The sequence below is a fragment of the Schistocerca nitens genome, chromosome 4 (assembly GCF_023898315.1).
Source record: "Schistocerca nitens isolate TAMUIC-IGC-003100 chromosome 4, iqSchNite1.1, whole genome shotgun sequence".
In the NCBI taxonomy this organism is placed as follows: domain Eukaryota; kingdom Metazoa; phylum Arthropoda; class Insecta; order Orthoptera; family Acrididae; genus Schistocerca; species Schistocerca nitens.
Window position 1 is genome coordinate 967,478,342 of NC_064617.1, and position 288,358 is coordinate 967,766,699.

Here is a 288,358-nt window from a genome sequence, read left to right on the forward strand (position 1 = left end):
CCGCCGGCCGGTGTGGCCGTGCGTTTCTAGGCGCATCAGTCTGGAACCGCGTGACCGCTACGGTCGCAGGTTCGAATCCTGCCTCGGGCATGGATGTGTGTGATGTCCTTAGGTTAGTTAGGTTTAAGTAGTTCTAAGTTCTAGGGGAGTGATGACCACAGATGTTAAGTCCCATAATGCTCAGAGCCCCACGGTTCCGTTGTTTTCTAGTTCTGCGCAGTCTTAGTAATGATAAAGTGATTTTGCGCGACAGAAAAAGGGTTCATGGATGACTCAAAGGAACAATTATTTTATCGAAATGCGGTACAGAAAAATAACGTACATTATTTTTTGACGCCGTACACGTGACATGTAATGCGTGGAACGCACCGCTTCAGAACAAGTTTTTTGTTTGTGGGCGCAGCGACTTGTGCACCGCGGTTTCCATCTGTTCACAGCTTCTGAATGCTTGCCCCCCAGCGCTTCTTTCTGCCTTTCAAACACGTGATGTCACCCGGGGTGGGGCCTGGTGTATATGGTGTGTGTTCGAGGCATTCAAATTTCGTACCCTATATTGTCGCTACAGTAGAACGGGCAGTATCGATGTAACGTTTCTACTATATTTTGCGTAATAGATTTTTTCCCTAAAGTTATCAAATACAGACCAATAATCTCCGAAAATATAAAGATGGATACCTGACGCCTTCGAATCTCATGCTGTGGCGCAAGCTTCACTGATGATGAGACACTAAGTCTGCTATCGGCGGAAAACCAGAGCAGCAAATTCAAACAAACATCTTATGTTGTAAAAAAAATTATAAACAGCCGACCAGTTGCAATGGATAAAGAAATCTTTACCTAGGTTTCAACGAATTTAAATTTGTCTTCTTCAGAAGGTGGCCTAAGTACAATGAACATCATAGCTTACATTAAAAGGTATGAAACTTAAGAGTAGATTTTAACACATATTAGAGAGCTCCTGTATTACAAAAATATGAGAAGGACGCCTGGTACTTACAATTTTACATTAATATGGACTGATGTATCATCGCCGCTTTTACAAATGTCTGCATAGATCCATTTGTCCAAATTAAAATATAGCCCTAAAAATAGGGTTTGTCATGTAAATATAAATTAGTACATGGATGTTGCAGAGCTCACAACCGACTGAGTGTAATCGGCCAGCGTAGTTACTCTGCGGCCAGGGCAGCTGGCGCTCATGGCGCGAACCATGTGCCGATTGGCGTACGAAAGCAACGTGTAAATTATCAGTATTAATAGCGTCCTTCGATAAAGTAACAATAAAAAGAAGGAAAGCGTTTAACACTCCCGTTATAACAGTATGGGAGCCTTGGCATCATTAATGTAGTTATACATCAAAAAGGCAGGTGGCGCTTACGCCGAGAGTTACGTACAGTGGCATATACAGCCAGAATATAAAAATTACAATATTAGTGAAACACACACACCGTATATATGTCAGAACTTTAAAATTAACAATAATGGCTCTTAAGACAGAATTACGAACCCTGGTCCACAATCCAGTTAATACACATTCTCAGGGAGCCAACGTTTTAGAGCCAGACAAAATCACATAAGGGCCGATGTAGTGGCAGCTATATTTTAATTTGGACAAATGGATCTATGCAGACATTTGTAAAAACGGCGATGATACATCAGTCCATATTAATGTAAAATTGTAAGTACCAGGCGTCCTTCTCATAGTTTTGTAATACAAGAGCTCCCTAATATGTGTTAAAATCTATTCTTGACTTAAGTTTCATACCTTTTAATGTAAGCTATGATGTTCATTGTCCTTAGGCCACCTTCTGAAGAAGACGAATTTTTTATTTGTTGAAACCTAGGTAAAGATTTCTTTATCCATTGCAACTGGTCGGCTGTTTATAATTTTATTACGTGGAACCGTTGCTGTTGTGCAGCTATGTTTAAAATATCTTATGTTGTAATATAAAGTCTTATACTGTAATAAGATTGTAATGTTTACACAAAGAAAATAACTACTAAGTTTCTGTACTATTCTGAACCAAGCAAGGCTCTAAATTATTGTGAGAAAGTAGAGTGAAGGACGACGTATGAGAGCATGCCTGTGTGGGGGAAGTCGAATTATGGTAGAGAGACGAGAACGGGTCCTTTGTCACAGAATGTGCCATATGTGGAAGTCCACTCATCCCTGAGTCTGGGCGGGATACGAGGTGATGGTTGCAGCCAGCAGCGGGTTTCGTCGCGTTGTATAGAAGACAGGCGTGGCCCCTGCTCCACTTGTTGCTACTATCATACGCAACGCATTCCCCGCCGTTTTGGAGAAACCGTCCAGAATTGTGGGTTAATTCAGATCGTAGTTTCTAGCTTGTATGGTTTATATCGGCACTAGTCTCGAAAGTAAAAATGGCTGCCATTCGCTACGCAACATGAAGGAAGGGAGCACCACCATATCGTAAAACGACGACTGTAGCTTCAAAAACTTACTGGAAGGGCATTTTATCAATTGATCTTAAGGCTGTAACGATGGTTCAGAATTTCATTTACATAAGGTACCACGTTTTCTGAGAACAACTCATTCATATTTGAACCTGTGAGTTAATATCTAAGTCATTGTAAATTACTGATTTTGCCCCCATTGTAAACTTTCTCCCGCAAAATTTAGCGGGGAACGATATCAGAAAAGATAGAGAACTTCATGGCACCATCTCGCTAAACTCACTGCTATGAAGACATCGCAAGTAAATGAACTTTTCTAGTAAACAGATCTTTTACCAGCATAATTTTGAAGAATACAGGATGGTCTATTGATCGTGACCGGGCCTAATATCTCACGAAGCAAGCGTCAAACGAAAAAACTACAAAGAACGAAACTTGTCTAGCTTGAAGGGAGAAACCAGATGGCGCTATGGTTGGCCCGCTAGATGGTGCTACCATAAGTCAAAGGGATATCAACTCCGTTTTTTTTTTTAAATAGGAACCCTCACTTTTATTACATATTCGTTTAGTACGTAAAGAAATATGAATGTTTTAGTTGTACCACTTTTCTCGCTTTGTGATAGATGGCGCTGTAATAGTCACAAACTTGTAAGTACGTGGTATAACGTAACATTCCGCCAGTGTGGACGGTATTTGCTTCGTGATACATTTCCCGTGTTAAAATGGACCGTTTAACCTATTGCGGAAAAGATCGATATCGTGTTGATGTATGGCTTATTGTGATCAAAATCCCCAAAGGACGTGTGCTATGTATGCTGCTCGGTATCCTGGACGACATAACATCATTTTGAGACGGAGCGTAAGTTCAGTTTGTGGACCAATTGGTCTTTTTCTCGAAGGAACTAGATTTAGAGAAGTCACGATAACCCTCCCCCCCATGAACCATGGACCTTGCCGTTGGTGGGGAGGCTTGCGTGCCTCAGCGATACAGATAGCCGTACCGTAGGTACAACCACAACGGAGTGGTATCTGTTGAGAGGCCAGACAAACGTGTGGTTCCTGAAGAGGGGCAGCAGCCTTTTCAGTAGTTGCAAGGGCAACAGTCTGGATGATTGACTGATCTGGCCTTGTAACAATAACCAAAACGGCTTTGCTGTGCTGGTACTGCGAACGGCTGAAAGCAAGGGGAAACTACGGCCGTAATTTTTCCCGAGGGCATGCAGCTTTACTGTATGATTAAATGATGATGGCGTCCTCTTGGGTAAAATATTCCGGAGGTAAAATAGTCCCCCATTCGGATCTCCGGGCGGGGACTACTCAAGAGGATGTCGTTATCAGGAGAAAGAAAACTGGCGTTCTACGGATCGGAGCGTGGAATGTCAGGTCCCTTAATCGGGCAGGTAGGTTAGAAAATTTGAAAAGGGAAATGGATAGGTTAAAGTTAGATATAGTGGGAATTAGTGAAGTTCGGTGGCAGGAGGAACAAGACTTCTGGTCAGGTGACTACAGGGTTATAAACACAAAGTCAAATAGGGGTAATGCAGGAGTAGGTTTAATAATGAATAGGAAAATAGGAACGCGGGTAAGCTACTACAAACAGCTTAGTGAACGCATTATTGTGGCCAAGATAGATACGAAGCCCACACCTACTACAGTAGTACAAGTTTATATGCCAACTAGCTCTGCAGATGACGAAGAAATTGAAGAAATGTACGATGAAATAAAAGAAATTATTCAGATAGTGAAGGGAGACGAAAATTTAATAGTCATGGGTGACTGGAATTCGAGTGTAGGAAAAGGGAGAGAAGGAAACGTAGTAGGTGAATATGGATTGGGGCTAAGAAATGAAAGAGGAAGCCGCCTGGTAGAATTTTGCACAGAGCACAACCTAATCATAGCTAACACTTGGTTTAAGAATCATGATAGAAGGTTGTATACATGGAAGAACCCTGGAGATACTAAAAGGTATCAGATAGATTATATAATGGTAAGACAGAGATTTAGGAACCAGGTTTTAAATTGTAAGACATTTCCAGGGGCAGATGTGGACTCTGACCACAATCTATTGGTTATGACCTGTAGATTAAAACTGAAGAAACTGCAAAAAGGTGGGAATTTAAGGAGATGGGACCTGGATAAACTGAAAGAACCAGAGGTTGTACAGAGTTTCAGGGAGAGCATAAGGGAACAATTGACAGGAATGGGGGAAAGAAATACAGTAGAAGAAGAATGGGTAGCTTTGAGGGATGAAGTAGTTAAGGCAGCAGAGGATCAAGTAGGTAAAAAGACGAGGGCTAGTAGAAATCCTTGGGTAACAGAAGAAATATTGAATTTAATTGATGAAAGGAGAAAATATAAAAATGCAGTAAATGAAGCAGGCAAAAAGGAATACAAACGTCTCAAAAATGATATCGACAGGAAGTGCAAAATGGCTAAGCAGGGATGGCTAGAGGACAAATGTAAGGATGTAGAGGCTTATCTCACTAGGGGTAAGATAGATACTGCCTACAGGAAAATTAAAGAGACCTTTGGAGATAAGAGAACCACTTGTATGAACATCAAGAGCTCAGATGGAAACCCAGTTCTAAGCAAAGAAGGGAAAGCAGAAAGGTGGAAGGAGTATATAGAGGGTCTATACAAGGGCGATGTACTTGAGGACAATATTATGGAAATGGAAGAGGATGTAGATGAAGATGAAATGGGAGATACGATACTGCGTGAAGAGTTTGACAGAGCACTGAAAGACCTGAGTCGAAACAAGGCCCCTGGAGTAGACAACATTCCATTGGAACTACTGACGGCCTTGGGAGAGCCAGTCCTGACAAAACTCTACCATCTGGTGAGCAAGATGTATGAAACAGGCGAAATACCCTTAGACTTCAAGAAGAATATAATAATTCCAATCCCAAAGAAAGCAGGTGTTGACAGATGTGAGAATTACCGAACAATCAGTTTAATAAGCCACAGCTGCAAAATACTAACACGAATTCTTTACAGACGAATGGAAAAACTAGTAGAAGCCGACCTCGGGGAAGATCAGTTTGGATTCCGTAGAAATACTGGAACACGTGAGGCAATACTGACCTTACGACTTATCTTAGAAGAAAGATTAAGGAAAGGCAAACCTACGTTTCTAGCATTTGTAGACTTAGAGAAAGCTTTTGACAATGTTGACTGGAATACTCTCTTTCAAATTCTAAAGGTGGCAGGGGTAAAATACAGGGAGCGAAAGGCTATTTACAATTTGTACAGAAACCAGATGGCAGTTATAAGAGTCGAGGGACATGAAAGGGAAGCAGTGGTTGGGAAGGGAGTAAGACAGGGTTGTAGCCTCTCCCCGATGTTATTCAATCTGTATATTGAGCAAGCAGTAAAGGAAACAAAAGAAAAATTCGGAGTAGGTATTAAAATCCATGGAGAAGAAATAAAAACTTTGAGGTTCGCCGATGGCATTGTAATTCTGTCAGAGACAGCAAAGGACTTGGAAGAGCAGTTGGACGGAATGGATGGTGTCTTGAAGGGAGGATATAAGATGAACATCAACAAAAGCAAAACGAGGATAATGGAATGTAGTCGAATTAAGTCGGGTGATGTTGAGGGTATTAGATTAGGAAATGAGACACTTAAAGTAGTAAAGGAGTTTTGCTATTTGGGGAGCAAAATAACTGATGATGGTCGAAGTAGAGAGGATATAAAATGTAGACTGGCAATGGCAAGGAAAGCGTTTCTGAAGAAGAGAAATTTGTTAACATCGAGTATAGATTTAAGTGTCAGGAAGTCTTTTCTGAAAGTATTTGTATGGAGTGTAGCCATGTATGGAAGTGAAACATGGACGATAAATAGTTTGGACAAGAAGAGAATAGAAGCTTTCGAAATGTGGTGCTACAGAAGAATGCTGAAGATTAGATGGGTAGATCACATAACTAATGAGGAGGTACTGAATAGGATTGGGGAGAAGAGGAGTTTGTGGCACAACTTGACCAGAAGAAGGGATCGGTTGGTAGGACATGTTCTGAGGCATCAAGGGATCACCAATTTAGTATTGGAGGGCAGCGTGGAGGGTAAAAATCGTAGGGGGAGACCAAGAGATGCATACACTAAGCAGATTCAGAAGGATGTAGGTTGCAGTAGGTACTGGGAGATGAAGAAGCTCGCACAGGATAGAGTAGCATGGAGAGCTGCATCAAACCAGTCTCAGGACTGAAGACCACAACAACAACAACGATAACCCTACATCTCAATGACTGAACTAGGATTTGAACCGACGGCTAGCTGTGTGCGGTGACCAGCGTGCCAGCTCGCTCGGTCAGGATGTGCAGGCCCAGTTCGCAGCCACAGGAATCTTCCAAAAACAGTGGCACCAAGTTCGGAAGGAAGTGCCTATGCCTGAGTTCTGTAACATAATACGTGAGAGAACAAATTCAATTAACCACTGTCGAACACGCTACGCCACACACTTGTAGACAAGCTACATACAAATTGTGTCCGTAAAGTCAGGAACGTCTGACGCTGATGTCGCCAAGCGGGAAAGTATCTTTATAAGTGGTAGCTCTAATGGAAGTAATTAGCGACGAGAAAATTCCAGTCGCTCGCGTAAGTCATTTGCGGCCACTAATAACTCGCCACTAACGTAATGTTCGCCATAATTTTGTATGAGCTACGGACTCAAGGTACTCAAGGCACCCTCCGCCACACACAGTCAGGTGGCTTGCGGAGTATGGATGTAGATGTAGACATAAAACGATACATTCATCATATGCTTCTCGTTGGACGCCGTTCAACCGACTGAAGAATGCCTTTAACTTCATTCGCATTTTGTTGAGTTCCACGTAGCGATGTACCGGTTCCACGACATTGCTGAAAAAACAAATAATAATAATAATTCTAAGACGCGTATGCTGCTGTTACTTAAATTCCAGTATTTTTTGATACGTAGCAATGGCATTTCAATGACAAAGTTAATGCAGAATTTTATCAGTCGTCACACAAGCTGATGCACTGGTTAACACGTAAGCTTTGATATCCAGTTTGGACGGCCATAATCTTACAACTGTCGGTGACAAACTATTCGAGCGTCGCCCGCAGTACGGTTTCGGATGAAGAGCGCTGCCGAGATACGCGGAGTTGTTAATGATGTGCAGACTGCTTCTTCGTGCGGGCAGCCCCCCATATATTTTTGGAAACCGTGGCATCTGTCCAGGGACCCAAGATCTCGTCTCGCAGGAGACAAGCCAGTGGTGCAAGGAACACTGAGAGAAGCTGTAGAATTCTCTCTGAAGTGCCTTTTCAACAAGGAAATGCTATGTGTGTACAACTGATCTGCTCAACATTGTTATATGGGTCTCAAGTCTGCGCTGGACATCTTTAGTACATGCCTTTGCTTTGAAACGTACTAACCGATGTCGATCAACATACGAATATACCAAAACGCGGACGAGCCGCCCTTTACATTGCAGTCTATACAAGATTTGTGGTCGCGCACGCAATTTTCCTAAGGGCGAACTGTGAAATCAATTTAGTTTTCCAGCACGATTCTCATGCTACTACTGCTGCTGCTGCTGCTGCTGTTATTGGTTTATGTTGTTGTTGTAGTTGTTATGGTCTTTGGTCCCAAGACTAGTCTAATGTGTTAACTCCAAAGTTGTTTGTCCTGCGAATGCTTCTTCACCTAATTACTGCAAATTACATTTATCCCCTCTTTGCAATGAACTGTTCATTGATATCTCAGGATGTCGCTGTCAAGCGATCCTTTATTTAGTCAACCTGTGACAAATTTCTTTCCTCTCCACTTCGATTCAACACTTCTTTATTAGTCATATGATATATTTATCTTTTAAAAATCTGATATGGCACCACATTTGAAGAGCTTGTATTTTCTTCTTGCCTGTGCTACAGAGAAGGCGTCAGGAAAAGGGGGACAAACAGCCCCTTTTTCTCTCTGGAGTCTGAAGTACAGAGTTTTTATTCATTATGCAATTCTCATACCCTTCTACAAGTCAGTGGATAACCAGCTATTTTCTGGGACAGAAGTTTATATGACCCATAAAATTCAGTTCTTGTGGGTGGCATAACACGCCTCGAAACTGTCCAACTCATTTATACACAAAAATGACAATTTTAATCCACCCCAACGGATAAATTTCTTCGGAAGGCAGTCCTGAAAAATACCCTCAGAAAATGGTTACCCTTTTCCATAAACGCTTTTCTTCCTATTGCCAGTCTGCATTTTATGACCTCTTTTCTTCGCTCATCGTCAGTTAATTTTGCTGCGGAAACAGCAAAACTCGTCGACTATTTTTTTTTTCTTACATCTGCTATATTTAGACGTAAAATAGTCCTCAAAGCCCCAGTTAAAATCTCCGGGATGGGACTTCTTAGGAGGCTGTTGTCCTGGGGAAAAACAAACCTGAGGGAGGGAAAATAAAAACTTTGCCGTTTACCGATTATTATATAACCTCAACCAAATAAATGTCGAAATTTTGACATGCCTTTCTGTGCGCTTTTAATTCCCCCTCAGCCTGTATAATTTACCATACTTCCAGTGGGAATTTTACTTTGGCAATTCAGAAACTCTGGTAGTCTTAGGTCCTTAATGCAAGGTATTTCTAAGTTTTTGTAAGACGAAGTTCCTCGCAACCTCATTTTCACAGTTGACAAGGGAACCTCCCCATCGCACCCCCCTCAGATTTAGTTATAAGTTGGCACAGTGGATAGGCCTTGAAAAACTGAACACAGATCAATCGAGAAAACAGGAAGAAGTTTTGTGGAACTATGAAAAAATAAGCAAAATATACAAACTGAGTAGTCCATGCGCAACATAAGCAACATCAAGGAGAAGGTGAGCTGAGGAGCGCCGTGGTCCCGTGGTTAGCGTGAGCAGCTGCGGAACGAGAGGTCCTTGGTTCAAGTTTCCCCTCGAGTGAAAAGTTTACTTTCTTTATTTTTGCAACGTTATTATCTGTCCGTTCGTTCATTGACGTCTCTGTTCACTGTAATAAGTTTAGTGTCTATTTTGCGACCGCACCGCAAAACCGTGCGATTAGTAGAAGAAAGGACGTGCCTCTCCAATGACAACCGAAAACATTTGATCGCAAGGTCATAGGTCAACCGATTCCTCCACAGGAAAACACATATGATATATTCGATACGACACTGGTGACGGCATGTGCGTCACAGGAATATGTTGTCGACCCACCTAACTTGTACACTTGGCGAATGGGTAGAAAGGTTCTTCTACCTTGCCCGATTTAGGTTTTCTTTTGGATGTGATAATCACTCCCAAAAAAAGTGATCGCATCGGACGGACGAAGGGACAGATAATAATTGTCTGAAAATAAAAAATTAAAATTTTCTCTGGAGGGAAGACTTGAACCAAGGACCTCTTGTTCCGCAGCTGCTCACCCTAACCGGGTCCATTGTGTGGTTGGGCGGCCGCTCCTCATCACAGATGTCGGACGTCGTAGGCAGACTGGTAAAACAGTGCAGGCGGCGAGCCATGGCGGAACTAACATCAGACTTTAATGCTGGGCAGAGTACAAGTGCATCTGAACACACAGCGCACTGAATACTCCTAACGGTGTCCATGTTAACACTACGACATCGGCCACTCTGACTGAAATGGACACGTGATAATCGGCACTGAACTTTGGAGCGGTGGCTAACAGTTGCGCGGTCAGACGAATCTCGATAAATTCATCATCACGCCGATCGGAGTGCACGAACCCGTCATCTTCCACGGGAACACTCCTTGATACCTATACTGCGGGACGGAGATAAGCTGGCGGGCGCTCCATTATGATGCTCTGGGGAACATCCACGTGGGCGTCCATGGGTCCGGTGTAGCTCGTCCAAGGCACTGTGAGGGCCAAGGAGTATCTTACACTTGTTGCAGACCACGTAGACTCCTTCGTGAAGATCATGTTTTCCGACGGCTTTCTACACGATAATTCTCCATGTCACAAGGCTAGGAGTGTGATGGAGTGCTTCGAGGAACACGGTGGCGAGGTTTAATTCTTGTGCTTGGAACACGCCCGGAGGTACAAATGGGTGGGGGTACTTTTTTGTTGTCGCTTCTGCTTTTCTTGACCGTGCGCCCTGTCCACACCACGTACCTGATAATCCCGCGGCGGTCGTACTGTTCTGCTCCACACTGCTGCTGGCTTGCCTTAAGTTGTCTATCGAATTATCCAAGCGGGTTTAGGGGAGCCACTCAACGTTAAAACACAACTGTTCGACGACTGGTATGAACAACAATATTCTGAGACGATTAAAGGAAATGGCAGGTTGCACTGTTTACACTCTAATTCAGAAGTGTTATCCCAATTAATGCATGATTAACAGTCCACAATATCATTCGGACGAGCGTACGCAAAACCGACACGACGCGGGTGATTGTTGATGATGCGGAAGCCCTATGATCGCACGTAAGTTCTCACGCTCGTCACGCATACGCAGGTTTATTTTGGTGCCAGTCCTTAACACTAGTAATGATGTAACACTGACTATGGAGTTAATTATTCAGTTCTCAGTTCTCACTTGTACGAGCGTGCGTGTAACCGTCGCGGCGCGGCTGATTGTTGATAAATGCGGAAACGCGATGACCGAACGCACGTCCTCACGCTCGCTACAAGACACTGGCACTTGACTGCATTGTTTCATGGTGACTAATTTCTACTGATTCACATCGGTTCATTCTGGGAGACCGAACACGGCGCGGGTGATTGATACTGTGCGGTACGACACGCAGCGAGAGGATACACAAATACGTTATCGGCAGCACTGCTCATTTTTAAATTACTTCTTCACGCACTTTCCTCCGAATCATTTGCTTATTTTATCACTTTACTGTAATAGAATTTGCAGGAACACCTCTACTCCCATACTAACAAAGCCTCTCACATGCAGAGCTACACAGCACACAACAGTTCCGTGTCCCGCGCTCGACTCGACAGACGCGGCTGCCCGCAAAGATACTCCGCAACTAAGGCAGCGATATGACAATACGCTTACATACTGGCCAAAGACCTTGTAAAAAAATAACTAGACTCACTGATGGCGCTGCAGTCGCGGGATAATTTGAACCTTCGGCTGGACGCCATTATAGTGGTTGTAGTCTGACGTGTTGTGTAGTATTGTCGCTTATGAAGACCCTGATTCAACGTTGTATATTTGTTGGGGCGTACATACAGTATTTGTTACTCGTAATTCTACTGTCTGTACGTTCCAATCAAAAGAAGTACAATGGTGAAGAGTTGTGCAGCGATTAATTTTACAAATACATTCTAGAAAGGAACGAATATTACATTTCACAGATATGTGAATATTTTAAGTTGTTTGTATGTCAGTGCACTTGATTAATAAATGTTTTTGTAACACGGTATTAGCATAACGTCTGTGCATCTATTTGCAGGTTTCCTTTCTCAAAACCACAGCTGTTACAAAAATGGTTACACGCTGTCAGGAGGCAAGATTTCCGACCGACAGAATACCATTTTATATGTTCTGATCATTTTGAAGAAAGTTGGATGATCGGTACTGTTTTCATGGTGTAGATTATGTTGAAACTTGATAATTTGGTCGTGAGTTGCCAAAGCACTATGCCATATATAATGCACTTCTCGTCATAAAATCTAAAGCAAGGTAGAGTCAGAAAATATCTATTAATATAGTGGGCAAATCTTCGAGTATTTTGATGCATTTTGCGTACATCTATCGTAAATGAACTACGAAAAATGCTAGGGGTCCAGTACATAACTTTTAGCTACGGCAGATTCCATGTAGTACGTAAGAAATTCATAAACAGTGACTAGTTGCTGTTTGTTCATAAATTAAAAAGTATATTGTAGTAACGTATTTAAATGAGGCATTATGTTTGTGACCTAACTCAAGGGAAGGCATTTTATAACCAAAAGCGATGTATAAACATTCGAACTCCGCGCGTCAGTTTACCACTCTAATGGCCGCCGCCCAGCTATTCAATTTGTCCGCTCTTCACAGTGGACCACTCGCGCAGTTGTGGGGGCCTGATACTGGCCCTCCATATCGCCAGATCTGAACCCAATCAAACACTTCTCCGATGTGGCTGAACTTGTCTTCAGAGCTCATTGCCCCCCTCCGCGAAATTTACGGGAATTAATTGACTTGTGCTCGCAGGTGTTGTGCCTACTGCGTCCAGTGACCTACCAAGGCCTCACTGTTTCCATGCCGCGGCGCGTCGCCGCTGTTATCCGTGCCATAGGTGGACGTACCGTCATTAAGTAGGTGGCCATTATGTTCTGGTCGATCAGTGTATACGCACAATAAGTAAAATTTTGTTACTTGGTACGCATTCTGGCGTTGCAGTCTTAACAGACAGTAGTGCACAATCACTTTGCGAAAATCTTACGAGGGCTATGAGGAAAGTTTTTAGCAGAATGCGTGAAAAAATTTATTTACAAAAAAACGTTTACAACTTTTCAAAATACTCTCCATTAGCATGTATACATTTTTTCATTCTCTGAAACCACTTAGAAAGGGTATCAGTCCACGCTTCTTTTGGGATGTCACTTACTGCACTCTCGTGCGCTGCAATGGCCTCTTCATCTGATGAAAACCGCTGACCTCGAATTTTTTCCTTAGTCTTTGGGAACAGAAAGGAGTCACAGGGGGCCAGGTGAATAGGGGGGATGGGGTAACACTCGCACTTTTTTCTTCTCCAGAAAGTCCATCGTTCTGGCAGCCCTGTGCGCAGATGCATTGTCGTGATGCAGCAGGAGGTGCCCACTCTTGCTAGGACTTTGGATGCTCTGACTTCCATGTGGCGATGACTTTTGGAAGACAATCGTTCAGGTACCATTCAGGATTGACTGTACGACGTGTGTCCAAGGTCACAGAGATGAGATGCCCGATCTTTGTGAAAAAAGTTGCCACCATCTTTTTTCCAGAGCTCCGACTTAGTCGAACTTTTGTGAGTGGTTCCTGCCCTGGAAAGCACCACACGGAACTCTGTCTCTTCGTTTCAGGGTCATAATGGTAGAACCACATTTCATCACCTGTGACGATATTGTAGGTGTCTTGGGACTTCCCTCCATTGAATTTTTCGAGCATGAAACGACACCAGTCCACTCTCGCCTCCTTTTGGCTTTCTGTCAGGGATGTGGCTCCCAACGGGCACACCTCTTAGTAAGGCCTAAGTGACTATGAACAATGGTCTGTGCTCCTGTTGATCCAATATTTAGGGTCATTTCAATGTCTCACAATGTAAAATGTGGATCTTCTTTGATCATTTTCCTCACAGCATCAATGTTTTCAGGAGTCACAGCTGTTGCTGGCCGACCCGGACGAGGTTCAACTTCAATTGACTGCCGACCCCTCGAAAACTCGCGAAACTGTGGCCCTAGAAGGGGAGGCTTCACCAAAAACACGCAGCAAAGAAGTATGGCATTCTTCGGCACTTGAAGCCTTTTTATAACCGTAAAAAATCATGGCGTAGAAGTCGCGGCGCGACAGCTCCATTCTGCACCGTCTCTAACTCACTGACTCAGCACTGCCTGTGCTTTCTTACCGCGCTGTGGGGGGGGGATCACCGCTAGCAAGAGGTTGCGAGGGCACGTCCTAAGGTCGAAAAACATCGCTCTTTCGAATGAAAACAACCCCATTGTCCTCCGCCTTACGGTTTACGAGCTGCTAAAAACTTTCGGCATAGCCCTCGTATCACAGTGTCGTATTATTTCCAGAACATTTGGGTTAACAGCTAACATCGCTCAACCTGTATAGATTTCTGTTCAAGAGTCAATCGTTTCGACGCCCTGAAGAGGGCGGTCTGACTATGTTTGAAACATCAGGTTTTATTCTGTCACCGGACAGTATAATTAGCGTAAATTCCTGAGGGTCTTATTCGAGTACTCGTTTTTGTACTGCCACGGTCCATCGGACACCCGGTCTCGGTCTCTCTCTCTCTCTCTCTCTCTCTCTGTAGCTGTACTACGCAGAGTAGTTTGAAAACAAAAGGCTGGAGCGGAGTGGCGTCGCGGCGCTCGTTTGGACGATAAGGATCCTGGAAGCGCGGCCAGTCGCCGCGGCGCACAGTGGCTGCGGAACAAAAGCGCCCCGAGAGCTAGTTAACCGCCGCCGAGTGCATCAAAGGCCCGGCCCTCCAGCCGGCTTTGAATTACGAGGCACGCCGCTCGCTACACGCCACTCTCCCGCAGCCGGCGGCCGGCCCACTGTTTTACGTCTGCGTTCGGGTTGCCGCTGCCGCTCCTCGTCGTCACAATTGCCTCCCATGTACTCCTGGAACAAGTGCCCCACCCCGCGGAAAAATGTGTCTCGAGCCGACGTCGAGGTACCGCCGTAGTTGTTCCAGCAGGAAGCTGTCTTGTCTATCCGGGCGTCTTCATCCCTGCATAATTACTGCACGTTACTTCCATTTTTATCTGCTTGCTCCAGCCAAAGAGTTTGCCTCTACAATTCTAACCCTCTACACTCCCTTCTATTCCTTGATGTGTTCTACCAACCGATGCCTTCTTTCAGTCAAGTTGTGCCAAAATTCTTCTCCCCCCACTTCGATTCAGTAGGTCTTCACTAATTACCTCATGAAGCTACCTCATCTTCAACATGTACGAGGGTAATCCCAAAAGTAAGGTCTCCTAATTTATAAAATTATAAACAGCCGACCAGTTGCAATGGATAAAGAAATTCTTTACCTAGGTTTCGACAGATATAAATTTGTCTTCTTCAGAAGGTAGCCTAAGGACAATGAACATCATTGCTTACATTAGAAAAGTATGAAACTTAAGCAAAGAATGAATTTTAACACAAATTAGAGAATTCTTGCATTACAAAAATATGATAACGACGACTGGTACTTACAATTTTACATTAGGCAGGTGGCGCTCGTGCCGAGTAACATGTGCCAATTGGCATACCAAGACAACGTGTAAAATATCAGTATTAATACCTGCCCTGGTTTCAGAGTAACTACGCTCGCCGATTACACTCAGTCGGTTGTGAGCTCTGCAAGATCCGTGAATTATTTTATATTTACGTGACAAACCCGAATTCTAGGGCTATATTTCATTTTTGACAAATGGATCTATGTCGACAATTGTAAAAACGGCGATGGTACATTAGTCCTTACTAATGTAAAATTGTAAGTACCAGTCGTCGTTATCATATTTCTGTAATGCAAGAATTCTCTATTTGTGTTAAAATTCATTCTTTGCTTATAAGTTCCAATCTTTTCTAATGTAAGCTATGATGTTGATTGTCCTTGGCTACCTTCTGAAGAAGACAAATTTATATCTGTCGAAACCTAGGTAAAGAATTTCTTTATCCATTGCAACTGGTCGGCTGTTTATAATTTTATTACGTGGAACCGTTTCTGTTGTGCAGCTATGTTTAAAATATTGAAAAAATATCGAAGTCTCCTAGTTTCTTATAAGTACATATACCTGTTTATTTCTACAATGATTTACATCAGCTTACAGCTTAAACATTTGGCTATTTTTCGACATAATCACCATTTCTGTCGATGCATTTTTGTAGACGCTGTGGCAGTTTTTGTATGCCCATGTCATAGCAGCTCGCCGCTATGCTATTCATAAAGTTATGAACCTCTTCTTTCACCTCGTCGTCGGTGCTGAATCGCTTTCCGGCCAAATGTTCTTTTAACCTAGGGAACAGGTGATAGTCACTGGACGCCAAGTCAAGACTATAGTGTGGGTGAGTGATTGTGTTCCACTGAAACTGTTGCAGGAGAGCAACGGTTTGTGTGGGCGAGCGTTGTCATGGAGAATGTGTACGTCCTTGCTCAAGATTCCTCTTCTCCGGTTTTGAATTGACCGTTTGAGTTTTTTCAGAGTCTCACAGTACCTGTCAGCGTTAATTGCGGTCACAGTGGGCATAAAGTCGACCAACAATACCCCTTTCCGCTTCCAAAAAACGGTTGCCATGACTTTACCCGCAGACTGTTTGTTTGCATTTCCGCGGCTTTGGCGAAGAAGGATGCCGCCACTGGCGTGATTGTTGCCTGGTCTCGGGTGTAAAGTGGTGTGCCCAGGTTTCGTCACCTGTGACATTTGAATCCGGAAAGTTGTCCTGTTCGGCTGCAAGGCGGTGAAGAAATGCGCGGGAAGCATCAACTCGTTGCCGCATGTGGTCCTCAGTCAGCATGCGTGGCACCCATCTTGCGCACACCTTCCGGTAGTTCAACATTTCCGTTAAAATTCTGTGAGCGGTGCTTCGGGAAACCTCAGGAACCAACGTGCAGAGATCATCTAGGGTGATCCGCCAATTTTCACGCATGCTTTGCTCAACCTTCAACACTGTCTCCACAGAAACTGACGGTCTGCTCCTTTGTTCGTCGTGAATTTCCGTCCGACCAAATGCAAACTCTCTACACCACTCACGAACAATTTTTAACATCCATGCACGACTCACCATACACTTCCGTCAACTGGCGATGGATTTCAATCGGCGCAGGGTCCTTTGCGGTAACACCCAACGGGAGGTCCATTCTCAACGGCTGCCAAGCCAAGACACCGCCTCGGCGCATGTTTACACACAGCGTGTGATGCACTCTTCATAACACTGTGACCAACTACCACATACACAGAGCTATGTACTTATAAAAAAAAAAATAGGAGACCTTACTTTTGGAATTACCCTCGTAGCAACACATTTCCGTATACAGATCTGATCTTCAGCATACCTCTGTAGCACCACATTTCAAAGCCTCCTATTCTCTTCTTGTGGAACTTTTAACGGTTCACGTTTCACTTCCTTACAAGACAAACAGCTTCGTAAAAGACGTCCTATCACTTAAATTTGCATGCAAACTAATCTCTCATTTCCAGAAATACTTTTCTTATTACCAACTGCACTTTATATCGTGTCTACTTCGACCATCGTCAGTTATTTTGCTACCCAAAAAACAAAACTCATCTACTACTCTTGCTGTCTCGTTTCATATCCTAACACCATGAGGTATCGCTTGATTTAATTCTACTGCATTCCAGTACCTTTGTTTACTTTTGTTGACAGTCATCTTACAACCGCTTTTCAAGACACTATCCCACTACGTTAACTTCTCTACCATGTCCTTTGTCATGCCTGACAGAATTACAACAACATGGGGGTAATACAGAGTATTTTTTTAAAATTATTTGCCCTTCATTTTACCGTTTCTGTTGCTTACTTCATGATGACTAGTTTCAATCATTATTTGATCGTCTTCGGATCTACGCAATTGCGTGAGGAACCTGTGATGTTAACGCGGAACTACACTTACAATCTCACAAATAAGTTTTCCCTGCTACGCTCCTCTCTTATATTCACGATACTGTTTTTGAACACAAGGATGGAACATAGTAGGGAAATTCCGTGTGTCGCTACTGTCAGGCCGCAAATTGGGGAATGGAGCATGGTCCCGGAGCGTCGGGGAAGGATGGCCCACAAGACAGAAGACGGAGTGGAACTTTTAAAAGAACTAGTAAATGAAATCCAGTTAGCTTTTTTTGTTATCTCTAAGAATACGACGACACTACACACACAACTGTTTATAACGAATGCAGTTCTCTATCGTGGGATGACGTTGAAAAACGCGCGGACAGCACGTCTCCGTGCGCGAATTGCGTCGCGGCACGCCTCAGTCCACTATGAGACAGAGAGACGGCGCGGTAAGGGAGAAGTGCGAGAAATGGAGCGTTTTGCAGCGGTAAGGATAACGACTGTAAGGTACTCTATCTGGTCAGCACAACTGGGGAATGACGTTCGTTAAAGATCGCCAGGGAGGAGTAAAGCCTCCAGTCGGCCTTTGAAAGCTGCCAATGTGGTGTCCACATAGGTGGGGTAGGAGTCAGCGAACGGATAGCACACGGGAAATGGTCGCTCTAGTACGTGTCAGGGAGAACGGACCACTGGAGACGATGAGACAGCTGGGCAACGTAGAACAAATGGGAATAAGGTTGTCTGTAGAATCTTAAAGGAACGTGGGTGGTGCTCCAGTGTTAGGGAAGATGAGGTTGAATTGACTCAGGTCAGCCAAGAAGGCAGCTCACGAACAGGCTAGTGAAGATCCCCAAAGTAGATGGAGCAGCAGAAAGGGGTGAGGGGGTTGTCCAATACGCTGGAGGAAGTCCGCTTTGGTGACACCAAATGACAGAGGGATGTAAGACAGTGCTATGAGAAAAGGTGGAGTGAGGAAGGAAAATGTCTGCAACAGCTTGCTGTCGGGTGTTCAGTGAGATGTCTATGAACGTCACCCCGGGCAAGCAGCATGACTCCCCATGAGATGGGATGCCTTCCTCGGGTGAAGGTCAAAGCGGACCGGAAAGAAATGCTAGAGATGAAAGCAATCACAAGGAAGCAATTTTGTTTCCTGGAGGCAGAAAACAAGTGGACGTTGCGATTCCAAGAGCAGCCGTATTCCTCCCTGTTGATTCTAACGCCGCGAACGCTCCATAGGAGGAGAGTCGTGACGCGGAAAGGGGCGGAGAGGAAATAATGAAGGGTAGTCACCTCAGCGGCTGCCAAGTGACAGCCTTCAAAGACTCATTGATACAGGGTGCAGGGGGTGGATGATCCTGCTCCATGAGATCTACAGAGGGTCGGCATTCTCACTGGTTCGACCAGCAGATTCCAGGGCAGAGAAACGGTTGGCAGTGCCTACTGGCGAAACTGAGGTAGGCCAGGTGAGGGTCTAGTATGGCGACACTATGGAAAAGGATTTCTGAGTCGGCGAAGGAGAAGACAGTTTGTCTTTATTTTCTTTGAGCCTTTGCAGTTGGCAGATTACGATTCAGACATATGTTCACAGCCTGCAGGTTGTGTAGCAGGTGGTCGCCACTGGAGGCGAAAATTTGAGGGCTTGTTGCACACTACATGTAAATGTCGTGTGACTGTTAGCTAGGTGCAAGTCTTTCGATTTGATGCCACTTCGGCGACTTGCGCGTCGATGAGTATGAAATTATGATAAGGACAACACAACACCCAGTCCCTGAGCAGAGAAAATCTCCGACCTAGTCGGGAATCGAAGCCGGGCCTCTTAGGATTGACATTCTGTCGCGCTGACCACTTAACTACCGGGGACGGACTGTTGGACACTGGAGGCAAAGGAGACGGGGATACTACTGTGATAGTGGGTGACTTTCAACCGCGGTGCTGAATTTGAGGTCGCAAGACTACGTGGCCATGTCCTTCATCGAGTGAGGTAAAGCGAGAACAGCGCTTTAAGTGCCAGATGGTAAAACGCAGGGCTTCCGACTAGCCAACATCTTGCGAGTGACACGGTAAGGCACTTTTTCCGTCATCCGGATCTCCTGGACGGTCCATTCATCCATTGTCAGGATGAGGCTGCGTGGTCGCCATTGCAATTGATACAGCAGGAGGAAGGAGGTGGGCAATCGCCCTCTTGAGCATCCCTATCACAAGTAATGCATTTGGCCAGGTTTCAACAGGACATTCAAGTGTGGTTGTGAGGTCGACATTGGCAGCAGCACATGTGGTTCGGTATGTACAGTCGGACCATGATGACCTCACAGCCAGCTTTGATCTTTGATGGAAGCAATACCTATCAAACGTGAGAAAAACGGTGCGTGTAGGCACGAAGGATGCATCAACCTCTTTGATGACCCTATAGATTGCAGTGACGCACTCATCAAGGAGGTAGGTTTGGATTTCTTGCTAGGTCAGACCATCGAGCCACCTAGTGTAAACAACACCACGTGAAGAGTACAGCATTTGACGGGCCTCAAAACGAACAGGATAGCTACAAATAGTTCTGCCTGAGAATCACAATTACTCTCCAAAAGCAAAGTGCCATTATATAAATGAGAGCAGGATTTCACAGGGCTGCCAATTGCATCACCGCCTTCTGAATATGGGCTGCCGTGGCAAAGAAGTGACCTTCAGTAAGCGATACCACAAGGAACAGAGGTACAGCTGGGAGGGCCTTGGAATCTCTAGCCGCATTCCATCTGCGTTTAGTAGACATAGATTGAGTTGCTGATTGGCTCACTGTGAGGAAATTCCCCATGATTGTCAGCGGCATCAATGGCGCACTCCTTCCACCTGGGGGCCGCCTCAGAGGGGGGCTCACCCGCCTTAGGTGGTTTTTTTCACACCTCAGGTCACACCTCCCAAACACCTGACAGGGAACAATTGGCAATTCGGGAAGGTAACAGCTCAGGCAATCACCCCTCCCTAGGCATGGCCTGTACCAGGGGATATGTGCGAACCCTACCTGTCTAGCCGAGGCTGGGAATTACGCGTTAGCCGGTCACCTTCTATGCGTCAGACGCGTGAGCCGGCTTTCAGGAGCGCACAGGGCGGAAGAAGATACGAAGACGAACTACAAGTGGCACAGCGGAGAAAGGATAGGAGAGGGGAAACTTAACAAACACAGAAAGAAAAAAAGAAAGAAAGAAAAAAAAAAACGGGAGGGATTTTTCTGCTGTCAGGTTAACTGAAAATTAAGAACACATTCCCAAAAATATCACAGACATGTTCGCCAAGGGAGGAGAAAGAATTGCAGGAGGATAGGCTTGCAGAATGGAAGGGGAAAGGTGCTGCAAAGAGCTCATAGTTGCCAAGCAAGAACTCACCAAACAGTTCGAAGGAGGGCCGAAGAGGGCCACGATGATGATGATGATGATGATGTAGGAAATATAGCTGAATACTGATGCCGGCATACGTAGACCTACTTGCCTCAAATACTACCTAACTGCTCCCAGAGCCTAACTTTCGCATCCACATGCCCTCAATCCATGAGAAACATTTCGTTGTAACTGGCAAGCTCTACAGTAATGTAAAGAACGCAATATTAAGCTTAAGGTAATAATCGCAATGGACATAAAATGTTTTAGGCCTAATTTTCGGACCACTCATTATTACTTAAAGCAGGCTTCCATTTGCCGGCCTAAATAAAAGTACGCACTGATGTTTGACAAATGTGCCGAAACATGTTCAGGCAGTGAGCAGATTAGTTATTTGCATAACACGTGGACCTAAAATCCTGTAACACGGTAGAATGGTTTCTAATGCGGAATTTCGGCTGTGTAGCTATTTTCATAAGAGTATGGTATATGACACATAAGACACTTACTTGGATTGTAAGGTGTATGCTTCGCCGCCGATGGGCGAGGCATGACAGAATCTCTGACCAGAAAGTAGTTTATTGTTAGTTGTTGCTTGTCGCGAGTCTGCGCGAGTCGACAGTAGAAGTCTGTCTGCAGTAGTAGTCAGTCGGATACAGTGGTAGTCGGTCGGCTTTAGTAGCGAGTGGACAGGAGTAGTCTGCGGGAGTCGGCATGCGTCGGCTGTGTGCTCTGCTCGCGACTCTGGTCAGGACTCTGGAGGATGAGTATTGTTGTAGAAGGTAAAGAAGCAGCCTTGCGCATATTTAATAATGTATGTTAATTGTAATTTAATTTGTTCAAAAAAGTGCCCCAATAATAATTTTTTATAAAGTAACTCTTTTAAAGAAAAGTATTCATTTCAATTTAAAGAATTTTTCCAATGCATTATCATTGCTTCCAAGAATCCAATATATATATATATATATATATATATATATATATATATATATGTGTGTGTGTGTGTGTGTGTCAGCATTGCACGAAGCTGTGTCGAAGAATGTATACATAAGAGCAGATATATAATTGCAGTTTTATTGAGGTAAGAATTTTTGCTTGTTTTATTCAGAATACAAGGCCGAAGGTCAGCGCTGCTGTCCTTATAAAATTTACCAGATATTATTATTTCTGTTAGGAGGTTACATTTCGTTCATGGTTCATTATTTAATTAATATTGTTGTTGGTTTATGTTCAATTTTCATTTAATTAATTTTCTGCGGGGAGGTTACCGGATTCTCGAGTCGTATATCGTTAAAGTGTAGTTGGATGGACACTTAGAATTGTAGGAATGTAGTACCGAAGTATGTACAGGCTCACCCTGCGGCCGCGAGGAATGGTGACCAGCGACTGTAACTTAAATCCCTTACCGGTTAAATACTGGCGACGTAGGTATAGTCTTCAAATTGAACCGCGAACAGGTGAGTTACTATTCTCTCTACCCATCTACACCACAAGGGGCAAGTACACACTGTATCACAAGGTTACACTGAATCTACTAAGCCGCGTCTTTCATACCATTTGGTGAAAGAGAGCAGACACAGCCAGTGTTTCCAGAATGAGATTTTCACTCTGCAGCGGAGTGTGCACTGATATGAAACTTCCTGGCAGATCAAAACTGTGTGTGGACCGAGACTCGAACTCGGGACCTTTGCCTTTCGCGGGCAAGTGCTCTATCAACTGAGCTACCCAAGCACGACTCACGACCGTCCTCACAGCTTTACTTCCGCCAGTACCTCGTCTCCTACCTTCCAAACTTCACAGAAGCTCTTCTGCAAACTTTACAGAACTAGCACTCCTGGAAGAAAGGATACTGCGGAGACATGGCTTAGCCACAGCCTAGGGGATGTTTCCAAAATGGGATTTTCACTCTGCAGTGGAGTGTGCGCTGATATGAAACTTCCTGGCAGATCAAAACTGTTGTGCTCTGCCAGGAAGTTTCACAGTCAGTGTTTCTTTACAATTCGTGCACTGACGTCATGCGAGGTACATATTAAGATTGGCTTCTTTAACACAACAGCATTACAGAAAAAAAAAAAGATGTAGGGATGAATGTCACAAGACAAATTTAAAATAACATTTACGTGTTTATTACATACATAGAAAGCACTGTGGTAGAACAGGCTGTTTGAAGTCCAGTGCACCATATGGTCTCGGTTCTTGTCACCCGAATACTATGCGAGCTTGTAGTAGGGCAGAGGGTGGCACGGGACTTCCAGTTCTGTGATTTGCTTTACAATACAGGAAAATCTCTCGAAAACTGCGGTGGGCATTGGAACTATTTTAAATTTATATCTGGGACAATTTTTCCACTGAATACAGTAAAAAACTAATAACGCGCGCGCGCGATAGAGTGAAGTGTGTGTGTGTGTGTGTGTGTGTGTGTGTGTGTGTGTGTGTGTGTGTGTACTCCCGAGCTGCTGTGCAATCTCAAGGAACCTGACAATCATTCTTATTAACGAAAAAATAAAAACAATACTGATTGATTACACGGACGCATCTGAAGCATTTTCCGGAAGAAAGGCTCATAGGACAAATGGTTATTTGATACTTCAATATATTTGAATAACGACCTGAATATAATATACAAGTATACAAATAAAATACCATTTTTTGTCCTGTGGTCCATACATTATGATGGACAATTTCTTGCCACAGTTCCTAGTTACTAAATGACTTTTTTTTCTCTTCTTCTTCCTGTCCTGCATGGATGTCGATTTTCCAAATAACGTCTGGTTGCTGTTGACTATCTTCATGCTTATTGCGTAACCACAAACTACTTTCATCATTCATGAACTTAAATAAATCCCTGACACCTTTTCTGTTTTTTCTACACTGGATTAAACGCCACTGTCAGTAGTCTCAGGTTTTTCAGTGCCGAAGTGGGACCTTTGTATGTTGGCGAGAGTAGTACTGAACCATCCCGTATTTCAGAGCAACCTACTTTCAAGCGCAAGCAATCGCTGTATTAAACTGAATGAAGTGCTGCAAGGAAACGCTGCCCTGGCCTCTAGCATTGAGATAAAAAAACGAAATGTTGGTGGAATATTCTGTTTAACCCGCTGATTAATTTTAAACAATTTCCCGTAAAAGGGCACACGGAGGTATGGGCCCTTCTTCCAGGAAATGCCTCAACTGTTAACGTCTCAAACCTTTCCGCATGCAACTCTAGAGTCAGTAACTTACTTCGACTGAGTTTTCAGCAGTGCACACTATAACTAGTTACGAAAGTGTTTGAAGCTTCTCAGTCGGAGGAGTAGTAACCGGGTTATGATTTAGTGACAAATACAGCTTGGTATATTATTTCTCGAAATTCAAAACGATGTCTTATGCCCTACAGTCAACAAACGAGAAGCAAATTTCTGGTGTACCTGAACGGCAGTTCTGGCGTTCTTCCTGGAAAGACCACTCTCCCCACGATAAGTGCTGATCGCTGTTCAATTTTCAGACAGAAATTATACCAGTAAATCCCTGATTCTTTAAAGAACCCAACACACACATACAAAAGATAGTCAGACGTCCGATTAGTTTACAAATGAGTAAAAGTTTGAAATTATGCTTTAAATTTGTTGGAAGTTGCAAGAACCCCTCGCTTCTAAACTGATACTGTTATTACTCAGCGTCGAGTACGTAGAGGGTGGTATATGTGACGTACAGTCTAACTGGTCAGCATTTCAACCCGGAATTTGGGAGTGTAAGTCGGACGTTCCTTGATCCGCCTCGGTGGGTCGTGTCGCCGGATTTCCTCCTACCTGTGCGCGGTGCAGGTCTCGTAAATGTCGTCCCGTGCGGATTCTTCATTGGCGCATTGGATCTCTCTGTCGGTGGAAGCTAATTATCTGAAATTGCTGTCGATCAACTTTGGGGTATCTATTTACTCGAAATTAACATTCAGAATGCCGTAATATCACTTTTATTCCCATTAGATCAATAATGAAGCACTCATGTCACAAACTACTCGTAACCGAGAGCATTGCTACCATGGAACAAGACAGGAAGAGCTCTTAACACCGACTGCCGACTTTGGCGCGCAGTCCGCATCTCTTACTAGTTTCGTCACAGTTCGTGGATTTCCGATCAAGTTCGTACTTACTAAGATATGCATTTGTTAATGAACGGGTGTGAATTTTAACGAGGCAAAATTATGATAAATAGTTTTAAACATCCAGAGGCTCCTCCTAGTATTCATGTTGTCAAAAATGACTAATTATTAAACATAAGTAAACGAAATCGGTGTCTTTGGCGCCAAAATGGCGGTACATCCCGTCATGTATATTTCCCAGGCTGACGCTTGTTACTACGGTCCAGCGCCGCGCCCCACCCCACTACGCGCGACATATGGTCGCTTCGTCACCTAGCCAGCCAGCGTGGGAAATGCTCTCCGACTCATGGCCGGCTACGGACTACAGCACTTCCTAACTATCGTGAATACATCAATAAGAGACAATAATTTATTAAAACTGGTAAAAATGTCTTCCTCACGTAAGAGGCACCTTACAAAGTGTTTAAGACCTCTCATTACGAAACACTGGATGAAAGTAATCTGAGTAAATTGCACTCCATTTTACACAACAGCTAGTTTTTCACCAATCTCATTGTTTATATCGTATTTTCTAAACTGTGTGTCGTACAATGGCATAATTTTTTCGGTAGATTCAGTGGCATATGGCGCTACTGTCAGCGAACTGTGTTGCAAATAGAGATAATATTGCAAATGGTTCAAACGGCTCTGAGCACTATGGGACTTAACATCTGAGGTCATCAGTCCCCTAGAACTTAGAACTACTTAAACCTAACTAACCTAAGGACAGCACACACATCCATACCCGAGACAGGACTCGAACCTGCAACCCTAGCAGCCGCGTGGTTCCTGATTGAAGCGCCTAGAACCGCTCGTCCACATCGGCCGGCCGATAGTATTGCCCGGTGAAGTTTTATTGCATTAACAGCGAAAATGTACGCGATAAACTTTTTTCATAATTCTGTGGGAAGTGTCAGCGATAAGAAGTTTCTCAAAGGTTTGAAAGTACGTGCAATCTCTGTTCCAAGTCGCCAACTACTCTCATTTTCAAATATTGGATGACTACGTTAAAGGTAATTTGCGTGCAGTCAGTTATCCTGCCTCAAGACAAACTTTTGTACGACTTACCTTACGGTGTTAAAGTTTTAAGATAATATTACTCTTGTTAATGAGTAGATGAAAGCATTTAAAAATTTTTATTGTTGTCAATTATTATGAGAAATATTAAAATAGAATTTTTGTTTCCCTGCACGGCGACGGATCCCAGATACGTTTTTAATAAGATACGGTCAGATAAGCAGATTTGAATCAGAGCCCACAGTATTAGGCGAGCCGGTGGGATATCCGCTAAGGTGGCGAGTCTTTTTTTGTTTTATTTTTTGTGTGTGAAATCTTATGGGACTTAACTGCCACGGTCATCAGTCCCGAAGCTTACACACTACTTAACCTAAACTATCCTAAGGACAAGCACACACACACACCCATGCCCGAGGGAGGACTCGAATCTCCGTCGGGACCAGCCGCTCGGTCCATAACTGCAGCGCCTAAGACCGCTCGGCTAATCCCGCGCGGCGGTGGCGAGTCTCTAATACACCACCAAATTCAATATATATATATATATATATATATATATATATATATATATATATATATATACAGGGTGTTTCAAAAATGACCGGTATATTTGAAACTGCAATAAAAACTAAACGAGCAGCGATAGAAATACACCGTTTGTTGCAATATGCTTGGGACAACAGTACATTTTCAGGCAGACAAACTTTCGAAATTACGGTAGTTACAATTTTCAACAGATGGCGCTGCGGTCTGGGAAACTCTATAGTACGATATTTTCCACATATCCACCATGCGTAGCAATAATATGGCGTAGTCTCTGAATGAAATTACCCGAAACCTTTGACAACGTGTCTGGCGGAATGGCTTCACATGCAGATGAGATGTACTGCTTCAGCTGTTCAATTGTTTCTGGATTCTGGCGGTACACCTGGTCTTTCAAGTGTCCCCACAGAAAGAAGTCACAGGGGTTCATGTCTGGCGAATAGGGAGGCCAATCCACGCCGCCTCCTGTATGTTTCGGATAGCCCAAAGCAATCACACGATCATCGAAATATTCATACAGGAAATTAAAGACGTCGGCCGTGCGATGTGGCCGGGCACCATCTTGCATAAACCACGAGGTGTTCGCTGTGTCGTCTAAGGCAGTTTGTACCGCCACAAATTCACGAAGAATGTCCAGATAGCGTGATGCAGTAATCGTTTCGGATCTGAAAAATGGGCCAATGATTCCTTTGGAAGATATGGCGGCCCAGACCAGTACTTTTTGAGGATGCAGGGACGATGGGACTGCAACATGGGGCTTTTCGGTTCCCCATATGCACCAGTTCTGTTTATTGACGAAGCCGTCCAGGTAAAAATAAGCTTCGTCAGTAAACCAAATGCTGCCCACATGCATATCGCCGTCATCAATCCTGTGCACTATATCGTTAGCGAATGTCTCTCGTGCAGCAATGGTAGCGGCGCTGAGGGGTTGCCGCGTTTGAATTTTGTATGGATAGAGGTGTAAACTCTGGCGAATGAGACGATACGTGGACGTTGGCGTCATTTGGACCGCAGCTGCAACACGGCGAACGGAAACCCGAGGCCGCTGTTGGATCACCTGCTGCACAAGCTGCGCGTTGCCCTCTGTGGTTGCCGTACGCGGTCGCCCTACCTTTCCAGCACGTTCATCCGTCACGTTCCCAGTCCGTTGAAATTATTCAAACACATCCTTTATTGCATCGCTTTTCGGTCCTTTGGTTACATTAAACCTCCGTTGAAAACTTCGTCTTGTTGCAACAACACTGTGTTCTAGGCGGTGGAATTCCAACACCAGAAAAATCCTCTGTTCTAAGGAATAAACCATGTTGTCCACAGCACACTTGCACGTTGTGAACAGCACACGCTTACAGCAGAAAGACGACGTACAGAATGGCGCACCCACAGACTGCGTTGTCTTCTATATCTTTCACATCACTTGCAGCGCCATCTGTTGTTGAAAATTGTAACTACTGTAATTTCGAAAGTTTGTCCGCCTGAAAATGTACTGTTGTCCCAAGCATATTGGAACAAACGGTGTATTTCTATCGCTGCTCGTTTAGTTTTTATTGCCGTTTCAAATATACCGGTCATTTTTGAAACACCCTATATATATGTGTGGGGGGGAGAGGGAGAGAGAGAGAGAGAGAGAGAGAGAGAGAGAGAGAGAGAGAGCGCGCTTTAATCCCAGCTGACACTGGGAGAAACACACACAGACACACACACACACACACACACACACACACACACACCGATTATAGCGGAGGAAAACAAAAGCCGAGCGTCCAGGTCACGGTCTAATTCTGTGCCCGCGAGCCTACAGAAACGGAACGAGGCATCGCTGGGGAACTCCTCCGCCCTCGACACAATGTAAGGCACCGGCTAACTCGCCTGCCGCCTGCCGCCTCCCTCTCTCCTTCGACGACCGGGGTTTTGGCAACACGGGCTGAAACGGGCAGTCGACCGGGGCCGAATTGATTTACGAGCGGAGCGCAGAGCGCGGCGAATTCCGTCGATTAATCAATTGCCGAGCACCGACAACATGTCAGGATCGACTTCATTATTTATGCGCCGAGCGGACGTGAAGCGGGGCACGCGCCCGCGAGTGGATGCCGGCGGCTTCCGTGGGAACGCGGGCGGCGGCTGTCCGCACGCAGAAACCACGCAAATGCGCGGCCGGACACCGGCCCGGGGCTTCGCGGCGTCCCGCGTGGACGAGGAGCTGGTGACGTCACAGCGTGGAATTTCACGTTCCACTACAATGCGAAGCGCGAAATGATGAACCTGGCACGGCAGATTTTTGCCTCAGGGTGAGGAAAGCGTCCAGTGGGGGATGCGGCATCGGTTTTACGGCACAAGGGGAACTTAGACTTAGGAGACGTCATATCGTACGGACTTTAACTCAGTCTTTTTTTTTTTAATTATTGAATAGGTGCGTGAATGTAAACTATTTCAAAGTATCAGCAGTCGAAAACGAATCGTTTTACGTTCGATTTGTTAAAACAAGGCCGGCCGAAGTGGCCGTGCGGTTAAAGGCGCTGCAGTCTGGAACCGCGAGACCGCTACGTTCGCAGGTTCGAATCCTGCCTCGGGCATGGATGTTTGTGATGTCCTTAGGTTAGTTAGGTTTAACTAGTTCTAAGTTCTAGGGGACTAATGACCTCAGCAGTTGAGTCCCATAGTGCTCAGAGCCATTTGAACCATTTGTTAAAACAAAATATCAGGAAACTACAAGTCGGTAGTTAAAGGCCTCTCGTATTTGATATTCTTAGTGTTATGACTTTGGTATTATGGATGCAAACCATTTCAATGGTACGGAACGATGATATAGCAAAAGCGCGCCCTTTTTGATACAACTTTTAGTTAAATATTAAATATTGAAATTCGTAGGTACAGCCGTTAGAAAGTACATGCCGCATAACTGAAGCGCTCCTGCCACGTCTATGCTTAGTGTAGTTGCTAGCATCGTGAACTATAATGAGAAAAAGAGCAGATTCACCTCCAGCTACTGCTAAAGTATCGTCACCTTTTGTTTTCCAAAACATTCTCGGACTTTCTTATATATTTAACAGAAGTATTATCTGCAAAAGTCTATGCTCCAATTCTCGTTGCTTAGGACAGCGACTGGAATGTTTCCCCAGTTGCCAGAAATCTTATTGTGACAGTCAATCTACGTCAGAAAGTAAAGACTAGTTACACATTGGAAACTTTGTGTAATATATACGAGGTGCGACAATAAAGTAATGAAACTTATTTTCTTCTCAATATTTGGCAACCCTGCTGGCTTGTGTAGGCACAATATTTTTGACCTCGGTCTATAACCTGCTTGTAGTCCAAGCGGCACATCGATGCAATTGCTCAGTCGTGAGTTGTGCTGTAATAAGTTAACACGTGTTTGTGTCTCTCGTCACGGAAATGGAACCGCATAATATTGCGCAACGGTATACCATTTCTTTTTGCGTTAAATTGGGTGAAAACGCGGCGACAACTTACCGTAAGTTTCAGAAGGCTTTTGGAGAGGAGGTTATGTCAACAGCTCAAGTTTTTTATTGGCATAAAATGTTTAGTGAAGGCAGAACTTATGTTGAAGATGAAGACCACAGTGGACGACCATCAACCTCACCCACGGGTGTCAACTTGGCCAGGGTGCCTGAACTCGTACGATCTGATCCAAGATTGTCCGTGAAAATGACTGCAGAAGAAATGAACATCAATCGAGAAACGGTTCGTCTAATAATAACTGAAGATCTTGGTATGAGAAAGATTTGTCCAAAAATGATCCCCAAAAGTCTCACACCATAACAGCGAGAAACACGGGAAAATGTGGCAGCTGAGCAAACGGAAATCAATCGAGAATATTTGAGCCGTTTTATCACTGGTGATTAAAGTTGGTTTTTAAAGTTCGCAATGCTGTTCAAAGAGATCACCCAGACCAAAAAAAGCTCTCATGTCAAAGTCAAAAGTGAAATGCATGCTTGTGTGCTGCTTTGATTCCAAGGGAATTGTTCATAAAGATTGGGTGCCTCCTGGACAAACAACCAATGTTACAACAAAGAAATTTTAGAAATATTTCGTAAAAGAGTTCTTCGTGTCCATGCCAACATTGCTGATAACACAGCTCTACAAAATAAAATTTTTTTTTTCGTTGCCAGGGAAGTTTGAACGAAAATAGGATATTGTTATGATACTCATTCCGAGTATATTTATACTTTTTCCAAATTGGCTCTGGTTTTTGAGATATAGGTTATTTGTGGAAATGAGAGTTTCATGTGGATAATATCGACTGCAGGGTCCATATATTGTGTAATGTATTTGCTACCTGTTTTTTAATTAGTGATATTGTACTATCTTTATTAAACAATTGTGCTCAAGGAGTGCATCTGTGTGGTTGAGGATTACATCATGCAAACATCACACTGTCAGCATGTGTTCAGTCCTGTTGTGCGGTGCGTGTGTTGAAGATATTGAGGGTTGTGCAGATTTGAATTCGGCGGTACTCGACATTCATTTGTTGGCCGAGGTAATCCCCGCAACAGCCGATAGGTAGCGTTCAGTGTAAACAAGAAAAATGGCGATGGTCGAAAGTCACACACATGTGCAGTGCAGCTTCAAGGAGATAGAACCTTTTCATCGTGACGTAGCAAATAAGAGGTGAGTATTCATTTCACACAAAACAATTAATGATGTTTGTTGGATGTGATTGACATGCAAATACAAGAAAGTTCTGCATAATATGTAGTATTTGTGCAATTTTGTTTTAGGAAAACATGAGTTCTTCACGCCGTCTTTGCGTGAACCATCCAGATGAGTTCTGCTACGTTTGTGGTGAATACGTTCTTCAAAAGAACAGGAAGAATATCACTCCTTTTGTGAAGGAAGCGTATCTGGCATATTTCGGAATTAAACTTGGAGATCAAGACAAGGCGTGGGCACCCCATAAAGTTTGTAAATGCTGTGTGGAGTGCTTACGGCAGTGGACAAAACGAAAAAGGAAAAGCTTAAACTTCGGAGTGCCTATGGTATGGCGAGAGCAGAAGAACCATACAGATGATTGCTATTTTTGCATTGTTAATGTGAAAGGTTTTAATAGGTTCAAAAAAACGAAAGTGGGAATATCCCGATTTGGAGTCAGCAAGAAGACCGGTGGTGCACAGCAACGATGTTCCTGTACCAACCTTCACAACATTACCCACGCTAACATCATCAGATGACGATGTGCACGGCGAGGAATGTACAAGTAGTGGTTCGGAATACGAAGGACGTGAGACACAACCCCAGCAGTTCGACCAGAAGGAGCTCAGTGACTTGATACGAGAACTCAATCTTTCAAAGCAAGCATCAGAACTCTTAGCATCCAGGCTTAAGGAAAAGAACTGTCTTCATCCAAGTGTTAAAATAACAGCTTACCGGACGAGAGAAGAAAACCTTCTTCCATACTTCAACCAAGAAGAGGTTATAGTGTATTGCAGCAATATACCTGGACTTTTACTTGAATTGGGGCTGCCGGAATATAGACCAGAGGACTGGCGTCTCTTCATAGACAGTTCCACTAGAAGTTTAAAATGTGTTCTCCTACACAATGGCAATCGTTACGCATCTATTCCAATTGCCCACTCAACAAAACTTTGTGAAGCATATGCTAACATCAAGATGGTTCTGCAGAAAATTCAGTATATGCAGCACCAGTGGTTGATTTGATTTGAAAATGGTGAACTTCTTGCTTGGACAACAAAGTGGATACACAAAGCACCCATGTTTTATCTGCATGTGGGATAGTAGGGCAAAGCACGAACATTGGAAGCAGAAAACATGGCCTCCAAGGGAACATATGGCTGTTGGTGAAGCAAACATCATTAATGAACCTCTGGTTAGTAGGGACAAGATTGTTCTTCCACCATTACATATTAAGTTAGGACTAATGAAGCAATTCACCAAAGCTTTAGACAGAAATGGTAATTGCTTCACATACATCTGCAATACGTTCCCTGGACTCAGTAGTGAAAAACTTAAGGCAGGAATATTTGATGGTCCTCAAATTCGCAGGCTCATCAACGATACCAATTTTACAAGTGTCATGACTGTCACTGAAGCATCGGCCTGGAACAGTTTTGTCGCTGTTGTAAAATGTTTTTTGGGCAATCATAAAGCTCCCAATTACGAGGAACTGGTCAAAAACATGCTCACTAACTTTCAAAACTTAGGAGCTAACATGAGCATAAAATTGCACTTCCTTCACAGCCACTTGGATCGATTTCCTCGTAATCTAGGTGATTTCAGTGAGGAACAAGGAGAGAGGTTCCATCAAGATATGAAGGGAATAGAGGAAAGATATAAAGGAAGATGGGACAGGCATATGATGGCAGATTATTGCTGGAATCTGCAACGTGACTGTTCTGAAGAGACCTATAAAAGGAAAGCGTGCAGGAAGCGGTTCGTCATGGACGGAAAATGATATACTTATAGAGGAACTTTTTCAATTATGTTTTATACGTGGACAAATGCCTATCAGGTTTTCATAGAAGCTATTTATAAAGATTATTTTCTTTTTTCATTGTAGTTTGTAGCGCTCGAGTTCAGTATTAGCAATTTTTTCTAATTTTTTGAATAAATCATGCATTATCTCAAAAACTAGAGCCAAACTGCATAAATGGTTGCTATATTCGTCCTCAGCACCACTAACCCATCCTAAAGCCACTCAAATATCCTTGGCAAGAAAATGAGTGTTGACCAGTGTAATTGGATTCTGCATCACGATAATGCGCCATCCCATACTACTCTGTCAGTACAGCCGTTTTTAATCTCAAAACAAATTTCAGTACTACCACCACAGCCACCTTATTCACCAGATATCGCTCCGTGCGACTTTTTTCTATTTCCAAGAGTCAAAACGGCGGTCAAGGGACACCATTTTCAAACACAAGATGTCCAAACAGCTGTGACGAGGGTCGTGGAGGATATTACAGATGATGAGTTCCAGAAATGTTACCATCAATGGCAGAAGCGCTGGAAAAAGTGTGTGCAATTAGAAGGGAACTACTTTGAAGGAGACAACACTAAACTTGACTAAAACGGTAAGCAACAATTTTTTTTTCACATCAGTCTCATTACTTTATTGTCGCACCTCGTATATATGTATTGATCTCTTTGTTCTCTGAACTGCATCATGTTTGTAAATTGCCAGAAAATATATTTTTCAATGATGTGAGAAACTTCGAAAAAAATCTTCCTCTTCCATCCAAAGAACATTACGAAACGAATCCCCATCTTGAAATCCATGTGATGAAGTACTTTACTTCAGAGTGTTGCTGGTCAGTGCCAACATCGAGATTATTGACATTATGAGTGTGCAAATCGACATCAGACACTATAATTTAACTACATTCATTTTAAAATCGAAAATCAGGCGTAGATTCAGCTGAGTTGACGAATAACTTCTACTGGTATGTATATTAGATTGTTGTAGGTGCCTGATAGAAGAGCAGTACATAATGTACGATTCCAGAACCTTCGCGATTTTCTCCGCTAACAGAGCCACTTCACACGCGTCCATTTTCAAAAGCAAATTCTGTGATTTGCGCACCATGCGCAGCCGATAACTGCGGCCGCACAGCATCGCGATAAGCTGCACGTTCTGTGAAATGTAGCAGGTAGTTTCAGAGTGTGCAGCAAGCCCGGCGGATAACACATCTGGAGTGCTTCGCTAAGTGAGGACCGCTTAACTTCTGACCGCTTCACTTAACTCAATGGCGTTTAAATCACAGCAGCAAGACTCACTGTTTGCTACAGAAGCTGCAGCCAATACAGTGACGGTTATGGAAAGTGTTAACACTCAACACCTTGACCGAACGCTACGACACTGATGCTCTAGTATTTCCATACCTGTGTTCATTAAAATTTCATCCTTATTCGAGCTTATATGCAGTGCACTAAGAATCCATTCGAACAAATCAAGAACTGTGAGACTACACGATGACTTTTGCTCGTGTCTGACGTTACTCAAAATCTTCCGCTGCACATCGCAACACAGTATGCCCACCAAACGTGTACAGTGTGTTAATTGTAAGACGACTGAGTTGTGAGGGGAGTGCGGGGAAAGGAGGAAGCAAGCATTGGCCATTGGCTGGCGAGGGGTGAGGAGCCGTTGGGTTGGGGGGGGGGGGGGAGACAAGGCACGCCTACCAGTTGCAGTGCTGGCACGACAAATTGCGCCTCATGCTTACACGAATGCAGACGAAAGGCTTGGAAGTAAAACTCGCTTTAAATGTTGTTAGTAAACGAAACTGAAATCGTCATGTACATTTATATATATATATATATATATATATATATATATATATATATATATATATATATATATAAACCGTTCATCCGATTGCAATGAAACTTTGGTGAGTTGTTCTCCGAACGCCCGAAAAGAATAATGGACAATGTTTCAACTGTTCGGTCACTGTAGCATGGGTAGCGCAATTGATGAGGTAAACGCTTGTCATTCAGCGGACCCGGGTTCGATTCCCACTGCTCGCAATTTCTTTTTTTTTTAATCATTTTATTTCATTCCCCTTGCCAGGTGATACGCCAGGATGATTCTTGGTAAACTGTTTGAATCTTCCAATGCTACGCATGCTTTGTGCTATGTACGTAGCAGCTCTCACTGAAGATTTGTAAATGGGGTGAAGTAATTTTTTCTGCTTCCTTTCCCTTTCGCAGCATTCCATCACACGCAATATAATTTTGCGAGCATCGCTACGTAATACTGGTTTCCTTCTAACCGTAGGCCCACCGGTAGGGGTTGTTGGTGACTCACGAGATGGGCCAGCAACTGCCTCTTCACTCATTTTGATAATGTTTAGCACAACTGCACAATAAAAACACGCTGAACAGTACAGCGCAAAACAATAACGAAGCAGACGACAATGGCTACCTTGTACAACAGCTACGTAATGTTGGCAGCAGTCAAAACTGCGTGCCTACCGAAGCCTCCCGACGTTTACCGACTTCTGCAGATTCAGGACTAGGGAGAGGTCTGCCATCTAAAAGTTTACACGCTGTACGTGCAGTTTACCCCTTTCGGACTTCGACAAAGGTAGAATTGTGGCTTGAGGAATGCGGGAGCATCACACCGAATGATCGCGCAGATAGTTCGCTTTTAAGACTGCATAACGTCTGGCGACGAGATGGTCTCAGGGCAATAGTTTATCCACAAGGACTACGCCACGACAGGATCGTACTACTGTTCGATTCTCACTAGTGCACGGATGACGTAACTGAAATCCAGTTACAGGTTTCAGGCAGATTACGCACCGTCGGGAACGGATAACTGGAAACTTGGTTGAGATATCGAGTTGCATGCGTCGTGTACCGCTCACGCCGTACCACAAACAATAGAGGCTTGTATGGTGTACAACCAGCGTCAACTGGGACATTTAGTAGCACTCTGTGGTGGTCAGCGACGAGTCCCTATTCTCTCTTTGACGGTCAAATGGACGCCAACGTGTCCGTAGACGACCTTGTGAAAGGTCAAACGAAGCTGCTGTTCTCCAGAAACATACTTGTCCAACTTCTGGACTCATGGTATGGGGATCTTTTGGATACGATAACAGGACTATTTGGTAACTCCTGAAGGGAGGCTGAATGCACGACAGCCCTTTTGCCATCCTCTTCATAAAGAGGGTACCAAATGCTGTACTTCAGGAGGAAAATGCAAGACTGCACACTGCAGTTACCACCAGAAACTCTGAGAAATACGAGGGCAGTTCAATAAGTAATGCAACACATTTTTTTTCTCGGCCAATTTTGGTTGAAAAAACCGGAAATTTCTTGTGGAATATTTTCAAACATTCCCGCTTCGTCTCGTACAGTTTCATTGACTTCCGACAGGTGGCAGCGCTGTACGGAGCTGTTAAAATGGCGTCTGTAACGGATGTGCGTTGCAAACAACGGGCAGTGATCGAGTTTCTTTTGGCGGAAAACCAGGGCATCTCAGATATTCATAGGCGCTTGCAGAATGTCTACGGTGATCTGGCAGTGGACAAAAGCACGGTGAGTCGTTGGGCAAAGCGTGTGTCATCATCGCCGCAAGGTCAAGCAAGACTGTCTGATCTCCCGCGTGCGGGCCGGCCGTGCACAGCTGTGACTCGTGCAATGGCGGAGCGTGCGAACACACTCGTTCGAGATGATCGACGGATCACCATCAAACAACTCAGTGCTCGACATCTCTGTTGGTAGTGCTGTCACAATTGTTCACCAGTTGGGATATTTAAAGGTTTGTTCCCGTTGTCTAACCTAACACCATAAAGAGCAAAGGAGAACCATCTGTGCGGAATTGCTTGCTCGTCATGTGGCTGAGGGTGACAATTTCTTGTCAAAGACTGTTACAGGTGATGAAACATGGGTTCATCACTTCGAACCTGAAACAAAACGGCAATCAATGGAGTGGCGCCACACGCTGAAGGGGTTATTCTGTTCGATGTCCTTCCCCATGGTCAAACGATCAACTCTGAAGTGTATTGTGCTACTCTTCAGAAATTGAAGAAACGACTTCAGCGTGTTCGTAGGCACAAAAATCTGAACGAACTTCTCCTTCTTCATGACAACGCAAGACCTCACACAAGTCTTCGCACCAGAGAGGAGCTCACAAAACTTCAGTGGACTGTTCTTCCTCATGCACCCTACAGCCCCGATCTCGCACCGTCGGATTTCCATATGTTTGGCCCAATGAAGGACGCAATCCGTGGGAGGCACTACGCGGATGATGATGAAGTTATTGATGCAGTACGACGTTGGCTCCGACATCGACCAGTGGAATGGTACCATGCAGGCGTACAGGCCCTCATTTCAAGGTGGCGTAAGGCCATAGCATTGAATGGAGATCACGTTGAAAAATAGTGTTGTGTAGCTAAAAGATTGGGGAACAACCTGGTGTATTTCAATGCTGAATAAAACAACCCCTGTTTCAGAAAAAAAATGTGTTGCATTACTTATTGAACTGCCCTCGTATAGGAATTTTTCACTGGCCAGCCGGAACTCTGATTTGTAACCGACAGAGCACGTCTGAGATGCTTGGAAAGACGTATACTTTCACGCCAGCCTACATCGAGCTATCTTCACGAACCGACACAGGACATATTTCAGGCACTGGAATAAATTCCTCAAGATTACACTGTGGAGGCTATTTGCTTCCACGTCACAACAAATACAAAAGTGTATTGGTGCCTATGAGGGTCGCAGCTCATACTGATGTTAATTACGGATATCACTTCCAAATGGAATGAAAGTTTAATCACTTACTAACTGTTATGTAGTGAACACATGCACGGAGTTAGGTAAATACGGACTGGCGTTTCAAAGTGTCATACTCCATTTCCGTCAGTGTAGCTCAGACGACGTACTACCATAGGCAAAATGTGAGCAAGGGTGGGATGAAGGACACACACTTTAATTTCGTGGGTGGGAGTGACGTGAAGAAAACTAGAAATTTATTTATTAATCATCAAAGAGACTAACGCCACCACTTTATAATGGATAGGTATTAAATAAAAGTGAATATAGTTTGTATGGAATTGTTAGGTGTTTGGCTGTAAGGCGCATAACACACACTTACATGCGAATACTTTCTATTTTCAGATTTTAGTAGTTTCTGACACGGGCCGATAACAAGGGACAAAACATCGTCAAGTCTTGTCACACTGCTACTGGAAACTTTTAGAGTAGTTTTGACATTTCACGACAAGAGCTCTTGGAACGCTTGACATTAGTCAATACCCATTACATGCTGCGCCTTTCTTCAAAATGATTAGTGTGGCAGGAAAGGTTTGCGAACTTTTTTTCCATGTTGTACGGGAGGGGCGGGCGCATACAATACTCTGTCCGCGCTGAGTACGCCCATGGTCAATGCCAATTTAGTGCAGAAAACTTAGTAAAAAATATGTATTTCCAGTTCGTATAGTTATGCATATTTGAAGTCGGCACATAAGGTTCTGATAAAAATGATGTACAGGACGTAAAATTCCGTCTGAGGCCCGCGATCATTTTTATGTTAATAATTGGCAACCAATGCTGTACAACCGCAATAAAGTCATGAGATATTCAATTGACTCTTATTAGAACATGTTACGCGTTTCTGGATTACACCCATCTTCAGACATCACTAACTTCAACTCCTTCCTAACCAACCAGGCGTACAGCCTTGACAACTCAAACAAAGTGTCCAATAACATATGACTATAACTGCGACACAAGCAGTCTTGAAGCAGAGCTTGTGTCGAAGTTATTGTCATATGTTATTGGACGCTTTCTTTGAGTTGTCAAGGCTGTACGCCTGGTTGGTTAGGAAGGAGTTGAAGTTTGTGATGTCTGAAGATGGGTTGTATCCCGAAACGCGTAACATGTTCTAATAAGAGTCAATTGGACATCTCATGACTTTATTGCGATTGTACAGCATTGGTTGCCAATTATTAACATTTCTGATAAAAATCGGCACACCGTTGTTGACACACTTTTTGGCATTTCTATAAGTGAGAGTTAATCTGATACTTAATTACATCAGTGTAATTAGATGCAGCATCCACAAATGTGTCACCGAGCGGCTAGAACTGCCCCACCTGTTTACCCCGTCCTGTGGCAGGTTGCGTATCTAACGGCTTCAAGGGGCAGCAAGAATTTGACTTCCACTCAGTTGCTTCTTCCTCAGCGTTTGTCTCGCGTGCTGGCGGGGTCCGCTGTTTTGGCTCGTTGTCGCCACTTCTTGCGATCTTGTGCCTAAAGGCCTGAGATCTTGAGGTCTTCATGCAGGGTGTCCAGCCATCGCTTCCTTGCTCGTCCTGCTGGGGCCGTTTCCCATTTACATTTAGGCTGAAACTAGTCTTTGCCACTGTTGTCTCGTCTGCTCTAAGGACACGCCCGTACCAATGCAGGCGGCTTCATCTGAAAACGGGACATGAAGTCTCGAAATCTAGCACGGAATAAAGAAGTTATACACGTCCATGACGAACATTTTTAGCCTGATCAATGGTATTAAATTTATCTAACAATCTGTGTTCGTTTTCATTTATCCAAAATATTATTTGGAAGACAAGAAAAAGAAGTTAGTCCACACTTAACAGATAATTCCACTAACGACAATGACAGCTCTCTTCATTCGTGTAAAATGTCTTTGGATCATTTCTGTTCTTTAGTACAGGTGGCCCGAGTATGGTAAAAATGTGATCAAAATCTATTGTCAAAAATATGCACGTCAGCGTAATTTGTTCTAAGCGATGAAGAAGAAAGTACTCGGTGTCGGAACATGTGAGTAAGTGGAGTGAGGCAGCACTTTAGCCTACAGTATATTGTTTACATCAGGTCGACAACTGATGAAGTGAACGCGACAGAACACTAGTCCATGTATATCGCTTCACTTTTGCTGGGTGCCTAGGTGAGTGTTGCAAGATCGGTTTTAAGAGTTTAGCAACACCGCCCCCTCCCCAACCCGGATAATTTTCCGAACACGCTCACATATAGAAGCTGCCTGTTTTGATAAACGAAAATGTATTTCCGGCGATGTACTGTTGCCTATTAGTTCGTATTTTATGTGCAACAGCCTGATAGAAGCCATTCTCTAAGTTCATACATTATGTGAGCACTGACCTCACGTCGGTGACGAACAAGCAGTGTGTTCCGTAGAGTGCGTGAAGGGGGGGAATCTATGTTCCGTGAGTTATGGCTCCAGTCGATTGCATCGTGCGATAACGAAAATAAATCAACGCCAGCTGCTCTGCTCATTTCCGGCTGACGCAAAGAAACGTTTTCCGGATGCACTTTCATGAACACAGTCGAGGGTTCCCGTTCACAGTTTGCCTTCAGCGGTCGATGATGTCGTCCTTTTACGTAAGCTGTGTACCAACAGACACACTGGCAAACATCGAAGTATTTCAAACGCAAGATGAAAATGTTTCCGTCAAGCAATTAGCTTGGCATACAAAATAAATGTAAATTACAGAAAAAATACAACAGCAAAGCGTAAAGCCTTAACAGGATTAAATAAATACTCAGAGGGAGAGGTATTATGAAATACATACCAGGTATAGTTTTTTTGCACGCCCGTACAGAAGTGCTTTTACGTGTTACAGCGCATGAACCATTGGTGTGTCTTGATGCTCAGTAAAACGAAGAAAGATAAGTTAACACCCATCACATCATCTCTCCGAAACGAAGGTTATGCCAGATTTTACAACGGTACTTGTATACGAACTTCCAGGGGTTATAACAGTAAAAGTTCTGCTAATCCCAAGCGGGAAAGAAATTAAGACTGAAAAATTACGGTAATGGTATTTTCTACATACACACATCAAATAAAGTTTTGCATCACCTCTGTTCCGAGAGCTCCGGAACCCGCACAGAAAATGGGAATAGACATCAACAAACATCATTTCCGCCCTTTTTATTGCTCATGAAAACCACACATTGCATGTTGTACCACCATACAGCGAGACCTTCAGACGTGGTGGTCCACACTGCTGTACACACCGATACCTCTAATACCCAGCAGCACGTCCTCTTGAGTTAATGCATGCCTGTATTCGTCGTGGAATACTATCCACAAGTTCATCAAGACATTCTTGGTCTTGATTATCCCATTCCTAAATAAACGGCTTTTCGGCGTAGATCCCTCAAGAGTGGTTGGTGGGTCACGTCGTCCTTAAACAGCCCTTTTCAATCTATCCTAGGCATGTTCGATAGCGTTCATTTCTGGAGTAGATGCTGGCCACTCTAGTCGATCGATGTCGTTATCCTGAAGGAAGTCATTCACAAGACGTGCACAATGGGGACGCGAATTGTCGTCCACGAAGACGAATGCGTCGCCAATATGCGGCCGATATGATTGCAGTATCGGTCGGAGAATGGCATTCTCTTACCGTACAGCCGTTACGGCGCCTTCCATGACCACCAGCGGCGTATGTCGGCCCCCACATAATGCCACCCCTAAAACATCAGGGAACCTCCACATTGCTGCACTTGCTGGGCAGTGTGTAAGGCGTTCAGCATGACCAGGTTGCCTCAAAACACGTCTCCGACGATTCTCTGGTTGAACGAATATGCGACACTCATCGGTGACGAGAACGTGATGCCAATCCTGAGCGGTCCATTCGGCATGTTGTTGGGCCCATCTGCACCGCGCTGCATGGTGGTGTGGTTTCAAAGATGGACCTCGCCACGGACACTGGGCGTGAAGCTGCGCATCAAGCAGCCTATTGTGCACAGTTTGAGTCTTAACACGACGTCATGTGGCTGCACTAAAAGCATTATTCAACACGGTAGTGTTGCTGTTAGGGTTCCTCCGAGCCGTAGTTCTCCGAGCCATCCACTGCAGTAGTAGCCCATGGGTGGTCTGAGAGCCCCGTCATAGACAGTTCCTGTCTCTCTGTATCTCCTCCATGTGCGAACAACATCGCTTTGGTTCACTACGCCTGGAGACTTCCCTTGTTCAGTGCCTTTCCTAGAACAAAGTAACAATGCGGACGCGATCGTACCGCGGTATTGACCGTCTAGGCATGGTTTAACTACATACAACACGAGCCGTATACCTCGTTCCTGGTGGAATGACTGGATCGGCTGTCGGACCCCCTCCGTGTAATAGGCGCTGCTCATGCATGGCTGTTTACATCTTTGGGCGGGTTTCGTGACATCTCTGAACAGTCAAAGGGACTGTGTCTGTGATACAATATCCACAGGCAACGCCTATCTTCAGGAGTTCTGGGAACCGGGGTGATGCAAAACCTTTTTTTGATGTGTGTACATAAGTGATTTGGCGCACAGGGTAAGCAACAACCTGCGACTGTTTACTGTTGATGCTGTGGTGTGGTGTGTGGGAAGATGATGTCGTTGAGTGACAGGAGGAGGATAGAGGATGACTTAGGCAAAATTTCTAGTTGGTGTGATGAATGGCAGCTTGCTCTACACGTAGAAAAATTTAAGTTAATGCAGATGACTAAGAAAAACAAACTCAACGTTCGAATACTGCATTATCTGTGAGGTGCTTGACAAAGTCACATTGATTGAAGTCTGCTACAGCAGTGGTAACGTTGCAAAGCTATGTGAAATGGAACGAAGACGTAAGGATTGTGGAGGTGATGGCAAACTGTCGCCTTCGGATTATTGGGAGAATTTTAGGAAAGTGTGGTTCATCTTTAAAGGAGAGCGCATATAGGACCCGAAATACTGCTCGAGCGTTCGGGATCCGCACCAGGGCGGATAAGACACCGAAGCAGTTCAGAGGCTGGTTGCTACACTACAGGCCATTAACATTGCTACACCAAGAATAAATGCAGATGATAAACGGGTATTCATTCGACAAATATGTTATAGTAGAACTGACATGTGATTACATTTTCACGCAATTTGGGTGCATAGATCCTGAGAAATCAGTACCCACAACAACCACCTCTGGCCGTAATAACGGCTTTGATACGCCTGGGCATTGAGTCAAACAGAGTTTGGATAGCGTGTATAGGTACAGCTGCCCATGCAGCTTCAACACGATACCACAGTTCATCGAGAGTAGTGACTGGCGTATTGTGACGAGCCAGTTGCTCAACCACCATTGACCAGACATTTTCAATTGGTGAGAGATCTGGAGAATGTGCTGGCCAGGGCAGCAGTCGAACATTTTCTGTATCCAGAAAGGCCCGTAGAGGACCTGCAACATGCGGTCGTGCATTATCCTGCTGAAACGTACAGTTTCGCAGGGATCGAATTAGGGGTAGAGCCACGGGTCGTAACACACTGTTCAAGGTGCCGTCAATGCGAACAAGAGGTGACAGAGACGTGTAACCAATGGCACCCCATAAAATCACGCCGAGTGATACGCCAGTATGGCGACGATGAATACACGGTTCCAATGTGCGTTCACCGCGATGTCGCCAAACACGGATGCGACCATCACAATGATGCAAACAGAACCTGGATTCATCTAAAAAATTGACGTTTTGCCATTCGTACACCCAGGTTCGTTGTTGAGTACACTATCGCAGGCGCTCCTCTCTGTGATGCAGCGTCAAGGGTAACCGCAGCCACGGTCTCCGAGCTGATAGTCCGTGCTGCTGCGAACGTTGTCGAACTGTTCGTGCAGATGGTTGTCGTCTTGCAAACATCGCCATCTGTTGACTCATGGATCGAGACGTGGCCGCACGATCCGTTACAGCCATGCGGATAAGATGCCTGTCATCTCGACTGCTACTGATACGAGGCCGCTAGGATCCAGCACGGCGTTCCGTATTACCCCACTGAACCCATCGATTCCACATTCTGCTAACAGTCATTGGATCTCGACCAACGCGAGCAGCAATGTCGCGATACGATAAACCGCAATCGCGATAGGCTACAATCCGACCTTTATCAAAGTCGGAAACGTGATGGTACGAATTTCTCCTCCTTACACGAGGCATCACAACAACGTTTCACCAGGCAACACCGGTCAACTGCTGTTTGTGTATGAGAAATCGGTTGGAAACTTTCCTCATATCAGCACGTTGTAGGTGTCGCCACCGGCGCCAACCTTGTGTGAATGCTCTGAAAAGCTAATCATTTGCATATCACAGCCTCTTTCTTCCTGTCGGTTAAATTTCGCGTCTGTAGCACGTCATCTTCGTGGTGTAGCAATTTTAATGGCCAGTAGTGTAGATTTGTTACCGGCACTTTCGAACAACACGAAAGTACTGCAGAGATGCTTCGGGAACTCAAATGGGAATCACTGGATGAAAAGCGACGTTCTTTCCGACGAGAACTATTGATAAAATTTAAAGAACCGGCATCTGAGGCTGACTGCGGCACGATTCTCCTGCCGCCATCGTACATTTCGCGCAAGGACCACGAAGGTAAGAGACGAGACATTGGGGTTCATACGGAGGCAAAAAGGGAGTCATTTTTTCCCTAGCTCTGTTTGGAAGTGGAACGGGGAAGGAAATGACTAGTATTGGTTCACAGTACCCAGCGCCACGAACCATACGGTGGCTTGTAGAGTACGGATGTAGATGTAGCATGTGAAGAGCTCAGTCCGTTAGAATTTACAAATGATTTGCACTGGCTTCAATATTAACGCCACATTAACGTAGGGCGAATGTCCTGTAAACCAAAGCTGTTGCACACTGCCTGTAACTGAAGGAAGATTAGGGTTTAGTATCCCGTCGACCCCGAGGTATTTCGAAATGGCGCGTGAACACAGGTTAGGGAAGGATCCATTACCGTATGCGTTTTAGTGAGAACTACATCTGGATAGCCGGTCGGAGTTTTGTATCGCAGTCGTCACCAACTAAGAGCCTGCCTTCATTTCATTATCCCAGCCCTGCGTTTTCTAAAAGCTCAGATATTTCATCAGTTGCAAAAATTTGTCGTCGTGGACCCGGAACATCGCCGATAAGGTCATAGTTCACCACTTATACCTTCTCACATTACTACTATAAACGAATTTCGCGAAACATCGCAGAGCACTGTCGTAACTTTTAGTTCCCACAGCAACAGCCTTCGAACGAAAATGGCTGGGTGAGGCACAACAAGTAAGATGCTTTAGCAGTTAAGCGATAAACTTAATCGCTTCGACAAGTAATTCCCCCTTCAAACGCCAGCGACGTTTCCTTCTAAGGGGCAGCAGGCATTACTACGGAGATAAGAAGTCTGTCAAACGCCACCAGCACCAGGCAATCTGAGGCCTCGCTCTTTTTGTGCCTCGACATAACACTTCAGTTCCGGCGACCACCCACGGCGACTCTCTTACGTAATGGCTGAACGAACATTCAAGACTTACACATTTCTGTCCGTCTGCGGTAATCATGATTGCTTGATGCCACATTCACGTCCATCCTTCGAAAGACCCCATACGTTATGTGACAGTGAGTACATACAAGCGTCAACATCCAAAGTTACACGATTCGCTATCAGTCACTGAAATAAATTACAACAATTACAATAAATTACAAAAATGACTTCAAAAAGTAAGTTACATATTATAATGGCAGGCTAAGTAACTTCTATCGACTGCTGCCCTATAGTTCAAAGTGACACACACACACACACACACACACACACACACACACACACACACACACACACACACGACACTATTTTTCAACATAGTCACCAAGTTCAGTACACTTTCTTCCTGTTTTCGTGCTTGCCCTGTGTTCAATTTTTGACAGGCTATCCAATGATCCGATGGGCCATCTTACCACTCAATCTGAGGGGGGCAGGTGGAGGTGGTACGACGGGAAGCTTCCGTTGTAAGGAGAGCCAATGTAACATGAGCCCCACAGTACCTAAGGTAATATAATTACAAGTTCACGAAGTGCATCACCGAATCAGGCCAATCCTTAATGCAAGAGAGTGTTCTGTTTACAAACTAACGAATTTCGTCAACCACCTCCTTAGAGACAATTTGGTGTTTATTAACAACAGCTCAGCAAGTAACAGTGTAGCCCTAATTAATGAAATCAGAGATAAGCCGATCACTGGATTTTCACTACTAAGTCTCCCTGGACATTAAAAACTTGTGAGCTAGCTATGGTTCCTGGTCCGCTAGCTATGGTCCGTTCCTCGTGGTCTCGCGGTGGCGTTCTTCCTTCCCGAGCACGGGATCCCGGGTTCGATTCCCGGCGAAGTCACGAGATTTTTTTTCACCTGCACCGAGATGACCAGGTGTTGTGTCGTCTTCATCACCATTACGGTCGGAGGAAGGCAACGGCAAACCACCTCCGCTAGGACCTTGCATAGTACGGCGGTGCAGGTCTCCCGCAGTGTTCCCCTACGCTCTGTCAAGAAGCATGAGACGACGACGACCACACCGCAACAACAGCAACAACAACAACCACATGAGATGATCGAAATTATTAAAGTAACTTATCCAAGTACATGAAGGTCTCGAGATAGGAAACAATTTAGTTTATAGAACTACTGCTGCTCGAGCTTTTCGCCCACAAAGATCGATTTTTTTTATCAATCTTGAGGAGAATGTTTTAAAATCTGTCTATCCTCTACAAGAAAAAGGCAATGGTAAACGCTATGTCGACAACACGTTGCTTGTGAACGGAACTGATAAAATAGTTGGTAAATTTAATGGGTTCCCAGAGAAAAGTGACTTTAGTATAGAAAGTAATAATTGTATTCAGTTTCCGCACAGTGAGGTAATGAGGTAAATCAAGCTGTATGCCTTCAAGAACTTTACAAAGCCAACAGAAACAGATACAGGTATGATTGTTGGGCCATCTTTCCACCCGCGGATTTATAAAGGAGCGATGTTTAGAAGCTAGGTGAATAGAGCCATTAGTGTACCAAAGTTTGCAGCAGATAGATTAAATGAATTAAACGGCATCAAACAAACTACAATAAACAACGAGTAGGTAAGATGTAGAGATGGTGAATCGTGGTGCCCATAGGGGCACAGAGAAACAAAGGGGCTATAAAGATAGTTACTGTATCGTATTTTGGGAAAATTTTACAGAAATTGGCAAACTTTTTAGCCAATACAATGTCCGGTTAGCAAAAAACGTAATGGCACATAATTTCGGGCATGAAGCTGGGAACCGGGTAAGAATGATAGAACAAATAGGTTTACAAAACACAGTGTGTATCAGTGACACGAAATACGAGGGTTGACTGAAAAGTAATGCCTCCACCTTCGTAACTCTTCAGCAGTTGGCAGCATTGGTATGTGGCAGGTACTGGCTTGTTCCGTAGCCTCTTCTCTACAGCTCCAGTTGGTGGGAAGCCTTAGCATTGAGCGGTTGTGTTGTTTCAGTGAAATGTATGGAACCCTGCGCAGACGGTTGGTCAGTGCCATTTAAGCAACGTGCAGTCATTGAATTCTTTACAGCAGAAGGTCTCACCGCAAAGGAGATTCATCAAAGAATGAAATCACTTCATGGTGATCGTTTCGATGTGAGTACTGTACGTCGTTGGGAGAGTAAGTTTAAAGATGTTGAGGCGGGAACATCTGACCTGCGTGAGAAACGAAGAGTTGGACGTCCTGTGACAGCAACCAACGAGTTTCACAAGCGAAATGTTGACAGACTGATTCAGCACGATCGCCGTATCACGGCTAACAAGGGTCCGAAAGGAAAAGGGAAATGTTTTCCTGAAGCATGACAATGCCAAACCACACACTTCACGTGCCACCACAGCAGAACTTCAGAGACTGAACCTCACTACCGTACGGCATCCTCCATACAGCCCAGATTTAGCACCGTCTGACTTCCATCTGTTCCGATAATGAAAGACGATCTGCAGGGACATCATTACGCTTCTGATGATGACGTTGAGAGAACTGAGAGAATGGTTGCGAAAACAGATGAGTGTCGATTTCTTCCGTGACGGCTTCAGAAAACTTGTTCATCGTTGGCAGAAATGTATCCAATTGGGTGGTGAGTATGTGGAAAAGTGAATATTGGTAATTGAAGATCACATTCTAGTGATTATTTCTGCGTTTGATTATCAAAGTATTCCCATCCAAACCCAATTAACGAAGGTGCAGGCATCACTTTTCTTTCAACCCTCGTACATAGGACAGACGGAGAGAAAATTTTCAGCAAAATGTACAGAGCAGTCAGACGCTTTTAGACTGGGCCACAGTTGTAAACCTGCAGTTGCCGCACATATTAACCCGCTAAATGATACAGAACAGGATTTAGAAGTGATGTACAAAGGGGAGAAAGAAAGGAGATAGATTCGATAACGTACTTAATACTCAACCGGGCAAGAGTAGTAATGCTTTCTTCAACGTTTTTTTGGATATGTTTTAAGGTTAGCGTTAATAGGGTATACGTGAGCAGATTTTCATAGGTAACCATTGGTATGTTTTTCCTTAAGTCCATTGTTACATCTCTGGAATGTTATTGAACGCTAGTGACTCAGTGCAGTCTGCTGCATGTAAACGTATTTACGGTACTGGTTAGTGCAAGGGAAGGCACGGGACTTTATGCTGATGGTGGTGTTACCGCCACAGAAGAGGAACCTTCCGTGAATGGAAGGAAACATGGATAAACGGGACAGACAATCTGGTGTACCCGTTTTTAAAAGTAAGAAGAGGACTCGCTGTCCGAATAACTTTGTTTTTATTTCCTGATTTTGTGTGTTTCGTCACTGTATGTTTATGAAGGGTCAACGTAGACGGCCAGATATTTGGATCTTGACTTACGAAAAGCGTTTCTGAGGATTACATTTCTAGTTTCCTCCATATCCACACTCCAGGGCCTCCAACTTCTTCGCAATACCTAGGTCTTTGTACCGTATAAAACTACGGTACATATATAGTATTTGGCAGATATGAAGTTTCTGTTCGGTGGCCCGCAAAGCAATTTCATCTTTTTCTTTCATTCATGGTTGGATTTTAGGAGTTAATGGGACCAAAATGCGAGGTCATTAGTCCCTTCATCCGATATGCATCGAACCACGACCAGTCCTCAGAGGAAGGCTACAAAACGGAGATCATGGGAAGTCCAGTTGTAAGCAAGATACAACAAGACAAAGTCAAGGAGAAGTAGGAGAGGAATGAGAGGGAGTAAGGTCGGCGAGTCGCTCTCCCCACAATACAGCTGGAGGTACCCGGGGCACGGTATGCGATGGGAGCTTCCTTGGCTATCGATCATCTCGATCTCAGTTTGTGTAACATTTTAGGTCATCTGTTATAATATTTCCCAAGTACTTCAATTTTGAAACCTGCTGTAGTTACTGTCCATTTATCGTGATTTTGGCCTTCTCTGCTTTTCAGCCAGTAAAATAATTTTGCTCTTCTTAATTACATTCGGAATTCTTCACATTTCCTATTTAGGTTTTTTATTTACCATCTGCTTGCGTTCCGCCAAAGCCATCAAAATTCCGGTAAAGCGTATACACTCCATCCTTTTGCCTCCTACACACACTCCTCTCGTTCGATTTTCTCTTTCTATGACCTCTTCTAGGTAGATGTTACACACTGTAGGTGAAACCAGCATCCCTGCCTGACTCCTCTTACTACACTACTGGCCATTAAAATTGCTACACCACGAAGATGACGTGCTACAGACGCGAAATTTAACAGACAGGGAGAAGATGGTGTGATATGCAAATGATTAGCTTTTCAGAGCACTCACACAAGGTTGGCGCCGGTGGCGACACCTACAACGTGCTAACATGAGGAAAGTTTCCAACCGATTTCTCATACACAAACAGCAGTTGATCGGCGTTGCCTGCTGAAACGTTGTTGCGATGCCTCGTGTAAGGAGGAGAAATGCGTACCATCACGTTTCCGACTTTGATAAAGGTCGGATTGTAGCCTATCGCGATTGCGGTTCATCCTAACGCGACACTGCTGCTCGCGTCGGTCGAGATCCAATGACTGTTGGCGGAATATGGAATCGGTGGGTTCAGTAGGGTAATACGGAACGCCGTGCTGGATCCCAACGGCCTCGTATCACTAGCAGTCGAGATGACAGTCATCTTATCCGCACGGCTGTAACGGATCGTGCAGCCACGTCTCGATCCCCGAGTCAACAGATGGGGACGTTTGCGAGACAACAACCATCTGCACGAACAGTTCGACGACGTTTGCAGCAGCATGGACTATCAGCTCTGAGATCATGGCTGGGGTTACCCTTGACGCTGCATCACACACAGCAGCGCCTGCGATGGTGTACTCAACGACCAACCAGAGTGCACGAATGGCAAAACGTCATGTTTTCGGATGAATCCAGGTTCAGTTTACAGCATCATGATGGTCGCATCCGTGTTTGGCGACATCGCGGTGAACGCACATTGGAAGCGTGTATTCGTCATCGCCATACTGGCGTATCACCCGGCGTGATTTTATGGGGTGGCAATGGTTACACGTCTCGGTCACCTCTTGTTCGCATTGACGCCACACTTTGAACTGTGGACGTTAAATTTCAGATGTGTTACGAACCATGGCTGCACCCTTCATTCGATCCCTGCGAAACCGTACATTTCAGCAGGATAATGCACGACCGCATATTGTAGGTGCTGTACGGGCCTATCTGGATACAGAAAATGTTCGACTGCTGCCCTGGCCAGCACATTCTCCAGATCTCTCACCAATTGAAAATGTCTGGTCAATTGTGGTTGAGCAACTGGCTCGTCACAATACGCCAGTCACTACTCTTGATGAACTGTGGTAACTGTGGATCTATGCACCCAAATTGCGTGAAAATGTAATCACATGTCAGTTCTACTATAACATATTTGTCCAATGAATACCCGTTTATCATCTGCATTTCTTCTTGGTGTAGCAATTTTAATGGCCAGTAGTGTATTACGTCCGTTAATTCTCCATCAACTGCCATCTCTGTTTGTTTTTTTGCTTAAGTTATAACTCTTTCACGCTCTTTCTCTCCAGTCCATGCCGCGTTTATTTAGAATAAACGTGAGTGTAACTCAAATTGGCCTGTCTAAATTAATTTAAAAAAGCACAAATCCTCTTTTCCTTTAGTGCATGTCAAATGACTCGTTACTACGACGTACCGTATAGTCAAAACAATTCAGCGCTTTTTCTTGCAGTGACTCGTCCGCTAGTGCGCTCTTGTTATGTACGAAGCAGCCAACCGCCGGTGAATACAATACCGGTAAATGACGAGGAACGCACGCAGCAACGGCGCTTCCAAATGGAGTCCATTAGCTAATGATTCGGCAATTCACGTAGTAATAACTGTAACGCGCGCTAATCGCCGGCGGTACGAGACGAGAGCTTCTCTATTACGGGTGGCTGTTCCCACAAACCAACTGAAACTGTTCGAGATCGGAACGAGAAAGCGGTGCGCATTGGCCCAATTACCCACGTAGTGCAACAGATGGCTTTCCACGATAATTTTATCTCCTGCAAATCGGAGAAATGCGTCCGACTTTCTCGTTGTTTTCAGTCGCCAACACGCACGCCAATATTTTAAATTTATGTTTAAAACACACTAGAAACGCATCCAGAAATAAAACGTTAAAAAAAAAAAAAATTCGGGAAATGTGAGCCACGAACATATTGTGCAATGAGTTACGATAGGAGATCTGGAGAACATCGCACACTTTGAATGTCGAAGAGGAAAGTGTGTTATCGTCTGTTCCTCAGCGGTTCGAATTCACCGTTCCGCTCGGAGGGACTTGCAAATGAGTGTGAAGACAACCTGACCCTTACAAAGTCCTAAAAGTAGAAACTGAGAGGGAGGAAATCTAGTAAGTTAGATTGATGCACTCCAGAGCAAATAAACGTAAAATATTGTCCATAAATATACGGAGAGATCGAGTGCGCTACGAGTGATACGTAACTGGAAACAGTAACGACCATGGGATACCTAGGCGCAAGCGTCCCAGGTGAGCTGAAATGAAATGGTCACATAAATCCATTTGAAGAAAAAGCTCAGACTGAGATCTAGAGAGAGAATCATAGGGAAATTTAAATTCATCCATGAAAGAAATGGCTTGCAAAACACTTGTTCGCCCGGTTCGACTATTGTTCACTCGTCTGGGACCATTAGGAAATAGGATTAACGGAAGTGGGAGAGACGATCGAAGGAAGATCTGCGCGTTTCGTCATGGGTTCGTACAGTTAAGCGCGAAGGTGTTATGAGAGATGCTCAACTGACTCCACTGGCACAGATTTAGTGTTAATATTCCGACAGTGTTTGTTCCACGAAAAGTCTGCCATAGTCTATACGCTTACTCCTACATAGGTCTCGCGATATAATAACGAAGAAATTACCAGAGGAAATAAGATCACTTATGTTGGATTTATCAACAGTGATTCTCCCACACCCAACTCGTGAACGGAACAAGGAAGGGGAAAATGATTTCACGCACTCTAATCTCGATGACCAAGCTACTACTAGCAAAATTGTAGTACCATATTAGTTAGGACACCTACAGGAAAACAGACAAGTGCGGGGAGAACGCGCTCTTAGGGTCCTGTAAAAACTTAATTGTGTATAAGCTGGAAGCTACAAAACAATAGCGACGAACTTCGTGTGTTGTAGAGAGCGTCGTGAGGAACAAATTGAGCATAGGAACGCGTGCCCTGAAACGTACCCAGCGACGCTTAGTTTAAATGGGCGCCGTGCCGCTAGGCCACCCCTTCGGCAGCAAAGTTGACTTTGTACGCTGCTGCACAATACGTGGAACGTTTCACAATGTTGTTTGTTGTTTAGTGATGGTGACTGGTGGCAGTGGAAAAGATACAGCTACCTGCTTCGTAGACAAGCCTTCTCTTGTAAATACGCTGCTCTGTTGCCTCAATGGTTGACAGTTTCGGACACAGGTTTCCATCCCCTCTGAAGCTCCGGTGTTTTTCGGAATACAGAGAAAAATAAATTGTGAATGGAAACCTATGTCTGAAACAGTCATCCACTGAGGCAATGAAGCACCGCATTCATAAGAGACAAGGTCGGCCAATGCATCAGCTAGCTCTGTCTTCTCCACTAGCAATCATGGCAATCGCTGAACAGCAATGAACAGTGCGAGACGTTCCGCCTACGATGCGTCAGCATACGAAATCACCTTTGCTGCTGAAGGGGTGGCCTAATGCTAGCCGCCGGCGCCTATAACTTTGGCGCTCCGTAGCGTCATTGGATGACGTTTCCTATCCTCAATTTGTTCCTCGAGACGCCCTCTACTTCGCCTTCGAAGTGCGTATCGTTTTGTAACTCCCTGTAGATAATAATAATTTCGCATGGCTCGATGGCCTGATGCAAGTATTTCTATTGGACGTTACTTCAGCGACTTGCCTGTCCCTAGCCTAACCTAGCTATCCAATCAGGGAATGGCAACCTACTATTTAATGCGGAATCTAAACCAAGTGTTGTGTCTGGTGACTGCTCACATCGTTGAGAGAGGAAGGTTAAGTTAAAATGAAGACTGAAAAATCCTTGGTCCGCAAGAGATACGATCCCACAACCTCTCTCTCCAGACACGTACTTTACCGCCAGACCAATATGTCCAACATGTCTGTAGATAATTCATCTACAAGCTTTGCTGAATGAGTTTGCGAGTAACAACAGATATGACATACAAGGTGTGTGCGAAAAGTAATGACTGATTTTTTTATCTCCTAAAGTTTTTATTTTTTTGAACAAAAATGTTGTCCACTTCAAAGTAGTTCCCTTCGGTAGCTATACACCGACGGAGTAGTCGTTCCCAGTCTTGGAAGCTGTACTGAAAGGCTTCAACTGACAGGGCCTTTAACATGTCGGTCACATTCTTCTGAATGTCCAACCGAGTCCCAAAATGTCAAGGACTCAGTTTAGGTGAATAGGGGGCCTGTGGAACAACAACAATGCCTTTTGAGGTCAAAAACTCCGTGACGGAACTGCCCGTCTGACATGGGGCGTTGTCATGATGAAGCATCCACTTACCTGCAATGCCCAGTCTCACTCGATTCACCCTTTTCCTGACTCTTTCAATGACATGTTTGTAAAACACTCAATTGACAGTGAGTTCTGTCCAGTTTGCCTCACAAGAGCACGGACATGTTCGACGTTACCGTTGGTTTTTTAAGTTTGTCTGCCTGAGCGAGCGTCATCTTCAACGTGTGATTGGCCTTGCAAAAATGATTTGTGTCTGCGAAAAATTTGTGGTCTTGGTAAGGAATGTTCCCCATTCGCCTGTTTACACTTTTCAAAGCTCACACTAGCCGATTCCCCAAGTTCAACACAAAACTTGACGGCATAAAGTTGCTCTAAATTCCGCTGTTCCATTTTCGTAACACAGCAAAATCAGAGCTTCACAGATGGCGCTCCCAAAAATCATGTGATTGGTGTACGGGGCTGGTAACTCTGACTGAGCATCTGGAAGGGATGAACACACCGGTCTGCACAAATGGAACAACACAGCGTTGCCAGATCGCTCACAGTGTTGCCAGTCTCATTACTTTTGTCACACACCACCTGTATGTCCACAACGTTTGATTTCTTTGGCTTAGAAGCTTAAATTATTTACGTTGCCAGGGGACCGTAGACCTCAGAAACTGACAAATTTGAAATTTGTACCCCTACCAGTTCCTGAAAAATGTATTACCAGTAGGCAGGTACACAGACATACAGATAACAAAGTGACCTAATAAGGGATCCGTTTTTAGCGACTGAGGTGCGGAAACCTAAAAATGGCGCCGTTTCTGCGCATTACGTACTTGTGGGGTGCGCAAAGTTATCCCTCCTTGTACGATGGTCTCGTTGTCGACGAAATCGAAATATTGACGTTTTTACTAAATGCCGAAATGAATGCCGTTCTGTCAACTGTATGACGTGTACCTCTACTGACAGGTGAAGAATTATATTAGCCCATTATAAAAGTGCCCTCATTGCACAGCGGCCGGCCGAAGTGGCCGTACGGTTAAAGGCGCTGCAGTCTGGAACCGCAAGACCGCTACGGTCGCAGGTTCGAATCCTGCCTCGGGCATGGATGTTTGTGATGTCCTTAGGTTAGTTAGGTTTAACTAGTTCTAAGTTCTACGGGACTAATGACCTCAGCAGTTGAGTCCCATAGTGCTCAGAGCCATTTGAACCATTTTTTGCACAGCAAACGGCAATCACAAGTAGAAACAATGAAATTAATAAAATATACGCCTGTATCCTTAATCAATTGCAGACTCCATCTTTCGAGAAAATGCTTTGATGTACTTAGGTTTACCGCGAAATTATCGCCGTACGGCGAGGTATTTAGAATATTAACGAACTTGCTTTTCCCTACGATAATCACATAAAGAATATGACTGTGGCATATGTGCCTTCACACGTTGCTATTGGTGAGTCGATTTTTTTTATACTTTGACCGTTTTTATGATAGACATAACTCTGAGGAACACACGGGTTCTCTTACAGTATAAAAATAAAAATCAATCCAAAAACCGATGTACTAAGTACTAGAATTTGTCTGTTTTTCATTTCTTTTACTGTTAGTACGTAAGGTGGTGTAAGATTTGTAGCAATAAAATGTAATTTTAATAATATTTGATATGCTTATTTTTTAAATCGTTCCATTGCATCTCTCGGTGTCACAAAAATATTGAAGCCACATACTTCCACGAGAACGAAATGGAAAAAAAAAGCCGCAAGATTAAAGAGCAAAAATTCGAACCTGTGCTATTAACCGCTATGCTACCAACTCCCTTGCTGTAATACCATGTGTGCGAACTGACATAGCAGCATCACAACTCATTTTCTCGAAAACCATTGAGTACTGTCACCTCAGACAAAATAAGTGTCCATTTATGTTCGCCCTTCTTTTACCAAGAGAAGATTCGACTGTGTTACAGAATGACCTATTGCGGCTCCTCCTCGTAAGGGACAGTTTCAGAAAACTACTGACGTAACTCCACACCCGCGCAAGGAACATTAAATTCTTGTTTTATTTCCGCAACAGAAACATACCTCGGCCAATCCCTATGGCACCTAAATGGGTCTTGAGAAACTAATGTAGTATCTATATAATCACCAAGTCCTTCATCCCTGAAGGCTACTACGATGTAATCAGGCTAGTCAAAATAAGATTAAACCGCACTGATTCCTTGGAAAGTGACACGTTTCATTTCGTGTGATTTGTGGACTCTTTTATTCTCTCTTTCTGACACTGTATCGTTTCAGAGCTTTTCGATGAAACTGTACGATCCTCATTGGGGATTGCACTATACCGAGACTGTGATCTCGAGTTACAAAACTGTTTAAAACGACTCGACGATATCTTCAATTACACTCATTTGGCGTTAGTTAGCTGTGTAGCGTCGACTTCAAAACGGAAATACTTGCAGAAGTTAAAAATGGTTCAAATGGCTCTGAGCACTTGGGACTTAACATCTGAGGTCATCGGTCCCCTAGAACTTAGAACTACTTAAACCTAACTAATCTAAGGACATCACACACATCCATGCCCGAGGCAGGATTCGAACCTGCGACCGTAGCGGTTGCGCGGTTCCAGACTGTAGCGCCTAGAACCGCTCGGCCACCCCGGCCGGCTGCAGAAGTTATTCCATGTTGATGTAATGAATGAAGTGTCTAGTCTCCGCGCCTATTTATCCTTCCGGTATTACCCTATTTATGTGAACTTCAACTTTTTAGCCAAGCGAAAGCCGATGAACAATTGTCTCAGGAGACAGGTTGTTCACTATAGTTTATTGAATACACCAAAAAAACATATGTTAAATAAATCAGTAGCAATATAGTCTTCCACATTATCTGAAACTGTCACACAACGTTCGAATAGCTTTTCAAATTCACTCCTGTAAACAACACATTTGCGCATTGTCTCCTTGTATGTTATGCTGTGTTAACAGACAGCAAAGCTGTGTAGTTCAGCGTAACGATGAGGTGCGGGTCTTGTGTATTCGGTCACGGACTCTGCAGTAACAACAGGATATTGGCTTTGTTTTACTTTCAATTTTGTCCGCCCCTGGTAGCTGAGTGGGCCGGCATGGTAGCTCAGAGTGTTCGGTCAGAGGATTAGCTGCCCTCTGTAATAAAAAAACCGGAGTTAATCGATCGATGACGAACTTAAATGGGTGTGTCACGTCCGCCCCGAGCAGATGCAACGAACGAAAACGAACAAAATGAGATTTAAAAAAGTGGTCAGCGCGACGGAATGTCATGCCTAACGGCCCGGGTTCGATTCCCGGCTGGGACGGAGATTTTCTCCGCTCAGGGACTGAGTGTTGGGTTGTCCTTATCATCATCATTTTATCCCCATCGACACACAAATCGCCGAAGTGTCGTCAAATCGAAAGATTTGCACCTGGCGGACGGTCTGCCCGACGGGAGGCCCTAGTCACACGACATTTCCACTTTCAATTTTCCTAGAAAGTTCATAAAACGTTTAACTTATTTACTACAATGAAGCGTTTAATTTGTTGTGTGCACTATTTTATATCAATATATTTTAGTTCACTGTCGCTATTATTTTTCAATAACGCTCAATTTTTATTACACCTTCAAAGATTTGCTAAATCTGCAAATAAAAAATTGCAGATAGATACTGGTGGGGATCGCAGCTTTCGCAGTTCTGCCAGAGGCGCTCGATGTCCTCAGTAACGGCTGTCCACCCATGCTCAATGAAATCAACCAAAAAAAAACGTGCTTTTCATTACAGGAAACAATAGCCACCATTTTTCGACTCGAGAAGGAGTTTGCCTGGATGTCTTCAGTTTTGACAACGTAGAATAGTGCCACTGCATTAACATTTTGATTTGCGGTGGTGTAGGATATTCAAGTCTCGTGGGGAAACAAATGGTTCAAATGGCTCTGAGCACTATGGGACTTAACTTCTGACGTCATCAGCCCCCTAGAACTTAGAACTACTTAAACCTAATTAATCTAAGGACATCACACACATCCATGCCCGAGGCAGGATTCGAACCTGCGACCGTAGCGGTCGCGCGCTTCCAGACTGTAGCGCCTAGAACCGCACGGCCACATCGGCCGGCGTGGGGTATGAGCATCTTTGTGAAAGTCGTGCAAACTGTGATGTGTCCAACGATTTCATCAGCCAGAGTGCCAATAGGCGGTTAGATCGCAATTTCTGGTCGGTCTGCACATTTCATCTGGTTGGGCACTGGATCTACCATTCCGCTCTTCATCATGCGCATTTGTGCGGCCACTTTTAATATTTTGACACCATTGTCTAACTTTTCCTTCATTCTATATACCCGCAGAAATTGCCCTAATTTGAGCCCTAGTACATGCAACAACAAGTTTCGAAGCTATTCATGTTTGCTTTCACTCATACTCAAACGACTACGGAATCAAAACTAAGTGGCTTCGTACACAGTCAAAGGAGCAAATGGGCCTACCTTTTTGAAAAGATCTCTTTCAAGTTTAGAGACTATACGGGACTTGAAATGATTGTGGAAGTCGGCTTAAAGGAAGTGCAGAATGGAAAGGAAGTTGTGGAGAGTGGGGAGCTGCTGTTTCATGGGTTGCGAGAATTTACATTGTTTTTAGAGCGCTTGCAGAAATTATGAAGACGGTATGAATTAGTTTGAGGGAGGGGTGAAAGACAGCCTTCTGCCTTCAGGCTCACTTAAACGAGTACTGTTCGCGCAATAGTTTGGCTAGGATTCTTCCTGGTAGATTAAAACTGTGTGCCGGACCGAGACTCGAACTCGGGACCTTTGCCTTTCGCGGGCAAGTGCTCTACCATCAGAGCTACCCCAGCACGACTCACGCCCCGCCCTCACAGCTTTACTTCAGACAGTACCTCGCCTCCTACTTTCCAAACTTCAGAGAAGCTCTCCTGCATTCGTTGACTGAAAATTTGGACAGCTTCACTCCAGACAGTGGTACATGAAAGAAAGGAAACTACGTGGAAGGATGCATATTCAGTCAGGCCAACAGTTATAGGGCAGCAAGAAGTGGGCGAATAATTAAAGTGAAGACAGAGAAATGGAATGAACATACAAAGTAAAACTGATACCAGTAATAATGAGAATGTGGCAAATGGCGCAGGAAATTAAGAAACTGGTCCGATTAAAGATTGACTACATACTTATTTACGTCTCTTGGAGAGAATTTCTCTTACACGATGTGTAAGATAAAGTTTCGTCATAAGTAGCCCAGACCGGAGGAAGGCATGTCATGCGGATTAGAGTGGAAAGGACAGATATAAAATAACAATATCCCAATGAAGTCAAATTCTTAAGATAAGCGGTAAAAATAAGAATGAGAAATGAAAGAGGCTATGGCCCTACATTCACCTGCAGTGGTTTTCATACATTTTCAATAATAATCGTATGGCAGGAATTGCTGTGAGTTCCTCAAGAGGGATGTTCAGAGGATAGATGGAAATCTCTTGTCGGACGCCACTTCGGTACCTTGCGTGTCCCTTGCCTACCCCAGTAATCCAACCAAGGAAGGGGGACCTACAGTTTAACGTGGAATCCGAGCCACCTGTCATTTCTAGTCCTGCCAGGATTCGATCCCGCGACACGACTTCCAAGTACGTGCTTGACCACTAGACCACCAAGCCCGAACAGAGGAAACGACTGAAAAGGTAAGTCAGGATGTCCGGTGCTGATATCAGTACACCTACCCAATACGAGTCCAGTCTCGTAAACACTACTCACCGTGCACCATGAATGCAGTAGGAGAATATATCTGGTTAGTCTTGCGGCATCGACGTTAACAGCTGGGTTACTAACTACTTTTTTTTTAGTGTTGAACTCTGGAATAGGTAATTCAGGATTCTGAAGACAATATGGACAAACAGGAGGAAGTGAGAATGATTAGCGCCTAAAATCCTATCATCACTTCAAAGAATGGGGATATAATTTGGGCGTGTCCTTATCAAAGGAAAAATCCTGACGTTTACCTTATGCTATTTAGAGAAACCACGTAAAAAATAAGTCGAAATTTGCCAAGACAAAGATCTGAGCCGCCGTCCTTCGGAATGAGAATCCAGCGGATGAACGAAAGCAGTTAAGACAGCGATAACACAACTGATAAAAGGCATGAGAAAGTCAGGTTAAAAAATATAAAACAAGGTCGTAATTTTAGTACGTCTAGTTTATCGAGTTAAGTGGTTCAAATGGCTCTGAGCACTATGCGACTTAACTTCTGAGGTCATCAGTCGCCTAGAACTTAGAACTAATTAAACCTAACTAACCTAAGGACATCACACACATCCATGCCCGAGGCAGGATTCGAACCTGCGACCGTAGCGGCCGCTCGGTTCCAGACTGTAGCGCCTAGAACCGCACGGCCACTCCGGCCGGCTTATCGAGTTAAGTCAAAGAGGCGATGAGAGAGCTGTGCTACGATAAAATCGACAATCATGCTCCCTAACACGACGTCTTTCTCCTGGATTGTAGTGAAAGAGAACACAAACTGCGACATATGTAAATGAAACCAAGAGAACAACTATTAGAAGTAGCTGTAATGGGAATAAATACTACTTATACATCAAATACAATGAAAGCGGTGGGATTTGTATTGTATACAGAGCAGAAAGATAATTAACTGGGCGAAACACCAAAGACGGATGGAGCACATGTGCATAAGCGGAAAAATTTCAAACATTGACCTAGAATTGAGAATGAGGTATCACACAAAAAGTGTAACAGAAGGATAACGTAATGCGAATGGGGAGGTGACAGGCGAAATATTAAAATAGTAAATAGAAAATACCAAAATCGAAATCTTCAAAACGGTTACTGAAAGTGTAGTTCTTAAATGGCTACAAGAAAAGGGAAGAAATGACTGAAGCATACAGCAATGATAATTCATAGTTTTGGGGTGTAGCAGGTAGTATACGTATAGTCAGTCACCTTGGCTGACCTGTCTTAGGAGGATAGGGTGACAGTTTGTTTATAGGATCCCCACTTATCTACATGGGCAAGAAGCTAGTTAAAGCAGGCAGTAAGACGGGGCGAAGACATTCGTAGTTGTAGACTGCCTATTGGTGGCTTCTTGCTTCTGCTTCTGAAGTCTCGTGCTGCAGGGCACTAGGGTTTCGCCGGCTTTACGTCGCGTGCAATTTAAGTCGGCCTCGGCAAGGGGGGCAGGCCGTTTGACACCAGTTAACTACAACTGCCGACTGCATTATTTCACCGACACAATTCTCCAAGCACATGCTGAAGTCGCGCAACCGCCAGTGAACATAGTTCTTAGAGCGTGGCTAGCAGAGACAAACTTCAACTTCCGTTCCTGTGTGTTATTACTCGCCTGGTAATTACGGTACACTGCTGTTCTCTTCTTCCAGATTATCTGAGGATGCTGGGCTGAGGCAAGGAAAAGAAAATCCCAGTTTTATTATTTTTTCTGTTTACTTCCTACGAAAAGCCTTTCACACGTAGCCTAACAGTGACTTCTCGCCGGACACTTAACACAGTCATTTGTTTTGTTGCACCATTTATTCCGACCAAATACATTTCATCCCTCCGACTGGGTACTTTTTTAAGCTTGAGAGTATGTACTCCAAAGGTTCGGGATCAAATTTCCCAGAAATTACTGACTTTCCTCCGAGACTTGGCGGAACGTTCACATGATATAACACCGTATTTGCGTAAAACTGCGATAATTCTGTAAGGTGAAGGGCGCTATTTTCGTGATACAGCTGATTTCGTAATATGATTTGTTAACTAACTGCTAGTACACCTGTTGTCGGAGCAATGTGCAATTTCGCCTTTTAGTTTCTTGGGACATCATTGTTGGCAGTACAAGGTATTGTTAACTTAGCTGTACTCAATCAGTCGAAACTCGATAAAGGGAAAAAAAGAGCAAATACTTGTGTTGTTATTCGCCGCAAGATTCAATATTTGTTGCTACGAGTACACTACTGCTGAAAATATGAGATAACCTATCAAGGTAAGAGCAGATACTAGCCTATGTATCTTCTTGGCCAAGAATGTTGCTCAATCGTTATGTATTGCAATTAGTATTGTTATTTACGTGACAAAAGCTACAACTTAAGTTTTGGAAGGAAATCCTTAACTTTTTAGTGTTTTGGCACTATAGCTCGGTTTCTTTGTACTTTATGAGCATAATATATTACGCAAAGTTGATTGCGTATATAGTTAGCTTCACGTTCATGTAAATACTTTTTTGGTTTCGGCATGCATATCACGAAATTGCCTACCGTAAAATACTGTCTTCCTACTTCAGGTCCAAGTATGCCAAAAGAAAAGCGAATTAATATAAGTAGTGAAACTTGTAAGAAATGATAGACTATCAGTTTATGCAGCAAAGATGGGGGTCCCATGCATGTCACTAAATATGCCCTTTTCCGACATACAGTCAAAGTGGAATTAATGAACTGCACAAAGCTAGGGACAACATTTCCTCTGATTCACGCGAGAAATAGGACTTGGATTAACAGTTACCACAGTAAGAAAATTTGCCTATCAGAAGCAATAAATGCTGGTTGAGAGAAATTTCTAAATCCTGATGATGACATTGCTAGTAAATTGTAGTGTGCTAGTTTGAAGAGGAGATACTTCACTCTTAGGATTCCCGAGAATCTTGTTGCCTATTGAGCTTCAGTGGACAATAAGTAGTTTATTGGAGACTTATGCAACGAATCAGGGGAGTTTCTAATGAAACTAAACGTGAAGGACAATCCTGACGCAATCTGGAACTGAGATGAAACCAGTCGAGATATTAGTAAACTTCATGCCTACGAAATGAAGATCTACCATGACCATGAACACAAAACAACCAGGGGAGGAGAATGGATGAGGAAATGACCTAAGGAATGAGGACATAAAAAGCACAAGTGGATGAGATCAACACTCACGACTCATAATGCGGCTTAAAAGAACTGGTCTGAACGTCTATGGTTTGTGAAATAATTAGCGTGTAAGAGAGGGTCCGCAACAAAAGGAGAAGATAGACCTCGTCATGAGGAAACCAAAACGCCGGTGGAGGGGAAAAAATGGAACGACGATGACAAAGTAAGAAGTATGAAGTTGTTCTACCAAGAAATCGGTTAAACTGAAGAAAGATGAGTTAGGTGTGTAACCAATGAATGCTTCTCCACATCACTTCCGTAAGGAACATTACAGAAAAATTTACTGATAGATTAAAACTCTCTATGGGATCGGCACCCTGATTCTTGGTTCCTGAGAGTAGGTAACAGTCTTACCAAGTGAGCTACCGAGGCAGGATTTACATCCCTCCTTCACAGCTTCAGTTCTAAGGAAATAAGGAAAAAACCTTTGGATTTAACGTCCATCGACAAAGAAGTCATTAGAGACGTAAAACCTCGTACTGGGGAAGGAACCATCTCGCCATTTGCATTTATCAACTGAAGAATTTAAGAATATCACGGACAAAATCGGGGTGAACGAAGGGGTTCTGAACCTCCTCCTGCTCCTCCCCCCCCCCCCCCAAATCTGGGTGAACGACTGGGGTGTGGACCCACGCGCCATACGAGTCTGTGCACAACCACCACCTATACCGCCAGGCTTCAATTCAACGATATGCCTACTCCTCCCCCACTTTCCCTAGTTCCGCCATCAGTAGTAGCAGCAGGTAAGTGAGAATGGCTTTCTGAATCGAGATATGACATAAATCTACAATTTCGGTCATTCCATGATGATGGTGCTAGTTAGGTAGTATGGCATGATGTTGATAACGATGGTTTCTTGATCTAACATTCTATATAATTTTAGTAGAAATGCTTAAAAAATGTCCCCTTTACCCAATGAGAGTGCAGAAAATACTTTAACCCTACATAATTACCCATAAAAAATGGATTTCTCGTACGAAGTTTTTCTTTGTCGCAGTCACAGCAAAGATTAATAGTTATTAATCAGAACATTATATTTTTCTATCATGTATCTGATGCACTAAAAACAAGTGTGCAAATAAATCTAAACAAAATTTTTATCAATTTCAGTTAAGGAGCTAGAATCGTTCAAAGTTTAAGGGGAACATTCAAGATGCTGTTCATAATTGGTTGGGTTCAGATGGATCCCTTGGTGACAGAATGTTCATATAAGTGAGGTCCATATTCTTGAATGCACAATTCAATGAGCCTTGTAAACGACATGCAGACGAGATGTGAAGTTGCTGTTGACACGGAACGACCCGATACCTCGGTGCAGAGTGTAAATTTCGTTTCTGGGACACTATCATGCTGACAAAACAACCCAAGATCAATCATGCACAGGAGAGATGAACCGAAAGTTTCTGGAAAACGAGTTTGAGATATCTTCCCTAAATCCTGCCACTAGTATACGAGTTCAAGATAAGCCTTAACGCTTCCTAGACAGTGTGTAAACGACAGGTTTTCGGGGACTCAATTTCTGCAAAGTACGGTGTTGAAGTATTAAAGTACAAGATACAATCCGTCGGCTCTGAACAGTAACGTTATCAAATAGTATAGCGACTATGACGTCATACAATCTGGTATATTTTAATTATACGAGTATTGGGAAACCTGCGAGACTTCGAGAGTTTCGGGCATGAATGTCTTTTTTCTTAACGCGTTTAAAAATTCAAATCTGACTGGAAAACAGTGACTTTCACCGGGGACGAATACATAACCACATAATTCGTATGCATAAAATACGCACCATCACAACCAAACTGAAGCCTTCCAGTCTAAGCTTCACAGATTAATCTGTCACCACGAACTCCATTAAAAAATAAACAAGAAAGAGAGACAGCAGGGTGGCATTTCACACTACAGCACGTATCCCAACACTGTTCTTTGCTAAGCACACATTAAGCATAAACAACCAGCGACCAAAACGTATGACGAACTATACGAAACAGATCCAAGAAAACCAACGCTTAGTGAAAGCTGCGGGTGCATATTTTGTAACATCATCCTTCCTGAACCAGAAATATTTCTAGAGTTTTTAATTTTATGTCTCAAGGAAATTACGAAGTCAACAGTCAAGTACGTCTTACGGGATGACATTAGAATGGGACATCTGTAAGCAGTCAACATGACGGGTAAACATCGACCTTTAAGTGACCGCACGGCATCACATTCAAAGCTAACGAGACAACAAATAAACCAATAGCAAGCCGGTAGAACCGCAAGTGACACAGTAAGGAAACTCTCAAGCTTCGGGTTACTTACAAAATCTATTTATCAATATATTATTCTTACTTTTTTGCCGATATTAATACCTACTCAAGTCACCATTAATTGCTTCACACGAAGAAAGCTTTATATCGACTTTCATAAGTGAGCGAAATTTTTCTAAGTTGTATTAATCTCCAAAGATCGGGACGGCTTTCTTTTGTTCTAGGCACCATACAAACTTCTTTTTCATTTTCAATGTATCAGAATTATTGTTACACAACTTAGCTGATAGTGAAAAGCATTACTGAAGAAAAGTCACACGCATTTAAGGCACTGCATTCTGAATTACAGAAGGATCATTCTAAACACGTACACGGTTTGAACAAAACACGTACTCTAAGGAAAGAAAGTCAGATGGCCATCGTGTGTTAACTGTGTCGTGAATATAATCTAGATGAAAAGACATCTAGAACCATATCATAATGCTCAAGATGTGAGGCTGCAGGCTGTGTTCAGAATGTACCAAAAATCCAGAGCAAAAGCAAGTGGAGAATTTCGCGTTTCTAAATAACGCATCCGTCCTCTTCGGATTTACTAGAGATAGTGAACATTTTGGGCTAAAATAAAGCAAGCGTCTAGTGTTGAAACCTTTACTATAACTACTTAAAGGAGTTTGCAGCCAATCTGATGCAAGGTTTGGACGCACTCCTGATATTATAAACTCAGTTAAAAGAAAAAGAAAGAATTACTACATATGTCTGAGGAGAAAAATTAAAATATAGCTACATACACAATACTACGAGTGCCTATATCTCTTGTCTGGCAATACTAGGTAATTAACAAATACACAATCCATGAAATTCGTAAAAGATGACAGACTACCGGTTCAAATGCGGGCTATTATGGATTAAAAAACTGTTTCCATATAATTATGCTTTCAAATGGGCTAAAAAGGCGACCAGAAACCTGATATGACATATACAATTTCACTTTCGACATCGTGAATTACACGTTTTAACGAAAAATGGAGGAATAGTGATTTCGTGGAAAGCTGACTGTACGCATAGTAGTACAGTTCTTAAGATCAACATATTAGAAGCGGTGCAATGTATCTATCCTACAGTGCTGCTATTTTACGCAAAAAATTCGTTACAGTCACTCGCACGTTTATCTAGAAGCAAATTCTGCATACTAAGATTGTCGATTACCACTAATGTGACTCGCTAGAGCAGTGAAGTAATAATGGTAGAAAAAAAAAAACTAATTCATAAAATGCACACAGAAAATTAGCGTACAACAGTCTTTCAAGATCAACTCATCCAGGATTATCTGCAACGGATCATTACTGATGTTACAGAAAAAGTGACCATTCCAACAATTACAAAATCGATGCCAAAGAGTTGATGCAAGCAATGCAACTTGCAATCCAAACCACGTTTATAAAAACTTCCTTTTGAATACAACGATAAAAATGATAAATTAAAAGTACTCCTTGCACGCTCGCAACGAATCTTTTAAAAGCAACAGTCGCGACCAAAGACTTTACGTACAATGCGGTAACCTCTTACGAGTGTTTCGTTCCCGAAAGCTGTACTTCTATCGAAAAATAATAAATACATCAAAGAGTGGCGATTAGTACATTTACAGATAAAATCCTGATGATAGCTTATAGGTACAAAGAGTTTTAGATGAAAACAGTAACAGCATAGAATAGCACCGCGGTCCTGAGATTACCTACAGAAGGTATCCCTCGGAGAGTTGCACGACCGCTTGCCGGCGTCTACACTGCTTCACGGTAATCCATCACGTGCTGAAAACACTTGTTTTTAAACCCTGCACGTCGAATAATCACTTATTTAGAGCACAAAAGTTAAGCAACGGTGAAACCTCTGCTTTTGTTTCCCGACACTAGCACACCGTTTCACTGGCTCGAGTTTTCACAGCAAGACGCACTGCAGACTGCCCGCGCGAAAGACCTCCACACACAACGCCGCTGCGGCGGCAGCACAGCGACTGAGCCAGCAACAGGTGGCCATCTTGGAACGAAAGAAGTAGTGGGGAAGAAGAGCGCTCTGATTGGCCGAGAGAAACGCCGTTGCCAATCGCTCCCTTCTTGCAGCAGAATACATTTCCACGCGGTTACAGGCCAGCAAGAGGGGCAACGCGTGAACAGAGGGAATCGTTCGGAAGTTTTTCAGCAGATCGCTGCGGAAACAAGCCACCCCTTAAATACTAAAATACACACGGCGTATTTGTTCAGTACTTCTGTGTTACCATTCTAAACAAGCATAATCGAAACTTCTGTTTGCACATTAACGAATAAAATTATGTACTACACTACTGTCAAATTACATTCGTTTAAATTTCATAGCGTTTCTTGTAAAAGTAGGATGTAAATATTTTTTAGTAACTGAACCTGGCACTTTAACAAGACTTTGTATTTAAAAAAAAAAAAATTAACACTGACAGTCGTGACAACTCTGGCTTCTTCATTCTACGGTTGTAAAGTTAAAATTACTGTCTGAATACTGTACTACCTAAAAGAAGCTTTAATATGAACGTTGCCTGTGATAACTATTTTGACACATTTCCGTTTGGAGTTAGTCGGATGTTACCTAATAAAGCTATAAACTACCTTAACCACAAGACAGAAATGAAGGAAAAGTCGCAAAACTAAATATCTTTCCCACTTCACTGATTTTATTAAAAAAAGTTTCCTGCCCAGCGTTTCGGCAGCTCTTTAATACCTTCACATACCCACTTATTGCTTTTTTGAAGGGACATGTTTTCCATTGTTAATGCATTACGCCCCCTTACTCTTCTTTTAAGGAGAGTGTTTCATTGTAATGTGGATTGGATTAAATGAAAAAAGGGAAATGCAATTTGTATCGCTTATCTCGGAGATAGAAAGAGCTGAAAAGTCGAGAGCAGTACTTCATATATAACTCCTTAATGGATCGCTTGTTGTTAAGTTACATCGGACTCAATTCGGGCGAAGCTCATCTTTGGAATGTCATACAAAATGTCTTAATGCACAGTACAGCATCACATAAGTACGCCCTTACCATCATTGTTCATCAGCTGAGCAGTCATGGTGAGGTTCGTAATAAATAATGATTATTGCTTTCAATAATAATGTCACGTAGAAGAAGGTGTAAATAGATGAATGACGAACACTAACTTCACTTAGCGAAAGTTTATTCAGCACTTGCACGTACAAGAGCGCGGAGCGAACTACCTCCGCCCAGAACACATACAGTATATATACAGCTACAGAACATTCCAGTACAACGATTCTTGATATTTGTGGATACTTCTAGAATGTACTCGAACCGAATATAAAAACTGAAATTGTAGTGTCGAGGAGAGTTTCGAACTCTCGACCCTCCATGCAACACTTTAGTATCATAACCACGACAGTGCTGCTCAGCCTCTTTTGCGACAATAATATCGAATGATTCGACGGGCTGGTGCGAGACTTTTAGTTGACCCTGAGCCAACAATACCCGGCTGTTCACAGGCGGTCAGCCGTCCCAGTACGTACAAACCGGGCCCGACATTACTCCTAACTTCGATGACAAGACGAAAACCGGTGTATACAACGTGGCAAAGCTGTTGACACTTTTCCTTCTTTAAAGACGAAATACTTTGTTATTCTACCCAGCGATACTGACTTCTTCGAGGCCTCTATCGAAGAAGTAGGTGAATATGGATTGGGGGGAAGAAATGAAAGAGGAAGCCGCCTTGTAGAATTTTGCACAGAGCATAACTTAATCATAGCTAACACTTGGTTCAAGAATCATAAAAGAAGGTTGTATACCTGGAAGAATCCTGGAGATACTAATAGGTATCAGATAGATTATATAATGGTAAGACAGAGATTTAGGAACCAGGTTTTAAATTGTAAGACATTTCCAGGGGCAGATGTGGATTCTGACCACAATCTATTGGTTATGAACTGCAGATTGAAACTGAAGAAACTGCAAAAAGGTGGGAATTTAAGGAGATGGGACCTGGATAAACTGAAAGAACCAGAGGTTGTACAGAGTTTCAGGGAGAACATAAGGGAACAATTGACAGGAATGGGGGAAAGAAATACAGTAGAAGAAGAATGGGTAGCTCTGAGGGATGAAGTAGTGAAGGCAGCAGAGGATCAAGTAGGTAAAAAGACGAGGGCTAATAGAAATCCTTGGGTAACAGAAGAAATATTGAATTTAATTGATGAAAGGAGAAAATATAAAAATGCAGTAAATGAAGCAGGCAAAAGGGAATACAAACGTCTCAAAAATGAGATCGACAGAAAGTGCAAAATGGCTAAGCAGGGATGGCTAGAGGACAAATGTAAGGATGTAGAGGCTTGTCTCACTAGGGGTAAGATAGATACTGCCTACAGGAAAATTAAAGAGACCTTTGGAGAGAAGAGAACCACTTGTATGAATATCAAGAGCTCAGATGGCAACCCAGTTCTAAGCAAAGAAGGGAAGGCAGAAAGGTGGAAGGAGTATATAGAGGGTTTATACAAGGGCGATGTACTTGAGGACAATATTATGGAAATGGAAGAGGATGTAGATGAAGATGAAATGGGAGATAAGATACTGCGTGAAGAGTTTGACAGAGCACTGAAAGACCTGAGTCGAAACAAGGCCCCGGGAGTAGACAACATTCCATTAGAACTACTGATGGCCTTGGGAGAGCCAGTCATGACAAAACTCTACCATCTGGTGAGCAAGATGTATGAGACAGGCGAAATACCCACAGACTTCAAGAAGAATATAATAATTCCAATACCAAAGAAAGCAGGTGTTGACAGATGTGAAAATTACCGAACTATCAGTTTAATAAGTCACAGCTGCAAAATACTAACGCGAATTCTTTACAGACGAATGGAAAAACTGGTAGAAGTGGACCTCGGGGAAGATCAGTTTGGGTTCCGTAGAAATGTTGGAACACGTGAGGCAATACTAACCTTACGACTTATCTTAGAAGAAAGATTAAGAAAAGGCAAACCTACGTTTCTAGCATTTGTAGACTTAGAGAAAGCTTTTGACAACGTTAACTGGAATACTCTCTTTCAAATTCTGAAGGTGGCAGGGGTAAAATACAGGGAGCGAAAGGCTATTTACAATTTGTACAGAAACCAGATGGCAGTTACAAGAGTCGAGGGGCATGAAAGGGAAGCAGTGGTTGGGAAGGGAGTAAGACAGGGTTGTAGCCTCTCCCCGATGTTATTCAATCTGTATATTGAGCAAGCAGTAAAGGAAACAAAAGAAAAATTCGGAGTAGGTATTAAAATTCATGGTGAAGAAGTAAAAACTTTGAGGTTCGCCGATGACATTGTAATTCTGTCAGAGGCAGCAAAGGACTTGGAAGAGCAGTTGAACGGAATGGACAGTGTCTTGAAAGGAGGATATAAGATGAACATCAACAAAAGCAAAACGAGGATAATGGAATGTAGTCAAATTAAATCGGGTGATGCTGAGGGGATTAGATTAGGAAATGAGACACTTAAAATAGTAAAGGAGTTTTGCTATTTGGGGAGTAAAATAACTGATGATGGTCGAAGTAGAGAGGATATAAAATGTAGACTGGCAATGGCAAGGAAATCGTTTCTGAAGAAGAGAAATTTGTTAACATCGAGTATAGATTTAAGTGTCAGGAAGTCGTTTGTGAAAGTATTTGTATGGAGTGTAGCCATGTATGGAAGTGAAACATGGACGATAACCAGTTTGGACAAGAAGAGAATAGAAGCTTTCGAAATGTGGTGCTACAGAAGAATGCTGAAGATAAGGTGGGTAGATCACGTAACTGATGAGGAGGTATTGAATAGGATTGGGGAGAAGAGAAGTTTGTGGCACAACTTGACTAGAAGAAGGGATCGGTTGGTAGGACATGTTTTGAGGCATCAAGGGATCACAAATTTAGCATTGGAGGGCAGCGTGGAGGGTAAAAATCGTAGAGGGAGACCAAGAGATGGATACACTAAGCAGATTCAGAAAGATTTAGGTTGCAGTAGGTACTGGGAGATGAAGAAGCTTGCACAGGATAGAGTAGCATGGAGAGCTGCATCAAACCAGTCTCAGGACTGAAGACCACAACAACAACAACTATCGAAAATGAGTTTTGATCCTGTAGTGGAAGCAAAAATTTTTTAATATGAAACGAAAGCGATAAACAACAGGATTAATGCACAATGTATTAGAAATAGGAATTATTTACTAAAGTTAAAATTTTCTGGGTTATTAGGCCGCGTCATATTTCTCCTAAAATGATCGACGTTTCGACCCCTCTGCTGGGATCTTCCCCAGGATCTTCCAGTGTTCTAGCACTAGTTGACACCGTAAGATCCTGAGGAAGATCCCAGCAGAGGGGTCGAAACGTCGATCATTTTAGAAGAAATATGACGCGGCCTAATAACCCAGAAGATTTTAGCTTCAGTGACAACGGCCACGGGAGCCTGCAGATTTACATAGGATTTATTTAGTTATTGGTTTATATATTATCACTGTCGTTTCTGAGAGGAACTGAAAATTTGAATGGACACTTTATTATCTACGGCGATTACTTGTCAAATAAGTGGGCAAATGACACAAGTACTGCTGGATACATTTTTACGTTGGGCCTGTGAATCAGCAACCACGCAAAGGCCCAGTTTCAAGTTGATGTCTATACTAGACACGTCTCAATTATTTTAATATTTGGGTTACGTCTAGAATGAAACAGGATCATTTCATACCAAAGTTTCCAACGCTAAAACTCTTCAGTTTATTTGCTAGCACATAAGGTATACCTATCTGAAGAGCAGCCTTCTACGGAAATGAAACAAGGTTGATAAACAGACCATACAAGGAGGGAAATAAGCCTTTGAAATTAAGTGCTCCAGGAAAATGCGGGAGGTAAGATGAGCATATCGGAAAACTAATGAGGAGGTGCTGAATCGAACTGGAGAGAAAATAAAATCGTGGCACATCTCGATTGAGAGAAGGGATCGATTGATAGGCCACATCCTGAGGCGTCAAGGATATAGGCAGTTTGGTAAGGGAGAGGAAAATCGTATAGATAAACAGAGGCAAATGGACATAGCTTCGAGTAATTATGGAGAGATAAATAAGCTTCCACACGATAGATTAGTGTGAAGAAGCTGGGTGAACCAGTCTTCGGAGTTAAGACCTCAACAGCAACAGGAAACCTGTTCATTGTTCTAAGGACGGGGAAACGTAATCTTTCTTTTCTGACATGACCGTTCCTATGAGAACAAGTAAACTTTTCGTCATTTTTTTCTGTTTTCCGTCGTTCCTTAATTACTTCAAAATTCTTGGAGGAGCGTTACGCCTATGCAACTAATTGAAGGCAGTTTGTTTATTGCCATACGCGATTCGCTTCTTTTATTTATGAAGTATCATCAGTGGCCTTAATACATGTTTCTTTTTATACACATAATAAATGTATTACGTGGTAGTTAAAATGATTTGCTATGTTAAATGTTATCATGTTTTTCTCATCTTTTTAAGGTTAGAATCATCTTTTGTAGCACAAAATTCCGTGATGTATAACAAACCGTGATGTTAAACAACGAAAGATAATTCCACATCACGAAATTTGTGCTACGAAAGATGATTCTAACCTAAATAAAAGAGGAAGACATGACAAAATGTAACATACCAACGTATTCTAGCTACCACGTAATACATATATTATATGTATGAAAAGGAACAGGCCACTGATGATGCTTACCAAATAAAAGAAGCGAAACACGAATGGCAATAAACAAACTGCCTTCAATTAATTGCATAGACGGAACATTCCTCCATGTTACGCAAACTTTAACAGCTACAACGATTAATTTTCGGCCGGCCGGTGTGGCCGAGCGGTTCTAGGCGCTTCAGTCTGGAACCGCGCGACCGCTACGGTCGCAGGTTCGAATCCTGCCTCGGGCATGGATGTGTGTGATGTCCTTAGGTTAGTTAGGTTTAAGTAGTTCTAAGTTCTAGGGGACTGATGACCTCAGATGTTAAGTCCCATAGTGCTCAGAGCCATTTGAACCATTTGATTAATTTTCAGATCAGTGGGCAAATGATGGAGAAACCGGATTTACGTTAAATTTGTGGATCAGCAACTATGTATAGACAAAAGTTAGTAGTGTGAAATTTTCGAAAATGGAAGCTGACAGGTGGATATTAATAACAATACCGGCACATTGCTGTAGTAAATAAAGATATTCGTTTTTCGATACGACTTTCCGTACAACAATCACCAACGGTCCTGTCTTCTTGCACAAGCTGTGAGCCACATTACGAATACAAATACAGGTGTTGAGCGAAAACGTGAAGTACTTGCTTGAAAATAAATGCAGATACTGGCAAAGCCTGCGGGTTGCGCTGCTGTAAGAGACAACGAACAGCTGTGCGATGTCCTCAACACGTCGCAAGACTGGGTCGTATTCTGTGTACAGGGTGGCCGTTATTGAACTATATGGAAAAACGTAAATTAGTTACAAACTACGGCGTGCACACACTTTATTCAACGTGAAAACGTCACTACAGATATTTAGATTTAGGTCATGACATGTTCTACACTCCTGGAAATGGAAAAAAGAACACATTGACACCGGTATGTCAGACCCACCATACTTGCTCCGGACACTGCGAGAGGGCTGTACAAGCAATGATCACACGCACGGCACAGCGGACACACCAGGAACCGCGGTGTTGGCCGTCGAATGGCGCTAGCTGCGCAGTATTTGTGCACCGCCGCCGTCAGTGTCAGCCAGTTTGCCGTGGCATACGGAGCTCCATCGCAGTCTTTAACACTGGTAGCATGCCGCGACAGCGTGGACGTGAACCGTTTGTGCAGTTGACGGACTTTGAGCGAGGGCGTATAGTGGGCATGCGGGAGGCCGGGTGGACGTACCGCCGAATTGCTCAACACGTGGGGCGTGAGGTCTCCACAGTACATCGATGTTGTCGCCAGTGGTCGGCGGAAGGTGCACGTGCCCGTAGACCTGGGACCGGACCGCAGCGACGCACGGATGCACGCCAAGACCGTAGGATCCTACGCAGTGCCGTAGGGGACCGCACCGCCACTTCCCAGCAAATTAGGGACACTGTTGCTCCTGGGGTATCGGCGAGGACCATTCGCAAGCGTCTCCATGAAGCTGGGCTACGGTCTCGCACACCATTAGGCCGTCTTCCGCTCGCGCCCCAACATCGTGCAGCCCGCCTCCAGTGGTGTCACGACAGGCGTGAATGGAGGGACGAATGGAGACGTGTCGTCTTCAGCGATGAGAGTCGCTTCTGCCTTGGTGCCAATGATGGTCGTATGCGTGTTTGGCGCCGTGCAGGTGAGCGCCACAATCGGGACTGCATACGACCGAGGCACACAGGGCCAACACCCGGCATCATGGTGTGGGGAGCGATCTCCTACACTGGCCGTACACCACTAGTGATCGTCGAGGGGACACTGAATAGTGCACGGTACATCCAAACCGTCATCGAACCCATCGTTCTACCATTCCTAGACCGGCAAGGGAACTTGCTGTTCCAACAGGACAATGCACGTCCGCATGTATCCCGTGCCACCCAACGTGCTCTAGAAGGTGTAAGTCAACTACCCTGGCCAGCAAGATCTCCGGATCTGTCCCCCATTGAGCATGTTTGGGACTGGATGAAGCGTCGTCTCACGCGGTCTGCACGTCCAGCACGAACGCTGGTCCAACTGAGGCGCCAGGTGGAAATGGCATGGCAAGCCGTTCCACAGGAGTACATCCAGCATCTCTACGATCGTCTCCATGGGAGAATAGCAGCCTGCATTGCTGCGAAAGGTGGATATACACTGTACTAGTGCCGACATTGTGCATGCTCTGTAGCCTGTGTCTATGTGCCTGTGGTTCTGTCAGTGAGATCATGTGATGTATCTGACCCCAGGAATGTGTCCATAAAGTTTCCCCTTCCTGGGACAATGAATTCACGGTGTTCTTATTTCAATTTCCAGGAGTGTATATGCCTGACATCGTTGGCGATGATGTGGTCGCAGACGATTAGCGAAATTCTGCATGGCCCGCTGAAGTGTCGGAACGTCGATGCCGTCGATGACCTCCTGAATGGCTGTTTTCAGCTCGGCAGTGGTTTTGGGGTTATTGCTGTACACCCTGTCTTTAACGTAGCCCCACAAAGAGGAGTCGCATGTGTTCAGATCCGGAAAATATGGCGGCCAATCGAGGCCCATACCAGTGGCCTCTCGGTACCCCAGACCCAGAATGCGGTCCCCAAAGTGCTCCTCCAAGACTTCAAACACTCTCCTGCTTCGATGGGGTCGAGCTCCGTTTTGCGTGAAACACATCTTGTCGAATTCAGGGTCACTTTGGATAATGGGGATGAAATCATCTTTAAAACCTTCAAGAACCGCTCTGTAGTCATCGTGCCATCAAGGAATATCGCACCGTTTATTCCGTGACTGGACATTGCACACCACACAGTCGCCCGTTGAGGGTGAAGAGACTTCTCGATCGCGGATTCTCAGGCCCCCGAATGCGCCAATTTTGCTTATTGACGAAGCCATCTAAATGAAAGTAGGCTTCGTCTCTAAATCAGACCACACTAATTCCCATCATGCCCCGCGGCCAACCGTGCAGTTTGAACGTCCTGACGCAAACTCTTCAGAAGTTATGACGATTTTATTTCATAGAGTTCAATAATTGTCACCCCGTAGTTGTGAGTGCTTTATGTCAGAGCTAAATGAATTCCAAGGCCAGCAAATTGTTGATGCACGTATGGTGGGTGCTTCCGTAACCAAGGGAGCCGAAGGGTTACATATTTCAAGGGAAACCCTGTCACAGATTTTATACCGCATACAGGGAAATGGGAAAAACTTAATCCGGCCAGTCACCAACGCGGACGAAGCTGTGTGTTGAGTTATGGTGAAGGACGGTCGCTGAAGAGCACTGTAACCAGAAATAAGGGGACGGCAGCTGTAAACGTCACTGTAGAACTGAACGTCGCACTCGCAAACCCTGTCAGCACATGAGAGCAATGAGCTTCTAATAACAGTAAATGACTTAATTTTCTATTTTCTGTGTGTATTTAGTATAAATTCTTACATTTCTTGTGTGTTTGTATATCTAGTGGCCACAGTGCCGCGTTAAGTGTAGTTTTTGTTCGTGTCAGCGGTCAGTTTCAGTTGTAGAACTCCTTAGCTACGCAGCACTTCCAGTGTCGTGAGCGGCGCTTTAGAGGACAACGTTTCGTTTGTGAGTTGTAACGAGCTTCTAATAACAAGAAGTGACTTGTTTCTTATTTTCTGTTTGCGTTTTAGAGTGAATTTTTTAATTTCTTGCTCATCCGTGTACACAGTAGCCACAGATCAGCGTATTTATAACTATGTAGTGTATATATCCACCGTCTTTAGTATGGATGGGCGCTATGATTTCTGCATTCAGATGCAGGCTGAGTTAGTGACCCTTTGCTGACAACTCCAGGTGGTGCTGACTTCGGTCACGAAGCTTGAGGCTCGCCAGTGACCATCACGGTGGGGAGGCTGAATGTGGGGATGGAAGGTATGTCCAGCACGACCCTCATGTCCCTCGATTGGCCCACTACTGTGATTGCTTTCTTTATGGCCTGCATTGAGGATGACCCCTCAGCTGTGGTTGAATGGGAGGTTGTTGCAAGGTGTGGTAGGCTGAGAAGGACTTTCCAGGGGGCTGATCAAAGGGCCTCCCCAGTTTGTCAGATGTTTGGTCACTATCTGTGGCTGACAAAGATCCTGAGCCAGATGCAGTCGCTCATCCTGTTCCAGAGGAAGCCTCTCACACCGCAATATATGGGCATTGACAGAGAATGGGATTACTGGTAATTGGGAGCTCCAATGTCAGGTGTGTAATGGGGCTCTTAAGGGATATGGCTGCCAAGAAGGGGAAGAAATCCAGTGTACACTCTAAGTGCATACCGAGAGGAATAATTCCAGGTAAGAACTAGTGCTTACACATGTTATGAGGAGCATAGGATGCAACCAACTGCAGGTGATGGCTCACATTGCTACTAACGATGTGTGTCACTTTGGATGGGAACAAATATTTTCTCTCTGGTTCTGGGCGGCTAACTGAAGTGGTAAACACTGCTAGTCTTGATTGTGAGATGAAGGCAGAACTCACCATCTGTATCGATTGCGGAGCTTTGATACAGAGCCGAGAGGCGGGTATGGATCAGAGACTCAGATGGTTCTGCGACCATATAGATTGTAGATGTCTCAACTTACGCCATAGGGTGACATGGTTTCGGGTTCCGCTTAATAGATCAGAGGTCCACTACACACAGGAGGTGCTACATGGGTACCGTGGGCCATGTGGAATGGACTGGGCAGGTTTCTAGGTAACAGATTATCGGTAAAGTACAGAAAGGGCTTCAGTTGCAAATGGCGTGCGGCGAACACAGGAAAAGGGTAGACACAGCAACATTAATTATTGTATGAGTAGTTAAAAATTGTTGTAGCTGTGTTTGGAAATAACAAGAGCTCCAACCGTTAATAGAAAGCAATGAGGTTCAAGTCTTTATAGGTACCGAAAGCTGGCTGAAGCCGGGAGTAAAGGACAAAGACCCGACGGAGTTCAGAAAGGATAGATTAAATTCAGCCGGTGACGGCCAGTTTGTGCTATTGGAAGAAGTTTATCTTGCTGCGAAAGTGAAGTAGATAGTTCCTGTGAGTTAATCTGGACACATGTTATACTTGACAACCGGAATAAATTAATAATTGATACCTTTTATCGATTCCCCGACTCAGATGTTTCAGTTGACGTAGAGTTTAAAGAAAACTCGAGCATCGTCTCAAATAGGTGTCGCATTCATACAGTTGTATTTGGTGGTGACTTCAATCTACCTTCGATATATTGCAGAAAATACATATTCAAACTCGGTGGCAGCTAAAAAACATCGTCAGATATTGTATTAAATGCTTTCTCCGAAAATTATTTTGACCAATTAGATCAGAAGGCCACTCTAAATGGTTGCGAAAACATACTTGACCTCTTAGCAGCAAACAATCCTGAGCATATAGGGAGCATCAAGACGGATACAGGGATTAGTGACCACAAGGTGGTTGCAGCGAGGCTGACCGACGCAACATCCAAGTCCACAAGAAGTAAATGCAAAATATGTCTATGTAAAAAGCTGATAACAATTCGCTTAACGCTTTGGTAGGAGACAGTTTCTACTGTTTTCCAAATAATTATACAAGAGTAGGCCAAATATGGCTTAAATTTAGGAAAATAATATCTACGTCAATTCAGAGATTTATACCGAATAAATTAATAAGAGATGGCACTGGTCCCCAATGGTACACAAAACAGGTCGGAACATTGTTGCAGAAGCAACGAAAAAAGCATGCCAAATTTAAAAGAACAAAAATCTTCAAGATTGGTGATGTTTTGCAGAAGCTCGAAACTTAGCACAGACTTCAATGCGAGATGCTTTTAAAAGCTTCCGCAACGAAACTCTGTCTCGAAAACTGGCAGAAAATCCAAAGAGAATCTGACCGTATGTAAAGTACAGCAGTGCTAAGACACAATAAATACCTTCACTGCACGATGCCAGTGGTAATATTTCTGATGAAAGCGTCACGAAAGCGGAATTATTAAACTGAGTTTTCCGAAATTCCTTTACCAAAGCAAAAAAATGGTTCAAATGGCTCTGAGCACTATGGGACTTAATATCTGAGGTCATCAGTCCCCTAGAACTTAGAACTACTTAAACCTAACTAACCTAAGGACATTACACACAGCCATGCCCGAGGCAGGATTCGAACCTGCGACCGTAGCAGCAGCATGGTTCCGGAATGAAGCGCCTAGAACCGTTCGGCCACACCGGCCGGCTCATCAAAGCAGACGAAGTAAATATTACAGAGTTTGCATCGAGAACAGCTGCCACAACTTAAAAGTAAATATCTCCAAGTAGCGAAGCATCTTAAATCACTTAATAAAGGCAAGTCTTCCAGTAAAAATATACAAATTACGTTCCCTTCAATGTATGCTAGTACAATAGCCCCAGCCCGCAGCTCGTGGTCGTGCGGTAGCGTTCTCGCTTCCCACGCCCGGGTTCCCGGGTTCGATTCCCGGCGGGGTCAGGGATTTTCTCTGCCTCGTGATGGCTGGGTGTTGTGTGCTGTCCTTAGGTTAGTTAGGTTTCAGTAGTTCTAAGTTCTAGGGGACTGATGACCATAGATGTTAAGTCCCATAGTGCTCAGAGCCATTTGAACCATTTTTGAACAATAGCCCCCATACATAGCAAACATATACCGCCACTCGTACGACGAAAGCTCCGTACCGAACGAAAGCTCCGTACCAAAAGACTGGAAAGTTTCTCAGGTCACACCAATATTCCAGAAAGGAAGTGGAAGTCTGATGAATTATGGACGCTTCTCACTGACGTCGATTTAGAATTATGGAACATATATTCTATTCGAACATTATGAATTATCTCGGAGAAAACCATTTATTGACCAATAGCGAACAGGAAACCAGAAAATATCGTTCTTTAAAACACAGCCGTCCGCTGTGACCGAGCGGTTCTAGACGCTTCAGTCCGGAAATGCGCGACTGCTACGGTCGCAGGTTCGAATCCTGCCTCGAGTATGGATGAGTGTGATGTCCTTAGGTTAGTTAGGCTTAAATAGTTCTAAGTTCTAGGGGACTGACGGCCTCAGATGTTAAGTCCCATAGTGCTCAGAGCCATTTGAACCATTTTTTATAAAACACAACTAGCTCTACATCCGCATGAGGTAGTGAGTGCTATGGACGTGGGATCTTAACTAATACCATATTTCTAGATTTACAGAAGGCTTTTGACACCTACCTCACAACAGACTTCCAACCAAATTGGTTGCCTATTGGATATCGCTTCATTTGTGAGACTAGATTCGTGATTTTCGGTCAGAAAGGTCACAGAACGTTGTAATCGACGGAAGATCAATGAGTCAAACAAAAATGATATCCGGCATTCCCCAAGGAACAGTTATAGGTCCTCTGCTGTTCCTAGTCTATAGAAACGATTTAGAAGGCAATCTGAGCAGCCCTCTCAGATTGCAGCACTGTGAAATTGTTTGAAAATGATGCTGTCATTTACCAATTGCGCAATGGTTTAGACAAAATCTGTATGGTGTGAAAAGTGACAAGTGCCTCTCAGTGAGGAAAAGCGTGAAGTCAATCACATGAGTACGAAAAGAAATCTATTAAATTTCGGTTGCACGATGTCACACAAATTTACAGGCTGTTAATTCGACTAAATACGTATTAATTACCATTACGAAGAATCTAAACTGGAACGATCACACAGGTAATGTTGTGGAAAGGCAAACCGAAGACTACGCTTTACTGATAAACGCTTAGAAGACGCAACAGGTGTACTAAAAAGACTGCCTACACAACGAAACTTCCTGGCAGATTAAAACTGTGTCCCGGACCAAGACTCGAACTCGGGACCTTTACCTTTCGCCGGCAGGTGCTCTACCAACTGAGCTACCCAAGCACGACTCACGCCCCGTCCTCACAGCCTTACTTCTGCCAGTACCTCGTCTCCTACCTTCCAAACCTTACAGAAGCTCTCCTGCGAACCTTGCAGAACTTCCACCCCTGAAAGAAAGGATATTGCGGAGACATGGCTTAGCCACAGCCTTGGGGGTGTTTCCAGAACAAGATTTTCACTCTGCAGCGGAGTGTGCGCTGATATGAAACTTCCTGGCAGATTAAAACTGTGTGGCGGACCGAGACTCGAACTCGGGACCTTTGCACTTCGCGGGCAGGTGTTCTACGAACTGAGCTACCCAAGCACGACTCACGCCCCGTCCTCACGGCTTTACTTCTGCCAGTACCTCGTCTCCTACCTTTCAAACTTTACAGAAGCTCTCCTACGAACCTTGCAGAACTAGCACCCCTGAAAGAAAGGATATTGCGGAGACATGGCTTAGCCACAGCTTTGGGGATGTTTCCAGAATGAGAATTTTCACTCCGTAGCGGAGTGTGGGCTGATATGAAACTTCCTGGCATATTAAAGCTGTGTGCCGCACCGAGACTCGAACTCGGGCCCTTGCCTTTCGCGGGCAAGTGCTCTACCAACTGAACTACCCAAGCACGACTCACACCCCATCCTCACTTCTGTAAAGTTTGCAAGGTAGGAGACGAGGTATTGGCAGAAGTAAAGCTGTGAGGACGGGGCGTGAATCGTGCTTGGGTAGCTCAGTCGGTAGAGCACTTGCCCGCGGAAGGCAAAGGTCCCGAGTTCGAGTCTCGGTCCGGGACACAGTTTTAATCTGCAAGGAAGTTTGATATCAGCGCACACTCCGCTGCACAGTGAAAATCTCATTCTGCCTACACTACGCTTGTTGTTCCTCTTCTGGAGTGTTGGTTGAAATGGCTCTGAGCACTTTGGGCCTTAACTGCTGAGGTCATCAGTCCTCTAGACTAAACTACTTAAACCTAACTAACCTAAGGACATCACACACATCCATGCCCTAGGCAGGATTCGAAGCGTCTAGAACCGCTCGGCCACTCCGGCCGGCTCTTCTGGAGTATTGGCATGCGGCATGTAACCCTTACAGACAACACTGACGGACGACGTGGAAGAAATGCAAGGAAGGGGAGCTCGTTTTGTATTATCATGAAATAGGGGAAAGAATGTCTCGAATATGATACGCCAGTTTGGGTGGCAGTCATCAAAACAATGGGGTTTTCCGTTGCGGAAAGATCTTTTCGCGAAATTTCAATCACCAAGTTCCTGCTCCGAATGCGAAATTATTTTATTGCCTCCCACTTACATAGGGAGAAATGGCCATCGTAGTAAAATAGATCGAAGCTCGCACTAGAAAGTAAGTGTTTACACTGAGGTGACTAATGTCATGGGATACTTTCTAATATCGTGTCGGACATCTTTTTGACCGGCGTAGGGCAGCAACTCAGCAGGACTTGAAAGTTCCGTGTAGAAATATTGAGCCATGCAGCCTGCAGCCTCTGTCGCCGTCCATAACTGAGAAAGTGTTGCCGGTGCAGGATTTTGTGATCTCCCGATTGTGTCCCACAAATGTTCGATGGGATTCATGTCGGGCGATTTGGATGGCCAAATCATTCGCCATAATTGTCCAGAATGTTCTTCAAACCAAACGCGAACAATTGTGGTACCGTGTCATGGCCCATTGTCATCCATAAAAATTCCATTGTTGTTTGCAAATATGAGTCCATGAATGGCTGCAAATGGCCCTCAACTAGCCAAACATAACAATTTCCAGTCAATGATCAGTCCAGTTGGACCAGAGGATCCAGTCTATTTCATGTAAATACAGACAACACCATTATGGAGCCAGCACCGGTTTACAAAATGTCTTGTTGACAACTGGGATCCATGGTTTCGTGAGGTCTGCAGCACACTCGACACTCGGACGCTACCATCGGCTCTTACCAACTGAAATGGGGCCTCATCTGACCAGGCCACGGCTTTCCATTAGTGTAAGGTCCAACTGATGTGCTCACGAGTCCGAGACCCCGACTGTATTTAACGCTTAAATGTCAGAAGTTTCATTGTTGCATGTCTGTTAGTTATTGTTCAGTGCTGTATTGAGTAGAACGTTGTGTCGCACAAATTGCGAATTTCGAGAAGGCAGAGTTAAAGGAGCAACACGGCTGCATTAAATTTTGCGTGAAACTTAAGAAAACCTTCATGGATACACAACAGTAAAGAGTGCTTAAACCTACTCGGTGTTACGAATGGTTCACAGTGTTTAAAACTGGCCGGACGTAAGCTAAAGATGCAGGCTTTCAAATTTGAATGAAATGATGTGGTGGTGGCCCTCAACTACACTCCTGGAAATGGGAAAAATAACACATTGACACCGGTGTGTCAGACCCACCATACTTGCTCCGGACACTGCGAGACGGCTGTACAAGCAATGATCACACGCACGGCACAGCGGACACACCAGGAACCGCGGTGTTGGCCGTCGAATGGCGCTAGCTGCGCAGCATTTGTGCACCGCCGCCGTCGGTGTCAGCCAGTTTGCCGTGGCATACGGAGCTCCATCGCAGTCTTTAACACTGGTAGCATGCCGTGACAGCGTGGACGTGAACCGTATGTGCAGTTGACGGACTTTGAGCGAGGGCGTATAGTGGGCATGCGGGAGGCCGGGTGGACGTACCGCCGAATTGCTCAACACGTGGGGCGTGAGGTCTCCACAGTACATCGATGTTGTCGCCAGTGGTCGGCGGAAGGTGCACGTGCCCGTCGACCTGGGACCGGACCGCAGCGACGCACGGATGCACGCCAAGACCGTAGGATCCTACGCAGTGCCGTAGGGGACCGCACCGCCACTTCCCAGCAAATTAGGGACACTGTTGCTCCTGGGGTATCGGCGAGGACCATTCGCAACCGTCTCCATGAAGCTGGGCTACGGTCCCGCACACCGTTAGGCCGTCTTCCGCCCACGCCCCAACATCGTGCAGCCTGCCTCCAGTGGTGTCGCGACAGGCGTGAATGGAGGGACGAATGGAGACGTGTCGTCTTCAGCGATGAGAGTCGCTTCTGCCTTGGTGCCAATGATGGTCGTATGCGTGTTTGGCGCCGTGCAGGTGAACGCCACAATCAGGACTGCATACGACCGAGGCACACAGGGCCAACACCCGGCATCATGGTGTGGGGAGCGATCTCCTACACTGGCCGTACACCTCTGGTGATCGTCGAGGGGACACTGAATAGTGCACGGTACATCCAAACCGTCATCGAACCCATCGTTCTACCATTCCTAGATCGGCAAGGGAACTTGCTGTTCCAACAGGACAATGCACGTCCGCATGTATCCCGTGCCACCCAACGTGCTCTAGAAGGTGTAAGTCAACTACCCTGGCCAGCAAGATCTCCGGATCTGTCCCCCATCGAGCATGTTTGGGACTGGATGAAGCGTCGTCTCACGCGGTCTGCACGTCCAGCACGAACGCTGGTCCAACTGAGGCGCCAGGTGGAAATGGCATGGCAAGCCGTTCCACAGTACTACATCCAGCATCTCTACGATCGTCTCCATGGGAGAATAGCAGCCTGCATTGCTGCGAAAGGTGGATATACACTGTACTAGTGCCGACATTGTGCATGCTCTGTTGCCTGTGTCTATGTGCCTGTGGTTCTGTCAGTGTGATCATGTGATGTATCTGACCCCAGGAATGTGTCAATAAAGTTTCCCCTTCCTGGGACAATGAATTCACGGTGTTCGTATTTCAGTTTCCAGGAGTGTACGTACCCACAGACTCAGAGATGAAATATTAAAAGTTTTGACTGGTTTCGTTGTCTAGGGGCTGGGATACGTAGTTGCAGCATTGCAAGCCAAATACTGCTGACTCTACAGTATACAATACGAAATACACATGAATCGAATGATCGAAGGTTCCTATCCCTCGGCAATTACAAATTTTGAAATGTCACACAGAATTTTATAAATCGAAGATTTCAATTAAATAAAATCTGCAGGTACAATTTTTAACGACTTTAAACGATGAGTACGATAGCAGAAGTACCTTTAAGAATGCCGTTTATTAATGCAAAACACTTTTTGGTGTCGATGGTCCAGCAATTAAATAAAGTATAAGTTTAATAACAGGGAAACAATAGATTCCTGCTTAACGTAATTTGTCATAAACAACAACATAGCTCGCAAGATATTCACTTCTAAACGCATACTGCCTCTTCATTGCAGAAGCCACGGAAATCTCACAAGTGCACAAGTTGGCACTACGAAATATTTCTCTCCTGCGACCACGCGCAAAACTGATCCACTGATTTTCAAGCTGCCACCCGTTACCTCACAAAGATGACCGTCGTTCTGGATGCCCTTCGACGTCTATTGACGACGCTCATGGCAGCAACGTCAACGAAATGGTGCAAGCCAATTATTAGTTATTCTGTACACTGACCTCCCGAGAAAGTGCTGAAAAATGTAACATTTCAGTTGGATCGTGTCATGAAATCCCGACACAGCATCTTGGAATGCATTGTACTGCCGCGAGATTCATCCCATGGCTCATGAATCAAGACACAAAGTCCTTCGGCTTACAATCCGTGAAGAGCTTTTGCATCGCGCAAATGGGAACGAGATGTTCCCTAAGAGACACATAATGGTGATGAGACCTGGGTCTACATTTGCGAAATTTTTTGAACGGATCTCGTGTAACAGACATTGAACCAGTGTCGTGGGTTGAAACCCAACTCTTCGCTGTGCGTCTACAGGTGATCGACGAAAATGTGTTAACACCGTGACGAATATTACTTCCGTCAATTGGTAGGAACATGTATTGTCAATTTTTTTGGTAGCAATTAGGGCTTTTCATTTTCGAACGGTAGACTGACGGGAGAGATACCAGATATACTGTAATTATAATGTTTGAAACTTACACTAACTTTGTTTATCATACTGTCAGCTTACTATGCTATTGGGGAACACAACATCTAATTACTTCGTATGTATTGTAATTCGTGAAACGAAACCAGATTAACAATGTAAACAAAGTGTTTATTTGGCCTACTAAATTATATATACAAATTTTGTTCACACTAAAAACTAATGCAACTTACTCATGTCTGAAACAGGAAACATGGTAGGAATATTTGGGATAATATAGTATTGGTATAATTAGTAAAAATGTAAACAGGGTTGTTTCCTCGCATCGTTTCACTTATTTTTCCATGAGAACAAAAGATCTGTAAGTGTATTTGTATCTTATTCCACGATTTTCTGTTGTATCCACTGGATGATAAAATCTTTGGTAATTATCAAGAAGATCTGTGACTGGAATTAGCCAATTTACTGAACGCAACAATAAACCGATTGTTAGGAAGAGTACATTGAAGCCCGTGAGTAATCGATTGAAAAGTCAGAAACTAAATGCTACTTTATTTACCATTAGAACAGTATCTGAAATAAGTGACATTTCAACACGAAAAGTAGTCTACTTCGCATATTTTCATACGCTTATTTCATATGGTATTATTTTTTGGGGTAATTCTTCTGATTCAAAAAGGGTATTTTTCGCTCAAAAACGGGCTGTTCGAGCTATATGTGGTGTAAGTTCGAGAACCCCTTGTCGACCCCTATTGAATAGTCTGGGAATTCTGACATTGCCCTCACAGTATATATTTTCTTTAATGTCGTTTGTTGTTAGCAATATTACCTTATTCCCAAGAGTTAGCAGCTTTCACTCAGTTAATACTAGGCAGAAATCAAATCTGCATGTGGAATGCACTTCCTTGACTCTTGTTCAGAAAGGAGTGCACTATTTTGCTGCATCGATTTTCAATAAGCTACCACAAGAACTCAAAAATGTTAGTAGTAGCCCAAACGCTTTTAAGTCTAAACTGGAGAGTTTCCTCATGGCTCACTCCTTCTATTCTGTCGAGGAGCTCCTGGAAGAGCTGAAAAATTAAGCAAATTCCAATGTTACATTGTTGATTTTCTTTATTTAAACTTACGAATTGTCTCCTGAATACGTTTCTTGTATTTCATTTTATGTTTCTACTATCGTGTTATAATTTCATGTATTGACTCGTTCCATGACCATGGAGACTTCTCCTTAATTTGGTCCCACGGAACAATAAATAAATAAATAAATAGTAGTCCAGTGCGATGTTACATCTTGAGCAGCACTGTGTGACTTAATAAATTGTACACCTCAAACATTAGCTGACTTCTCAAGTATTTTGAGAACCAGGGTGTTCTCTGGCCTTTCTTCACTTAAGAAATTTTCAGGCGCAGTCATCTGCAGCGAAGTATTGAAATGCAGATGCTAGCCGAGACTACAGATTGCGCTTACTCAGTGTCCTCAATACATTGCAAGTGTCAATCGTGGTCAGGACAGTATTCTGTAAAGCTGTGAGTGCATTACGTCGGAGTTAAGTGAATTCGAACGTGGACAACTTTTTGGTGCCCATATGGTGGGTACTTCCGTCATCAAAGGAACCTAAATGTTTGGTGTTTCAAGAGAAACCGTATCGAAGACTTATACATGGAAAGTGGAAAAACGTAACTCGCTAAGTCACAGCACGGACAGATATATGTGTTGTGTGATGGTGACATATTGTTAGTGAAGAGGATTGTGATGAAAAATAAGAGGACAGTATCTGCAAATGTCACTGCAGAAGTGAATGTCGCATTCGAGAACGCTGTCAGCACCAAAACAAAACGAAGGGGGCTGCATAACCTGGGAGCTGAAGGACGGGTTGGAATTCCAAAACCACCCATCAGTGGTGCAAATGCCTGTAGCAGGAAGATGTGGTGCAGAAGCTATAAAACTGAAGCGATGACTTAAATTCTTTAGAACAGGCTCCCACTTTCGATTAAGGAAGGACTAGGCCCAAGTTTGCACATAGAATAAATTTTATTATAGTGTAGTTCCTCAGCACATGTTCATCTACATCTACATCTACATCTACATCCATACTCCGCAAGTCACCTGACGGTGTGTGGCGGAGGGTACCCTGAGTACCTCTATCGGTTCTCCCTTCTATTCCAGTCTCGTATCGTTCGTGGAAAGAAGGATTGTCGGTATGCTTCTGTGTGGGCTCTAATCTCTCTGATTTTATCCTCATGGTCTCTTCGCGAGATATACGTAGGAGGGAGCAATATACTGCTTGACTCTTCGGTGAAGGTATGTTCTCGAAACTTTAACAAAAGCCCGTACCGAGCTACTGAGCGTCTCTCCCGCAGAGTCTTCCACTGGAGTTTATCTATCATCTCCGTAACGCTTTCGCGATTACTAAATGATCCTGTAACGAAGCGCGCTGCTCTCCGTTGGATCTTCTCTATCTCTTCTATCAACCCTATATGGTACAGATCCCACACTGCTGAGCAGTATTCAAGCAGTGGGCGAACAAGCGTACTGTAACCTACTTCCTTTGTTTTCGGATTGCATTTCCTTAAGATTCTTCCAATGAATCTCAGTCTGGCATCTGCTTTACCGACGATCAACTTTATATGATCATTCCATTTTAAATCACTCCTAATGCGTACTCCCAGATAATTTATGGAATTAACTGCTTCCAGTTGCTGACCTGCTATTTTGTAGCTAAATAATAAGGGATCTATCTTTCTATGTATTCGCAGCACATTACACTTGTCTACATTCAGATTCAATTGCCATTCCCTGCACCATGCGTCAATTCGCTGCAGATCCTCCTGCATTTCAGTACAATTTTCCATTGTTACAACATCTCGATACACCACAGCATCATCTGCAAAAAGCCTCAGTGAACTTCCGATGTCATCCACAAGGTCATTTATGTATATTGTGAATAGCAACGGTCCTATGACACTACCCTGCGGCACACCTGAAATCACTCTTACTTCGGAAGACTTCTCTCCATTGAGAATGACATGCTGCGTTCTGTTATCTAGGAACTCTTCAATCCAATCACAGAATTGGTCTGATAGTCCATATGCTCTTACTTTGTTCGTTAAACGACTGTGGGGAACTGTATCGAACGCCTTGCGGAAGTCAAGAAACACAGTATCTACCTGCGAACCCGTGTCAATGGCCCTCTGAGTCTCGTGGACGAATAGCGCGAGCTGGGTTTCGCACGACCGTCTTTTTCTAAACCCATGCTGATTCCTACAGAGTAGATTTCATATTCCTTGGTACTCAAAAAAATATACTGTACAATTTACATTCATTACACTCTTTATCCTTTAGCAAACAAATTCTGAAATAAATACGATCACTATCAAATTCTCTTTAAACCATTTCAGTAACACCAAAAATTTAAGCAAAGGCTTTCGAAAAATATTCACCCAATTAATAAACGTTCAACTTTATCTTAGTAAACCTTGAACAAAGCAAAATTTCTGCAAGCTTAATTACCACACATTTAAGCATAAGCTACTCAGACAATTATAAGAGTGCTAAATTACAGGAAGAAAATACAATTTAGAATTTTACAGTCCTGCTCTGGACACATGCCCTTCTTGCTCTCCGAACGGACCCACACGACACGCGTGCTCCTTCGGGCCAAGGTACATAAACACTGAAACCAGAACAAGAAAGCCTTCTAGAACACACAGAAATCTGCTATTAGAAACATTTCTATGCACGGCCTTATATGTTGCAGTCTTTAACATGCAAATAAAACACAATAAAATAGTGGCCATACAATTAAGAAAACAACCCTACAACTTGATTACGAGTAAAAAACCTTAACAATTACACATCTCTCTTTAACTAATGATATACACATACACTACTGATATACACATACGAAAACAAAAATGCCTCTTTCGCAACCAATTAGCATGTCCCGGCTTAGTCGAATATTAATTAACGACAAGTAATGAGCAGCACCAGTATCATAATCTGGATCTGAACTGAGACAATTTTTATACGACGAACGAGCCTGCGCAATTCTTTAATTTTTGCGATAACCACAGTTGTCGTTGGAATGATGCTCACTAGAAAGATTATCGGTAAGACGGAAACTCCAGCAGATGGAAACGGAGCCCCATAACTAAGGGCCGGAGAGCAGATCATCATCCGGTGTTAACACCAAGGCAGTCCAACCGTCACTCGCCTATCTCTGCAGCCGCAGCGCTCGACAGCTGCGCCTCCTGGTCGCTCAGTTCCGTCCCCCCCCCCCCCCCCCCTTCCCACTCCCCCTGCTTGCTACAGACTTGTGCTATATACCCAGCCAGCGCGAGACGAAATCGATACTGGCTAGCTTACATAGTCTTTGAACCAGAGGAGATAGATTCTATTACCTCGATGTGAACACATAAAAAACCTGGACTGTGGAGCAGTGGAAGAATATCACTTGATCGGATGAGTCTTGATTCAAACCGTTCCCAACTTCTGGCCGAGTTTACGTCCCATGAGCGGAACATGGCGGGAGTTCGACGATGATTTGGGCAGGCATGTCTTGGTATTCCATCGGCCGCATTTTTACCAGGCAAGGTCGCATTACTGCCAAGTATTATTCGGCCACATTGATCAGGTTGCGGTGTAACCGCCTTGCTGGGGATAAATGTTGTCTAAAGAAAATAATTCAAAATAAACTCCTTTACTAAATATTGATTTTTGACGGCAGTAGCTGAAATAAATGTTCTTAAATTCGGTTGAGTGTAACTCAGTTTGTTCAAAATAATACACGTTGACCAGAACTTAACCTTCTTTTCGATGCTTCGCTGCAGATGACTGCGGCTGTAAGTTTGTTAAGTGAAGCAAGTCCAGAGAACACCCTGGTTCTCAAAATACGTGAGAAGTCAGCTGATGTTTCAGGTGTACAATTTATTAAGTCACACAGTGCTGCTCAAGATGTAACAACGGGTCGGACTTTCCAATCGATTTCTCGCGGGCTTCATGTACTCTTCCTAACAATCAGTGTAGTGTTGCTTATAGTAAATTGGCTAATTCCAGTCACAGATCTTCTTCATAATTACCAAAGATTTTATCATCCAGTGGATACAACATAAAATCGTGCAATAAGATACAAATACGCTTACAGGTCTTTTGTTCTCGTGGAAATATAAGTGAAACGATACGAATAAACAATCCTGTTCACATTTTTACTAATTACACTGATACTATATCATCCCAATATTCCTACCATGTTTCCTGTTTCAAACATGAGTAAATTACATTAGTTTTTACTGTGAATAGAATTTCTATATATACGAGGGTGAGTCAAATGAAAACATTAAATATTTTTTAAAAATATTATTTATTCTGCAGAAGTGGTACAAAGCTGTATGGCTTTTAAACATAATCTCCCCCACGCTCAATGCAAGTCGTCCAGCACTTACAAAGTGCATAAGTTTCTTTAGAAAAAAATTCTTTTGGTAGACCGCGCAACCACTCATGCACCGCGTGGCGTACCTCTTCATCAGAACAGAACTTCTTTCCTCCCATTGCGCCTTTGAGTGGTCCAAACACATGGAAATCACTTGGGGCATGATCTGGTGAGTACGGTGGAAGAGGAAGACACCCAAAATGCAGGTCTGTGATTGTTGCAACTGTTGTACGGGCAGTGTGGGGCCTTGCATTGTCATGTTGCAAAAGGACACCTGCTGACAGCAATCCACGTCGCTTTGATTTGGTTGCAGGCCGCAGATGATTTTTTAGGAGCTCTGTGTTTGATGCCCTCTAGGCATGTAATGCTCCAAAATGACGTCTTTTTCGTTCCGAAAGAGAGTCAGCATAACCTTCCCTGCTGATGGTTCTGTTCCAAACTTCTTTGGTTTTGCTGATGAGGAATGGCGCCATTCCTTGATCGCTCTCTTCGTTTCCGGTTGGTGGAAGTGAACCCAGGTTTCGTCCCCAGTAACGATTCTTGCAAGGAAGCCATCACATTCTCGTTCAAAGCACCGAAGATGTTCACAAGCATCAACAAGTCGTTGTCTCATTTCAGGAGTCAGCTGCCGTGGCACCCATCTTGCAGACACTTTTTGAAACTGGAGCACATCATGCACAATGTAGTGTGCTGACCCATGACTAATCTGTAAACATGCTGCAGTGTCATTCAGTGTCACTCGGCGGTTTTCTTTCACGATGGGTTAAACTGCTGCAATGTTATGTAGAGTCGCAACTCGTTCTGCCTGACCTGGACGAGGAGCATCTTCCACTGAATTCACACGATTTGCGAACTTCCTACTCCATCCGTAGACTTGCTGCTGTGACAAACACGCATCACCGTACTGAACCCTCATTCGTCGATGAACTTCAATAGGTTTCACACCTTCACTACGCAAAAACCGAATAACAGAGCGCTGTTCTTCCCTGGTGCAAGTCGCAAGTGGGGCGGCGATATTTATACTGATACTGCGACGGTATGTCTGCATCTGCACTATGCTGCCACCTACAGGCCATTCTGCACGCTGTTTGTAGCACGCTTACCAACTTACAGGATAACGGCGCGAAATTTCGATTTGTTATTACAAATTTAAGGTTTTCATTTGACTCAGCCTCGTAATTTACTAGCCCAAATAAACACTTCGTTTACAATGTTAATCTGCTTTCGTTTCACGAATTACAATAAATACGAGGCAATTAGATGTTTTGTTCGCCAACAGCATAGTAAGCTGACAGTATGATAAACAAAGCTGTTGCAGGTTCCAAACATAATTACAGTATATCTGGTATCCCTCCCGTTAGTCTGCCGTTCGGAAACGAAAAGCCCTAATTGTTACTAAACAAATTGACAATACATGTTCCTACCAATTGACGGAAGTAATATTAGTTATACGTTGACATGAAGATGTTGGAAATTACGTTACAGAGCTCAGACGGGGAAATTACTTATATAGATCCTACCTGACAACATAACAGTTAATCATGCAATCCAAATTACCTTCTCATTTGCAAGAAAAATGAGGTGTTACGTTTCTAAGTTCATCCCATGGTATAATGTTTGTGCCGCAATGGCTACGTGGCATATGAAGTCGACAGGATTCCTGTTCACACACCTCGCATCGTCCAGGACTGGTTTTCTGAGCACGAGGATGAATTGTCCAATCTCACGTGGCGACCACACTCACCAGATCTCAATAGCACTTTAAATAGAGATGGGGCCCCTCCACGCCCGCACCAACGTGTTGACCAAAAGTTCTACTGTCACATCCGTCAACATGTTAGTTATCTAATAGGTGGATCACAGGAGCTGGGCTGTGATGTTATCCGTGCGTCTGTGTAAGACTACGCATTAACACGGTCCATCAGGTGATAGATAGTGGACGAAACGCGAATGAGGGTAACAATTTGAAGAGCAGAGGGAAAAAAAGTGCCAAGGCTTGGGCCCTGGGAAAAAACCCTCTGCGACAGTGGGATGGGTAGTAACAGCAGTAGTGGCTTACTAGCTGCGATAGTTCATGCAAGGTTGGGTTTGTTAGTATGGGTATGAAGCATCATTACCGTGGCAAGCGATGGCGATGTATCCCAGTTGCTGCTGCCGCTACGTTCCTGGAACAATCAAGATCGTTATACAGTAGTGGGAGATCGGCCATAGATCATCTCACTGTGTGGGGGATGTGTGGAGCTTGTCTGCATGCAGTGTACGGTACGGCTTCCCTGCGTGGTGCCAGTTATTCGGCAAGTGTGCTCCAGCTGGATGTCCAGTAATGGCGTCTGATTAACAGGGGCTAGCCAGTACCGTTGTGTTTGCGTGTACTTGGCCTTAGATGTTAGGTCCTTACAAGTATGTCTTTTGGTCTTTTATGTTTCCATCTATGGTTGTGGTCGTAGTTCCCCAGATTCAGAATAAACGGGTTCTGCGAATGTCTGGAGTTTCTGTATAGTCTTGTGGTGTGTTTGTGGACTACCTCCGTGAGAGTCTCAAGTCGGTATTCCCGGTGAAGGTCCGCGATGCGTGTGTATCGTGGAGCATTGCTTATGATTTTGAGTACTTTGTTTTGTATGATCTGCAGGCGTGTGGGCGCAGCGTATCCCCAGACTGGAGCTGCGTACGTCATCAGGGGTCGGATAAGTGTCGTGTACATGGACCTCGACACCCTTCTGTTCAGTGTGCTACGCCTGTTGAGCATAGGGTAGAGCTGTTTGAGCCTCGCGCTTGCTCGGTTGGTCGTGTGTTGTATGTAGTCCCCCCAGAGTAATTTCCGGTCCAGCCAGACACCGAGGTATTTGACTTTCTCGCGGAAACGTATTGGGCGTACATGTAAAGTAATTGGTCTGCAGTAGCGGTGTTTGCGCAGTTGCTTCGGTCTTCTAGTGAACAGAACGGCTTCGCACTTATCGACGTTTACTCTAACACGCCATTTCTCTAACCAAGGCTCAGCCACTCTGAGTGCGGTCTGTAAGCGTGACGTAATGTTTGCTGGTTTCCAATCTCGCGCGAGGATGGCTGTGTCATCCGCGTGGATTGCCATCGTTGTGTTGTGTGTGGTTGGGAGATCGTTTATGTAGAGGTTAAACAGTAGGGGCCCTAGGATGCTCCCCTGGGGTACTCCCGCGTGTATACCGTGTCGTGTTCATTGTTTTCCCTGCACGTCAGTGTTGAAACTCCTGTCTGTGAGGTATGAGTGTATGAGACCCACCAGCGCGTCGGGGAACCCCGCGTCCCCGAATTTGCGAATGAGGCCGTTGTGTCATAGACGGTCGAAAGCCTTTTCGATGTCCAGGAACAAAAAAGAGTACTGAACTTTTGCAAACAACGGTGTGTTATCGCTGTCCACTTCCATCGTCGTTACCTGAACTTACCACTGTTGTGAGATTTCCTTGATAACCATACAGGACCTGGATCTATCGATAGCAATACGACTGGAAGGTGTTTTGAAAGCCAACGGGTTTGCTGTACCGTATTAGGCATGGTAACGTGTTGTGTTTTTGCCGTATCCACATTTTTGTCGAACCCGTGTACAGCGGTCCAGCCTTCCCTCTTAAGAGGGTGACTAACATTTTGGCGGGCAGCTTCGCAGCTGTTACGTTCCAACTGGGCGCGACAGGAGCCTTGCAGCTTCCGCCCCTCCACCGCCGCCCCTTGGACGGCAGCCCGGAGCGAGCGGATCGCACCAGCCGAAGCGCCTCCGCCCCCACCGCCCCCGCCGCTCTGCTGTCACTCCGTAGCGCCCGACCTCCGCCGTGTCGCGGAAACGAATGGCTCCGGCGCTATATTTACTCTGACTAGACCACCCGCGTTCGTGGCTGGCCGGCAAGCGGCGCGCTCCCCACTAGACGCGTTGCTGGTCGCGCGTTGCGCCAGGATCTATCCACTCGCACTGTTTCAGACCGTACTGTAAGTAGGCTGTTTAGGTTGTTATGTTGGTAACGCCACGTAAGTGCTCTGTATGAAAATCGCAGACTGCATTGTGTGCAGTCTGTGGCTGCTTGGACTCATTGTTGGAATATTCGCTAGTGTTGGGCTGTTGGACGCGAACAGCGCGTAGCGTTGGGCAGCTGGAGGTGAGCCGCCAGTAGTGGTAGATGCGGGAAGAGTGATGGCAGAGTTTTGAGAAGTTACTATAAGCGGACGATTTGGACGTGTGCCCGTCAGAAAAAGAAAATTTCTAAGACTCGATGTCATGAACTAATATATACACTACTGGACATTAAAATTGCTACACCAAGAAGAAATGCAGATGATAAACGGGTATTCATAGGACAAATATATTATACCAGAACTGACATATGATTACATTTTCACGCAATTTGGGCGCATAGATCCTGAGAAATCAGTACCCAGAACAACCACCTCTGGCCGTAAGAACGGCCTCGATACGCCTGGGTATAGAGTCAAACAGATACCACAATTCATCAAGCGTAGTGACTGGCGTATTGTGACGAGCCAGTTGCTCGGCCACCATTGACCAGACGTTTTAAGTTGGTGAGATATCTGGAGAATGTGCTGGCCAGGGCAGCAGTCGAACGGGTATTCATAGGACAAATATATTATACTAGAACTGACATATGATTACATTTTCACGCAATTTGGGCGCATAGATCCTGAGAAATCAGTACCCAGAACAACCACCTCTGGCCGTAAGAACGGCCTCGATACGCCTGGGTATAGAGTCAAACAGAGCTTGGATGGCGTGTACAGGTACAGCTGCCCATGCAGCTTCAAAACGATACCACAATTCATCAAGCGTAGTGACTGGCGTATTGTGACGAGCCAGTTGCTCGGCCACCATTGACCAGACGTTTTCAGTTGGTGAGATATCTGGAGAATGTGCTGGCCAGGGCAGCAGTCGAACATTTTCTGTATCCAGAAAGGCCCGTACAAGACCTGCAACATGCGGTCGTGCATTATCCCGCTGAAATGTAGGGTTTCGCAGCGATCGAATGAAGGGTAGCGCCACGGGTCGTAACACATCTGAAATGTAACGTCCACCGTTCAAAGTACCGTCAATGCGAACAAGAGGTGACCGAGACGTGTAACCAATGGCACCCCATACCATCACGCCGGGTGATACGCCAGTATGGCGATGACGAATACACGCTTCCAATGTGCGTTCACCGCGATGTCGCCAAACACGGATGCGATCATCATGATGCTGTAAACAGAACCCGGATTTATCCGAAAAAATGACGTTTTGCCATTCGTGCACCCAGGTTCGTCGTTGAGTACACCGTCGCAGGCGCTCCTGTCTGTGATGCAGCGTCAAGGGTAACCGCAGCCACGGTCTCCGAGCTGATAGTCCATACTGCTGCAAACGTCGTCGAACTGTTCGTACAGATGGTTGTCGTCTTGCAAACGTCCCCACCTGTTGACTCAGGGATCGAGACGTGGGTGCACGATCCGTTACAGCCATGCGAATAAGATGCCTTTCATCTCGACTGCTAGTGATACGAGGCCGTTGGGATCCAGCACCGCGTTCCGTTTTACCCTACTGAACCCACCGATTTCATATTGCGCCAACAGTCATTGGATCTCGTACAACGCGAGCAGCAATGTCGCGGTACGATAAACCGCAATCGTGATAGGCTACAATCCGACCTTTATCAAAGTCGGAAACGTGAAGGTACGCATTTCTCCTCCTTACACGAGGCATCACAACAACGTTTCACCAGGCAACATCGGTCAACTGCTGTTTGTGTCTGAGAAATCGGTTGAAACTTTCCTCATGTCAGCACGTTGTAGGTGTCCCCACCGGCGCCAACCTTGTGTGAATGCTCTGAAAAGTTAATCATTTGCATATCACAGCTACTTCTTCCTGTCGGTTAAATTTCGCGTCTGTAGCACGTCATCTTGGTGGTGTAGCAATTTCAATGGCCGGTAGTGTATATATTTTGACTTTTGAACACTATTAAGGTAAATACATTGGTTGTTCTCTATCAAAATCTTACATTAGATAACTATGCCTATCAGCAGTTAGTGCCTTCAGTAGTTAGAATCTTTTATTTAGCTGGCAGCATTGGCGCTCTCTGTATTGCAGTAGTTCGAGTAACGAAGATTTTTGTGAGGAAAGTGATTCATGAAGGGTATAGGTTATTGTTAGTCAGGGCTAGTCTTTTGTAGGGATTATTGAAAGCCAGATTGCGTTGCGCTAAAAATATTGTGTGTCAGTTTAGTGATGATCAGAACAAGTAAAGAGAGAAATGTCTGAGTACGTTCAGTTTTGCTCAGCTGTTTGAAAATCAAATAACGTAAGAGTTTTACCAGCACAGTCGTTCTTTACATTCAAAGCGGAAGTTTCAATTTGTTTTACATTCAAAGGGGAAGTTTCAGTATCATTGCCCTTATCTTCCACATATGCCTACATCCTGAGAATATTTCCACTCTCTGGTACAGTGTGATCCATATAAATCTGATTTTCAAAAGTCATAACATTTGAACCAATAACGGTACACGTTTACAATTTTGGGAGCTGATAATACACAATTTGGAGATTACGTAAATACATACAAAGTCCTTACAGCAAATGTTGGCAGTGCCCCCCACCAGCATCGATGTACTACTATACTCGTTCCACCATATTCCGCGACGTTCTATGAAGTGTATCCTCGACCATGTTGCGAATGTCGTGTGTAATGGCCTCAGGGAGTTCTGCAGCTGCCCGTAGTATATTATTGGGCACTCAGCTTTTTATATTCACCCACAAGAAATAATCCGGATGAGAATGGGGGGAGGTAGGTCAGGTGATCGGGAGGGGGGGGGGCGCCCGAGTTTTTGAGAGTATTAGGTCACCAAAAAAACTGATTACAAGTTGCTCCATCTTGTTGGAAATAAGCATCTGTAAGTTCGACATCATCTAGCTGCTCCACAAATGTGCTAAAGATGTCCTCATCAACTGTAGCGTTACGGTCGTATTGAAGAAAACGGGGCCAACAATTCTGGAAGGTGACACCGCGCACCATTCTCCAACGTTTTCGTCATGCAGTGCTGTTTCGTGGATGATATGGGAAGTATACACCAGCCCAGTATCAGCTGTTTTGTGTGTTAATGCAACATGCCAGATGAAACCATGCCTCATTGAAAGGTGGCTACACTGAGCCACAGCGCCAGAGATCGCTAGAGAGCATTGTTCCGCCGCCTCCACTGGCAGTGATTATTGAGATGTCGTAGTGGGCAGTGCTTGTCCAGGACTCGTAGTAGTCAGTTCGTGTTCAGATGTGCTAGTAGGGAGTGCTTGCTGAGATGTGATACTGAAAAGTTCTTGTTGAGATGTGGTAATAGCGAGTCGGTGTGGAGATATATTGTAATGATTAGAGTGATTTTGGTCAATATATGAAGGTAACGAAACTTGATTTATTTTTCATTATTTCCATGTTTTAAATAATGCGTCATTACAGGTTCAGTCAACAAAGCATCTGGCTTGTGTTCTTGGATTAGAGTGTAATTCTGGTTCTCTTGAGTAATTATGGTATTTTTATTTTCTTTAATTAATTCAGTATAAATGATTCTTGTGTTGTTGAAGAAGAACCGTGCCAGATGCGTACGTTGAGTCATACTTCCACACACAGAACAGTTATACTTGTGCTTTGATTTCGTAGGTTTTATAGTTGCTGGGGACTTAATTAATTAATTGTGTTAATGAAAATTTCCATTTCATTCTTTGTTGTTGTTCTAGCAGTCAGATTGCGTAATAATACTAGTCAGGGCCAACCGTTACGAGACTTCGTAACCGAACAGACAGTTACTGAAACAAAAAAATTAAAATTATTTGCATTCTATTTTAATTAAGCCCCCATGCACGTGGCGACCGCTGCTTCGGATCGTCCCTTGGAATTCTTCTGATTGTAAAAATAGTAGACAGTAGTATTGTTGTAGTAATTTGTAGTTTAGTAATTTTAGTCTATTTTGCATGTGTAGATTTGGTAATTGTCATTCTTCTAATGGTATTTTTTTTTTCTCTGAATTTGATTTGTTGTCTTGTATACGCGTTTGACGATTTAGTGCAATTATTTCAATTGTTCGTTAATCGTGTTTGAGGGAAACATTTCGAGTGAATGGCATTGTTGGAGATAAAGAGTCATTGTGTATAATTTCCGTACAGTGACGAGTTTTGTATGTTTTGTAAATGATTACGCGATCAATGAAAAAGGCGAAAATGATGGATAGTGAGAATGACGAAATTGTTAACATGGCGAACTCGCCAACAGAGGAAAACAGTATGATGGATAATGAAGTGGAAAACAATGTAATAAGTCGGGAAAATAGTCCGGAACCATTTCAAAATTTTTCTCAATCAGAAAATTCACAGAATCCGAGATTAACGACAGAAGATTCTGAAATAGTATCGAACACAGATAGCTTTACAGCCACGACGAAAGAAGTTGGTTTCGCGGGAAATGTTGGGGGCGAAAAGAATTTCGAACCGGCTATTACGGAGCAGTTGATGAGTGCTATATTAAATTTGGGAGCACGAATGGAAACAATTAAAACAGAGATAGGAACTTTAGCAACACGGTTAGACTCACAGGGATCACAAATAGGAATAATTACAACTGGTATGGGAACAATGGAGCAGTTTAGATCTGAATTTAAAACAGAAATAGGAGCAATTAAAACTGAGATGGGAACAATGGAAACACGGTTAGATTCACGAATAGGGACATGTTTCAAAAATATGAAAGATGAATTAAAGAAAGAAATCAGAGAAGAAGTACAACCGATTTTGAATGCTCACAGTAATAGATTAATTGCAGTAGAGATTAGACAAAGGGAACAGGATAGAGAACAGGAGGAAAGAGATCGCGTGATAGTACAAAAATTTTCAGAGTTAAATTTACAACGTGCATGGGGGCTTAATTAAAATAGAATGCAAATAATTTTAATTTTTTTGTTTCAGTAACTGTCTGTTCGGTTACGAAGTCTCGTAACGGTTGGCCCTGACTAGTATTATTACGCAATCTGACTGCTAGAACAACAACAAAGAATGAAATGGAAATTTTCATTAACACAATTAATTAATTAAGTCCCCAGCAACTATAAAACCTACGAAATCAAAGCACAAGTATAACTGTTCTGTGTGTGGAAGTATGACTCAACGTACGCATCTGGCACGGTTCTTCTTCAACAACACAAGAATCATTTATACTGAATTAATTAAAGAAAATAAAAATACCATAATTACTCAAGAGAACCAGAATTACACTCTAATCCAAGAACACAAGCCAGATGCTTTGTTGACTGAACCTGTAATGACGCATTATTTAAAACATGGAAATAATGAAAAATAAATCAAGTTTCGTTACCTTCATATATTGACCAAAATCACTCTAATCATTACAATATATCTCCACACCGACTCGCTATTACCACATCTCAACAAGAACTTTTCAGTATCACATCTCAGCAAGCACTCCCTACTAGCACATCTGAACACGAACTGACTACTACGAGTCCTGGACAAGCACTGCCCACTACGACATCTCAATAATCACTGCCAGTGGAGGCGGCGGAACAATGCTCTCTAGCGATCTCTGGCGCTGTGGCTCAGTGTAGCCACCTTTCATCATATGTAAACCAAGTTACGGGCAGAACGTTGAATAACAAAACCCTAAAACCATCGACACCAACGCATTCTTTCCTCACGATCTGTTTCTTGCAATACTTGCATCATGTGCACTTTATGGTCGCAATGCCGATTTCTTCGCAGCCCTCTGACATGTGCCATAGCTGTGTCGAGCGGTTCTCGGCGCTTCAGTCCGGAACCACGCGGCTGCTACGGTCGCAGGTTCCAATCCTGCCTCGGGCGTGGATGTGTGTGATGTCCTTAGGTTAGTTAGGTTTAACTAGTTCTCAGTCTAAGGGGACTGATGACCTCAGACGTTAAGTCCCATAGTGCTTAGAGCCATTTGAACAATTTGAACATGTGCCATATAAAATGCCTGCCTCCTCGCTCAGTCGATGCAAAGATTTCCTTGGAGAGTTCCCGAAGCGTGTTCGATCATTATCAATAACCTCTGCACTCAGTGGTGGTCTTTGTTTACCATTGTCACTGTTTAGTACACCAGCTGTCTTCAGATTCTTTACATTCGATGAAGTTGTTGCCTTTGTTGGAACATCGTGCACATTCAGTTCTCTCCGGAACGCCTGTGAGCCTGTCTTCCCCCATGTTTTCACAATAAAAACCCGCTTTCGAAGTATGTACTGCTTATTTCTGCCAGCTGAAGACTGCGTACGAATCACTAATGCCCTCGTTATTCTCACGCTGCTTGAACTAACAGACTTCACAAATCACCCGTTAACATTCTACGAATCACAAGCTGAGTCAAATGTTTTAGTAAAATCTTGTGTGTAGTGAAGCTCTGGTGTGTGTAACATCCTTGGGGGGGGGGGGGGGGAGGGGCGAGGCCCCCTCTCTCACCCCTTCGTATATGGTACTACACGAAGCACTGTGAGTGCCAAGACACCTCTAGCTGTCTGACAGGAAGTTATCTGTTTGGACAAGGTCCACTTGGAAGTGCAGTGGCTCAAAGAACCCCATATATTACAAACACTATGTGATCAAAAGTATCCGGACACCCCCCCCCCCCAAAAAACATACATTTTAGGTGTACTGTGCTGCCACCTACTGCCAGCTACTCCATATCAGTGACCTCAGTAGTCATTAGACATTGTGAGACAGCAGAGTGGGGCGTTCCGCGGAATTCACGGATTTCGAACGTGATCAGGTGATTGGATGTCACTTGTTATACATCTGTACGCTAGATTTCCACACTCCTAAACATCCTTAGATCCACTGTTTCCGATGTGATAGTGATGTGGAAACGTGATGAGACACGTACAGCACAAAAGCGTACAGGCTGACCTCGTCTCTTGATTGACAAGAGACCGCCGAAAGGTGAAGAGGGTCGTAATGTGTAATAGGCAGACATCTATCCAGACTATCACACAGGAATTCCAAACTGCATCAGGATCCACTGCAAGTACTAAGACAGTTACACGGGAGATGAGAAAACTTGGATTTCATGGTCGAGCGGCTGCTCATGAGCCACACACCACGCCGGTAAATGCCAAAGGACGCCTCGATTGGTGTAAGGAGGGTAAACATTGCACGATTGAACAGTGGACAACGTTGTGTGGAGTGACGAATCACGGAACACAATGTGGCAATCCGATAGGAAGGTGTGGGTATGGCGAGTGCCCGATGAACGTCATCTGCCATCGTGTGTAGTGCCAACTGTAAAATTCGGAGGCGGTGGTGTTATGCTGTGGTCGTGTTTTTCACGGAGGGGGCTTGCACCCCTTGTTGTTTTGCGCGGCACTATCAGAGCACAGGGCTACACTGATGTTGAAAAAACCTTCTTTCTTCCAGCTGTCGAACATCAATTCGGGGATGGCGATTGCATCTTTCAACACGATCGAGCACCTGTTCATAACGCACGGCCTGTGGCGAAGTGGTTACACGACGATAACATCCCTGTAATGGTCTGGCCTGCACAGAGTCCTGACCTGAATCCTACAGAACGCCTTTGCATAATGCACGGCCTGTGGCGAAGTGGTTACACGACGATAACATCCCTGTAATGGTCTGGCCTGCACAGAGTCCTGACCTGAATCCTACAGAACGCCTTTGCATAATGCACGGCCTGTGGCGAAGTGGTTACACGACGATAACATCCCTGTAATGGTCTGGCCTGCACAGAGTCCTGACCTGAATCCTACAGAACGCCTTTGCATAATGCACGGCCTGTGGCGAAGTGGTTACACGACGATAACATCCCTGTAATGGTCTGGCCTGCACAGAGTCCTGACCTGAATCCTACAGAACGCCTTTGCATAATGCACGGCCTGTGGCGAAGTGGTTACACGACGATAACATCCCTGTAATGGTCTGGCCTGCACAGAGTCCTGACCTGAATCCTACAGAACGCCTTTGCATAATGCACGGCCTGTGGCGAAGTGGTTACACGACGATAACATCCCTGTAATGGTCTGGCCTGCACAGAGTCCTGACCTGAATCCTACAGAACGCCTTTGCATAATGCACGGCCTGTGGCGAAGTGGTTACACGACGATAACATCCCTGTAATGGTCTGGCCTGCACAGAGTCCTGACCTGAATCCTACAGAACGCCTTTGCATAATGCACGGCCTGTGGCGAAGTGGTTACACGACGATAACATCCCTGTAATGGTCTGGCCTGCACAGAGTCCTGACCTGAATCCTACAGAACGCCTTTGCATAATGCACGGCCTGTGGCGAAGTGGTTACACGACGATAACATCCCTGTAATGGTCTGGCCTGCACAGAGTCCTGACCTGAATCCTACAGAACGCCTTTGTGATGTTTTGAAACGCCGACTTGGTGCCAGGCCTCACCGACCGACATCGATGCTCAGTGTAGCACTCCGTGAAGAATGGGCTGCCATTCCCCAAGAAACCTTCCAGAACCTGATTGAACGTATGCCTGCGACAGTGGAAGCTGTCATCAAGGCTAAGGGTGGGCCAACACCATATTTAATTCCAGCATTACCGATGGAGAGCGCCACGAACTTTGCTAGGGAAATCATCACTGCAATAAATTCAAAGAAATTATAGCTCATGCGGAAGTTTACGACAATCATTCTTCCCACGCAGCATTCGCAAATGGTAGAGGAAAGGAGGAAGAGGCTAGTAATATTAGAAGTATACTCCGCCATACACCATAAGGTGGCTTGCTGAGGATAAATGTAACTTTTTTTTATTTTTTAGTGTAGGACGCAAACCGATCGACGTCAGAAGCAGCTAATAGAGATGTAGCTGTAGATGCAAATCCTTTCTTCCGGTGAGAATCTATTCTTTCCAATATCTCTTCATGTTCACTTATTTGATTATTAATATTCTTCTGTAGCATCATATTTCAATTGCTTCTAGCTTCTTCTTTCAAATTGTTGCAACGTCCACGTTTCAATATCATATATTGCCGCAGTTCATAAGCGCATCTTGCTTCTGTCATTTAGTGTATTTTGATGTTTAGTAGGTCGGTATTCTCCACTCTGTCACACTTTGCCAGTTTCGACTTTGCTTTGTTTACACTGAATCCAAGCAACCTAATCCTCCATTCGAAAATTATCTTGCTTTCTGTGCTTTCGGAGAGACGATTAGGGTAGTCTGTGTTTTATAATTGCTGCGTCTGTCTGTTGCCCTTGAATTATTCTGAAAATTTCTTTTGATTCCTCCACTACTTCTTCGACAAACAATTTAAGCAATACTGGCCATTAGCTGCTACTCTGCTTTACATCACCATTATCGTTTGACGGGGTTTCTTCATTTTCTCGACGAGGTTTCTTCATTTTTTTTCACTTTCATAACTGCAGCTCGGTTTTGGAGATTACTTCTTTTCAGGATTTTGAACTTTTCCCCTTCATGTTGTCGGAAGGTTTTCAAGATCAACACATGCAGTGAATATATTCATAGTCTTCCTGCCATTGGTAAGTGCAACGCCCGAAATGCTTTTCCGTTACCTTTACCTTCTATGAAAACTGAACCGATCTTTGTCCAGTGGCTCTTCAAGCTTTTTCTATCTTTCTGTATGTTAAACTAGCTGGGTGGATAATGCGATAGTCCTCACCTTTATGCATTTATACCTTTTCGGTAGTGTGACGATGATACTGTTCTGGAAATTTAGTGAGACGTCTCCGTTTCATAGATTGCGGACGAAAGATCAAAGAATCTAATAATTTACAGTGACAGAGCGCTGTCGAAAGACGACCACATTATTACATAACATATTGCTTCCGCATCAACTTCTTCCTACTATTCCGCCATGCTGCAGTGAAGTTCTCCTCCATATTTCGACTCAGCAAACCCTTCGTTGAAGCCAAAGTCGTGTGGCACAGTTGGCAGGGAGTTCCCGAGGTGTAATTTAAGCCGTCTGATGGGAAAGATTTCCTTTCTTCGCGTGCAATGTGACTATTCTTTCGTGAAGTATGTGAAAATTATATATTACGTTTATTTGTTGCATGAGGATGGCTGTGAGAGAGTTTTGTCTGGGGGGGGGGGGGAGGAGGGGTTGTTGACAACAAGGGAGAGGATGAATCTCGGTGCCTGCGGGTAGCCCATTTCTGGGGAATTACAGCAAGGGGTCCAGTGGATTTAACGGCTCCATCCCACGACCAAAACACCGTGGTCATCATAATCTCATCGTCACCACCTCATTCCCCTTGCTGGTGAAATACTGGCAATTTCCAAAAGCCGCAGAAAACTTAGACCTGAATACATCAATTGAATTCTCAATTGCGAAGAAGGACAACCATCGTCTGTAGAATGGAATGACGACAGTGAAAATTTGTGCCGAACCGGGGCTCGAACCCGGATTTCCCGCTTATCGCCTTACCATTTTTTTTTTGTTCTAGCACTTTCTTCCGCCCCTGGGCAGAAAAGGGAAATTACAAAAAAATCTACTTGCCACCGCCACTTGTGTCCTGACAAAATAAATAAATAAATAAATAAACTGCACCTCTTCACGCGTTGGCGCCTATCTACGCCTATCCAAAAACAACTAACCTCTAACCTATTAGTACAAGGGCGTAGGAAAGGAAGAAAACAGGTGGGGGGGAGGGGGGGGGGGGAAGAACACAGAGAGTAGCGATGAAAATTAAAGTAGTTGTGTACGGGATTTTGTTTTTGTAGTTTATTTTATTTGCATTTTTTGCGTTTTTGTATGTATATTTTTATTTTCTTATATTTATTTATTGATTTTTTAAAAATTAAATTACTTTATGTAACATAATTCCAGGAGTTGGTCGCTACCGCCTTCCATTGGCGGAACATCCAAACGTGTCTTCTCGAAATTTTAATGGAGATTCCCTTTGTAGTGAGTTCAGGACATCATGTCGGCAAAAAAGCATCAGGCTTGGACATTCCAGCTGGAAGGCGGGTCATGAAAGGCGCTCCGTAGAAAACTGGAAAAGAACTGCTTGTATCTGGGGTTGCGAACAAGTACACAGTGTCGATCGTTAAGGTACGTCCAATTACCTAGTTCTAATTTCTCATGGCGGCCAAAAAGGAAGCGGACCGTATGACCGCGTTAGTTTTTGTTGCGGGGTAATGATCACATCCCGGAATAAAAGCGTCAGGAAAGTCATTTGAGCAGGTATCTGTCGGGTAAGGAAGACCAAGATACGCTGCGCGAGTCTCCAGACGTCAGACGACGGACCACACGAGAATCGATGAGCGTCTGTGTCCTCTGTACCACAGTGAACACAGAGGGGTGTGTCAGCGAGGCGGATGCGGTGGAAACGAAACTGGTTGACCTGTTTGCCATTGACGGTGATATACCAGGTGGACTGGACGCTGGTGTCAAGATAACTAGCATGCACCACTTTCCACACACGACGCTGTATGATCTGAGGAAACTTGTGTTCGATGGGGTTGGGGGTTCGACACATTTATAATGTGTCGTGTACAGTCTTTGTCTGGAGTACACATGGAAGGGGTAAGGAGAGCAGGATGTAACTTAATTCAAGAAAGAAGTGCCGAATGTGATAAAAGGCTATGGAATGTCTGATAAAACGACTGGGGCTGGCGCGTATTCATGCAAAAGCATTCCGGTCAGTATCGTCGGGCAGCGATGCCTGACTTTCAGTTGGGAGCCAACAAAAAGTGCCGTAATTCTGTCTGGTGCATGGGATAAGCCCACTCCACCACGCTCCCGTGGGAGGCTAGGGAGGAATACTGAACTTTAAATTACACCCCGGTACAGACAAAGCATCCCATCGCCATCAACATACGACGTGCAATGGTAATCGGGTCCGGGAACACTTGTGGCACGCGGGGGATGTGTGAGGCGTGGTAAACATTCACGTATTGCGCACGCTGTACAATATCGAGGGATCTGAGCCGATGGATCACAAAGCCAGCCCTAATCGTTTGGAGGAGACGTCTACTGTTGGTTGACGCTGAACTACAGAGGTCATTCATAAAATCAGTGCCCAAATAGAGGACGCTGGAGGCCACAGACAAGCGGCAAATCTCTCAGGTAGACCCTCACCAATGAGCAGAACATTCGATTTGGAAATGTTAAGAGAACTGCCTGAAGCTCCCCCATATGTCGCCAACCAAGTCAGAGCCGCGCGATATCACCTTCATTGCGGAGGTAGAGGACTAGATCGTCAGCATAGGCCGTAAAACAGAAGCGGTACCCATGCAATGTGAGGCCCACCAGGCGTTGACGAAGCCCCTGGAGTAGGGGGCTCTAATGCCAAAGCATACAGTATCGTGGAAAGTGGGCAACCCTGTCGGACAGAGCGCTCGATCGCTAGAGGCGCGGCGAGGCGACCATTACGTTCTTGAAGTCACGCCGCTCAAGAGCCGCATTACCACTGCTACTATATGAGCCGGAAAACCATTGTGTTGGAGGACCGATTTCACAAAGGTATGGTCGACACGGTCGAATGCCTGACTGAAGTCAAGTGATGCTAATGCGCCAGGTAAATGTTGCGACCGCGCGAACGCCATTATGTCCGTGTAACGGCAAAGGGCCGTAAGTGATACGCCCGCTAAATCACGCAGGGCTAACAGGTAATTAGGATTGTGGAAAGGGCCAAGGCAGTTGATTGGTTGGATTCATTTCACAATTGTAATTTATTATCATTTAGTCCTCAAATACACTTTTGAAAGAATTAAATCTGCTTCGCGGCTGAAGGCCTCCAAACAGATACTTTAGAATAAGTTCAATTTTCAAAAGAGATGACACACAGTTAAATTTACGAATAAGATAAATCGTACACATATATGAGATCAGCAGACGGAGCGGCTGAAGGCCGCCGGATTAAATCTTCAAAATTCCAAATATACTATGGTGATTATTGAAGGCAGATGCTAAAAGGGCTGATGGCCTGCTAGGTGCACAGAAAGACATAAACAAACGCAGCAAGTTGGCTGATATATGGTATCCCAGCTATCTTGTCCACCCAAAATATCTCTGGAACAATAACAGCTATTGGAAAACGACTTTCACCGGTATCAATGTAGGGCTGGGACCCATGAATGTACATATTTGGAAACATTCTAAAACGAAAGCATATGTGTTTTTTAACACAAACTTATGTTTTTTTAAATGGACCTCCTATATTTTTTCTTCAGCAATCCATAGCATGACAAAGCACATACACAATGTCGTTGATTGCATCGCAATATTCCCATTAGATCCCGAGATATTAAGATGCGAAGTTCACGCTTGAAACACCCGGCATGCGCTGCTAGCGCACGTCCTAAGGCTCAGGCGTGAACCCCATGCTGCCCGTAATCGCGATGTGATTGACATGTGTAATCACACTTCCATATTTACCAAGAGGTCCGAAACGAATAATACGGTCTGCTGCCATCTTGCATTAACGTCCTACATTCCAGCAGGTATTTATCCCATAGGCTATGGGTGGTGCGGTTCTGTAACATATCTGTGTACCGCAACGTTAGTCACAAAGTTACCTTCGCTTATCGTTAATCCGTTACTAAAAGGTAATGCCGTTCAACGTTAAAACTTTACTTTACTGTAGATCTAGAGCAAGTGACAGTTAATCATTCACTCGTAATGGTAAAATTCATGTTGATGGTTTTAGTGAAACGAGCAAGTGGACTAAAAGTTTTACCGTTGTTTCGGACCTCTTGATAAGTATGGAGGTGTGATTACACATATCAATCACATCGCGATTACGGGCAGCATGGGGTTCACGCCTGAGCCTCAGGACGTGCGCTAGCAGCGCATGTCGGGTGTTTCAAGCGTGAACTTCGCGTCTTAATATCTCGGGATGTAATGGGAATATTGCGATGCAATCAACGCCATTGTGTATGTGCTTTGTCATGCTATGGATTTCTGAAGAAAAAGTATAGGAGGTCCATTTAAAAAAAACATAAGTTTGTGTTAAAAAACACATATGCTTTCGTTTTAGAATGTTTCCAAATATATACATTCATGGGCCCCAGCCCTACATTGATACCGGTGAAAGTCGTTTCCCAATAGCTGTTATTGTTCCAGAGATATTTTGGGTGGACAAGGCAGCTGGGACACCCTGGGAAATGGAAAAAAGAACACATTGACACCGGTGTGTCAGACCCAGCATACTTGCTCCGGACACTGCGAGAGGGCTGTACAAGCAATGATCACACGCACGGCACAGCGGACACACCAGGAACCGCGGTGTTGGCCGTCGAATGGCGCTAGCTGTGCAGCATTTGTGCACCGCCGCCGTCAGTGTCAGCCAGTTTGCCGTGGCATACGGAGCTCCATCGCAGTCTTTAACACTGGTAGCATGCCGCGACAGCGTGGACGTGAACCGTATGTGCAGTTGACGGACTTTGAGCGAGGGCGTATAGTGGGCATGCGGGAGGCCGGGTGGACGTGCCGCCGAATTGCTCAACACGTGGGGCGTGAGGTCTCCACAGTACATTGATGTTGTCGCCAGTGGTCGGCGGAAGGTGCACGTGCCCGTCGACCTGGGACCGGACCGCAGCGACGCACGGATGCACGCCAAGACCGTAGGATCCTACGCAGTGCCGTAGGGGACCGCACCGCCACTTCCCAGCAAATTAGGGACACTGTTGCTCCTGGGGTATCGTCGAGGACCATTCACAACCGTCTCCATGAAGCTGGGCTACGGTCCCGCACACCGTTAGGCCGTCTTCCGCTCACGCCCCAACATCGTGCAGCCGGCCTCCAGTGGTGTCGCGACAGGCGTGAATGGAGGGACGAATGGAGACGTGTCGTCGTCAGCGATGAGAGTCGCTTCTGCCTTGGTGCCAATGATGGTCGTATGCGTGTTTGGCGCCGTGCAGGTGAGCGCCACAATCAGGACTGCATACGACCGAGGCACACAGGGCCAACACCCGGCATCATGGTGTGGGGAGCGATCTCCTACACTGGCCGTACACCACTGGTGATCGTCGAGGGGACACTGAATAGTGCACGGTACATCCAAACCGTCATCGAACCCATCGTTCTACCATTCCTAGACCGGCAAGGGAACTTGCTGTTCCAACAGGACAATGCACGTCCGCATGTATCCCGTGCCACCCAACGTGCTCTAGAAGGTGTAAGTCAACTACCCTGGCCAGCAAGATCTCCGGATCTGTCCCCCATTGAGCATGTTTGGGACTGGATGAAGCGTCGTCTCACGCGGTCTGCACGTCCAGCACGAACGCTGGTCCAACTGAGGCGCCAGGTGGAAATGGCATGGCAAGCCGTTCCACAGGACTCCATCCAGCATCTCTACGATCGTCTCCATGGGAGAATAGCAGCCTGCATTGCTGCGAAAGGTGGATATACACTGTACTAGTGCCGACATTGTGCATGCTCTGTTGCCTGTGTCTATGTGCCTGTGGTTCTGTCAGTGTGATCATGTGATGTATCTGACCCCAGGAATGTGTCAATAAAGTTTCCCCTTCCTGGGACAATGAATTCACGGTGTTCTTATTTCAATTTTCAGGATTATATATATATATATATATATATATATATATATATATATATATATATATATATATATATATATATATATATATTGCAACAATTTCCTTTTGCAACACCAACGGCGAAAGGCCCACAATAACTTGTAAAATCTTTCAGAGTAAATTACAATAACCTTTCAAGAGCAGTAGGCAATAATGTTTGGACTTGAAGGAAGCTCTGAGAACATGTTTCCGGAGATGAAGGCCCACATTTAACCTTGCCAATTTAAAAATATAAAATACAGTTAAATTACAACAACCACATGAACACTGTCAAAAGGATAATTAAGAGAACGGCCCTCACGAGTCTCCAGTGGATCGGTCTGCCCTCGTCCACTTAGGCGAGACAGGTGGTCAGTCCAACTACACTTAATTCGTGCGAATGAAACCAAGGGACAGTCACGGACCGGCCGACCAACCGCTTGCTCGCCATGACGCAGTACACGAGAATTCAAGGCACCAAAAAAATTACAAGTATCACTATCCCCAAACAAACGCGTATGTGAACTGAGCTGCCAAAGCTACACACCATGTTGGACAGCGACAACACGTAAGGAAAGGACACTGCCTGAAATTACGTTAGTGGCCAGGGCGGATAGCCGGAACACTAACGGCCACAAGGCAGAAAATGCCGCTGATACACTTGAATTTGGAATACGGTCAACCAATATACTTAATTCTACCACATGGCGGCTAAATTTCAGCAATACAAACACTCGGTGTTGCTCACAGGAAAACCTCCCCAACAGCAAACCACCAAAACGAACCACACAACATAAATGGACGTGGCTTGGGTACTTAAAACACCACTCAACTTAGACGTCCTTGGTCGGTGAGCCCACGAAGCTCGTAGCAATCGGACAGCTCCACACGCGCTCCGACACTGCACAGGGACCGGCAGCGGACCCAGCCGGCTGCGCCACACGGAGATCCTCCCTGGTCCGCACTAGCTGACTGCCTCCTCTCGGAATGTCGACAACGTCTAAAATAGTCGTCAATGGAAGTAACGCTAACTACACGCACAATCTGAGAAACACTTGCACAAAGACCTGAACGATACCCAACAGTAACTAAGCACACACGAAGACAAATCTGGAGTCGATGCACACACACACAGCCGACTCATGAACGATCGGCGATCCAAAACGCGTCGTCCGGTAGGACGACCGACCGACGATCCACCGAGACCGTGGCCCGGCTGAGGTGATGCTTGGCGGCAATGGTCGGGCGAGCCATGTCAACGCAGACCTAACTGCTGCTCCAATCCGACTGCAGTAGTGCTGCATTGCAACTCCCTGACTGGCAGGTCCGGACTGCGCTCCAGACGCATTCCAGCTGACTGGCAACCCGACCTCGCTTACGACCGACAACGATCGGGAAGTAACAGCAGTCGAGCACAGATACCACAGTCTAACATAACAGTCGCGACACTTCGCCTCGATTTTGTTGCCTTCAGCGCCAGCAGCGCTCCAAGCGGCCGGTAGGTTGAACTGTGAGTTCGGCGCGATCGTGAAAGCGAATAGTGATTGTTTATTTTGATTTATACAATGGTTTTTACCATCGGGAGCGTTTGTAGCGCAATAAATTGCAGCAGCAATAGGCAGAAGACACCACAGCCGTCTTTTTTAGGTTTCCAAAGGTTCCTGAGAGGTATATACCATCATGTTACTAAACTGTATCGTCAGGATTCACTTGCAAATGTAGGTGTATAAATGATGAATGTTTCGTTTTAGGAGCAAAAAAAAAAAAAAAAAAAAAAACTTCCATGTGTTTTAAGAATCACCAATTGTGTTTTTTAACTTTCTGGTGACTTTTTTAACTGTCCCCAATGAACGTCTACATATCAGTGTATTTTTACCTCCATTTTCTCCCCTTATATTGTTTTATGTTCCCCTTTTTTACCTCCTTATGTATGTCTTATTTTATTCTTGTTTTAATTGTCCTGTCACTCGGCTGAAGAGCGGCGGGTTGTGCTGCTGACAGCCCTCCCCTGCCCATATGGGGCAGGGGAATGAAATCACAATAAAGAAAAAAAAAAAAAATTTTAGGAGCAAAACAATGGCTAGTTAATAGCAGACGAGAAGACCGTATGAAGAAAGACCCGGTTTACCTGTATAATAATATTAGGTTTTGTTCGCTACATTTCGAAAAAAACCAGTTCATGAACGCAGACAATAACAAACTCGCGTGGAATGCAGTAGCCACACTGTTTGACATTCCAAATAAGCCACCTCAACTGACGATGAAGAGGAAACTGGCACAAAGATTCGACAGTCAATCTAAAGCTGTAAAACAGTCCTATGACACAGAAGCAGCCAGTTCAACTCTCCATGCATTAGTGCCAGATTCGTGAGAATTGTCAACACAGACCTACTTTGACGATGAACTGGGTAGATTAACTGCAGGTGTTCGTGTCTTACAAAAGCGTGTGAAGTGTCAGAATGCGCAGATCGCTAGACTTCGAGCGAAACTATTATGGGACATGGAAAGTGCCTACAGACAGATTGTTTGAAAATTATTCAAATATTTGGTTTTTCGTGAAATGTAATCAGCTCATTATAATGTTTTCAGCATATTTCTCCCACTATTTGTCAGTTGCTTGTCCCACTTAGAATAATATAAAGATGAAGGTCGTACTTGTGGCAACAGGCGACAATGACAAAATGGCTCTGAGCACTATGGGACTCAACTGCTGAGGTCATTAGTCCCCTAGAACTTAGAACTAGTTAAACCTAACTAACCTAAGGACATCACAAACATCCATGCCCGAGGCAGGATTCGAACCTGCGACCGTAGCGGTCTTGCGGTTCCAGACTGCAGCGCCTTTAACCGCACGGCCACTTCGGCCGGCAATGACAAACACAGTAGGACTACAGAACGATAAACGAGCTGTCCATCGCTTTTGCATGTAGAGGTACATGTCTGTGCTTCTTACATGTGAATCTGTGTGTTTATATTCTTTTGATATCAAAATGGTAAGCTGCAGTTCTGTCCAATGTCACAAGTGTTTCTTCACGAATGTATTGTAGCTTGCAACTCTATTCATGGTTTTTGTCCACACTTGCGCTTATTTTACGAGGGCAGTTCAATAAGTAATGCAACACATTTTTTTTCTGAAACAGGGGTTGTTTTATTCAGCATTGAAATACACCAGGTTATTCCCCAATCTTTTAGCTACACAACACTATTTTTCAACGTAACCTCCATTCAATGCTACGGCCTTACGCCACCTTGAAATGAGGGCCTGTGTGCCTGCACGGTACCATTCCACTGGTCGATGTCGGATCCAACGTCGTACTGCATCAATAACTTCTTCATCATCCGCGTAGTGCGTCCCACGGATTGCGTCCTTCATTGGGCCAAACATATGGAAATCCGACGGTGCGAGATCGGGGCTGTAGGGTGCATGAGGAAGAACAGTCCACTGAAGTTTTGTGAGCTCCTCTCGGGTGCGAAGACATGTGTGAGGACTTGCGTTGTCATGAAGAAGGAGAAGTTCGTTCTGATTTTTGTGCCTACGAACACGCTGAAGTCGTTTCTTCAATTTCTGAAGAGTAGCACAATACACTTCAGAGTTGATCGTTTGACCATGGGGAAGGACATCGAACAGAATAACCCATTCAGCGTCCCAGAAGACTGTAACCATGACTTTACTGGCTGAGGGTATGGCTTTAAACTTTTTCTTGGTAGGGGAGTGGGTGTGGCGCCACTCCATTGATTGCCGTTTTGTTTCAGGTTCGAAGTGATGAACCCATGTTTCATCGCCTGTAACAATCTTTGACAAGAAATTGTCACCCTCAGCCACATGACGAGCAAGCAATTCCGCACAGATGGTTATCCTTTGCTCTTTATGGTGTTCGGTTAGACAACGAGGGACCCAGCGGGAACAAACCTTTGAATATCCCAACTGGTGAACAATTGTGACAGCACTACCAACAGAGATGTCAAGTTGAGCACTGAGTTGTTTGATGGTGATCCGTCGATCATCTCGAACGAGTGTGTTCGCACGCTATGCCATTGCAGGAGTCACAGCTGTGCACGGCCGGCCCGCACGCGGGAGATCAGACAGTCTTGCTTGACCTTGCGGCGATGATGACACACGCTTTGCCCAACGACTCACCGTACTTTTGTCCACTGCCAGATCACCGTAGACATTCTGCAAGCGCCTATGAATATCTGAGATGCCCTGGTTTTCCGCCAAAAGAAACTCGATCACTGCCCGTTGTTTGCAACGCACATCCATTACAGACGCCATTTTAACAGCTCCGTACAGCGCTGCCACCTGTCGGAAGTCAATGAAACTATACGAGACGAAGCGGGAATGTTTGAAAATATTCCACAAGAAATTTCCGGTTTTTTCAACCAAAATTGGCCGAGAAAAAAAATGTGTTGCATTACTTATTGAACTGCCCTCGTAGAATCATTTTTAGAAACATATATGTCTTCTGATACTACACAAACTCTTGGAGGCAAGAAACTAACTCGAATAATTCGGAAATTACGTAGGAAATGGATGCAAACAAACATGCTTACGACGCGTCTGACGTTCACCTTACTCGCCGCTTGGAGCGCTAGTGTCGCTCCATCTGTCAAACGGCAACAACTTTTACAGCAGTGAGTGTCGCGACTGTTATGTTAGACTGTGCAGATACTATGAGAGGGGATATATCGATACGCGCTGCTAGCGCCGCTCACGGCCAGACAAAGCAGCAACTCAGTGACACCAGTAATTTAAATTAACGTAGTGAGGTGGAAGTACGTTAAAAACAGGGTGTAAAATACGTGATGGCGGGAACACGAGCCACGCACGGCTCAGTATGGATGTTGTTGTCACCGCCCAGCAAAGTCTGATCAAGGGAGTGTAGGGAAGCAGCCTACTCACGCCGTAATAAACTCACATCAGTCTTTCCATTGTGTGCCAGCCTAGTCCGCTGTAACTAGCTCTGACGTCATAAATGTTGCGCAATACTTTAAAAATCAAGTGAATAACCTGAAATGGTTCTAGCATGTCAGGAGTAATACTAAATTAATATGTGTTGAATATCAGTTCGATAACTTTAACCATTTTCGAAATTTGGACGTTTTTCTGTAAAAATCATTGGCGCAACAGAAAAGAGCTAGAGACTTAAAAATGTATATTTAGATTCCTTTTCCATAATAATTTAATAGAAACAGTACTTTGGATCTCACAAATTAAAATTTTAGTGGAAATTCATAATTTTCTAGGTTTTGTCTTAAAAATTAAGGAAGCAAGATAGATTAAGTAGGCTAATAAATAAGGCTAGGATGTTTATATTTAAGTAGAATGGAGATCCGCTATCACCATAAGGATGTGAGAAGTTTCATTTGAATAACTATAAAACTATAGCGATAGCGTATCTCCAAAGGGCAAGTTCAGAGATCGTCTACTGTGTGCAGTGTAATTAAATTAATTCTCTCGCCCAAAATATTTAACTTAGCCACGTCAAACTTTTATTATGATTACTTACCTGTGTGCTGAATGCACATTTAAATTGAGAGCTTCATCGGCCATCAGCAAAAGAAGCTATGATTTATTCAATAACTTAATGTTGTGCATTACTAGCCCAGCAGCTAGTCGGGAGAGCCGATTTGATCAGGCGTCCCCTTAGCCGTCCGCACCGCGGCTTTATATATAAGAACGCTGCGCGAGGAAGCAAGGCCCCAGTTCTCTCCAGACGCTGAATAGCACACCATCTGTGTCGGGAGTCGCGTCGCGTCGGTGTCATTGCTATAAACAGCCTCGGATGCCGTATTAAGTTACTAGGGATACGCGTAACCATGAAATCATTTTCGAGTGAAGTGTTAATTCTGAGTTGACTTTAATTATCGATTTTCAGTTTGCATATGTCGTATTTTCACGTGCCGCCGCGGGACAGACATTCTACCATTATTTAGCGTGGCGTTTGGTGAACCTAATCATCAAATTATGGCGAGCATTCATTTAAATATTTAATTTCGACAGTTATAGTGGCATCAGCGCATTAGACTCTGAACTGCTCTGTTAGTCAGATTGTGTGGATTCCTTTTTTTTTTTTTTTTTTCATCTGTGACTTTCAGAATACAGAGAATTTTAGAAAATCGTTTTTTGATTATGAATCCCAGACAATCTCCTAATTTCTCAGAGCTATAAGCTGCAGCTATAAGTGTGTTTCTCAGATGAAGTGGGCACTAGGAATTCTAATTACAGGCTTCATGTTTTGCTAATCACTTTCTGGTTGCCAATATTGTAGTTACAGAGCCAGTGTTGAGAACGGCAAAAGACAGCATAAATAACAGGAACATTTTAACAACAACATAATTTCCACTCGCCGCCCCACATATGGTAAAACGGCAGGGAATTGCATCTTTTCTACATTACATTCTACATTTAAATAAATAACATTATTTTCCACCCGCCGCCCCACATATGGTGCACGGCCGGGAAATGCAGTGTTTCTACATTCTACAAAATGTTATACCACCATAAAAATTCCACCAGCCGCCCCACAGGAGGTGACGTGCCTAGCTGCCTTCTTGAGTCGTGAGGCCAACAAAGGGGTAAAAATTTTCATGTCACTGTTGAGTAGAGTGATGAGCCGGTAATCACAGATCTGTGATCGCCAATGTGGGTTAAAGACCAGGATGATGACCCCATCAATGAAGGTGGCTGGGAAGGTCGTTGTGGGTCACATCGGTTCACGACAGATGGATGCTCAAGTAGGTACCAAAAGATAGCTAAAATACAGGGTGATTCAAAAAGAATACCACAACTTTAGGAATTTAAAACTCTGCAACGACAAAAGGCAGAGCTAAGCACTACCTGTCGGCGAATTAAGGGAGCCATAAAGTTTCATTTAGTTGTACATTTGTTCGCTTGAGGCGCTGTTGACTAGGCGTCAGCGTCAGTTGATGCTAAGATGGCGACCGCTCAACAGAAAGCTTTTTGTGTTATTGAGTACGGCAGAAGTGAATCGACGACAGTTGTTCAGTGCAATGTCTGTATATTGGGCACTGAGAATCCGCGGGAAACAACTCAGTATGAACGTGACTCGCCTAAGGTGAACGTTTTCTGTGCCATTTCAGCCAATAAAGTTTTTGGTCCCTTTTTCTTCGAAGCTGCTACTGTAACTGGACTACAGTATCTGGAGATGTTAGAGAATTAGCTGTTCCCTCAGCTCGAACAAGAAGCACAACAATTCATATTTCAGCAGGATGGAGCGCCACCACATTAGCACTTATCTGTCCGTAACTACCTGAACGTCAACTACCAGAGGCGATGGATCAGCCGCCAGGCAGCCCGTGACAGAGCACTTCATCACTGGCCTCCAAGAAGCCCTGATCTTACCCCCTCCGATTTTTTCTTATGGGGGTATGTTGAGGATATGGTGTTTCGGCCACCTCTCCCAGCCACCATTGATGATTTGAAACGATAAATAACAGCAGCTATCCAAACTGTTACGCCTGATATGCTACAGAGAGTGTGGAACGAGTTGGAGTATTGGGTTGATATTGCTCGTGTGTCTGGAGGGGGCCATATTGAACATCTCTGAACTTGTTTTTCAGTGAAAAAAAACCTTTTTAAATACTCTTTGTAATGATGTATAACATAAGGTTATATTATGTTTCTTTCATTAAATACACATTTTTAAAGTTGTGGTATTCTTTTTGAATCACCCTGTACTTGTAAAATTCGAGGGGGAGGCCGTCAGGTCCAGGGGACTCGTTGGCAGGCTCGCACCTTGATTGCATCTAGGACTTCATAGGAGGTCACTTGTTCCTGAAGTTCTTGAGCCACATCCTCTGGCATAGTGTTGACAGTTCTGCAACCTCCTCAATTAAGGTCAGGGGATGTGGGACAGCGGTGTACAGCCGGCGGAAATGACAGTAGAAAACGTGGCCAATGGCACATTGCGTAGTGTTGAAACGTCCCCTTTGAAAAATTTATACAAGACTGTGCTTAACCTGATACACAATATTTTTTAGCGCAACGCAATCTGACTTTCAAAATTCCCTGCAAAAGAATGGCCCTGACTAACATTAAACTATACCTTTCACAAATCACTTACCTCACAAAAATCTTCGCTACTCAAGCTACTGCAATACAGCGAGCGCCACTACTGCCAGCAAAATAAAAGATTCAAACTACTGAAGGCACTAACTACTGATAGGGATAGTTAGCAAATGAAAGATATTAATAGAGAACAAACAATGTATTTACCTTGATATCATCATATATAAATATAGCAGTTCATGACAAATTTCAAAACTCCGCCATCTCTCTCCCCACATCCACCACTGCTGGCGGCTCACCTCCAACTGCGCAACGCTACGCGCTGTTCGCAGCCAGCTGCCTAACACTACAATGGCGAGTATTACAACAATGCAAACTGGCCACAGGCTGCACACAGCACAGCCAGTGATTTTCATACAGAGGTGGCGTTACCAATAAAAAAACCTAAACAGCCTACTTACATAGCCCCCATGCTACCCACAAAAAATTTTACAAATTTTTTTGGGCACTGGCCAATACATATTTGTTAAAATTTTTCATAATCGTAATTACAATAACAAAGAAATCAAATGCACACACTTATTCGTACAATGTTGGTCAAAAGCTAAAATTTTCTCACAGTCCATAAAGACAGTCCTGATCATTCATCACATTGCAGTGCTTTTCCCAAAGTCTGAGCAGTAAAAGAAAATGCACACGGAAGTAGTGGATTTCCATGCAGTCTTGAAGAAGTAGTGTTGTCCTTCCAACGGAAAGACAGTGCTGACTCTTACATGCAGACAGGTAATGGGCCACAACAGAGCAAACCCACAGCAGAGTCATTCGAAGTTTTGAAGAATACTGGTAGGTAGGTCATCACAGAGTAGACCCACTGTTGTCCTTGTAGAAATAATGGTATTGGTGGGTCATCAAAGATGCAGACCCACTGTAGTCCTTGTAGAGATGGCCAGCAGCCATCTGTTGTGACTATGCAGGTGCACAATCACCATTGAAGAGTCTTGCGGATAATAGAGCAAGTCCATAACCACCACTTGTGCACTCACAAAGTTTTTGAATTGTCCTGAGAACCAGCAATGCTGTTAACCAGTCCCTTGCTGAATTATTAACACACGTGCAAACACTAACAGTCCCTACTTCTCACATATTGTCCATATACTATGACCAATAGAAACGTGTACAGTGAAATGTAACTTACAAGTTACTTAATTTGATGACCTGGTGTCAATTACAATTTTATAACAGAAGAATACAATTACAAAGGTACAAAATACATCATTAAAGAACATAACAATACAGTTAACATTTGTAGTACAGGTTTTACAATAGAATAGAAATAAACATATACATCAGTGTTACAAAAGTAATGACATAAGTACATACATAAAGATCAGAATAAATTTTGAAACATCAACTTCACACATGAGCATTAACACAAAACAGAACAAATAATGTTTAAACATCTTTACAAAGTAAGTAACTTATTATTAATGCAAATTATATTTGAGGATAACAGTATTCCTCATCATAGTGAATGTAGCTTAGTATTAGAAGAAGAAAAAATTCTATGAAACTACACAGAGACAGGAAGAAAACAAATACACTAGGGTACACAAACACATAGTGGGATAACACAAAAGGAAAGGACAGGGTTTGTTTTCAGTGTAACATTTGGTACTGCAGTCCAACCCAAAACTTCATTCCATAGATCTTTCGTCTTATTTCCACATTTGTTTGCACCAAAAAAATCCTATTCAAGCATGCTTTCTGTATATATATGTTCACATATTTCTTACCTCATTATTTATTTTCCATTATCTTACTTCATCATTTATTTCCAAGAAAATCCTACCTAAACCTGTTGTCCCTAAACCCTACTTTTTTTTGGTTCATATCCTCTTTCAAAATACTGTTTTGGCCAAACCATTTTCTTATAGATTTTCAATGTATTTCTTCCAATTCATCACAACTTGTTCTCTTATATAGTCTACCCCCTCTTAAGCTAACTTAAATCTACTGAGCTCAGATGCTAAACTAAGGAACGAGGCAATGCAGCAGCAGAAAACAATTAACACAAACAGCAATGATAAAAAAAAATGGAAATTTGCAAAGCAAGCTACAGTAAATCTAAATTACGAAGCAATTCACATTACAACTAATATGAGGCAATGCGCAGCAAACAAGAAAAATAAATCTGGCTTAGCAGAGTAACACAAATTCCAATTCAACAACACTATGCCTGGCAAACAGCAGCAGAAAATGAAATAATTTATACCTAAACATGACAAAGCTCAAGCAGAAAAAATAGTACACTAAAGACAACAATGCATATAAGGGAAATGTCTATTCACATCTTAATGACTATGTAATTAAAGTGGTGCACCACAACAACTTATTGTAAAAAAAATATTACCATGTACTTGAAAAGAAAATTATATATACAGTTACTGTTATTAGCCCTTCTTATTGTTCTTTCCATTCCAAGAGCTCCTTTTTCGAAGAATGTGGATCACAAAATAATTATTTAATAGATCTGTTGACAGAAAGTTTTCACATTAGCAAATGCATTTAAGTTTATTTTATAAAACCAATGCTGCAATACAGCTGGAAAACAGATATCAAATGAAATAAGCAATTACGCAAACCAAAGCATAAAAACATCATTCAATAGCTATGTGGCATTTCGTAAGTCAGTAGCTCTCAACTCTCGTAGAAAGACACTTGTCATTATCAGGTTTGCAGTGTCAGAATATTTCCCATCAATTCATAAGCATTTCAGTAAGTAGCACAAAGTACGATATGTTTCCAAGTAATGAGCGTGTCGTATTTGCGATGCTTTCTACAAAGGAATGTCAATAGCGAGGTTAATGGCCTCCCTTTTTTTTTTCTCCACCTGCGCCTCTGGCACACACTAATGGCTTTTATTTTTCCAGGCGTCTGTCGCGCAGCTGGGTGCTTACAGAGACCTACCTTTCTTCCCGAAATATTTACGACAGCAGTTTCCACTACAGTGACAGTCTCATATAAAAATTTCACAGCTCCAGAATTTGCGTTGCAAATATGTAGAAATAAAATCCTATTGATATAACAGTGTCCAAAAAATTTTCGTCGGCATTGTAATACATTCGCGCATTTACATATATTTCATAATTCTTAAAGTATGATTCTTGGTTTCCAACATCCTTTTCCACAAAGCAGAGTCCCTATCCACTACTCATTATTCCTTACCTTATTATACATATACATATTCGTCGACACTTCTTCAATATTTTATCAAAATAAATACATACCATAATCAAATTCCTCATTTACGGTAGCATCATCTTCTTGACCATAATCATACCTCAACAGCATAATACACATCGTCGTCGTAAAAATAACATCATAATACCTCAGTCAACTCTCAAAATCGTCGTAGCTTCCTCCAATAATTTCAAAACCTAAAAAAATTCTCTGCTCATGTCAAAAGTGTCATCCGCCTCAAACGCACTTCAAAAATCATGATCCCATACCAAATACATCATTTAAAGTTCTCATAGTATCACAATGGTTCCAAAAAAATATGAACAGTTCACAAAGTACTGACAAAATGCAATTTCATACGTGTGAAGTTATTCAACTGTGTAATTACGTAAACATCTGTCACTAATGTAGTAAAAAAAAAAATGTTTATCTCTCAGTTACATGATCAGATAGCTGTGTAATTTGTGTGTTAGAGAAATATGGTACCGATGTGTAAAGTTGTATAAGCAAATACCATATTAGCTAGGGTTCCTTGTGGTTGCCACACACATGGTACACAAAGTAAGCGTGTACCCCCCTGAGGATTAATGTAATTATATCCTCAGGTGTTACAGATTACAGCAATGGAATGAAATGTATCATGGAAAACTTTCTTTGTAATTCAAAAATCTTGAAAAATAAATGGCATAAGTACAAAATTAATCTCTCAAATGCGTGTCCTGTAGCGCTAAATGTGCGTCTTGCTGTAAGATAATTCTGTGGAAGTGTCGTAGTTATCGTCCTCCGAAAGGTAAGTTCTGCAGAAGTCAATGTACTTACCTCATGATAAACAAAATTGAAATGCTTTGTGTATAGATATCGTAGTTATTACGTTTATTGGCGTGATGAAGAAAGTACTGTACAGTAACGTATTGTTGTGCCACGAAAAAGGCTGTCTCATTGTTGCTGCACCACAAAAGTTACTACTAAAACATGTTTTACTTTCCAGAACAATACAGAAAAACTGTGCAGATATAAAACAGAAACACTGCAACAGCAACACTGTAAACTGTCACTCATTAGTAGCGTCGTGATAAAATCGTGTAGCTGTCACATAAACTAACCACTGTGTCATCTGGTATCTCACAGAAAGTACTTTAAATCCAGAATGTATTTTCAAGTGAACCAAAATGTTGCATTAAATCTCAAGTTAAAAAAGCACATTATCTCTCAATAAACGGTTTTACGTGTGAAATGTGGTGTAAACCTTTACTCTTCCTAGTACGCAGAGTTTCAACTTCAACGCAATTATCATGTGGTATACGTCGGATTCTGTAAGGTCCATTGTAAACTAGAAAGAATTTGTGACTCAAGTGTTTCTTCTTATGTGACAATGAATGAGCTTTAATGAGAACTTTCTGACCAATATACAATTTCTTTGCATTTGCTTTACCGTGTAGTTTTCTCCTTTTGTCTGCTGCAGATTTTATATTTTTAAGAGCCAAATCAATTATATCTTTGTGTCGAAGTTTTCGTGTATTCGGGAAAGGTACAAGCTCTCTGATTCTGTTCGGTGGTTCTTCATTATTTAGTACAAGAGTAGGTGGTAAAGCAGTGGAATCATGAGGCATTTCATTCAGCACGTTTTGAAATAAGTGTAAATATCTGTCCCAATGCTGATGCTTTCTGTGACAATAAAGTCTGCAAAGCTTATTGATTTCTTTCATAATCCGTTCGGAGGGGTTACAATGTGGTGAGTACAATGAAATAAAAACAGGTTTGGTTTTATGGTTGCGAAGCATGCGTGACCAAACAGCAGATCTGAATTGCGGTCCGTTATCTGAAATGACTTTAGCAACGTGGCCAACTTCACGTAAGAAATTTTTAACAAAGGCGTTGGATACAGATCGTCCAGTGGCTTTACGTAACGGAGTGAAAGAAACAAATTTGGAAGTAATTTCAACAGCAACTAGAACGTACGAAAATCCATTCGATGTTCTGACAAGGGGTCCCAATAGATCAACTGCAGCAAATTCTTTTAATTTAGAAGGAATGATAGGAAACAACGGAGCACGATGTGAGATAGTAGATGGTTTCGCCTTTTGACAAAGTTTACAAATAGACAAGACTCTTCGAATTCTCTTTTCCATATTGTTAAAATAACAAGTCGTTCGAAGAATATGATAACATTTTCGTGGACCAAAATGTGCGTAGCTGAAATGAATGTACCAAATGAGCTTATTAACAAAATCGTCAGGAATGCAAAGTACCCATAGCTTGTCATCAACAGTGCAGCGTTTGAACAGTATGTTGTTTCTAACCAGATAATAATGCCGAATCTGTGTGTGTGTCTTTTCATGCCATTAGCTTTTGATGTCTTTCCAAATCGGATCTTTATCTTGTTCATGAGCAATGTCCTTTAAAGATGTGGTGATGAAGTTTTCAAAGGCGACTTTCTGAATGTAAAGAATACTGAAATTTTTCTCGAGGTTACCTTCTATGTTACTTTTCTCAAGCCCAGCTGGTGCGCGTGACAGTGCGTCCGCAACAATGTTCTCCTTGCCGGGAATGTAGACTATTGTGAAGCGGAATTCTTGCAGAAACAATGCCCAACGTTTTAACCTGTCATGATTTAATTTTGAAGACATAAGAAATTGTAATGCACGATGATCACTGTATACTTTTACGTGCTTACCAGAAAGAAAGAAACGGAATTTGTTAAATGCCCAAACGATAGCTAAAGCTTCTAATTCAGTAACGGAATAATTTTTTTCAGATTTTGTTAGCACTCGGCTAGCAAAAGCAATGGTTTTCTGAACAGTAGTGTCATTTTCTATGGCTTCTTGAAATAAATGGGCACCAAGTCCGACTTTAGAAGAATCCGTGCTAAGGCAGAAATCTTGTGATAGATCTGGATGAGCTAGTATTGGCGCGTTAAGAAGCGATTCTTTCAAAGAATTGAATTCCAATTGTGCTTGTTCGTCCCAGTTCCAAATAGTGTTTTTTCCAGTGAGAGAACAAAGTTTTGGTGTAACAAGAATTTGCATATTCAGAAAACGACGGTAAAAATTTACGAGACCCAGAAAACTGCGGACTTGTCTTTTTGTGGATGGAACTGGAATGGCTCTGATTGCTTCTAACTTTTCAGGATCCGGCTGAATGCCTTCAGAAGAAATAATATGTCCCAAAAACCTCACCTTTGACCTACCGAATTCAGACTTTTCCAAGTTAACTGTAATTCCAGATTCTGCAAAAATACGTAACAAACTGTTGAGGATGCGATTATGTTGTTCCCATGAAGCTTCTGCTATTAGAATATCGTCCACATATAAGGTGACGTGACGTTTTAAGAACTCAGGTAATATGGAATTTAGCCCGCGAATGAATGCTGCTGAAGAAATGTTCAAACCAAAGGGAAGTTTCCGAAACTGATAACAAACACCGAAACAAAGGAAAGCTGTGTATTTTCTACATTCTTGATGAAGTTCGATCTGATAAAAGCTGGATCTGAGATCAATGGAAGACAACACTTTTACACCATTAAAATTTTGAAGAAGTTCTTCCAATGTTTGCGGCCTGTCTGTTTCAGGAATAATGATAGTATTGATTTGTCTCGAATCTAAGACAAGCCTGATCGATCCATTTTTCTTCTCAACAACATGTAATGGATTGTTGTATGAGCTTACTGCAGGCTCAATAATGCCCTCGTCAAGCATAGATTGTATTTCTGTTCTAACACGGTCCCTATAATGTGCTGGAATTACATATGGTCTAACACAAAATTTCGTATGCTCACGAACACGAAATTGGTATTGAAATCCCTTGATTGTTCCTGTTTTGTGAGTAAAAACTGTGGAATGTGCTAGTAAAATCTCAAAAAGGTCCTGCCTATCAATGTCATTACAGTTCTCAATTGTTTGAATTTTATTTTGAATTAACTCATTAGTATCAAATATGTCGTCGATATCATCCCTGTCAGTACTTGCAGAGTGATTGTTAGTGTCTAGTTCCGTAGAAATCTCCGAACTGTTGTCTAACAGAAGGTAAAGCCGATTAATTTCCTCGTCATGGTTTGAGAGCCAATCTTCAAATTTCAAAGCTATTGACTTACCTTCTTTCTCTAAACTTATTTCAGCATAATGAAAGTTTAAGATTGCTTTGTATTCATTCAAAAAGTCTACTCCCAATATAATTTCCGTCGACAATAATGGAACAATAAGAAAGTTCATAGAAAAGCTGTGGCTTTGGCAAAAGAATTCTAAATTGGTTTGTTGGCGTACATCTACACTTTTTCCAAAGATTGCACCTTGTAATTTAATCTTACGTAACGGAAGTGTGGGGCAATCGTTCGATTTGTTGCATTTGCTGAAAGCTGTTTCACTAATTACTGAGATGGGACTGCCAGAGTCAAGTACTGCCGTAAATTTTACGTCATTTACAGTAATGTGAATCACAGGATATGCAATGTTGTTAAGTTTTACGTCGTGTTCCTGGAGTAAGATGTCCCTAATGTCTTCCATTTTTACGTAATTACTAGCTACGGCAGCTGCGTCAGTTTCACAAGTGCGTTTTGTTGCTGCCAGCGGTGTGAGTCATTGCCTATTGTCTCTTTGTTGGCGCGCGTCGTTATTGGGATTTGGAGACCTACCTTCTACAAATTCACTTTGACGAGAAGGCCCTGCCCTGTTAGAATCCCGCCAGTTCTGATGAAATTCAGGTCTGTCGTTACGAATATATCGTCTGTCGTCATGTCGGTAGATTCCGTAGTTTCTTCCTTGTCCGTCACGTGGTGGAGAATTTCTCCCTGAATCATAACTGTGCGCCGAACTGTTGCGTCTGAAGTTATTCTGCCTCCCTTGATAATAATTGTTTTGGTTTCCATATCGTCTGTGTCTCTGGCTGTCTCTGTGATAGTCATTACTATGGAAATGCAATCTTTCTCTGTAATTATTTCTACTCTGCCAACGGTTGTCATACGGGTGGTGTCTGTTTTGGTCACGATATGTGTTGTGAGAATAGCCTTGTCGTGTCCAGTTATTATTTCTTTCATCGCGGAATTGCGACGGATGTGATCTGTAATTGTTGTGCTCCTGCGTTCCACGATTGTCAGTGTCAGTTTCCAGTTCTTGTAACAGTCCCTGAAAAGCTTCAATGTCGTCTTTGCAACGTCCTGCCAAAATAATATGTCGTAAATGTTCAGGTAATTTGATTAAGCAAATGCGGATGAGTTCTGAGGGGCTGTATGGGTTTGAGAGATACTGATTCTTATGCAACATGTCTTCAAAATATTTGACAAGACTGGAAAATTCAGATTGTTCAAAGTGTTTCATCATCATGAGGCTATGTTTTACTCGGTCTTGTGTAGCTTGAGACCAATATGCTGAGAGGAAGGCATGGTAAAATTCTCCTTCACTGTGACAATCGTGAATGACCGATCGCATTCTTACAGCTGGTTCATTCTCTAAGTAGCCACACATAAATTCTAATCTGTGTTCTAATGACCAGTTGGGAGGAAAACAATGAGAGAATTGATGGAGCCATGCTTGTGGATGAATGTCGTTGCCAGAATTCTTAAATGTTTTGAATTTACGTGTAGTAATGAACAGCTTATAGTCAAAATCATCATGTCGGCGAGTCGCATATCGGTCATTGTTAGGTCGTGTCGGCCGTTCCATCTCAAAATTCGGTGCACATTGCCAATTTCTTTCATAACTTCCGAAATGCCCTGTGTTATTATTTTGCAGCTTTTCCGTATTTCTAAGTCCCTCTTCCCGTATTGGGGCGCGAGTGTCCTCTGAAATACGTAATTCTTGTATTACCTGTGTCAGCTGATCTTGTACTTCCCGGATTTCTCTTTGGTGTTGATTCAGATTTTGTTTCAGTTTCCTAATTTGTTCGCTCTCTTCTGTGTCATTAAAGACTACCGGTTTTGTGTCATTCAGATTATCATCTACCTTCGTAGATAAATTAGTGAACTGATCCGAAAGTTCGGCTACTTTCTCCGATAGTGTACTTATTTCCTCAGTGTGTTTTTCTGAACCAAGTTTCAGAGTATCTACTGTGTCCTTTAAGTTTTCCTGAGATTTTGCAAGTTGCGTAACCGAATCGGTAGATGCAACTGACTCAAATTTAGCTTGCAAGGTCTCATGATTTTCATGAACAATAGTTTGCAGTTCTTTTATGGCTGCTTCGTGATTCTGTAATGCATTTTCATGCCGCGAAAAAATAGGTTGAAAATGCTCACAAATTTGTGTTTTTACGTCGTTACAGACTTTTTGACATTTCGATTCGATTTTATGTAACTCAGTAGTTAAATCTTCACGTGTTTGTTCAAGTGTGGTGTGAAGATTTTGTTCCATTGCGTCTAACTGTTGCTGTGTTTGTCTCTGGTGTTGTTCCATTGTGTCTAACTTTTGAAGATTTTGTTCCACTGTGTCTAACTTTTGAAGATTTTGTTCCATTGTGTCTAACTTTTGTAGCTTTTGCTGTGTTTGACTCTGATTTTGTTCCATTTGTTTCTGATTTTGTTCAAGCGTTGTGTCTAACTTTTGTAGCCTTTGTCCCATTTGTTGCATTAACTGTAATAACAATGCACTGGTGTCTGAAACACGTTCCTCAGTGCTTTTCGGCAGTGAAGTTGCACCGGCAACATTCACATTTTGACAAGCAGAAAATGTGTCTTGACTTATATGAGAAAACGGTGAGGACCCAAAACCTGAATCTACAGTATTTGCAAAATTGTGTCCTGTCATTTCGGATTCCTGAGGCGAGCTGTTGCCGACCGATCGATCGATAATGCTTCCCTCTTCACTAATTGTTTCACTGTCCACGCCATTGTTTGCCGCCCGCTCCATTTCCCTATGCACAGTTACCAAATTACTACTTTGAATATTAGTTAATTCATTACACGGTGGCGCTAACACACTGCTTTCGTCTTCGCTGTCATTTCTCAATTTACTTTGGAGCCTAGTGTTACGTTTTTCACACGCCATTATTGTCACAATATTTCACACGACAACACAGAAAAAAACAATTTGAAGAGCAAAAATAGGGGAACACATTAACATAGCACTGAAAATAATATCTAGTTAATTGCAAGCGCAGCTGCGAAATACTTGGTGCAAATCTACATGCATGCCACAACTGTTTTATTGTACAACAATGAGAAACTACAATTACAAAGGAAATTCTCTCTACAATTACGCGCTAGCAATAAACAAAAGCTACACTAATTACACAAACTACAAGAAAAAAAATCAGAAGATTCCAGTGAGGTATCCTCGGCTAAGGGTCGACATATGAAACGTCCCCTTTGAAAAATTTATACACGACTGTGCTTAACCTGATACACAATATTTTGTTAGCGCAACGCAATCTGACTTTCAATAATCCCTACAAAAGAATGGGCCCTGACTAACATTAAACTATACCTTTCACAAATCACTTACCTCACAAAAATCTTCGCTACTCAAGCTACTGCAATACAGCGAGCGCCACTACTGCCAGCTAAATAAAAGATTCGAACTACTGAAGGCACTAACTACTGATAGGGATAGTTAGCAAATGAAAGATATTAATAGAGAACAAACAATGTATTTACCTTGATATCATCATATATAAATATAGCAGTTCATGACAAATTTCAAAACTCCGCCATCTCTCTCCCCACATCCACCACTGCTGGCGGCTCACCTCCAACTGCGCAACGCTACGCGCTGTTCGCAGCCAGCTGCCTAACACTACAATGGCGAGTATTACAACAATGCAAACTGGCCACAGGCTGCACACAGCACAGCCAGTGATTTTCATACAGAGGTGGCGTTACCAATAAAAAAACCTAAACAGCCTACTTACAGTGTATCGTCGTCCTTCCACATCGGTGAGGTCGTGGATGACAGCTCAACGATGGCGACAGCATTCTGTGAGGAGATGGTACACTGATGGCCTTTTGTGAGGCATACGGTCACAGGTGCAGGATCTGACAAGGGTCCCTTCGAAGTGTTGTCGCACGAGTGAAGTGATCTGCGGACAGGAAAGAATGCCATCGAAGTGCAGTCATGAAGCATCGCATAATAAAAGTCCATGGTGCTCGCCTGCCAAGCTGTGGAGTCTTGTGGAGTCTTTGCCATATCTCATCAGTGCTCTGCGTATAGCTGGTTTCACGCAGGATAGCCACCAGGATAAGATGGATGTGTATGTGGGGCGACGTCGACGACAGAGGGCCCACGCATCCTCAATGATCCGTCGGCAATCGGGGACAGTCAGGTGGGAAATAGTTAATTTCCACAGGCTGCGGCTATGCCACACCCGTTGGCGGGTGAGGACAACATCGCAGATGTGGGCGTCGTGGTCAGAGAAAGCCAGAGGCCATACTTCGGCGTGTCGAATGTCGGCAGCAAGGGAATGTTTGAGGTGTATACGTCGAGCCGAATGGACGAATGTGCCGTATAGTAAGTGAAGCCTGCATGGGTGACATGAACCTTTGTACATGTGTCAACAAGCTGAAGTCAGTTGATGATGACAGAAGGTTCGCACATGGGGAATGATGTGGAAGTTGGTCATAAGGCCCCTGTGTGGCGTTGAAATCGCCACTGAGGACCATTTCATCGATGGGACCCTTAAAAAGCGGCGTTACCTCGTCAGCAAAGAAGGTGTGTCGGTCACAAGGTCGACTGGAGCCAGACGGCGCATATACATTGAGGATACGGACGTCGAATAGCATGACAGCCATACCTCTAGCATTAGGAAGGTACACTACATCTTCAGCAGGGAGTCCAGAAGGGAGGAGGATGACGACTCCACAGCCGTTATCTGAAGCGTGGGAGATGTGTGCCGTGTAGCCAGTGGGGGCGTAGAAACCAGCGTCGATCGCTTCTTGGAGGAGGGCAATGTCAACATCAGCATAAATGGTCTCTTGGAACATTGCCAGTTTGTGGGAAGCCCGAATGGTGGTCAGGTTTGAGAGGTGGCATGAGCCCCCTCTCATATTTCTATCTTACGATGTTCCTCTCTAATTGCATGTGGTGAAAAGTTGCTATTCCTTCACACGCGGACTTCCCACGCAGCGTCTCTCGTCACCCAGGTGGTCCGGTGACAGGCGGGCTCCGCTGATCTCGAGAGGGTTAAGCTGACGGGTGTGAGGGAGTCGAGTGAATGCTTTCCAGACGCCGACATTGTCAAGAGACACGCCCGCAGGGGCCTGAAGTAGCGGCTGGGCTAGAGGTTCCGTTACTTCGCAGAAACTTAGCGAAAACACTTTCTGGCGGGCTACCAGCGAGGCGTGGGAATGACTTGTGTACCCAGGCAGTTGTGGCGGGAAAATTCCCGCGCTTTCTGCAAAATAGTAACTGTTATTGGTTTGCTCAGGGCATAGCTCCGTGACGTAGCAAAATCAGTGCAGAAATTGGCGCCAAGAATCTCCATTGGTGGAATGGTAGTGCTCCGGCAATAGAGTGGAATTTTCCGCCGGTTTTCGAGTTGCTGATTGGAACGTTTAACCACGGCCACTGTCGTGGGGGCGGGAATGTTGTGTGTTCGGCCTGTACGGGTGCTCTAGGTAGTCGGCTCTCGCCTTTCAGTCGAAGTAGGTTACAAGACTGAGCTCTCGCTGCTCTGGACAGCCTGCTTTCCGTTGGCTGTCTAATATACTTTTATTTAATTGTAACTGTTTGACGAAGTTGCTGAAGTTTCGACTTCAACGTAACTTTCCGAGTACAGTTGGCACTTGAGCGTTCTGCGTACAAGCGGCCTATGTTGTATGTCTTGAGCAGTTTTGGCTAAAGTTGACTGTATCGGAGTTACAGTGTGACTTCGCATGTTAAAATCAATCACTGTACCGTCAGTGATTGTGTGGCGAGCCATCTTCGTCTCCCTCAGAGGCGCATTTGTATTGCTAGGAAGTCTTTAGTCTGGAACAACCAAACCAGGATAATTCGTTTCGGGCTATACTCGCGACATTATCATCACCACGACAGGACGTCGAAGCAACCAGCCATCGCCTCCGGTACGCCAGATCGTGTTCTGGCAGTTAAGAAGACAGTTTGGTAATGTATGTCCGCAGCACCGGCAGATAGGGATTTTCCTAGAGCTCAGCAGAGTGCGCCTGTTGTTCTGTCTTGGGTAGCAGCAATTAATGTTGGGTTAGCTGTGTGTCTCTCTTAAGATTTGAGTGGCAAGGAATTGGCTCCACATACCACTTCGTCATAAACCTCACAATCTAGTTTAGGGACAACTTCACCTTCACAGCGTTTGTTTGAGTATCCAATGTGAGCCAATTTGATGTATTATAAATGTTTCATGTGTTTTTGTTTATTATTTTGTGTTTAGTCATAATAAATCATATTGTTATTTTGGACAGAACTTTCATTCTGTTGATCGGTAGAGCAACTCTATCATTTCTCACTACGTTACTGAAATTTTCCTTTATTTAATTAATGTCTATCAAATTAAATTATTGCAGGTGCCAAACTCTTTTCTACTCCACTTGCAGGGTCTATTACAGTCAGTTCGCGTTTCTTTTTAATCCTTGTGCAACAGCAAAAGTCGGAGTTAGAATAGGGGGGGCTTAGAGCATCATTTATACAGTATATGAAGATTCTCGAAGAATTTAGTGTTAAATACACTGCTAGCCCCGGCACCTCGCAGGTTCATCATCGCAATGTGGTAGTGTCGTGGGCGTGTTCGCACCATTGGCACAGATATTCCGGCAGAGATGTCCGACTAGCGTGTAACATCTGGCGCAGTCACTGTAGCCGCAATCACTAGATGGAAGGTCGGTCAGACACGTCCAAAACGCACTGCCTGATGGGAGAGCCACAATCTAGATCTGCTCAATCGTCGACATCATCAGCTCAGGAAACTGAGACAAGTGGCAAGCGACTGTCGCACTCATGGAAGGCGAGTTGTGGTGACGCTGCTGTAGCGGGGTCCAGAGACTCTCCCTCTATGGGATCCATCGTTGTTGGGTGGGATCGTTCCTCAGATGGGACATCAGGAGCGGACACTCCAGTCGTCAGGGAGATCACTCTCTTGTATCCGCTCCAATGCCTGTGATGCTGCATGTCGTTCGATAACGTTTGACTTCTCTTCTTTCGTTTTCGGGGCGACCGCTGCTTTCGGTGGCGCTGTTCTGTATTAGATTTTGGACGTTCGATGTCCGAGGTCGCGCCCGTCTGAAGGAAAGGAAAGATAGGCACCGCACTCGCATCGATGTCCATCACAGCGGGCGGTCTGGTCATGTATCTCTGGAGAGTTGGTGGTCTCGTAGCTGTTGGAGGACGCTGTGGCAGCACCGTCATTTCCAGTTGGGAGTGCCTGGGGAAGAACAAACGCTTCCTGAAGTGACGCATCGGGGCTGCGTACGGCTGTGGCGTAACTGTCTGGCAAAGAAGTGACCGTCGGTTTGGGAGCTGAGCCAGTGGTCGGGACCTGGAACAAACGTCGGCGGAGACAGTCTGACCGAACATGGCCCTCTTGTCCGTAACTGGCACACATCCGCGGCTGGCCATCATATACAACGATGGCTTGCGCGCCACTTATCAGCAGATAGGATGGTACATGTTTGGAGAGTTCGATTTTGCTTTGGCGGACACCATTCAACACGTGATATGTCGTGAACGTTTGCCATTTTTCCGAGATGTGCCCCACAACATTGCTGTAGGGACGGAAAACTTCGACGACCGCGTCTTGTGGCACTTCGAAAGGGAGCTCAAAGACCCGAATTGTTGGAAGACCGAAACCAACGATTATGCCCGTCAGAATGCTTGAACTTGAGTCCATGTGCGTGTCGTCGCACTACCTGAGCATAAGCTTCCTTGTTCGTCATCTTAATATAGACGATAGAGAAGTGAACACCTATCACTTCCTGGGGGTCCAGGCGTAGCTCTTCACGAATGAATTGGTCAATTTCATAAGCGCTTGGTCGTGCATGTTCGGCCTGGAATGTTACTGTAAGTGTCACCCGGCGGTAATAGTGCTCCATGAGGTGCAGTAGTAATGGACACCACACAACACGAAATACCGCGATGCGGAAGTAAACAACCGGGGTGTGCTGTCCGGCGCGAGGAGCCGACCCGCATGCGACCACGGCCGAAAGCCGACTGCATCCATTTCGCGATCCGTGCACGACTGAGCCGGCCGTTGTGGCCGAGCGGTTCTAGGCGCTTGAGTCGGGAACCGCGCTGCTGCTACGGTCGCAGGTTTGAATCCTGCCGCGGGCATGGATGTATGTGCTGTCCTTCGCTTAGATTTAAGTAGTTCTATGTCTAGGGGACTGATGACCTCAGATGTTAAGTCCCGTAGCGCTCAGAGCCATTTTATTTTCCACGACTCCTGGCCAGAGCCAAACTTCCATACGTCGTCAACCTTGCATCGTAATCAGAATAACTGAGGCACTCCGTTGTATTAAATCTGAATGGCTGCTTGCGGATCGGAACTCCAGTCCTCTCAAATGTTGAGAGGCACCCACATGCCTTGCTCATACTGTGGCATCAAGCAGTCAGGCCTGCAAGATGAGTGGTCTGCCAAGCGAGTGGATTCATTCTTATTTATCGAGTAACATGAACTCTCGTACTCACAATTAAGTCACTAATTAACCTCCTGTATGAATAATACGCAACGGAAACACGCATCTGACTATCAGTGATTTACAGAACTCTGACTGTTCACTACGCACTGGCAATAACACATTTTCTTTTTGTCTTTTATTTAACGGCTTTTATCAACACGTGGCCACCGCACTGAATATGAATGGCGCACACATTATAAATTCGGGACATTATGACAACATACAATTCAAAGGAAAAGTCCACCAATCTTTTTCTTTTCACTATCTTATTTATTCCGATAAATTCTCTAACCTAAACACACAAATTTTATAACCTACAACAATAACACATGAGAAATTCCGCCCAGTGGGCATGGCTTTACATTGGTGAATCTCTATATTATGGTCTCCTAATTATTTAACGCTACAGTGCACTTTATGGATAGGATGGTGGATCTTTTATTATACCTCACACTTCGACTCTCACAATCATCATCACGAAACTTTCCTCCAGACCGAGCGGTACCGAAGGAACAGGCATAACCCACTAATCTTTTGAAACTACCTTGCTACTCTCCCATGCAAACCACACATACCCAAATTACATGACATACATCACACTACAATATGTAATACAATACAATAAATAGTCACAACACTATCACTTTCAGCTTTCCCACTTCAATTAGTATTTATCCCAGTTTCACACGACACTGCCCCACTTCGTAATTCTACTTTCCTGCTATGAACTCTGGAGATATATGCACGTCTTCCTGTGCAAGGCAAGCCAAGTGGCGTTGCTGGATAGACGGCCGACTCACCTTGCTTCTCTCTCAGAGTTGGAATCTAGCGTCACACGGAATCATATCACGCAAAGTAATATTAAGAACGTATTCATCACACACGCGAGTCCTCAACTGATACCATGGACGAGTACTTCTCTTTATCTTTTGTCTCATACACAGTTTGAGACTCACACAGTACTCACCACGTGGAAGTACTCGTCTCTAATTTCAAGTCCTGCACACGCCATTTCTTAAATATTTCAACTTATGGTACACACGCTATTTCTTAAATATTTCAACTTATTGTACACACGCTAGTAATTCAGCTTAACTTAAGCACACGGAAGTATTTCAACTTATTGCTACACGTGGTTTCATTGTGACCGTTGGTCACTTCCGAAGATTACTACAATCCCATTAATATTACCTGCCTGACACTTAATTCTCCCCACAAAAGTTCCTGAAATAGAGAAATTATTATTTCAAACTACTCTTAAATATTCCACATGCATACCATGTCTCCACTCTTTTGTCATTACGGAGCACAACTAAAACAGGTCTTAACAGCACAAGATCCAGCGGCAGATTGCTGAAACGTGGCTGTTCTTCAGGTCCTCTCACACCTCTGTCGAAGTGGGGGAGCACCTTGCTACCGTATTGGTCAGCCACATTTCAGGCGCTCAAAGCTCAGGTAAATTTCATCTCTTTGGTCCCACCAAAGGTGGCCAAAGGATCGTCTCAAAGATGATCATATATTCACATTCACTATCTGCGGTTAGCAGACGACCATACATTCATTCATTTCACAGATCTCACCAAACTGGATGTAGGGATTTACTTTGTGGGAGTGCACATGTGATCAATTAAATAAATAAATTGTCATTCCTTCCCACACTGGTATCCGGCTTCGCTGTATTAATTGAAACTGAGTTATTTTACAAAAAAAAGTGTTGTTCTGACAAAAATAATGAAGTATGTTGTACCTATTTTCAGTGTCGGGTGGTACTGTACCCTTTCAATGTGTCTAGTGTCTTAACTGCGGCACCCCCTTTTTCACTACTACTAGGTCCACATCTCTTATCTACTCATCGTGCCCACCGCTATGCCTCCAGTGCGGTACGATTCCCAGATCTTTGACAAAAGATGGAATGATCGAAATGATATCTTCATCTGTTACCCAGTCTAGGAGCTTAGGCGTACTCACAGTGTGGGAACGTTTCAAAACACAATATCTCGTAAACGACTCGCACTTTAAACCTGCAGTGAACATCGCTGACATTCTAATTTAGCGTACATTTAGTTTGTTAATGTCAATAGGTATTGTTCCATTTAGGGTAGCATATGTTTGGACGAAAAATAAAATTCCTAAATAATATTGAAATCAGTTTGCTGGCTAACATTAGGAGCCCTTGACTGCCAATCCAGTCTGTGAAACCACACATCAATAGCACCTTCCATTTCGGCAATATTTGCGGTGCAAGTTTTAGGTGAGGCACCCTGTATGTAAAAAATATCACTAGGGAACAAGTAACATAAATAGTTCCCACAGTGGAAAGTAGCAAAACATCATTTGGCACGTAATAACACGGTATATGGGAAAGCTTCACATAAACTAGTTGGCTACCAGAAATGAGTATAAATACCACCAACGTTAATGATTTAGAAGAAAATAAACAGCTTCAGTTTCTTGACCACTGTTACAGATTAGACTGCAGGATCATAACTGATTAATAACGAAGTTGTTAAAGAAATGCACAAACTAGCCCACAAAACAGTCCCACTTTTTCTCATTGTCGTTAGCGCTTTGAAAAGTGGCAAGCCTTTTAGCATGTCGCTTTTCATTTAATATGAGAATAACACTATACTTAGAGAATAATGAGGTGGTGGAATATCGTAATAATGTATATAAAAACGAATTGGACTCCAGTGACTGCACGTGCAGACTTCCAACTAACTTCAAATCTTAACTACATTTAACACGGTGCAGGTCTTCTTTCCTTTTTACCTGTGAGAGAGCGTGGGGACAGGGCAGAATGCTGCAACTGGGACAGGCAAGGCAGTGTCCAACACAACGAAAAAAGTGGTTTCTGGCATTCACAGAGGCAGGCAGTCTCAGGTGCTGACTCGTTGGAAGGGTTCTAGGGGGTTGGTGCCATTGTGTGTTTATGAACGACCCATTACCTTGTGGCCAAGCACAGGCCGGGGAAGGAACGCTGTAAGCGGGATATGGGCGCTTTCCACTGTTCTGAAGGATACTTCAGCAGGTAACAATCTTATACTTTCCTATGAGACACGGCTTGCAGAAAGAAAATGTGAGCCTTCCCTCGGGCGCAGTTTTTTACTTTCAGTGTTTTATGTCTGCCTGGAGTGGCAAACATAAGTTGGAATTGGTAGCAGGACGTGACCAGGGTGTGACACAAGATATGATGCCCGAGAAAAGATTAGTCTCGAAGTAAGGCCCAAAGATCAGGAAGATTACTTATCTTTATTCTCCACACTGAAGCAGACACCGTCTATTGCTCTCATAGCAAGTAGCTATGTAATTAAATTCACAATACAATTCAGAAATCCACAGTGCAATCCAAATCGTAACTAAGTTCTAAGCCCAAGGTTGTCACATAAGATCTATACAATAACACTAATCCGCAGCTCGTGGTCTTGCGGTGGCGTTCTCGCTTCCCGCGCACGGGGTCCCGATTCGATTCCCGGCGGGGTCAGGGGTTTTTCCTGCCTCGAGATGACTGGTTGTTGTTGTGTCATCATCGTCATTATATTCATCCCCTTTACGGTCGGAGGAAGGCAATGGCAAACCACCTCCACTCGGACCTTGCCTAGTACGGCGGTGCGGGTCTCCCGAATCGTCCCCTACGCTCCTCGGACTATGGGACCTCATCATCTTCATCCTCATCACAATAACACTTCGATATTAACACAGCTAGCGAGCAAGTGCGAGTGGCCGTGGCGTCAGGTCTGTGCTCCCGTTATATCTTGTGGCCATAGAGGGAGCTGCAGGCAAGAACTACTGAATGGCCCGACGTCTTCAGCCGCAGATAACGCCATGGACCTCCGGCGGCCGCGACGTGAAGCTGAGGCCGACCACCGCGCATGTGCGGCCGCACAATGGGCCAGAATCTTGAAAACGTGGCCAAAAAGGGGAAAAAAAGTTTAAAGATGGGGATTTTGAACTATCAGGTTGGCAGCAGCAATGCTGGGACAACTGAATGCCGGCTGTGCATGTTCATTTGTTCGGTAATATCTCAGGTCAAATGCGGCAGTCCATTGTTAGCGTGCGCGCAGCTGGTCAGGCTACAAAAACAGTCGTGTTGTTGAAGGAAGTTATTTATGTTTTGTGCAAGTGAAACCAATACTTTCAATATGGAATGTATTCCAGGAGGTATGTACTAGTGAAAAAACACTTATCTCACTATTAAATCATCAATTATGCACGTTTACATTTCAATTAACGTACTACAGGGAAATGAATGACAAAATCGTAAAATTCGCTTAAAAAATAGAGAAGTTACGAATTCCACGACATTCTGCTTTCCTTTGCTCTGTGTACGCAAGTATATATTATTACCTTTGTAAATTAAGCTTCAAATCCTGCGAGTAGTTGCGACTCTGGCTTTGAGCCACGTTTTAAGCGACACTTGCAAAATGTCATTGTTCAGACATCTTCAAAAATGACAGTAGAATCAATTAATTATGAGTTTTATTTGTACAATTTAAATTACAATCGACACGTAGAAGCATTGTAAAGAATAAAATAATTAGAAAAATGACGAAAAGTGTAACACAGATTTTTTTTTCAATTTCAGTTTCATCTGATACAGCGTATTCCAGAATCGGATTTTCGAGGAAAGATATTTTTCTAATAACAAAAGAGTATTTGTCAAATGATTTGGAAGGGGTCATAGAACATTTGGAAAGGTCGTTGACAGAAAAAAGTGGACATACAATTAAAATTCCCTATGATATGAGGCCTACCATTTCGATTTTGTTAACAAAGTTAAGAAGCAAGTATAAGGAAGCAACTCGGCGACAAGGATATTTTTTCAAGAAGAACGAAACGTGGTTAAATACAATAGTATATATTCCGATTGATTCGAAACCTGCAAGTGTGACTAAATCAACAGGCCGACCTGCCACAAAATTTGAAACATTATCTGATAGGTCTAAAAGAGGGAGAACTGAGGAGATTCGTACGAAGTTCAGTCCTGTCGAATTATCGTTCGCCGCGCAAATGAGTCTTCGATCTTCGGGGCACCCAGATGCTGCGAAGATTGTGAAAGACGTCACACTCTCAAGTCCATCCAAGGTGAAAAAATACAAGGCAGGCTTCCTATTTCCAACATCATCGCCATCCTATTATGATGCAAATGAAGGTCTAGGCACTCCTTTTCGACTTGAAATTGTCAAAAGAATCTTACCAGCATTTGAGAAATGGGGCTAAAGGAAAAGGCTTAAACACACTATATCCACCGTATTCAGCTGTTTTGGTAGCAAAAAAAGCTTGCTGCCCTCCAGACGTAACCCTCACTTTTACCGAATCAAAAGTTGAGGTACGGTTGCAAGCTTTGTTAGACCACACTCTTCAACGTGTTCTACTGCTGAAACGAGACGATATTTTACATATGAGTGATTCGGAAATGTCTAATATGGCCCTTATTTGTAAGTGGGGCTTTGACAGAACCTCCGGGCAAAGCATGTATAAAATGAAGTTTTCAGATCCGAGTATTTCAGATGCAACTTTATTTTTCACTTCGCTTGATCCACTGAAACTTGCAGGTGTAAATGAAGAAACTAAAGAAGAAAAGATCTTATGGATTAATCCGAAGCCGTCTTCAAGCCTCTTTTGCAGACCACTGAAGTTAGAATTTACAAAGGAAACAGAGCAAACGTCTTTAAATGAGAAAGCGTATTACGACAAACAGATCGAACAACTCCAGTCATTCGAAACAGTTATTCATGGGAAAGACATTTCCATTAAATACAATTTAAGCATGACCATGGTAGATGGTAAAGTGTGCAATGCTATCACCAACACGAAATCTGCGCAACGGTGCTATCTCTGCAAGGCTACGTCTGCCCAATTTAATAACATTGACGATGTTTTGAAAAAACAAGTTACCGCCGATTATCTGCAGTACGGACTATCAACTCTTCACGCCTGGATTCGATGTTTTGAATGTTGTATTCATTTGGCATACCAAATGAAAACAAAAAAGTGGCAGGCACGTAAAGCAGAAGATAAAGAGGAAAAAGCAATACTGAAAGCCAACATTCAAAAAGCTTTCAAAGAGCAGCTTGGAATTGTAATTGACATGCCGAAACAAGGGTTTGGCAGTACGAATGACGGAAACACCGCTCGACGTTTTTTTGAAAACACTCCAACATCAGCGCTGATAACTGGAGTTTCCGAAGAACTAATCCACCGTTTCCATATAATTTTGCAGACGATTTCGAGCGGACGTCAGATCGACGTTGAAAAGTTTCGAGTATACGCCATAGCAACTGCCAGGCACTACGTGAAAGAATACCCCTGGTACAACATGCCAACAGCAGTCCATAGATTGTTGATTCACGGTCCAGACATTATTTCTTCGGCCATTTTACCCATCGGTCAACTATCGGAGGATGCTCAGGAATCAACCAATAAGTTGATAAAGCAATATCGCCTGAGTTTTTCTCGAAAGTTTTCAAGAGTTAAGACTATGGAAGACGTGTTCAGGAGATTGTTGGCAACGACAGACCCCTACGTTTCTTCCTTACGCAAATCTTCGCCGAAGAAACTGAAGAGTTTGTCGCCAGAAGCCGTTGCCCTCTTAGTTCCTGTGGCGGAAGACTATGAAGATTCAGATGCAGATGCAGATAATGAGGAAACAGTGTTTGAGGATGATGACGATTCAGTTGAAGCAGAAGATGAAAAAGAACAAGAAAATGAAAACTTGTCAATTAAGTTATGAAAAATTTACAAAATAAATAATTGTAATTAAAATGAAATAATTTTTTGTAATATTTTACACCATCTTGTAACCTATATTTGGTCCTTTCTTCGAGTTTTCCACTTTTTTGGTTTATTTTTTAAGCAATTACTACAATAACCCCTAAATACTGACTTTTATATGAATAAAAATATATAAATATAAATAAATAAAAAGACATAGATTTTGACAGCCATCTTGGATCCACCATTTTTAAATTTTTTGAACTCTGTCATGATCAGTAACCTCGATAATTCCCTAAAAATTACTTTTATACGTAAAAAATGATAGTAGTGTACATAGAGCCTGCCATCTTGGGTCCGCCATTTTGTTTTTTTTCACTTTTTGATATTATATTCTTAATCAGAAACTCCGTAAACCCTTACATACTAAGTCTGGTACAAATTGAACAACTACTTATATTTTGACCAGCTTTTTGGGATTCTGACCCACTGTGGGCCGGGCTGAGCGACGGCAGGGCGCACGTGATTCGGTTAGGTCCGCGGACATAGCACAGAGGACCTCTGATGCGAAGCTAGTTGCTGGGTGCGAAAATGGGTGACTAGTAAAAATGTTTGTGACGCCATGAAGACGGAGCAGAAGCAGTTGGTTCTTTGAGAAAGAAGGCCGAATCAGAAAGTCATTAGTGTGTTTTAACGTGACGCACTTTCTTGGCGCTATTTTTATGCGAGAAGGAATCACACCATTGGCTAACCGAGTGTTCTTACTCAGCGATTACCGGACATGTACTGTTTGGCGGGAAGAAAAGAGCAGGGGGTACTATTCAGCTAGAATTCAGAGAGTTGGTTGTGGCATGGAGACGCGGATGGGTCAAAGATTTCATCCAGACACCGGGAGGCACAGATATGGTGTGCATCCTCGCAGCTGATCAGCATCCAAAGTTCGTGTTGGCAGAAGCACAACCTTTGCCCTGTGTACCGCAGAGACACAAGGACGACGGCTCCTTTTTCTACGTCTGGTTGTAACACCATAGCTCTAATACTCTACTGATTTTATTTTGCTTTTGTTTAATTTAATGTTACATTGCTGTGCTTCTGTAAATGTGCTTGTTTGAATAGATAACACAAAACTGTATACTCCTTTCTTTGTAAAAACTTTGAGTCATGGTCCGATTCTATGCAATGTAGTATATCTGTCGTTTAAATGCTTTGTCCCATTTGGAGGGAACAAAACTTACTGTATATGATTGTAATTTTGTGTGAATAATTTTTTGTAGAAATGTCAATATGTGCAAATGTTCTGTCTTATTTAATGTACACTCCTGGAAATGGAAAAAAGAACACATTGACACAGGTGTGTCAGACCCACCATACTTGCTCCGGACACTGCGAGAGGGCTGTACAAGCAATGATCACACGCACGGCACAGCGGACACACCAGGAACCGCGGTGTTGGCCGTCGAATGGCGCTAGCTGCGCAGCATTTGTGCACCGCCGCCGTCAGTGTCAGCCAGTTTGCCGTGGCATACGGAGCTCCATCGCAGTCTTTAACACTGGTAGCATGCCGCGACAGCGTGGACGTGAACCGTATGTGCAGTTGACGGACTTGGAGCGAGGGCGTATAGTGGGCATGCGGGAGGCCGGGTGGACGTACCGCCGAATTGCTCAACACGTGGGGCGTGAGGTCTCCACAGTACATCGATGTTGTCGCCAGTGGTCGGCGGAAGGTGCACGTGCCCGTCGACCTGGGACCGGACCGCAGCGACGCACGGATGCACGCCAAGACCGTAGGATCCTACGCAGTGCCGTAGGGGACCGCACCGCCACTTCCCAGCAAATTAGGGACACTGTTGCTCCTGGGGTATCGGCGAGGACCATTCGCAACCGTCTCCATGAAGCTGGGCTACGGTCCCGCACGCCGTTAGGCCGTCTTCCGCTCACGCCCCAACATCGTGCAGCCCGCCTCCAGTGGTGTCGCGACAGGCGTGAATGGAGGGACGAATGGAGACGTGTCGTCTTCAGCGATGAGAGTCGCTTCTGCCTTGGTGCCAATGATGGTCGTATGCGTGTTTGGCGCCGTGCAGGTGAGCGCCACAATCAGGACTGCATACGACCGAGGCACACAGGGCCAACACCCGGCATCATGGTGTGGGGAGCGATCTCCTACACTGGCCGTACACCACTGGTGACCGTCGAGGGGACACTGAATAGTGCACGGTACATCCAAACCGTCATCGAACCCATCGTTCTACCATTCCTAGACCGGCAAGGGAACTTGCTGTTCCAACAGGACAATGCACGTCCGCATGTATCCCGTGCCACCCAACGTGCTCTAGAAGGTGTAAGTCAACTACCCTGGCCAGCAAGATCTCCGGATCTGTCCCCCATTGAGCATGTTTGGGACTGGATGAAGCGTCGTCTCACGCGGTCTGCACGTCCAGCACGAACGCTGGTCCAACTGAGGCGCCAGGTGGAAATGGCATGGCAAGCCGTTCCACAGGACTACATCCAGCATCTCTACGATCGTCTCCATGGGAGACTAGCAGCCTGCATTGCTTCGAAAGGTGGATATACACTGTACTAGTGCCGACATTGTGCATGCTCTGTTGCCTGTGTCTATGTGCCTGTGGTTCTGTCAGTGTGATCATGTGATGTATCTGACCCCAGGAATGTGTCAATAAAGTTTCCCCTTCCTGGGACAATGAATTCACGGTGTTCTTATTTCAATTTCCAGGAGTGTATTTGGTTGCTGTTATGTAAACTGCTGATCCTCACTTAGGGTTATTAGTTAGTTTGTATGTAAAAGGTGTAGTGGTTCCCCTCGGGAACAGAACTGTGTTGCGCGTGCAAATTGTGGTTGGCCTAGGTAGAAAAGGTGGAACAAGAGTCAGTCAGGGACGAGCTACGAGTCGGGGACGAGCTACTAAACTGTGCACTGTCATGTAAAAGATGCATATTGTGCTGGTTCCGACAGAGGCTTTTCTGCTACTTTCAAATGCCTCGGATGGATGGATAAATAGCTGGAACGATTCTGGATTTGGTATTCATCATCGCCACCAAGAAGGGCCAGAGTCCAGCAATTCTGCCTCCGAATCCACCTACCAACATGCAGTTGCCATCACGTTGCGCAATCACTGTAACGTAATACTATAATGATGTACAGTGAAGGATCAGCTTGATGGATGTGCTAATGTGCTCAAATATAAGGTAATTTATATCTGAATTTATGTACCTACCTTGATTTTTCTCCATATCATAACACCTCTCAGGTTCCTCTCCGATTGAACTAAAGTGATTACCGAGTGTCCTTACTGAAAGTACATTAAAACCCAGTTTTCTAATTAATGCCTCTTGAACATAGTAAAGAGAAAGTTAAAGTTAATGTGGCAAGAGAGTGAGTTAAAGTTAATGATGCTTGCTGAAAATATTCCTATTAAAACTGCTTATTAAAGTGCTGTTGCCAACTTCAAAATTAAAAGTTCTTAAGACTGAGGCTTATAAAGTAAATGATCACATTACTGCCTGTTGTAAATCGCAGAAAGTGAGTCAGTATCTTACATATATGTTAATTTTGTGTCTCGCTGTAGTAAAAGTGGAAAGCTGCAGTTGTGAAACGTTATATACTCATGTTTGCTAAGTGTTTGTCTCTCTTGTGTATTAGAAGTGTATATTAATAGTATAAAAGGATCCACAGTTTGTCTATTGTGTTAGTGCTCGGTAATAAGCAACGGAAAGACCACTAATTATAAAAACCATAATTTCTTTAAGCCCTGAAAGTAATAGTGTGTTTCGGTATCTCTTATAATTTTGCACATAGTTTGTGCTGCTCTATTAGTCTCAATCTTACCGTAAACATATGTATGTGTCAGAGTTCACTGCACTCGCGTGTGACAAAGTATAGGTTGTGTTTATCCATTAAAGTCACTAATAACTATTTTCTTGAACGAGAATATTAATCATTCTCTTGCCTAGTTAGGCTGGCGACCGTTTTCGTTATCCGTTAAACAGTGCAGATAGGCAAAATTTTGTTTGTTACTGTTCAAATATTTACGTAATTCTGACTTTCATTTCCGATAAGCCACCTCCGTTAGGAACAACACGGTCAACATAACAAAATTCCTCTCAGAGGGTAACACTGCTCTGTTGCTTTATACCATTATTACTCTAACACAATAATTCTGTTTGCAAACTGCCTCCAGTTCCGAGGTTATGGTAGAGCAGTAGCAGGTAGGAGTGTTATATGGTGTAGAATATTGAAGGTGAGCGTTATTTGCAGCATCGGCGTTGCAGGACAACCCTTGGTCTGCATTGTGGTTATCTGTTTCAAGTCTAGCATTGCTTTAGTAGACGCATGCATTCTCCAATCTAACTGTGAGGGCGACAGTTATTGTACTCGTTGGAATGCTCGTGAGTAATTTTAGAACGTCAGTTTGCTTCTAAAGGGCACGTTCTCATTTGGCTTCAAGTAACGCTGTAAACCCACAGGTTTACTTAGTATAAATCACCTAGGGCACATTTTGTTGTATAAGCTGACATTCTTTTATAGTCAGATGCATTTATGTGTAGTTTTAACTAAATAAATTAATGTCTTTACGTATAACTCGTTTCCGTTAACCCCTTTCATTAATATCAAACTTAATGCTGCGCTATTCTCCTCTTCGGGATCCACAGCTAGGGCCATAAACTCTTCGCGCTAGTCTTCCCGTTGTGCACAATAATTTCACCTCGGGTGATATAGACGTGTCCGGCTCATGATTAACTTCCTGTGTCAGGGTAACACTTTGTGACATGCATGGACTTTTCCAGCTTCAGGGGAACAAACAGCCTTTACTGAGACGACGCTCTTACTTGCCACGTAGGTCACAAGAATTATAGTTAAACACTAAAAGAAAATATCTTTAATGGAAAATTCGAGACGACAATTAGAATGGCTAAGCGACCTGTGCAATTAACTTGTACATACTTTTCGTAAACACAGGCATAGACATTAAATACGCAAACAGGGGAACAGACATTAAAAGAAATTCCGAGAATGTTATAAAGCGTTATTACAAATGACTGATTGGGCTTCGATGTTTTGTGGCTTCTAATATGTAGTGCCCACGTGTTTGTACTGACAACCAATGAAAAAGGCACATTTTAAAGTTTTGTTAATGTTAGCCGGCCGGAGTGGCCGAGCGGTTCTAGGCGCTTCAGTTTGGAACCGTGCGACCGCTACGGTCGCAGGTTCGAATCCTGCCTCGGGCATGGGCGTGTGTGATGTCCTTAGGTTAGTTAGGTTTAAGTAGTTCTAAGTTCTAGGGGACTGATGACCTCAGAAGTTAAGTCCCATAGTGCTCAGAGCCATTTGAACCATTTTTTTTGTTAATGTTATTCAAGATTTCACTGCGATTCATCTGGCGACAGGGTGATAAAAGTTTGGAAATTGACGACTAATCAACAGAAAGCTTTTTGTCTGTTGCAATATAAGCAGACCGAGTCTCTCACTACCGTACAGTGTGGATTCCGAATACAGCACAGTGTACAGGCACCAACCCAGCAAAGTATTATAGGTTGTTAACGACAGTTCAAGGACACAGGTTGCCCCTCTAAATGAAAAGATCCAGAGGAAACTGTGGAGAGTCTCAGAAAGGCATTCCTTTGCAGCCCGAACAGGTCGTGAAAGTCACTAACTAGGCATTTCACACGCAACAGTGTGGGCTGATTCTGCGCAAGCGATAATATCAGAAACCATACCACATGCAGCTGCTCCCCTGAGGTCATCAGTCCCCTAGAACTTACAAGGGGAGGCCGCCAATTGTGAAATTCAGGTTCGATTCATACTGCGCATAATAAAAGCTCATGGCCAGAGGTGTAATGTGGCAAAGCACCAAGATGCACTTCTCAGCCGTTGTCGAGAAAATCGACAGTTAAAAGAAACCGTTTCGGTGAAATACTCTCTGCGATTTATCATTTTTCTACAATGTCGTGGCGCAGCGGTAAGCGCTCGGGTTCGTAATCCGAGGGTCGCCGGATCGAATCTCGCTCCATGTAATTTTTTTTTATTATTAGTTTTTTGTAATTCAAACATTAATGAATTGCTCATGCATGTTGGTGAAGGCGGATCGCTCTCCAATTGTACCGCCTCCATTTTTCCGTTAATAGGATGTACCAAAGCTCTCCCGTCCGCACTGATTTTCGACGATGTTATAAGTTGCGCTAGGGACCGCATCTACCTTCTTTCGAAGTTAGCAGGTAACTACGCTGTTATGCGGCGGCTCGTTTCGGCCCATTCAACATCTGTCCTTCAAGTGTAACGAGCGAGTAACGGAGTTTATATTTCATACCTGCCACAGCAAATTTGTGTTCATGGGGTCTCTATTCTAATTCGAATGTTTGACTTACGCTATACGTATTCGTTTCGGAATATCGTTTCTACGTCTTCCGTTAACTATACGTGGTTAACATTATGAAGACAATTAATAACATTTGTGAAATACAACTTTGTTTGCGGAAGACAAACGACTTACAACAACTTATTATATGCATAATTGTTGCAACTGATTCCGGGAATTATATATATATATATATATATATATATATATATATATATATATATATATATATATATATATATATATATGTGTGTGTGTGTGTGTGTGTGTGTAATGTGGCAAAGCACCAAGATGCACTTCTCAGCCGTTGTCGAGAAAATCGACAGTTAAAAGAAACCGTTGCGGTGAAATACTCTCTACGAGTAACACTTTTCTACGACCACGACGCTGTAGAAAATTACTAATCGTAGAGAGTATTTCAACGCAACGGTTTCTTTTAACTGTCGATTTTCTCGACAACGGCTGAGAAGTGCATCTTGGTGCTTTGCCACATTACACCTCTGGCCATGAGCTTTTATTATGCGCAGTATGAATCGAATCTGAATTTCACAATTGGCGGCCTCCCCTTGTTAGAACTACTTAAACCTAACCACACTAAAGACATCACACACATCCATGCCCGAGACAAGATTCGAACCTGCGACCGTAGCGGTCGCGCGGTTCCAGACTGTAACGCCTAGAACCGCTCGGCCACAGCGGCTGGCGAGCTGGTGTTCACTGATGAGGCGACGTTCCTCACCAAATCCTCATATGGGACACTGAAATTCTACATCTACGTTTACATCTACATAGACACTCCGCAAGCCACCATACGATGCATGGCGGAGGAACCCTGTACCACTACTAGTCATTTCCTTTCTTGTTCCACTCGCAAATACAGCGAGGGAAAAACGACTGTCTGTATGTCTGTCTGTATGTGCCCTCATTTCTCGAATGTTATCTTTGTGGTTCAAATGGTTCAAAGGGCTCTGAGCACTATGGGACTCAACTTCTGAGGTCATTAGTCCTCTAGAACTTAGAACTAGTTAAACCTAACTAACCTAAGGACATCACGCACATCCATGCCCGCGGCAGGATTCGAACCTGCGACCGTAGCGGTCTCGCGGTTCCAGACTGCAGCGCCTAGAACCGCACGGCCACTTCGTCCGGCCCCTTGTGGTTCTTACGCCCAATGTACGAGGGCTGCAACTTAAATAGTGGCAACTATTTATTCACACTTGTTACTGTCCTTCAAAGTAGTCACCAGCGTCGTGTAGGACCCGTTGCCAGCGATGTGAAAGGCGTGTTATATCGTTAGCAGAGCCTGTTCTGTTGATGGTGCGAAAGGACCGGTCAACTGCCTGTCGAATCTCTGGAACAGTTCTGAAGCGAATGCCACGAAGTGGTTCCTTCATCTTCGAAATCAAATCAAAGTCACAAGGACTTACGGCCGGGGAGTATGGTGGATGGTACAGTACTTCACAGTCCCATTGACCGAACAGAGAAGCCACAGCTTGCGCTGTATGCGGCCGCGCATTTCCGTGCAAAAGGATGGGTGAGTTGTGCAGAAAGAGCCGCCGCTTCTTTCGCATAGCTGGTCGCAGGTGATGGTCCAAAATCGAACAGTAATACTGTGCACTGACGGTCTGCCGTGTAGCAACGTAATGCGTTAGGATAAAAAGCTGTGGCTGCTCGGTTCGGTCGATGGGACTGGGAAGTACTGTACCATCCACCATACTCCCCGGACTTAAGTCCTTGTTACTTTGATTTGATTCCGAAGATGAAGGAACCACTTCGTGGCATTCGCTTCAGAACTGTTCCAGAGATTCGACAGACAGTAGAGCGCTCCATTCGCACCATCAACAGAACAGGCTCTGCTAACGGTATTCTACGCCTTCCACATCGCTGGTAACGGGTTCTATACAACGCTGGTAACTATTTTGAAGGACAGTAATTGATGCAAACATTCTTTTGTAGCGGTTGTGAATAAATAAACTCCTGGAAATTGAAATAAGAACACCGTGAATTCATTGTCCCAGGAAGGGGAAACTTTATTGACACATTCCTGGGGTCAGATACATCACATGATCACACTGACAGAACCACAGGCACATAGACACAGGCAACAGAGCATGCACAATGTCGGCACTAGTACAGTGTATATCCACCTTTCGCAGCAATGCAGGCTGCTATTCTCCCATGGAGACGATCGTAGAGATGCTGGATGTAGTCCTGTGCAACGGCTTGCCATGCCATTTCCACCTGGCGCCTCAGTTGGACCAGCGTTCGTGCTGGACGTGCAGACCGCGTGAGACGACGCTTCATCCAGTCCCAAACATGCTCAATGGGGGACAGATCCGGAGATCTTGCTGGCCAGGGTAGTTGACTTACACCTTCTAGAGCACGTTGGGTGGCACGGGATACATGCGGACCTGCATTGTCCTGTTGGAACAACAAGTTCCCTTGCCGGTCTAGGGATGGTAGAACGATGGGTTCGATGACGGTTTGGATGTACCGTGCACTATTCATTGTCCCCTCGACGATCACCAGTGGTGTACGGCCAGTGTAGGAGATCGCTCCCCACACCATGATGCCGGGTGTTGGCCCTGTGTGCCTCGGTCGTATGCAGTCCTGATTGTGGCGCTCACCTACACGGCGCCAAACACGCATACGACCATCATTGGCACCAAGGCAGAAGCGACTCTCATCGCTGAAGACGACACGTCTCCATTCGTCCCTCCATTCACGCCTGTCGCGACACCACTGGAGGCGGGCTGCACGATGTTGGGGCGTGAGCGGAAGACGGCCTAACGGTGTGCGGGACCGTAGCCCAGCTTCATGGAGACGGTTGCGAATGGTCCTCGCCGATACCCCAGGAGCAACAGTGTCCCTAATTTGCTGGGAAGTGGCGGTGCGGTCCCCTACGGCACTGCGTAGGATCCTACGGTCTTGGCGTGCATCCGTGCGTCGCTGCGGTCCGGTCCCAGGTCGACGGGCACGTGCACCTTCCGCCGACCACTGGCGACAACATCGATGTACTGTGGAGACCTCACGCCCCACGTGTTGAGCAATTCGGCGGTACGTCCACCCGGCCTCCCGCATGCCCACTATACGCCCTCGCTCAAAGTCCGTCAACTGCACATACGGTTCACGTCCACGCTGTCGCGGCATGCTACCAGTGTTAAAGACTGCGATGGAGCTCCGTATGCCACGGCAAACTGGCTGACACTGACGGCGGCGGTGCACAAATGCTGCGCAGCTAGCGCCATTCGACGGCCAACACCGCGGTTCCTGGTGTGTCCGCTGTGCCGTGCGTGTGATCATTGCTTGTACAACCCTCTCGCAGTGTCCGGAGCAAGTATGGTGGGTCTGACACACCGGTGTCAATGTGTTCTTTTTTCCATTTTCAGGAGTGTAGTTGCCACTATTTAAGTTCCAACCCTCGTATACTGGCGGCAGTAAAATCGTTCGGCAGTCAGTTTCAGATTCCTGTTCTCTAAATTTTCTCAATAGTGTTTCTCGAAATGAATGTCGCAGTCCCCCCAGGGATTTCAGTTTGCTTCCCTGAAGCATCTCCATAACATGTGTTGTTCGAAGCTACTGGTAACAAATCTAGCAGCCCGCCTCACAACTGCTTGAATGTCTTCCTTCAATCCGACCTGGTACGGATCCCAAACACTCGAGAAGTACTCAAGAATAGGTCGCATCAGCGTCCTAGCGCCCTACATGCGTTCTCCTTTATAGGTGAACCACTCTTTCCTAAAATTCTCCCAATAAACAGAAGTCGACCGTTCACCTTTCCTACCACAGTTCCCACATGCTCCTTTCATTTCATGTCGCTTTGCAACGTTACGCCCAGGTATTTGAACGACTTAACAGGACACCAGTAATACTGTAACCGAGGATTACATGTTTGTTCTTCCTACTCAGCCGCATTAACTTACATTTTTCTACATTTAGACCTAGCTGCCATCCATCAGACGAACTAGGAATTATGTCTAAGCCTTTTTGTATCTTCCTACACTCACTCAAGTTCGACACCTTATTTTACACCACGGCATCATCAGCAAACAACCGCAGACTGCTGCTGCCCATCCTGTCTGCCAAATCATTTATGTATATTGAGAACAACAGCGGTGCTATCTGTGGTGTCACCGCCAGACACCACACTTGCTAGGTGGTAGCCTTTAAATCGGCCGCGGTCCAGTGGTATACGTCGGACCCGCGTGTCGCCACTGTCAGTGATTGCAGACCGAACGCCGCCACACGGCAGGTCTAGAGAGACGTCCTAGCACTCGCCCCAGTTGTACAGCAGACTTTGCCAGAGATGGATCAATGACAAATACGCTCTCATTTGCCGAGACGATAGTTAGCATAGCCTTCAGCTACGTCATTTGCTACGACCTAGCAAGGCGCCATTACCAGTTTATATTGAGATTGTAATTATGTATCATCAAGAGCGATGTTCTCCAATTATGGATTAAAGTTAAGTATTCCAAAAGCTATGTACTATTTTTGGCTACTATAACTCCTTTAATTGTTCCAGACCTCACGCCAGTCTGCGTGAGCTTAAACGCGTGCCTTTCGGCCTCCTCTAGCAACACGGTGTTGGCTCTTCTGCCAACACATCACTATCACACTTCCTTGAGTCACTGCTGACGATACCCTTATCTCTGATGAACATTCGTGTTACCACAAGTTTTATAAGTTTTCCCACACAAGTTGCAAGGCACGGGTTTGTTATTGCCTTGCTCTGAAAAAAAATTTTCCAGACTACTGACATAGTTGTTGAGGAAACTAAATCAACTCGAAGCCAAACCAAACACTGTTATTAAAACGTTAACACTTGTAGCACACACTCACAGGCACACATGTAACAACGTGGGGTCCATGTGGCACACTGCACTGACATTGTGTTCAGTACAATCATATACCAGTACAGTTCGTCATGTTGCGATAACTAGCTAACAACAGCGGAGCACCTCAACAACTAAAGACGTAGCTGGTGTGTGTGTTTAAGGCACTGCATAACTGGCTTCGCCGTTCGTCAATAGAAGGCATGCGCCATGCGTTATGCTACAATGAGTTGCGCCGTTCTTGGGTGTTGGGAATATTGTTCCTGCCAGACGTACCTGACAAATGACGAGCCAGCAGAAGGAAAATGGCTGACGACAGAGAAGTAGTTTTATTCATCCTTAGCTCTCTTTTTACAAGGATATAGGACATGTCAAAGTATTTACAAGTTTAGACCAATTTAAAATAAGCTAATTCGTATACATATACATTTGCAGGCTTCTAGTTAGAGACTATCGTTAAATTTTACTCCTGGTATACAATACTTTTTTTACAAGTAACTTACTAAATAATGTAATGACAAGTAACTTACTAAATAATGTAATGCCACACTGTTCACTCATATCTCACTATCAGTCACACACTATACACACATTGTTTCATAACACTTCACTCGCTACACACACACACACACACACACACACACACACACACACACACACACACACACACACCTGTGATCTCTGGGACATTTTTCCTGCCACAACTTCCCATTTGATATCCTGGAAAACTGAGTCAGCATCCCTCTATAATGAGTGAGATGTTGAGCTCAGAAAGAGGAAGAGATGTTAGTGTTGTGCTATGCGTAGCTTGGGGATAAGTATTTATAGAAAAGGAATAAAAAAGAAGGGAAAAACCATAGTGTGAAGGTGTTATGTGGAATATTGCATTATTATTTATTTGTGTAACATTTTTTTACCAAACCCCTACTCTGTTTTATCTAAGTAATCCTTCAATGTATAAAATGTATTGCATAACAGGTACTTTTTAGCTACCTTTATAAATAACTGAATTTTGGGAATTTCTTTAATGTCTTTTGGTAGTCTATTGTACAGTTTTATTCCTTGGTAGAAAATGCTGTTTTGAGTTTTATGTTTACTTTTTCTTGGTAAATGTAAGTTCAGTCTATCTCTTGTTGCATGGTCATGGACAGAACTGTTTGTGCAGTAATTACCAATGATATTTTTGATGTGTACAACTGACTGGTAAATGTATTCACACGGTGCAGTTAAAATCCCCAGTGTTTTGAACAGATCTTTACAATGAGCTCGACTACTATTTTTGGTTATAATTCTTATGGCTCTTTTCTCGAGTTTGAAAATTGTGTTCATATTTTGAGCATTTGTTCCCCAAAACAGAATGCCATAGCTAAGAATTGAGTGTACATATGAATAGTACGTAACTAAAGGACACTGCATGTTACACACTGATGATAGGATTCTAAGGGCATAACATGCTGACATCCTATTTGCAATACCTTTGTGTGTTCACACCACTTCAACTGAGAATCAACATTCATTCCTAGAAATCGGCTTCTTGGGAATGAAACAGTTCTCATATGTTTCCTGAGAATGAAATATTGTACTCACAATAAACATCTGAGACAACAGAGTCTATTTTCCATTAAATACCAGTGCAGTAATGTGTGTGATTTTTGTGCCAAGTGTAAGTTACTTTTACATTCTGTCTATCTTTCCTTGATCCAGGCGATCAGAGGGTAAGAGAAGTGCACATTCTGTCTCATAGATGTGAGCGGGGAGTGATAATTTCCACCATTCTCATAAAGTTCTGTCTCCAAATGTGGGCATTTTGCGTCTTGTACCTGTCATTTGCAATGGTAGAATTGACACAAGGAAGTAACAAGCTTTCGTGAATATGCAATACAGATACATTCTTGTTCAAATCCGGTATTCATTTGTAGTACTGAATATAAAATTAAATTAAGCTCATTGTAAGAATTTTACTATCAGATTCCAAAGATTGGTAATAGTTGGAATGGTAAACAAATCTATTGATGAGAGCTATAGTGTCTATGAGTCAAGAAAAAACAGATAATAATATAGCTTTCGATAGTAAGTATTAAATATCGATTAATCGATAACTCGGACACCGACGATATATATGGATATTATTTTGGAGAAATATCGATATTCTGATGTGTCGCTATTTTTTGCCAATCTCTGCCTGGAGTACAGGGGGCTGTGTTCGGGATGATTTGGAACTCTTCAGCTGGCGCCATAGGTGTCCTGACCTTACAGTTTAAAGAGGGGCAGCAGCCTTTTCAGTAGTTGCAGGGGCAACAGTCTAGATGACTGACTGATCTGGTCTTGTAACACTAACCAAAATGGCCCTGCTGTGCTGGTACTGCGAACGGTTGAAAGCAAGGGGAAACTACAGCCGTAATTTTTCCCGAGGGCATGCAGCTCTACTGTATGGTTAAATGATGATGACGTCCTCTTGGGTAAAATATTCCGGAGGTAATATAGTCCCCCATTCGGATCTCCGGGCGGGGACTACTCAAGAGGACGTCGTTATCAGGAGAAAGAAAACGGGCGTTCTACGGATCGGGGCGTGAAATGTCAGATCCCTTAATCGGGCAGGTAGGTTAGAAAATTTAAAAAGGGAAATGGATAGGTTAAAGTTAGATATAGTGGGAATTAGTGACGTTCGGTGGCAGGAGGAACAAGACTTTTGGTCACGTGATTACAGGGTTATAAATACAAAATCAAATAGGGGTAATGCAGGAGTAGGTTTAATAATGAATAAACAAATAGGAGTGCGGGTTAGCTACTACAAACAGCATAGTGAACGCATTATTGTGGCCAAGATAGACACTAAGCCCACGCCTACTACAGTAGTACAAGTTTATATGCCAACTAGCTCTGCAGATGACGAAGAAATTGAAGAAATGTATGATGAAATAAAAGAAATTATTCAGGTAGTGAAGGGAGATGAAAATTTAATAGTGATGGGTGACTGGAATTCGGTAGTAGGAAAAGGGAGAGAAGGTAACGTAGTAGGTGAATATGGATTGGGGGTAAGAAATGAAAGAGGAAACCGCCTAGTAGAATTTTGCACAGAGCATAACTTAATCATAGCTAACACTTGGTTCAAGAATCATAAAAGGAGGTTGTATACATGGAAGAAGCCTGGAGATACTAAAAGGTATCAGATAGTTTATATAATGGTAAGACAGAGATTTAGGAACCAGGTTTTAAATTGTAAGACATTTCCAGGGGCAGATGTGGATTCTGACCACAATCTATTGGTTATGAACTGTAGATTAAAACTGAAGAAACTGCAAAAAGGCGGGAATTTAAGGAGATGGGACCTGGATAAACTGACTAAACCAGAGGTTGTATAGAGTTTCACGGAGCGCGTAAGGGAACAAATGGCAGGAATGGGGGAAAGAAATACAGTAGAAGAAGAATGGGTAGCTTTGAGGGATGAAATAGTGAAGGCAGTAGAGGATCAAGTAGGTAAAAAGACGAGGGCTAGTAGAAATCCTTGGGTAACAGAAGAAATATTGAATTTAATTGATGAAAGGAGAAAATATAAAAATGCAGTACATGAAGCAGGCAAAAAGGAATACAAACGTCTCAAAAATGAGATCGACAGGAAGTGCAAAATGGCTAAGCAGGGATGGTCAGAGGATAGATGTAAGGATGTAGAGGCTTATCTCACTAGGGGTAAGATAGATACTGTCTACAGGAAAATTAAAGAGACCTTTGGAGAAAAGAGAACCACTTGTATGAATATCAAGAGCTCAGATGGAAACTCAGTTCTAAGCAAAAAAGGGAAAGCAGAAAGGTGGAAGGAGTATATAGAGGGTCTATACAAGGGCGATGTACTTGAGGACAATATTATGGAAATGGAAGAGGCTGTAGATGAAGATGAAATGGGAGATATGATACTGCGTGAAGAGTTTGACAGAGCACTGAAAGACCTGAGTCGAAACAAGGCCCCGGGAGGAGACAACATTCCATTAGAACTACTGATGGCCTTGGGAGAGCCAGTCATGACAAAACTCTACCATCTGGTGAGCAAGATGTATGAAACAGGCGAAATACCCTCAGACTTCAAGAAGAATATAATAATTCCAATCCCAAAGAAAGCAGGTGTTGACAGATGTGAAAATTATCGAACTATCAGTTTAATAAGTCACGGCTGCAAATACTAACGGGAATTCTTTACAGACGAATGGAAAAACTGGTAGAAGCTGACCTCGGGGAAGATCAGTTTGGATTCCGTAGAAATATTGGAACACGTCAGGCAATACTGACCCTACGACTTATCTTAGAAGCTAGATTAAGGAAAGGCAAACCTACGTTTCTAGCATTTGTAGACTTAGAGAAAGCTTTTGACAATGTTGACTAGAATACTCTCTTGCAAATTCTGAAGGTGGCGGAGGTAAACTACATGGAGCGTAAGGCTATTTACAATTTGTACAGAAACCATATGGCAGTTACAAGAGTCGAGGGGCATGAAAGGGAGGCAGTGGTTGGGAAGGGAGTGAGACAGGATTGTAGCCTCTCCCCGATGTTATTCAATCTGTATATTGAGCAAGCAGTGAAGGAACCAAAAGTAAAATTCGGAGTACGTATTAAAATCCATGGAGGAGAAATAAAAACTTTGAGGTTCGGCGATGACATTGTAATTCTGTCAGAGACAGCAAAGGACTTGGAAGAGCAGTTGAACGGAATGGACAGTGTCTTGAAAGGAGGATATAAGACGAACATCAACAAAAGCAAAACGAGGATAATGGAATGTAGTCGAATTAAGTCGGTCGATGTTGAGGGTATTAGATTAGGAAATGAGACACTTAAAGTAGTAAAGGAATTTTGCTATTTGGGGAGCAAAATGACTGATGATGGTCGAAGTAGAGAGGATATAAAATGTAGACTGGCAATGGGAAGGAAAGCGTTTCTGAAGAAGAGAAATTTGTTAATATCGAGTATAGATTTAAGTGTGAGGAAGTGGTGCTACAGAAGAATGCTGAATATTAGATGGGTAGATCACATAACTGATGAGGAGGTGTTGAATAGTATTGGGGAGAAGAGAAGTTTGTGGCACAACGTGACTAGAAGAAGGGATCGGTTGGTACCGACATGTTCTGAGGCATCAAGGGATCACCAATTTAGTATTGGAGGGCAGCGTGGAGGGTAAAACTCGTATAGGGAGACCAAGAGATGAATACACCAAGCAGATTCAGAAGGATGTAGGTTGCAGTAGGTACTGGGAGATGAAGAAGCTTGCACAGGATAGAGTAGCATGGAGAGCTGCATCAAACCAGTCTCAGGACTGAAGACCACAACAACAACAACAAGTCTAGGGGACTGATGACCTCAGATGTTAAGTGCCATAGTGCTTCGAGCCATTTGAATCTTTTTTATACAAGATGCCAAGATGCGAAATGTTGTAAATAGATCAGCCACCTCTGCCAAAAACAATGGCTGTTACACGTGTGGACATCAAGTTGAATAGAGCGTAGATGACTGATACGAGTACATCAGTCACTGCTGCTTGAATTCTGTGCCATAGTTCATCAACCGTAGTGGCTGTCGAGTGGTAGTGGGCCATTCTACTGAAATACATAAACAAATGTTTTCACTGGGTGAGATATCCAGAGTAAGTGACAGACAGGGCAACAGTCGAATACCCTATGTATCCAGGTATATCAGGAGAGCAAGCGTATCGTGCAGCCTTGCATGATCTTGTTGAAAAATAACATCACGGATACCTCGAAGATACGATACAGCCACGGGCCTTAACATGTCGGAAATGTACGACGGCTGTTCAAAAAGTATCAGACTTTTATTTATAAAATCAGTCTTTTATCACATACAATTGTTTGGCACTAGTCAACTTCAGAGTGGTCCCCTTCAGCTTCTACACACCAGTCCCAACGCTGCTGCCACTGCCGGAAGCGTCGCTAGAAAGCGTCTTTTGAAGTGGTGTGGTGCGCAGCTGCTCTAGGCTGTTCTGCATAACGTCTTCCCCGTTCTAAAATCTGGTCCCTTTCAGAGTCTTTTTCAGTTTGTGGAAAAGCTAGATCCATCCTGCGGCACCATTTACTGTTGCCCCAAGTGCTGGCCCAAAATGACGATGACGAATGTAATTTGGCATTGTTCGTTCTGTTTGGAACCTCGACTCATGGATAGTTCTATCGTGACGCTGAAGGCGGAACCGGGATTCGCCTCAAAAGACGACCTGGGCCACTCCTGTGTCCAGTGCCGATAATGCGCACACTGCTGACAGCAATCCTCCGTCTACCTTCCTTGTGGAGGACAGCTGCAACAGTTTGAAAGGTCCCCTTTGAAAATTAAGAATTACAGTGCTGGAAAACTTCCACGTTATTTGATACATAAACAGCTGAGTAAAACTGAACGTACTCAGACAGTTTTACCTGTACTTATTCTGATCATCACTAAACTGACTCAAAATATTTTGTTTTTTAGTGCAACGCAATCTGACTTTCAATAATCCCTGTAAAAGAATGGCCCTGGCTAACAATAACCTATACCTTTCACGAATCACTTACCTCGCAAAAATCTTCGTTACTCGAACTACTGCAATACTGCCAGCTAAATATAAGATTCTAACTATTGAAGGCACTAACTACTGGTAGGTGTAGCAAGCAAATGAAAGATTTTGACAGGGAACAAAGAATTTATTTACCTTAATAGCGTTCAAAAGTCATTATACTGTATATACACTCCTGGAAATTGAAATAAGAACACCGTGAATTCATTGTCCCAGGAAGGGGAAACTTTATTGACACATTCCTGGGGTCAGATACATCACATGATCACACTGACAGAACCACAGGCACATAGACACAGGCAACAGAGCATGCACAATGTCGGCACTAGTACAGTGTATATCCACCTTTCGCAGCAATGCAGCCTGCTATTCTCCCATGGAGACGATCGTAGAGATGCTGGATGTAGTCCTGTGGAACGGCTTGCCATGCCATTTCCACCTGGCGCCTCAGTTGGACCAGCGTTCGTGCTGGACGTGCAGACCGCGTGAGACGACGCTTCATCCAGTCCCAAACGTGCTCAATGGGGGACAGATCCGGAGATCTTGCTGGCCAGGGTAGTTGACTTACACCTTCTAGAGCACGTTGGGTGGCACGGGATACATGCGGACGTGCATTGTCCTGTTGGAACAGCAAGTTCCCTTGCCGGTCTAGGAATGGTAGAACGATGGGTTCGATGACGGTTTGGATGTACCGTGCACTATTCAGTGTCCCCTCGACGATCACCAGTGGTGTACGGCCAGTGTAGGAGATCGCTCCCCACACCATGATGCCGGGTGTTGGCCCTGTGTGCCTCGGTCGTATGCAGTCCTGATTGTGGCGCTCACCTGCACGGCGCCAAACACGCATACGACCATCATTGGCACCAAGGCAGAAGCGACTCTCATCGCTGAAGACGACACGTCTCCATTCGTCCCTCCATTCACGCCTGTCGCGACACCACTGGAGGCGGGCTGCACGACGTTGGGGCGTGAGCGGAAGACGGCCTAACGGTGTGCGGGACCGTAGCCCAGCTTCATGGAGACGGTTGCGAATGGTCCTCGCCGATACCCCAGGAGCAACAGTGTCCCTAATTTGCTGGGAAGTGGCGGTGCGGTCCCCTACGGCACTGCGTAGGATCCTACGGTCTTGGCGTGCATCCGTGCGTCGCTGCGGTCCCGTCCCAGGTCGACGGGCACGTGCACCTTCCGCCGACCACTGGCGACAACATTGATGTACTGTGGAGACCTCACGCCCCACGTGTTGAGCAATTCGGCGGTACGTCCACCCGGCCTCCCGCATGCCCACTATACGCCCTCGCTCAAAGTCCGTCAACTGCACATACGGTTCACGTCCACGCTGTCGCGGCATGCTACCAGTGTTAAAGACTGCGATGGAGCTCCGTATGCCACGGCAAACTGGCTGACACTGACGGCGGCGGTGCACAAATGCTGCGCAGCTAGCGCCATTCGACGGCCAACACCGCGGTTCCTGGTGTGTCCGCTGTGCCGTGCGTGTGATCATTGCTTGTACAGCCCTCTCGCAGTGTCCGGAGCAAGTATGGTGGGTCTGACACACCGGTGTCAATGTGTTCTTTTTTCCATTTCCAGGAGTGTATTTCAACAATGAGTCTAACCAGCCACAGAGTGCACACAGCGCAGTCAGCGATTTTCAAACAGAGCACTACATCGCATTACCAACATCTGAACAGCCTACTTACAATTTGACATCATGCTGGCAAGTCACGGTGCTCCAGGAGTCGTCGCACTGTCCATGTGGAAACTTTTCTCGTTGGTAATAATACCATTTCCCAGCTCTGTGGTTATATATTCCAGACATTTGTCCCCTTGGTGGCTAGTCCCACGGGGTTGCTGAAACCCTTATGACGTTGGGAATGGCCTTCCTGAACCCACTGATTCCTTATACGCGTAACAGTCTTTGATCCCGCCCAACTTGAGCAGTAATGTCATAGAACGATAAACCAGTGTGCGATTTGCAGGGGGGGATGGGGGGGATTTCCCCCCTTCTGCATCAGACAATCCCCTCCTCTGGTTTTAGTTTATGCATCCCAACCTGGGATGTTTATTTCCCACGCACTGGAGCAAGACTTTACATATAATTTAAATTTGTGGAGCCGAACACTGAAAGTTTACTATTAATACTACTAATATGTTTGCTTATCAATTTTGAAAAAGTGTTATGTAGTAGTTAAGCATTTCAAAACATTTAGAACTAAATGGCAAGAGGACGTACGCCACACTTCCATAGCATGCCACAATGTTGCAAGATGTCGCCCCAGCGTAAACGAGGCTTTACAGCCAGGTCTGTATTGTATGTTGGATGTGATGTGTTGCGTACGAAACTAAAACCTGCAATCAGATCCAAACGTCGTGGAAAACTGTGAAGAGGTGTGATCCTGCAGCAAGGTAACGCTCACCCACATTCTGCCAAACGGACAGCCGACGCAATAAAGGAGTTGAGATTCGAGGTGCTGGAACATCCACCAAACAGTCCAGACCTGGCTCCAAGCGATTTTCACATGTTTGGACCCTTAACGGAAGCACTACAGGGAAGAAGAATTGAAAGTGATGAAGACGTCATTGCTGCGGTGCAAAATTGGTTACAGATGCAACCGATAAAAATATTTTATGATGAAATAAAAAAAAACTTGTAAAACGTCGGGAAAACTGCATTGAAGTCCAGGGAGGTTACGTAGAAAAATAACGCATGTTTCAGTTTTCTGTCATCAGAATAAGTACAGCTTTTCACAAATGTGCCTTTACTTTTTGAATTCCCCTCGTATGCCTGTATGTAGATGATTTTGTAAATAAGTTTTGCCTATAATGTACTTTTAAAGATACAACAAGGGATGGCTTTTCTGATAGTGCATACCCGTGAATAGTGAGTTTCGGCATTAACATCTATTTATAAATAACTGTTTAACCATGGGTAACGCCACGGTCGAAGCTAGTAACATATATAATTATACTAACCCCCTAAGACATCCCCCCCCCCCCCACTGGTAAAAGCACAAATCGCACACTGCGATAAACCACAATACTGGTACGTCACAGTTGTACCACTATCGAATTCCGACACGTGCCGGCAGACATTTGTGTTTCTTACGCGAGGCATAACACTATCTTCTCCAATGCAACCAACATTGAAATCTAATTTCTGAATAAAAACCCGCTGCGTAATCTTTCCTCATATACAGAATATACGAGGGCAGTTCAATAAGTAATGCAACACATTTTTTTTTCTGAAACAGGGGTTGTTTTATTCAGAATTGAAATACACCAGGTTATTCCCCAATCTTTTAGCTACACAACACTATTTTTCAACGTAATCTCCATTCAATGCTACGGCCTTACGCCACCTTGAAATGAGGGCCTGTATGCCTGCACGGTACCATTCCACTGGTCGATGTCGGAGCCAACGTCGTACTGCATCAATAACTTCTTCATCATCCGCGTAGTGCCTCCCACGGATTGCTTCCTTCATTGGGCCAAACATATGGAAATCCGACGGTGCGAGATCGGGGCTGTAGGGTGCATGAGGAAGAAGAGTCCACTGAAGTTTTGTGAGCTCCTCTCGGGTGCGAAGACTTGTGCGAGGTCTTGCGTTGTCATGAAGAAGGAGAAGTTCGTTCAGATTTTTGTGCCTACGAACACGCTGAAGTCGTTTCTTCAATTTCTGAAGAGTAGCACAATACACTTCAGAATTGATCGTTTGACCATGGGGAAGGACATCGAACAGAATAACCCCTTCAGCGTCCCAGAAGACTGTAACCGTGACTTTAGCAGCTGAGGGTATGGCTTTAAACTTTTTCTCGGTATGGGAGTGGGTGTGGCGCCACTCCATTGATTGCCGTTTTGTTTCAGGTTCGAAGTGATGAACCCATGTTTCATCGCCTGTAACAATCTTTGACAAGAAATTGTCACCCTCAGCCACATGACGAGCAAGCAATTCCGCACAGATGGTTCTCCTTTGCTCTTTATGGTGTTCGGTTAGACAACGAGGGACCCAGCGGGAACAAACCTTTGAATATCCAAACTGGTGAACAATTGTGACAGCACTACCAACAGAGATGTCAAGTTGAGCACTGAGTTGTTTGATGGTGATCCGTCGATCATCTCGAACGAGTGTGTTCGCACGCTCCGCCATTGCAGGAGTCACAGCTGTGCACGGCCGGCCCGCACGCGGGAGATCAGACAGTCTTGCTTGACCTTGCGGCGATGATGACACACGCTTTGCCCAACGACTCACCGTGCATTTGTCCACTGCCAGATCACCGTAGACATTCTGCAAGCGCCTATGAATATCTGAGATGCCCTGGTTTTCCGCCAAAAGAAACTCGATCACTGCCCGTTGTTTGCAACGCACATCCGTTACAGACGCCATTTTAACAGCTCCGTACAGCGCTGCCACCTGTCGGAAGTCAATGAAACTATACGAGACGAAGCGGGAATGTTTGAAAATATTCCACAAGAAATTTCCGGTTTTTTCAACCAAAATTGGCCGATAAAAAAAATGTGTTGCATTACTTATTGAACTGCCCTCGTAGATGGTATTCCTACGTTGTGTGGTCAGGCCGAATTTCTAATAATTAATATATCCAACCATCTCCGATACTCCATACCATTTTGATGTTAGCTGGATAACTTCTTCACAATGTTAAAATTTTAATGGCCACCAGTGTGTTTAGAAGTAGCACTACAAAGCGATACGAAATGATGTCTTACTTGTCTTTCGCCCTCTTTTTTCGGCAGTTGCAGATATACGAGCTGTATAGGCTAATTACCGTCTTTTGCAAATGTAATGAAAGTCTTATTAATAGTAGACGCCTTTCGCTTTAGTGGTCACTGTAACAATGTTTTATTTTCCATTTAAATTTTGTATACTAGTATCACGAAGACTTAGCATGCTTTACATACTACTGTAAACAGTTTTAAATCTTATCGCTAATCGCGGGGTGTTTTTATTATTTACTTCATTGTTCTTCTTATTTCTCTTGTCTGTGTTGGGTTTCAGTACACAGCGCTTTCTCTGCACTAAATAATATCACAAACTAGGCAGTTTCCCCACACTAGATCATCCACTACTTCACCATAGTAAAGCAATAAGTAGTCAAGACTTGTTAGCTCCCTTCAAAAACACACAAACAAGAAGTCACAACCCACTAAAAAGAAATTGTATTCATACAGAGATGCACACAAACATACACACACAAAACACACAAAGGACACTGACACAAAAAAGAAGTTTTCTCTCTCTCTCTCTCTATCAGACACACACACACACACACACACACACACACACACACACACACACACACTAATCGAAAGATATAAACACTGACAGCGTGATAGCAGATGCTCCCAGCACTATCAAAACAAACCAAAGACGAACGCATGCCACAGTAGCAAAATGAAACATACGAATTGGTGAGATGACAGTAGAGTTCTTGTCAGCACATTAACGTGAATACGAGTATTTAGTGCAATGAAAGTTCTGTGTGCTGAGTATGCAACACTTATTTGTGAAAGAAGAGCAGGAATGAAGTAAACAACAAAGATAACGGAGAGTAACGATAGGAATTAAAACTGTTTATAATACAAGTAACTAAGTCATGCGAGCTGTTCATGATCCTAGCTGACAAAATTGCAAGGGAAAGAAACATATTGTTACAATGACCACTGAAGATGCTTTAAAATAAAGCGAAACGCTTCGGGTCTTAATGTAACAGCCGGCCGCGGTGGTCTAGCGGTTCTGGCGCTGCAGTCCGGAACCGCGGGACTGCTACGGTCGCAGGTTCGAATCCTGCCTCGGGCATGGGTGTGTGTGATGTCCTTAGGTTAGTTAGGTTTAAGTAGTTCTAAGTTCTAGGGGACTTATGACCTAAGATGTTGAGTCCCATAGTGCTCAGAGCCATTTGAACCATTTTTTTTTTTTTAATGTAACAGTTGCAGAAGACGGCAATTAGTCTATGCAACTTGGATATGAAGTGGTCCGAAAGCATTAATCTGTGTAGAAGAATGGAAGGCTTACATTTGTTGAAAGGTGTTCTGGGAACATACAGTGCATACGAGCTGCAATAGCTGTAATAAAATAACAGTGTGTAAAGCCAGTTTCTAAATACGTAATTGTTGTGACTGAGCCTTGAGAGTGGCGAAAGCACAACGGCAGTCTGTGGGAACGTGGCGCCCACAGAAGCACTAAGAGCCACCACGTGGACGTGTCTTCTCCGCATCAACTGGGCCCGACCCATGTGCAGATTGAGGAGCGCAGTTCGTGTCCCGACCGTGCATCCTGAGAGCAGCGTTCCAGAACTGCAGGGCGTGGTATAAAGAAGGCGCCCAGTGGAGGACAATCACCTGGCTGTCGAACCTTGGCTGGAGAAATGGCGAGTTAACCTCCTGCCTCCTGTAGGCACATATAAGCTCCTTTTTTAACGAATATCGTTTCTGATCCACTACATGCATAAATTAGCATAGAATATTTTTTTAAATTTTATTTTTAATAAAATTTTACAGATGGTATCACATTTGAAACCTGAGGACTCAACTACTACACAATACACATGAAAGGGAAAAACATTATGCTCTCACTTTGCAAATTTAAGCTTCAGCCTCAACCAATGTAGTTTTCTGATCACATACTGTGAAACAGTTTCATTCAGTTGTGATGCATAAAAATACATTGCATTCTGTACAACGACTGAAGATGAGATCCTTACTCCTGTGAACCAACATTTGGATCTGCACTTCTGGTGAGAATTTGTCATATCTGGCAAGTATATATCGTTTGATCACCTAGATTGAAGTGGTGGTACTCTCAGACATTTGGACTTTTGCTGACCATTATCCTCATCTCTGCTGCTCTCATTTTGTCCAGCAGTCCTCTCATAGTGGATCATACAGGGTGGTGCACGAAATGTGTTACCATTTTGTTTTTGAATATAAACTCTATTGTCAATAGCCGGCCGCGGTGGTCTAGCGGTTCTAGGCGCTCAGTCAGGAACCGCGCGACTGCTACGGTGGCAGGTTCGAATCCTTCCTCGGGTATGGATGTGTGTGATGTCCTTAGGTTAGTTAGGTTTAAGTAGTCCTAAGTTCTAGGGGACTTATGACCACAGATGTTGAGTCCCATAGTGCTCAGAGCCATTTTTGAATCTATTGTCAATACAATCTGAAAGGAACATATACCACAATGAAGAGCCGGCCATGGAGATTTGTTCTAACTCAGTACATGCTCAATATGTCCACCATTTCGTTTCCTAACTTCCTTCAAACGAACACTGAAGTTAGTGATTACCCTACGGCACATGTCTTCCGTAATTTCACTGCAAGCTTGAAGAATAAGTCTTCTGAGCTCCATTAAATCACGTGGACGTTCCGGGAAAATTTTTTCCTTTAGGTACCCCCAAAGAAAAAAGTCACATGGATTGAGGTCTGGACTATTGGGGGGGCAATTTTGTCCGTCATTGAAGCGACCTGGAAACCTGAGTGAAAAGATCCGAATGTCGAAATGCTCGTGTAAAAACTACAACACAGTGTTTGAAGTATGTGGCCTTGCTCCATCTTGCATGAACCACTGCGCTTTGAAGGGCAAGGTAGTAGCAAGAAGCTGTAGAATGAACCTACTGCGAAGCATGCTCAAATAACGCTCGCTCTTCACAGTTTCTTCAAAGAGAAAAGGTCCAATAAGTCCGTGACTGGAAATTGCTGCCCACGCTGTAATCCTCGGAGCATAATGTTGTCGTTCATGAAGCACTTGTGGGTTTTCAGTGGCCCAAAAGCGTACATTTTGTTTGTTAACCACACCGTCTAAATGAAAATGCGTCTCGTCTGAAAACCAAACGTTGTTGAGAGTTTCTTCCCTATCCTCCTCCCACTGAGCAAACAGTAGTCTCTGCTGCTTGTGTTCTTCAGTGAGCTTCTGTGGACAGGTCATCTTGTATGGATACATATGGAAGTCACTTTTAAGAATGCGTTGAACGGAGCGTCTGGATATTCCCAGTTGCACTGCTGCCTTTCTACACGATTTCCCGGGACTTCTCTGTACAACTATTCGTACCGCTTCAATATTCTCCGGCGAACAAACAGGCTTAGGCCGAGGTCGCTTCGCTTCCAATACTGTTCCTTCTTGTGCAAATTTATCGTACAACCTGTGGATGGTCTTCTGGCAAGGGACCCATCGAATGCTAAACTGTTGTTGAAAACGTCTCTGAGTCACAACAAGGCTTTTCGTTTCATGAAAATGTAACACAATTGCCGATCGTTGCTGTGTCGTCAGTCTCCCATTGTCAGCCATTGCTGCTTGCTAGTCTCCTAGCGGCAGTATCGTGAATTACACGTCATTTCGTAACTCATTTGTTTTTCCAAGCTCTGCTGGTACTGCTGTAGAGATCCCAGCGGGATATCTAATGTGCGTCGTAAATTGTGAAAGAAACAATTGGTAACACATTTCGTGCGCCACCCTGTAGATCGAAGTGCTGGTACTCTCAGATGTTTGCTCTTTTACTGTCCATTATCCTCATCTGAGCTGCTCTCATTTTGTTCAGCAGTCCTCTCATAGTAGATCATATTTGGAGCAATGTAATACTGCACTATATCCTTTCTTTCACATTTATTTCGGATAGCATCCTGTCTGTATCTTAACCATGCAGCAGCTATAGTACAGTCCACAAAATGATGCATTATTCTTACTGTCCACTTTATTTCATCTGCTGCGGTAGTTGGACCCTGGGCAGTTAAAGCAGCATCGTCTTCGTCTTCAGACCATTCTGCATTCGAGACATTTGCGTCTATCATCTCTATCAGCTCCAGAATTCGTATTCACACAAGCCTGTAGGGAATGAGAGTATGACTATAACCTGAATCATGCACTTTATCAACATAAGAAAAGACATGCTTTTAAAGTTAAGTGTGCACCTAAAGACTGTTATGTCTAAAAAACGTAATTGTAGCAATAGGGTCTTGGGGTATCATGGGTGATACCATGAGGAAACATGGTCGTTAGTAATAGTAATATCACTTTCAGGCACTGTATTTTGCGACACGCTAGTTCGAAAGCATTTTAATAACATAAACATAAACATCCAAATTAATAACATTTGATAAAGGTGTTTAATTTGCCTTTTTTGTTCCACATATCGTTGCAATACAAAATCCGCTACTACTGAACCCATCTGCCACCTGCTGGGATCGTTGAGATTGTGAAACGAGTGACGGACCTGTGGCATATGATACCAGCAGCTCAACTCGCAAGTCAGCGCATGACGAAATAAAAAATACAAACCTGCAGTATCACATATGATACAAAACGACGTAGAAGGGTAAAGTAAACGACAAGTGCGAGGAACTTCTACTCAAACGTAGACCACCATAACTGCCAGACACCTGTTCTGCAGGCAATTTGCTCTACACATACTACCAACTCACTTTTCCGTACCGGTCAAATAAGCATGCGCATGCCGTCTGTCACTTATTTCACATTCTCAACGATCCGAGCAGGTGGCAGACCGGTTCAGCAGTAGCGGATTTTGTACTGCAACGACTTGCAGAACAACAAAGGCAAATAAAACAGCTTTATCAATTGTTAATATCGTGTTATTAAAATGTCATCCAACTAACGTGATACAAAATACAATGCTTGAAAGTGATTGCTATTACTAACGAACAGTTTTCTTCATGGTATCACCCGTGGTCAAGACACTATTATTACAATTAACGTTTGTTAGCCATATCAGTTTATAGGTACACACTGAACTACTTACGCCTAAATAGCATGCCTTTAACGTTAAAATATTAAAAGCGTGTCTTTTCTTATGTTGACAAAGTGCATAATTGAGGTTATAGTCATACTCTCATTGACTACAGGATTGTCTGAAGAGAGGTTGTTGAGATTTATAAACACCAAATAATTTTGACAGAAAAGAGGAAGGTGTTAAATTAGACAAAATTTGGATGTCGGCATTGCAGCGTAAAAATGACGGTCGGTTTCTTTCAATCGAGAATGTTGGTAATGTTGTTGTTGTTGTGGTCTTCAGTCCTGAGACTGGTTTGATGCAGCTCTCCATGCTATTCTATCCTGTGCAAGCTTCTTCATCTCCCAGTACCTACTGCAACCTACATCCTTCTGAATCTGCTTAGTGTATTCATCTCTTGGTCTCCCTCTACGATTTTTACCCTCCACGCTGCCCTCCAATGCTAAATTTGTGATCCCTTGATGCCTCAAAACATGTCCTACCAACCGTTCCCTTCTTCTAGTCAAGTTGTGCCACAAACTTCTCTTCTCCCCAATCCTATTCAATACCTCCTCATTAGTTACGTGATCTACCCACCTTACCTTCAGCATTCTTCTGTAGCACCACATTTCAAAAGCTTCTATTCTCTTCTTGTCCAAACTGGTTATCGTCCATGTTTCACTTCCATACATGGCTACACTCCATACAAATACTTTCAGAAACGACTTCCTGACACTTAAATCTATACTCGATGTTAACAAATTTCTCTTCTTCAGAAACGATTTCCTTGCCATTGCCAGTCTACATTTTATATCCTCTCTACTTCGACCATCATCAGTTATTTTGCTCCCTAAATAGCAAAACTCCTTTACTACTTTAAGTGTCTCATTTCCTAATCTAATCCCCTCAGCATCACCCGATTTAATTTGACTACATTCCATTATCCTCGTTTGGCTTTTGTTGATGTTCATCTTATATCCACCTTTCAAGACACTGTCCATTCCGTTCAACTGCTCTTCCAACTCCTTTGCTGTCTCTGACAGAATTACAATGTCATCGGCGAACCTCAAAAGTTTTTGCTTCTTCTCCATGAATTTTAATACCTACTCCGAATTTTTCTTTTGTTTCCTTTACTGCTTGCTCAATATACAGATTGAATAACATCGGGGAGAGGCTACAACCCTGTCTCACTCCTTTCCCAACCACTGCTTCCCTTTCATGCCCCTCGACTCTTATAACTGCCATCTGGTTTCTGTACAAATTGTAAATAGCCTTTCGCTCCCTGTATTTTACCCCTGCCACCTTCAGAATTTGAAAGAGAGTATTCCAGTTAACATTGTCAAAAGCTTTCTCTAAGTCTACAAATGCTAGAAACGTAGGTTTGCCTTTTCTTAATCTTTCTTCTAACATAAGTCGTAAGGTTAGTATTGCCTCACGTGTTCCAACATTTCTACGGAATCCAAACTGATCTTCCCCGAGGTCCGCTTCTACCAGTTTTTCCATTCGTCTGTAAAGAATTCGCTTTAGTATTTTGCAGCTGTGACTTATTAAACTGATAGTTCGGTAATTTTCACATCTGTCAACACCTGCTTTCTTTGGCATTGGAATTATTATATTCTTCTTGAAGTCTGTGGGTATTTCGCCTGTCTCATACATCTTGCTCACCAGATGGTAGAGTTTTGTCGTGACTGGCTCTCCCAAGGCCATCAGTAGTTCTAATGGAATGTTGTCTACTCCTGGGGCCTTGTTTCGACTCAGGTCTTTCAGTGCTCTGTCAAACTCTTCACGCAGTATCTTATCTCCCATTTCATCTTCATCTACATCCTCTTCTACACTCCGGAAAATTGAAATAAGAACACCGTGAATTCATTGTCCCAGGAAGGGGAAACTTTATTGACACATTCCTGGGGTCAGATACATCACATGATCACACTGACAGAACCACAGGCACATAGACACAGGCAACAGAGCATGCACAATGTCGGCACTAGTACAGTGTATATCCACCTTTCGCAGCAATGCAGGCTGCTATTCTCCCATGGAGACGATCGTAGAGATGCTGGATGTAGTCCTGTGGAACGGCTTGCCATGCCATTTCCACCTGGCGCCTCAGTTGGACCAGCGTTCGTGCTGGACGTGCAGATCGCGTGAGACGACGCTTCATCCAGTCCCAAACATGCTCAATGGGGGACAGATCCGGAGATCTTGCTGGCCAGGGTAGTTGACTTACACCTTCTAGAGCACGTTGGGTGGCACGGGATACATGCGGACGTGCATTGTCCTGTTGGAACAGCAAGTTCCCTTGCCGGTCTAGGAATGGTAGAACGATGGGTTCGATGACGGTTTGGATGTACCGTGCACTATTTAGTGTCCCCTCGACGATCACCAGTGGTGTACGGCCAGTGTAGGAGATCGCTCCCCACACCATGATGCCGGGTGTTGGCCCTGTGTGCCTCGGTCGTATGCAGTCCTGATTGTGGCGCTCACCTGCACGGCGCCAAACACGCATACGACCATCATTGGCACCAAGGCAGAAGACGACACGTCTCCATTCGTCCCTCCATTCACGCCTGTCGCGACACCACTGGAGGCGGGCTGCACGATGTTGGGGCGTGAGCGGAAGACGGCCTAACGGTGTGCGGGACCGTAGCCCAGCTTCATGGAGACGGTTGCGAATGGTCCTCGCCGATACCCCAGGAGCAACAGTGTCCCTAATTTGCTGGGAAGTGGCGGTGCGGTCCCCTACGGCACTGCGTAGGATCCTACGGTCTTGGCGTGCATCCGTGCGTCGCTGCGGTCCGGTCGCAGGTCGACGGGCACGTGCACCTTCCGCCGACCACTGGCGACAACATCGATGTACTGTGGAGACCTCACGCCCCACGTGTTGAGCAATTCGGCGGTACGTCCACCCGGCCTCCCGCATGCCCACTATACGCCCTCGCTCAAAGTCCGTCAACTGCACATACGGTTCACGTCCACGCTGTCGCGGCATGCTACCAGTGTTAAAGACTGCGATGGAGCTCCGTATGCCACGGCAAACTGGCTGACACTGACGGCGGCGGTGCACAAATGCTGCGCAGCTAGCGCCATTCGACGGCCAACACCGCGGTTCCTGGTGTGTCCGCTGTGCCGTGCGTGTGATCATTGCTTGTACAGCCCTCTCGCAGTGTCCGGAGCAAGTATGGTGGGTCTGACACACCGGTGTCAATGTGTTCTTTTTTCCATTTCCAGGAGTGTATTTCCATAATATTGTCCTCAAGTACATCGCCCTTGTATAAACCCTCTATATACTCCTTCCACCTTTCTGCCTTCCCTTCTTTGCTTAGAACTGGGTTGCCATCTGAGCTCTTGATATTCATACAAGTGGTGCTCTTCTCTCCAAAGGTCTCTTTAATTTTCCTGTAGGCAGTATCTATCTTACCCCTAGTGAGACAAGTCTCTACATCCTTACATTTGTCCTTTAGCCATCCCTGCTTAGTCATTTTGCACTTCCTGTCGATCTCATTTTTGAGACGTTTGTACTCCTTTTTGCCTGCTTCATTTACTGCATTTTTATATTTGCTCCTTTCACCAATTAAATTCAATATTTCTTCTGTTACCCAGGGATATATATGTCAGGGATAATCTCGTGCTGACGTCAAGTGATAGACTCTGGTACCCCTACACTGCACATATATATTTGGCGCTCCCTCAGGTTCTGGTTGCAGTTGGCCATGTTACCTGTGAACATGTCTCACGCAGTCCAAGAGGAAACGTTAGAAGTTTTATGCATCGACCACGGCCTAATAACCCGGAAGTTTTAAGTGATGAATGAGTTATATCCCACTTTATAACTATGGAAGTTACAGATATGAACATTAATATAAATAAGAAAATCATTTCACTCGTGTAGGTACTCAAGAAGGTTGAAACAAATACTCGTGTTTATATCAGCGGTCACAGATATTGCTTTCGTTGTTATAAAACGGGTTGTAACCCAACAAGGTTACCAGTACATCTGTGCCGTGGCACGGTATCAACTATTTGCGCTTGACAAGAGCGCAACGCCAAAATTGCAATGCCAAAACAAAACTACAACCATTAGAAGAGTATGATCTCCTTCCAACAATTCTACCCATTCTGTATAACAGCAAAGGATTTTTGTTTGTGTGTCTGTATGGATCAGCAACTGGATAGATTTAGAAAACAGACGTAGGAAGCTTCCCTCTTTACGCAGAAGTCATTCTGATAACCCTTGTGTACGTCAGCTTTATTTCTGTTAACTCACTGCTTTCATAACGAAGTAAGAGCTCTCAATTTTTTGTTACGTATTCCGTGAATGCGGAGGGGCCTCGCTCGTCAAAGGCGAAGGAAAGCCAGGTTATTCTTCATCTGGTTTCGTCTTTCGTTGTTACTTTCACACGTGGTACTGTGTGTTACAGAGGGTAAGGAACGACGGCTGAAGTAGAAACTGTATCTGAGTGTGACAAAATCTGAACAGAAATACTGATTTTTGGCGAACGGAACCGTATAGTTGGATCCTGCCGACTTCATCTGCTCAAGTTACTGAATACATCAGAAGAAACACTCAGTTTTCTTGTGTGCACTCTTTTTAGTTTGCGGTTGCGACTTAGATAGCCATCAATACTCTGAGGACTTACAAGTGACGCAACTGTCTGTTGGCACAAAGTTTTCCAGCAAAACATTTCTAAAAGCATTCTGAGTTCGGAAGCGTGTCCCTAACGAGAATACATTAGTCTTAGCACCGAATTAGCTGAGACTCTCCGTAATGAGTCGACGGCCAATGATCATATGGAGATGTGAAAAAACCGTTATCGACACTAAGAGATACTACAACGGACGTACATTTCCTGTTAATTAGGATTTTTAAATGACATGATCCGTGTTGTGTAGAAAAGGCGTCTATTCCGTAGAGTAATGAAAAACCCGATAAGTGCAGATACAGTTATGAACGAATCTCTATCGCGCGACTACTTTTGCACGGTAACGATGGAAAGAAACTTTGACTAAAAATATAAAAATAAGAAATAGTTAATTATATCTAGAATTAGAAAAATTACTTAAGAACGGCCGTTAGCTCACTATGTGAGCAAAAATTACTCTATGCTTAGTCATTCTTTGTAAACTGTAATTACGAACCAATCAACTGAATTGAAATCAGGTCAGGTGGGAAGCAAAGACACTGACTCGAGCTGAGATGTAAAAAACATAGTTAATACCACGAATTAAAGTCAATCAAAAAACAAGGAGAATAATGTGTACTGAAGACATCCACGTAAAAGTTAATTGTTTGCAAAACAGTTCCCGTAATGAATAGCTTTGCGTTACTTACTATGCTACTGATACTAATTTTAGAAACACAGTTGTTCATAAATACTTGTTTTCTATTACAGTAAGTTATTTTTGGGAAGCTCTTCATGTTTCATTTAGCGAAGAACAAATAATTTTACTAAACTGTAACGCAACTTGCTAATGTGAGCAGAGTTTGCAATGCACGCAAAAAACCTGAAATGTGTATGTATTCGTGTTATTCTGAAGTAACATTTTGTCAATACTCATTTAAATTATGCTTTTGCGCTTTTCCTGTTAGGCGTTATTCTTGAACAAGTTGCAACAAAGTTTGTTGTTGATAAATGACTGTTTTGCGTAGTTTTCAGTTTCGTAAATTGCTGTTCCTAGTTACCAAAATTAAATGAGCTCATAACTTTCAATATTTTTCTGTTCTTTCACTGGTGGTATTCACGGAATCAATAATGGTGATAAGATAGGACCTTGTTAGGCAAATGATTGAGGTAAAGTTCATTTACACTATAACAATTGCTGCACTAAACACTTCACTATTCAAGTAAGAAAAACCACTACACTGGCTACACTTGTGCAATCTAAAGAGGAAACTGGTCGGATCTTACTTTGTTGAATTGGTGTTGGTACTATGTAAGGCATTATTTGTCGACAGGCTCTTCTTCATCTTCGCTCCATATAACAAGTTTGGGCGCACAGTAAAGAGTATGAATATTAATTCCTCTTGGTGACAGTGTGATTTGCCATTTACAACCAAATAATGTGTCTGTTCATATATTAAAAATCTTGCAGTTTATTTCTTACACTCCCGCAAACCGCGTCTGCATTTGATCACTTGTCGCTAACAGCTCCACCACTTCGACTCAGATGTTACGCGCCCAGCGACAATACTCCTTACTTGCTTCTGTGCAATAGCAAACTTCCCTGACTAGACCAGCGTTTTTACTACATTGTAATTACAATATTTTTTTTCAATTAGTTCGTTTGAATTAAATCTTTGACATCAGATTATATGACAAAATTAACAAAATAATAAAAGTACATAAGGCAGATATTACATCACCGTTACATTGTGGCTACAAAATTAATAATGCGGCAAATTTTTTTGGTGCTGTGTTGCTGTGTTACAGAGCAAACGATGAAAGGGTCCTGTAGCCACCTTTCATTGCCAACTCTCGTAGTGGTCAAGTCGGCAAAGAGGTTTCCGCTACTTGTGAGAAATCCACCTGCGTTAGGTTGGTGGCGGAAATGGCATCCTGGGGTTTTCCGGTCCACGCGGAGCGTGGAAGAGGCTGGAGAAGCGGGAGGCAGTCTGCCGCCGGTACGGGAAGCGTACACAGCTGTGCTCCAGTCGAAGAAGGGTGAGTTGGACTGACCGCGTGGCGCGTTGTCACATAGAGAGGGAAGCTTTTAGCTTTTGGTCTCGAATTTCGTCGTATAAAGATTTATTTGCTGGGCTGCAGCAGGGAATGCAAGGCTTTTGTAGACTTTCAGTTTGATTCCGAATGCAGTCTTGACTTTGATCCGTGAGAGGAACGCAGCACAAAGGAGTTGCATATGTTGAAGTGCCCTCGGTTCAGTGTGAATGTCTATGTGCCTACAACTGTGTGTGTATGCTTCTAGTCTTTTCCGGATCTTGGTAATTTTTGTGTATTTGTGAATTTTCTTTGTCTCATGTGATTAAAATTTGGCCACGGTCCATAGAAATTGTCTCCGCGGACCGAGTGGGCACGCGAGTCTGTTATGAAACGTATAGTATTTCACAAGCAATTGTACATAGTTAGCATGCAACAGCAGTCTATAGATGCACTACATCAATGTTTTAAGGAATAAATAATTTTGCCTTCAATCTTATCTTGTGTACCGATGTTACGTCGCCGTTACCTTGGCCATTTTACCTTGTAGTTTTCCTTGTTGGCCCACCTATAGCATTTCCATGTGCACAGGTGTAGTGATTAGTGTCCCTTTTTTTATCTGAAACAAATGCTCTGGAATAGATCGTGTTTTCACGAATCTTGCTGCAGGCTGCACTTACGCATGGTGTTCACGCCCTCTTTACTTTACTCAATATTTGATTCACGGGAAGAATGCCTGGATCATATTAATAACTACATCCCATTCTTTATCAATGACTTTACAATGAATGTTCTTTTGTGAGTTTTTCTTATTAATAAATTAAGTAATTTTCCGACTCAGTGCCACCTCTTCTTTGTCGTGTGGCTAGAGTTGGTGGCGACCCTATCTTTTATATTGATTTCAGTGTCAAGTAGCATTTTTTTATTCAAAGTGCGCGTGGCTCTTTTAGCTATCAGGATACATTCAAAGGGCGCTTCATGCTTCTTGCACATAGCGTCCTTTTATTCACGCTACTTACAACGTACAAAGTTTACTCATGCTCTAGGCGGTTGTATAAGACGTCGGATGGCAACTGTATACATTAAATTCTGACACGAAATAGGTTGGCTAACTACGGCCAAGGCTAGTGAGACAGCTGATTAAGTAGAAATAGTCATCGTACTGGTGTCGTATCTAGATACACAGAGAAATCAGAAACACTGAGTCCAGACTTCCGACATTTTTTAACTGAGCAAGATAGCAATATTGCTCCTCCTTCCAATAGTAACAGTTATAACTCAGTGATAAACGTTGAGACAAGGGTTCACGAAATAGAAAATCAGTTCAACTCGTTTAGTAGAGGTGACGCAGACATGACGGAGTGTATCTATGAATTCTATACAGATAGTGGCAAACAATCTGGGATATTAAATGGAATGACCACATAAGCTAAAGTGTAGTAAAGCAGGCAGTTGACTTCGGTTCATTGATAGGAAAGTGGGAAAAGGCAATGAGTCTAGAAAGGAGATTGCGCATACAACACTCGTTCGACCCATCCTAGAATATTGCTCCACTGTAAGAGGTCTGTACCAGACAGGGCTAACAGGGGGTACTAACTTATACAAAGGAGACTAGTACAAATGGTCACAGATTTGTTTGATGCACGGCTGGGTGACCGTCACGGAAATCCTAGAAAATCTTAACTGGCATACACTTGAAGACAGACGCGAGTGATCCCAATAAAGACTACTTCTGAAGTTTCAAGAAACAGTATTAAACGTGGAATGTGGAAATATATGACAACCCCTATATATATCACTCTCGTAGGGACCGCAAGGACAACACATTAATTGCAACGCGTACAGAGGCGTTTGAACAATAACTCTTCCCCCTCTTCATACGCAAATTGAATAGGATGAAACTAGATATGTAATACGATAGAAGTACCCTCAGCCATACATTTCACAGTGTGCAGAATACAGATGTAGATTAGATTTTCTTCTAGCAACTTTTAATCTTAAGTCGCTGGCGAGACGAAACTTTCAGGAGATTGAAAAAAATCTGCAATTCACTTCCATTTTCAGAAGAGGTCGTCCGACGAATGGGCTTTGTTGTATACTTATATTGAAATCTATTGTAGAATTACGGAACATATTTTATGCTCGTGTGTTGTGGCCGTTTTTTGTGACCAAAAATCCCTATTGGAATCATCATAAATTCTGCAAAAAATAATCTTTTGTGACTTGTCTCGCCCTGTACGTGTTGCTTGGTCTCCTGAAATCATTTGATATTTCCGCGCTACTGCTTGGGTAAAACAGTATGAGCTTACAGAATACTGGATGGATTCATTACATCACAGCAGTTTGAATTTAACACGTAATTATTACAGTGCAATATTTCCGTCAGAAACGAAACTTTCCTTCCGATCATTCTATAAAAAGTTATTTCACTGGATCAAGGTATCTTCGGAGGCAGTTAGTGAGTTGCTTAGAACTCAGGCACAGAACGAGCAATCGATGCCAGTGTAGAAGTAGGCAGCTGTAGATTGAGTAACCGATGCTTTGGGTAGGAATGTGTGTCGAGCGAAACAAGCGCTAGCCATAATGTATGCAGCAGTCTCGCCATCCAAACGGCTAATGATACGAACATAATAATATTTAAGGGGCTCCGGAACGCCCTATACTTGCAACGTTAAAATAACGCTTATAAATTACATCTTTCCTCACAAAGTATTTGAGGTAGGAAGTTGAACTTTTTACAGATTATTTATTGGAATATGGGCTACAACTTAACAAAGGGATTTTACAAAATTTTAGTTCAGTTATTAAAGATGATTTTTTTCAATTGTAATGAAAATTCACATTTTTTTTGCAATTTTCTATTTACATATTCAAAAATATACAGTTTTTTGGAAAAAGGCTGTGTTAAATTATGCAGAAGGTACTGTGTAGCATTTACTGAAAGTTTGAAACAAATATGCTTGGAAGATCCTTAGAAAAAATGTAATTAGTATGAGAAAATAAAAGTTTTGGGAATCGAGCGACAAAGATTGGATTAACTTTTTAGTGCATTCCAGGTCCATAGGATGGATTATCTTCATCCTCTGCAAACTCCTCCTCCAGCTTCCTCTTGTTCCTCCTCCTGTTTACTCTCGCGTGTATTTCTAGACTCTTTACAGCCCTGTCTGCAGCCCGAAGGCGTTCCTTGTCTAAAGCAAGCATCGCTCGTACCATGTTAGAACCTATCTTCATTCCCATATTTCTAAATACCTTGCACCTTACAATGTTGCCATCATTGAAAGTCGCAACAGCATCATACACACCAAAGTGAAGTGTTTCTATTCCAACAAATACAGTCTTGGGGATTCTCGACCATATAACACTATTTACACTTTGATTGGGTTTTTGAGTTTTTCCGTGAATACACATTTTCAACAGTTCAGGTGCTGCTAAGTCTCTGAAAATAGGTTTTATACTTTATCTCACATCACTAAAATGTACCTGATGAACACGGACGTTAATAATAACACCATTTGACAGCAGTTTAACAGCGCCACAGTGGGTCACGCCCATGTAGAACACATTTCAAAAAAAAATTAAAAATAGTTGTAGTCTTCGGAATTGAATAAATTATATATCTATTAAGAGGTAATAGTCTGCAGATTCAGAAAACGCAAAAAAGTAAAAATTGAACTTTTCATGATTTTGAGCCTTTACGGAGCCCCTTAAAGACGTTCAAAATTTAGAACTTCAAAACCCAGGGAAAATCTCAGAAATCATAAAAAAGACGCCACAGTGATACAGAAATGGACAAAAAGTGCAATAGAGTAATAATAAGCGGAGGATCGTATTGTGAAAACAAAGATGGATTAAGTTCAATGCAAAGTTATAACGATATCATTCTTAGTGTAGTGCAGTGATAGAGGAATCAAACCTAGTCAGTGAACTGGTGGCCAACAGAAGTATCGGACATAGTCAGTGGAGTGGTGGCCTCCAAAGGTATTGGGTGCAGTAAACCGAGTGTTGAGTAGTCAATGGTCAGGGGGACTCCAGGGGTAGAAGTTGTAGTCAGGGGACTGGTGTCCTGTAGAGGTATTGGATGTAGTCAGTGGAGTGCTGCCTTTCAGAGGTAGTGGACTTAGTCAGGGGACCAGTGGACTCTGGAGGTTGGGTTGGGTTGTTTTGGGGGAGGAGACCAGACAGCAAGGTCATCGGTCTCATCGGATTAGGGAAGGATGGGGAAGGAAGTCGGCTGTGCCCTTTCAAAGCAACCATCCAGGCATTTGCCTGGAGCGATTTAGGGAAATCATGGAAAACCTAAATCAGGATGGCCAGATGCGGGATTGAACCGTCATCCTCCCGAATGGGAGTCCATAATGCTAACCACTGCGCCACCTTTCTCAGTGGACTCTGGAGGTATCGTACATAGTAATCGGAGCAGTGGCGTCAAGAGGTATGGGGCATAGTCAGTTGAGTCGTAGCCTCCAGAGGTACTGGATGGCATGTAGAAGATTTGAGTGCAGCCATTTGAATGGTGCCCTCCAGAGGTATTGATGTAGTCAGTGGAGGTAACATACATAGTCAGGTTGTAAGCAGGCTGTTTAGGTTTTTATGTTGGTAATGCCACGTAGCGCTCTGTATGAAAATCACTGGCTGTCCTGTGTGAAGTCTGTAGGTGGATTGCATTGTTGGAATTTGCTATTGTAGTGTTGGGCAGTTGTCTGTTAACAGCGCGTAGCGTTGCGCAGTTGGAGGTGAGCCGCCAGCAGTGGTGGATGTGGGGAGAGAGATGGCAGAGTTTTGTGAGCGGATGATCTGGACGTGTGTCTATCAGAGACAGTAAATTTGAAAGACTGGAGGTCATGAACTGATATATATATATATATATATATATATATATATATATATATATATATATATATATATATATATATATATATATAATGACTTTTCAACACTCGAAATCTTTCATTTTTTAACTATACCTATTAGTAGTTAGTGCCTTCAGTAGTTAGAATCTTTTATTTAGCTGGCAGTATTGGCGCTCGCTGTATTGCAGTAGTTCGAGTAACGAAGATTTTTGTGAGGTAAGTGATTCATGAAAGGTATAGGTTATTGGTAGTCAGGGCCATTCTTTTCTAGAGATTATTGAAAGTCAGATTGCGTTTCGCTAAAAACATTGTGGGTCAGTTTAGAGTTGATCAGAATAAGTAAAGAGAGAAATGTCTGAGTATGTTCGGTTCTGCTCAACTGTTTGAAGATCAAATAATGTAAGAGGTTTATCAGCACAGTAATTCATAAATTTTTCTAAGGGGACGTTTCAAGGTGATTGGTGGCCTCTAGAGATATTGGACATAGTAAGTGGGATATTGGCCTCCAGAGGTACTGAATGTAATCAGTGAAATGGTGGGCTCCACAGCTATCAGACATATTCAATGGAACGAGGACTCCAGATATATCAGACATGTCAATGGAGCACTGGACTCTAGAGGTAATGGATGTAGTCACTAGAGCTGTGTACTCCGCAGGTGTTGGACATAGTAAGTGAAGTGTTGGCCTCTAGTGGTAGCACACATAATAAGAGGAGTGGTGGTCTCCAGGGGTAGTGGATGAAGTCAGGGTCCAGAGGCATCTAGAGGTATTGGACATAGTATTTGGAGCAATGGCTCCAGAGATATCAGACAGATGTCAGTGAAGTGGTAGGCCTGTAGGCAGTGGACATAGCCTAGAGGTAGCGGATGTATTGGACATAGTAATTGGAGCACTGGCCTCCAGAGATATCAGACAGGTGTCAGTGAAGTGGTGGCCCCAGAGGTAGTAGACATAGACAGGTGACTGATGGCCTAGAGGAATTGGACGTATTGGACACAGTAACTTTAGCATTGGCCTCCACAGGTATCAAACATTGTCGGTGGAGTGGTGGCCTCCAAAGGTATTGGGTGCAGTTAATCGAGTGGTGCCCTCCAGAGGTATTGAGGAGTCAATGGACGGGGGGGGGGGACTCCAGAGGTAGCAGATGTAGTCAGGGAACTGGTGCCCTGTAGAGGTATTGGATGTAGTCAGTGGAGTGTTGGCTTTGAGAGGTAGTGGACTTAGTCAGGGGTCCAGTGGACTCTGGAGGTTTGGTTGGGGTGTTTTGGGGGAGGAGACCAGACAGCGAGGTCATCAGTCTCATCGGATTGGGGAAGGATGGGGAAGGAAGTCGGCTGTGCCCTTTCAATGGAACCATTCCGTCATTTGCCTGGAGTGATTTAGGGAAGTCACGGAAAACCTAAATCAGTATTGCCAGATGCGGGATTGAACCATCATCCTCCCAAATGGGAGTCCAGTTTGCTAACCATTGCTTGGTGGACTTTGGAGGTATCGCACATAGTAATCGGGGCAGTGGCATCAAGAGGTATGGGGCATAGTCAGAGGTACTGAATGTAGTCAATGGCATGTTAGCTTCCAGAGGATTTGGGTGCAGTCAGTTGATTGGTGGCCTCTAGAGGTACTGGACATAGACATGGAATATTGGCCTCCAGAGGTATCAGATGTAGTCAGTGGAGTGATGGCCTCCAGAGGTACTGAATGTAATCAGTGAAATGGTGGGCTCCACAGCTATCAGACATATTCAATGGAATGGGGACTCCAGATGTATCGGACATAGTTAGTGGAGCACTGGACTCTAGAGGTATTGGACGTAGTCACTGGAGCCGTGTACTCTGCAGGTGTTGGACATAGTAAGTGAAGTGTTGGCCTCTAGTGGTAGCAGACATAATAAGAGGAGTGGTGGTCTCCAGGGGTAGTGGATGTACTCAGGGTCCAGAGGCCTAAAAGGTATTGGACATAGTATTTGGAGCATTGGCCTCCAGAGATATCAGAGCGGTGTCAGTGAAGTGGTGGCCCCAGAGGTAGTGGATATAGGCAGGTGACTGATAGTCTAGAGGTAGTGGACGTATTGGACATAGTAATTGGAGCACTGGCCTCTACAGGTATCAAACATAGTCAGTGGAGCAGTGGCCTCCAGTAGTAGTGGAGGTAGTCTATGTCATGTTGGACTGCAGAAGTATTGGACGTTGTCAGTAGAGCAGTGAATTCCAGATGCATTGGACACTGTAACTGGAGCTGTGGACTCTAGAGGTGTTGGACGTAGTCAGTGGAGTGGTAGCCCTTGGTGGTAGCGAGTATAGTTAGTGGACCGAGTGGCGTTTCATGTTTTTCTGAATATCACAGAAACAAATAAATCGGAATTAAATAATAAATTGTTCTTTTTATTAGAATCAGAAGTAACGCCGTAACAGCAACGACAAAAGGAAATCAAAGGTATACTTTTGTAATGTCGCAAAAACGGCTGTGGACATAATGAACGTAAATAACCAGCACACTCACATTACACATCTTGAAAACAAGGCCATCGGCAACACTCAATACAACAAGCTAACTCTTGTCAACACCATTTACTAAACTCGAGTTCCAAAAAAATTAAACTTTAAGCTTCCATATATCAGTTTAAGTTATGCCACAAATCTATATTATGGACATCATCGATAATCAATAATGGATTAATCAAACTAGCTGCAATCCACTGCAGTTGTCTGATTTACTTGTTTTGGCACTGTGTTTCATGTACAATTGATAAGTCACAACAAGTTTGCACAAACATCATTTATTATATAAACACAGCCCACATATACAGTCACCCATATCAGTAGGTATCTCCCATGTTTATCCGATGGTGCCAACCTAACTTTGGCAAACATCACCAAAAATACACGTGTTGCAGGCCACACGACCTACTCCAACGTTAACTCACCCGAACTACCTGTTGGCGTCTGTCAAAAATGTATTTATAGAGAGGTCTTCCACCACCAGTTTAAAATGGTTCAAGTGGCTCTGAGCACTATGCGACTTAACATCTGTGGTCATCAGTCCCCTAGAACTTAGAACTACTTAAACCTAACCAACCTAAGGACATCACACACATCCATGCCCGAGGCAGGATTCGAACCTGCGACCGTAGCGGTCACGCGGTTCCAGACTGAAGCGCCTAGAACCGCACGGCCACACCAGCCAGCCCCACCAGTTTAGGGGATGGAAGGTCACAGTGTAAATATGTACTTAATGGTAGAAGTATGCTGCCTGATGGCTACACTATTGTAATTTGCATTAGTTTTTACATGAAAGAGTTTGTTCTGTATATATTACACTAATCGTAATGTATATAAATATGGTAGCAACAATATTTGAGCCATCTATTCCTTCCACAAATCGTTCTGTCATCTTAGCGAAATAAAATAAATGTAATTTTTACGAAATTTAAAATGACTGTAAAATTATGCTCGAAATATTTCATCATACAGGAAATTTTGTGCTATTCCAAAACTGGTCGTAGATTTTGCGAGTCTGTAATATTTACCAAGTTGTGGAGAATTTAATATCCGAATTAATATTTCATTACAAAAAATTCACCAGATGAGTTTAGGAGTTGTTTCTGTAAAACATGTTCTTCTGCTTTCCAGTATGAACATTACTTTTCAAATGGTCGTTTAACTGAATTTTGATACTGCATCATAACTCCTCTTGTGGACACTTAACATACTTTTGGAATCAGCAAAGGACAAGGTGCCTTATGAAACCTATTACTTTAATGGGATCTTTATTTGCTATACAATCCCATTTCATGGCAGTAAAATCTGGGGTGCTAAATTTAACTAGTTTCTGCATTCTAAACATGGACTTCTAACATGAAGCGTAAAATACAATTTCAGCAAGCGATTAGCAGTGTAGTGCTGCTGTTATAAAAGCGTTTTATGCCTAAAATTACAGAAATTACGTACTCTCAGTGTAGGTTACGGTCAAAGAGTTTTTGCTAATGGTAATGATTGACTTTGCTAACTAGTCGATAGTCGACTGCGAAATTATATCATTAGCAGTGGCCCCCAGAGGTATCCGATATACACTCATGCTCATAAATTAAGGATAATACTGATACATGGTGAAACAACGCTCTGGTGGGCGGTTTGTGGATTTAAATCACCTCGGGGTATGACCATGCGGTGCATTTGACCTGCAGTCGTCGCACTGTGACGGTGGCAGCAGTCCACGTACGTAGAGGTGTGTTGGTGCATGTCAGAGTACGGTGCAGCGAGTAACTATGTAAACATTTTCAGACATGCTAATGGTGACTGTGTGTTGAAAATGGCTCAAAGAACTCACATTGATGACGATATGAGGGGTAGAATACTAGGGCGATTGAAGGCTGGTCAAACACAGCAGGTCGTAGCACAGGCCCTCCGTGTGCCACAAAGTGTGATCTCAAGATTATGGCAACGATTACAACAGACAGGAAACGTGTCCAGACACTACAGTACGGGATTTCCACAGTGTACAACACCACAAGAAGACCGATATCTCACCATCAGTGCCCGCAGACCGCCACGGATTACTGCAGGTAGCCTGGCTCGGGACCTTACTGCAGCCACTGGAACATATGTCTCCCGACACACAGTCTACAGGCGACTGAACAGACATGGTTTATTCGCCTGGAGACCTGCAAGGTGCATTCCACTGCCCCTGGTCGCAGGAGAGCCCGTAAAGCCTGGTGTCAAGAACACAGTACATGGTCATTGGAACAGTGGTCCCAGGTTATGTTCACGGACGAGTCCAGGTATAGTCTAAACAGTGATTCTAGCTGGGTTTTCATCTGGCGTGAATCAGGAAACAGATACCAACCCCTTAATATCCTTGAAAGGGATCTGTATGGAGGCTGTGGTTAGATGGTGTGGGGTGGGATTGTGATTGGTGCACGTACACCCCTGCATGTCTTTAACAGAGGAACTGTAACAGGTCAGGTGTATCGGGGCGTCATTTTTCACCAGTATGTCCACCTTTATAGGGGTGCAATGGGTCCCACCTTCCTCCTGATGGATGATAACGCACGGCCCCACCGAGTTGCCATCGTGGAGGAGGATCTTGAAACAGAAGATATCAGGCAAGTGGAGTGGCCTACCTGTTCTCCATACCTAAACCCCATCGAGCACGTCTGGGATGCTCTCGTTCGACGTATCGCTGCACGTCTTCAAATGGTTCAAATGGCTCTGACCACTATGGGACTTAACATCTCATGTCATCAGTCCCCTAGAACTTAGAACTATTTAAACCTAACTAACCTAAGGACATCACATACATCCATGCCCGAGGCAGGATTCGAACCTGCGACTGTAGCGGTCGCGCGGTTCCAGACTAAAGTGTCTACAACCGCTCGGCCACACTGACCGGCTGCACGTCTTCAAACCCCTACGACACTTGAGGGGCTCCGACAGGCACTGGTGCAAGAATGGGAGGCTATACCCCAGCAGCTGCTCGACCACCTGACCCAGAGTATGCCAACCCGTTGTGCGGCCTCTGTACATGTGCATGGTGATCATATCCCATATTGATGCCGAGATACTTGCGCAGGAAACAGTGGCATTTGTAGCACATGTGTTTCGGGACGGTTTTCTCAACTTATCACCAATACCGTAAACTTACATATCTGTGTCGTGTGTGTTCCCTGTGTGCCTATGCTATTAACGCCAGTTTTGTGTAGAACCACGTTGTGTGGCACCACATTCTGCAATTACCTTAAATCTATGAGCATGAGTGTAGTAAGTCAAGCGGTATCATCCAGAGGTATTGGAGTAGTTTGTAGAGTTGTGGCCTCCTGAGTATTGGATGTAGTCAGTCGAAGGATGGGCTCCAGAGATATTTCACGTGGACTTCAGAGGCACCAGATATATTTACTGGTGTGGTGGTCTTCAGAGGTATCCGATGTAGTCAGTAGAGTGGCAGCCTCTGGAGGTAGCAGATGTAGTGGGCTCTAGAGGAAGCAGACATAATAATTGGAGCAGCGGCCTTCAGAGCTATCAGACGTAGTCAGTGGAGTGCTGGACTTCAGAGGTATCCGATGTTGTCGGAGAAGCTGTGGCATCCAGAGGTAGTGGACATCGTCAGTGGACTGGTGGCTTCCTGAGATATTGGATGTAATCAGTGGAATCGTGGGCTCCAGAGGTATTGGATCTAGTCAGTGAAACAGTGGCTTCCTAAAGTATTAGACATAAGGGAGTCGAGTTTGAGCCTCCGCAAGTAGTCAAAGTGTTAACTGAGTTCTTCCAAATTAGACAATATAGTTTGTAACATAAGTACGATTAACGTATGTTGAAAAATATTGTACGTTATTTTGATGAAGTAAGGATGCCAATAGTAGTAGGTCTAGGGGAGAACGAGCTCAGTGGTTCCATTTGGACACTTGGCGTTGCCTCTTAAGGTGCGTCCCTACTACTCGTGCTTGCCAGACATGTGCTCGTCACACTCGTCTGTTAGCAGACTTGTCGAACTTGTCCGACTTGCGCCCGTTGTAAGAGGTATGCGCTGCCTGCGATATGCAAGGTATAAGAGAATCGCTGACCAGAGAGCAGTGTTGACTGAGTAGGAACTGTGTAGCTGTAGCAGTAAGTTGTTGCTAGTCGCTAGCCTGCGGTTGTCGCTAGTCTGCTTTGGTCTGGTGTATCGTGTTGGATGGGCCGGTCGCGGTGCAGCGATGCCGGAGCCTGAGTATTATTGTATAAGGTAAAAAGCAGCCTCGCGCATATCTAGTAATGTATGTGAATTCCCATGTAAATCTTTAAAAAAATATCCTAATAATATTCTTTGTGATATAAAGAATTTAAAGAATTTTTGCTTTTTTATTCAGAATCATCTTACAGGGCCATGACGCAGCACTGCTGTCGTCCTAAAATTTACCAGGTTACTGAATTTATTTTTTTTATTATGAGGTTTAAGAATTTTTCTGTTTCGTGCTTACATTAAATGAGAAAAGAATTTTGTGGGTACATTAAATGTGAATGCATTTCTGTACGGAGATTATAAATGGGAACCAATTTTGTTCTGAGGTTACATTAAATTAGAATCACATCCATTATTCATATTTAAATTCATTTAATTATTTCGTGTGGGGAGGTTACACTTGGCGACAACCGGCCAGGATCGTATTTCTTTGTGAATCTCTGAGAAGTAGTCATATATCTTCTCTTATTTACTTAATGTAGTTTGCATCTGGCGCAACGCATTTACTAATTTGTCACTCTTGCTTTCACAGATCATCGGCAATTTATTGCTCTTTGTTGTAATTGTGTTTGTTCCATTTTTTTGCTTCGTCTTTATTTCATTTTGTGTTTAATTTTGATTAGTGAAAATGCCGCGAAAAACTGTTAACAGTACATCGCGATGTGCAATGAGTGAAATAGTCGACTCGAATAATTTGACCGATAATACTAGCGACACTCAGTGTAATAATGATGAGCCCCTAATTACAGATAATCAGTGCCTGCCGACCACTAGTAATGATTTTGATCCAAATGATGAACAGATAAATTCAATTGTGTCCACAGAAAATTTAACAATTGATGACGCGGCACGTTCCGATACAATGAACGCTGCCCAGTTTGACACACCCGGTTTGCAAAATTTGAATTGTGAACAGATAAATTTTTCTCACGAAGATGAACAGTGTAGTCAAAATACGTCAGATTTATTTGGTTCCGAGGTAGTGACCCACAGTGCACGTCCGATTGGCAAACCTTTTCAAGAATCACAGAATGACCAAATGGTTACACAAAACGTGACAATTGTAGGTACGCTATTAAACAGCACAGAGAATAGAGTAGGTAATATTGGCATGGATCAAGTTATGGCATTATTGCTACAACTTAATGAAAATTTCAAACAGTCGAAGAAAGGACAAGACGACAATTTCAAACAACAAATTAATGAATCAAACAACAACTTAATGAAAATAATGAAAATCACAAACAACTTAATGAAAATAATGAAAAACTCAAACAACAACTTAATGAAAACAATGAAAAACAAGACAACAATTTCAAACAACTTAATGAACAGATTACAGCCGTTGCCGCGCAATGTCATGATACTAAAGAACAATTACGTGAGGAAATTAAGGCTTGTGCTAGGAACAGTAGTGAAGAAATCAGATCTGTGGCAGAAGAATTAAATAATACACATGCAGCTACAACTAAATTACTTAGAGACGAAATTAGTGCAGTCGCTGGACAATGCTCTGAAAACGCGACACAGTTACGCGACGAGTTTAAATTAATGTCAGCAGAACTTTCACGCACAATGGATGCAAAAGTAGACGCGAAATTTAACCAACAGAACAGTCAACTTGACGAACGTTTTAATCACCACCTACAAAACAGTAAAACGCGTTACCGTAAATTTATACAGGAACAGAATAAAGTAAAGGGACAAGTCATGGAAACAATTACTGCACAGAGACAGGAAGATAAGCGTAAATTGTTTACGAAAGCAAAAACATACGTAGACAACAATATTGCTACAGTATCAGACGAAATTAATACTATCAAACAGTTGAACACCGAATTACATGATGAAATCTCTGATCTTAAAACAAAAACAGATACACACACAGTAGATATTCAGACAGTGACCGACAGACTTGAACAATTAGAACTAATTCAGGATCCCGATGCCATCAAAGCAGACGTTAAAAAGTTGAACAAAATCACACGTAAAATACAAGAACAAATTAATGCCTGCGATACTAAAAACGATGATCAGGTAAAAGCACTGACTGAAAAATATGATGAATTGGCCAGTCGTGTTGATGTTATCGAAAGTAATAATGACACCAAATCAGGCGATACTTCACCGATTTCGTTTAATCAAACACCCGAATTCCAAAATTTACAGCAGACGATCAGTGCGATAGGTTCGTCCAATAATACGAGGGCGGTTCAGAAAGTAACCTCCGATTGGTCACAGTGCGGGTTGTGGGGGGAGTAGCGACGCCATCTGTGCGTTCACGCACTCAACAGGTCAGTCGGCATCAAGCCGTGGTCGAATGAACGTCGTACCTGCGCTAGTTTAGTTTTTGTGGCAGTTTGAAATGTGTGCTGCAATAGAAAACCCCGCCAAATGTGAAGTGCGTGCTGTCATAAGGTTTTTTACAGCCAAAGGATATTCTGCAGCAGCTATTCATCATGAGCTTTGTGCCGTGTACGGACCAAGAGTTATGAGTGAAGGAGTTGTCCGTGAATGGGTACGTTTATTTAAAAGTGGACGAGAAAACGTTCATGATGAAGAGAGGAGTGGTAGACCATCATTGGTGACTGACGAACTCGTTCAGACATTTGATGCAAAAGTTCGTGAAAATCGACGTTTCTCAATGTCGGAATTGTCTACTGGTTTTCCACAGATTTCTAAGACTCTCTTGTACGAGATAGTGACAGCAAGATTGGGTTACCGTAAGTTCTGTGCACGATGGGTGCCCAAAATTCTTACCGACCACCACAAAACTCAAAGAATGGCCTCTGCATTAGACTTTCTGTCACGTTATGAGGACGAAGGAGAACCATTGTTAAACAGAATCGTGACCGGTGACGAAACCTGGATTAAGTACGTGAACCCTGAGACAAAAGAACAATCAAAGATGTGGGCACATTCAAATTCGCCTACCAAACCAAGAAAAGCCTCGCAAGATTTTTCTGCCAGAAAACTGATGGCAACGGTGTTTTGGGATGCCAAAGGGGTGTTTTTGGTTGAATTCATGGAACGTGGTACGACCATTAATCAAGACGTGTACTGTGAAACAATAAAAAAGTTACGACGGGCTATACAGAACAAACGCCGTGGTATGCTGACTTCCGGTATCGTTTTTTTTTGCACGATAACGCCCGTCCTCACTCTGCTCGCAGAAAAACGGCCCTTCTTGAGTCCTTCAAGTGGGACGTTATCAACCATCCACCTTACAGCCCAGACCTGGCGCCAAGTGATTATCACCTCTTCATGCATTTGAAGAAATGGCTCGGGTCACAGCAGTTTGATGACGACGAAGAGCTCAAAGATGCAGTCACAGGCTGGCTCCAGGCACAAGCGGGTGATTTTTATGCAGAAGGAATTTCAAAGCTTGTGAAGAGATACGATAAGTGCCTCAATCGCTATGGAGACTATGTAGAAAAATAGTGCAAAGATGTAGTTGTAAGATGTATATATTAAAATATTTTTATTTAACTTGGTGTATTTTTTTAAATCAACCGGAGGTTACTTTCTGAACGGCCCTCGTACATTACGTAGAAAATTGTCAACTTTACAGCAAGAAGTGACAGAGATGAAATATGTTTCAGCCTTTAACACATCACAGCATACGCCACTTTGCGAACATTTGTCAGACTCACACAGCCAGTATAATTTAGGTAATTTACAGAGAGTACGTGAGATAGATTCCGTACAGTCACAGACAAATAGATTCTCATTCAATCCTGAACCTGTTCACACATTCAGAGACGATAACGTTGATTATAAGCAATTTTTATCCGTAAAAAAATCTAAGGTATTTATAAATGACAGAACACAAATACATCGTTTGGACTGGATACGACAATTTGCTTTTGTATTTTCAACAGCATTGCCTGTAATGCAGAAACTAGAACTGACCTGGATACAAGAATTTACTTTTGAATTTTCACCGGCATTGCCTGTAACGCAGAAGCTAAAATTTATTTGCAGCGCGTAATTAACCTCAGGGGATTCATTACGCTTCAATGAATATGTGCCGTAGCGTGCACAGGACCCCGAGCCATAGTAGTGCTATTTCATCTTTAGTTTTCTGCACTGCTGCCTTCTCTTCTTCTATCCTTTATATCTATCAAAACAACTCTTCAACTATCGATCTATCTAGGATTTAGAAATGAGTAAAGAAAATCCGATATGACAAATTTGACCGAAAGTGATAATTTTCATTAGACACTCCAGAACTATCATCGTAATTTTAATAACAAACAAAATTTTAATCATCAGTATGTACAAAATTTACAGCAGTCGCAAACACATTTTGGTAACAATACAGGTTTTTCACCGCAACAGCATCAAAGCCAGCCGGTTAGCATACCTAACCAACAATGCAGTCTGCAAGGTCAACCAAGCTTTAATGTTTCGCCGCCTACACGTATAGCGTCAGCTCCAACAAATAGTAACGCACAGCAACAAGGAAATCAGTACGTACAGAAAACACACCATTTCAATTCCTATCGCAATGCACCGTATAGAAATGACTATCATGACAGACGTAAAAGTAATGAGCACAATTTTCAGTGTACGTTTAATAACAGTCGGTCTTACCAGCAGCAAAATCATCCGCAACAATATATTATCATGAATGAACCAGACAGTAGATATCATCCCGAACGTAATACGTCAGGACGAAATAACAGAACAGTACAAATAGTGGAATTGCCACAGCATCCTCCCGAAAATAATAGCACATCAGATAGAATTTGACTAGATACAGTACAGGCTGCATCTTCCAGCAACGCAAGCAATACTTTTGACACGCAGAATCTTGTTCACGAAAATGTTATTACTTTTGACGACATCCGAGACACTCTTTTGCAGGAAAGACCAGTTATTCAAAAAACCATTTCACACCCTGTAAAGATTGGATCATCCAAATTTTCAGCAGTAAACGATTCTGCATCACCTATGTCAGTTATAAATGAGGAAACCTTCAACGAATGTAACAAAGAGAATACCTATCCTACGTTACCATTAGGGAAAACTAAAGTAAAAGGAGCAGTATCTGGTAAAGGAGTAGATGTAAAATTACAGATACATTCATCATTTTGTATTGCAGGTCATACATGTCACTCAAATTTTTGGATTGTTCCCTTATTGACAACAGACGTTATTTTAGGTACGAATTTTCTGGTACAACACGACGCAATTATTGACTTTCAAAACTCCTATTTAATGTTAAAGGATGAAAATGTACAACTGGCTTTAGAATTTCAGCGCTCTTTATCTGCAGAAGAACAAACAATTAATCGTACAGAGGTCATTTCCGCATCACGTGACATAGTCATTCCACATTGTTCACAGATACGTACGTACACAACTATAATACTCCAGACGAAGCCGACTATGACGTTATGCAAATGATTTCTGATAAAGTTAAAACAGAGCAGTGCAAATACAGACGACGAACGCACGCAACTACGCAAAATTCTTTTACAGCAAGCTCCAGTTTTTGACAACGTTCCTGGTACTGTTGTTGTTGTTGTGGTCCTCAGTCCTGAGACTGGCTTGATGCAGCTCTCCATGCTACTCTATCCTGTGCAAGCTTCTTCATCTCCCAGTACCTACTGCAACCTACATCCTTCTGAATCTGCTTAGTGTATTCATCTCTTGGTCTCCCTTTACGATTTTTACCCTCCACGCTGCCCTCCAATGCTAAATTTGTGATCCCTTGATGCCTCAAAACATGTCCTACCAACCGATCCCTTCTTCTAGTCAAGTTGTGCCACAAACTTCTCTTCTCCCCAATCCTATTCAATACCTCCTCATTAGTTACGTGATCTACCCACCTTATCTTCAGCATTCTTCTGTAGCACCACATTTCGAAAGCTTCTATTGTCTTCTTGTCCAAACTGGTTATCGTCCATGTTTCACTTCCATACATGGCTACACTCCATACAAATACTTTCAGAAACGACTTCCTGACACTTAAATCTATACTCGATGTTAACAAATTTCTCTTCTTCAGAAATGATTTCCTTGCCATTGCCAGTCTACATTTAATATCCTTTCTACTTCGACCATCATCAGTTATTTTACTCCCTAAATAGCAAAACTCCTTTACTACTTTAAGTGTCTCATTTCCTAATCTAATCCCCTCAGCATCACCCGATTTAATTTGACTACATTCCATTATCCTCGTTTTGCTTTTGTTGATGTTCATCTTATATCCTCCTTTCAAGACACTGTCCATTCCGTTCAACTGCTCTTCCAAGTCCTTTGCTGTCTCTGACAGAATTACAATGTCATCGGCGAACCTCAAAGTTTTTACTTCTTCTCCATGAATTTTAATACCTACTCCGAATTTTTCTTTTGTTTCCTTTACTGCTCGCTCAATATACAGATTGAATAACATCGGGGAGAGGCTACAACCCTGTCTCACTCCCTTCCCAACCACTGCTTCCCTTTCATGCCCCTCGACTCTTATAACTGCCATCTGGTTTCTGTACAAATTGTAAATAGCCTTTCGCTCCCTGTATTTTACCCCTGCCACCTTCAGAATTTGAAAGAGAGTATTCCAGTTAACATTGTCAAAAGCTTTCTCTAAGTCTACAAATGCTAGAAACGTAGGTTTGCCTTTTCTTAATCTTTCTTCTAAGATAAGTCGTAAGGTTAGTATTGCCTCACGGGTTCCAACATTTCTACGGAATCCAAACTGATCTTCCCCGAGGTCCGCTTCTACCAGTTTTTCCATTCGTCTGTAAAGAATTCGCGTTAGTATTTTGCAGCTGTGACTTATTAAACTGATAGTTCGGTAATTTTCACATCTGTCAACACCTGCTTTCTTTGGTATTGGAATTATTATATTCTTCTTGAAGTCTGTGGGTATTTCGCCTGTCTCATACATCTTGCTCACCAGATGGTAGAGTTTTGTCATGACTGGTTCTCCCAAGGCCATCAGTAGTTCTAATGGAATGTTGTCTACTCCCGGGGCCTTGTTTCGACTCAGGTCTTTCAGTGCTCTGTCAAACTCTTCACGCAGTATCTTATCTCCCATTTCATCTTCATCTACATCCTCTTCCATTTCCATAATATTGTCCCCAAGTACATCGCCCTTGTATAAACCCTCTATATACTCCTTCCACCTTTCTGCCTTCCCTTTTTTGCTTAGAACTGGGTTGCCATCTGAGCTCTTGATATTCATACAAGTGGTTCTCTTCTCTCCAAAGGTCTCTTTAATTTTCCTGTAGGCAGTATCTATCTTACCCCTAGTGAGATAAGCCTCTACATCCTTACATTTGCCCTCTAGCCATCCCTGCTTAGCCATTTTGCACTTTCTGTCGATCTCATTTTTGAGACGTTTGTATTCCCTTTTGCCTGCTTCATTTACTGCATTTTTATATTTTCTCCTTTCATCAATTAAATTCAATATTTCTTCTGTTACCCAAGGATTTCTATTAGCCCACGTCTTTTTACCTACTTGATCCTCTGCTGCCTTCACTACTTCATCCCTCAGAGCTACCCATTCTTCTTCTACTATGTTTCTTTCCCCCATTCCTGTCAATTGTTCCCTTATGCTCTCCCTGAAACTCTCTACAACCTCTGGTTCTTTCAGTTTATCCAGGTCCCATCTCCTTAAATTCCCACCTTTTTGTAGTTTCTTCAGTTTCAATCTGCAGTTCATAACCAATAGATTGTGGTCAGAATCCACATCTGCCCCTGGAAATGTCTTACAATTTAAAACCTGGTTCCTAAATCTCTGTGTTACCATTATATAATCTATCTGAAGCCTGTCAGTATCTCCAGGCTTCTTCCATGTATACAACCTTCTTTTATGATTCTTGAACCAAGTGTTTGCTATGATTAAGTAGCGCTCTGTGCAAAATTCTACAAGGCGGCTTCCTCTTTCATTTCTTCCCCCCAATCCATATTCACCTACTATGTTTCCTTCTCTCCCTTTTCCTACTGACGAATTCCAGTCACCCATGACTATTAAATTTTCGTCTCCCTTCACTACCTGAATAATTTCTTTTATCTCGTCATACATTTCATCAATTTCTTCATCATCTGCAGAGCTAGTTGGCATATAAACTTGTACTACTGTAGTAGGCATGGGCTTTGTGTCTATCTTGGCCACAATAATGCGTTCACTATGCTGTTTGTAGTAGCTAACCCGCACTCCTATTTTTTTATTCATTATTAAACCTACTCCTGCATTACCCCTATTTGATTTTGTATTTATAACCCTGTAATCACCTGACCAAAAGTCTTGTTCCTCCTGCCACCGAACTTCACTAATTCCCACTATATCTAACTTTAACCTATCCATTTCCCTTTTTAAATTTTCTAACCTACCTGACCGATTAAGGGATCTGACATTCCACGCTCCGATCCGTAGAATGCCATTTTTCTTTCTCCTGATAACGACGTCCTCTTGAGTAGTCCCCGCCCGGAGATCCGAATGGGGGACTATTTTACCTCCGGAATATTTTACCCAAGAGGATGCCATCATCATTTAATCATACAGTAAAGCTGCATGTCCTCGGGAAAAATTACGGCTGTAGTTTCCCCTTGCTTTCAGCCGTTCGCAGTAGCAGCACAGCAAGGCCGTTTTGGTTAATGTTACAAGGCCAGATCAGTCAATCATCCAGACTGTTGCCCCTGCAACTACTGAAAAGGCTGCTGCCCCTCTTCAGGAACCACATGTTTGTCTGGCCTCTCAACAGATACCCCTCCGTTGTGGCTGCACCTACGGTACGGCCATCTGTATCGCTGAGGCACGCAAGCCTCCCCACCAACGGCAAGGTCCATGGTTCATGGGGGAAGTTCCTGGTACTATGTCCGGTTTTATGTATGAATTTCAACTTAAACAGCACGACACATTTAAAGCCAAACATTATCCCATTCCGTATATTCACAGCGAACAAGTTAAGAAAGAATTGCAAGCTATGCTTGACCAAGGAATTATTGAACCGGCAGTTAGTCCGTACATAAACCCGCTCCATATTGTTAAGAAAAAGGATGGTTCACTTCGCCTCGTACTTGATTCGCGTCACATCAACGACATTATCATTAATGAAACAGATCGCCCACAGACACTAGAAGAACTTCTACAGAAATTTCATGGTACTGGTAATTATTCCACATTAGATTTGAAATCGGGATTTTGGCAAATCCAGCTCCATCCGAACTGCAGAAAGTACACGGCTTTTCTCTGTTTTGGTGACTTTTATCAATTTTGTAAATTACCGTTCGGTTTAACTATTTCTTCAGCAGCATTTATTCGCGGTTTGAATACTATTCTTCGACAGAACTTAAAGACAGAATCACAACGTATTTAGACGACATTCTTATTGCAGAAGCTAGCTGGACTGAACACAATCTGATTCTTGAACAACTGTTACGAACTTTTCGTGCACAAGGACTCACAGTTAATCTTAGTAAATCGCACTTTGGCAAAACTTCTATAAAATTTCTTGGACATGTAATTTCAGCAGAAGGCATTGCGCCCGACCCGGAAAAACTTCAAGCTTTACGTGACATTACTGTTCCTTCGACGAAGAAACAACTACGCAGCTTTTTGGGTTTAATTAACTTTTTTCGTAAATTTATTCATTACTCTGCTTTAGACACCCCTAGATTATGTCAATTGACAGGTAAAAACACTATTTGGTCCTGGGATAGGCAAGCACATTCTGAATTTGTGATCCTGAAACAAGCTTTGTTGAATGCACCACTTTTATCACATCCAGATCTTATTAGAAATTTTTCCATTGCCACCGACAGTTCTAACACCGCTTTAGGCGTACACATTTTTCAGGAAATTGAAGAAGATGGTTGCATTGTAATTAAAAACATCGCCTTTGCGAGTCGCATTCTGTCACCTGCTGAACGCAATTATTCTGTTACAGAACTTGAAACATTATGTGTTGTATGGGCATTTACGAGATTTCGGCATTTTCTTTATGGAAGACACACGACCGTTTACACACATCATAGAGCTATACAGATTTTACTTTCCGCTAAATTTACACACGACAGATTAAGCAGATGGAAACTTTATTTACAGGAATTTAATTTTACAATTGTTCACATTACCGGTACACAAAATATTGTAGCAGACGCACTATCCCGTTCTCTCAGCAACAATCAGCAAGACATCGCAACCAACTTCTGCAAAGCAAATTTCAGCATCATTTACATTCAACAAGTTGCATTTGAAAATTTCATTTCGTCGTTATTACGAGACATAGCACAAGAGCAGAGTAAAGACAACGTATGGAAAGAAATTAAACACTTTGGCAAGATAGGAATAATGTTACCATTAGAAACCATTACACTGTATGGAATAATATTCTGTTTCGCCGCTCTCACCCTGACAGCAACAATTGGTTATTATGTATTCCTGACGAGCTTGTTAACAAATTAATTTGGTATACTCATTTAAGTTACGCACATTATGGAGCCAAAAAATGTTTACTTATACTGAGACAGAACTGTTATTTTGCCAACATGGAGAAACGTATTCGACGAGTTTTAGCGTCACGTAAAATCTGCCAGAAAGCTAAGTCAGATACGACTTCACATATTCCTCCATTACATCCCATTGTACCTCTTAAATTGAGACACATGGGTGCTGTACACATTTTTGGTCCGATTCACGGAACTATTAGAGGTTTTTGCTACATCTTTGTCGCTGTTGAACTCACTTCAAAATTTGTTACCTTCACTCCGTTACGCAAAGCTACTGCTAAAACTATTTCGAAAGCATTTGTAAAACATTTTTTATTTCATGTAGGGCATGTATTGAAAGTAATTTCCGACAATGGATCACAGGTAAACTATGTAGAATATACTGCCATAAAAACATATTGATTGGGACACACACATTCCAAGATGTAATTAATTCCATACCAAATGAATCTACTATGCTATCTCCGACTGTTATACTGAAAAATGTTGAACCACCTAACAAAATTAAAGAATTAGTAACCTTTCCTACATCTCGTCGACTACGATACCATGAAATAATTGACATTGCGCTGAACAACATCAAGCGTGCCGCAGAGCGCCGGAGAAGACAGCAAAAACAGGTTTGTACACGCCGTGACTTTCACATTCGACAGAAGATATTAGTACGCACACATTATTTATCTAACAGAAGAAAGAGTAGATGTAGTAAATTTGAGCTTCTATACGCAGGTCCATATCGAATTCGCAGCGTTCCTCACCCCAATGTAGTTCACGTCGAAACTCTGACAACCAGGAAAAGTAAGGGCAATCACCATGTCTCCAATATTAACCCCTTTATTGAATGAACATACTTTATGATTTATCACACTGTAATGCTATTTTCTGATTTTTATATGACCAATGATGCAATTATATTTATGTGACTACTTACTGATGATTATCATATTTTTTCTTGGCAAGTGCCCCGCAAGGTAAGGTTAGCAGGTCGCTTTTCTTGTCGTTACACATCAGACCGTGCACATTTTTCCAGATAAGCTTACATATTTTATGACCACTTATGCAATTATATTTATATGATCATTTACTGATGGTTATCGTATTTTTTCTTGGCAAGTGCCCGGCACGGTAAGGTTAGCAGGTCGCTTTTCTTGTCGTTACACATCAGACCGTGCACATTTTTCCAGATAAATTTACATATTTTATGACCACTTATGCAATTATATTTATATGATCATTTACTGATGGTTATCGTATTTTTTCTTGGCAAGTGCCCGGCACGGTAAGGTTAGCAGGTCGCTTTTCTTGTCGTTACACATCAGACCGTGCACATTTTTCCAGATAAGCTTACATATTTTATGACGAATTATGCGATTCTATCTAGTGACATATTAATTTTATCAAATTCTTTCTCCATTAAAGTCTTCAACTCTCGCCTCTATCAACTACACAACATACAAGCTGAACAAAGAAAGGCATTTCTTGTCGTTACACATCAGACCGTGCACATTTTTTCATTTTCCGTGTATGTATGATTGTTTTCCTGTTTTGTTTGTATGCACTATGAAATGTTTAAGATGTAACAAACACCAGCTGACTTTGACATTTTGCGATATGATATCTCAACATCGTGACTGTCTTACATTTTTTTGCTACTACTTTATGATATTATGTGTACATTTTTGCACCTGAACACTGTCTATGTTTTTGGCATAATGTTTTCTGTCATGTTATGCTGTATGCTCAATTATATCACTAGAAACCAGTTTTTATTTAACGGGTATATGATTTAAATGCAAGACATTAATCATTGGTCATCATTTTCAGAAAGCAATAACGTGTAAAAGAAATCAATTAAACAAACCGCAGTGGATTACTATGAAATGGGAATTTCACCTTCGGAATGAACGAAAGAAGATGCAATACCTCGTCACGATGAGTAAATGGATCAGAATTAACGAGCAACGAGCATTAACAAGAATATACTATACACATCGTATGATAGCGGTCTTAACTAATTTTTTCTTTGAGAATACAAGGCGATTGATGCAGGCTGTCAGACAGAACTACACATCTTAGTTTTAGTGATGAAAGATGCCAGAAATAAGAAACTCTATACTATGAATAATTATATGAAGTAAATGGTAATTTGAATAACGAATAATGAAGTGTCTTTTTGCAGATGATAATGAATGATGATGAATAGTGATGAAGAATATGGTACTATGAATAATGAAGTTTTTTTTGTAGGTGATGACAGTAATGAAGTTATGCTAATATGAATAATGAAGTTTTTCTTTGCAGGTGATGATAGTGATGAATTTTATATGGCCGCTTAATGCACCACTTTTAAGTTTTTCTTTGCAGATGAGAATAATGATGAAGTTTATATATTTACTGTTAGTTAAGAAATGCTATGTAGTTATTTAAGTATTTGTTGCAGTTCGTTTTGACAGTATGTCTTATGTAGCATGGTATAATGACTGAATGTTTTGGAAAGGATAGCTAGAGTACATACATGTTGAGTACACGTTTCATTGCCTGTTAATTCGAAGTTCACTACTATTCAGCATAATATGCGTTTCTTCTTTCAGCTTAATAATCCATTTAGTATTTTTTCCAGGAGAAGCTATTCATGAAATTAATGTGCTATAAGCAGTTGGTCATTAAACCTGCTCTACTACTTGAATTTTTTACCCATTTGTGTTTGTCATTCATGAATGTGATCACATATACTCTACTTGTTTCATAACATTGCTACAGCTGACTCATGACGAATGACGTTACCTATCCTCATTTGCAGCAATAAGTCAAAAGCAAATATTGTTATCCCCCAGCAATTAATTATCGATCCCAACGCAATGCATTGCTAGCACAAAAAATGTATTACCAGTCCCAAATAATGCTACCAGTTTAAGAGAATTCTGAGTAATACTGAATGATGTTTTCTAATCACAGACCTTGAGTAATAGTTACAGTGTGTTACATTTTAAATATGTCATATGTCACTTGAATGATGAGTTCTGAGTAATAGTGAATGATATTTTGTAATAATGCATACATGCTATGCCAATAATTTCTGTAAATAATATTTTTTGTTATACTCTATAAATGCTATGCTAATAATGATGACTTCTGATGGTTTGTAACTGGCCATTGAGTGCCAATAATTATTTTAAATATGTCGTATGTCACTTGAATGACGAAAAATGTTTTGTAATATTCAATACTTGCTATATGTTTAGTAACTGGCCAATGAATGCCACTGTTTCTTATATTTGTATTATGTCACTTACATGCCATATATATGAATACTAGTAGCATGATGCTACACTCAAGAGCTCCTGTTTTGAAGAATGACTTCTGATGGTTTGTAACTGGCCAATGAGTGCCAATGATTACTATAACTAGCTGAATTATGTAAATAGTATGCGATTAATTAACTCTTGTTTTGAATTATCACTTTTAAATAATGCATAAAAATGGTTTGTCACTGGCCAATGAGTGCCAATGTTCACTATAATCAGATGCCTTATGAACATTATTCTGTAATACCTCATACATAGTACAGAAATGTTAGTAACTAGGCGATGAGTGCCACCAATTACTCAAATCAGTTGATAGACTAGTGTAATTCTTAATGATGACTGGCATAAGACTTAATGCCCTTCACCTTCTGACCTAATTACCAGAAATTACTGCAATATCCGTTTGTCCTGTCTATCCTCATTATCATGGAGCACTATATTTGGTTTTTGCACTAATTCTACGTTGGTGTACCTTACAAGAACGTGGAGTTGACACGACTTGCTGTCCATCAACTTGAACGATGGAGATGTTATTATGGTCCCACTGTTTGGTGTGCCTAATTTACTACCAACATGATAACATTGAATATTAATACGACATTTCAGTGTTTTGGCTACACTGATTAATACTTCAGGGAAGTGAACTTCGATTGTCTCACTTGGTGTTATGCTTCTGTAGAAAGATATGGACTTTCAGTGCAGCTATGTGCAACCTACTGTGCTACAACCATGATGCAATCCTTCCCTTTCCTATCCTAGTTCTTGTAAAATGATATATATATATACACACACACACACACACACACACACACACACACACACACACACACACACACACACATATATATATATATATATATATATAGTGCGTGTGCACTTTATGTCATTTGTTAATATGATTTGTACTTATTGCGTATGCATTTTGTCATTGCTTGATATGTTCTGTACTACAGTGCATGTGCACTTTATGTCATTTGTTAATATGTTTTGTACTCATTGCGTATACATTTTGTCATTGCTTGATATGTTCTGTACTCAGTGCATGTGCACTATATTTCATTCCATGTTCTGCACTTATATATATATGTATATATTCTGTGACTGTAAACTTAGTTAATTAAGAAAAATTTGTTGCTCATGGCAAGTCCAATTGACTCACCATCGCTGCCAAATTTTTGCCCCCCCAGTGGAGGGTTATGTAAGAGGTATGCACTGCCTGCAATATGCATGTTATAAGAGAATCGCTGGCCAGAGAGCAGTGTTGAGTGAGTAGGAACTGTGTAGCTGTAGCAGTAAGTTGTTGCTAGTCGCTAGTCTGCGGTTGTCGCTAGTCTGCTTTGGTCTGGTGTATCGTGTTAGATGGGCCGGTCGCAGTGCAGCTATGCCGGAGCCTGAGTATTATTGTATAAGGTAAAAAGCAGCCTCGCGCATATCTAGTAATGTATGTGAATTCCCATGTAAATCTTTAAAAAAATATGTCCTAATAATATTCTTTGTGATATAAAGAATTTAAAGAATTTTTGCTTTTTTATTCAGAATCATCTTACAGGGCCATGACGCAGCACTGCTGTCGTCCTAAAATTTACCAGGTTACTGAATTTATTTTTTTTATTATGAGGGTTAAGAATTTTTCTGTTTCGTGCTTACATTAAATGAGAAAAGAATTTTGTCATCATCATCATCATCATCATCATTTAAGACTGATTATGCCTTTCAGCGTTCAGTCTGGAGCATAGCCCCCCTTATACAGTTCCTCCATGATCCCCTATTCAGTGCTAACATTGGTGCCTCTTCTGATGTTAAACCTATTACTTCAAAATCATTCCTAACCGAATCCAGGTACCTTCTCCTCGGTCTGCCCCGACTCCTCCTACCCTCTACTGCTGAATCCATGAGTCTCTTGGGTAACCTTGCTTCTCCCATGCGTGTAACATGACCCCACCATCTAAGCCTGTTCGCCCTGACTGCTGCATCTATAGAGTTCATTCCCAGTTTCTCTTTGATTTCCTCATTGTGGACACCCTCCTGCCATTGTTCCCTTCTACTAGTACCTGCAATCATCCTAGCTACTTTCATATCCGTAACCTCAACCTTGTTGATAAGGTAACCTGAATCCACCCAGCTTTCGCTCCCATACAACAAAGTTGGTCGAAAGATTGAACGGTGCACAGATAACTTAGTCTTGGTACTGACTTCCTTCTTGCAGAAGAGAGTAGATCGTAGCTGAGCGCTCACTGCGTTAGCTTTGCTACACCTCGCTTCCAGTTCTTTCACTATGTTGCCATCCTGGGAGAATATGCATCCTAAGTACTTGAAACCGTCCACCTGTTCTAACTTTGTTCCTCCTATTTGGCACTCAATCCGTTTATATTTCTTTCCCACTGACATTACTTTCGTTTTGGAGATGCTAATCTTCATACCATAGTCCTTACATTTCTGATCTAGCTCTGAAATATTACTTTGCAAACTTTCAATCGAATCTGCCATCACAACTAAGTCATCCGCATATGCAAGACTGCTTATTTTGTGTTCACATATCTTAATCTCACCCAGCCAATCTATTGTTTTCAACATATGATCCATAAATAATATGAACAACAGTGGAGACAGGTTGCAGCCTTGTCTTACCCCTGAAACTACTCTGAACCATGAACTCAATTTACCGTCAACTCTAACTGCTGCCTGACTATCCATGTAAAGACCTTTAATTGCTTGCAAACGTTTGCCTCCTATTCCATAATCTTGTAGAACAGACAATAACTTCCTCCTAGGAACCCGGTCATATGCCTTTTCTAGATCTATAAAGCATAGATACAATTCCCTGTTCCACTCATAACACTTCTCCATTATTTGCCGTAAGCTAAAGATCTGGTCCTGACAACCTCTAAGAGGCCTAAACCCACACTGATTTTCGTCCAATTGGTCCTCAACTAATACTCGCACTTTCCTTTCAACAATACCTGAGAATATTTTACCCACAACGCTGATTAAAGAGATACCTCTATAGTTGTTACAATCTTTTCTGTTTCCATGTTTAAAGATTGGTGTGATTACTGCTTTTGTCCAGTCTGATGGAACCTGTCCCGACTCCCAGGCCATTTCAATTATCCTGAGTAGCCATTTAAGACCTGACATTCCACTGTATTTGATGAGCTCCGACTTAATTTCATCCACCCCAGCCGCTTTATTGCACTGCAATCTATTGACCATTTTTTCCACTTCCTCAAATGTGATCCTATTTCCATCATCATTCCTATCCCATTCTACCTCGAAATCTGAAACATTACTGATCGCATTTTCACCTACATTGAGCAACTCTTCAAAATATTCCCTCCATCTGCCCAAGGCATCCACAGGATTCACCAGCAGTTTTCCTGACCTGTCCAAAATACTTGTCATTTCCTTCTTACCTCCCTTTCGAAGACTGCTAATTACACTCCAGAATGGTTTTCCAGCAGCTTGACCCATAGTCTCCAACCTGTTTCCAAAGTCTTCCCACGATTTTTTCTTGGATGCTGCAATTATCTGTTTGGCTTTGTTTCTTTCTTCAACATAACTTTCTCTGTCTACCTGGGTTCTGGTTTGTAGCCATTTTTGATACGCCTTCTTTTTCCTTTTACAGGCTGCCTTGACTGTATCATTCCACCAAGCTGTTTGCTTCATCCTACTTTTACACACTACTGTTCCAAGACATTCTTTAGCCACATATAGTACTGTGTCCCTGTACCTTGTCCATTCCTTTTCCAATGACTGTAATTGGCTACATTCAACTAACTGGTACCTTTCTGAGATCGCTGTTATGTACTTGTGCCTGATTTCCTTATCCTGAAGTTTCTCCACTCTTATCCTCCTACATATGGACCTGACCTCCTGCACTTTCGGCCTCAAAATCCCAATTTCACTGCAGATTAAATAATGATCAGTGTCATCAAAGAATCCCCTGAACACACGTGTGTCCCTCACAGCCTTCCTGAATTCCTGATCTGTTATTATATAGTCAATGACAGATCTGGCTCCCCTGCCTTCCCAAGTATACCGGTGAATATTCTTATGTTTAAAAAAGGAGTTTGTGATTACTAAGCCCATACTGGCACAGAAATCCAAGAGTTGTTTCCCGTTCCTGTTGGCCTCCATATCCTCTCCAAATTTACCCATATCCTTTTCATACCCTTCTATCTGAGATGTACCCTTTACCCTGTGGCTCCTGCAAGATGCAATTTCCACCCCCTACACTGCTACAGAAGTCAGACAGACGCGCCTAACGTTCTAAAGAGAAATGCCTGAAAAACTTTCAGCAATAAATATCTTCTGGAGTCGTCCGCTGTAAGGAAATGACACAAAAATTCACAAAGTTTTTACGTAACTAGTGGGTTACTTGGGTAGTGAAGTAGTGCTAGTTAGCGTAAGAAAAACATGAAACTAACGAAAGTTATTATTTATTTTGCGAAATTCTGAGCAATCACAATGGTACTTTTAGTTATGAATTGAACAAGTTATATCCTGGTTCTTTTCGGAATGTGAAGTTACCTTTCAAGGATAGGATTCGCTAATGAAATTTCTACACGAAGTTGCCTTGGCAGAATGGCTGAGAGGCGCGCCTACTCAAATAATCATCCTTTAGAATGTTGTTAGGTGCTGTTGAGGCTGTCACGTGTGAAATGCAGTGAAGTGTACTGTTGTGGAGGAAGTATGGGGCTCGCAATAGCTGTAGGGCACAATTCTGTAAGCTGCGATGACTGCTGTCTGCGCCGCTCGCTGCTGTCAAATAAGATAACTCTCGTTCTATCTCTATTGACCTTCGCCAATCAAACTCTCCCTACGCCTGGATGAAGTCAAGGACTCCTATTCGCCCCTAGTCTAACTATTGGCGTGGTACACTGGTCAGATAATCAGTCCACCGCGATGCCACTCAAAATTCGCTCGCAGGTGTTTAACTATAACTCTGTCCGTTCACACCGCACAATAAGTGTGTCAGCCAACACAGTGAACAATGCTTAATCGCAAGGACTCAATATAGAGTCGCCCTTTGATTCGCTCTCGACAGAGGTGCTCTCCCAGTGAAGTACTGAGGAGAGACTTGTTCCTCGTTCTTTCGAGTACACGTATGAGCGCGCACGCTCTCGTTATGTGTTCTCGCTCCAAGAGCGACAACAGAATCGCGCCTCTCCACGCCAGACGTGAAGAGGTATATCTTTCGGTCCCTTCCATTATTCCTTCAGCTCAAGGCGTCAGAAATATCATCTGCCAATCAGCATTGCTCTTCTAAAACGGGAGAATGACGTTTCGTTTAAGGCGACCAATCGGGGAAACTTGTAGCTTTGGCGTTTGGCGCTTGCTGTCTCCCTGTGAACATCTCTGAAACTGCATGCTATGTGTAAAGAATGCGTAGGGTGGCCGCTCCCACACAACGTAGCAGCATTTGCATTTAAGCTGAACACGGGGTTGTTCCCCCCTTTCCACTCGGGCCCACGCTGTCCGCTACATGGGCGGTCAGCGGCCGACATGGACTGGGTCATCCTCTGAAGAGACCGGCGTCCCGCTCGGCGGCCTCTCTCCCGAACTAAAAGCTCCTGTGACCGTCATGTCTGGAATGTATGTGTGCACGCCAGGCTCGAGTATTTCAACCAGTGCGCTCACTAGTCAATTGCATATCGTTTACATGAACTCATACAACATTGACTTTATCTTATCGAGTTTGGGTTCGAATGAAGCGTCTTGATGTGCGGAACATGATTGTGAGGTCGGAATATGTAAGCAATGAAGGTCAGGAGACCATGATGTCTTACATGCTCTGAAAATCGTTTCGGAAAATTCTTTTTAACAAAAGCATGCATACTTTTCTCCATGGACCATAGAACGTTCACTATGTACTATGTGTCAAACTCGTCTCTAGTTTTAGATAAAGCAGTTTGTAGTGCATTATATGCCTCCTCTATACGAGGATCTTCGGCCCTTTTTCTCTGATTTTTTTTCTAGGGTGAAGCAAATAGCTTCCTGCTTTGGTTGGTGTGTGTGGTAGTTTGTTGCCTTGCGTTGTTTGATGATCAATATCTTGACTACTAATTTCTTCACAAGTGCTTGCTGTACCTTCGTTTGTATCCATGCCCGCAACTCTCGGTTCTTCGAAATCCTCCTTAAATTCTTCCTAAAACAAAGTGATGACAATAGATTGATATAAACAGTAACAAAGGAACTAAAATAAAAAATAAGAGAATGGATGTAGGAAAAGGGAGATATACAATAATTATAAGAAATTGGGACCAATGTCAAGCTGATAAGCGGAACGCAGAATATTCGTTATAATGATTACCTACGTATTATTACGCAATATTATTGATTTTAATTATAATAAATGTTCATAATTATTATAATGTCCATTATTGTCAATGCTATTAATAATTATTTATATTATTGGGAGTTATTAGTTTCTATTTACTTTTTTGCAGATGCCACAGGCACAACAAGAATGGTTGCTTGTAGCAGAGCAATATTAGAGAAAATGGAACTTTCTTTATTGGCTTGGTGTAATGGATGACAAATATTGTGCAGTCCAAACACTAGTTAATTCTGAAAGCGATTTTTTCAATTAGAAGACGTTTTTCAGTATTGTTCTTTTTGCTCTAGTGGATGCTGAATATTGTTTTTTGTATGCTGATGTCGGTTGCCAAGGTCGAATTTCAGACGGTGTTTTTCGAAATATATCTTTTTTAAGATTGTGATTAATGCTACCACCGTTTTTCCGGACGATCGTACCCTCCCAGGTAGATAGATAAAAGTACCCTATGTCATTGTCGCAGACGACGCGTTTCCCCTCAACAATCATGTCATGAAGCCGTATAGTGGACAACAACCTCGGAGGTCAATGAAAAGAATTTTTAACTACAGACTTTCAAGAGCATGGCAGATTGTGGAAAATGCGTTCGGAATACTTTCTTCCTGTTGTGTACATAGTTCCGCGTAGTCAGCGTGTACACAACTTTTCCACTACAGCGCGCCCCGCTAAGCGCAGGCGCAGCGCTCGTCCGTCTCCGCACTACGAGATGGCGCTGCCATAGAGATGGACCAAATTCTGCTTCCGCCGATTCGCGTATTAATATCTAATGCAGCCAATGAGATTGCTGCAAACGCAGAACCTTTCCTCCTCGCGGATCACACTTGCGCCGTGATACAAAAACACGCGAGGTATTATAACGAGTGTACAGACCTCCGATTAGTCAGTCTGCATTCGTCTGCAACAGTCTGTACGAGTTCTACATTTGTCTGTACCAGTCTATAGTCAAATTTCAGTCTGCGCCTAATAAGATTACCATATTCCTGTACATAGTCATGAAGAGAAATGTATAGACACTTTTGCCAAGTATGAGAGATGTATGTGAGAATAAGGTAACCTACCAATACCAAAGGAACTTCAGATTGTCAATTGTAAATAGCATCCAGAACCAACTTAAGTAATTTTTATGCTTGTTATTATTTTAATAAATGTGTGTGAAGATTAATCAAGTTGTTTATAGTTGGTCACCGTCAATCTGCTACCCTAAGCCTGCAAGTGGCATTTCTATCGTCTGACCTAGCGGCAGAAGATAAACACGCCACGATAGGACCACGAGACATATTGCTGACACTCGCCTACTTCGTTAGAGCGACAAGTCCAATAATCTGATGGTGTGTGTACTGAAGGTCTTACAGTACGCACACCACACTTCCGTATACTGGATACTAAGAAAGCCTATATTATTACAGCCTGAGAAAGCCCAAAGTGTTATTATGACTTGTGTATACCTCCATAATTCCTTGCGAAAAAGTTCTGCTTCCAGACAAATTTATACCCCTGTAGGAGCAGTGGATCATGAGGAGAACGAGCATTTAAAGCCAGGAACTTAAAGAAATGAGATCGCTCCTGCTACAGCGTTTACACGATCAGGGAACATTCTACGACGTTCAACGTAGACTGCCCAAGAAATTAGAGATGAATTCGCCGCTTATTTCATTTCCGAAGAGGAAAAATTGCCATGGCAGGATAATAACCCATAACTTTCCAAGATGCTACTCCCGGCGGGTATAAAAATGAATGTGTGCAACAGAAAATACTGGATGCGAAAATGAAGATTTGGCCCTGTCTGTCTACCCCCTGAAGCAGATCTTAGGATCTCCTAGTGGTGATATTATTTCCTCCTTCTTGCTCTTTAACATATAAGTTACAACATAAAACGTAAATGAATGATTAAGGGAATTAGTAACTACTAAATGATAAATGTTGTATCTGTTTAAACATTTATTGTAGATTGAAACCCCTCTATGTATATATCAATGTCCAAAGGACATAAAAAGATACAAATGAATTTCCTAACTAATATGATTGATCAGTTGCCCAAATCTACCCCTTTTTATGGCTACGCGATCTAATATAAGTAATGTGAGATGACTGACATCATCTATGTACCGAACACTAGAAGACAGTACTTTCAAGGATGATCTACAGTGGTGGGCAACCTCCGTTGAAATAAAACTTATGTGATCACAGCTGTTTAGCTTTATATCCCTAATATGCCAAAGTAATTAGCAGTATCACCGTATGTACTGCATCTGGTGCGTCGGAATGATGATTCTCGTACACGTCTGCGACGATGGAAGAACTCCAGCCACAAAATAAAAACTCTTTCAAACACTAGGATGGCAGAAGGCAGTCCTCTGACTAGTATAATCTAACACTGTCTTCTCCTCTCTGTGTTCCACAGACAAGAAACGTGAACTTCCAGCCACAAAAACGGAATTCAGATAACGTCTCTACGTGAGTACAGACAGGAGAAACGCTCACAATCACTGAACGCTGCGTACTCAATAACTACACCCTACTCTACCAGAATCGTGTAAGTTCGCAACAGTACAGTGCCTAACCGTTCTAACTATAAAATCTCCTGAGAGCAAAGACAGCAAGTCCGTCTGTACCAACAAAAGCTGATACTGAGCGACCGTCAAACACGGGCGCTCAGAACGGAAGACTCACATTCTCTCCACCACTGGGTTCCCAGCAAAGGTCGGCTCCCCTCCCTCGCAACTGCAGAAGGCCAATGATACTCTCTAATCCACGGAATATTTTCCCCCTCTACAAATTCTTCCTACCGCCGACCAACCATATTTTACTCTTTTGTCGTAAAGTGTGGAAAGTTTGCGAGGAAATACCTATCCCTGTGATTTGGGAATTCATACAATGGTACGCTTCTCAGAGTAAAAAATGCTCGGAAATAACACAGCCTGCGTGATTTCTGAGGTAACGCTTGCAGCTGCGTCCAAGATTTTCAGTTTCCGAAGTATCATCCGGCCTCGCTACAATACAGGTCGGCCGCCGCTGTATTGTGCTTCCGCGCTCAGGTGCCCCTTCCGTCCGTCTTGGGCTACTTCCTGTGTGAAGCAGGACCAACACACCTGTGCAGGCTTTTCCAACCAGGGCCTGAGTTACGCCTGCCATTTCATTTCCACTGGCGTCCCAACCTCTGCTAGTATAGGCAATCATTCATTACGCCATTTTGATAATAAATACACTCCATCACCTTTCATGCAATAAGCGTTAACAGCTATTTACAAGATGTATGTGACAATGTCAGTCTTCTTTAAATATTCATATATACGATGCAAAACCTATCAAATGATACCTAATTCCGGTTGTAAATCACGGCAAAGTATGTAGATGAGTGCTTTTAAGGTACGAAATTATAGCCACCTTACAACTAATTACAGAATTTTTTCAACTACTAGCTACGTACGTACTAGTAACTCCCGGACTGCACACATTTCAACTACCTATATATGTAAAGTTTTACCTCTATTAATTCCTATTTTATTATTTTTTCCTCAAATAACCTAATATGCAATAAAATATGTATAAATGTACTGAAACGTCCCCTTACAAGAATTATACATGACTGTGCTTAAACTGACACACAATATTTTTAGCGCAACGCAATCTGACTTTCAAAAACCCCTACAAAAGAATGGCCCTGACTAACATTAACCTATACCTTTCACAAATCACTTACCTCACCAAAAATCTTCGTTACTCGAACTACTGCAATACAGCGAGCGCCACTACTGCCAGCTAAATAAAAGATTCAAACTACTGAAGGCACTAACTACTGATAGGCACAGTTAGCAAATGAAAGATTTTGATAGAGAACAAACAATGTATTTACCTTAATAGTCATAATATATATAGCACTTCATGATATCCAGTATTACAAATTTCAAAACTCCGCCATCTCTCTCCCCACATCCACCACTGCTGGCGGCTCACCTCCAACTGCGCAACGCTACGCGCTGTTCACATCCAGCTGCCAAACACTACAATGGCAGACAAGAATGCAAAATAGCCACAGACTGCACACAGCACAGCCAGTGATTTTCATACAGAGCGCTACGTAACGTTGCCAATAAGAAAACATAAACAGCCTACTTACATAGCCCCCATGCTCCCCACAAAAAAGTTTACAAATTGTTTTGGACAGCGGCCAATAATGATTTGATAAAATTTTTCATAATTACAATAACAAAGAAATCAAATGCACACACTTATTGATACAATGTTTGTCAAAAGCTAAAATTTTCTCACAGTCCATAAAGACAGTCCTGATCATTCATCACAGTAAAATTGCAGTGTTTTTCTCAAAGTCTCAGCAGTAAAAGAAAATGCACACGGAAGTAGTGGATTTCCATGCAGTCTTGAAGAAGTAGTGTTGTCCTTCCAACGGAAAGACAGTGCTGACTCTTACATGCAGACAGGTAATGGGCCACAACAGAGCAAACCCACAGCAGAGTCATTCGAAGTTTTGAAGAATACTGGTAGGTAGGTCATCACAGAGTAGACCCACTGTAGTCCTGGTAGAGATTACGTTATTGGTGGGCCATCAAACGTGCAGACCCACTGTAGTCCTTGTAGAGACGGCCAGCAGCCATCTGTTGTGACTGTGCAGGTGCACAATCACCATTGAAGTGTCTTGCGGAGAGTATAGCAAGTCCATAAACCACCACTTGTGCACTCACAGAGTTTTTTTCTAATTGTCCTTAGAACCAGCAATGCTGTTATCCAGTCCCTTCCTGAATTATTAACACACGTGCAAACACTATCAGTCCCTACTTCTCACATATTGTCCATATACTATGACCAACAGAAACGTGTGCAGTGAAACATAACTTACAAGTTACTTAATTTGATGAACTGGTATCAATTACAATTTTATAACATAAGAATACAATAACAAAGGTACAAAATACATCATTAAAGAACATAACAATACAGATAACATTTGTAGTACAAGCTTTACAAAAGAATCGAAATAACATATACATCAGTGTTACAGGAATTACGACATGAGTACATACATAAAAGATCAGAATAACTTTCGAAACATCAACTTCACACATGAGCATTAAAACAGAACAGAATAAATAATGTCTAAACATCTTTACAAAGAAAATAACATATTATCAGAAAAATTCTACAACATAAATCTTATTAGCTAAACACATAGACAGGAAAAATACAAATACACAAGAGTACACAAACACATAGCAGAATAACACAGGAGGAAAGGATAGGGTTTGTTTTCAGTGTAACATTTGGTACTGCAGTCCAACCCAAAACTTCATTCCATAGATCTTTCGTCTTATTTCAACAGTTGTTTTCACCAAAACATCCTAACCAAGCATGCTTTCTGTATTTATATGTTCACATATTTCTTACCTCATTATTTATTTTCCATTATCTTACATCATTTATCTCCAAGAAAATCCTACCTAAACTTGTTGTCTCGAAAACCTACTTTTTTTTTGTTCATAACCTCTTTCAAAATATTTTTTTTGGCCAAACTATATTCTTATAGCTTCTCAATGCATTTCTTCCAATTCATCACAACTCGTTCTCTTATACAGCATACCCCATTTTAAGTTAACTTAAATCTACTGAGCTCAGATGCTAAACTAAGGGACGAGGCAATGCAGCAGCATAAAACAATTAATACAAACAGCAATGAAAAAAATGGAAATTGTCAAAGCAAGCTGCCGTAAATCTAAATTACCAAGCAATGCAACATTACAACTAATATGAGCCAATGTGCAGCAACAAGAAAAATAAATTCGTAGTAAAACTGGCTTAACAGAGTAATACAAAGTGAAATTTAGTAGCACTATGCCTGGCAAACAGCAGCAGCAAATGCATTAACTTATATCTAAACATGACATAGCTCAAGCAGAAAAAATATTACACTAAAAATGGCCATGTCTAATACCTATGTCGCATCTTAACACTAGAGTGATGCATCACAAAAACTTACTCTGCAAGAAAGTTACCAAGTCATTAAAAAAATTATTTATGCAATTCCTGGGAAGGGAAATGTCTATTTGTGCTCTCTTTTCTAAGAAAGTATATGAGGAACATATTCTTTACTGGGTCTGTACACAGAAAATAATGATATTAGTACATCTATTAAATTTTATAATAACCAATGCTGCAGTGCAGCTAGAAACTAGATATTAAAGAAAATGAGCAAATATGTACAAAGGAAGGCATGAAACATCATTCACTAGCCATATGGCATTTCATAAGGTAGTAAAAAAAATCTCTCAACTAGAAAGACAGTAGTCATAATCAGGTGTATAGACATAAAATATTTCTCGTCATTTCATTAGACATTTCAGTAAATACAATAAATTAAGAGCGCCACAGTGTTATCATATGTTTTCAATTTTGAGCGTGTCGTATTTGCGATGCTTTCGACAAAGAAATCTCAATAGCGAGGATAATGGCCTCTTTTTTTTTTGCACCTAATGCCTTTCTTTTGTCAGACGACTACCTCTCAGCTGGGCGCCCAAAATGCATTACATCAAGGTCACTTACCTTTCTTACTGAAATATTTACGACAGCAGTTTCCGCTACAGTGGCAGTCTCATATAAAAAAATTCACAGGTTGAGAATTTGCGTTACAAATGTGTAGAAACAAAATCCTATAAATATAACTGTCCAAAAAATTTTCGTCAGCATTGTAATACACTCACGCATTTACATACATTTCATAACTCTTAAAGTACGATTCTTGGTTTCCAACAACCTTTTCCACCAATCAGAGTGCCTAACCACTACTCATTATTCCTTACCTTATTATACATATACATATCGTCGACACTTGTTCAATATTTCATCATAACAGATATGTAGCATAATCAAATAAGTCATATAGCATCAGCATATTGATCATAAACATACTGCAACAGCATAATACACATAGTCATCGTAATAATAACATCATAACACCTTAGTCAACTCTCAAAATCGTCGTAGCTTCCTCCAATAATTTCAAAACCTAAAAAAAATTCTCTGCTCATGTCAAAAGTGTCATCTACCTCAAATGTACTTTAAAATCATGCTCCCTTACCAAATACATAATTCAATGCTCTCATAGTATCACAATGGTTCCGAAAAAATATGAACAGTTCACAAAGTACAGACAAAATACAATTTCATAAATGTGAAGTTACCCAACTGTGTAAGTGCGTAAACATGTGTCACTGATGTAGTAAAAAAATGTTTGCTTCTCTGTTAAATAATCAGATAGCTGTGTAATTTATGTGTTAGAGAAATATGGCACCGATGTGTAAAGTTGTATAAGCAAATACCATATTAGCTAGGGCTCCTTGAGCTTGCCAAACACATGGTACACAAAGTAGGCGTGTACCCCCTGAGGATTAATGTAATTATACCCTCAGGTGTTACAGATTACAGCAATGGAATGAAATGTATCAAGGAAAACCTTTGTAATTCAAAAATCTTGAAAAATAAATGTTTTAAGTATAAAATTAATCACTCAAATACGTGTACTGTAGCGCTAAACTGTGCGTCTTGTTGCAACATAATCTCTGTGGAAGTGTCGTAGTTATTGTCCTCCGAAAGCTAAGTTCTGCAGAAGCCAATGTACCTACCTCATGATAAACAAAAGTGAAATGCTTTGCGTATAGATATCTTAGTTATTACGCTTATTGCCGTGATGAAGAAAGTACTGTGCTGTAACGTGTTGTTGTGCTACGGAAAAGGCTGTCTCATTGTAGATATACCACAAAATTTACTACTAAAACATGTTTTACTTTCCAGAATAATTCAGAAAAACTGTGCAGATATAAAACAGAAACACCGCAAAAGCAACATTGTAAATTGTCACTCATTAGTAGCGTCGTGATAAAATCGTGTAGCTGTCACATAAACTAACCACTGTGTCATCTGGTATCTCACTGAAAGTACTTTAAATCCAGAATGTATTTTCAAGTAAACCAAAATGTTGCATTAAAATCTCATTAGCAGTACTGGTAAATGTTCTATGTACGTGAGCATTATAGTTGTTGCGTAATAGTGCAACTAACAAGCAAGAATGTACAAATAACAACACTGTGTCGTCTGTTCACTATAACAATGCATTCGTAATTTCTGTTGAAATAAGTTCTCTTGGTTCTTGACTGGATATTTAACTTCAAACATTGTTGCATGTTAACAGATTCTAAGTCTGACAAAGCATACTAGTAATGTAAAGTGAAAAGTTATATGGCAAAGACAAAGTTAAAAAGCAGATTATCTTTCAATAAACGGTTTTACATGTGAAATGTGGTTCAAGCCTTTACTCTTACTACTATGCAGAGCTCCAGCTTCAACGGAATCATCGTGTGGTATATGTCGGTAAAGAATACTGGAATTTTTCTCAAGGTTAGCATCTATGTTATTTTTCTCTGAGCCAGCTGGCGCACGTGGCTGCCTGCTGTGCGAGTCATTGTCTGTCTCTTTGTTGGCGCGCATCGTTATTAGGATTAGGAGGCCTAACTTCTACAGATTCACCTTGTCGAGAGTGCCCTGCTCTGTTTGAATCCCGCCAGTTCTGATCAAATTCAGGTCTGTCGTTATGATTATATCGTCTGTCGTCATGTCGGTAGATGCCACAGTTTCTTTCTTGTCGGTCACGTGGTGGAGAATTTCTCCCTGAATCGTAACTGCGCGCTGAACTGTTGCGTCTGAAATTATTTTGTCTCCCTTGATAATAATAGTTCTGGTTACCGTATTGTCTGTTTCTCTGATTGTCTCTGTGATAGTCATTACTGCGGAGAGGTGATCTTTCCCTGTAATTATTACTACTCTGCCAACGGTTGTCATACGGGTGTTGTCTGTTATGGTCACGATTTACGTTGAAAGAATAGCCTTGTCGTGTATTATTTCTGTCATCGCGGAATTGTGACGGATGTGATCTGTAATTGTTGTGCTCCTATTTTCGCGTTCCGCGATTGTCAGTGTCAATTTCCAGTCCTTGTAACAGTCCCTGAAAAGCTTCAATGTCGTCTTTGCAACGTCCTGCTAAAATAATATGTCGTAAATGTTCAGGCAGTTTGATTAAGCAAATGCGGATGAGTTCTGAGGGGCTGTATGGGTTTGACAGGTACTGATTCTTGTGCAACATGTCTTCAAAATATTTCACAAGACTGGAAAATTCAGATTGTTCGAAATGTTTCATCATTATGATGCTATGTTTTACTCGGTCTTGTGTAGCTTGAGACCAATATGCTGAGAGGAAGGCATGGTAAAATTCTCCTTTACTGTGACAATCGTGAATGACCGATCGCATTCTTACAGCTGGTTCATTCTCTAAGTAGCCCCACATAAATTCTAGTCTGTGCTCTAATGACCAGTTGGGAGGAAAACAATGAGAGAATTGATGGAGCCACGCTCGTGGATGAATGTCGTTGCCAAATTCTTAAATGTTTTGAATTTACGTGTAGTAATGAACAGCTTATAGTCAAAATCATAATGTCGGCGAGTCGCATGTCGGTCATTGATATGTCGTGTCGGCGGTTCCATCTCAAAATTCGGTGCACCTTGCCAATTTCTTTCATAATTTCCGAAATGCCCTGTGTTATTATTTTGTGGCTTTTCCGTATTTCTGAGTTCCTCTTCCCGTGTTGGAGCGCGAGTGACCTCTGAAATATGAAATTTTTGTATTACTTGTGCCAACTGATCTTGTACTTCCCGGATTTCTCTTTTGTATTGCGTATTAATTTGATTCTGATTTTCTTTGAATTTCTTAATTTGTTCTTACTCTTCTGTGTCAGTGATGGCTACAGGTCTTGTGTCATTCAGATCATCATCTACCTTTGCAGATAAGTTAGTGAACTGATCCGAAAGTTCTGCTACTTTCTCCGATAGTGTACTTATTTCCTCAGTGTATTTTTCTGAACCAAGTTTCAGAGTGTCCATTTGTGTTGAAATCGTATCTACTGTGTCCTTTAAGTTTTCTTGAGTTTTTGCAAGTTGTGTAACCGAATCGGTAGATGCAACTGAGTCAATTTTAGCTTGCAAGGTGTCGTGATTTTCATGAACAATAGTTTGCAGTTCTTTTATGGCTGCTTCGTGACTCTGTATTGCATTTTCATGACGCGAAAAAATAGGTTGGAAATGTTCACAAATTTGTGTTTTTACGTCATTACAGACTTTTTGACATTTCGATTCGATGTTATGTAACTCAGTAGTTAAATCTTCACGTGTTTGTTCAAGCGTGGTGTCTAACTTTCGAAGATTTTGTTCCATTGTGTCTAACTTTTTAAGATTTTGTTCCACTGTGTCTAACTTTTGAAGATTTTGTTCCATTGTGTCTAACTGTTGCTGTGTTTGTCTCTGGTGTTGTTCCATTGTGTCTAACTTTTGAAGCTTTTGCTGTGTTTGTCTCTGATTTTGTTCCATTTGTTGCATTAGCTGTAATAACAATGCATTAGTGTCTGGAATCTGTTCCTCTACGCTTTTCGGCAGTGCTTTTGCACCGGCAACATTCACATTTTGACAAACAGAAAATGTGTCTTGACTCATTTGAGAAAACGGTGAGGACGCAAAACCTGAATCTACAGTATTTGCAAAAAAGTGTCCTGTCATTTCGGATTCCTGAGGCGAGCTATTGCCGAGCGATCGATCGATAATGCTTCCCTGTTCACTAATTGTTTCACTACCTACGCCATTGTTTGCCGCCCGCTCCATTTCCCTATGCACAATTACCAAATTACTATGTTGAACATTAGTTAATTCATTACACGGTGGCGCTAACACACTGCTTTCGTCTTCACTGTCATTTCTCAGTTTACTTTGGAGCCTAGTATTACGTTTTTCACACGCCATAATTGTCACAATATTTCACACGATAACACAGAAAAGCACAATTTGAAGAGCAAACTAACAAAACATATTAACATAGCATTGAAAATAATATCTAGTTAATTGCAAGCGCAGCTGCGAAATACTTGGTGCAAATCTACATGCATGCCACAACTGTGTACAACAATGAAAAACTACAACTACAAAGGAAATTCTCTCTATAATTACGCGCTAGCAATAAACAAAAGCTACACCAATTACACAAACTACAAGAAAAAAATCAGAAGATTCCAGTGAGGTATCCTCGGCTAAGGGTCGACATATGTAACGTCCCCTTAGAAGAATTATACATGACTGTGCTTAAACTGACACACAATATTTTTAGCGCAACGCAATCTGACTTTCAAAAATCCCTACAAAAGAATGGCCCTGACTAACATTAACCTATACCTTTCACAAATCACTTACCTCACCAAAAATCTTCGTTACTCGAACTACTGCAATACAGCGAGCGCCACTACTGCCAGCTAAATAAAAGATTCAAACTACTGAAGGCACTAACTACTGATAGGCACAGTTAGCAAATGAAAGATTTTGATAGAGAACAAACAATGTATTTACCTTAATAGTCATAATATATATAGCACTTCATGATATCCAGTATTACAAATTTCAAAACTCCGCCATCTCTCTCCCCACATCCACCACTGCTGGCGGCTCACCTCCAACTGCGCAACGCTACGCGCTGTTCACATCCAGCTGCCAAACACTACAATGGCAGACAAGAATGCAAAATAGCCACAGACTGCACACAGCACAGCCAGTGATTTTCATACAGAGCGCTACGTAACGTTGCCAATAAGAAAACATAAACAGCCTACTTACAGTACATTGGCGTAAATATACTGTGTTAGAGAAATAAATTTTACTCATTATTATTTATTTATTACTACATAAGTACCCAGTGTTGCCCTGGTATGTATTCCAGATTCCAGTTCTGTTAGTCCAGTTCCACCTTCCCCCCCCCCTCCCCCGTGTTATTTATTTACTCGTTCGGCATCACAGAGGCCTCCCCCGTGTGAAGTTCAGAGCACATTTTGCCAAAAATACTATAATTTTATCACAATTAGAATTTTCTTCCCCCTCCCCCCCCCATGAACCATAGACCTTGCCGTTGGTGGGGAGGCTTGCGTGCCTCAGCAATACAGATAGCCGTACCGAAGGTGCAACCACAACGGAGGGGTATCTGTTGAGAGGCCAGACAAACGTATGGTTCCTGAAGAGAGGCAGCAACCTTTTCAGTAGTTGCAGGGGCAACAGTCTGGATGATTGACTGATCTGGCCTTGTAACACTAACCAAAACGGCCTTGCTGTGCTGGTACTGCGAACGGCTGAAAGCAAGGGGAAACTACAGCCGTAATTTTTCCCGAGGACATGCAGCTCTACTGTATGATTAAATGATGATGGCGTCCTCTTGGGTAAAATATTCTGGAGGTAAAATAGTCCCCCATTCGGAACCTTGGGCGGGGACTACTCAAGAGAACGTCGTTATCAGGAGAAAGAAAACTGGCGTTCTACGGATGGGAGCGTGGAATGTCAGATCCCTTAATCGGGCAGGTAGATTAGATAATTTAAAAAGGGAAATGGATAGGTTAAAGTTACATATAGTAGGAATTAGCGAAGTTCGGTGGCAGGAGGTTCAAATGGCTCTGAGCACTATGGGACTTAACTTCTGAGGTCATCAGTCCCCTAGAACTTATAACTACTTAAACCCAACTAACCTAAGGACTTCACGCACATCCATGCCTGAGGCAGGAGTCGAACCTGCGACCGTAGCGGTCGCGCGGTTCCAGACTGTAGCGCCTAGAACCGCTCGGCCACCCTGGCCGGCGGTGGCAGGAGGAACAAGACTTTTGGTCAGGTGAATACAGGATTATAAATACAAAATCAAGTAGGGGTAATGCAGGAGTAGGTTTAATAATGAATAAAAAAATAGGAGTGCGGGTTAGCTACTACAAACAGCATAGTGAACGCATTATTGTGGCCAAGATAGACACGAATACCATGCCTACGACAGTAGTACAAGTCTACATGCCAACTAGCTCTGCAGATGACAAAGAAATTGAAGAAATGAATGATGAGATAAAAAAAATTATTCAGATAGTGAAGGGTGACGAAAATTTAATAGTCATGGGTGACTGGAAGTCGAGAGTAGGAAAAGGGAGAGAAGGAAACGAAGTAGGTGAATATGGATTGGGGGGAAGAAAAGAGGAAGCCGCCTGGTAGAATTTTGCACAGAGCACAACTTAATCATAGCTAACACTTAGTTCAAGAATCATAAAAGGAGGTTGTATACATGGAAGAAGCTTGGAGATACTGACAGGTTTCAGATAGATTATATAATGGTAAGACAGAGATTTAGGAACCAGGTTTGAAATTGTAAGACATTTCCAGGTGCAGATGTGGACTCTGACCACAATCTATTGGTTATGAACTGTAGATTAAAACTGAAGAAACTGCAAAAAGGTGGGAATTTAAGGAAATGGGACCTGGATAAACTGACTAAACCGGAGGTTGTACAGAGTTTCAGGGAGAGACTAAGGGAACAATTGACAAGAATGGGGGAAAGAAATACAGTAGAAGAAGAATGGGTAGCTTTGAGGGATGAAGTAGTGAAGGCAGCAGAGGATCAAGTACGCAAAAGGACGAGGGCTAGTAAAAATCCTTGGGTGACAGAAGAAATACTGAATTTAATTGATGAAAGGAGAAAATATAAAAATGCAGTAAATGAAGCAGGCAAAAAGGAATACAAACGTCTCAAAAATGAGATCGACAGGAAGTGCAAAATGGCTAAGCAGGGATTGCTAGAGGACCAAATTAAGGATGTAGAGGTTTATGTCACTAGGGGTAAGATAGATACTGCCTACAAGAAAATTAAAGAGACCTTTGGAGAAAAGAGAACCACTTGTATGAATAGCAAGAACTCTGATGGAAACTCAGTTGTAATCAAAGAAGGGAAAGCAGAAAGGTGGAAGGAGTATATAGAGGGACTATACAAGGGCGATGTACTTGAGGGCAATGTTATAGAAAGGGAACAGGATGTAGATAAAGATGAAATGGGAGATATGATACTGCGTGAAGAATTTGATAGAGCACTGAAAGACCTAAGTGGAAACAAGGCCACAGGAATAGACAACATTCCATTAGAACTACTGACAGCCTTGGGAGAGCCAGTCCTGACAAAACTCTACCATCTGGTGAGCCAACCGTAGGAGACAGGCGAAGTACCCTCAGACTTCAAGAAGAATATAATAATTCCAATCCCAAAGAAAGCAGGCGTTGACAGATGTGAAAATTACCGAACTATCAGTTTAATAAGTCACGCCTGCAAAATACTAATGCGAATTCTTTACAGACGAATGGAAAAATTGACAGAAGCTGACCTCGGGGAAGATCAGTTTGGATTCCGTAGAGATATGGGAACACGTGAGGCAATACTGACCTTACGACTTATCTTAGAAGAAAGATTAAGGAAAGGCAAACCTACGTTTCCAGCATTTGTAGACTTGGAGAAAGCTTTTAACATGTTGACTGGAATACTCTCTTTCAAATTCTGAAGGTGGCAGGGGTAAAATACAGGGAGCGAAAGTCTATTTACAATTTGTACAGAAACCATATGGCAGTTACAAGAGTCGCGGGACATGGAAGGAAAGCAGTGGTTGGGAAGGGAGTGAGACAGGATTGTAGCCTCTCCCCGATGTTATTCGATCTGTATATTGAGCAAGCAGTAAAGGAAACAAAAGAAAAATTCGGAGTAGGTATTAAAATCCATGGAGAAGAAATAAAAACTTTGAGGTTCGCCGATGACATTGTAATTCTGTCAGAGACAGCAAAGGACTTGGAAGAGTAGTTGAACGGAATGGATAGTGTCTTGAAGGGAGGATGTAAGATGAACATCAACAAAAGCAAAACGAGGATAATGGAATGTAGTCGAATTAAGCCGGGTGATGCTGCGGGAATTAGATTAGGAAATGAGATACTTAAAGTAGTAAAGGAGTTTTGCTATTTGGTGAGCAAAATAACTGATAACGGTCGAAGTAGAGTGGATATAAAATTGGAAGGAAAGCGTTTCTGAGGAAGAGAAATTTGTTAATATCGAGTATAGATTTAAGTGTGAGGAAGTCGTTTCTGAAAGTATTTGTATGGAGTGTAGTCATGTATGGAAGTGAAACATGGACGATAAATAGTTTGGACAAGAAGAGAATAGAAGCTTTCGAAATGTGGTGCTACAGAAGAATGCTGAAGATTAGATGGGTAGATCACTTAACTAATGAGGAGGTTGTTGTTGTTGTTGTGGTCTTCAGTCCTGAGACTGGTTTGATGCAGCTCTCCATTCCACTCTATCCTGTGCAAGCTTCTTCATCTCCCAGTACCTACTGCAACCTACATCCTTCTGAATCTGCTTAGTGTATTCATCTCTTGGTCTCCCTCTACGATTTTTACCCTCCACGCTGCCCTCCAATGCTAAATTTGTGATGCCTTGATGTCTCAAAACATGTCCTACCAACCGATCCCTTCTTCTAGTCAAGTTGTGCCACAAACTTCTCTTCTCCCCAATCCTATTCAATACCTCCTCATTAGTTACGTGATCTACCCACCTTATCTTCAGCATTATTCTGTAGCACCACATTTCGAAAGCTTCTATTCTCTTCTTGTCTAAACTAGTTATCGTCCATGTCTCACTTCCATACATGGCTACACTCCATACAAATACTTTCAGAAACGACTTCCTGACACCTAAATCTATACTCGATGTTAACAAATTTCTCTTCTTGAGAAACGATTTCCTTGCCATTGCCAGTCTACATTTTATATCCTCTCTACTTCGACCATCATCGGTTATTTTACTCCCTAAATAGCAAAACTCCTTTACTACTTTAAGTGTCGCATTTCCTAATCTGATTCCCTCAGTATCACCCGACTTAATTCGACCACATTCCATTATCCTTGTTTTGCTTTTGTTGATGTTCATCTTATATCCTCCTTTCAAGACACTGTCCATTCCGTTCAACTGCTCTTCCAAGTCCTTTGCTGTCTCTGACAGAATTACAATGTCATCGGCGAACCTCAAAGTTTTTACTTCTTCTCCATGAATTTTAATACCTACTCCGAATTTTTCTTTTGTTTCCTTTACTGCTTGCTCAATATACAGATTGAATAACATCGGGGAGAGGCTACAACCCTGTCTCACTCCTTTCCCAACCACTGCTTCCCTTTCATGCCCCTCGACTCTTATAACTGCCATCTGGTTTCTGTACAAATTGTAAATAGCCTTTCGCTCCCTGTATTTTACCCCTGCCACCTTCAGAATTTGAAAGAGAGTATTCCAGTCGACATTGTCAAAAGCTTTCTCTAAGTCTACAAATGCTAGAAACGTAGGTTTGCCTTTTCTTAATCTTTCTTCCAAGATAAGTCGTAAGGTCAGTATTGCCTCACGTGTTCCAACATTTCTACGGAATCCAAACTGATCTTCCCCGAGGTCGGCTTCTACCAGTTTTTCCATTCGTCTGTAAATAATTCGCGTTAGTATTTTGCAGCTGTGACTTATTAAACTGATAGTTCGGTAATTTTCACATCTGTCAACACCTGCTTTCTTTGGGATTGGAATTATTATATTCTTCTTGAAGTCTGAGGGTATTGAATAGGATTGGGGAGAAGAGGAGTTTGTGGCACAACTTGACAAGAAGAAGGGATCGGTTGGTAGGACATGTTCTGAGGCATCAACGGATGACCAATTTAGTATTGGAGGGCAACGTGGAGGGTAAAAATCGTAGAGGGAGACCAAGAGATTTATACACTAAACAGATTCAGAAGGACGTAGGTTGCAGTACGTTTTGGGAGATGAAGAAGCTTGCACAGGATAAAGTGTCATGGAGAGCTGCATCAAACCAGTCTCAGGACTGAAGACCACAACAACAGAATTTTCTTTTTAATTTTAAAATTCGAAAACTATAGGCAATTTATAAGTATATTTCTAATAGAAATTGTATTAAGCTACAATAAATATGAAAAAAATTATCTTAAGGTAAGATATGATATGTTTAATAGTATATACGGGAATAACACCAAAAAATTTAAAAACAACAAATGAGCAGGTACGTAAATGTAAGCTGAGAAAGAGAACAAGGTAAGTAGCTCTGGAGACAATCCAAAAGGGAACGAACCCCAATAAGTTTGTTAATAGGTTTTTTATACGTTTCCAAAAACAAATATGTTTTACTTACATCTGTGAAGATTGTCTTCTGCGCCTGGTATTTGCAGTGTAGAAATTCAAACGCTTTGAAAGCGAACCAGTTTGGAGCGTTCACTTCCTCAATGCCAGTGCCAGACTTCCCATGTTCATTTTTCTTCTGGCGGACTTTCCTGTAAGTGGCTAATAAGCTGGTCATTTTTTTTTTAATTCGGCCACATTCAGGCGGAGTTCTGTCGCGATGGAATCTCAAGCTTCACTTTTTTTAATTGTATTTTATCTTGGGAGTTTGTTGCATCCCACAGCATAGGATATTGTTCATAAGTATTTATGAATGTAATGGCAAAATCTTCGGTCCATTCCATTTTAAAAGAAAAACCGATGTCCACATTACAGAAAAAGAATAATACCAAGACCAGCGAGCCAACTGCTCAATGCTTGTTGCCGTCCACACCACTTGCGTAGCTCGCCGCGCATCCCTTTGATGTACCGACAACAGGCGGAGCCAGACAAGCCGTATGCTCGGGCGGCGAGCCCTCAGCCCACTTTACTCGTAAGACTCGCAAGTCTCACGAGCCACACGGGTAGTGTGGACGCACCTTTATGTAAACAAAAGATGCGTTTGTGCTCTTAAGTTAAGTTTCAACTGTCCATTTGTGCTCTTCAAAGTTGCTGCCTCCTCCTCCCCCTGTCACACCTGTCCACCTGTTCATATTTAAGTCAAACGTGGCTGCTGGTTGTTTATCTGCCTATAATTTATGACTACTTTCACGTTGCAACCTTCCCCACTCTTCTAGACCAATTGGATGGCCTGAATTACTACGATTTATGAACCAAAATTGACGTCAGACATTTTGACATTAGAATGGATGTGTGAAAAATGGTGGGTTATTATTCTACTGCCTGAATTGCTACAATTTGACTCCGTGACAGCCCATGTTCCCTACAAACACTCCAATGTATGACCGCCTTCAATTTCTGTTTAACGTTTTGAGATAGTTTGTTACAGTTTTTCTGCTATTTGTTACAGTTTTGCGGATTTTTTCCCACTGTTCCAAATACTCACTTCTCAAAATTGCCATCCAAAGACACACATAAATACGTGACTTTAATTGCTTAACAATTACCATGTTATAATATTTAAACAAACTACAGTAATATCCTACAGTTCAACAAATTCCACAGTGCATTATTTAAACAGATATACTCTTGGTAGTTACCAAGTTCAATAATGTAGGAACATTTCACTATAAGGAACTTGTCCCACCATTATTATGAGGTAAGAATGATGGCTTGTACTGCGTGATGTTACTATCGGACTACCTTAGAGGAGTTTTACACTGTAAGATTATACAACGTTTGTAAATAACGCTGTGAAATAAGAAAAAAATTCCAAGTAGGCGCCTTAATACAGGCAGGTATGTACCTAAAAAAACACACACAAAGAATCCCTACATTCACTTCTGATGCTACCAATATGGGTGTTGGGATCCGAGAGCTATGCACCATATTTGAAATATGCAAAAAAGTGAGGAGGGTATCTTCCATTCTGTGCAAAGTCTGCACCGTGTTAACACCTGCATAGCCATCACGTTCGATGGGGGACAAACCACCACCGTTGCTGCCACACACTTCGGAGCTCCAGTGTGTGTTATGACTACAATGGTCACTGATTCGTTTACATTAGATTAGATTAGTACTTGTTCCATAGATCATGAATACGACACTTCGTAATGATGTGGAACGTGTCAGGCTAATAAAAGGTGTCTATACAAGATATTACATTACGCAAAATATTACATGACACTCAATATTTTTAATTTTTTTGTTGGGGGTTGGGAAATTATCCACTTACTATATCCAAAAATACATCTAAGGAGTAGAAGGAGTTGCCATTAAGAAATTCTTCTAATTTCCTTTTAAATGCTATATGGCTATCTGTCAGTCTTTTGATGCTATTAGGTAAGTGAACAAAGATCTGCCCGAGGTGGTGACACTGCCTCGGCCGACGGCCACCGGCAGCAATCGTGCCCGAAATTAGAAAATTAAAGCCCCGACCTACACATGCGTGGCATCAGCAGGTATATAGACAGGTGATACGTTTTATGACCTGTTGCTACTTGCCTGTACATTGATGAGCACTCTGCAGATATGATGACGCACACCGGAAGCCACTGCCACGGACATTACGAGAGACGACAAGTTACTCTCTCACCTATTTTCTGTGTACAGAAATTATTAAAGATTTGGTGACAAGCTGACGCACCTTGAGCGAGACACTAGAAAGTTAATGGCTTGCACAGACATTGATGGGGGCTGGTAGGGTGCTAAAAGCATGAGGTATTTTTACGGTTCGTAGCTCGTAGAAATGGCACGCTGGGAGTTGAAAGCAATTGGCGGTGAGCCCATCCCTCAGTAAATCTTGCCGGACAGACCCACAGCCGTACAGGGCAGACAGGGGAGCCCCTCGTTGAGGCAGGTCTCCAGCAGAACAATGCCACAATACCTGCCATGGCGCCAGCCGAAGCGTGGGCTGGGGGTGGCGGTCTGAAGGAACGTGTCTACACAGTGCAGTTGTAAACCAGGCACTGTGTGCAGAGCCACACATAATAAAAATTCACAAATTTTCGAGTTTGTCGATACTGCTAATAGGCCTGTGAACCACTTCCATTGGCCGCCTCAGTTGTATCAGAAACTCCGGCACCTGAGAAACGTTTAGAGATAGAATCTTTATTAAATCTCATAGCTAGGACTGACAAGTTCCAAGACACAGGCGATTTAGATAAAGATCCTTAAGATTGTATCTGTTCACTTGCTGTCATGGGAAGTGACACGACTTAGGAGAATATCATCTTCCCCTCTGCAAAAACTAAAAAAGCCAGTAATTGGCAGTTTCTTTTTTTCCAGAGATGCAGTTTTCTTAACTCTTGCCCTGGTTTGACATGAGTTTGTGCTGCCATGTGGGAGTGGACATTGAGAGCCCTGTGATTGGCTCTAGACAGTGTAAAGGCAGCGTCGTTCGTGCACTTTGTGGGAAAAAAGGCATTTTTTTTACGAGAGGTGCGAGGCACTCGGGTGTGGGACTTTGGTCTGGTGAGCACTTCTGGCCGAAGCTCTGGTATGTGTGGTTGGCACTTGGGACCTGTCCTGAGACTGACTTCAATTGTGAGTAGTTTAGACTGGGGAGCCTGTGATGAAGTTCTTACTGTACCGACAGTGTGACTTCAAACATCTTGGACTGCCCGTTTGCCGAGGGCACAATTATTCATTTTTGGTTTAGCAGTCTTGACGTTTGGTATCCTTGTGCGCTCTATCGTATAAGTGAACCAAATTGGTACGACTAGCAAACGGTTGTGTCACACACTGAAATCTACTGTGATTTCAGGGCTCCGGTAGAGAGTAAATTGAGATCCATCTGCCTGAACGTTAGACCGTGAGATTTTTGGATTTCTTTCGTAGCCGCGATCGATTCACAGAAAATGCCATATATGCTTTCACCAGTCAAATTTTGAATGATCTGAATAACCGAACACCACCCATTGGGATTTTTTGTGATATCTCAAAGGCTTTTGATTGTGTAAATCATGAAATTCGGCTAGACAAGCTCAAGTATTGTGGCATGAGTGGGACAGTGCACAAATGGTTTGATTCGTACCTAACTGGAAGAGTGCAGAAAGTTGAAATAAGTAGTTCTCATAACATGCAAAGATCAGCACATTCCTCAAACTGGGGAACTATCAAGAATGGGGTTACACAAGGGTCAGTCTTGGGTTCTTTGTTGTTCTTATTATATATTAATGAATTGCCATTCTATATTCATGAAGAGGCAAAGTTAGTTCTCTTTGCTGATGATACAAGTATAGTAATCACACCTGACAAACAAGAATTAACTGATGAAATTGTCAATATTGTCTTTCAGAAAATTACTAAGTGGTTCCTTGTAAACGGACTCTCACTGAATTTTGATAAGACACAGTACATACAGTTCCGTACAGTGAATGGTATGACGCCATTAATAAATATAGACCTTAATCAGAAGCATATAGCTAAGGTAGAATATTGCAAATTTTTAGGTGTGTCCATTGATGAGAGATTAAATTGAAAGAAACACATTGATGATCTGCTGAAACGTTTGAGTTCAGCTACTTATGCAATAAGGGTCATTGCAAATTTTGGTGATAAACATCTTAGTAAATTAGCTTACTACGCCTATTTTCACTCATTACTTGCATATGACATCATATTTTGGGGTAATTCATCACTGAGGAATAAAGTATTTATTGCACAAAAGCGTGTAATCAGAATAATAGCTGGAGTCCACCCAAGATCATCCTGCAGACATTTATTTAAGGATCTAGGGATATTCACAGTAGCTTCTCAGTATATATACTCTCTTATGAAATTTGTTATTAACAACCAAACCCAATTCAAAAGTAATAGCAGTGTGCATAACTACAATGCTAGGAGAAAGGATGATCTTCACTATTCAAGATTAAATCTAACTTTGGCACAGAAAGGGGTGAATTATACTGGCACTAAAGTCTTTGGTCACTTACCAAATAGTATCAAAAGTCTGACAGATAACCAACAAGTATTTAAGAAGAAATTAAAAGAATTTCTGAATGACAACTCCTTCTACTCCATAGAGGAATTTTTAGATATAAATTAAGAAAAAAAGAAAAAAAACAAAAATATTAAAAAAATAAAAAAAATAAAAATAAAAAATAAAGAAAAACAAAAAAACACAAAAAAATAAAGTTGTTATATTAACTTAAGTATGTTGTTAAATTAACCTAATTATGTCATGTATTGGAAAATGTGACTCGTTCCACATCATTACGAAATATCGTATTCATGATCCATGGAACTAGTATTAATCTAATCTAATCTAATCACACGTCTCACCTCCGCCGCACACAATCACCAGCTGCAATTTACATCGCGGCACGAAGCAAACAGGGCAACATACTGCCGCTCCGGCATTGTCAGGGCGTACAGATCTCAATCGCCACTTGCTCTCAGCTGCACTTATACAACAGAGAAACTTCAGTAGATTTGATCAGTCAGAGTCTGCTCAGCGTCAGATCAATTCAGATTGCGTTACCCACATTTTTAGGGCCAGTGTTAAGCTGTCTTTGCCAGCCCAGGATCCTTGTCTAGTGTAGTCTTAAACCATCTGTTAGTTGTTTACGGTATCCAATCAATAACTTGTTTAGCATAATTTATGTCTGTTTCTTTTTAAATAAATGTTGTTAGAACACTAAAATTATCCCAACACAATCAATCATTTAAACAGTCCCCACTAGGGTTACCTTTCAACTATATGTAGACAGTAATATTTCCAGAAACGAGGTAGTGTAACATTCCATCACCCTGGTATATTTTTCCATTGCAAGCCATTTTTAGACTGTCTGTATTATGTACTAAAACTGGTCATTCTCTTGACGGTGGACCGTCTCAGTACAGTTTCACATTCTCTTCTGTACATAAAGATGATGTCTACACATTGTATGACTACAGTAGGGTCTACAGCACTTGAAGCTCAAGCTCGGATATGACAATTACTGCTCCCACCTCCTTTTAGTTTTAGTGCACAGACGCATATAGAATATTTTTGGCTGTAATAGGATTTTATACCTCCTCAGAATGCCTTCTAGTATTCCTGTTGCTGTCACATATCCTTCTCATGTGGGAGAAATGATATTTGTACCGTGACGTCATGTTTTGCAGTTTTTTATAGGTAGAGACTTTAATCTGGCGTCCATTTACTGGAAAAATTACACGTTTATCACAGGGGGCAGAAGCAAAGACTCGTGCGAAGTTATTCTAGGAGAACTCTCAACATACAACCTCGAGCAATTGGTTAGAAAACCAACTCGAGATGGGAACATATTACACATCTAGGCGACAAACAGCCCTTATATTTTTGTGGAAGTTAATCTAGAAGAAGGTATTAGCGAGCATAATGTCGTTGTGGCTTCTAGGTCAGTGGAAGTTGCAAAAAAAAAAAAAAAAAAAAAAAAAAAAAAAAAAAAAAAACCACCGTAGAGTTTTCTTGTTTGAGAAAGCAAATAAATGTGTCATTGATGAATATCTTCGTAGTCAGTTCCAAGCATTTCACCGCGGGACACAAAGATATTGAACATCTTTGGTCGGAATTTATAGGTATTGTCCACCACGTGCTAGAGAAATATGTGTCTAGCAAAAATACAGGGGAGGGAAAGGATCCACATTGGTTCAACAAAAATATTAGGAAGTTGCTGAGAAAGCAGAGAATTTTGCACAGTCGTTTTAAACGTGGTCTCTGCACCGCTGACAAACAGAAATTATGCGAAATGAAAGCAGCTGTCAAAAAGGTCAATGAGAGATCTTTTAACTAATTTGAAAGTAATATTTAATCTGCAGATTTTAAAAATAACCTTAAAAAATTTGTTCGTACGTAACATCTATGAACGCTGCAAATAATTCAGTACCTTCTCTTGTTGACAGTAAGGGTAATGTAACGGATGATGATAAACAGAAGGCCGAAATACTAAACCTAGCTTTCCAAAACTCGTTAAGGTAGAGGACTGCAGCACCATTTCCCTTTTCAATTATCGAACAAACTCGAGGATGGCTGCCATAGTATTTAGTGTACCTGGGATTGTAAAATATAAAACAGTTAAGGTCCTTAGACGCCAGGAAGGCATATCGTCCAGACGGTATCCCCGTAAGATTTTATGTTGACTATGCTACAAATATAACACCTTTCTCTATCAGAGATCATTGGAACAGCCGAAAGTTCCACTGGGTGGAAGAAAGCCCAGGTCCTATCAATCTCTAAAAAGGGTAGAAAATCGGATGCATATAATTACCGGCCAATTTCACTGACATCGATTTGTTGTAGAATCGCGGAATATATTTTGTATTCAGACATAATGACCTTTCTAGACTCTGAGAAGCTCATCTGCAGAAACCAGCACGGTTTTAGGAAACAGCGGTCATGCGAGACACAGCTGGCCCTCTTTGTGTATGATATACAACAGGCTCTAGATATCGGCTCCCAGCTTGATGGCATATTCCTCGACTTTCGAAAGGCGTTCGACTCAGTTCCGTACTGTCGCTTGCTCCAAAAAGAGCGCGCTTACGGTCTATCCGATGACATATGCGGTTAGATAGAAAGTTTTTATAACAACAGAGAGCAGTATGTCACCCTGGATGGGGAGACTTCAACAGAACCAAGCATAACATCAGGTATGCCCCAGGGCAGCGTTATAGGTCCTCTGCTTTTTACGATTTACATAAACGATCTGGTTGATGGTACTGACAGCGGCATTAGACTTTTTGCCGATAATGCTGTAGTCTACAGGAAAGTAGTATCACACGAAAGTTGAGAACAAATCAATGAGGATTTGAAGAAAATAAAAGCGTGGTGTAATGACTGGCAGTTATAGCTCAATATTAGCAAGTGTAGCCTACTGCGTATAACAAAACGAAAATCCCCATTAATGTACGAGTACAAAATAAATGCCCAGTCTTTGGAAGCGGTAACATCCGTCAGGTATCTGGGTGTGACTATTCGAAATTATCTCAAATGGAACGATCAGATTATACAAGTAACGGGTAAGGCGAATTCTAGAGTGCGGTTTATTGGTAGAATTCTGAAGAGATGCAGTCCTTCAACAAAGGAAATTGCTGACAATACTTTAGTTCGTCCAGTCTTAGAATATTGTTCGTCTGTATGGGACACTTACCAGTTGGATCTGATTCAAGAGATTGAGAAGGTCCAAAGAAGAGCGGCAAGATTCGTGACTGGTACATTTAGCCATCGCGAGAGCGTTACAAATCTCATAGAAAGTTTGAAGTGGGACACACTTGCAGATAGACGACACTCTAAACGGAAGGGGCTGCTCACTAAATCCAAAATCCGATCTTCGCGGAGGATGTAGAGCATATATTATTACCACCAAGTTTCACATCGCGCAATGATCACCATTCAAAGATAAGGGAAATTAGAGCTCGCACTGAGGCATTCAGACAGTCGTTTTTCCCTCGCGCGATCCGCGTGTGAAGCAACGGGGGAGGGGGGCTAGCGAAGTATGTATGTCGATGTATGTAGATGTAAAGCCGAACGTGGACATCAAACCCACTTGCCTTAGTGAAACAACTGCACTTGACTCTAGCAGCTCGTATTCCAGTTATGTCAGAAGGATCTCCTCATTTAAGTTCCAGTACTGTACCTGTCGGAGATAAACTCTGTCCCTCCTAAGAGTCGTCATGTGAATTTTATGAGGTGTTTTGGTATATATATGCACTTTCATTTTTGCAATTTGTAAATGAAGTGAGCACAAACAAATACTGCTCTCTAATGTGACGCTCAGTGTTGCAGAAAGCATTGCTATATTCCCCATTATGAAGAAAATTATTCTAAAGGGAATTTTATGTGGTCGTTCGATAGAGCAATCCAAAATTAATCTAGTTCGATATTCCTTAACCTAGATGTATTAACAGATACATTAAAACGATATAGAACATTAAGAAGGAATATCCACAGCTTCCCGAACTCCGAGATAACATCATAAATGTCGATAGTACAAATAAGACCCGTATATGTTTTTGTTTTAAAAATATTTGCTGGAACTGGTTCAGGTTCATGTATATTTTTTTTTCTTGCCTCTCTCCTGTCTCCATGGAAAGCGCAAGGTGATTTTGTTTCATCTCTGTGTAACTTAGATTAATTATATCAGATCCCAACCACAATGCCCTCAATATTATTATTATTCCTTGTTCTAATCTGGATTTTAATTGTTTTTACTGCTTTGTAACAGTGAGGAATGAACAAAGTTGGGAATTGCTAATACGGTGAAGCTTGTGATCAGCGACCAATGCTGCACCCTCGTATGTATATTGCATGGTCAATAAAGGAACCTGTATTTATTATCAATTAATGTCTTGAAGTCTGATACCTTTCAAAGAGCCGTTGCAAAACAACACAAATACTGACACTGCAATACAGATATTTCTTTCTGTGGTCATGCATCATTTTCTGCTTTCTAGTCATTTAAAACAAATAACATTCAGTCTTTCACTAAAGAGGAGGGAATATATCCTTTATATCAAATCTGATCCATTTTTAAGTAAATGCAGTCTGATTGTAGTGACTTTAAGTTTCGAAGTGGCAAGAATTTCCTCAAAGCAGCGCAAGAGAATCTGAACAGTTAATGGCATAACACCATTGATAAATACAGACCTTGAACCGAAGTCTGTTACTAGGGCAAAATATTGAAAATTTCTGGGTGTGCATTGATGAGAAATTGAACTGGAAGAAATACATCGATGATCTGCTGAAACGGTTAGGTTCAGCTACTTATACTATTAGGGTTATTGCAAATTTTGGTGATAATCATGCCAGTAAATTAGCCTTCTATGCCTATTTCCATGTTCTGCTTCCATGTGACACCATATTTTGGGGTAATTCATCATTAAGAGTAAAAGTATTCATTGCACAAAAGTGTGTAATCATAATAATAGCTGGAGCCCATCCAAGAACACCTTGGAATTTATTTAGACATACCACACCACAGATTAGCAAAAACAGGAAATTCCCACAAAGTTAACCCACTCAAAATATTCAATAAGCTGCCAATTCATGTTCAGTATATGGATATAATTTTTTTTTAAATTAAGTGGTACAGCTGGCTGTCAGATCGTCCATTCTATGATATTAAGGAATTCTTTGAGATGCTTGAGGAAGATATTAGGATTTAAAAGTTGTTAAACTATAAAAACTATATTCAAGACGTCTTGGAGTTGTGTAAAGTAGTGGATGCTAGAATGAAGGAGGAAGATAAGGGTGCACATCTCATGAAGGGTGTTGCTGAGGACATGTATCGAGCCTTACTCCTGAAGGAGGTTTCGACTGCAGACGACTTCATAAAATGATGCCAGTATATCGAGACAATGCATCAAAAAAGAATTACATACAAGAAGTTTGAACGGCTTTCAAACGCCGTATCGATGTCTGTGATGGAGGAAGCAACTGATTTCACAACTGTTCTTTGTCAAATAGTGAGAGAGGGAAAAAAAAAATAGTGCAGCATGAGGAACCTGTTTGGGCACCAAGGAAGACTGACGTCTGGAGGACCCAGGAGGGTAACCAATCAGTATCTTTCCACTGTGGACGACCGGGACATGTGGTGCGCTATTGACGAGAAATGCGACGGATATATGATGACGCCCGCGCACGAAGACAGCAGACCGATCTTAACTGACGCCAACTCTGGGACGACGAAGATGAACAAGAAGAGGTGGGTGCAGGATGACGTCACCATCGCCGCAAGCTAGCCGCTGGAAAGGACGCTCCCCAACACGCCGATCAAGGTCTCCATCGCCGTTTAGAAGCTCCAGCCGATCACCTAGCCGCTGCAACCTGGAAAACTAAAGGGTGCGATCTCCCTTGAAGGTGAGGCCATCGAAGAGAAAAATCCTCCACCGTCAATCACTACAAAAATGATAGGAAATTACGTCGATATCCTAATGGATGGCCGACCAGCCCAAGCTCTTGTGGACTCTGGAGCATCATATTCAGTCATTTCGGAGAAGTACCGTCGCCAGTTGCAGAGAACTGCACTGGAGACACCAAAACAATAAACCAGAGAGCATACTGTGTGTCAGCAAGGGAACGTCGAATAATCCACGACGATGTAGAGAAAATGATGAAGAATGACATCATTCAGCCTTCACAGATTGGTTCAAATGGCTCTGAGCACTATGGGACTCAACTGCTGAGGTCATTAGTCCCCTAGAACTTAGAACTAGTTAAACCTAACGACATCACAAACATCCATGCCCGAGGCAGGATTCGAACCTGCGACCGTAGCGGTCTTGCGGTTCCAGACTGCAGCGCCTTTAACCGCACGGCCACTTCGGCCGGCGCCTTCACAGAGCTCATGGTCGTCACCAGTGGTCCTCGTCAGGAAGAAGGATGGCAGTTGGTGCGTTTGGGTTGATTACAGGAAGCTTAATAAAATAACTAAAAAGGACGTTTACCCCCTTCCACGTTTTTCTCAACCATGGACATATACTCAGGATACTGACAAATCGAAGTAGATGAGGCTTATCGTGAGAAAACTGCATTCATCACCCCTGAGGGTCTGTATGAGTTTAAGGTAATGCCTTTTGGTTTGTGTAAAGCACCAGCAACTTTTGAACGGATGATGGATAATCTTCTAAGGCACCTGAAGTGGACGATGTGTCTTTGTTATTTAACGTATATTATAGTGTTCTCAGAGACATTTGATGAACATATAAAAAGACTGAGGGCTGTTCTTAAGTGTCTCCAACAAGGCGGACTGAAACTTAATCCAAGGAAGTGTCTCTTTGGAGGAAAAGAAATCAAAATACTTGGAGAGCTTGTGTCAAACGAAAGTGTGCGGCCGGACCCAGAAAAGGTGAGATCCATAACGGAATCTCCTATTCCTAAAAGTATTAGAGATGTGAGAAGCTTCCTCGGATTATGTTCTTATTACCATTGTTTTATCAAAGACTCTTGTATCAAAACCAGGCCACTGCAAGAGTTGTTAAAAGCTGATGCTAAATTTATCTGGGGTGGTGCTCAACAAGATTCTTTCTATGTGCTGTGGAAAGCTCTGACGACTGACCCTGTACTTGGTCTGTATGATGCGAGAGCACATACAGAACTACACACAGATGCCATTGGGTATGGGATTGGTTCTGTTCTGGTGCAAATTTCAGATGGAAAAGAGAAGGTTATAGCATACACTTCCAGGACACTTACAAAAGCCGAGAGAAATTATTCAACTACAGAAAGAGAATGTCTTGCTGTGATCTGGGCCATGTGCAGATTTCAACAGTATCTCTATGGAAGGCCATTCACAGTTGTTACAGACCATCATTCACTTTGTTTGTTAACAGGTCTTAAGGATTCAACAGGAGGACTCGCCAGGTGGGCACTACGTCTTCAAGAGTATGACATTACCATAGTGTACAAAAGTGGAAGAAAACATCAAGATGACGACTGTCTCTCAAGAAACCCTGTGCAAGACCATCAAGACTTTGATGAAGATAGTGACTGTCTCACTGCACTCCAGGATCTCTCTGTTGAGCAGAAGAAGGACACCAATATATCTCAAATTATGCTTGCCTTAAATCGGTCCGAGGATGTGAAAGGACAATTTAAGATAGTTCATGGATTACATTTTTCTGTTGTTGTCATTGTCTTCACTGTAGAGACTGGTTTGAATCAGCTCTCTATTCTACTGTAACCTGTGGAAGCCTCTTCATCTCCGAATGGCTTACTGCAAAGTATATCTGTTACCTTATGGTATTCACTTCTGATGCTTCCCTGCTGTCTCGGAATATGTCCTATCAACCAATTCCTTCCTTTAGTCAAGTTATACCACAAATTTCTTTTCTCACCAGTTATATTCAGTCCTTCCTCATTAGTTATGAGATCTACTCATGTAGTCTTCAGTATTATTCTGTAGCACATTTCAAATGCTTCTATTCACTTCTTCTCTGGATGTTTATTGTCTGTGTTTCACTTCTTACAAAGCTACACCCCAGACAAATACCTTCACATTTGACTTCCAAACACTTAAATTTATATTCGATGTTAACAAATTTCTTGTCTTCAGAAATGATTTTCTTGCCATTGCACACCTACATTTTATACCTTCTCTACTTTGTTCATCATCAGTTATTTTACTGCACAAATAGCAAACCTTTTAGTGCCTCCTCTCCTAATCTAATTCCCTTAGCATCGCATAATTTATTTCAATTACGTTCCTTTACCCTTGTGTTGCTATTGTTGATGTTCATCTTATATCCTCCCTTCAAGTCACTGTCCATTCCCTTCAACTGTGTTTCCAGTTCTTTTGCTGTCCCTTTCATATCCTTCAACTCTTATAACTGTTGTCTGGTTTCTGTATGAGTTGTATATAAGCTTTCACTCCATGTATTTTACCTTCACTATTTCAAAGAGTTTGTCCAGTTTTATTGTCAAACACTTTCTTTAAGTCTACAAAGTCTGTAATTATACGTTTGTCTTTCTGTAACTGATCTTCAGAGAACTTGTAATGTTAGTATTGTCTCACATGTTAGTACCCAAACTGCTCTTCCCTGAGGTCAGTTTCTACCAGTTTCCCATTCTTCTCTACATAATTCATGTTAGTATTTTGCTACCATGACTTTCTTTGGAATTGGGGTTATTATGTTCTTCTTGAAGCCTGAGGGTATTTCTCCTGTGTCATACATCTTGCACATCAGTTTGAATTTTTTTACAGGGTGTACATAATATCCGGGAATATTTCAACTATTTCCTGAACAAGAACCAAACATTATACAGATATTATACATATGTCATTTTGAAGATAAACCCTGAAAGTTTTTTTTCATGTCTACTGCCACAGTGTAGTTTGGTAATTTGCTGATAGTCTGCGCTAGTCGTAAACATGATGAGTTCAGGTTGCAACGCAACTGTTGTCTCGGAGTTTCACTGTCACTGAAGCAAGCTGCAAATTGATATTCACCTACTTCAGATCGACATCTGCTCAGTGTCCCTTCACTCTGCAACGTAGATACTTACAAGATGATGAAAAAGCAGCATTGATGAAAACAGCACCTAATATCTACAATTACGAGGCTGTGTAAATCTCGTTATGATTGTTCCTGTAAATATTAATAATAAATTTTCGGGGGGAAAACGGAGTCATGTTCTTCATTTAAAGTTTGGAAATCTGGTAAAAGTAGGTTTTATTTTATTTGCTTAAACATTTGTTATCAGCCCACATTTAGTATGCAAAACTGCTATTATAAGTTCCCAGTTCATGTCACACGTAAAGCAGCCAGAATTCTCCTAAGTCCATTCCGAGAATATTCATGTGAAAATACAGTCACTTTCTACACATAACGTTGATTTCTTACATAAGTCATTCAGTGGATTTCTTTCACAAAGATTGCTCGCCATATATATTCTACAGTAGAACACAGAACATCACCACACGGAAGTTTCTAAGTCGAACAAGTCACACACGTATATTTTCTGAACAAAATATCCCATGACTCTCAAACTTTTACAAAATGTTCATAGCAACAAAAGATACCATTACAAATCCACCTGATTGTAGAGGACCGAACATTTCTTCATCTTACACATTTTATGGACGGACACATTTAACATGACCTTCGCATCTCAAAAGCTAGGCCACGACTCTCTCAATGCCGTTGCTCACAGCGCATATACTACTTGATAGTGTGGGAAAACTTCGCTCTGATTGGTTCATCAAATGAACAGCCAATCAGATCAATCTTTCGAGATCATATTCGCACCTAAACTGTTCTGAGCCAGTCACTACATCAGATTAATTGGCGTCACTTCGACAAGCAAATTATTACTATAATGTTTATTAATTGAAACTAAACGAAAATTAATCTTGAGATAAATGTTGGAAAACATTACTCTACAAATAACTATTCTGACTGCCTTCTTACAAAAACAAGTACGCTTGGACATACCTCATCAACAATGTGGGTACAAACATCTTTCCCACGCTATGATTGCGTAATGCAATACATAAAATTAATGTTGAAATTTAACGCATGTCCCACATACACACTCTCACTCACTCTCATTTACTCCCACAATGACGTAAGACAAATAATAATTTTGTCTGAATTTTATATTACGAACATGAAAATTAAAGTTTAATATGAAAATCTCAATTAATTAACTCTGCACACTGAGAGTTCTGTTTGTGTTTTCAAATAATACCAAAAGATAAACTATTATAGTTCCTAGCTGAATTTAATTCCCTAAGTGTCTGTTTTTGGTTTTTAGGTAATTTTCTCTAATTCTGAAAATACCACAGCCAGAAAGCTGAGATATTGCAACCAGCTTCTTTTTTTTAAAAAAATCTGCATATTAGGTTTTATCAAAATTGAATAATATTTAGTATCATTTATTTAGATTCTTAGGGGTTTGAATAGTCTGTTGCTGGAACGGACACTAGTAGCTCTTCCCACGGTCGTGCTAGCGACAGGTGCGAGTGAATCACGCCGAGATACAAGCGGCTGTCACCGCCACCAGCTCCAAAGCTACGAGCCCATACTGCATTAAAACACTGTTGCGGATTGACTCGTGACATTACAAGGTGAGGAGTGAGCTTTCTCTGTGTTGGAGTTCATGAAATGGCCTCCTCGATCACCAGATCTCACTCCGTGTGACTCTTCTCTCTGGGGACACATTAAAGATCTGGTGTATGTACTGCCTCTACCACATGATGTTGCAGAGCTTCGGGAGAGAATCCGAGAAGCGACTGCCACAGTCAACGATGCCATGGTGGGGCAGGTATGGCAAGAATTCTATTACCGCACTGCATTGACATCTGCCAGGTCACTCATGGTTCGCATATCGAATGTTTGTAAAAAAACTTTCAGAGTTTCTCTTCAAATTGTAATATGTATGACAATTGTACAATGTTTAGTTCTTGTGCAATAAACAATTGAAAGCGTTTCCGGACTTTATGTACAACCTGTTTCATGGCTGTCCCTGCCAAGGATATCGGTATCTACACTCCTGGAAATGGAAAAAAGAACACATTGACACCGGTGTGTCAGACCCACCATACTTGCTCCGGACACTGCGAGAGGGCTGTACAAGCAATGATCACACGCACGGCACAGCGGACACACCAGGAACCGCGGTGTTGGCCGTCGAATGGCGCTAGCTGCGCAGCATTTGTGCACCGCCGCCGTCAGTGTCAGCCAGTTTGCCGTGGCATACGGAGCTCCATCGCAGTCTTTAACACTGGTAGCATGCCGCGACAGCGTGGACGTGAACCGTATGTGCAGTTGACGGACTTTGAGCGAGGGCGTATAGTGGGCATGCGGGAGGCCGGGTGGACGTACCGCCGAATTGCTCAACACGTGGGGCGTGAGGTCTCCACAGTACATCGATGTTGTCGCCAGTGGTCGGCGGAAGGTGCACGTGCCCGTCGACCTGGGACCGGACCGCAGCGACGCACGGATGCCCTAGGGGACCGCACCGCCACTTCCCAGCAAATTAGGGACACTGTTGCTCCTGGGGTATCGGCGAGGGCCATTCGCAACCGTCTCCATGAAGCTGGGCTACGGTCCCGCACACCGTTAGGCCGTCTTCCGCTCACGCCCCAACATCGCGCAGCCCGCCTCCAGTGGTGTCGCGACAGGCGTGAATGGAGGGACGAATGGAGACGTGTCGTCTTCAGCGATGAGAGTCGCTTCTGCCTTGGTGCCAATGATGGTCGTATGCGTGTTTGGCGCCGTGCAGGTGAGCGCCACAATCAGGACTGCATACGACCGAGGCACACAGGGCCAACACCCGGCATCATGGTGTGGGGAGCGATCTCCTACACTGGCCGTACACCATTGGTGATCGTCGAGGGGACACTGAATAGTGCACGGTACATCCAAACCGTCATCGAACCCATCGTTCTACCATTCCTAAACCGGCAAGGGAACTTGCTGTTCCAACAGGACAATGCACGTCCGCATGTATCCCGTGCCACCCAACGTGCTCTAGAAGGTGTAAGTCAACTACCCTGGCCAGCAAGATCTCCGGATCTGTCCCCCATTGAGCATGTTTGGGACTGGATGAAGCGTCGTCTCACGCGGTCTGCACGTCCAGCACGAACGCTGGTCCAACTGAGGCGCCAGGTGGAAATGGCATGGCAAGCCGTTCCACAGGACTACATCCAGCATCTCTACGATCGTCTCCATGGGAGAATAGCAGCCTGCATTGCTGCGAAAGGTGGATATACACTGTACTAGTGCCGACATTGTGCATGCTCTGTTGCCTGTGTCTATGTGCCTGTGGTTCTGTCACTGTGATCATGTGATGTATCTGACCCCAGGAATGTGTCAATAAAGTTTCCCCTTCCTGGGACAATGAATTCACGGTGTTCTTATTTCAATTTCCAGGAGTGTATGTATCTAAAACAAGCATGTAAATGATCAGCATGTTGCCATGTTTTTCCCTGAGAAAATGCACTGACTTTTTCACCAAGAGTTTGAAATTAGAGCTCATGAAACATGCAAATAACTAAAAAAAGCATATTTTGACTCCATTTTAGCTTAATGTCCAGCATGTCAACAAGAAATTTTACACTAAATGTAAGGCCATTAATGCTTATGTGTGGCCACACAGTCCTGTAAAGTTTCTGGTAGATTATAAAAAATACTAAAACTGAACTATGCAGTCAGGCCCAGACTAATGTGCATTGTAGACCAGCCGCTATCTCATCCTTTTCCGTTTGGTGTCACCCTGGTGTGGTATGGAGAACCATGAATTCAGCACACTGCACTCCCAGACATCGTCGATTTCCACACCGTGGAGCTGTTGCTTCTCATCCAAGGAGCTTCTCGGTGGGCATCATGATGCTGAGGTGACCCAGTTCCATTCCTCCCACACAGGAAAAGTTTTTGTTAGTACTGGGAGACGAACTTGTGTCTTCCACAACATAGTCAGAGTCACTGACTACTCAGTGGACATACTGTAGATTATATTGGTAAATAACTGGAGTGAACCAAGTACTAAAATTGTGGGACTTGATATTTTATGTTTTAGTTTCATTCACTTGGTTCAATATGTCATAATGATGCTGCCAGACTCTGCATGCAAGAGGGATGCTATTAGTGTCAAACAGTTTATTTTCACATGTAGAGTTTTATAATCTATGTAACCAAATACTTTGACATTGTTACAGAAAGACTGACTGAATAATTTTCCTGGTTTTGCTGTGCTAGGACGTAATTTTTGAGAACATATATAAATTTCATTGCAGAGAATGTTTTACAGCAGCAAAAATGGGAAGCATTTACCTGTTACTTTTGGACAAGTGAGTCTATCTTGTATGTCATTTTCTTGTTTTTAAAGACTCACTGGAGCGAAATTTGATAATTAGAGGTTATTTGCTATTGGAGGTAATTCATATAGAGGGATATGACTACTGTATGTCTTGAATCACTGACTGATTACAGATAAAACTGAAGGGCCCTACCAAGTTAATGCAAAATATTTATATTCTTTGAAAAGCAGAAATTTGACAAGAAGAATTACTGAATTTTTTACAGCTTATTTTCTTAATTAAATGGAACTCTCTGTTAATGTTACAAATGTTAATCATAGTTGTTACGTATTCTTCCTTCCTTTTTTCTTAACCATCAGCTGTCGATTTGCCACACTTGTCATCTACGGGTTTCAGTTATTAACTGTTTTCCAGGATGCAGGGCACAACATTAAAAAGACATGTCCCTAATAGTTATATAAGATCAGCATATTTTGCTTTCTTTCAAAGTATCCTATCATACGGGGTCCCACAGGGTTCGATCTTAGGTCCTTTAATGTTATTGATATACATTAATGACTTACCATCCCACATTGATGAAGATGCAAAGTTAGTTCTTTTTGCTGATGATACAAGTATAGTAATAACATCCAAAAACCAAGAACTAAGTGATGTAATTGTAAATGATGTTTTTCACAAAATTATTAAGTGGTTCTCAGCAAACGGACTCTCTTTAAATTTTGATAAAACACAGTATAAACAGTTCCGTACAGTAAATGGCACAACTCCAGTAATAAATATAGACTTTGAACAGAAGTCTGTAGCTAAGGTAGAATTTTCAAAATTTTTAGGTGTGTCTATTGATGAGAGTTTAAACTGGAAGCAACACATTGATGGTCTGCTGAAACGTCTGAGTTCAGCTACGTATGCTATTAGGGTTATTGCAAATTTTGGTGATAAGAATCTCAGTAAATTAGCTTACTATGCCTACTTTCATTCACTGCTTTCGTATGGCATCATATTCTGGGGTAATTCATCGTTGAGTAGAAAAGTATTAATTGCTCAAAAACGTGTAATCAGAATAATTGCTGGAGCCCACCTACAGTCATCCTGCAGACATCTATTTAAGGATCTAGGGATCCTCACAGTATATATATTCACTTATGAAATTTGCTGTTAATAATCCAACCCAGTTCAAAAGTAATAGCAGTGTGCATAGCTATAACACCAGGAGAAAGGATGATCTTCACTATGCAGGGTTAAATCTGACTTTGGCACAGAAAGGGGTAAATTATGCTGCCACAAAAGTCTTTGGTCACATACCAAACAGCATCAAAAGCCTGACAGATAGCCAACTAACATTTAAAAATAAATTAAAAGAATTTATAGATGACAACTCCTTCTACTCATTGGCTGAATTTTTAGATATAAATTAAGGGAAAAAAAAGAAACAACTTAAACATTAGTGTCATGCAATATTTTGTGTATTGTAACATCTTGTACAGACATCTTTTATTAACCTGACACGTATCACATCATTACGAAGTGTTGTATTCATGATCTATGGAACTAGTATTAATCTAATCTAATCTAATCTCTAATCTAATCTATGGAATCTTATTGTGGGGCAAAAGCAATCACGTAAAGGGCACTCTACTTAAAAAAAAAAAAAAAAAATGGTAAGAATAATAACTGACTCGGATAAGTTAGAACACTGTAAACCCTTGTTTGCTAAATTGCAATGCCTGACGGTAATAAACTTGTACATCTATAATGTTCTATTGTATGTTAGGAACAATATTTCGAATATATCATTAAGAAGGGATGTACATAGCCATAACACCAGGAACAAATCATGTTTAGATGTATCATATCAAAGACTATCCAAGTCACAGAACTCATATTTAGTTCTTGAACTTAAGTTGTACAATAAGTTAAGTATAGATTTAAAAGAGTTACCTGTCAATATCTTCAAAGCTAAGTTGTACAGAATACTAGTAAATAATCCTTTCTACACAGTAGACAAATGTTTTGACACTGAAAATACTGTCTTTCAACACTGTATCTAGCGGACGGCCTTATGTAATCCAAACAAAATTGTATTTAATAATTAATGCTAAAAATGTAAGTTATCTTGACGTTGTGTCCACAGCTCGTGGTCGTGTGGTAGCGTTCTCGCTTCCCGCGCCCGGGTTCCCGGGTTCGATTCCTGGCGGGGTCAGGGATTTTCTCTGCCTCGTGATGACTGGGTGTTGTGTGATGTCCTTAGGTTAGTTAGGTTTAAGTAGTTCTTAAGTTCTAGGGGACTGATGACCATAGATGTTAAGTCCCATAGTGCTCACAGCCATTTATCTTGACGTTGTCTATTGCTATATGAGCTGAATGACAATAAAATTTGATAGATCAATTGATTGATTGATTATTAGTTAAAAAGCATCCCATATCCCTTTAAAGCTGAACAATATCGAAATTATCCAGTGTAATTGTCATTACACCTGACATAATTTGTCTTAGAATACTGACAGTTGTATCTCATGTACACAGAGATATGACTATCAGTATTCTCAGGCAAATAATGTTTGGTGTTTGTACAATTTCGATGGATAATTTTAATACTGTTCAGCTTCAAAGGAATATGGAATGTTTTTAAGTAATCTGTTGTACCCTACATCCTGGATGATGTTTAATAACCAAAACCAGTAGACGACTAATGGGACAAGTAAACAGCTGATGGTTAAAATGTGTTTTATAAAATACTTTACAGCTGTAGAATCTGACCTTATGGAAAAAATTCCTGTTTCTGCTTGGTTTTACCCAAGGTTCTGTGTTCATGAGGTACAGGATTTAGCATGTTGTAGGAATGTGTTGAAGAAAGATAAATTTTCATGTGCCCTGTCTGCTTTCAGTTCTGTGTCCAGTATTGGCTTAACTCTCTCTTAACAGAATTATTGAGCCATTAGTTGGAACCATTTCATGTAATATTTTTACCTATTACCTTAACTTAAGTGATGGGCATGTTTTATTTTTAACACTTGACCATCAAGCTCAGATAAAAAATTATTGCTGCTTGTACACCCAAATCAATGGATATAGTTAAGTGTAAAAACAAAAAAATATCAGTGGTTGATGAACCCTGTTGCGCCTAACAATCAGAGCAATATATATTTCCTTGTCTGACAATAATAAAGGTTGTGTTGTATGTCATGACTCTAAACGTGGACCACTTGAAGCAAAGTAATTTTTTGTGGCTTTGGTGTTATCAAATATGTGAATGTACTGCTGGGACTGGACAGAAAAAATTGAATTCAACATTCCTATGTTGATCTTACTGAAGATAAGTTAAGCTCCACATAGTTTAATGTAAACTGAATGATTAATAGGCTTATCTTAGAAATAAAGTGGCATGTACTGGAGTGAGAACGTGATTGGCCCTTTCTTTTTTATTAGCTACTTATAGGGAATAACAAATCCAACTTCCAAACATCTCAGAAACACCATCCTCTTTCCTGCCCATCCCCCTTCCCCATTGTCATCTAGTACTATCCAGGCCTTGTATACTCAAGTACAGGGTGTCCCACTCAAACCTCCGTGTTCAAAGACCTAGGGGGGGGGGGGGGGGCGGACCCACAGTAGATACGACAATGAAAAATGCACCACATTGCAGAGCATCTCAAAGAATTTATTTATTTATCATAAATCACCCCTACATGTGAACCATTTGTAGCACGAAGAATATTGAGTCTATATTCAATTTCTTGCCAAGTTCTTTGTAACATTTTCTCTGTTATTGTTGCAATCGCATTAGTGATACGATGTCACAACATAGGAATATCACACACTTTCGTCGCATACTCGCGGTCCTTCACAAATGCCCACATGAAGAAATCAAGCAGCGTAATGTTGGGTGAATGTGGTGGTCCAGCAATGGGTCCTCCATGTCTGATTCAATGATTGGGAAATTTCCTATCCAGGAACTTGTGAACAGCCATTGACCAATGCAGTGGAGCTCTATCTTGTTGAAAAATGATGCTGGGTTGCAAGTCTTGTCCCTGAGGGTATCCAAACTGCTCTAACATGTCCAGATACACTGACCCATTCATTGTTTGTCCCGTGAAGAAGAACAGTCCAACAATCCTGTCATGCATTAGCCTGCACCAGACATTTAGTTTAGGGCTATCATGAACATGTTCAATGACAACATGTGGATTTTGTGAACCCCAATGCCTATTAACCCTTCCTGATAGAGGAAAGGTTGCCTCATCTGAGAATGAACATCTTTCCAGGAAGCTGGCATTCATTTCAATATGCTGCAGCATATCTGCCGCAAATTGTTGACGTCGTGGTTTGTCGTTCAGCATGAGATGTTGCAGAATTTGCACTTTGTAAGCACACATAGGAAGATGCTGGTGAACTATGATGCAATGTTGATTGAGGTACGTCAAATAGCTTAGATGCTTGAAAAATTGACTTATGTGGGCTTCAGAGAAACATTTGTCTGATATCCTCCACTGTCCCTTCCCAAAACTCCATAACATGCACCGCCAGAATGTCTCAGAACACGTCCTGTTGCCAGAAACTTCCTATACCATTCCTTAATTGTTTTCACATCAGGTGGATCACATTCAGACACACAGCGATAATTTCTTTGCACAGTAATCGGCAATTTTGTTTCTGCAATCCACGCTACTGCTTGTGCGCACTGCTGTGGAGTCACCATTTTCACTTCATGCGTCCATGCTGCACTCTGGCGATGATACTTGGCACTTCTGATGTGGGAATATAAATTCTTTGGGATGCTGTAAAATGTGGTGCATTTTTCGTTGTTGTATATACTGTGGTTTGATTCTCTGGGGTCCTTGAAATCAGGGAGGTTTTAGTGGGACACCCTGTACTTCTCTCTGCTGAGGCTACGACTTTATCAGGTCATCACTGATACTGAATAAGGTGGCACAGTGATATGAGACTGGACTCACATTCTGGAGGCTGTGCTTCAAATTTCTGCCAGATATTCAGGTATAGGTTTTCTGTGATTCTCAAAAAATGCTTAAGGTAAATGTTGGAATAGTTCCTCAGAAAATGATATGACCAGTGTCCTTCATAATCCCTCCCTAATCAGAGCTTGTGCTCCATCTCCAGTGAGCTTGTTGATAACAGGACATTAAACTTTCCGTCCTTTGAACCCTGGAATGACATAATCTTTCCCTGATATCCTTTCCACACCACACACTGTCACCTTCCATTACTCTCCTAACAACTGTAATGTCATAATCATACCAAATGATATCCAATATCACTATCTGGAGCCCATGACTCCTAACCCTGCCATTGTATGTGCTGTAAAACCTGCCTCTTTCATCTACCCTCGCGCTTACTCTAGCCCCACCATTGGTGAATCCTACAACACCAAGTAGAAGAGAAACATGTGAAATCACACACATTGTTTACCAGTTTACATATGATCTCTGCATAGTTTTTGTATAGGAATAATCACCAGTAAAGTGATGAATGCTTGAATGGGTACAGTATAACTGTCTGCCTTGGGAACACACAGTGCCCCAGTTTCAGAGAATGCTCTACAATGTAGATTCTGCAGCATAAGTCAAGGAATCTGAAAACTTTCCCTGAATTCTAGGGATGGAAACTCGCTCTCTAAAACAACCGTCCACTCCAGCCTCTGGAGTTAACCTCTACTAACAGCTTTTCCTCTTTCTTATTTTTTATTGGTATCATTTCATTACTTTTCTATTATTTTTATTTTCATCTTTCCCCCTCTCTCTCATTTTGATTTCCTCCCTCCCATTATTCTTCTGCCTCCTAACTATTACTTGTTCAGTCCATCTTTGTTCTCCCTATTTGAGCAGAACTGACGAACCTGCCTAAGCTTCAATCCCTGCTGTGTTTCAGATTCTTGAAAGCATAAGTTATATAAGAAAAAAAATACAATAATTTGGTATTTACATTTTTACATATTTAAATTTAAATTCACCTGGCACTGGTCTCCATTGATAATTTGCACCTATGATATCAATGTGCCCTATGAAATGATTTATGTTATTGCATCAATGGAAATAATAATGTTTGAAAATATAATAGGTAATATAATCTACTTGCCAAAGGGTGGCAGGAGAAAGCACTTATAAAGGATGTGAAAATGCACAGGCTTTCGAAACCATTGGCTCCTTCTGCTGGGAGAAAGGTTGAAGGGAAAGGAATAGGGATGAAGGAGACAGGCTGAAGGACACAGACTGATGAAATTTAGAAAATGGGTGAGAATTATGGAAAAGTTGCTCAGAATCCCATATCATGTGAGGCTTATCAGCCAGTATGAGAAGGAAAGACTGATTGTTGGTACCTGTAAGCTTTAAGGTGGAAGATAGGATAATTAACAAGACAAAGATTACTGAAAAGAATATAATGCAAGAGTCAATACAATTGGATAGCTAAGTTGGTATATATAAAACTATAAGCAGACAGCTGGCATACACAAATTCTAGGAGGTAATGGGATGATGACAGGCAGGGCATCCAGTCACCCCATAAATTAACCATGCCAATTCTGATAATAACCATACCAACTTGTGTAGATGGCAGATAAATGCAACAGAAGAAGAACTTATCGAGAAACCAATTGGCAATTATAATAGTTAAAAAACATGAAAAGGAAGTTGTAATTGAGAAGTGAGTGAGAAACGGTTGCAATCAATCACTGACGTTGTTCAGTCGGAGCATTGAGCAAACAATGAAGGAAACCAAGGAGACATGTAGAGAAGGAATTAAAGTTCAGGGTGAAGAAATAAAAATGTTGAGGTTTGTCAACGACAATGTCATTTTGTCAGAGACAGCAAAAGACTTGGAAAAACAGTCAAATGGCATGGATATTGTCTTGAAATGAGTTTATAAGTTCTACATCAACAAAAGTAAAACATGGTTAATTGAGTCTAATTTAATTAAATCAAGTAATACTGAGGGCATTAGATTAAGAAATAAAATACTTAAAGTAGTAAATGAGTTATGGTAATTGGGCAGCAAAATAACCGATGATGAACACTGTAGAGAGGACATAAAATGAAGACTGTATTAAGCAAGGAAAGCATTTCTGAAGAAGTGGAATTTGTTAGATTTTTCAGAATATATTTGTTTGGAGTGTAGCCTTGAACAGAAGTGAAGTGTGGACAGTACATTTTTCAGACAGAAAGGGAGTAGAAGCTATCGAAATGTATTCATAAGAAGAAGAACAACCCCAAATATGCAACAGGAGCGTCATATGTAAGAAATTGTCCACGCATCCCACCACCGATGATGCCTTGCAGAAAATAAAGGGGAAACGCGTATGGCACTAAAATTGTGTTTTATTCAGTTGCTGTCAGACAGTCCATAAGTAAAAATTATCAATATACCGTAATAAAGAAGGGATCAGTTGAGAGGGCACATTTTGAGACATCAAGGAATTGTTAGTTATGTGTTGGTGGGAAGTGGGAGGCGTAAAAATTATAGAGGGAGGCCAAAGGATGAATACAGCTAGCAGGTTCAAATGGATGTGGGTTGCGGTAGTTAATTAGATACATGTTGTAGGTTTCATTTTGCATGATAGATTGTAATGATGTGGAATAAGTCATTTTACATTCACATCGCAAATTAATTTACACGTACCATTACATTCTGAACATTTCTAAGGTGTTTTTTTTATCAAGTAGAAATAAGATATACAGATGTGATTTAGTAATTCCTACCCATCACTTTTTACACAGTACAGTAATAAAAATTCTTCTATGGGAAAGAGGGAGTTGTCCCAGAGAAATTTCCTCGGCTTGTTATCAAATTTTACTCTGTTGTCTGTCAGACATTTTATATCACTGGGTAAATGATAATTTTTTTTTTCTAAAGACAACCTTAACGCAGCACAAGTGAGGTCGGGTATGTTATACTCGAGGTGTTTTGAAGCTTTGATTATTGAATGTCATTGTTGCCATACAAATCTTGCTGTTACCATAGCTGGAGGTAAGGGAGAGGGGGCAAGATGCAGTGTTGAGTTTATTGTTACCCTACCATCAGAGGGAGCTACACATGTGCAAAGGTGGCTAGGGCACGTCACACCCGACCTCGTAGTCGGTATTTCATTTTTGAGCTGTCAACAAGTTTATGAGATATATAGTTATTTATAGTATTCTTTGATTTATTTGTATATTTTATATTTCTAAAGATGTCTTATGAAGAAAATGAATGTCAGCTACAAGGACTACTAGAAGAAGTTTCAGAAAACTGTTCAAATGCTAGGTCCTGTATCTCCGAGAGCGAAGAAGATATTGACAAAGTTTCTCAAAGAAGGGAAGAAAATGATTTGGAGAAAGAGGTTATTTTGTATGATTCGGAAGAACCAAATTCTGAATTAGCAGCTCCTAGTCAGTCACCTGAGGTAAGTGGGATTTTTTTTGTACGTCCAAAGATGATACAAAATGGATGAAGGATTGTCCTTGCAAAGTGATCATGTTCATTGAGAGAATATTATTACCGATTCTTCAGGTGCAAAAGATGCTGCAAAACATGCCAAAACAGAACCGAATGTTGGAGTCATTTTATAACAAACAGTATGCTGAATATTATACTTACACATACATGTAGATGTAGAAATAATCAAATAAGGAATATTAGGGGAAAATATCCAGAAAATAGAGAGCAGTACCACATGAATGACGCAACTTTGGAGGATTTGAAGGCATGTATGGGACTTATATATAGTGGGCCTAAACCGCAGAAATAGACAAAACTAGAATGATTTGTGGCGTACAGATGGAGTTGCAATCTTTCAGACTAAAATGACGGTGCGAAGGTTTTACTTTCTCCAAAACGGTTTGAGATTTGATGATAAGAACACCTGGGACAAAAGGAAAAAGACTGACAATCTGGCTGCTATAAGAGATATTTTTGATAATTTTGTTGAAAATATTCAGCAACACTACATCCCACCTGAGAACCTTGCTATTGATGAGATGCTGTTATCTTTCTGAGGGAAATGTCCTTTCTGTGTATACATGCCAAGCAAACCAGTCAATTCCGGCATAAAAATATATGCTCTTGTAGATGCAAATACATTCTATATCCTCAAACTGGAAGTATACTCAGAGAAACAACCACCAGGGCCTTACCAGTTTAATAATAAAGCATATGATATTGTAAACCATTTAGTGGAGCCAATAACGAAAACAAATAGGAATCTGACATTCAACAGTTGGTTTACTAGATGACCCCTTATGATCTGTCTCTTGAAAGAACATTCATTGACTTCTGTCGGCACAGTCAGTAAAAACAAGACAAGTGTACCTGAGATTTTCAAAAAAAGAACAGAAGTATATAGTCAGGTAACCTTCCATTCAGAAGGCTGTTGCACATAGCGACTGTTATATTGACTTGTAAATAATAGATTTTAGGTATCAGTCATCCTTTTTAAATTTTATTGGCAGATCTAGATTTCAGCTAGAAACTAGCCATTCTCAATGCACTATCATTTTTGATCAATGCATGTAATTCCTGTTGGTTGGGCTTCATCCACAGTTCATTGAATTCAATGAACTGTGGATGAAGCAAATAGAATCACTTTTCAATCACCTGTTCCCAAAAACAAAGAAATAATCATACCTGGTGATTTTAATGTAAATTTCCTTACCTGTGATAATGATAGAACAGATTTTGAGAATATAATGAGCACTTTTAATCTGAGAGCAGTTGTTAACTTTCCCACAAGGGTGACTAAGAACTGCACAAGTCTGATTGACAATATTTTTGTATACACTAACGGAATTGGTGACATACACGTAACAGAAATCTTAAAGGGCCTGGAATGAGTTTTTCACTTTTCAGCATAGTGTGTGCCGATATGAAACTTCCTGGAAGATTAAATCTGTGTGCTGGGCTGAGACTCAAACTCGGAACCTTTGCTGAAAGTAGGCATGTGCTCTACCAACTGAGCTACCCAAGCACAACTCACAACCCATGCTCTTAACTTCAGTTCTGCCAATACCACGCCTCCTACCTTTCAAACTTCATGGAAGCTCTTCCGCAAACCTTGCAGAACTAATACTCCTGGAAGAAAGGATAGTGCGGAGACATGGCTTAGCCACAACCCGGGGAATATTATCAGAATGAGATTTTCACTCTGCTGCAGAGTGTGCACTGAAACTTCCTGGCAGGGTAAAACTGTGTGCCATACTGAGATTCAAACTCGGAACCTCTGTATTTTGCGGGCAAGTGCTCTACCAACTGAGCTACCTAAGAATGACTCACAACCTGTCCTCACAGCTTCAATTCCAACAGTACCTCGTCTCCTGCCTTCCAGACTTCACAGAAACTCTGCCAGGATGTTTCGTATCATTGCACACTCAGCTGCAGAGTGAAAATCTCATTCTGGAAAGATCCCCCAGGCTGTGGCTAAGCCACATCTCCGCAATATCCTTTCTTCCAGGAGTGTAAGTTCTGCAAGGTTCACAGAAAAGCTTCTGTGAAATCTGGAAGGTAGGAGATGAGGTACTGGCAGAACTGAAGCTGTGAGGATGGGTCATGAGTCATGCGTGGGTAGCTCAGCTAGTAGAGCGCTTGTCCGCTCGAGGCAAAGGTCCCTAGTTCAAGCCTCAGTCTGGCACACAGTTTTAATATGTCCAGAACTTTCTTAAAGGGCCTTCCCAACCATGATGGGCAGTTGTTAAAAATGTTTGATGTAAGCCCAGTTAACAAGAGTAGTTTTACCTATAGAGCTTTTAGACTAGCAATAGTGAGAATTTGGACACCTTCAGCAGACATTTGCCCCAGTTGGAATTGGACACAGTATATCAGGCTAAAGATGTCAATTTTAAATTTAACATAGTTCTGAATGAATTTGTTACCATTTTTGAAGCTGTATTTCCCAGGAGAATTAAAAAAAATAGCAATCTGACTGATTACAGGAGACAATGGGTCACTAAGGGAATCAAAACATGCTGTAAAACAAAGAGATTGCTTTATGTATCACTCATAAATTCTAACAAACCTCAGGAAAGGGAGCACTAAAAATTATGCTGTAACATCCTAGAGAGTGTTATTAAAAATCCAAGAGCATGTTTATTAAATCTGAAATGAACAATTCAAAGAATAAAATAAAAACTATTTGGAAGGTGGTCAAAGGGGATACAGGAAAAATTACAGAAGATACAGACAGTATCAAAGTGTGTCATAATGGAAGCATGGTAGAGGAAGGTGATATAGTTGTCATTATCTTCAACAACCATTTTTTTACAGTTGAAGCCACGAAGCTTCTACAAAAAGCAGTGCAGAATAAAATTAGTCAGATGCATGTCCCATATATTACAACTGAAGAGATTGAGAAGGTAATAAGGAAAATGAAAAATAAAAATTCCACTGGTGTGGATCTTATATCTATCAAAGTACTGCTGCAAATTAGTACTTGAATTTCTCTGTCACATGACTCTATAAATCAAAGTACTGCCCCTAATAGACTCAAATATGCAGTTATGAAACTACTGTTCAAAAAAGGTGATAAAGCTGATCTTTCCAATAACCGGCCAATTTCATTGCTAACAAGTCTCTCTAAAATCCTAGAGAAACTAACGTTCAAGAGAATCATGGAGCATCTTAATAAAAATAAAATCCTTAATAAAAATCAATTTGGATTCCAAAAGGGTACTTCAACAGAACATGCCATTTTCACATTTGTTCACTAACTCCTTAAATCCATAAACAATAAAATGTCACCAGTGGGAATCATCTGTGGTCTGTCTAAAGCATTCAGCTGTGTAGCTCACAAGAGTCTACTGACAAAGACTGAGCACTATTGGTTAAATGGTAAAGTAAGGATGTGGCTCAAGTCATGTCTAGACTACAGAAGGCAGAAGGTAGTATTGAACAATTCTGCAATGCCACCTGCCTGCTCTGACTGGGGCAAAGTAAAATGTGGAGTGCCACAGGGCTTGGTGATTGGTCCCTTACTTTTCCCAATCTTTATCAATGATCTTCCATGCTGTATGATACAAAAAGCACGCTTCATGCTGTTAGCTGATGGAACATCCATTATGATTGACAAAACACCCAACTGCACTCTACAGAACACTACGACCACTGTATTCAGAGAAGCTCTATATTCGTTCACTTCAAATGGTCTGTCACTCAATGCCAACAAGACTTAGTTCATTCAGTTTCAAGCAGCAAATAAAAAACAGGAAAAAAATTGAAATAAAATGTTGTGACAAATAAATATTTGGAGTTGAGCCTTCCAAATTTCTGGGATCATACATAAACAACAATTTAAACTGGTGAGTTCACATCAACAACCTATGTAAATGACTGAATTCAGCAGCATTTGCCATTTACTCAATTTCATCTGTTTGAGACTTGGAAACAATTAAAGCTGTATACCTTTGATATATGCATTCACTTATGACATATGGCTTCATATTGTGGGGTAGCCAGAAAAGAGCAAACAAAGTCTTTACTGCACAGAGAAAGGTCATCAGAATTATGGCTGGAGATGCTCTTGCAGAAACTTTTTCAAACAGCTTGGGATCCTCACCGTACCATCTCGTTACATTTTTTTAACTAATGTGCTATGTGAACAATAATCAAGGATCTATGGAACATAAAAATAAATAAATAAATGAATAATAATAAATATAATAGAGGGAAACATTCCACGTGGGAAAAATATATCTAAAAACAAAGATGATGTAACTTACCAAATGAAAACATTGGTATGTTGATAGAGACACTAACAAAATTTTGTGTGTGTGTTTGTGTTTGTTAGTGTCTCTATCAACATACCGACACTTTCGTTTGGTAAGTTACATCATCTTTGTTTTTTGAATAATAATAAATGTACATATGCTTGGATTAATTACAATACTACTCTCTTTCAAATTCTGAAGGTGGCAGGGGTAAAATACAGGGAGCGAAAGGCTATTTACAATGTGTACAGAAACCAGATGGCAGTTATAAGGGTCGAGGGACATGAAAGGGAAGCAGTGGTTGGGAAGGGAGTGAGAAAGGGTTGTAGCCTCTCCCCAATGTTATTCAATCTGTATATTTAGCAAGCAGTAAAGGAAACAAAAGAAAAATTCAGAGTAGGTATATAAATCCATGGAGAAGAAATAAAAACTTTGAGGTTCGCCGATGACATTGTAATTCTGTCTGAGACAGCAAAGGACTTGGAAGAGCAGTTGAACGGAATGGATAGTGTCTTGAAAGGAGGATATAAGATGAACATCAACAAAAGCAAAACGAGGATAATGGAATGTGGTCGAATTAAGTCAGGTGATGCTGAGGGAATTACATTAGGAAATGGGACACTTAAAGTAGTTTTGCTATTTGGGGAGCAAAATACCTGATGATGGTGGAAGTAGAGAGGATATAAAATGTAGACTGGCAATGGCAAGGAAAGCGTTTCTGAAGAAGAGAAATTTGTTAACATCAAGTATAGATTTAAGTGTCAGGAAGTCGTTTCTGAAAGTATTTGTATGGAGTGTAGCCATGTATGGGAGTGAAACATGGATGATAAATAGTTTGGATGAGAAGAGAATAGAACCTTTCGAAATGTGGTGCTACAGAAGAATGCTGAAGATTAGATGGGTAGATCACATAACTAATGAGGAGGTATTGAATAGGATTGGGGAGAAGAGAAGTTTGTGGCACAACTTGACTAGAAGAAGGGATCGGTTGGTAGGACATGTTCTGAGGCATCGAGGGATCACCTATTTAGTATTGGAGGGCAGCGTGGAGGGTAAAAATCGTAGAGGGAGACCAAGAGATGAATACACTAAGCAGATTCAGATGGATGTAGGTTGCAGTAGTTACTGGGAGATGAAGAAGCTTGCACAGGATAGAGTAGCATGGAGAGCTGCATCAAACCAGTCTCAGGACTGAAGACCACAACAACAACAGTGTCATCTGCAAAAAGGAATAATTCTGCTTGTTGTACACTAGACATAAGATCGTTTACATATAGGAAGAACAGTGGTGGACCTAAGGTTGAACCTTGTGGAAACATGTATGTGATTTCTCCCCAGTCACAAACATGTCCCTGAACTATATTGCTTGAATTATTAACTACAACTTTCTACATTCTTTTGGTTAGATATGACATTATTCATTGGTCAGCTATGCCATCAGTCCTGTAAAACGTCAGTTTATCTAGGATAGTACTGTGGATCACAAAGTCAAATGCCTTAGAGAGGTCACAGAAAATACCAATTGGCACTATTGTATTATTTAATTCTTTTAAAATCTGATGACTGATCTTGTAAATGCCATTCTCAGTAGATCAACCATTCTGAAACCCAAACTGTGATTTCCTGCATGTACTATTGTTGCTAATGTGATATACTATTCTAGGATACATCATCATCTCAAAAATTTTGGACAATGATACCAGGAGTGAAACAGATTGCTGGTTATTGACATCTGTCTTATCACCTTTCTTAAAGAGGGGTTTAACAATGGAATATTTCAGTCTCTCTGGAAAAATGCCTTAAGTTAGTGATGCATTACATATTTCAGATAAGACCGATTTTATTACATGGGAACACATTTTTAGTACTCTTTTGGAAACATCATAAAAACCAGATGAGCTTTTATTTTTGAAAGAATGTATAATTTTCTTAATTGCAGAAGGTGAAGTTGGTTATACATTCATATAATTGAATTTTATCAAAGTTACATTTTCAACATACTGCTGTGATTTTTCTCCCTGTGCTGTTTGTCCGTATGCTTTCTTTTGTATTTAAGAAATTTCAGTACACTCCATATTTTAGAAATTTCAATATATTCCATATAGCCTTCAGTCTGTTCTCATAAGTACTGACTTCTGACATTATGTGCGAGTTCTTTGATTTTAAATATCATTTCCTAGTAATTTTGAGCAGTTTTTCTTAATTGCAGAAGGTGAAGTTGGTTATACATTCATATAATTGAATTTTATCAAAGTTACATTTTCAACATACTGCTGTGATTTTTCTCCCTGTGCTGTTTGTCCCTATGCTTTCTTTTGTATTTAAGAATTTCAGTACACTCCATATTTTAGAAATTTCAATATATTCCATATAGTCTTCAGTCTGTTCTCAGAAGTACTGACTTCTGACATTATGTGCGAGTTCTTTGATTTTAAATAGCATTTCCTAGTAATTTTGAGCAATTTTTGTAGTGCGTAACTGCCACGGGATCCCTACTTGTTCTTGCCAAAAGATACATTTCCATTTTCCTTTCCCAAGGTACTTTAACCCCTCCAGAGATCCATGATTTTACATCAATGTTTAGTGTCCTTTCTGATTAGCTTATGTGGAAAGCTATTTTCAAATAATGATATGAATTTATCATGGAACAGATTAAATTTTATGTTAGCATTTGATTCATTATAAATTACACCCATGTCATCTCCTGTAAATTCCTGTTATTTGGAGATGTCGCAGTTGCATGGGATAGGCTAGTGGGGAGTTCTGTATCAGACCAGTCTTCAGACTGAAGACTACAACAGCAAACGAGATTACATGGCTGGGACAATCAGAGAAGAAGGATTGATTTCATATTACAACAAAATACTGTGCTGTATTATACAAAGTTATAAAAATTAAAAAAAATGTATAATATCTGAAGTTAATAGTTCACATAATAAAATTAAATCTATATGGGAAATAGTTGAAAGAGAAAGCACAAATCAGTTAAGGACTGAGTTGACTTTGTTATTACAATGAAAAAAGCAAAATAGTAAATGGTAGCAGTCAGGTAGACAATACATTTAATGCCTAGCTCCTAAAAGTAGCTCAGGAGATTGGCATGGACAGTTAAAGGGACAATGCAATAGAATATATGCAAGAATCAGTATTAATGCCACACATATACAGGCAAATCACAGTTACTTTATGCTATGCCAAAGAAACTAAGAATGCAATTTAATTTCTGAAAAGGAAACTGTCACAGAGTTATAATATTTTTGACTAAACTAGTAAAATCCTGTTCTTCACATATACTCAATGTACTCAGTCGCCAACCGGTGTGGCCGTGCGGCTCTAGGTGCTTCAGTCTGGAACCGCGTGACCGCTATGGTCGCAGGTTCGAATCCTGCCTCGGGCATGTGTGTGTGTGATGTCCTTAGGTTAGTTCGGTTTAAGCAGTTCTAAGTTCTAAGGGACTGATGACCACAGATGGTAAGTCCCATAGTGCTCATAGTCATTTTGTACTCAGTCACATATGCAATTCATCAATGTTGCTGGAGATATTTCCAGACAGACTGAAGTGTTCTATTGTCAGGCCCCTTTCAAGAAAGGTAGGAAGACGAATATTAATAATTATCATCCAGTCTCACTGCTTACAACCTTCTTGAGCATACTCGAAAAGAATACATCTTTAAGAACAATAACATGTCTATTCCAAAATAAGGTGCTTATTTTCAGTCTGGAATTCAAATGGATCACTCCCCAGAACAAGCCGTTTTCCAGTTAAAAATCATATCATAAAAAATTTAACTGAAAAATGCAGTTATCGAAAAATCTTACTCTGTATGCAGAAATGATGGTTGCCGTATTGTAAGGATTTTTTTGTTATTTTTGATAGTCACTTTTTTGTGATACAGTCATAACCGGTTTTGGCCTTCAGGGAGCCATCTTCAGATGGAATGGACAGCATTTGATTACAAGTTGACAATGCATGAACACTTTCTTCAAACGCCATCCATAGTATATGAAGATAGCCTTTGAAGACCAAAACTGGTTATGTTTTTATCGTAAAAAACTGACTGTGTAAAAAATAAAAGATAATACATTAAAATACAATTAACTGCTATTTTCTGAATTGTCAGAAGTATTAGACTGTGCAGATGAGGTATGCCACATATCCGGTACCTTGCATTACATTACATTAATCGAATTTGATGGAGCGCACAGAGTGTGATCTTGGGATGTGGAAATAAGTTTGAAATATGCATTTAATTTAATTTCTCATGCAGAAGCTAAACTGTTATGGTAGAAGACATCTTGGTGATAACTAGGTTTCATCCTAGCCAACTAAAAGTATTCAGAGCTTTGCTTAAGTAACCCTGAAAGTGCACAGAATGAAACATCTTCAGAATGGGGGATAATCACTACAGGGTACCACAGCAATCGATACTAAGTCCTCTCTTGTTCTTGTTACACACAAATGGTTTGCCATCATAATCCAAACAGCAGAAATAGTTCTCTGTGTGTAATGGAGAAACTTCAACAGCTGTAAATAGAATTTTTCCTTGAAATTGACAACTGGTTCTATGCAAGTGGACTGTTAAATACATACAGAAAACACAATACAGGAAATTCTCTACTGCATAAGGCCTGACAACACCTTTATAAATAATACATGAGGGTCGATGAATAAATGAAATTGTTAGGTGTTTATTTTAGAAAGAATCTTAAATGGGAGTCACATGTTACAGATATTACATTTCTGAGCTCTGAAACTTTTGTGTTATGGATAATATCATATTTTGGAGATGAATTTGTGTTATGGATAATATCAGGTTTTGGAGACGAATTTGAGTCAGTGAGAGATAAGTAGATAGATAGATAGATAGATAGATAGATAGATAGATAGATAGATAAATACACTCCTGGAAATGGAAAAAAGAACACATTGACACCGGTGTGTCAGACCCACCATACTTGCTCCGGACACTGCGAGAGGGCTGTACAAGCAATGATCACACGCACGGCACAGCGGACACACCAGGAACCGCGGTGTTGGCCGTCGAATGGCGCTAGCTGCGCAGCATTTGTGCACCGCCGCCGTCAGTGTCAGCCAGTTTGCCGTGGCATACGGAGCTCCATCGCAGTCTTTAACACTGGTAGCATGCCGCGACAGCGTGGACGTGAACCGTATGTGCAGTTGACGGACTTTGAGCGAGGGTGTATAGTGGGCATGCGGGAGGCTGGGTGGACGTACCGCCGAATTGCTCAATACGTGGGGCGTGAGGTCTCCACAGTACATCGATGTTGTCGCCAGTGGTCGGCGGAAGGTGCACGTGCCCGTCGACCTGGGACCGGACCGCAGCGACGCACGGATGCACGCCAAGACCGTAGGATCCTACGCAGTGCCGTAGGGGACCACACCGCCACTTCCCAGCAAATTAGGGACACTTTTGCTCCTGGGGTATCAGCGAGGACCATTCGCAACCGTCTCCATGAAGCTGGGCTACGGTCCCGCACACCGTTAGGCCGTCTTCCGCTCACGCCCCAACATCGTGCAGCCCGCCTCCAGTGGTGTCGCGACAGGCGTGAATGGAGGGACGAATGGAGACGTGTCGTCTTCAGCGATGAGAGTCGCTTCTGCCTTGGTGCCAATGATGGTCGTATGCATGTTTGGCGCCGTGCAGGTGAGCGCCACAATCAGGACTGCATACGACCGAGGCACACAGGGCCAACACCCGGCATCATGGTGTGGGGAGCGATCTCCTACACTGGCCGTACACCACTGGTGATCGTCGAGGGGACACTGAATAGTGCACGGTACATCCAAACCGTCATCGAACCCATCGTTCTACCATTCCTAGACCGGCAAGGGAACTTGCTGTTCCAACAGGACAATGCACGTCCGCATGTATCCCGTGCCACCCAACGTGCTCTAGAAGGTGTAAGTCAACTACCCTGGCCAGCAAGATCTCCGGATCTGTCCCCCATTGAGCATGTTTTGGACTGGATGAAGTGTCGTCTCACACGGTCTGCACGTCCAGCACGAACGCTGGTCCAACTGAGGCGCCAGGTGGAAATGGCATGGCAAGCCGTTCCACAGGACTACATCCAGCATCTCTACGATCGTCTCCATGGGAGAATAGCAGCCTGCATTGCTGCGAAAGGTGGATGGATATACACTGTACTAGTGCCGACATTGTGCATGCTCTGTTGCCTGTGTCTATGTGCCTGTGGTTCTGTCAGTGTGATCATGTGATGTATCTGACCCGAGGAATGTGTCAATAAAGTTTCCCCTTCCTGGGACAATGAATTCACGGTGTTCTTATTTCAATTTCCAGGAGTGTATATCTAAAAACAAAGATTCTGTAACTTACCAAATGAAAGCGTTGGTACGTTGATAGAGACAATAACAAACACAAACACACACACAAATTTCAAGCTTTCGCAACCCACGGTTGCTTCATCAGGAAAGAGGAAAGGAGAGGGAAAGACGAAAGGATGTGGGTTTTAAGGGAGAGGGTAAGGAGTGATTCCAATCCCGGGAGCGGAAAGACTTACCTTGGGGGGAATCCCGCTCCCGGGATTGGAATGACTCCTTACCCTCTCCCTTAAAACCCACATCCTTTCGTCTTTCCCTCTCCTTTCCTCTTTCCTGATGAAGCAACCGTGGGTTGCGAAAGCTTGAAATTTGTGTTTGTGTTTGTTATTGTCTCTATCAATGTACCAATGCTTTCGTTTGGTAAGTTACAGAATCTATGTTTTTAGATATATTTTTCCCACGTGGAATGTTTCCCTCTATTATATAGATAGATAGATAGATAGATAGATAGATAGATAGATAGACCCCCCAAGAACCATGGACCTTGCCGTTGGTGGGGAGGCTTGCGTGCCTCAGCGATACAGATGGCCGTACCGTAGGTGCAACCACAACGGAGGGGTATCTGTTGAGAGGCCAGACAAACGTGTGGTTCCTGAAGAGGGGGCAGCAGCCTTTTCAGTAGTTGCAGGGGCAACAGTCTGGATGATTGACTGATCTGGCCTTGTAACACTAACCAAAATGGCCTTGCTGTGCTGGTACTGTGAATGGCTGAAAGCAAGGGGAAACTACGGCCGTAATTTTTACCGAGGGCATGCAGCTTTACTGTATGATTAAATGATGATGGCGTCCACTTGGGTAAAATATTCCGGAGGTAAAATAGTCCCCCGTTCGTATCTCCGGGCGGGGACTACTCAAGAGGACGTCGTTATCAGGAGAAAGAAAACTGGCATTCTACGGATTGGAGTGTGGAATGTCAGATCCCTTAAAATCGGGCAGGTGGGTTAGAAAATTTAAAAAGGGAAATGGATAGGTTAAAGTTAAGTTAGATACAGTGGGAATTAGTGAAGTTCGGTGGCAGGAGGAACAAGACTTTTGGTCAGGTGAATACAGGGTTATCAATACAAAATCAAATAGGGGTAATGCAGGAGTTGGTTTAATAATGAATAAAAAAAAATAGGAGTGCGGGTAAGCTACCACAAACAGCGTAGTGAACGCACTATTGTGGCCATGGTAGACATGAAGGCCATGCCTACTACAGTAGTGCAAGTTTATATGCCAACTAGCTCTGCAGATGATGAAATAAAAGAAATTATTCAGATAGTGAAGGGAGACGAAAATTTAATAGTCATGGGTGACTGGAATTTGGTAGTAGGAAAAGGGAGAGAAGGAAAAATAGTAGTTGAATATGGATTTGGGCTAAGAAATGAAAGAGGAAGCCGCCTGATAGAATTTTGCACAGAGCACAACTTAATCATAGCTAACACTTGGTTTAAGAATCATGATAGAAGGTTGTATACATGGAAGAACCCTGGAGATACTAAAAGGTATCAGATAGATTATATAATGGTAAGACAGAGATTTAGGAACCAGGTTTTAAATTGTAAGACATTTCCTGGGGCAGATGTGGACTCTGATCACAATCTATTGGTTATGAACTGTAGATTAAAACTGAAGAAACTGCAAAAAGGTGGGAATTTAAGGAGATGGGACATGCACAAACTGAAAGAACCAGAGGTTGTACAGAGTTTCAGGGAGATCATAACAGAACAATTGACAGGAATGGGGGAAAGAAATACAGTAGAAGAAGAATGGGTAGCTTTGAGGGATGAAGTGGTGAAGGCAGCAGAGGATCAAGTAGGTAAAAAGACGAGGGCTAGTAGAAATCCTTGGGTAGCAGAAGAAATACTGAATTTAATTGATGAAAGAAGAAAATATAAAAATGCAGTAAATGAAGCAGGCAAAAAGGAATACAAATGTCTCAAAAACGAGATCGACAGGAAGTGCAAAATGGCTAAGCAAGGATGGCTAGAGGACAAATGTAAGGATGTAGAGGCTTATCTCACTAGGGGTATGATAGATACTGCCTACAGGAAAATTAAAGAGACCTTTGGAGAAAAGAGAACCACTTGTATGAATATCAAGAGCCCAGATGGAAACCCAGTTCTAAGCAAAGAAGGGAAAGCAGAAAGGTGGAGGGGGTATATAAAGGGTCTATACAAGGGCAATGTACTTGAGGACAATATTATGGAAATGGAAGAGGATGTAGATGAAGATGAAATGGGAGATATGATTCTGCGTGAAGAGTTTGACAGAGCACTGAAAGACATGAGTCGAAACAAGTCCCCGGGAGTTGACAACATTTCATTAGAACTACTGATGGCCTTGGGAGAGCCAGTCCTGACAAAACTGGTGAGCAAGATGTATGAGACAGGTGAAATACCCTCAGACTTCAAGAAGAATATAATAATTCCGATCTCAAAGAAAGCAGGTGCTGACAGATGTGAAAATTACCGAACAATCAGTTTAATAAGTCATGGATGCAAAATACTAATGCGTATTCTCTACAGACGAATGGAAAAACTTGTAGAAGCGGACCTCGGGGAAGATCAGTTTGGATTCCATAGAAATATTGGAACACGTGAGGCAATACTGACCCTACGACTTATCTTAGAGGCTAGATTAAGGAAAGGCAAACCTACATTTCTAGCATTTGTAGACTTAGAGAAAGCTTTTGACAATGTTGACTGGAATACTCTTTTTCAAATTCTAAAGGTTGCAGGGGTAAAATACAGGGAGCGAAAGGCTATTTACAATTTGTACAGAAACCAGATGGCAATTATAAGAGTTGAGGGGCATGAAAGGGAAGCAGCGGTTGGGAAGGGAGTGAGACAGAGTTGTAGCCTATCCCTGATGTTATTCAATCTGTATATTAAGCAAGCAGTGATGGAAACAAAAGAAAAATTCAGAGTAGGTATTAAAATCCATGGAGAAGAAATAAAAACTTTGAGGTTTGCCGATGACATTGTAATTCTGTCAGAGACAGCAAAGGACTTGGAAGAGCAGTTGAACGGAATGGACAGTGTCATGAAAGGAGGGTATAAGATGAACATCAACAAAAGCAAAATGAAGATAATGGAATGTAGTTGAATTACGTCAGGTGATGCTGAGGGAATTAGATTAGGAAATGGGACACTTAAAGTAGTAAAGGAGTTCTGCTATTTGGGGAGTAAAATAACTGATGATGGCCGAAGTAGAGAGGATATAAAATGTAGACTGGCAATGACAAGGAAAGTGTTTCTGAGGAAGAGAAATTTGTTAACATCGAGTATAGATCTAAGTGTCAGGAAGTCGTTTCTGAAAGTATTTGTATGGAGTGTAGCCATGTATGGAAGTGAAACATGGACAATAACTAGTTTGGACAAGAAGAGAATAGAAGCTTTCGAAATGTGGTGCTACAGAAGAATGCTGAAGATTAGAAGGGTAGATCATATAATTAATGAGGAGGTATTGAATAGGATTGGGGGAATAGGATTGGGGAGAAGAGAAGTTTGTGGCACAACTTCACTAGAAGAAGGGATTGGTTGGTGGGACATGTTCTGAGGCATCAAGGGATCACCAATTTAGTATTGGAGGGCAGTGTGGAGGGTAAAAATTGTAGAGGGAGACCAGGAGATGAATACACTAAACAGATTCTGAAGGATGTAGGTTGCAGTGGGTACTGGGAGATGAAGAAGCTTGCACAGGATAGTGTAGCATGGAGAGCTGCATCAAACCAGTCTGAGGATTGAAGACAACAACAACAGATAGATAGATAGATAGATAGATAGATAGAGAGAGAGAGAGAGAGAGAGAGAGAGAGAGAGAGAAATTGAACATAGCTGAATGTAAACCACTGTATGTAGTTAAAAATGTAGCACAAGACATTCATGTAAATGGGTGGCATGTTACCACATTTTTCATAGGGAGAGAGAATACTATATGTGTATTTCTGACGTGTTCCACATCACTGTGAGAGATAACATATATGGTCCATGGAACATGGAAATAACTAAACTAAATATTGCAAAAGTGCTACTTCCTGACTACATTTCATTTTTATTTAAAAAATATATATTTGTCAATAAGGTTCTCATGAAGAGCCGTATTTTAATTACATGCCCTACACACAATACTTCTTGACACTGTCTGCTGTTGTTGTGTACTTATAAGAAAAATACCACTTTATAAGCTGAGAACTATCATGATCAACTTTTTGATTAAATATTTTTAAAAAATATAAAAGTGGCCTCAGCTGCCGGAGACTGTGCTCACGTGTGGGTGAGTTGCATTTGTGTGTGTGTGTGTGTGTGTGTGTGTGTGGTCTATTTTTGACAAAGGCCTCATTGGTCGAAAGTTTATTCTGTGACAGTCTTTTGTTGTGCCTATCTGCAACTTAGCATCTCCGCTATATGGTGACTAGCAAAAATCCTTTTCATAATATTTTTATTATATATAGTTATATATACAAAATAACCTAAAAGACAGTCACTATGTTTCCCTATGCAGCATGCCTAACTTTTGTATTGTTAAACTTCTTGTTCATATGGCTACACTCAGTTCAACACTGTCAATAGATTTTAATGCCTGTCTATGCTCATTTTCTAATAATTCAATTACAAATGAGATAGGTAGAGAGAGAGAGAGAGAGAGAGAGAGAGAGAGAGAGAAATTGAGCATAGCTGAATGTAAACCACTGTACTCCAGTGGTGGTGGTGGTGGTTAGTGTTTAACGTCCCGTTGACAACGAGGTCATTAGAGACGGAGCTCATGCTCGGGTTAGGGAAGGATGGGGAAGGAAATTGGCCGTGCCCTTTCAAAAGAACCATCCCGGCATTTGCCTGAAGCGATTTAGCGAAATCACGGAAAACCTAAATCAGGATGGCTGGAGACGGGATTGAACCGTCGTCCTCCCGAATACGAGTCCAGTGTGCTAACCACTGCGCCACCTCGCTCGGTATTCCAGTCTGTTACTCCATTTTTGTTTTATTCAAACAATGAGTCGTGATCTACTCTTATGTAGATAAATTTATTCTGTTTTCTTTGTTATGTAACTACGTCCATCTTTAAAATGAAATACAGTAAATAGAAAGCTATTGCCTGATGTCATTAAGCCATAATCTTCAAATGTTTTTCATAGTTGCCTTATTTCTGGTTGTCATCTATTACTGCATGGCTTGAAGTCTGATTCATGCTATGTAATACATTCTTGTAAGTTATGGAAAAAGAAACAATGTTTTGATGAAGTAACTGAACACGTCTTCATTTTTCAATCTACAAGGGTAATGAGACAACACTGCATAAGAAGTAACAGATGATATAAATAAACTCGCTGAATTTTCACTTTAATGTCAGCACCTGTCTCATGTTATTGTTTAATCAACCATTCCTTATTACAGATATATAAACCGTCACATACAACTATGCAGCATAAAATGCAGAACACGATACACAATTTTATCGCATAGTGTCTGCAACAAATTTCACAAAGAAAGTGTAGTGCTTCTGGACTTTCTTGGTATTTACACAAAATTGCAAATGATTGCATTACTTGTGAAATGTAATCAGTAGTGTAGATGTTAAAGTTCTATTTCTGTCTTATCAAAAAGTGTCAATGTCGGGTAGTTATACAATATGTAAACAGAAAATAGGTCACAGGTCAAGCTGATAAGTGCTCGGTCTCAGACTTCATAAATATTCAAGAGCAAAGATATGTCAGTGTGTGGTGAGAGTCTGAGAAGAAAGTGACCTACAGCAATTCTGTGAAGGATGAATCCTAGTGGCATGATTGAACCCCCAAAAAGTTTGCTAAAGGCACTAAATGTACCTAAAAAACTGTTGATGGGTCCTGGACCATCAAATTGCTCACCTCGTGTTCTACATTCTCTGAGTCAACAAGTTATTGGTCATTTGCATCAGGAATGCTTACAGGTAAGGGGCACTGAAATCTACTGTAGTAAAGGAAGCAGAGCTTTATGATTTATTAGCATTTTAACACTTCATACCAGTTGACACATTGTTACAATTTTTTGTCTTGACTATAAAAATCATTTGTGTATGGTTGGAGATGAATTATTATTGTAAAATTAATTTTGAATTTTTCTTGGTATATATTCTACAGTCTTTTGGAAGGAATGAAGGGGTGATTTGTTGGCATGTATGATTGTGTCCCCACATAACTCAGTATGTTGCTCAGTTTTCCATAGTGAACAATTTCCTATAGATCTTCACTCTGGATTATTATCCCAAAAGACAGCCTAAAAGAGTAATAATAATAATATTATATATGCATAATGTATAATGTAAAAATTAGTGACAACTATACTTTTATGGATATGTAAAATGTCTTTTGATGAAGCCAACTGCATGGTAAACGTGCTGAAAGGCTAATAAATAAACATATAAAAACACTTAATAATAATAATAATAATAATAATAATAATAATGGCTTTTGGAACAGACAAATGTAAGAAAAATAGCATAGTCAAGGGAAAACACACTAAACAAGAAGATTACATATTGGATAACCACAGCGACTGCATAGAAGCGATGGAAAAAACGGATGCCTATAAATATCTAGAATACAGACAAAAAATAGGAATAGATAATACAAATATTAAAGAAGAACTAAAAGAAAAATATAGACAAAGACTAACAAAAATACTGAAAACAGAATTGACAGCAAGAAACAAGACAAAAGCTATAAATACTTATGCCATACCAATATTGACCTACTCATTTGGAGTAGTGAAATGGAGTAACACAGACCTAGAAGCACTCAATACACTTACACACTCACAATGCCACAAATATAGAATACATCACATACATTCAGCAACAGAAAGATTCACATTAAGCAGAAAGGAAGGAGGAAGGGGATTTATCAATATAAAAAACCTACATTATGGACAGGTAGACAATTTAAGAAAATTCTTTATAGAACGAGCAGAAACTAGCAAAATACACAAAGCAATCACTCATATAAATACATCGGCTACACCACTACAATTTCATAACCACCTCTACAACCCTTTAGACCACATAACATCAACAGATACGAAGAAAGTAAATTGGAAAAAGAAAACACTTCATGGCAAGCACCCGTATCATCTAACACAGCCACACATCGATCAAGACGCATCCAACACATGGCTAAGAAAAGGCAATATATACAGTGAGACAGAAGGATTCATGATTGCAATACAGGATCAAACAATAAACACCAGGTATTACAGCAAGCATATTATTAAAGATCCCAATACCACAACAGATAAATGCAGACTTTGTAAACAACAAATAGAAACAGTAGATCACATCACAAGCGGATGTACAATACTAGCAAATACAGAATACCCCAGAAGACATGACAATGTCACAAAAATAATACATCAACAGCTTGCCTTACAACATAAACTTTTAAAACAACAAGTTCCTACATACAAGTATGCACCACAAAATGTACTGGAGAATGATGAATACAAATTATACTGGAACAGAACCATTATAACAGATAAAACAACGCCACATAACAAACCTGACATCATACTCACCAATAAAAAGAAGAAATTAACACAACTAATCGAAATATCCATACCCAATACAACAAATATACAAAAGAAAACAGGAGAAAAAATTGAAAAATACATCCAACTGGCTGAGTAAGTCAAAGACATGTGGCATCAGGATAAAGTTGACATCATACCAATTATAATATCAACTACAGGAGTCATACCACACAATATCCACCAGTACATCAATGCAATACAGCTACATCCAAACATATATATACAACTACAGAAATCCGTAATTATTGATACATGTTCAATTACCCGAAAGTTCCTAAATGCAATATAACACATACCGTACAGTTAATAGGAAGTGACGCTTGATCAAGGTCCGCATCACTTTCCATTCTCAACCAGACTTAACGTCTGAGAAAGTAAAGAAATAACAATAATAATATGCAAAGGCTGTAATCAATGTCCCATTAATGCTAACACAGGTGGATATAATCGTAGAAAGGTGAGATCTGTTTCTGAAGAGTTTTCTGTGCAACAGGCCTAATTTATATAACATTGCTTTCTTTCATGGCTGAGATCATTAATTCATGCAAATATAGTAATTTAATCCCAGAGATAGCCTGTTCAAATTCTGGAATTAGAAGAAATTTAAGACAAGCATCAGTCTGAGGAGACTGGTGGGGTGGGGAAGAATAAGCTTCCAATTAAAATCTGTAAGAGACTGAAAATACTAATAGGAGTGGACGAGGGGGGTCTTCATTAAGCACTCAGCTATGTGGCTGTGGTTGTGTTTGGGGGGGTTCTTCAATTTGGTGTTTAATAGTAAATAATGCATTACAGTTTGCAAGTGTCATTCAGTTTAAGAAAAATAGTCATAAATACTAAAGATTTGTTGCATTCCACATCTTTTACTTTTCTTTTCCTGAACTTGCTCATGGTTGTAAGCTTCTGGTGGAATTACACAAGGATATCTTCTATTTCATGTTAGATAATTTGTAAGGAACATGGAACAGCTTTAATGTTTTCATATCATAGCTCATGCAATACGACATCATAGTTTGTCTTACCTCCATTAAGGAGATGGGTGTGGGAAGGGGGGGGATGGGGTGGGGGGGGGGAGAAATATTTCAGCTTTTAAAAATTAGGTAGAGTTTTCTCATGGAGCTAATTTTATGTAAGTTCAATTGTGTGACACACATTAACTCATGTTTTGTAATAGGGAGAGTAGTAAAATATATTTTTTGCTCTTTTAAATCGGCTTCCTTTGCTTATCAAGCAAAGTAATCATACTGTTTAGCTGCAATTCAGTCCCATCAACCTTTCCTGCAGCTGTTTTAGACAAAGGCCCTCAAGGACCATTTCCAGAAATTATGGAGCAAGTGGTCATCATTGCTTATCCTGAACACTTGTTTCCTTTGTCTTTGTACATCTTGTAGCTCTCTCTAGAGAATAGAAATTGCATTGTTCTTTCAAAGTGTCATAACCACCTTTACTGTGCTCATATACTGTATTCAAGAGATGTCAACTCTTTACTCCATGTTGTGATTCTAAAAGAGTGTTAATATACATTTTGGAATAACTTTGTGTTATGACAGAGTCATGGAATACTCCATATCTTGTGCAGCAATGTAAGTATCAAAATTCATTGTCACTTGTAGCCTAATCTCATTCTCAGTCACTCAATTTGCCTCCTCACAGTTGTCAACCAGTTTGCCAGCGAAATCATGTTGTTGTGGGAGTGTAAATTTTTCTATATATAGTCTGTTTTTTGTAGTTGCTCCAGCTCTTCCAAGATCTCTTCTCTCTAATATTTCACACCATCAACTTTTCATTGGTGTTGAGATGTTGCTCTGAGCTCTACAGATTTCCCCAGCCATTCTCAGTCCATCAAACATGAGGTAATGCCATAACAGTACTGAAAGTGGCTGTTTAAGAGCAGGCAGTAGGAACTTTGATTCAGTGTCTCAATGCTTACTGTATGTTCATCACAAGCCTGACTTTGTTTTGTAAATGTAGTCACCCTTTTCATAATAACAATGACTGCTATTGGTTCAAGTCATGTCATTACTCTCTGGATGCTTTGAGATTCATTCATCCAGACAAGCGTCAAATTCAGTTCAGACATTCACCATTTCCATCCTTTAAGTTTTGGATATGATTCATACTCAGGTTCAGTTCTTCCACCTCTCTGCACAATTCTGCCCTAGCATCAGTGCTTCACAAATCATTTATCTGCATCACCTTTCTGGAATTATCCTGTATCAAGCCTGCGTAGTGTGCACATAATGTGAAAGAAACTGATTTGGACTGAAAGCTGCCCTTGCACAATAATTAAATAAATCTTGTTGGACTCTGTGTAAGTTCACAGCTCCTTAATGGCATGAAAGACCCACATCAGCAGATAGCAGGTGTGGATGCAGGATTGGTGCTGGGTGGGGAGGGAGAGAAAGAGGTCATGGGGTCATGAGCATCCCTAAAAATGTTTTAGTAAACTTATAGAGGAGACAGACAGGCACAACAAAAAGGTTGCTATACATTAGAGCTTTTGGCCAAAAGGCCTTCTTCTAATGTAGAACACACACACACACACACACACACATTTGCACATACAACTCACACACACATGACATTTGTCTCTCGCCATACAATCTGACCTCACAGGCCAGAGACAGTGGTCGTTTAAGAGTGTTGTGCTTGTATGAATGTATGTTTGTTTTCTACTGCAGAGAAGGCCTTTTGGCTGAAAGCTCAAATGTATAGCAATCTTTTTGTTGTGCATGTCTGTGACTCAGTATCTCCTCTACGTGGTGAGCAGCAATCTGTCATTTTTGTGATATTATTGCTATTCATTCCTGGACTTTCCATTGCTGAAACTGATAGTTATGGCATTTACTTCTAGGTTACTTTATATATGTGTGTTAAGAGAAAAACAGCTACTTTGAAAAATGCCACAGATGTTAACAGAGATGACTATTAGCTGTCTATATACTGGAAACCTCAGAATCTATCTGGTACAAGTATTAGAGTTAGGCGGAAATTACACTATGTGATCAAAAGCATCCAGACACCCCCAAAAACATACGTTTTTCATATTAAGTGCACTGTGCTGCCACCTACTGCCAGGTACTCTGTATCACTGACCTCGGTAATCATTAGACATCATGAGAGAGCAGAATGGGGCTCTCTGCAGAACTCACGGACTTCGAACGTGGTCAAGTGATTGGGTGTCTCTTGTGTCATACATCTGTATGTCCCTAGGCCCACTGTTCCTGATGTAATAGTTAAGTGGAAATGTGAAGTAACATGTACACCACAAAGTGTACAGGCTGACCTCATCTGTTGACTGACATTGGCCACTGACAGTTGTAGAGGGTCGTAATGTGTAATAGGCAGACATCTATCCAGTCCACCACACAGGAATTCCAAATTGCATCATGATTCACTGCAAGGACTAGTTGGGAGATTAGGAAACTTAGATTTCATGCTCGAGCAGCTGCTGATAAGCCACACATCACGCCGGTAAATGCCAAATGATGCCTTGCTTGTTGTAAGGAGCATAAACATTGGATGATTGAACAGTAGAAAAATGTTGTGTGGAGTGATGAATCATGGTACACAATATGGTGATCCAATGGCAGTGTGTGGGTATGGCGAATGCCCAGTGAAAATCACCTGCCAGCATGTGTAGTGCCAACAGCAAAATTGGGAGGTGGTGATGTTATGGTGTGGTCGTGTTTTTCGTGGAGGGGGCTTGCAGTCCTTGTTGTTTTGTGTGCATTATCATAGCACAGGCTTACATTGATGTTTTAAGCATCTTCTTGCTTCCAACTGTTGAAGAGCAATTCGGGGATTGCAATTGCATCTTTCAATACGATCAAGCACCAGTTCATAATGTATGGCCTGTGATGGAGCAGTTACATGACAATAACATCCCTGTAATGGACTGGCCTGCACAGAGTCCTGACTTGAATCCCTTTGGGATGTTTTGGAATGCCGACTTCATACTAGTCTCACTGACTGACATTTATAACTCTCCTCAGTGAAGCACTCCATGAAGAATGGGCTGCCATTCCCCAAGAAACCTTTCAGCACCTGATTGAACGTATGCCTGTGAAAGTGGAAGCTGTCATCAAGGCTGTGAGTGCGCCAACACCATATTGAATTCCAGCATTACCGACGGAGGGCATCAAGGACTTGTAAGGCATTTTGAGATTGGTGTCCAGATAATTTTGATCACATAGTGTACATTTCTGAGCCAAGTATTCAGAAATATTGTTAAACATAGGGGGATTTTTCAATTTCCTCCCTGCTGTCCACTGGAAACCTATCACAGATTTTTGTACCAGAATATTTGATTATGTATTGTACAGAGTCTGAACTTGTAATATAGGACAAATCAACTTAATTTAATGTCTTAAAACATTGAATCTACATATTACAATACAGAACATCAAATTGGCAAATGCGATAGTAATGTTGTATAAAATTTTGCTTTTGATTTATATTTAGATCTTAAAGTTGTTTACATGTTCTTTAACTCAGGTGATTTCACAACAGTCATACAAAAAAATATGATCCATACAATTATTCAGGTGATTACAATAAATATGTACAGGTAATAAAAACATTCCTCATCATTTACACATACAAACCTCTACATAAAATTCTTTTTGCACTAAATAATCCTTTGGAAGTTTCTTAGAATGTCTTTTCTCTCATGCTGTCGTGTAGACTCTTTGGAAGACTCTTTGTCAGTCGCGCACCTAAGTACTGAGGACTGTTTTCAAGATCTCTCAATCTCTGCAGTGTACTTCTCAGTGGGTCTTTATTTCTTGTGTCACATGAATGAACATCTGCATTTTTTCTAGTTATGTATTGCCTTTTGTTAATTAAATGATTTTTCTCTATATGTATATGGATGGAAATGTCAATGTTTTTAGCATACAAAAGGCTTTTCTGCATGAATCAGTTTGTATTTCATGCAGGATAGTCCTAATGATCATATTCAGCTAAAATTATTTCTGCTTCTAGTAGTGTGGTTGTGAATTGCTAAGTTCACTCTTGTTATTAAGCACAAATGTCATTACAGAATGTATGTATTAGAATGTAAGTGTAAGGACCCCTAGGTCCCTGAAGAGGCTTCAGCAAAATGTTTGGTTATCAGCTTAACACAATATTCTTATTGCACACCTCTGTAGAATAAACATCTTTTTCACCTTAGTTGCAATGCCCTAGAAGATTATGCCATAGGAAAGAACTGAGTGAAAGTATGATAGTCTTGTCTGAAGGTTGACACAGTAAGAGAGATCTCTGAGTACAAAGCAGGCAGAACTGAGCATTTTGATTGACTTATCAATAGGCTGGTTGCACCTTGGTTTATTATCTATCTGTATACCTTGGAACTTTGAGTGTCATGCAGAGTATGCCCATTGATCTATGATTCTGGAAACTTTCAGCCATTTTTATTTTTTGGATCTGCATAATTTGAGATTTTGGAAAGCTGAGGGTTAAAGTGTTGGCTGTGAATGAGCTGTGAGCCTCTTCCATTATTCTTCTGACTGTGTGTGGTATGGATGTGTTTGGTATATTTTGGTTCCTTCAATGGTCTTTTTCCAGTTGGTGAAATAAAACGAAGTCAATACTGTTTGCTATAGTTACATTCATAGCTAGTGTTCGGGCACATAAACTGGGGCAGGGACAACCAGTAAGAATTTTGCATGCAACACAAGTGATATTATTTCTATCCTACGAGGTGCTTATAGAACATTGTCATTAGAGTCTGTATGAGTAATATTCAGAATATAGGCTATAATATTCAGATATAAAGAAGAGGACTTATAAACTGGATTCACATGGGAAACAGAGAGAAAGTGTAGGGAATAGCAATAGCTCCTAACTGAAACTGATGTAAGTCAAAGCACTTCTACTTCATTATGCACATGCATGGAAATTATAATATTAAGTTCTTAAGTGAGTTATGATTTTAAGGCATAATGTAGTTTCATGATAAATATAGTGTGAGCTTTCCTTAAGTCTTGTCCTTTCTTTGAATGAACCCATGTCTGCAACTTTACACATGTGCTTGAGAAACACTTTCACAGGATCAGCACGTGCTTTGTGTCTAGGTGCACTGGTCACCTTTGTGCGTTGCACTATGTGTCTGTTTTGTGTTTCAAGAGTCGCTTATAGTAGTTAGATTACCCAGGCAAGTGATAGCTCTCATACCAGCAGCAGCTCATCATCAGTTTTGAGTTGACACAGATTCTCATAAGAAGCAACTTGATTTACATTTCGTCAATGTTCTTTAGTTTCAACTTTTTATCAGGCTGTGTTTAGTATGATTAGTAACTGTGATTGCTGTGTTCGGATGTGAGCAGAGTTGGTGACCCATCACTCACATTTCCAGGCGGCAGTGGCTTTGGTCACACAGCTCGAGACTGTTGCCAATGGGCATCACTGTGGGGAGCCAGACGGGGTGATCTGAGGAACGTCCAGCCAAACCCGTGGGTCCCCCGATTGGTCTACTACTGTGGCTACCTCCTGATAATGCACACACTGAGGTTGATACATCACCCATGGTCGAGAAAAGTCCTTCTGAGCTGTGGCTAGCAGTGAAGGACTATCCAATGGGCTCATCGGGTGGCCTCCGTGCTCCATGTGATGAATGGGTTTCGGGCACTATCTGTGGCTTATCCCTAGCCAGATGAAGTTTCTCCTCTGTTACAGAGGAATCTTCTTGCCTGCAAGGTCTGGGCAATCACAAGGGTGGGACTACTGGTAGTTGGCAGTTCTAACATTAGGAGTGTAATTGGGTCCCTTAAGGCTATGGCTGCGAAGGAGGCAAAGGAATCCAGTGTGCACTCTGTTTGGATAATGGAAGGAGTCATTCCAGATGTGGAACAGGTACTTCTGGATACCATGAAGAGCACAAGATGCATCCAAATGCAGGTAGTTGCTCATGTTGGTACTAACAAAGTGTGTCGCTTTGGATTGGAAGAGGTTTTCTGTGGTTTCAGGAACCTAGCTGAAGTAGTGAAGACTGCCAGATAAAGGCAGAGCTCACCATTTGTAGCATCATCGACAGGACCGACTTTGGTCCTTTGGAACAGAGTGGAGGGTCTCAGTCAGAGGCTCAGAGGATTCTGCAACCATGTATGTTGCAGATTCCTTGATTTGCACCATAGGGTGGTGGGTCTCTAGGTTCCATTAAATAGCCAACAGTCCATTATACAGGAAGTGGCTATGTGCGTAGCAGGGGCTGTGTGGAAGGACTTGGAGTTTTTTTTTAGGTTAGAGGGTCTTGGGAAATAGCAGAAAGAGTTTCAGTTTCAAAGGGTGCAGGACGAACGCAGAATGAGAGTAGGCATAGAAACCAGGTATGGAAAGCTGGTGAAAGCTGGAAATAAATTCAACCAAAATACAGTAAGGATAGATTAAATACCAATGATGGTGGACTGCTCATTGCTGTTAGAAGTAGTTTACCTTATAGTGAACCTGAAGTTGAGACTTTCTTTGAATTAGTGTAGGTAGAGGTTATACTTGACAACCAGAATAAATTAATAACTGGTTCCTTTTACCAACCCCATGACACAGATGATTCAGTTGCTGATCAATTCAAAGAAAACTTGAGTCTCATTTCAAATAGTTACCCCACTCATTAAGTTATAGTTTGTGATGATCTCAATCTACCCTTGATATGTTGGCAAAAACACATGTTTAAAGTCAGTGGCAGGCACAAAATATTATCTGAAATCATACTAAATACCTTCTCAGAAAATTATTTTGAACAACTGTTTCAAGAGTCCACTTGAAGTGTAAATGTTTGCGAAAACAAACTTGACCTCTTAGCAACAAAGAATCCTGACCAAATTGGGAGCATCATGACAGAAACAGGGATTAGTGACCACACAGTTGTTGTAGCTAGACTGAATACCGTAACATCCAAATCCACCAAAAATAAATGCAAATAAATCTATTTAAGGAAATCAGATAAGAATTTGCTGAACACCTCCCTAAAGGACTGTGTACACTTCTTCCAATCTGGCTATGTAAGTATAGATCAGATGTGGTTTAAATTCAAAGAAATAGTATTGACAGCAGTTGAGAGATATATACCAAATAAATTAATAAGAGATGGTATTGTTCCCCATCATACACAAAACAGGTCAGAACAACGAAAAAGGTGCAAAATCCCCCAGGTTGGCAAGGTTTCTCAGAATCTTGAAATTTAACATGAACTTTAATGTGAGATGTTTTTAATAGTTTCCACAATGTCTCAAGATCTGGCAGAAGACCCAAAGAGATTCGTTTGTATGTGAAGTACATTAGAGCCAAGGTGCAATCAGTACCTTCACTGCGTGATAACAATGGTGATGTTATTGCTGACAGTGCCACTAAAGCAGAGTTACTGAACCGGATTTTCTGAAATTTCTTCACAAAAGAAGATGGTGGTGGTGGTTAGTGTTTAACGTCCCGTCGACAACGAGGTCATTAGAGACGGCACAAAAGAAGACAAAGTAAATATTCCAGTATTAGAATCAAGAACAAATGCCAACATGTATAATTTAGAAGTTAAAACATGTAACAAAAGCAAAGCTTCTGGTCCAGATTGTATACCAGTCAGGTTCCTTTCAGAGTATGCTGATACAATAGCTCCATACTTAGCAATCATACAAAACCACTTGCTTGTAGAAAGATCTGTACCCAAAGAGAGAAAAGTTCCACATGTCACACCAATACCCACTTAAAATGCTGAATTACAGACCCATATCACTAACATCAATTTTCAATACAATTTTGGAACATATACTATGCTCGACCTTGTGAATCACGTAGAAGAAAATGATTACTTGACAAATAGCCAACACAGATTCAGAAAGTATCATTCTTGTGGGACACATCTAGCTCTTTATTCTCATGAAGTAATGAGTCCTATTGACAGAGGACATCAAATTGATCCCATATTTTTATATTTCCAGAAGGCTTTTGATCTGCTCCTCAAAAGTGACTTCTTATTAAACTGCGGGCCTATGGAGTATTATCTCAGTTGGGTGACTGGATTCATGACTTCCTGTCAGAAAGGTCATAGTTCATAATAACTTATGGAAAGTCATAGAGTGAAATAGAAATAATATTTGGTATTTGTCAAGAAAGTGTTGTGGGTGCTTTGTTGTTCTTGATCTACATAAATGATTTAGGAGATAATTTGAGCAGCCCTCATAGATTGTTTGCAGATGATGCTGTCATTTACCATCATTTAAAGTCATCAGATGATAAAAATGAATTGCAAAATGATTTAGAAAGATATCTGCAAGGTGCAAAAAGTGGCACTTTATTAAACGCATGAAAAGTGTGAAGTCATCTACATCAGCACTAAATACTTAGGGATTACAATTACAAATAACTTAAACTGGAACAGTCACGTAGATAATGTTGTGGAGAAAGCAAACCACAGACTGCGATTTATTGGTGGAACACTCAGAAAACTAGCAGGTTTACTAAAGAAACTTCTTACAGTGTGCTTGCTTGCCCTCTTCTGGAGCACTGCTGTGCGGTGTTGGATCCGCATCAGATAGGACTGTTGGAGAACATTGAAAAAGTTGAAAGGAGGGTAGCTCATTTTGTATTACTGTGAAATAAGGGAGAAAGTGCTGCAGATATGATACACAAATTGAGATGGCAATCATTAAAACAAAGGTGTTTTTCCCTGCTGCAGGCTCTCTTCATGAAATTTCAATCACCAACTTTCTCCCAAAAGTGCGAAAATATTTTGTTGGCACCCACCTGCATAGAGAGAACTGACCACAGTAATAATATAAGAGAAATTGGAACTCACACTGAAAGATTGAAGTGTTTCTTTTTCCAGCATGCTGTTAGAGATTAGAATGGTAGAGAAGCAGCTTGATGGTATTGTAATAAAACCTCTGCCAGCACTTAACTGTGAATTGCAGAGTAATCATTTATATGTATATGTAAACGTCATAATTATTGGGTAAGATCCTGCTGACAATATTTTGCGAGACATGCCATTTCCTCTCAGTTTGCATTGTAATGCTTGGCAGCAGCACTGGTCTCCTAGGATTGTATTAGCCATGGCCACACCCATTATATCCCATTCATATTCCACTGTGTCCCCCCATGAACCATGGACCTAGCCGTTGGTGGGGAGGCTTGCGTGCCTCAGCAATACAGATGGCCGTACCGTAGGTGCAACCACAACGGAGGGGTATCTGTTGAGAGGCCAGACAAACATGTGGTTCCTGAAGAGGGGCAGCAGCCTTTTCAGTAGTTGCAGGGGCAACAGTCTGGATCATTGACTGATCTGGCCTTGTAACATTAACCAAAACGGCCTTGCTGTGCTGGTACTGCGAACGGCTGAAAGCAAGGGGAAACTACAGCCGAAATTTTTCCCGAGGACATGCAGCTTTACTGTATGATTAAATGATGATGGTGTTCTCTTGGGTAAAATATTCCGGAGGTAAAATAGTCTCCCATTCGGATCTCCGGGCGGGGACTACTCAGGAGGATGTCGTTATCAGGAGAAAGAAAACTGGCGTTCTACGGATCGGAGTGTGGAATGTCAGATCCCTTAATCAGGTAGGTAGGTTAGAAAATTTAAAAAGGGAAATGGATAGGTTAAAGTTAGATATAATGGGAATTAGTGAAGTTCGGTGGCAGGAGGAACAAGACTTTTGGTCAGGTGATTACAGGGTTATAAATACAAAGTCAAATAGGGGTAATGCAGGAGTAGGTTTAATAATGAATAAAAAAATAGGAGTGCGGGTTAGCTACTACAAACAGCATAGTGAACACATTATTGTGGCCAAGATAGACACAAAGCCCATGCCTACTACAGTAGTACAAGTTTATGTGCCAACTAGCTCTGCAGATGATGAAGAAATTGATGAAATGTATGACGAGATAAAAGAAATTATTCAGGTAGTGAAGGGAGACGAAAATTTAATAGTCATGGGTGACTGGAATTCGTCAGTAGGAAAAGGGAGAGAAGGAAACATAGTAGGTGAATATGGATTGGGGGGAAGGAATGAGAGAGGAAGCCGCCTTGTAGAATTTTGCACAGAGCATAAGTTAATCATAGCTAACACTTGGTTCAAGAATCATAAAAGAAGGTTGTATACCTGGAAGAATCCTGGAGATACTAATAGGTATCACATAGATTATATAATGGTAAGACAGAGATTTAGGAACCAGGTTTTAAATTGTAAGACATTTCCAGGGGCAGATGTGGATTCTGACCACAATCTATTGGTTATGAACTGCAGATTGAAACTGAAGAAACTGCAAAAAGGTGGGAATTTAAGGAGATGGGACCTGGATAAACTGAAAGAACCAGAGGTTGTAGAGAGTTTCAGGGAGAGCATAAGGGAACAATTGACAGGAATGGGGGAAAGAAATATAGTAGAAGAAGAATGGGTAGCTCTGAGGGATGAAGTAGTGAAGACAGCAGACGATCAAGTAGGTAAAAAGACGAGGGCTAATAGAAATCCTTGGGTAACAGAAGAAATATTGAATTTAATTGATGAAAGGAGAAAATATAAAAATGCAGTAAATGACGCAGGCAAAAAGGAATACAAACGTCTCAAAAATGATATCAACAGGAAGTGCAAAATGGCTAAGCAGGGATGGCTAGAGGACAAATGTATGGATGTAGAGGCTTGTCTCACTAGGGGTAAGATAGATACTGCCTACAGGAAAATTAAAGAGACCTTTGGAGAGAAGAGAACCTCTTGTATGAATATCAAGAGCTCAGATGGCAACCCAGTTCTAAGCAAAGAAGGGAAGGCAGAAAGGTGGAAGGAGTATATAGAGGGTTTATACAAGGGTGATGTACTTGAGGACAATATTATGGAAATGGAAGAGGATGTAGATGAAGACGAAATGGGAGATAAGATACTGTGTGAAGAGTTTGACAGAGCACTGAAAGACCTGAGTCGAAACAAGGCCCCGGGAGTAGACAACATTCCTTTAGAACTACTGATGGCCTTGGGAGAGCCAGTCATGACAAAACTCTACCATCTGGTGAGCACTATGTATGAGACAGGCGAAATACCCTCAGACGTCAAAAAGAACATAATAATTCCAATCCCAAAGAAAGCAGGTGTTGACAGATGTGAAAATTACTGAACTATGAGTTTAATAAGTCACAGCTGCAAAATACTAACGCGAATTCTTTACAGACGAATGGAAAAACTGATAGAAGCCGACCTCGGGGAAGATCAGTTTGGATTCCATAGAAATGTTGGAACACGTGAGGCAATACTGACCTTACAACTTATCTTAGAAGAAAGATTAAGAAAAGGCAAACCTATGTTTCTAGCATTTGTAGACTTAGAGAAAGCTTTTGACAATGTTAACTGGAATACTCTCTTTCAAATTCTGAAGGTGGCAGGGGTAAAATACAGGGAGCGAAAGGCTATTTACAATTTGTACAGAAACCAGATGGCAGTTATAAGAGTCGAGGGGCACGAAAGGGAAGCAGTGGTTGGGAAGGGAGTGAGACAGGGTTGTAGCCTCTCCCCAATGTTATTCAATCTGTATATTTAGCAAGCAGTAAAGGAAACAAAAGAAAAATTCAGAGTAGGTATTAAAATCCATGGAGAAGAAATAAAAACTTTGAGGTTCGCCGATGACATTGTAATTCTGTCAGAGACAGCAAAGGACTTGGAAGAGCTGTTGAACGGAATGTACAGTGTCTTGAAAGGAGGATATAAGATGAACATCAACAAAAGCAAAAGGAGGATAATGGAATGTAGTCAAATTAAGTCGGGTGATGCTGAGGGAATTAGATTAGCAAATGAGACACTTAAAGTAGTAAAGGAGTTTTGCTATTTAGGGAGTAAAATAACTGATGATGGTCGAAGTAGAGAGGATATAAAATGTCATCTGGCAATGGCAAGGAAAGCGTTTCTGAAGAAGAGAAATTTGTTAACATCGAGTATAGATTTAAGTGTCAGGAAGTCATTTCTGAAAGTATTTGTATGGAGTGTAGCCATGTATGGAAGTGAAACATGGACGATAACTAGTTTGGACAAGAAGAGAATAGAAGCTTTCGAAATGTGGTGCTACAGAAGAATGCTGAAGATAAGGTGGGTAGATCACGTAACTAATGAGGAGGTATTGAATAGGATTGGGGAGAAGAGAAGTTTGTGGCACAACTTGACTAGAAGAAGGGATCGGTTGGTAGGACATGTTTTGAGGCATCGAGGGATGACAAATTTAGCATTGGAGGGCAGCGTGGAGTGTAAAAATCGTAGAGGGAGACCAAGAGATGAATACACTAAGCAGATTCAGAAGGATGTGGGTTGCAGTAGGTACTGGGAGATGAAGAAGCTTGCACAGGATAGAGTAGCATGGAGAGCTGTATCAAACCAGTCTCAGGACTGAAGACCACAACAACAACAACAACATTCCACTGTGTGACACTGATTTGTCGGAGACACTTGTGAAGTAAAATATTAAGTATTTCGTCCACTATCTGACATTAACATGGGCTCTGAACACAATGCTTTGATCAAGAACATTGTGGATGAATCAAAACTTAATGGAAAAGCAGAACCAAACACATACATGAACAAGACAAAAAATAAGCTTCTTATTAAATTCTCTCTTGAGATATTAATGAGAAAAAATAGTAATTAAGTATCTATGTCCCAAGTATGAGTCACAACAGTGACAGAGTTCATCAACCAAAAGGCAGTTGAAGCTGTTAAGTCTATTATTTGAAATTATGCTGGTTACAGTTATATGTAGTCAGGAAGTCTATTTAGCTGAGTTGTCTCGGCAGCACTGAGTTCAGTGAGCTCTACATCTACATCTGCATATATACTCTGCAAACCACTGTGAGATCTATGGCAGAGGGTATGTCACAATGTACCAGCTATTAGGGTTTCTTCCTGTTCCATTCACAAGATCAGTTTAAAAGGAGCCTGAAAGACTTACTAGTGGCCAACTCCTTCTACTCCATTGACGAATTTTTTAATAGAAACAAATGATGTATTGTATATATTCATACCATTAGTATTGTTATTTCAGCTTTAAAAAAAAATAAAAATTAAAAAAAAAAAAAATAAAAATTACATGTTCCACATCCACGAGGACCTCCTCAGCACAGATCTATGGAACGAAAAACTAATCTAATCTAATCTAATCTCATGGAGGGTGGGAAGATGCTTGTTTGAATGCTTCTGTGTGTGTACTAATTATTCTGATCTTCTCTTCATTGTCCCTATGTGAGCGATATTTAGGGGGTTATAGTATACTCCTAGAGTAATCATTTAAAGCCAGTTCTTGAAACTTTGTTAATAGACTTTTTTGGGATAGTTTACCTCTATCTTCAAGAGTCTTCCAGCTCAGTTCCTTCCATATCTCTGTGACACTCTCTCATGGATTAAACAAACCTGTGACCATTTGTGCTATCCTTTTCTGTATTTATTCAATATCCCCTGTTAGTCCTGTCTGATATAGGTCCCACACACCTAAGCAATGGTCTAGAATCAGTCACATGAGAGATTTGTAAGCAATGTCTTTTGTAGATTGATTGCACTTCCGCAGTATTCTACCAATAAACTGAAGTCTACCACCTGCTTTACCCATGGCTGAATCTGTGTGATCATTTCATTTCATATCCCTACAAAGAGCTACATCCAGGTATTTGCATCAATGGTTGATTCCAGTAGTGACTCATTGATATTAAAGTCATAGGAAATTATGTTTTTTCACTTTGTGAAGGGCAAAATTTTAGTTCTGAACATTTAACGCAAGTTGCCAATCTCTGCACCACTTTGAAATCTTATCAAGATATGACTGAATATTTATGCAGCCAGTACTTCATTAGAGATAACTGTATCATCTGCAGAAGCCTGATTTTACTATTAATATTGTCTGCAAGGTCAGAAATATATGACGTGAACAGCAAGGGTCCCAACACACTTCCCTGGGACACAAGAAGTTAATTCTACATTTGACGATGACTCTCCATCCAAGAAAACATGCTGTGTCCTCCCTCCAAAAAGTCCTCAATCCAGTCAAAAATTTCACTTGATACCTCATTTGATTGTACTGTTGACAATAAGAGTAGGTGTGGTACTGAGTCAAATGCTTTTCAGAGATGGAGAAATACAGCATCTACCTGGTTGCCTTGATCCAAAGCATTCAGTATGTCACATGAGAAAAGTGCGAATTGAGTTTCACACGATCAATGTTTTTGAAATCCATGCTGGTTGACATTGAGGAAGTCACTCTGTTCAAGATACATCAGTATGTTAGATCTCAGGTTATGTTATAAGATTCTACAACAAATTGATGTCAAGAATATTGGACAGTAGTTTTATGGATCACTTACACCACCCTTTTTGTAGATGGATATGACCTGTACCCTTTTTCCAAGAACTGGGCATGGACTTTTGTTTAAGTGATCTATGATAGATTATAGTTAGAAGAGGGGCAAACTCGGCTGAAAATTCTGTATAATATCTGACAGGGATTCCATCGGGTGCGGGAGCTTGTTCAATTGTAACGATTTCAGCTGTTTCTCAACACCACTGACACTGACACTTAGTTCATTCATCTTTCCAGTGGTATAGGGATTAAATTGAGACAATTATTTGTAAAGGAAAACTTGAAAACAGAGTTAAGCATTTCAGCTTTTGCTTTGCTACCCTCAATTTCAGCTCCTGTCTCATTTGCTAGGGACTGGACACTAACTTTGGTGCCACTAACAGCTTTTACATATGACCAGAATTTCTTGGGTTTCTGTGAAATGTCACTTGTCAATAGTCTGCTACGGTAGTCATTGAAGACATCATGCATTGTTCTCTGGACAGCAAAATGTGTTTTATTCAACATCTCCCTATCTACAGCCCTACACTTTGTTTTACACCTATTGTGCATTAATATCTTTTCCTTTAGAAGTTGCTTTACAGTGACTGTATACCATGGATGTTACCTCACATTATGAACTATTTTATTGTGTACAATCTATTCTGTGTGTGATGACCTATTCTTTTAAAACTGAGTTCCCTACCTACTCTGATATCATTTCCCATTAAATTCTCTGGAAGAAAGTTCGCAATGGGGATGAAGTCAAAAATTTGCAATGACTTAGGGATTTAATAGCTCATAGGTTCAAATATCTTCTAACAATTATATATTCTCAGCAAACATGGCAGCTTATGTTAATGAAACTCTGAAACACTACTACAGTGTTAAGATCATTTAATACAAAAGCTGTTCATAAAAACTGGCTATTAAAAAAAGAAAAATACTGATAATTTTTTATATGCAGTCTGTACTTACATGTTTTATTACTTCACTCCATAGTCATCACCCAAACTAAAACATTTGTCATAATGTGACACCAGTTATTAATCCCATCTTCAAAGATTGGTGCCACCAGGTGCTTCAGCCAGCTGTCGACAGCAACCTTGCACTCTTTGTCTAAAAGAAGTGTGGAGTAACCAGCCAGATCTTCATCTTAAGGAAGAGATGAAAATCTCCTGGTGACAAATCCAAACTATAGGAAGTATGTTGAAAAATTTGCCAGGCAAAAAGTGTGAGTTTTTCCTTAGTACGATTCACAAGATGGGGTTGCACATTATCATGAAGGAGAATGATTCCTATGAGAATCATCCAGCATCATTTGTTCTGCATTGACCTTCAGTTTTGGAAGAGTCTCAGAATGAACTTGTGATGTCAAACTATTCACACTTTTTCCTCTCATTAAGTCTTTTGTCAAAATTCCTTTGTGGTCCCAAAAATTTGTAATGGGAATTTGTGATGGGATCTACTTGAATTTTTTGAGCTGACTTGGAGAATGAGAGTGTATTATGTCTGAAATGTTTCTCAGTTTCAGGGTTCATGTATTGCACCCATGTCATCCCCAGTCACACGGAACAGAAGGAATGTGTGGATAGACTCTATTCTTTCAGTGAACATTATGGTAACACTACCTCTATGTGACAATGTTAAAAAGGGTTGTCCTTGAACTCTGAGGTACATCTTGAGAAAGTTTGGAAGTTGTGAACCAACATCTGACATCCGCAATTTCATCAGCGTGATGCACTAGTTCACCTGACATATCTGAATGTCTTCTTCAACCAATTTCATCATGGACTATGTGCAACCAGCCTTGAATTTTCTGCACCACTCCCTCACAACAACATTCACTTATATTCCCAGCCCCATACACAGTGACTCTTGGTGGCACTGACTCTTTCTGCTTGCAGGAACCGTATGACAGAATGTACCTCATGACAGGTGAGAGACACAATAACACCATCCATTTCAATCACATGCTGCTTACACACTGACAAACACAACACAGAGCTTACTGACACGACATGACCTTCAAAGTGTCATTCTCCAAACATGCAAGCATCTTTAAGGTACAGCCATTTGTCTGTTTTAATAGCTAATTGGAGATTAATTTATGTTCAGCCCTTGCAAAAAGGTCCTTCAAGCAAGTCTTTCAATATTCAGAGATTGTTTTACAAGATAGTGGTGGTCTTCCTCTATGCGGCACAGAAAGTGGCAGCCATCATTACTTCAGAGATTAATACCCATGTAATCCTTGCAGCATAGGTGAATTAGCCAGTAATTTTGAGTAAAGTCTCCACTGGACACAATATCTGCAGTCGGAGTCTCAGTTGAGACAGACATCATGTCCCTTCTTTGCCAGACTGCGCCAAAGAGTTCTTGCCAGCTGGCACAGCCATCCCATATCTCACCCACACACAGTGGTGATGTTCCACATACGAAAATGTTCTGTCTGCTTTTGTCACAAAGGACCAACTCTTGGGTCTCTTCCACCACTATTCTGTCCCCACCAAGAAACATTTTCATTGGTAATCCTTCACAATGTTTTGTTAAGTTAATATTTTAAATCCTCGTGTGGTTCAGAATAGCACAAAATTAAGTAATTACTCTCTTGGGCTAAAATCAGTTGTTATAATCTTATTAGAATGGGAGTGGATTACACAGGCTGACTTCTGTAGACTTATACGAAGCATGTTACATAGATGTCAGGCAGTATAAACTCTCACAGAGGGCATACACATTATTGAAGCTCTCAGAGTTCAACGAAAAGTACCTGGGGTGATGAGATGAATGATTGTTTCCACTTCGTTTTTGACACCTGTCAGCCATTTCAGTTCTTTTTATGTAAGCAGTCAAAGATGAAATGATTTTTTGTTGTGAAAGATAAAGGTATAATTTGGTAACATACCCAGTTCTCAATTGTTGCTCAATGGAGTATGGAAAAAGCCCAAAGTCATGTTCCCCTAATTATTTTGACCAGTGGATAAAAAAGTTTTCAGTTTGGATTTGCTTCTCCGAATCTCCGCCTGTGATAGGTACGTTGTTGGAACTTAGTGATGCTCAGCTCACTATTTCCTTATGTTCTGCATCTATATCTACATACATATTCCACAAGCCACCATATGGTGTTTGGTGGAGGGTATGCTGTACCACAACTAGTCATTTCCTTTCCTGTTCCACTCACAGATAGAGCGAGAGATAAATGATTGTCTATATGACTCTATATGAACACTAATTTCTTGTATCTAATCTTTGTCATCCCCATACAGAATGTATGTTGGCGGCAGTAGGATCTTTCTGTAGTCAGTTTCAAATGCTGTTTCTCTAAACTTTCTTCGAAATGAATGTCTCCTTCCATCCAGAGATTCCCACTTGAGCTCCTGAGGCATGTTGGTAACACTTCCATGCTGATCAGACCTACCAGTAACAAGTCTAGCAGCTCACCTATGAATTGCTTTGATGTCTTCTTTCAATCCAACCTGGTGTGGATCCCAAACACTCAAGCAGTACTCAAGAATAGGTTGCACTAGTGTACTACATGTGGTCTCCTTTACAGATGAAATGCACTTGCCTAAAATTCTCCCAATAAACTGAAGTTGGGCATTCACCTTCCCTATCACAAGCCTCTCATACTCATTCCATTTCGTACTGTTTTGCAGCATTATGCCCAGATGTTAAAATGATGTGAATGTGTCAAGCAGGATGCTACTAACGCTGTATCCGAACATTATGGGATTGTTTTCCCTACTCATCCGTGCTAACTTACATTTTTCTACAGTAATTAATCAAACCAACTACAAATTTTACGTATGTCATCTTGTATCAATCTACACTCACTTATTTTCAACACCTTCCTGTACACTATAATATCATTGGCAAACAACCACAGATTACTGCCCATTCTGTCTGCTGGATCATTTATGTATATAGAAAATAGCAATGGTCCTATCCCACTTGCCTTGGCCATTCCTGATTTTCACCCAGTCTCTGCTGAACACTTTCAGTCAAGGACAACATGCTGGGTTATATTATTTAAGAAGTCTTTATGCCAGTCACATGTCTGTGAGCCTATTCTGTATGCACTTACCTTTGTTAACAGTCTGCAGTGGGGTACGGTGTTGAATACTTTTCTGAAATCTAGAAATATGGACTCAGCCTAGTGTCCTTTATCCACGGTTCACAGTATATCTTATGAGAAAAGAGCAAGCTGGGTTTTGCATGAGCGTTGCTTTCTAAAGCCATGCTGAATTGTGGGAATAGGCTTTTTGGTCTCTAGGAAATATATTACATTCGAACTGAGAATATGCTCTACAATTCTGCAACAGTCTTATGTTAAGGACGTTGGTCTATAATTTGGTGAGTCGTTTCTTTAATTTTCTTACATACAGAAGTCATCTGTGTTTTGTTCCAGTTGCTTGGCACTTGGTGCTCATTAAGAGATTTGCGATAAATGCAAACTGAGCAAGGGGCCAATGAAATATAGTACTCTTTGTAAAACTGAATTGGGATTCCATCTGGACTTGGTGACTTAATTGTTTTAAACTCTTTCAGTTGTTTCAATATTGTGAAAAGGAAAGTTGCTATCACCATATAGTGGAGATGCTGACTCGCATAGAGGCACAACAAAAAGACTGTCACAGATATAGCTTTTGGTCTGTAAGACCTTCATCAAAATTAGACGACAAACACACACATACACACTCACGCTAACGCAACTCAGACACACATGACGAGTCGTGTGTGTGTGAGTTGCATTTGCATGAGTGTGTATGTGTGTGTTTGTCGTCTAATTTTGATGAAGGCCTTACAGACCGAAAGCTATATTTGTGACAGTCTTTTCGTTGTGCCTATCTGCGATTCAGCA

At 42.2% G+C, this 288,358-nt stretch overlaps 1 protein-coding gene, 1 non-coding gene and 1 pseudogene across 2 annotated transcripts in view; 2 read left to right on the plus strand and 1 right to left on the minus strand.

Moving 5' to 3' along the window:
• Positions 1-28,659: 28,659 nt before the first annotated feature.
• On the minus strand, positions 28,660-224,144 carry LOC126252730 (uncharacterized; annotated as a pseudogene).
• On the plus strand, positions 81,294-81,368 carry Trnap-cgg (transfer RNA proline (anticodon CGG)). Its single transcript has one exon. It is a non-coding gene; the product is annotated as a tRNA-Pro (tRNA).
• Positions 224,145-266,348: 42,204 nt separating the features above from the next.
• LOC126253650 (alanine--glyoxylate aminotransferase-like) overlaps positions 266,349-288,358 on the plus strand; it is a 97,739-nt gene continuing 75,729 nt past the window's right edge. Inside the window, exon 1 of the mRNA XM_049955158.1 lies at positions 266,349-266,572. Coding sequence (XP_049811115.1) covers positions 266,411-266,572 — 162 coding nt within the window. The 5' untranslated portion in view covers positions 266,349-266,410. The remainder of the gene's footprint in view (positions 266,573-288,358) is intronic.